The 283382-nt window shown below is 39.9% G+C and overlaps 22 protein-coding genes and 2 long non-coding RNA genes across 68 annotated transcripts; 10 read left to right on the forward strand and 14 right to left on the reverse strand.

Annotated features, from left to right (window-relative positions):
• Positions 1 to 3022: 3022 nt before the first annotated feature.
• Positions 3023 to 4369, reverse strand: LOC124180835 (protein atonal homolog 1-like). The gene is made up of 3 exons (XM_046566687.1): positions 4059 to 4369; positions 3487 to 3700; positions 3023 to 3301 (listed from the first exon to the last, which is right to left on the reverse strand). The coding sequence occupies exons 1-3, from the start codon at positions 4367 to 4369 to the stop codon at positions 3023 to 3025; spliced, it is 804 nt and encodes a 267-aa protein (XP_046422643.1).
• A 3111-nt stretch (positions 4370 to 7480) lies between these two features.
• Positions 7481 to 14982, reverse strand: LOC124184914. 3 transcript variants are annotated; one of them, XM_046575128.1, is made up of 9 exons: positions 10257 to 10713; positions 10008 to 10127; positions 9762 to 9882; positions 9352 to 9616; positions 9167 to 9289; positions 8436 to 8526; positions 8208 to 8344; positions 7748 to 7880; positions 7481 to 7618 (listed from the first exon to the last, which is right to left on the reverse strand). In XM_046575128.1, exons 1-9 carry the CDS (start codon positions 10461 to 10463, stop codon positions 7565 to 7567), a joined length of 1251 nt encoding a protein of 416 aa, XP_046431084.1. In that variant the 5' UTR covers positions 10464 to 10713; the 3' UTR covers positions 7481 to 7564. The 3 variants fall into 3 exon arrangements, with proteins under 3 accessions (XP_046431084.1, XP_046431101.1, XP_046431092.1); XM_046575136.1 differs by lacking the exons at positions 7481 to 7618; positions 7748 to 7880 and adding an exon at positions 7948 to 8037 and having other exon boundaries at positions 10257 to 10720; XM_046575145.1 differs by lacking the exons at positions 8208 to 8344; positions 8436 to 8526 and having other exon boundaries at positions 7494 to 7618; positions 10257 to 14982.
• A 3563-nt stretch (positions 14983 to 18545) lies between these two features.
• LOC124184853 (serine/threonine-protein phosphatase 2B catalytic subunit 2-like) lies at positions 18546 to 126816 on the reverse strand. Of its 12 annotated transcripts, XM_046574995.1 has the most exons (17): positions 126008 to 126816; positions 89621 to 90221; positions 88806 to 89081; positions 87428 to 87631; positions 63597 to 63721; positions 56753 to 56864; positions 52447 to 52592; positions 39695 to 39834; positions 36345 to 36516; positions 35206 to 35332; positions 34323 to 34403; positions 33390 to 33392; positions 31462 to 31494; positions 20604 to 20688; positions 20010 to 20107; positions 19682 to 19897; positions 18546 to 18775 (listed from the first exon to the last, which is right to left on the reverse strand). In XM_046574995.1, the coding sequence occupies exons 2-16, from the start codon at positions 90198 to 90200 to the stop codon at positions 19704 to 19706; spliced, it is 2376 nt and encodes a 791-aa protein (XP_046430951.1). In that variant the 5' UTR covers positions 90201 to 90221; positions 126008 to 126816; the 3' UTR covers positions 18546 to 18775; positions 19682 to 19703. The 12 variants fall into 12 exon arrangements, 11 of the variants coding, with proteins under 11 accessions (XP_046430951.1, XP_046430969.1, XP_046430961.1 ...); XM_046575013.1 differs by lacking the exons at positions 33390 to 33392; positions 126008 to 126816 and adding an exon at positions 90547 to 90816 and having other exon boundaries at positions 20604 to 20679; XM_046575005.1 differs by lacking the exons at positions 33390 to 33392; positions 126008 to 126816 and adding an exon at positions 90547 to 90816.
• LOC124184968 lies at positions 91557 to 92949 on the reverse strand. Its single transcript, XM_046575253.1, has 2 exons — positions 92008 to 92949; positions 91557 to 91901 (listed from the first exon to the last, which is right to left on the reverse strand). Exons 1-2 carry the CDS (start codon positions 92387 to 92389, stop codon positions 91816 to 91818), a joined length of 468 nt encoding a protein of 155 aa, XP_046431209.1. The 5' UTR covers positions 92390 to 92949; the 3' UTR covers positions 91557 to 91815.
• Positions 126817 to 127157: 341 nt separating the features above from the next.
• LOC124180842 lies at positions 127158 to 132618 on the reverse strand. The gene is made up of 10 exons (XM_046566700.1): positions 132495 to 132618; positions 132076 to 132216; positions 131341 to 131508; positions 131116 to 131258; positions 130859 to 131025; positions 129701 to 129851; positions 128114 to 128420; positions 127830 to 127997; positions 127586 to 127728; positions 127158 to 127513 (listed from the first exon to the last, which is right to left on the reverse strand). The coding sequence occupies exons 2-10, from the start codon at positions 132209 to 132211 to the stop codon at positions 127313 to 127315; spliced, it is 1584 nt and encodes a 527-aa protein (XP_046422656.1). The 5' UTR covers positions 132212 to 132216; positions 132495 to 132618; the 3' UTR covers positions 127158 to 127312.
• On the reverse strand, positions 129403 to 141424 carry LOC124184937 (glutathione S-transferase-like). Of its 7 annotated transcripts, none has more exons than XM_046575189.1 (6): positions 140379 to 140517; positions 140145 to 140295; positions 139793 to 139960; positions 139537 to 139679; positions 139255 to 139440; positions 129403 to 129652 (listed from the first exon to the last, which is right to left on the reverse strand). In XM_046575189.1, exons 1-5 carry the CDS (start codon positions 140400 to 140402, stop codon positions 139273 to 139275), a joined length of 654 nt encoding a protein of 217 aa, XP_046431145.1. In that variant the 5' UTR covers positions 140403 to 140517; the 3' UTR covers positions 129403 to 129652; positions 139255 to 139272. The 7 variants fall into 7 exon arrangements, with proteins under 7 accessions (XP_046431145.1, XP_046431154.1, XP_046431162.1 ...); XM_046575198.1 differs by having other exon boundaries at positions 129403 to 129632; positions 139226 to 139440; positions 140379 to 140516; XM_046575206.1 differs by lacking the exons at positions 129403 to 129652; positions 140379 to 140517 and adding an exon at positions 141132 to 141424 and having other exon boundaries at positions 139092 to 139440.
• LOC124184934 (glutathione S-transferase-like) lies at positions 132944 to 134838 on the forward strand. The gene is made up of 5 exons (XM_046575173.1): positions 132944 to 132986; positions 133559 to 133783; positions 133873 to 134040; positions 134129 to 134268; positions 134498 to 134838. The coding sequence occupies exons 1-5, from the start codon at positions 132959 to 132961 to the stop codon at positions 134663 to 134665; spliced, it is 729 nt and encodes a 242-aa protein (XP_046431129.1). The 5' UTR covers positions 132944 to 132958; the 3' UTR covers positions 134666 to 134838.
• On the forward strand, positions 135480 to 138570 carry LOC124180864. The gene is made up of 9 exons (XM_046566753.1): positions 135480 to 136016; positions 136099 to 136266; positions 136344 to 136483; positions 136571 to 136736; positions 136982 to 137070; positions 137312 to 137462; positions 137575 to 137742; positions 137831 to 137970; positions 138240 to 138570. Exons 1-9 carry the CDS (start codon positions 135884 to 135886, stop codon positions 138405 to 138407), a joined length of 1323 nt encoding a protein of 440 aa, XP_046422709.1. The 5' UTR covers positions 135480 to 135883; the 3' UTR covers positions 138408 to 138570.
• Positions 141425 to 142831: 1407 nt separating the features above from the next.
• On the forward strand, positions 142832 to 148200 carry LOC124180869. The gene is made up of 8 exons (XM_046566767.1): positions 142832 to 143089; positions 143212 to 143379; positions 143483 to 143622; positions 144211 to 144375; positions 146940 to 147186; positions 147267 to 147434; positions 147519 to 147655; positions 147854 to 148200. Exons 1-8 carry the CDS (start codon positions 142957 to 142959, stop codon positions 148019 to 148021), a joined length of 1326 nt encoding a protein of 441 aa, XP_046422723.1. The 5' UTR covers positions 142832 to 142956; the 3' UTR covers positions 148022 to 148200.
• A 1453-nt stretch (positions 148201 to 149653) lies between these two features.
• Positions 149654 to 161848, reverse strand: LOC124184898 (pyrokinin-1 receptor-like). Of its 3 annotated transcripts, none has more exons than XM_046575091.1 (5): positions 161564 to 161848; positions 158917 to 160055; positions 152013 to 152233; positions 151041 to 151539; positions 149654 to 150838 (listed from the first exon to the last, which is right to left on the reverse strand). In XM_046575091.1, the coding sequence occupies exons 2-5, from the start codon at positions 159743 to 159745 to the stop codon at positions 150597 to 150599; spliced, it is 1791 nt and encodes a 596-aa protein (XP_046431047.1). In that variant the 5' UTR covers positions 159746 to 160055; positions 161564 to 161848; the 3' UTR covers positions 149654 to 150596. The 3 variants fall into 3 exon arrangements, with proteins under 3 accessions (XP_046431047.1, XP_046431035.1, XP_046431057.1); XM_046575079.1 differs by having other exon boundaries at positions 161234 to 161619; XM_046575101.1 differs by lacking the exon at positions 161564 to 161848 and adding an exon at positions 161072 to 161170.
• Positions 161849 to 172787: 10939 nt separating this feature from the next.
• Positions 172788 to 175685, reverse strand: LOC124184910. The gene is made up of 5 exons (XM_046575114.1): positions 175557 to 175685; positions 174498 to 175089; positions 173974 to 174429; positions 173718 to 173876; positions 172788 to 173613 (listed from the first exon to the last, which is right to left on the reverse strand). The coding sequence occupies exons 1-5, from the start codon at positions 175683 to 175685 to the stop codon at positions 173411 to 173413; spliced, it is 1539 nt and encodes a 512-aa protein (XP_046431070.1). The 3' UTR covers positions 172788 to 173410.
• Positions 175686 to 186251: 10566 nt separating this feature from the next.
• LOC124185478 (zinc finger SWIM domain-containing protein 8 homolog) lies at positions 186252 to 197168 on the reverse strand. 2 transcript variants are annotated; one of them, XM_046576300.1, is made up of 20 exons: positions 197038 to 197168; positions 196115 to 196314; positions 195668 to 195978; positions 195134 to 195560; positions 194742 to 194990; positions 194074 to 194367; positions 193299 to 193922; positions 193017 to 193193; positions 192625 to 192811; positions 192002 to 192110; positions 191732 to 191888; positions 191460 to 191659; positions 190847 to 191339; positions 190589 to 190717; positions 190272 to 190491; positions 189810 to 190120; positions 189508 to 189630; positions 188547 to 188911; positions 188227 to 188376; positions 186252 to 188083 (listed from the first exon to the last, which is right to left on the reverse strand). In XM_046576300.1, exons 2-20 carry the CDS (start codon positions 196280 to 196282, stop codon positions 188017 to 188019), a joined length of 4761 nt encoding a protein of 1586 aa, XP_046432256.1. In that variant the 5' UTR covers positions 196283 to 196314; positions 197038 to 197168; the 3' UTR covers positions 186252 to 188016. The 2 variants fall into 2 exon arrangements, with proteins under 2 accessions (XP_046432256.1, XP_046432264.1); XM_046576308.1 differs by having other exon boundaries at positions 189508 to 189606; positions 192002 to 192128.
• Positions 197169 to 210816: 13648 nt separating this feature from the next.
• LOC124185561 (double-strand break repair protein MRE11) lies at positions 210817 to 214349 on the forward strand. Of its 2 annotated transcripts, none has more exons than XM_046576441.1 (12): positions 210817 to 211048; positions 211240 to 211402; positions 211524 to 211663; positions 211752 to 211942; positions 212043 to 212247; positions 212350 to 212610; positions 212698 to 212779; positions 212904 to 213054; positions 213139 to 213302; positions 213485 to 213611; positions 213772 to 214050; positions 214160 to 214349. In XM_046576441.1, the coding sequence occupies exons 1-12, from the start codon at positions 210943 to 210945 to the stop codon at positions 214262 to 214264; spliced, it is 1974 nt and encodes a 657-aa protein (XP_046432397.1). In that variant the 5' UTR covers positions 210817 to 210942; the 3' UTR covers positions 214265 to 214349. The 2 variants fall into 2 exon arrangements, with proteins under 2 accessions (XP_046432397.1, XP_046432404.1); XM_046576448.1 differs by having other exon boundaries at positions 210909 to 211048; positions 211240 to 211395.
• Positions 214350 to 214699: 350 nt separating this feature from the next.
• LOC124180881 (pyruvate kinase PKLR-like) lies at positions 214700 to 215355 on the forward strand. Its single transcript, XM_046566794.1, has 3 exons — positions 214700 to 214762; positions 214835 to 214976; positions 215060 to 215355. Exons 1-3 carry the CDS (start codon positions 214700 to 214702, stop codon positions 215353 to 215355), a joined length of 501 nt encoding a protein of 166 aa, XP_046422750.1.
• A 398-nt stretch (positions 215356 to 215753) lies between these two features.
• LOC124185609 (pyruvate kinase-like) lies at positions 215754 to 217283 on the forward strand. The gene is made up of 5 exons (XM_046576525.1): positions 215754 to 215898; positions 215982 to 216157; positions 216251 to 216481; positions 216616 to 216838; positions 216930 to 217283. The coding sequence occupies exons 1-5, from the start codon at positions 215862 to 215864 to the stop codon at positions 217142 to 217144; spliced, it is 882 nt and encodes a 293-aa protein (XP_046432481.1). The 5' UTR covers positions 215754 to 215861; the 3' UTR covers positions 217145 to 217283.
• A 58-nt stretch (positions 217284 to 217341) lies between these two features.
• Positions 217342 to 227700, reverse strand: LOC124185579 (pyruvate kinase-like). Of its 3 annotated transcripts, none has more exons than XM_046576458.1 (9): positions 227481 to 227700; positions 226204 to 226436; positions 221661 to 221696; positions 220028 to 220372; positions 219745 to 219931; positions 219136 to 219657; positions 218667 to 219005; positions 218354 to 218510; positions 217342 to 217725 (listed from the first exon to the last, which is right to left on the reverse strand). In XM_046576458.1, the coding sequence occupies exons 3-9, from the start codon at positions 221685 to 221687 to the stop codon at positions 217713 to 217715; spliced, it is 1590 nt and encodes a 529-aa protein (XP_046432414.1). In that variant the 5' UTR covers positions 221688 to 221696; positions 226204 to 226436; positions 227481 to 227700; the 3' UTR covers positions 217342 to 217712. The 3 variants fall into 3 exon arrangements, with proteins under 3 accessions (XP_046432414.1, XP_046432421.1, XP_046432430.1); XM_046576465.1 differs by lacking the exon at positions 227481 to 227700 and adding an exon at positions 226738 to 226754; XM_046576474.1 differs by lacking the exon at positions 221661 to 221696.
• Positions 227701 to 229867: 2167 nt separating this feature from the next.
• LOC124185642 lies at positions 229868 to 233010 on the forward strand. Its single transcript, XR_006871428.1, has 6 exons — positions 229868 to 230113; positions 230918 to 231037; positions 231191 to 231317; positions 231510 to 231636; positions 231901 to 231988; positions 232168 to 233010. It is a non-coding gene; the product is annotated as an uncharacterized LOC124185642 (long non-coding RNA).
• Positions 233011 to 234520: 1510 nt separating this feature from the next.
• On the forward strand, positions 234521 to 240602 carry LOC124185514. 10 transcript variants are annotated; one of them, XM_046576413.1, is made up of 13 exons: positions 234521 to 235009; positions 235123 to 235362; positions 235719 to 235882; positions 236045 to 236087; positions 236668 to 236800; positions 236945 to 237142; positions 237345 to 237515; positions 237596 to 238011; positions 238103 to 238389; positions 238646 to 238972; positions 239074 to 239244; positions 239388 to 239610; positions 239721 to 240602. In XM_046576413.1, the coding sequence occupies exons 3-13, from the start codon at positions 235719 to 235721 to the stop codon at positions 239832 to 239834; spliced, it is 2247 nt and encodes a 748-aa protein (XP_046432369.1). In that variant the 5' UTR covers positions 234521 to 235009; positions 235123 to 235362; the 3' UTR covers positions 239835 to 240602. The 10 variants fall into 10 exon arrangements, with proteins under 10 accessions (XP_046432369.1, XP_046432364.1, XP_046432376.1 ...); XM_046576393.1 differs by lacking the exons at positions 234521 to 235009; positions 235123 to 235362 and adding an exon at positions 235372 to 235646 and having other exon boundaries at positions 237596 to 237772; positions 237860 to 238011; XM_046576405.1 differs by lacking the exons at positions 234521 to 235009; positions 235123 to 235362 and adding an exon at positions 235372 to 235646 and having other exon boundaries at positions 237692 to 237772; positions 237860 to 238011.
• On the reverse strand, positions 237865 to 241579 carry LOC124185638. The gene is made up of 3 exons (XR_006871427.1): positions 241482 to 241579; positions 239079 to 239180; positions 237865 to 238003 (listed from the first exon to the last, which is right to left on the reverse strand). It is a non-coding gene; the product is annotated as an uncharacterized LOC124185638 (long non-coding RNA).
• Positions 241580 to 241699: 120 nt separating this feature from the next.
• Positions 241700 to 248325, forward strand: LOC124185596 (probable phosphoserine aminotransferase). Of its 4 annotated transcripts, XR_006871419.1 has the most exons (10): positions 241700 to 241959; positions 243097 to 243227; positions 245028 to 245143; positions 245240 to 245401; positions 245494 to 245588; positions 245701 to 245870; positions 246042 to 246302; positions 246395 to 246522; positions 247284 to 247525; positions 247610 to 248325. XR_006871419.1 is itself a non-coding variant. In XM_046576508.1 (9 exons), the coding sequence occupies exons 1-8, from the start codon at positions 241885 to 241887 to the stop codon at positions 246507 to 246509; spliced, it is 1125 nt and encodes a 374-aa protein (XP_046432464.1). In that variant the 5' UTR covers positions 241700 to 241884; the 3' UTR covers positions 246510 to 246522; positions 247284 to 248325. The 4 variants fall into 4 exon arrangements, 3 of the variants coding, with proteins under 3 accessions (XP_046432464.1, XP_046432454.1, XP_046432444.1); XM_046576508.1 differs by having other exon boundaries at positions 247284 to 248325; XM_046576498.1 differs by lacking the exons at positions 247284 to 247525; positions 247610 to 248325 and adding an exon at positions 246830 to 246968.
• LOC124185487 lies at positions 246490 to 263002 on the reverse strand. 7 transcript variants are annotated; one of them, XM_046576352.1, is made up of 14 exons: positions 250530 to 250665; positions 250200 to 250274; positions 249806 to 250067; positions 249596 to 249740; positions 249310 to 249506; positions 249137 to 249243; positions 248837 to 249058; positions 248559 to 248765; positions 248167 to 248475; positions 247997 to 248095; positions 247541 to 247920; positions 247272 to 247389; positions 247045 to 247221; positions 246490 to 246959 (listed from the first exon to the last, which is right to left on the reverse strand). In XM_046576352.1, the coding sequence occupies exons 2-14, from the start codon at positions 250272 to 250274 to the stop codon at positions 246762 to 246764; spliced, it is 2496 nt and encodes an 831-aa protein (XP_046432308.1). In that variant the 5' UTR covers positions 250530 to 250665; the 3' UTR covers positions 246490 to 246761. The 7 variants fall into 7 exon arrangements, 6 of the variants coding, with proteins under 6 accessions (XP_046432308.1, XP_046432299.1, XP_046432287.1 ...); XM_046576343.1 differs by having other exon boundaries at positions 249310 to 249509; XM_046576331.1 differs by lacking the exon at positions 250530 to 250665 and adding an exon at positions 262578 to 263002 and having other exon boundaries at positions 249137 to 249509.
• LOC124185630 (frataxin homolog, mitochondrial) lies at positions 250518 to 251656 on the reverse strand. Its single transcript, XM_046576557.1, has 3 exons — positions 251329 to 251656; positions 250990 to 251110; positions 250518 to 250907 (listed from the first exon to the last, which is right to left on the reverse strand). The coding sequence occupies exons 1-3, from the start codon at positions 251568 to 251570 to the stop codon at positions 250623 to 250625; spliced, it is 648 nt and encodes a 215-aa protein (XP_046432513.1). The 5' UTR covers positions 251571 to 251656; the 3' UTR covers positions 250518 to 250622.
• Positions 259301 to 273288, forward strand: LOC124185634 (short neuropeptide F). The gene is made up of 7 exons (XM_046576570.1): positions 259301 to 259427; positions 267778 to 267876; positions 271408 to 271589; positions 271724 to 271822; positions 271935 to 272015; positions 272435 to 272542; positions 272760 to 273288. Exons 2-7 carry the CDS (start codon positions 267786 to 267788, stop codon positions 272820 to 272822), a joined length of 624 nt encoding a protein of 207 aa, XP_046432526.1. The 5' UTR covers positions 259301 to 259427; positions 267778 to 267785; the 3' UTR covers positions 272823 to 273288.
• On the reverse strand, positions 273115 to 275102 carry LOC124185618 (guanosine-3',5'-bis(diphosphate) 3'-pyrophosphohydrolase MESH1). Of its 2 annotated transcripts, XM_046576545.1 has the most exons (3): positions 274692 to 275102; positions 274208 to 274539; positions 273115 to 273632 (listed from the first exon to the last, which is right to left on the reverse strand). In XM_046576545.1, exons 1-3 carry the CDS (start codon positions 274978 to 274980, stop codon positions 273474 to 273476), a joined length of 780 nt encoding a protein of 259 aa, XP_046432501.1. In that variant the 5' UTR covers positions 274981 to 275102; the 3' UTR covers positions 273115 to 273473. The 2 variants fall into 2 exon arrangements, with proteins under 2 accessions (XP_046432501.1, XP_046432492.1); XM_046576536.1 differs by lacking the exon at positions 273115 to 273632 and having other exon boundaries at positions 273639 to 274539.
• Positions 275103 to 283382: the final 8280 nt, after the last annotated feature.

A 283382-nucleotide genomic window follows, 5' to 3' on the forward strand; every position in this document is an offset into this window, starting at 1 on the left:
AAGATCCATTGTTGTACCGACACGCGCTGGACCGAATTCTGCCCCGCCTTTTGGTCCGTGCCTCGAACTGCCCATTCGCTTTTTTCCTCTCATCTCTCTTCCAGAGGGTATAAAAGGCTAACGTGTCTCGCCGGAAGGGCAGCTGACAATGACTGGACCATCCTCTTTCCTGTCTGCACCAATTTAGGAAAGAGTCAACTCTTTGCTCCGAGGATAACGGTGATCGCCCAAAACGCGGTACTCTTCACGCCGACGATTGACGATAAACGTCGCGTGAAGGACGCGTTCGAAATCGGGCTTTCGAAAACTCATGAATCCGGTCAGTATCGCAGGTAGATATGGTTTTAAATACAAAAGGATCGAGGTTGAAGTACCGGTCCGATTTAATCGGTACTTCTCAGGGCTTCCAACTGATCCTCAGAAAAGGATCTCGACGCTTTGTTGCAAAAAAATCTTTCCATTTTCGGATTAAGCTCTGATTGTGAGCGATGTCTCGCCGACGCCCTTAATTTGTACCCTGTACCTCGGATACGTACTTCCGTGAACGTGTTTCTTGTTGTTGTACCGATACTGAGGCGCGTATTCGCGGTTGAAAAGCAATTCGCGCACGGTTTGCGATCGCGGTGCAGAACGCGACTCGGGTACGATTTAGCCCAGCGTTAATTGATCGTTCCACGAGATCGATTAAGAGAGTTCGCGTGGTTCCTTTTAAGGGCCATCTCACCCCGACATAGCATCACGCTTCGCTCGATCCGCGAGGATCGTCGACGACTCACTTCGCTTGTCGAACGATTCGTCCGTGTGTAAGCTGTATACTCGTCTCTACGGTGTAGGTATAGGTATACAAGCGTCACCCTCTATCCCCCAGCTGTTGCTCGATCGCGGAGAGAATGTTGTCCGATCGTTGTACGATGTCAAAGCGTTCGGATCTGTCTTAGATGTGTTAGTTCGACGCAAATTCCTCCGATACTTTTTGCAACATCAATTATTATTTTAATTTCTAAGAATCCGTAAGTTCACCTCTCTCGCCACCGGGGTAACATTATTATACATACCTGCAGCCTCTACGTGATTATTCGCAAGTGAAAAGCCGCTCTATGCACACCCGAATGAAGTTGAAAGGAAAAAGGTGGAATCTCGTACCATCAGATTTCTAAAACTTCTCTTGCCCATTTTCTTCTTTTTCTTCTTCTTCTTCTTCTTCATCTTCCCTTTTCGCGTTAGAATTGAATTTGAAGAGGTGGCCGATCGAAATGACAGTAATTTTCGACATCTGGTGTCACCTTTTCTTCCTGGAACCTCAATTAACATTTCTGCCGACGTTAAATCCTGAGGGACTCATCTCGGCGGAACGACCCGGATTCGTGTCAGGTTCCGCAGGATGCCGCTGCTTCGGGACAAACTCGTCCTGCTTCGGGACCCAAGAGAACTCGGCGGGCAAGGGACGCACCTCGGATAGGAATTAGGATAGGAGGCAGGACCTACGACTAGCAGGACTTCCAGAGCCATATGGCAGTGGAACCGAGAGGCTCGTGCCACCGCAGCGGAAGTCATATTTTTATCTCTTGACCAATTATGTTTAGTCATTGTGATGGAACACTGAAACAACTACTGCAGGCACACGCCATACCTTATGGTGGCCAATTCCGAAACGGCGATGACGGCAACGCGAGTCGAATGGTAAACGAGAACTAGGACTCGTACTCGCCCTCGTTCTTTACCTATTTTCTACCATTTTTTTTTATACTCGTTAATTCGATCTTTCTTATTATTATTATTGTTATTTTTTGGCTTCGTCATTTCGAGTCCAAAACGTTTCTTTGCGCAAAAAATAACGATGGTAAAATAGTTCTCGTTGAGAAGTGAATTGTTGATTTTCATCCTCGTACAGTTTTACAAAATTATCCTTTATTTACAAAATCTTGGAAAAATACAATGCGACACAATCGTACATCGTGGTTCGAGCACAATGGGTGTACAATAAATGATGAATTCTTTGGTACTTGGAATGATTTATAATATTAGAAAACTAATTAGTCAGATTCGTAATACTTGAGGTTAGTGGATATTTCGATAGTTACATTATATGTTGTGGATCTCGTGGCCTTTGGTAATTTAAATAAAATAAGGTTTTCGTCGATTTAAGGGTAATAGAATATATTTAATAGTTCCTGTAGTTACATAGTCAGTAGAGATAAATTGTTTATGTCGTGACTCTGCGTGTTGTTCGGGTATCTAATTTGATCAAGTCTGTTTTCGATGGCTGATTTGAAAAGAGTTTCAAAATTGTAGTTCGCTATTAATTTGTAGTACACGTACACGGGGAAAATCCGAGCCGTTGAATAAAACTTTTGACTAGACACGAAAGGGTCGAGAACACTTAACCCTAGGACAAGAAGTAATGCAATTCTTTGAAATATTATTACGCAAAGATAAAGAGTATTGGTCAAGTAGAGAAATTTTCCAGCACGTTGCACTGACGTGATGTTCGTTCATTTAATCATAGCGATCAATTTTTAACGATACGAATCATTGATTTTTTTATTCAACCGTACGTGACGTGGAACTTATGTACAAAAAACTGAGATCATAAAGCTCGTCCGAATAAGGCACGGAATTCACGCTAATTCTAGTTACAGGTTAGAAGAAAACTAAACGATATAATAAGTAATTGTGTACTAGGCTTTTAACATCATAAAAAATAAGAAAATTACCACATTATATAATCTTTGGATTGTTAGCTGTCTCTTTGTGCGTCGGTAATGAATGACGCATAAAACTGTACGCTAATCGATTTATAACTACGTATAAAAATTAATCTAGAATCTTTGCACACATTTTCGCACACATTCAAACTTAAATGTTACAAAATATACTATATATAATACTTTTCGCACAATATATGGTGTCGAGTGAACTCAATTCTTTGTTCATAAATTCGGCCATTGACCATGGAGTAAAAATTGAATCGACCTCGACGCGTCAATTTTCAGCGTCCACCGATATAACTTCCAATTTCCCATCATCGTTTCCCGTCGTGTCTCTCGAGCAAATCGCAAAGTGCGGCGATGTAAGTCTGAGCCATTTGCAGGGTTTCAAATTTGCTCAGCTTGTGATCAGCCCCCAGACTCGGGACGACTTCCCTCAGTTTATCGAATGCGTCGTTCAGCCCGTTCATCCGTCTTCTTTCCCGCGCGTTGGCCGCGAGCCTTCGTCTCTTCAAAACGTTCGGCGAGGGCGGCACGTCGCGAGATCGTCGTCGTCCTCTCCTCGGGCTTGACGTAGGCGAGGTTTGGACTTTCTGAGGAATCAAAAAATGCCAACTTTCTTTGACCTCGCCGAACAAACTCTCACTCTCAATTGCGGATCGAGCTAAACCCTTTCCCGAGTGTCCTTGAAGCACGGGAAGAAGGATACGCGATCGTTGCGCAATCGTTCGGACGGCGTTGCATGTCTGTTTGGGGTAGATAAAAGACTCGCACTCACCTGAGTCGACGAGACTGGATCCCAGCACAACGATCTCATTTCCGTTTCCGTTTGAAACGAGGTCGACTCACCGGGATGAAATCTTGGCTCTTGGGGCGGGGTTTCGTAACAATAAGTCGGTGGCTGATAATCCGTCGAATTCTCCTCGTAAAAAGTTGATCTCGGTGACGTCAGGTTCTGCTCCGTAGCATTGGTGGCTCGCTGCGACTCAAACCTGAGATCATCGGGATGCGTGTCGTGAGAGAACGGAACACTAAAGTAGTCTTTGATATTTAATCAGATTTTCTTGGAAAATATCTGAACAGCCGGAACGGTCATTTTAAACCATTTGTGTAAGTTTTTTCCAACTCATCAGCGCATCTCACAATTTGTACAAATTATACAACATTAGGAGAGAGAAATAAGGTGAAGTGTAAATTTAGAAATCTTAATATATTCGGATAATGTTAAATTCACCTATTGGTACCGTGTCAAAGTGAGGAAGCTAAAAATGAACCGGACAGCTGTATTTGTTTGCTAAAAAATGACTAGAATATTGCAATACAAGACCGTCGATGGGAAACTCGACTCACCGTTGCGGGGTTAAAGGAGTTAGTACGCCATAGGGTCCTCTCTCGTATCCTTCCGGTGTCCTGGGATGAAAGTCCGCGGGCTCCCTGTGATAGTCCGAAAATTCGAGATCTCTTCTCGGTGTAACATCGCCGTCAGGTTGATAGGCATCTCTGTAGGGTCCTCGCATAGTTTCGTAGCTCGGCGAGGTGTAGGGTGATTGATAATTAACAGGATCGAACGAGCGGTTCGGGGTCGGGTAAATCGGCGTGAGCATTTCGGAGGACGACTGATTGTAACCGCTGCTACTGTGGTGGTTCGACAGGAGGGCCATTTTCTTAGCCGTCTTTGAGAGTCCCAGCTGATTAGAAAGTGTCAAATGTCCGGGCTGCTCCTCCTCCGGAAGGATCGCCCCGGATCATCACCTTCCCGCGGTTTTTCCTCACCGTTCGATTCTCATCGCGATTCGGACGGATTGCGACGACGCGAACCGCCAACCGACACTTTAACGAACCACCCGTGCTTGCCGATTTACTTACTCTCAGCGACCGGAGTCGAGGCGATTATACTAGACCAAGTAAACCACTGTGACCATCACCAACACCTGTGGAATCCTGCGTCGGGCTGCAGTCCGATCGACAGAGAGGTTGCCGGTTGAATGTGGCGCGTGCCAGGGCGGCACTTCACCACGTTAACATATGGCCGTACGAACGGAGCTCATCCCTAGATACCTATGCACCTGGTGCATGCCACCTTCTTCCCTACGCAAACTTATCCGGGGCATCGCTTCGGGAGAAGCCCCTGTTTACCTTCCTACATTCTCGATTCTGATGTGTTGGTGTCTAGTTTACGTGCTGGAAGTGTTTTTTCCCCTCCCTTTCTCTCTGCAATACATGCATACGATGCAAGTCGCCTCTTTTAATATTGTTTAAAGAGACCAACTTTGACTACTGGACAGCTGATGCGGCGGTTCAACCGCTCGAAAGCGGACTCGGACTTATATTTATACGTTTGTCGTGCGGATTCATTCTCAACTTATGATTGGAAAGCATTAACGAGTGTACGTTTCTTCAAGTGGACCAATTTTTTTCACTTGTCACAATCCCAATGCCAATATATCACGATTCGTAACGATAAATTAAATCAAATCAGGTCTGCATTATCACTCTCAATTCGAATGTCATGTCACGATCCGTAACACTTGGAAAAGATACTGACACACCCGAGTCAGATGACTAGACAACTTTTACTGAACGCTGGAAGTGGGAATCACTCGAGTTTTTTTGATTTACTTCGACATTTTTCGCCCCCCCCCCCCTTTTCATTTTACTAGTCAAAATATTGCGATATCAAAAAATTACCTTTCCAACGCTAAAACCTTAATTAAAAACCCTGTCTCTTCCTTGATTTTACTCAAGTGTATTTGCTATCGATACACGAAGAAAATCATAGGCAGACTTGACTGAAATGTTTCGATAGATTTACGGTCGCGATTTCTGAATCCAATGGTTGTTATTTTTGCGTTCCCGTCTACTTTGCAAGGATTCCTAGCGATGTGGTATAAATACTTCGAAGTCATTGACGAAAACTTTCCCTCTCTGTTACGCTATTAGTTTTCTCTATCCGTCATAGTTCCGCCTGCCCTGAGTCAGGCTCACGTGCCGCTCGCTGTGGTCTCCATTGAAAATTAATTTCCAATTTTCAATTTCCGATTTATTTGTGGTGGCGGCGGTGGTGGTGGTAAATTTTCGAAGCCGCTTTCAAGAGCGGTCGTCGACGACAGATGCGCGAACAATGGAGCCCGCAACGGGACAGAGACCGGCCATAATGAGGTTAAGAACAATAAAGGATACCGAAAAGGCGGGAGAGACGGAGAGAAGGAGCACGAGAGAGAGCGAAAGAAGAAACCTACCCACCAACGAGGTACCCGACGGCACGCGACCAGACGACCCGGTCCTTTCCGCACTTCAGACTCCAAGTTTTCAGGATTAGACGATCCGCGGGAAACCAGGGAGAGGAATCACGCCAAAGAGGTTCATCAATATTCGAAGATTCAATTCGAGGAGCGTTTTGCCAAGAGATCTTCTCGTTGGTACGTTCTTTCGGCATTAATTGCCGAGCAGACGTCGGGACATGGGGCTGCTTGTTATTCGTGGGTTATACTCACCGTAGGTACGGTGTTTAGCGCAAGTTGGCGCTGATCGTAGGGGATAATTAGCCCCGTCTTGGGTTAGTTCCTGTACTCCGTCTCCGAGCCCTCCTCGCCGAAAGGAAGTAGACGCGGGGTATTCCCAACGACAATTGGTTCTTGAGGAAAAAGGCAAGGTGCAAGAAGGCAGATCTTGGCTCGATACGGTGCAGTCGGTACCGGTACCTACCTCGTATGCCTACGCGCACGTTGAACCGCGGGAGTAACGCTGAGAACAATTTCATTTGTTACAGTAACTGGAAAAATTGAGTAAGATGGGTATCGTTAAAAACAACTGTTTGAATATTGTTGGAATTACGAAAAACGAGGTACGCCTAACCATTTTGCTCTATTGTCGATCCGTTTCTGGTAATTGGAACGCAAAATCTACTTTTTTAGTTAAATAAGGCTTTAACGTCGGTTTATCGTTGCGCAAGCGTTAAATTTTCGCAACAGTTAGAAGAAAATATAGGTAAGAGAGATCGTAATGAGAAAGAATAGTAACGGATACTAGACTTTCCGGTAACAGCTAGAAAACTAATTTTCTTTTTCTACCTAGAACTATATTCTTCGATTGTGGTAAAAGATAAAAATAGTTAAGGACTGAGCGGTGACCGGAATTAGCCTTATTTTTTTTTTAATCGGTTAGTCAACAACAACCTTTTTGGGCAAAAAAGAAACGAATTTGAAGTAATTAGTTTTTCACTTGAAGTGTACTATGATTGCAATAATTAGTAGCCTACCAAATTGCTCCCTCGCCTACAATTTGATTCTTATTTTCACTCAACGCATACATGAGAAGCGGACCTGCAGGCATCGGCTGCTGCGCCTTTGAAAAATTGTACTTTAGCTCGTCCTATCCAATTATCGGATTCCGAATGGGGTGGGGATTCGCCCACGCCCGATGAAAGCATGTGATGAGTGTATGATAGATGTTGTTTTCTGTTTCGACAATCTGTAGACTCGGCGTTGAGCCCTGCACCCGTGCTCCTTTCGGATACATTCGTCCTAGTCCGCAGTTTGTACCACCGGTCACTGACTAACTGACTGACTGACTGACTGACTGAGTGAGTGAATGAGTGAGTGAGCGAGTGACTGGGTCGGTTGCCATATGGTATTAAATTCAACGAGAGATTGGTTCAGCTATTCCTCTCTCTGACCATTGAATAGCATTTTTCAGGAAAATTTACCGCGAAACTCGCGAATCACTTGTGACTTGGAACTGACGAGGCACGGGAGGAGGCAAGATTGCTGGAACGGTATCTTTCCGAAGGGCTGTGATTTTTATTCGACAATTTTTACAGTGCTGTGTATAACGTTTTCATGTTTCATTTGATTCGGCTATTCTTGCATCGATGAGAGTAGAGTAAAGTACGACATCGAGTTGCTCAGAATCTGTAACGCGAAACATTGCTGTCAAATATCGCGTGAAATCCTTTCAGACTTGTTTCCAATTCTTGTAACAGGATTGACAGGACGAAAGAAAAGAAAAAACGAATAACGAAGACTCGTGATATTACTCACATTACAGTAGTTTTCCATCGACATGAGACAAAATTTTCCCGCAGTGATTTTGCACACCTCAAGACTTCTCGCCATCATTTGAAGCAGCAGCTTTCGGGTGCGAATGGAAACGCGAAACCATTCGATTTCATAACTGGAAATAAGAGACAAGGACATTGACGCGAGTCGATAGAGTGGCAAAAGGAGCAGAAGATCCTCGCACCGTTGATTCGTCATCGAGTTTTGGCCTCGTCAACGAGTGACATCGTCCTCGTACTTCCTCCTATTCCCAGCCGTATTATAAGCCGTCGCTACGGGGCAAGAACTAAATGCTGATTTACAGAGCACTAGGCATTAAGTAAGACGTACTGCAAAGTGAGTCGGAGGACAAGAAACCGGCTAATAGCTAGGGGATAACGGTTGCCGTTCACTCGGGCATTAGACACGGAGAAGGAGAAGGTGGGGAAAAAGTGTTACCCACGTTGCTCGGTGGACGCTTAAGCTCTGGTCCATCAGCTCGTGCGACGGCCAACTGTACGATAATAGATGCAGCATTAATAACAATATCACCGCGAAGTACCTGACCAGTTCCTCGGGCTTCGCCAGTTTCGTTACCGCCTGAAAGGTGATCGATAATAATTTGACGAAATCACAGCAATTCTTCGTCTCTTATTATTTGATTCGTTAATTGTTTCATTCAAATGATTACGTGTAGGCCGGTGATACTCATAAGCAGACAGCAGGTACCGACTTGAAATAATTGGGCTGTCGTGTAAGCTGACTCGATCTCACATGCGTACCTGAAAATTTAATTCCCGTCCAATACCAAAGTTTGAAACACCGCAAAGTCCTTCAGTTTTAACGAATCATTGCGGAAAGACAGAGCATTAACGCAGTAGGTGCTAATTAAGAATATTATCGAACAGATATTTGCAGGACGTTTAGTCGCGTTGGAATTCTTCCCGAATATATGGATCCTTTGGGGCTTTTTGGATCCGTCTGTTTCTAAATGTTGCTCGAAACTTTTTGCAAGACTCAAAAAGGAGAGCCAAGAGATCAATGCACGTTATATGTATATATATAACAAGGTTTGTTTTTCTGAACAAACTTTGAAAGTGCCAATTTTCAACGCGGTACTTGATTAGCGTAAATACAGAGCGTTTTGACACTGCTATACCGTCGTAACGTCGCGCGCATTAGCAGAGTAATATGACAACAAAGTGTTTTGATGAAAAAATTAAGCACCGAAGTTTTGATCAAGGCACGCAATTAGCACCTAAGGAGCAGCTAATCTTTTTTGACTCGGCTCTGCCGGTGCATCATTCATGCTTCAGTTTCACGAATCGTATGTCGAAAGTTTAAAAATATTGTCGCAACTTGTGGAGTACACAATTTTCTAATGACGGGTAAAACGTATCCCTAGTTCTGATTGAGACAAACCGTATAGCTTCCTTGTGAAGATCGATACATAGTTTAGTCCTCTTGTATACAAAATCATCGATTTCAGGAGGATTCAAATCGACGTCGAGATTTCCCGGCTCGATTATACGCGTCAATCGATACCTACGGATGTATCAATTATATGACACAAGTAGGTAAATTATAAGCTTGCGTAGCACACTTGCCTCAATATTGCAAATTTGGCACAACCGTGCTGCTGATAAACGGTGAACGTCGAGTCAACGCCGATAATTATTGTCACGAAGAAAACCGTCGCGACGTAGGCGTGGAGCGTCATCAAGTAAAAGTACTTCTCCGTGTCGATGTAATCCGCCGCTATGTAAGGCAGACGTCTACGCGTTTCGGTCTTATTCTCTGACGAATTCGCTAGTTGAAGGTTTGATAAAATCGGCGGTAATATGAAGAAAGACATGCCGGTATACATGACGTCTGAAAATATTGGCAAGCGGAATTTTACGAGAACTTTTAAGTTTTTTTTTTTTTTTTATTCTCCGCTATTTCTCTTCTCCAGCGAGAATTGAGCGAAAAAATTTGTCAATTCATCCACGGGAGAAACGTGAGTCGATTTACTCACATGCGTACATCTTCGTCAACTTGACACCTTCTTCGGCGTATCGTTTCACGATCGTCGTTTCTTGGTCAGAAACGACGGATACGTCCCAGTCTTTCTGGATCTTTGTCAGCAAGTTTTTCATCTTGTCAGATATATTTTTCTGTTAATATACTTATTTCCAATTCACAATTATACAAACTGATGTTACGTTTCTAGATAATTGTCACACATAATGGCTTATCATCAATCGATTGTCATTATCGTTACCTTATCGCTATTTGTAACCGCATTGACCACTTTTATTCCGCACAATATCGCAACACCGAGAGGGGACAGGCATTCTATAACATCGTCCATGTTGTTTCTCACCTCGAGCATACCTAAAAACTGTAAAAATTGTGCTCACAGAATCGGAGCTGTTAGTCTATATTTTCAGGGAGCGTGAGAAATGTAGGTGGTGATAGTTTTGGTTTTATTTTCTTCGTTTCTTTTCTCTCCTCTCTCTTTCCCTTTTACCTGCATGAAGAACAAACTTGACGTAAAAGCGAACAGAACGCTCAAACCCAATCGACTTTCCCAAGGCGTTTGATAGGGCCAAAGGCCAATCGATGACAGAAAGAATCTGTTGAGTTTAAAGTAAGTTTCAACGCGATCCGAGACTCGCGACATTTTCCGAACGCTTTCAAGAAAATGCGACGAACGTGTGAGGAAAAATACACCCATGAACGACGATTATATCGAACTGTGCCAATTTTACGAATTCTCTCAGAGGGTAAGTTAATTGGGATAATTTATATCGTGTAACGTCCGCATATCGATTATCGACTGTTAGATATACGTAGATAATTCGCGTTAGCTTAGGCTAATTCATCGTATAAGTAAATTTGCAAATGAAGGAATAGCTAATCGCGCCGAGTTGAAAGAAATTCGTCCTCTCACTTTTGTATGAGATCACGCGATATCCACGATAATAAAAATATTGCGCTTGGAGGATTTCAATTTTTAAAACAAATATGAAACAACTCGCCCGACATCTTGCTCGAAGTACGGTCTTTATCGATGAATGTAATCAACTACGAGGTCTGTATAATCGAATAACATTAACGATACCGATAAGTTGACAACTATGGTTACGAGGTTAGCATTTCAGAAATAAAGGTTTTCGAGGAAAATGTCTGTCACTGCTTGAGGAGACACACAGATTGAATATGAAATCCAACAAAACAGACAATTTATTGAACGACGTAAAAATCACAAAATTTATAGCACAAACAAATTAGTGAAACATGAGTTCATTTAATTATTATTATCATTATCATCATCATTATTATTATTATTATTATTGTTAATAATTTTTTTCTTCTTTTTTTTTCTCTTTTCTTCGTACACGAATATGTGAAATTGGAAACGTATCTCGGAGGGATAGAATAGGGCCCAATTAATTACCTAAGAGGTACGGCACCGACAAACAAAAATACTAGTTCGTTGGTTCGAATGAAGTTTTCTCTTTTCTCGTTCACGTATCTTTTCTGTTCTTTCCATTTAATTCCGTCTTACATTTCATGTCACTTCTTCTTCGTCATTCATACTTATCATTTTCATTTTCTCGTACTAGTGCTTTTGCCTCACGGTGTTCGTTAAGTCTAAGAGAAAGGCTATGGGTTTCCCCAGTCATCATATGCTTAATCATTATTATACAAGATTTTTCTATTAATGTCAAAATGAATGCTTCGTTTCAACGTCGAGTCTTCGTCGGTCTCCGAGCAACTCCCCGAGTCCTTTCGGTATATATATGTATACAGACATACATGTGTATATATATAGACGTACGCATAGACGGATCGCTGAGCAAATACTTTTGTCTATTTGGTTCCTCCAGGTTTGTTAGAATTTTCAGTGCAACGACACAATCATTATGTTATGTATCATGGATAAAACTGCGACGCGTTTACCCTTCGATTTCGAATATTCTCGTACCTAGATACCTTTATATATTTATGCAAGTGTCTGTGCATGTATTCACGTGTGTGCATATGTCTGTATGCATACATCTGTGTCGGGTGGCTCTATGTATTATCGCACAGCGCATTCATTTTGCCCTTAACAATTGGCGTCTTAAATATTTAGTATACAGGGAAGGGAATTATATTTTATATTATACATATATATGTATATATACATATATGTATGTATAGATAATGTATGATTTGACGATAGAATGAAAACTCTTCAAGCTACTCACGCTTTCATATATTTTATGTGTATATACATGTATATATATATATATATATATATACATATATATATATTTGTTTTTTTTTTTCCGTAAGCTTATGTACCTCTTACTCAACACTTATCTAAACATGTTTACAAGTAGTCGTACGTACGTATCATGCTATTGTTACGGTTTTTACTTTCTTTGTTCAAATTGTCTGATTGTATTGTGGCAACTTTAACCGAGAAGGTACGATTTGTTTCGTTTTTTTTTTTTCTTTTCTTTTTCTTTTCTTTTCTTAGTCTCTTTTTACGATGTTATCAGAAATTCAGATACTATCTCGATATATTACAACGTCGATATATTAGAATTAGACAGTATTTGCGTTCCGTTTTTTTTTTTTCTTTTTTCTTTTTATCTTTCTATTCTTTTCTCCCCTAAGTTCAGTCATGGTTGTTTAATTCTTTCTATCTTTTTAACGTTTTTCTTTTTCTGCTCTTCTTTGAATCTTCTTACGCGACCGTTGCACTAGACGATAATATACCTTGTTCCGTCGAACGTTATGCACAATACCTAGATACAACACATCGTGACAAAACCGGAAATAATACACAACACACCGTTGGACGACATTGTTTTCTTTTTTTTTTTCATTATTTTCTTTTCTTTTTTTTCTCTTCTTGTTTCCACATCTTTTGCAATACAAATCACTATTTATCATCGTCCTCAATGTCGCTGTTAATTTTCTTCCCTTATTCAATATCCCGCCATGATATTATACAGGTATGCATTACGATTACAAAGGAATAGAAAAGAGATTTGGAATTATTATTTCCATTTATATAGCTTATATATATATATATGTATATATAGATATACAGCCTTGAACTTCAACGCGTATTCACTGCACTATTACATCAATAACTTCGCAGGTATTTTTAATTTTAGTTTTTATTCTTTCCTTCGCCTTCGTTCATCTTTGTTGGCATTTCAAAGACGAAGTTCTTGGCGACAGTCGAAAAAAAAAAAAAAAAAAGAAAAAGAAATGTGAAGGAAGTGAGATTTGTGGTGCAGAGTTTGGAGGTTTCGACTCTTTTTTTCTTTCTTGGATAGAGAGAAAGAGAGTGGGAGAGAGAAAGAGTGTGAGAGAGATAGTGAGAGAGAGAGAGAGATAAAGAGTTGGGTTTATGGATTTAAAATTGAATTATTATTATTACAAGTTGATGTGTTAACAAGTCAGTGATGTCGATTAGTTGGTTTCCTTTTTTCATCGCTTTTCTTTTAAATTGAAATTTTACAGCGTGATAAAGTATATGGAATTATCGGAATATTCCACATATTATATGTAAACAATTCACCTATCTAGAATTCATGACGTTTATCGCATAATTGCATTAAAGTCGTTTGAATAATATTTATATATACAATATACTAGTAAATCAATTGCTTAGATCAAATCAGGATTTTATCATATACGTATAATAATAATAATAATAATTTATATATAATCTCGTACGCGTGGCAAGATTTATTTTTACTTCTTATTATTTTATTTAATTTTCTTTCTTTCCTTCATAATAAATCTTTTCTTTTTTTCCGTTCATTATCCGTATACACCTTTTTTTGTTTTTTTTTTTTGTTTTTTTTTTGTCAATTAACACTAGAACTACCAGTACCGGTTAATATGACTGCGTTTACTACTTCACGTTACATTTGTTTCTCGCAATGATGTACATTGACTTTTACACCGATAACAAGAGGAGTAATACAATGAATTTTATTTTTATTTCATTAGACTGGTTTTACAATGTCATTTTTAAATTCTTACGTCATGTTGTACATTTACCTCGGTAGTTCTAACGTTAAAATCCAAGTTTTGCCGTCAGGTGTTACGCATATCATGTACAGAGTTATACCGTGGAGCAGATTCGATTATTCCAACAGTCATATAAATTTTATTCCAATTACAAAAATGTTGTCTGGATGAGATAATGGATAATCGTGTCTTGCAGCGAGTACATTTGTTCTATGTCTCTTTACTTGTACATAGTTTCGATTACTCGTCCGCGTGAATGAAAAATTCTTCCTTCGTTCAAAATTATTATACGGTTTGACGTTTCGGTGATCGGTTATTACTTATACGATTCAATACGTATTATTGTATCGTATACGGATATGACGGATATACGTAATAGGTACAATGATGGCGATTACGATGACGCGATAGAAATAAAACTACGAAATACTTACTTGAAATTGAATTACAGGTATGGTAAATTATCAGTTGAGAAGTAAGATTCGTAGGTAGTACAAGGTTTTGATATTTTGGTTAAACGGGTTTATAAATTTACAGGAATCAAAGATATCATGTGAATAAGCTGCTCGTGCCGTTGTACTAAACGAGGTATCGAAGATATGTTTACTGCCCATGTTTGCATATCCCGCAGTCGATTGCACTACTTATTGACGAATAAGCTTTTTTCAAATTTTCAAATCTTGGCCACTGGACTTCGTATTCAAATATCAATTCACATTAATTTCGCGTAACGAACCGCGCGCAAAATTTTTTCCGCGGCTTTTCGAACAAATAAAAATAATAGGTTAAATAACAACAATCAAACGCATCGCATCAGTACAGATCATCCGTTAGATTTCTTTATCACTCTTATTTTATGCTCACATGATATCTTCACTTTATAGGACAAGGGGGTGAGAGTGGTTCGCAAGGTGTTTAAAATGTTGCACAAACTCATCGCAAACAACCTACAATGCAGTTATTTAGTTTAAAATGTATTATATTACGTTTATAGTAATCGGCTGAATGCCGAATGAATGAATAATTTTAATTTTACATATGCGGGATAATTTATTTAACAAGACGAGAAACGTAGAATGATAATACAGGCTACCCCGATTGAATAGTTTTTGCTCACTCGCGAAATTGCATGTATCAGGTGAATTCAATTTAGATAACAGTATTTACAAATTTTCACAACTACTCCTTTCGTTATTATTATTATTGTTGTTGTTGTTTAGATTAATATACTAAATTATTATTATATTACCGCTGTCGTTGATGTTGACGTATTTATGTTGTTGCTGTTGTTTTTGATGTCATTATTGTTATTAGAATAATTATAATTTCACGCGCGTCTCTCAAGCATCCGAATGATACGGAAACGCGATAGCGAACGGAAACCACGGAGGTTATAAAAAGTTCTTAAAATAAGAGTTGTGCAACATTGGGCAGTCAGACGATGGAATTAAAATACGATGGATAATATAATAGGATCCAGATAAAAGGACTATATAATTAGAGAAAGATATTCAGATATTTTATAGGAGAAAACTTGTATGACGCATCATTCATGCAATGCCTATTATAATATAAACAAACAGATCTATGTATCCATTTTAGCATATACAAACTTTGTATGTATATAGATATATATGTATATCGGCTTATTTCACATTTCTTTTATCTTTTTCTTATTCTTTAAATTTTTACTTCGTCATATATCGTCGTAGTGTTTTTTTTTCTTTTTTCTTTTTCTTCCTCGTTTATTTATTATTTTTTTTTTTTTTTCAATATTTTTATTCAAATGACTTTAGATTAACTTTACACACGGCAGAAAATTGCCTAAATTTCATAATAATAATAATAAGTTGTTTTTCTTTCTTTACCTCGTAACTTGGATAATGTTAGGTTTGTTTTTTTTTTTTTTCGAGAATTCATTCACGCCCCTGTTGTATTATATATATATATTTTTTTTTTATATATGTAATATACGTTTGTGTTGTCTCCGTTATTCATCCTCTTATTTCTTTCTTTGTGTTTCTTCCGCTCCTAACATTCATTTATATTTTCCTCCTCGTTTCTCTTTGACTTTTTTCATCTTTCTTTGAAATAGTAATAATAATAATTTTATCATTAATAGTAGGTAATTAATATTATTATAAGATATATATAATATGCATTATTTATAATTGTATATTATATTATATATTTATTTAACACATTTTTGTACAAGTAAATTAATTAAGAATAAGTACAACTTGGTAGCAAAGAGAGATAGAATTATTATTCATTATATATTATCATAGTGAAGAGAGAGATATAATTTTTTATTTTTTATTCATTTAAATTCTTTCATAATTTTATTATATATTTCCGTTATCCGACCGTTGGTTGTATTGGCGCCGGATTTGGCTTGAAAGTGGTTTTTTCTATCATTCGTTTTTCTGCATCGTAGAATATTCTGTAACTATGTACTACTCTCTTCTCTTGCAAAGTGTATCACCACGAGAAGAATGTCGTCGATACTAAGGCAGGAAAAAAGTTGAAATTGCAGGAAAAAAAAGAGCGTATAGAATTTGCCGTCTAATTGCAAAAATACGAAAAAAAAAAAAAAAACCGAAGAGAATGAAAGAGGTAAAGTTGAAGCGAAACAAATATTATCCCATTCTTATCGTTGCTGTAAAAATGACACAATTGGACAGAAATGAGGTTACAACGTGTGGCGATAACAACGATTGATAAGGATAAAAGTTTTTACGAACGCAGAGAAAATCACCGTCAAGTCAAAAGGTGAACGGCACTGGCCCAGACTTAATTTTTCTGATAGCAAGGACACACATTAGAATCATTAGAAGACGAACGGTATTAGGTGTTGTACGCAATAATTTATAATTGGTATTTTGTTTATTTGTTAAAATCGTCCCACGATCGAATTCGTCGTCGTTTCCTTTACTTTTATTCTCCTGCATATTACAGTACACGTATCATCCTTCTCCTCCGCTTTTAAATTCTTATTTTCCTCTCAACTCACCGCATTTCCACGATGTTTTTCCGTCGTCTTTTCTCATCGACTTGAATTTAACCCTATGAAATACGAAGAGTTACCGCTGCAGGAGAAAGCTTACCGATGGAATAGAATACGCTTACAATATTACGTTTCCCGTACATAACATCTTCTTTCGTTTTTACTTTACTTCTGTTTTTCTCCGAATTTAACGTGTGTGTGTTCGGGTAATATATGTATGTATGTATATATATACACGCATGCATATATTTATGTATAGTATACAGTTTGTTTGTTTCTCGTTATATTTTTCAAACAAATTTACCTCACTCGCCGCGACGCGGCGGCAAAGGTATAATTGCCACGGGGACATGTCATGGCTTTGATATACCTATAATATTAGATCTTGTCTCTGTTACACGCTTCGAATTGTCAATTTATCGAGATTTCTTCATTACATATGATCTATACTCTGCCGAACGTAACGTCGCCGGGCGGATATTTAAACAATCAAAAGTAACGTGCCATTCTATAACAAGTATAATATACGCGAGCAAATATTTGATATTTATTTCGTTCGCACCTTTCGACACGTTCTATCAAAGATATAACACGGTACACTCGCATTCTCAGTGTTTTTATGAAGGAAAAAAAAAAAGAGAGAAAGAGTAATTTTTTAAAAAATTACCACATAAAAATACTGCTGGTGACAATTGAGTAAAATATTCTTGAAAATTTTAAACCACCTTTATTTAATATATGAATAATAAAATTTTTATAGAATATATCGTAATATAGAACGGCGACACGTTCTGCAAAATTTATAAGTTACAAGCTTAAGCCGGTTGTTTTTTGTTTCGTTTTGTTATTATGTTTATTTATTTTTTTTTTTTATACTAATTTTCTTTGTTTTCTTTCTTCAACATCATCAGGGGGATACGCATATATACACACACATATACATATATGTATATAGGAATTATAAAATATAATCGATATATATATATATATATATGCATATGCATTGTGTAGACACAACTAGCGAAGTTAGAATTTGTATTTCATGTACCAGCTCGACGTTAGCTCGACTTGATTAACTGTTACAAGTTGTCCCCGTGGACAATTCATGCCGTTGCAGCACCGTCGGGCGTGCCGAGATGTCTAATTGTAAATTCCCTGACCAGACAAACGCTCTTACGCGGCATCGCGACAGACCAGCTGCTGCAGCCGGGTAAGGCGCCTTTTTGCGTGACGTGCGTGAATCCATTCTTCATTTCTGTATATTATCGTGGAGGTACGCGGGGCTCTCGTGTGTAGTTCGTATTATCAATATTATCGTTATCGTTATTAATTGTTAACATTATCATTATCATTATCGTTATCAATATTATTATTATTATTATTATTAATTTAATTATAGATTTTTTTTTTCGTTTTTCTCTCTTGATTTTTTACTCTCAATAATAATAATATATTCTTGCGTGTGAGTTGGTTTTTTGTTTGTTTGTTTGTATTTTTTTTGTGGATTTTTTTTTTGTTTTTGTGTTGTTTTTTTTTTTTTTTTTTTGGTGTGTGTATTTTCTTTCAAATGTTTTGTTACATTTTCTCTGTTTGCTTGTTCGTATTGTTGTTGTTGTTATTATTATTACAATTATTATTATTATTATTGTTATTGTTATAATTATTATTATAATTATTATTATGTGTATTATGTATATGTTTGCGGATCGTATAATATATGACAGTGGTTGTGATGCCGTGGGGTGATGCGTTTGATGATTTCAATGATTTTCTTTATTTTTTTTTTTTTTGTGGTTTTGGTTGTTTTTTTTTTCTGTTTTAGTTTCTTCTTCTCGACCTCTTCCGCTTTCTCTTCTTCTTACATACTCATGACCGTTTCTTCACTCGATGACGATTTACTCGATGAACGTATTCTATTCTACCGGCTAGGGAGAGACGAGCAATGGTTGGTTGTTTTTGTGGCGACCACTAAGGGACAAAGGTCCCACACTTGTCACCTGCGAGGAGGAAAAGAGATTATAAATAAATTTGATCGTTGCATGATCGTGTGATTGATTAATATTGATCGGATAAAGAAAAATAAAGAAATTGCACGGATTCTACGAAATAGCAAACAGTCAATTCGTAAAATTCATTCAATTTTTTTATTTATGCGTTGAATGAAAATGAATTCGAGTGGTTTTCTTCAGAATTGCGTATAGAATGGGGATGTTGGGACCTTGTGGACTTCGATATTTGAAGACATATACGACTGCGTCGAAATCGACCAGGACTCGCCCTTAAACCACGAGGATCTCTTCAAAAGTTCGAAAGAAAAGATACGGGAATTAGAAATGAAAGTTTTCATATCGCGCCTTTATTTCAAATCGCTTGAAAATTCTTGAAAATGTAGTAGATTCGTTCGATATTATCCTACGATTGCACATCTTGATGGAAAATGATTTTTTTCAAATTCACTAGTTAATCCGATATTGACGTTGTAAAATTAAACGTTCAACCTTTCAGTGTTTCAGTGAATTTATAAAGAATACGTAGAATGTTCCGATTAAAATTTTAACGAGCGCCCCTTTGTAGAGCAAAATCGAGCTCAATCTACTCGATTTTGAAGAATTCCGAGGCGATTTGCAACGAAGAACCTTTAAATCCGACCCTCTTTTCTGCAATTCCAGTAGGTATCTTTTTCTTCGTTGTATTTTCTTAGAGATCTTAGTTGGTGCATGTAATAGGAAACCAGGTATATATAACATTGATTCGATAAATAGTAAATGTACGGTTGTTGGGTAAATAAAATCAAAAAAAAAAATGATAGCATCGATTTCAGATGACGCGAATTCCGTAAAAATGGAGTAAAATATTTTTAAAAAAATTGACTCGAAGCGCGACGATTTACCGAAGAAACTGACCTCAGTCGGAAGATTTCGAGGCTCACGAATGTGGCTGCGGCGTGCTAGTGTCGCGTTTATCGCTTGGACCCGCTGGCGGCTGTATGACGGGCTTTTCCTCGGCCGCGGGTGTCGGCGGGGCGTCTTTCCTGGGTGGCATCCTCTCGTTTATCGCGTCAAGGCCCTTCGCCTCGGCGAACGACGTGATCTTGTGATTCGGCGAGAATCCTTGTAACGCTGGAAAAACGTTCGAATCGTCTCAGTAACGTGTGACGGTTAGATAAATATGGATCGAAATGAATCTTAGCGATCCGATCGATCGTTCGAACAACGTGTGTCTGTAATTCACCATTTTTCAGAGACGTCTTTCCCCCCGATAATGCACCCAGAGGCAGCGCACCGGTTGGCGTGAGTCCCTTGAGTTGCAGCACGCTTTCGCTTTCCTCTCTGTAAATAATAATAATAATAATGATGATAATCCTAGAACAGGACTCAATTTTAAATGCGCGCTAGCGATGCCCGCTGAGCTAAAAATAATCGAACACGACTCTAGATTGAATCGGTGAAAATTTCATCGATTCGTCGATTATTTCGTATTTTTTTTTTTTTTTGACACGGTGACACGTGAATCGAAAATTTCGTAAATTTTCGTACGTAGTCTTGATAGCGGAAAAGATTTTTGATGATTTTTCGATTCGTTGAAAATATTTTTCAATATCAGGTGAAAATATTGATGTTATCTTTCACTTGTTACATCCAATAGGTACTCGTTGTCGGTGAGTAAGACAATGATTATAACGGATACTGTAATCGCGTAAATCGATGTTGTATTGCGGCGTTTATGGGAGTAAAAAACAATAATCGACTGTACTCGATTAATAGGGAAAGAATAACCGATTTAATCGAAAATCCGATTAATTTTGGAAATTCTTAATCAACTCACCTAAGTACAGAGAAAACTCGTGCCATTTTTCCGATCGCCCTGATTTTATTCCTTATAACTTCTTTGCGAAGATTAGCTGCTGTACCTATAAGAGAAATCGTTTGATTTAGAGCAAGAAGTTATAATCGAGATAGCGAAAAGCGCGTTCACCGGATGTTAAATCGAGCGAGGAAAGCGGATTTACTGTACAGGTATACCGGCTTTAAAAATTTGTCTACGATAAGTTTTGCTCTCCTCGTGATGTTGTTATATCGTATTGTTTATCCGCAGTTGAGTTGAAACCCGTTGACGAATAATTCGCTACATTATCGCGAATTTTGAATAATCGATGACGACGTTCAAGCAGTTGCCGGAGTTCGAGTTTTAAAACTGAATTTATTATCATATAGTTACAAACGAATTTTAGGTGAGATTTTGAAAACGGATGAGACGTTTACTTATCATATACGTTACATACTTCGAGATATACTTGTTTCGTAGATATGTGTACTGCGTCTTGCGATTTTTTCTTTTTGTTCATTTTTTAGCTTCGAGATTCTGTACAAAATTCTAGACAAACGTACATTACATAAACAGCGACACTACGATATATTGTACATCATGATTCGTCTACACGTGTTTTATAACTATACAGTTATGAGTAAGAACGTGTGTTAAATGAATAGTAAAGAAAAACAAAAATAAAAATACAAAAACAAAAGAAGAAAAAAAAAAAACAACAACAGAAAACCACTTCGTAAGCAAGACAATTCATACGTGTATTATACGTTCACGTTACAGATAAGCGCAAACCATGCCCATGCGAGCTATTTAAAGTGTGGATAATAAGTTTATGGCTGCGTTTTCCTAGTTATACTGTAATAATAATAACAATAGCGACAAAAACAACAACAACAACAAGATTAATAATATCGTATTAGGACACGATTTGAAAAAATACAAAATTCAAATTGAAATCATCAGCAGTGCACTTCTTATGTTTCTGTAATATCCGAAGTTTGGAAGTTTCTGTAGCGTATTGCCTTGTATTTTTTGCTTCTTGAAAACATTCGAATATATGCATCTGCGTACGCGTATTGTGTTCAATGTCTTATATCGAATGGAATGCAGATTACATGTATACGAACGTTCAACCTCGATATTTTTTATTGCGAGTTGACATGTCGTGTGGAATTTGATTTTGAGTAACCGAATATTGCTGCGAATTGCCTGATGCGATTTAAACTAGTACACAAGGATTCAGAATAATAATAATAATAATAATAATATTAATAACAATAACAATAATAAATCAATAAAACATTTCAAGATTTCAACGACTCTTTACTCGTGAAGTACAATATATCGAGATAAAAAAGTAATGAAACAATAATGAAAGAATAAAAAACAACTACGTCATCGTAACATTTAGTAGAATGTCTGAAAAATGCTCAATTTTCGTCATACTTGTGCAGTCAGGCAGGCTTGCTAGTGTACTAGAAAATGATTAAATTTTCTTTCGTTGTATAGAATATACAAATGTTTAAAAAACAAGAACTACAACAGCAGACGATCCACTGTGGCGAAATTAAGGTTATTCGATTGCGGACGCCAACTACGCGATTATTATACGTGCATTCCTATTTGTATGTGTGTGAGCGTGTGGCAAGGTAACCGTGTATTACGGAGTGTTGATTCTAAAAGGAAAAATTGAGGAAGAAAAAAAGAAAAAAAAAAAAAACATGGGAATGTGTTCGAAAATAGAAATAAAAATGTTGCAGCATCGTCGACCGAAGTGTGCTGCAGGTATACTCGTATACCAGTATACAGTGTAGGCACACACGGTACAGGTTTACTACTCACCTGATACAACATCTACGTCGTGTGTACGTGTAAATTACGTCTACCTATACTACTCGAGGCACGATTCTCTGTATGGCATGTGTATATGTGTATATATATACACATACATACACCCATATACAGGTATATATAGACACGGGTCGTGGAAACGCTCGCGATTCGTTCGTTTTCTTTTTTTCTTTCTTTCTCTTGTACTTTCGGAACTCTAACGAACTCACTGTACGAGGGAAAAACCGTAAAAGTGGAAAAAAATACGAGGGAATAAGGTTTGTAACGATGTACCTGCGTTTCGAACCCCCCTACCATCATCATATTATACTTTGCGATATAAAGATCTTCTTCGCGCAAGCTTCAAGATGTATTCGTATCTCGTAGGATTTCCAAAGGCTTACCAACTTCTCAGGAATTTACGATCGGTGTGTAACGTACCATTTTCTTTTTTTTTTTTTTTTTTTTCTTGGTCATCCACCGTCTTTTCGCACCACGGCATTTATCCTTTCACGATTTTTCTTCTTGTTTTTCCTACAGAACTTTTATCCTCCGAGCGTTTCCTCGACCGAAACGAAAAACACAGCCCATAGGTATGCAGATTTTTTTTTCTTTTTGTTCTTCAAGTACGGGTAGTCGAACGAATATTCGTTATTCTGTGACCAATTGGGCTGTACGATTCGCTCGTAATTATATTATGTACACACATAATGTAGATACGATATTTTTCTTTTCTCTACAAAGATGAGAAAATCTTTGAAGAGCTAATAAATTTTAATGACATATTTCTGTCTAGCTGTATGCGTGATTTTGATTTGATTTTTTTTCTTTTTTTTTCTGCATTGCTTATTATACTCGCGAGGATCCTGCAAGTCTAAATGTGAATAAACGAAAGATTGAGAAAAAATTTTTAAAAAATTTAACATACGAACTAGCAATGACCCGAATTTTGATGTCAATATTATGTATTATTATATAGTTTTACCAACTCATTCGTCTACTCAACGATAGATACAAGTAGGTATGCGTTTAACTACCGAATGGCATAATGCAGCTTTTTACTATTCTGCATCACGCGGTTAATCTTTTCGTATCGACGTGGACAGACAAGCGAAAAAAAAAGTTTGAACACCGGTGTAAAATTTGTACTTGAAATTTTTTTTTTCCCCAATCGCCGCGAGTGTTTTTATTAGATGGGATACTTCTGCAATTAAGTTTGAGGTTGTCTCGCGAAATGAATGAGTTATACGTATAAAACGTTAATCGATACAGTATATACATAAATTAATACACATCGGTGGTTAATTTGAAAGGATTTAATCGAACGAAGAGTTGAAAATTTTCGATCGCAATGCAATTTTACGGTCCGTATCAATTGATCGAGATTCAATTTGCGAAAGGAAGATTATTCCGAGCAACTTTTTGTCCGTAGATTTCTTTCCCAATTAGGTATCCTCGAGTGATGCAGAATCGTTAAATGATAACAGCAATAATAATAATAATAACAACAACAACAACAATGAGAACAACAACTTTTCATCGACATTTCTACCAATTTACGACACAATATCAAGCTGTTCTATGTGTCGTATCTTGTTTATTTACATAGTAATATCATATCATTAACACTCAAGTGTATATATCGTTATATTTGTATGTACGTCATGAAGGAATCGTGTATCATTTATATTCCTTTCGATCAGCGTGGCAAGCGAATCGACGCGTGAAAATGACAACCGTCGCGAGTCGGTTATAAATTTTTATTCATTCGCTTAAGAAAGCGTCGATCGGTCGTTCAGCTGCCACCCCGTTTCCTGATCGTTAGTTCGCGCAAACTTGAAGAGGAAGAACCTCGGCATGACACGAAGATCGACTAAATCACGCGAATTTACGATCAGACTCGCCAACTTTCACCGAGAAAACTCTCGGTCAGTAAGATTATAGTTTTCACATATAATATTGCATATTATCATCATTGTTATTAAAAATCTCTCGAGGAAGAAAATATTTTTGCCATACGTACGTCTCCAATAACGGGCTCTTGTTCTTTGAGCTGATACGTGCGTATTGTTTATTTATTTTTTTTTATCTTTAAAAAGAACGGGAATATTGCGAAATTCTGATCGAACGTATCGTCTCGTAAATCGTGTGAAGTTTGTCGAAACGAAACGACGATATGAATCAATGTAAACGTAGAAATGCCGAGGCTGATATGCAAATTGGAGCTGCCGTTGTTACCAGACAAAAAATGATAACGTTAACGCGAACGAAATATTGAAACTGAAATCATTGTTTTGAACATTTAGAACGTCTTTAAACGAGTTTTATTTCCAAAATCTGAATTCAATTTGCTTCTCGAAAATAGATAACTCAATTTGAGACGATCCTAGAGTTAGGAAGTAATGATTTTTCTTAAAATTTAATCGTTACATCAACGTCGCGAACTCGACTCTCTTTCGTTATTCCATAATTAAGTGATATTGTAATATTGTGGGTATAGGTAGACGTTTTCGCATATTTAAAACGCAGTTTTCGGCCACCGAGTAACAGAGAGACGAATGAATGAATAAATAAATAAATAAAACAAAGCCTCGATCTCCGGCAACGGACCGAGCGTCGTGACTCTTATTCCCGTCTCTCTGTTCGCCTCGGAGCCCGTTCGCCAACGTTTCTCATTGTCAATCGCAGAGTTTTAAGCACTCACCGTACGCAAGGTGCAAAGACGGCGTCATCCACGAAGACCGAGCGAGGTGTTGGCACGTAGGCGTAGAATTGGCGAAGGCGTGGGCGAAGAAGCGTTAGGAAAAGGACAGAAGTATACCAACAATGTGAGAGCAGCGTCATTTGCGGCCATTTTCATTCATGGTTGGTCGTGATTGTGGTGGTTGGTGGTGGTGGTGGTTGTGGTGGTGGTGGTGGTGGTGGTGGTGGTGGTTGGTATAGTTGGTGAGGTATCGATTCGGGTATATTGTGGCGCAATTGTGGCGGTGGATCAGTGATAATAATATTATCGTAGTTTTCGTGGTAGTGGAAACAAAAGAGCACATAGAACAGACGTAAAAAAAAAGAAACAACAGAGTGCACGTCGTCAGTGGCATTCTCAAGCATGTGCGACAAGACAATTTTCATTTTCATTTATTTTTTTTTTTTCTCATAAACTTTGTCTTTTCACCTTTTCACCGTTTCAACGCAATAATCATTGTTATAACATAGGTGTACACCGTCATTTTCCGGCTGGCTTGGCTTCACCATCGGCATCCTTCACATCGCACACCGATTTTCATGTCCTCCCGCATAGATAGCTGTACGAAAGTAACGAGATATTGGAAAAACACGCGCGCGGTCACAGCTGTTGTATGTATGTGCGGTAATTTGTTCATTCCCATGATCTATAACCGTGTTCATCGAATTCGAAAAACAAACTCGAGCCTCCGATCTTGTTTGACTGATTTTTATCGTCAATTTGTTAAAAATTGGAGGATTTTTCAAAAGTCGTCGCAACGTCACCGAATTTATATTCTGTACGTGTATGATACAAGTACCTGTGATTTGATCTCTTATTTGTCGAGGTTTTTTAGAGTGCCGCTGCTTACCGTTCAACTTTTATACACGCGCGATTCCTACTTTTATTGCTTTTTACGCGTCGAACGCGTATAAAACGTATAAAATTTTTCGTACATAGCCAATACCGTATGTAATATTATGTAAGTCGTAAAATTTGAGGACCGGACGAATATTTTTCACGATAAAATAGGATCCGTGAGTGGAATAAAGCCGGAAGTGGAATTTATTGTGTATCTATGATCTTTGGCGAAGGGTGAAACTATAACTTAGGCGTAAATTTGCTGAAGGGCGGTGAGTGTGAATTGCCAGAAATATAAAAGAGTACAATCGGTCTTTCGGCAAGTTTGCGACGATAGAACGTCCCGTGCAGGACTGTGATTCAAATATTGACGGGTGATGGTTTATTGGCCGCAGTCGGTGACTGGTTTATTTTCATTGCCCGGGGTTTTCTCGAGTTTATTAACTCGCGTTTTATCGGTATTTACAACCCGAGCCGAGAATTATGACCGTTAATTAAACTCTCGAGGATCGAGTTTTCGATGAAAAACAGGAATAATAAATTTAACAACGACACCGCAACGGATCGCAAATTTTGATCGACGATCGCGTCCCGCGAGTTTCACCTCCGAGATTCGATTTCGAAACTTGGGAAATTCCAGTTATACATATATTACAGTTATACGCAATGCGTGCAATTTCCTATTCACGTGATTCTACGTGTATTACACGTTACACAGGTTAAACCTTTTCGATATTTTCAAACGATCTCGTTTCGTTTATTCATTTCCCTCGCCTACACTTAAATAAATCATAAACGTCAAATGGCACAAGATTTGGCCGACAGCCAGCCAGCCAGCCGGCAATCACGGATCATCGTACGAGAAAAGTATGTTTATGTGATATGGAACTGTCAACGAAATATACTGAAAGCATAAGAATAATCAATTATTAGTAAGTAGTAAGTAAAATATTCCGATAATTGCAGCGATTATTGCGGTTCAAATTTTATCATCAATAATTTTCCGACCTGTGTCATTTTTATTTTTTTTTGTTTTACATTCTCTTTTTCTGTCCATTAATTTTCCAAGATTGACAGTTGGTATATAACTTTACGTTCTCTCTCTTGCTTTGCATCGCTGCAAACATTGGTAATAATACGGTATTAAAATTGCATACAAATTGATGTAAGAATAAAGATATTATTTCTGAATGTATATGTATTATATAATATATAGCATAAAACACGAAAGCTTTTTTTTTCCGTTTGCAATACATCGAGGCCTTCACGAGTTTTATCGATATCGTATTGTAATAATCGAGGGCCAATAATCACTTGATTTCAAATCATTGTTTGTCGCCATTCGTATGTAATGAACTTCGATTTGAACACTGATGCGAATAAGTCAAATATTACAAATCGCTAGCGTAGAAACAGTTTTCTTTTATTGCAGACAAAAACCGTTCACTGATCAAAGGCAGTGTATATAATATATGAAATTGAAAACTCGACAACTGTAAGCGTGATAACAAATTGCGGATGTGAAAGAATTGGAAGAAGTCTTATTTGCTTTCTTGTTTTCAACTGGACGTAATATTTCGAATTTCTATTGTTGCACGTTTATAGAAGCTGATCCTGAAAACTTGTAAACATTACCGTTAATAAAATTTCAGTAGATCCGGTAGAATGCAGTTTTTTTTTTTTTTTTTTTATAAATCTCTTGAAAAATTTTGAAAATTACCATAGCACATTGTTGCTAAAACATACAGAAAAAATACTGCTTTCACCGCTAAACATAGTCGTGTAATAATAATTAGCATATCTTACGATTAACATGCGCAAATGAAATCTCTACGCAAGCATATATACGTATGTAATAAACACGCAAAATGATTAAACAAAAACATAACGCAACTTGTCAATATAAATATACATTAAGATAATGCGTGTGAAAAAGGAAACGAAACCAGACAAGAACAAAACATCGAACAAAGAAAAAAAAAAAAATAACTGTAACTCAAGAAAGGTAAAGAAAAAAAAATAAACAAATGAATAAATAAAAACAAAAGGGTCGAAAGAATAACTCTAACGGGTCAAATTGTGTCAACGTAAAATCCACGAAATAATAAAAATGTGAAGAACGTCAAGTCCGATAGGGATTGATGGCAAGTGTTGTGTCAGTCCTCTTGTCGCACGCGAACGATATTGTGCTAATCGTAAATTCATTGTATGCAGGGTTATGCTTCTTCGCTAAGTTTTTCGCTAAAAGAGCTTTGCAAAAATCGTATAACAAATTGTCGCCAGCCATGAATTTTCGAACGGATGATTCAGGGAATCGGAGCCAACTATTTTGTGCCTGTATTAAATAGGTACATGTATTACTTCGGTATATTTGGGGAGTGAATAATGGATGTAACCTTTTCTCATTTTACGAATCATGGTTATTTCGTATCGCAGAATAACCGAGCATTACAAGTCAGCAATAAGTTCGGTTAAACCTGGGCTTCTTGGATTTAATATTATTTCAGCTTATCAAGATACGATATCAACTTTCATTACATAAATTCCACCGCTTATTGGATCGAAGAAACAAAAGAACCGGAAAATTTTTAGTCTAAATCAGCAGGGCGAATGTGAATAACGAGGTACGGGGTTAAGATCGATTTTGCAGGGAAATTTTTACGATTTGGTAAGAAATTATTTACATCTTCCTCGAATTTGGAATACGTGTTTTCGTTATTTTCTCATTCAAGCGATATGTAATTTTAACCGGAAAATTTTACATTTCATCCTACATACTTCCCTTATCGTCGAGAGTTATCCCGATGTGAAATGAAAATTAGGAAATGCTCGGCAGAATCGAAGAATACTACTCACTTATACCGGAAGCAAATCATAGTGATAAACGGATAAGAAATGATACATGAATGCATAAACAATAAAAAAATAAATAAAATCATAACGAAAGGAATTACTGTAACTCAACTGTCGAAGTCAAAAATATAATAACGGAAATGAAATTCAACGATCGATTGCTGGTTATTTTGAAAGTAAAGGCACTCCAAACGGTTTCAATATCATCAATTATTTGCTCTGTTATTATATGCATATGTATGTATTATACAAACGAGAATCACACGGTTATAAACACAATGACGCGAATCGGAAAACCAATTTTTCAAACAAACCAAACGAAAATCAAATCTCAAACAAACGTGATGAAACTTTCGGTTATTTTGAACACTTGGGGACGAATGGTAGAGGAAAAAAAAAAGTTGTGCCTATACATTTCTTGTTCTGAATGAAAATTGAAAATGGAGATAATCGCAGAGTTGCGTCCGAAGGACTTTCGAGTATAACAAATGCATTAAGCTTGGATAAGATTTTAAAAACTCGCGTTATGCCAGTTGAGAAAATATACGTCATCAGCTATAGGATTGAAAGTAATTGAACTTCCAAAAATAGTATACGGAATTTATTTTCGATTAGCAATTATGCGACAAGTGAATAAAAGAAAAAGGTGCAAAACCCGAACGAAAATTATTGCAGGTGTTAAACTTCTCGCCTTGTACATTATACACGTTTATACACGTTGCATAAAGTCGGAGGCTGATCGGCTGCACGGCAGAAATGAAAATCGAACGCTAGTTATTTATGAATTAATTATCGCCCAGCCTTCTGCAGGAAGTTGTTAACGTGCAATCAACGGTATCAAATACGGTGTATTAGGTAGGCTGGCTGATAGGTAATACGTATCATACGTAGGTACGTATATACGTCTACCAAGTGGGTGTACGTAGGTACGTAAACACGTATCGTATGCACAAGTGGAGGTGTAAAGGAAAGCGAAATCGTTCATTTACTCGACTGGCAATTAACGAATTGATTAAACCAAGAATATACATGTACGTATACATATATATGTGTGTAACGGCATACGGAGCAGTTGAAAAATATAGCTCGGCTGTTTATGCCGCGTAAAAGTCAACACGGACGCCACTCTGCCTCCGGTCCAGAAAACGCACCGTCGTTCGCCTCTGACTCTTTTCCATCGATCGATTCCCTCGCGCGTCAATTCGGAAATTAATTTAACAAGCGGGGATTCGAAACCGAAATAATGTTGATGAAACGAAGAATAAACGGAGGAACATGAACAAAGAATAAAAAAAAAAAGAAAGAAACTAACGCAGCTGGAAAAGCGTGTGTAATTTAATCGCGTGTTAATAATATGTATCGCTGTTTTTCTCACATCCGCAAGACGAAGTGGTAATTAATGCAAGTAAACGAGTATATAATTTTTTCGGAATATCAATACGGTGACGGAGGATAATCAGATTCCTCGTCATCGTACCTGAATTTTTATTTTTTTTATTTTGCACGTCGAAAGAATTCGATGAGAAGCTGAATAGCTCGATAGAGGAAGAAGATTAAGAAAATGACGAAGATTATGCCGCACACGGTATAAACTGCTGTTAATCCGATGATGATTTCGGTCGAATTTGAATGAATCTGTAGAAAAGATATGAAGAAAAACCGTCTCGAATGAAAAAGTCCATCTATTCCTTTTTTTTTTTCTCTCTCTTTTTTACTACGTTATATGTATACATATATTGGATAAGTCTAATTATATCGTGATAGAAAATATATAACGTATACTTCGACGCATGCGAGTAAAATTAACGATCAATAATAAAAACAAAGCGTTATTATTATTATATATATATATATATATTCGAATCTAATAAATTGACCGACACTCAGCACGGCGCCCATGTGTGCGTGTTTGTATTTGCGTGTGTGTATGTGCGTGTGCGTATGATCGGCTTTCTACATCGTACGTGAATCTATGAAAATACATCTGCCGATTAAACTATCGGCGTCCATTTTAGGTGTACAATTTTTTACACGTTTTTCCCCCCATTTTGTGCAAATATTTCGAGCAATCGGGAAACATAACACTAAGGTTAACGGACCGGTTTACATATGACGAATACAAATGAAAATGCGACCAAATGTCACGTCGCAGCACAGAGAAATCATTACTCAATGTTTCGTGAAATTTTCTTTAAAGATTCTTCGTCTCGAAATGTTTTCGTATGTAAGGTTTTTTTGCATTTTTTGTTACTTCCGCAAAAATGTAATTGACGCGCGAGGCGTGGAATGACGTTGCAGAAACGCGCGGTGGATTCTGGGTATAACAATGAGAGTAATAATAAGAATCATAATAATGACAACGATAATAATGATACTGATAATGATAATAATAATGACAACGGCGACAATAATAGTAATAATAATAATAATAATAATAACAATAATAATAATAATAATGGCTAAAAGTTAATACGTATACAAGGTGGGTAAAGTATTAGACGCCGAGTAGCATCGGCCCAATTATAATTCGCAACACTCCACAAAATGTTACAATTGTTACTTGCGGACAAGTAAGTCTTTGGTCGGACTTACCGTTCCTTTTTTGAATAACGATTTTGGCTGCGACTAACGGAGTTTTGAGTAGTTGTAGTAGTAGTAGTAGTAGTAGAGTAGTAGTAGTAGAAGAGGTGGTAGAGGTGGTAGAAGTAGTGTCGTGCCAAGAGAGGAGAAGTCCAACAAGGCCAGTGTGATTGATACAAATATAATAGAGAAGGCTCACGATAAAAGACAGTCAAGTGCATCATGGCGGGGGTGGGGGTGGGGGGAGATTTATTTTATATTTCATCTTTTATATTCTTCCCTTGCTTTGGGGGGGGGGGTCGATTTTACAATCTACCATCGATATGCGAGAATGCTATCTGTTGCTTTTATCCTTCGTCCGGACGAATCGATTTTATATATATATACGGTTCATGGGGGGGGGGGGGGGGGGGGGGGGGGAGTAGGGTGGGTGATTAGATAACGAAGAGGGTTCCGTTCTCCGAATATACCATTATTATACCGATCGACAAATTTCCAACCTCAAGTCGTACAAAATTTATTTACGTATATTATTCGACTTTCTCTGGTACTGACTCTGTTTAGTACAATATATATGTATATATACGCACATGCACACACATTATGTACGTATGTTACGTCAAACGAGATAAATTTTCTGCACGAGCAAAGTTCGCAAGTTTCTGTTTTTTTTTTTTTTTCTTTCGTCGTCGTCGAATATTACAATCTTGCTAATGAGATTCTCTCGATCGTGTTTTAACCTGAGGCTAATTTCGCGATATTATAACGAAACAGAATTCGTACATCAGAGGATTTCGGAGAACATTACGCTCTTGGGCAACCACAGGTTTGTAACGGAAAAAAAATATTTCAGAGGTCAGCGATGTATAAGAAGGTTATTAATTAATTGATTCAGGTGAATTTGGCATATTAAGATAAATAATATGACAACGATAGTAAAAGAAAAGAAAAACATATTTTTTCCCTAATTTGACACATCTATACATACATTCGACCAAATATGGACAGGGTAATTTTTTTTCTTTACTTTTTCGTGAGTCTTCAATTTATTATGTTTAAACTTTATAACGTACTTGCTTATTTCCTTTTTCCTTTTTCCTTTTTCCATTTTCCATTTTCTCACGAAACGATATATACATACATTATCCTGTTCGTTAAATCGGATCCGCAAAAATTTTTCGAGACACTGTCTATGTTTGGCGACACGCGGCACGTCGAACGCATCCAAGAGTGTGAGATTTGTTGAAATCTAGTATTTTGTTGCTTTTGATTTTTACGTTGAAACGTGCTCACGCTCGAGCGTATTAAATCACAATCTTGGATATCGTTGCAAAGTAATTTTCGAACCGAAGGTACTCGAAAAAATTCATAAATTACAGGGACAAAGAATAACAGGTACCTATGAAAGTATACTAATGGAAGAAGAACTAAAAATTTATGCAAAATCAAATGGTTCTACTGTGGCTATAAGAATGCAGGCTTTGTACCGTGTTTTGAGAGAGAGAGAGAGATAGAGAGAGAGACAAAGAGAGAAAAAATAATATCACACACGTAATGTAATATATAATAATATTATATATTACACATATGTCTAAATATGCTTATATATATTATAAATATATATAACATATATAATATATTTAACGAGATGAGAAAGACATAATTTTCCATTACCTTAAACAACGTGTCTTCACAGGTATAATCATAATAGTAATAAGAAAAATAGTAGTAATAATGCGATCGAAGGATGAAAAAGTAATGTGGGCAGTATAATATAATGTAAAACGAAGATTGACACATCGACGATACTATCTATTGAGCCGAGCCAAAAAAATGATAATTGAAGCTGAAATTTTGGCTAAGAGAAAGAAAAAAAGTAAAAAAGAAATATAATAAATCTAAATGATAATGATTATAAAGTAAGTACGTAGTTTTCTTACCATCTATCCAGGCAGCCAAAAGTAGAAAATTTCCAATTTATGAAAAAGAATTTGGCAGAATATTTAAACATTTCTATTTCGTTACTGTAGTCAGTGTCTGTAATTTTTTTATTTTTTTTTTGTATATAAAACTGGAATGATCCGCGACGTCAACTAACATTTTCATATCCATTTGTCCGTATTCAAAAATTTCGTACATACTTCTCACGATTTCGCGACTCGAAATGTCGAAATTTTATCGTTAGAAATACAAAACGTGAATTCTGCTTTGAAACAAAATTCGATCAGATTTGATAATCCTTGGCAAAAAATAATGCCACAAAAAAGTTTCACGTACTTGTTAAAAAAATTTTGGTACGGTGCTTTCACCTTGAAAGAAAAAACATCATGTTCAAGAATCGAGTTCTGCAAGTGGTATGTTGAAAGAAAAGGAGAGATGAAAAAAAATATATATATATATATTATATATACATATTTAATTGTAAGTAATTGTTTAAGTTCTAGAAAATTTCGAATAATTTTTTACAACTTCGAAAAGAATCACGTGAAACTGCTACGACAAAAAGTGAAAAAAAAGAGCTCATATCGAAAGATGCTCTCTCTTTATAGGTGAAACCACTCGATTGTTGCAAACTTTTGGCGGTGTTTTTGTTTAACGATGAAAAATTTAAGTTCACTCGGCCATAAGCGGTAAGCCGCTAAACTCTGACACCGGAGTATCGGGGATCCGATACAAGATGCAAAAGAGGCGGAATACGATCCTCGTAGCTTTCCCCGCGGATTCACAGACGCAACGCTTTAGCGTTCCAAGTTCAGATCGGTGCCTGTAAACTGTTCGACGAGTAGGAAGTTTCGACATGGTAGTTTTCCTATCTCAAATCAGGGACAGAAAGGGGCTGTTAAACAGTCGTACGAAAAATTGATAGATTTTACCTTCCTCCAGGGCGTCGTCGCCGTCGTTCATCAGCTCGTCGTCCGAGCAAATGTTGAGAACGTTCACCAGCATTTCCGTGACTGCGAGGAATAAGTCAATTCAAAAGATACACGTCACATTTCTCGCCGCGAGTGTGCGGACGTATGTCGAGAGAAAAATAATTTGCGATTTTCCGTAGGGCACCGCATAAAAAGTTTGTTTCGGTTAGAAGAGAGGTTCTGGCAAAATATGAGCGTTCCACGTTACCTGGAAGATCGCGCTTGGTTGTTGTTTCACTTTTATACATTTATTTTTTTTTTTTTCAAATTTGTGAAGAATCGTGAATGCATTTTTTTTTTATCGCTTGCATCAGTCATCGTATCAATTTGCGTTACGAAGAAGACCCAAACTTGTAGTATCAAGTCTCCGGTTGATTTTTGAGAAGTGGATCTGACGACTTTTTCATTATTAATTCAATCTCATAAAATAGTTGTGAGTTAATATGAACTTTCAATTTAGGAGAGTAAGATTCCCGGATGATACATCGTTGTGTTACGGATCGTGATCTTTGGGTTGAATGTAAATGTCAGGAAAGAAATAATAACGGAAGTGCTACAACGTGTTTTTTTTTACAAATTCAAAAAAAAAAAAAAAAAAAAACGTGAAAGGAAAGTGAAAAATCAAACGAGTGCGACCTTCCACGTAACGTAGAACGCTAATCCTTTGACGGAATCTTTATTTTGACCTAAATAAATTTTTTAGGAGGTGTCACGGTGGAAAATCCCAAATTATTTTTTTCTGAAACACTTTAATTTGTATACATATAGTGTTCAAAGTAGTATTGATATAGACCGAATAATACAGGCTTTCTTTTTTTTTTTAATATTTTCAATCGCGTTTTACCTTTCTCGCCAACGAACGGCAACGACCACGTAAATACGTCCATGAAATTTGGTAACCAATAGGGATGTGGCGAGCAATTGAACTGCCTGATATTCATAACGTTGTTCTCATACTTCAGAACAGCCGCCTGTAATCATAAAACGTTGATGATACATCTAGTCAGAATTCAGAATATATGCAAAAAATAAAAATAGAGCATAAATTCATGGCAAAAGAGACGAAGAAGGAAGAAACAGCCCAACTTTTTCCACCCTCACGTCATCAAGTCAATTTCAATCTAAAGCGGGGCTGGATTTTCAGACGCGATAGTCTCTCGAGGCAGTCAGCTAGACTTCAAATCCGTCAATTTCCGTTAGGAGAACGATCCGATATCCGTCAACGAACTGAAAGAAGTTGCCTCGTTTTTTCGCCCGTACGAACGTCGTTTATAAATTTACCTGAATTCTTGATTATTTTTTTTTTTACAAAAACAGATTATCCAACGGGGTGGTGTTTGGAAAATTTATCCTACTTATTCTTAGTTCACACATTTCGTCGTAACGAATTCGATCTCAGGTACCTAACAAAAATTCCAGAAGATCGCGGCGCATCTTCGAACTCACAAGTTTCGTCTTCTACCCTTTTGTTCTCTCCGAAACGCGTGTATACCACAATTGACTGTGTCGAAGAACCTTCCGACTGATAAGGCGAAGTGACAGGATGTCAATAACGGTTTGACGCGTTCGCGTCACCAGCACAGTGGCGAAACAAGACGCAATGGTTCGAGGTATAAAGAAAAATTCCACTATCTGTAACCGGTGTACAGATATCGTATAAGACAGTCTGTGTGATACTAAACTTGGAATTAATACACTACACGTAACGCGATACGAATACGTTTTGAAAGAAATTTCAACTCCCGTCGATTTTGCTTGGATTTTTTTTCTCACATTTCTTTCCAGGGCTGGAAAAATGAGTTCTGTTCTTATTTATCGCATCGATCAATAGGAATCGAAAACAACGGTCTTTGAGTAAAGATTTCCTTGGGAATTTTGCTTATTGTTATTGTTACAATGAAATTCGAAATATCGTCACAATCTGTTGTAGCTAATTAATGATCGTGTGATTTCTTTCGATTGGGCGTGAATCTTGGGGCTTACTTTGTTGTTGTATACGTCCAGGTAGTTTGGGGCGCTGAATATTGTTATTAGGGATGGAAAACCCGTCGTCTGCGATTTGCGGTACATACGATATCCCGCGTCCTGCGCCTCGTGCGCCCTTATGATACTCAACAGGTTGTTGTTCTGGAGGAAATCGCAGCAGGCCGCGTAGCTGAAAAATATCAAGGAATATTATACACGTATAGGTACACTATTACAGAAACTTATTGCGCGGCTTTTTTTTTTGTTTTTTTTTTTTTTTATCATCAATATCTTAGCAATTTTTTTCTCGCAATAACAAAAACTGCGTCATCCGTGGTAAATTGTGGAATTTTGCACCAAGGCGTATGATACATGTATAAGGAAGAATAATAATAAAAAAAACATTTTTTAAATTATCTCGCGAAAAGCGGTTCATCCTCTGGGATTTCGTTGGAAAAAGTTGAGGTGACATTCAATTTTCCCGTGGCAAGTGTGACGAGGTAGAAGCGCAAAGTTAACTTTCTAATCGCGCAAAGTTAATTCTAGAACCTATTTTCGAGTGAAACAGTAATATACATGTATAATATATAACATTGGGTTATATAGTGTATAATTTATTTGGGAGAAGCGAGGGTCGTGGTCAGAAAAAATATACGACGGTGAAAAACGAAATACACGGGGAAGAAAAAAATGAAAAGAATAAGAAAATCGCATAACGGAGAACGAGTTTTGAACAAGTGAGTTCCAGCCGAGACTGACATTCGTCATTCGATCATTTACCCCTCTAATCATTCGATGAGATAATTTATACGCTCGATGGCAATCGGCCCAAAAATCATTAGCGCCGCACTACGGAAATAATGAAATGTTTTCTATACACGTACATTATAAATAGATATCAGGGTGACCTGGAAATGTCAGGGAATTTAAAGGGGTTGTGGAAAAACTGGAATTGTCAGGGGATTATTAATTTGTACATGGAAAAAATGGAAAATATCAGCTTTCCGTCATGGGAGTTAGAAATGATTTTTTGCGGTAACGAGTTTACTTTTTTTTCGTCGAGAAAACAAATTGGCTTAAACTGACTTTATTTTGTACGCATTGTAATTTTCTTCAATTCGAATTGAATTCGAACCGAATATAGAGTCAATAAGCCGAAAGGTTTAGATTTTAGTAATTTACTGGAACTGGGAAAACTGGGTTTCAATTTTTTTCAAATTTTTTTTTCACAAAAATAGCCTTGCCCGACCATCTCTCGAAACGATCCTCAATTCCATAGTATTCGCTGTTCGCCGCGTAGGCTCTTTCGGTTTATTACCGCGGTTCGTTCTTCATTCAATGAGACGACCAGCCAGCCCTCCATGTACCGTACGCATACGTGTATGTGTGTGAAATCCATGTACGAGGACTCGTTCGCTCGGACTCTACCGCAGTCTTCCTTCGCACGTCGCATCGTAGTCCACAAGCTCCGCTAACCAGAAAAGCTTCTCTCATATACGCGAATGCGAGACCCGAGCTTTAGTGGCAATTTCGTAATGGTGTCTCTTCGTACGTCTGTTGGCACGAAAAAACTTCGTCCCATTTACTCGTGTGTCATATCAGCAGCTTTCGCAGGAATCGCCGGTCACATCGAATTACCGCGCTCTTTTTCAATCCGATTCGACGCTTTCGAGATATCGCTTCGCAATTAGATCTTCGTTTCCAATCAACTCTCCGTTCGTTTCATTCGCGAATTCTTGCAACAAACGAATCTTCCTCGACGAACTTGTTTCGTTTCTCAAGTTTTCCTCGAGGTTCGCGTGTTGCGTGCACTTGGCCCAGATCTTGGATATCGTTTTAATACCTCGGTTACATAGAAAAAAACGGCGAGGTTATCTAGACACGCGGGATTTGAGGGAGGAATTTTATACGTACCCGGCACTCTGACGTTAGGTCACGCGGTTATTCGACATCGGGCCGAAATCCCGTGATCCGCTTCTCGAGATATGTACTAGGACGCGTATAGTATATTTTATACATACCTATGTATATCCACGCACACACGCGCGCAAACATATGAATATATATATATACATATGCCTATGTATATATATATATGTTTTTTATCCGTTCCTTCTTTTTTCTCTTTGACCCTAGAATTTCGCAAGGTTCCAAACGTCGTCGTTCCCTTGGCGAATAGAGTTTCGCGAGGTGATCCCCCCCTCTCCCCCCACTCCCGCATCCCTCGGGACTTTGCGATATCGAAAAGCTTTGCTCATCTGTAAAAATTCCCTTTAACCTCGTACGAAAAGTGAAAGAAGAAATCCCGAAGTAAAAATCAAGAGACCCGTTTGCAGATTTTATTTACGTACAAAACGTGTCTCCTCAGTGAAAATATATTACGATCTTATTCGATTCCCGTCTCGTCTGTCTTTACGAGTCGAATTCCTTTCTTTCACGAGCGTTCAGAATTTAGCCTCGATATTGTGAAGTTCGTGTCGTTTCAACGATTCTTCTTTCTTTTTACTTTTAAAAACGTTCGATGAAAACGTTTGAAATAAAATCTTCCGATTTCGACAGGTGGGTTAAAAGTTTTGTAACGACAAATTTTCTAACGATGTAATACGACACGCATCGCCGGGACTTTTTCTCGACCTGTCAACCTTTATACACGCCACGAATGGCGAGGAGGGAGAATCGATTTTGTTCATCTTCTCCCTTGCCCTCCGCCTCTTGTCCCTCCCTCTCGTATCCTGTTTTTTTATTTCCTCAAGTTTTTCTTCTTCTTTTATTCATCCCTTTCTTCGCGCTCTTCAAGGATCAGCTATACGGACGTACGTTGGATGCCTGCCGGCGGTGGGCAGAGAAGCCTTTAAACCCCCTGCGATCGGAGCTCTTCTGCCATTTTTTTCGTCCTCTTTCTTCGCCCCAAAATTATTCCCACTTTCGCACGTGTCACGTATATTCTCCGCTTCTACCCTTCAAAACATACTTCAACCTATCCTGGCGGCAAAACACATTTTCCCTCGCCGACTGCAGCTAAGGGTCGCAAGGATGCGCGACCCTTTCGCACGGAGTTTCGGATTATCGAGAACTTTTCCCTCGAGCTTTGTACAAAAACCTTCTTGCAGCTAACCAAAAAATTTCACCTTCGGTGTACGTCGTTTAGTTTTATCCACAGCTCCCGATCCAGCGATCGTACAGGTTATACTCTCGGGGTTTCTGTCTCCGTTGTCAAGATTGAAAGACAAGAATCACGGATTTTGCGCAGTTCTAGATTACAGTTGTTACCATTTTTTTTTTTTTGTTTTTCGCTTTTTATAAGCATAGAGTAAGGAATCACAGAGGAGGTGAAAATTACAACCAGCATACAGTATGTTGTTACTCACCTGTAAAAGTACGAGCAGCCCCTTACGCTGTTGTGTGAAAAATGTTCGGCGTTCTTTTCATTGCCAAAATCTTCTAGGGGATCCGACCAGAGTAGATCGCACATCGGGCCGAACGCCGGTGGTTCTTTGAACCTGTCCAACTGAAAGAAAAGTTTCCAACCCTCGGTTAAAAAAGTTTTCAAACACAGGGGTGTATAAATAGATTGAACAATGATGCCGAAAGAGCGCGAGCGTACAATTGTTTTGCCATAATTTTGAATTTTTTTACGAGGAACGCGCGCGAGGCGAGGCGAGACAGACGTTACGCTGAGAGTGGTGAATACCCAGGGAGGAAGTGCGAAGTACGATCCAACAAGTAGTTAGTTGGTTAGTTAGTACCAGACTTGGATTGGAAGCCACATGTGGCATTACGTGCGGTACGTTCTATTATTAGACGGGAGGTTAGACCAGAGACGAGACAGCGTCTGGGTTCGACGCATCTTCGCGGGCACGTCCGTCTCCTTCCGTATATCCTTTTTCGCAGCCTCAAGTTCGAGTCGAGTCGAGTCGAAAGAGCCGGACGCGAACCGAGCAGAAGAAAGTTCACCGAAAGTTTGCCCTGCGTATGCCGAACTTGAAAATACTTTGATCCGACGGTGCTGTTGGCACAAGAAATGTTCTTTAAATATAACCACGATGTCGCGGTATTTTATTAATTCTTTTTCTTTGAAATCGATACGCCAACTTTGAAGCACTCGTTGAAATGTAATATGAAGGAGGAAGAGGGAGAAGCTACAAAACTTGAAACGAAGGCCAAATTTTTCATTTTATTTCGTTTGTAAACAGGAAGTCGTTACGTGCGTTCAAACAGATCTTCGAACCACTATAAGGAAGTCGGATTTGTAACGAGCACTCGTCTCCTATTATTAGCGTCACGTACCCACTTTAACCATGCGGTGCATCGGACGCCGTACGCGAGGGAAATTTTATTCACGTTCGAATTCCGGGCCTATTTTTAGCCTATAAGATGACAAGAAATTGTTCGACCAGCTGGTCCGCGATATTCTCCCAGGCAAAGGTTATAAACCACGTCCGGATCGCGTTTTTTCGCGTGCAAACAGAAAAAGATGAAAAAGAAAGAGGAGGCTGCTTTTTAAAGGTATATAAAATATACGACGAGACAACGATCCGGGGAGTAAATTTCGAGTGATTTTTCATCTGCTTGGTTTTTTGTTTGTTTGTGATTTGGTTATTTCTATTCCATTCGCTTTTCTTCGACGATACCGGACTATTTTTGGTCTCTCTCTCTCTGAATTCGATCTGCAGACATTGTTTTTTCATCAAATAGAAGGAAACCTTTCTGTGCGCAACCTTAGACACTGTAGCCGGTATAAAATAAAGTATTTTCAAACTCGCTGGAAGCTTAATCTGCCCCGAGCTGAAAACTCTGTATCCTCCGTGAGTGTGTTATTTTCTTTGTGAAATGAAGAACGAGATGCGGTCTGGCGAAAAAAGCATAATGGAAGTGAGATCTCTCCCTTTCTTTCTTTCTCTCTCTCTCTCTCTCTCCGTGGAAAAAGTACCTGTTATAAATAAGGAGCAGTTTGCGATCCGAAGTAAGAAGATCGCGTCTAAGTTTACCGCAGGACTGGAAAGCAGATCAGAGGCTCGTGATTACACCTCGGCACGGTTGCTCTTTTCCTTTTACAACGCGTATTTTTAATCAGCGTTATTTTAATTTCATCGTCGGACAGCCGAAGGATCCCGCGTCTCGTCTTGCCCGGCACATCCTTAAGGTGTGTGGAACACAGTGATATTCGAAGCGCCATTTCATCCCGAGAGACGTGTATTTCCACCCTACAAGGCTCTCAGGACTCTTTGGTTTATTGCACACCTCTCAGGATTCTCGAGGTGACGGTTTTACCATTTTACTACCGTTGTCAAGAGCCCTTCTCCCCCTGACCCCCTTATACCCTCTACTTCTTTTTACACGGGCGTAAAACAACCGGGATGTACGACAGTAAGAAGAAAGCAGGTATCCTGGTTTAATCCAACTAACCTCTTGACTTTCTCTCGTTACTCTTAACCTTCAATTAGCCTTTACTCTCCCTGGCTGACCGTTGCACACGTTTTTTATCCCTCTCAATCCCACACCACCCTTACGCTTCTCCTTTTTCTCCTTCGCGATTTTCATCGGCAATCGCGTTGCTCCTTCTGCAGCAGCCGTCGTCAATTTTGAAAAAATTTCACCGTCAATATCGAATTCGCAACGATCCAGAATCTCGGTCTGAACAAAGTATCACGTAACGAGTCTTACTCGAGGTAGAACGCGTACGCCTGATTTTCCTCGAAAACTGAACGCTCTGTACCTACGATACAGGTTATATCTACCAACCCCGTATCCTTCGGCCATCCACCCAGTTTATCAGGCCTCGCTGGTTCGCCTTAATCGCAGTAGGCCTCTTTGCCGTTTTAGGAGCTTCGGTTACAGGCGTTTCCATCTGGGTACAGGTATCCGTATGCACGGTATGTTGAAGGTAACTTTGTGTGCCGTTGGTGCAAACTTTTGTGGGTAACAACCGACGGGGAACGCGAAGCTTTTTAAGCATGAACGCCAGAAAGTCTCTTGCCTGCCCGCCTTACAGTGAACGTAATTTAATGTCGTGGCACCTGCCGGCTCATTTCCCTAATGGAATGTTACCTTTTGAGAATAAGACGATGCTTTCGACTTCGTTCAACGGAGGTTGACGCCACCGAGTTTGCGATATCGCCGAGTCGGAACTCGCGCCGCTCGTCTATATCCATTCACTTCTTAACGCGTTTTGCACTTTCGTTTCGGGGCCGATTTAAACGACTTTAAGACTCTCTACGCGGCTTGTTATCACGATGGGCCATCTTTGAAGAAGATATTTTTCAGACACTGTGTATCGGTCGTATCGGATAATTGAAAAGAATTCGGTACAAGGTTTCGATGTTCACGGACAAAGGTTACTCGGAATGTGCCCGAGTCACCCGAGGCGTTTTCAACTTTATAGACATTTCGTTCGAGGCAAAGGGAAACGGTGGCTTGAAAAATTCTCTCGAATCGAGTACAACGCGAACTCGAGTCAACGGACTTTGATGTCGTTTTTCACAGGCATGTGCGGTATACGTGGTACGTATTTTACGTTCAGCTCGTCATGAGAGTACAAAACGTTCGACGATTCGCCTGCATTCCGAAGATGGATACGATGGAACGAATGTGTATATAACGCATAACGTACCGAACAGAATTCCGACCTGTATTCCCATCGCTTTGTTCATTCTATCCGAACGCTTCAGCTGGCAGAATAATGCGTTAAACTGAACGTGGTCGAGGTATTTCACGATCAAGCGCCTGACAAGCTCACCGCACGCTTAATACAATTTTCAATTTCCTTCGCCGCATTATCCGTCTCTCTCGGCATCACGGTCATTCCATCGAAACGTGGTTTAATTTTCATTCATTCATTTTTTTTTTTTTTTTTCCCAAACACGCTTTCGATTCGTATCTCAGAAACTCTTTTGCACTCGCGGTTAATTTTCATTGCCCCTACGTCGATTCACCAATAATATACCGTCGTCGCAAAACGAAACGTTTCGGGCTTCCGTGTAAAACAGAGGTGGATGAAACGGTTCATAGAATTATCTGTGTATACCTATACGTGATGTAACGCGAATCGTATGTATTTCACAAAAATCGCATCTTCGTTTATCACCGAAAAAAATTCCTCGCCAGCAGTTTATCTTTGTTCTAATCTACGTATTATACATGAGAGCGGCGTCGATTATCACCGTCAATTTTTTCCTCTCAATTAGCATCGGATCAATTTCTGAGCAGTGTGCATCGAGATTTGAAACCCGCGAGTCGCGACAATTTCTCGCGAGTTTAAACCGCGAGTGCGGCAGGTCCTGTACTCAGCGGTAGAATCCGAGTCTGATTACTCGAGTACTTAGTGCAGGGTCGAGAGGACCGCGGGTATTTATCCTCAAGTGTTTCGAATAAAGGTGCGTTAAGCAGGGCTGTCAAATGACCGGAAGTTCGTCGCCGCCCTCTTACCGACAAAGCAATCGCTACTTCAAAGGTACGTCGCGTCACAGGCATTATTATACGTCTAATACTTGCCGTAATTAGCGTGTTCTGCAAAGACTTAGTGAATTTTTCATCGCTCGGTTCTCTCGGGTATCGAAGAAGTTCGATTTTTAAACGGGCAAGATTTTGTTGCAGAATCGTCCGGAAAAAAAAAAAATTGTCGGTTCCATCATTTTAATAAATTATGTCGCGCAGTTTGATCAGCTTTATTCGGTTTAACGTTGAAAACGCGTATAATTTCGAGCTTTGTATTGTTTCGCGAACGATCGAACACTCGGTCCGAAGTTTTACGTACCAATGCAAATCGGCGAACACCGGTCGCCGGTTTGGATTTTTCGACTCGCCAATCATTCCCCGCAAATTCCTTCCCGCGCTTTTATGGAATCTATAAGAAATATCCAATTCAACCGATCGCAAAAGTTTTACCGACGGAGAAACGTAAATTATAGACTGCGATCCTTACAAGACTTGATGATACGCGTCAGAGATCCTGCAGAGAGTCTCCGAACCTCTTCCCTTGATCCCCCGACAAAAGCACCTTGGGACCAAAAGTCGTCAACTTTAGTCTCTCGGTTAAACCCAAGCGTTATTTAGACGGGCTAGAACCTGGGGATTAGGGGGGTAGGCATGGGTTGAGGAGGGGGCAAGGCAACGCCGGTTGAAGCCGTAAGAAATCAGGCAGCGGAAGGAGGACAAGGGCGGAGGAGGGTGGCGGGGACGAGGAGAGATAGGCAAAGGGCGAGATAGTTAGAGAAGGAAATGGAAATGTAAAGGGAGAAGGGAAAAGGAGATCGCAAGAGAAACGGAATAATTGTATTTCTCAAGGTCCCTGCATAGCCGGAGGGATTCGGATAATCGTGCAAGACGAGGGATGAAGCGAGGGCCTCCCTTTGAGGCAGTAATACGTTTCATCCCGCGTGAACGACGTTACGTACCTTTCTCAAATTTTCACGGCCAGAACTCGCCTGCCTACTGCACGAAATTAAATTACACGTACATTATATTGCGTAATAACGGACGGCACGGCACCACACCACACGGTGACGGATACTTTTGGAAAAAATATTTGCCCCCGGTATGTCATTAAACTCGGTCAATTTTTAACTTTTTTCCTTTCCTTTTTCTCCTGTGTCGTTTGCGCGTTCGGAAATACGGATACTGCGGTTCCCCTCATTTCGCACTTTGGCATATACCTATGTATACATCATATATATACATATACTGGGGGTATCGAAACTGTTTGTTTAGAATTTCCGCGGAGCTGCTGCAGGCGGAAAGATGTGAATTTGAAGTACAAGGTTCGCTCCTCGATTCACGGCACGTGACGTGTTACGGGGTGAAAGACGGGGGTCGGTATATTTTTGCTTTTTACGTTCTTTTTTTTTTTTTTCATCTTTTTTCTTCTTCTTCTACCCCTTGATTGTGAGTTATGCGGTACGTGCCGCACGATTTCCTTCGAACCTTTATTACCGATGAAAAATTCAAGATCCTCGAAAGTTATGCCGACTCCGTTTTCTACCGCACATTTCGCCCAGCTGCCCGCCCGCGAAACGATTGCGTCCCGTGTTTTGCAGAAAAGTATAAAAAAAAGACACACGCATACACACACATGCGAATTTATCCAGAAAATAAAATTATCCGGCTACGCAGATTGGTCAGATGAAGTCCGGGGAGTTTTCTATTTATTTTTTTTATTTTTCAGAAATGTACATCCGCGATTGTTTTCTTTCAAACAAATAAACCCCATGTATATAGTACGTATACGGGTATGTATATATATATATATATATATATATATATATACACGTAAGGTATTTGACAAACTTATCCTGAGGTAAAATTTCATTGCATTGGAATCAAAACTTTCTCCGGTACAATTTTGTTACAAATCCAGTCAATGTTTATTTTATCAGACAATATTTTTCCTCCAAGAATAACTAAAACATTAAGTTGATCAGGTATGATTTTTCCATGCACAGTCAATTCTCTACCCGAGGGTGTACTGTTGTTGTTGTTGTTATTATTATTTTTAATATTGTTATTATTATTATTATTTTCCGATTTGGGGGAAAAATTTTCATCGCGCACGTAAAGCAATAGGATGAAAGGTATTAAAGCCGGACGAACACAGCGTTAGCTACACCCTCGCTAATTGTACTTCGAGTGAGTTCGTGTTCTCTCTTTGAAACTAATTAGACTGTATTATTGGCGCCCCTTTACCTTCCTTCCATCCTTATTCTACACCCCCGACAAGTCATCGTACGTTGCACCTCGCGGAATTACGCAATTCTCCCGCTGCGGAGGTACAGATGCAATTTGTAACTCTCGCGTTCGAGAAAGCAAGTTATTATGTATCTACCGTATTAGCAGGTGCACGTTCATTGAGACAATTATACAATTATACGATGTAATAACTGCTCATTAAATTTCAACTGCAATTATACGTTACACCTGGAGTAATGTTTCTGTCGTAATTTCACAATCTCACATTGTATGTAACAGTGTTGATTGGCAAAATAGGTGAGAACAAATCATGAATACAGGCCTACTTGTACTCGTTACTGTATTCAAACCGACCGAATTTATTCAATTTAAAAAAAAAACAAATTCCTTCTCTCAGTGCATCACCGTTAAATGTGATAATCGTAAATAAACCGCAGCAGTTCCCTGTTTAAAGTAATTCATTGAAACAAAAAAAAAAAATAAAAATATTCATCTAGAAAAGGTTCGGTTTCACGTACCTATAGAATCGTGTCGGTACGTACATGCACTAATAATTATCCGTCATGTCGTGTAATTATTTTTGAAGAATTTTGCGTTAACAATGTTGCGGCTAGAGTTAGGCCGACGCCCAAAAGTCGGTGGATTTCTTCCTCGCGCTTCATCTCTTTCGAGTTATCTTGTCCGTCCGACTAGCGCGTTTGTATTCATGTCACTCGGCTGCTCGAGCCAGACCCCGACTCGCGCATACATCGACGGAATAATACATTAGCATTAGCCGCAAGTGAAACACGCGCCTGCCTGTGTATAACAGCCCAAGTTTATACTCAGAGCCGCGACCTGCATGGTGGTACATCATAGATCATCGTAGATTCGCCTCTGCGTATAATTCGCAGGCCATATCGCTTTGATGGGAGAAGGTATTTTTTTATGTATATATATATATATATTTTATTTTTCTTTCTTTCTCTTCTTCTCAAAGCCGATCGGTGTACCAAGTAATTTGCGTCTTTGGAATCGAGTAGAAGGTAACGATTGATTTTTTTTTTTATTTCAACCTTTTGGGTAGATTATAGAAAATGCGACGACAATGTTTCGCGGTGAAAAAATTCAGAGAGAAAAAATTGAAAACGGAAAAAAGATTTTTGAAAAGAAACACGGTACGAATTTTTATTTCGATTTTCTCGTAACACTTGAAAACATGAATGACATCTTTTCGCGGATTGTAGAATGAGACAAAGTAGCGCCATCCTCGTACGCACGAAGCTTAAAGGCAGGTGAAAAGCTGACTTATTTCATTACGCGGATCAATACGAGTGACAACATTACATAAGGTCGTTTTATCGACGCTGTTGTCAGCACTTACTCTTTACGTACAATCAACCGTAAGTCCGATGTGCAGCAGCAACAGCAGCGACGGTTGTAAAAGAGCTTGCCGTATATACATATATATAATACGTCGTATAGTCCGATCTTAGTTACACGGAGGTGTAATCTTCCGTTTTCCCAATAAACTCTGCGAGCCGGTTGCAAAACGTGTGAAAATCTCACGGCGACAATGAATTTAAATCGAAATATACATTTGTATGAATAAAAATAAAGAGAGCGTAGGAACAGCGAGAGCTTTTCACGGAATCAGTCGCCAGCTCTTACAGTTCGGTTATTCGTTCAACCGGACGGTTGTAAACTATTCATAACGTCGCTTATTGATTCCCTAAAATGTACTCGTTTGTAATCAAGGACGGACAGTCAGCGTCCAGGCCTTTTATCAAACTGTCTTTTTTTTTTTGGAGAGGTACAGTAATGTTGATTAATAGGTCCCCAGTGAATCATTATTTTTTTGGAATCAACACCGAAACGAGGTTTTTTTTTATATAGAAATTTGACGTGTCTATTGATCAACGTATCGTTTGTTTCTCCCTTTGTCACTTGCGTCGCTAGTCATTGGCGCGTAAAATTTGATCAGAAAGGAAACCGTGTCTAGTTTTGATTTCCAAAACGTAGTCACGCACTGGAAACCTACCAACGAACACTACTGTACTAGGGAAATTTATTGCAGAAATGTGACGACAGGAGAGGGAAAGAAATAAAAAGAGGCAAAAACGAAGTTCAGAGCTTGTGCCTGCGTCGCTCCATTTATCTAGATAATGGTTTTTATTAGTGGTAACGAAGCCGTGATGCGATTGAAAAATATTAGCTTATACCGATGTCACATTATTCCTTCCTGCAGGATGGATTATATCCAGATGCGGGTTGCGTAAGGTTATTGAATTTTGGCGAGCTTGTACAGATGAGTGGAATTTAAACAGAGTTAACCGTAAAAAAAAAAAGAAAAAAAAAAGATAGAACAAAAACAGTAGAGCGGAGAATGGAAATGAATAAACTAATCCCAGGGACAATTAATCGATTTTGGAGATAATAAAATATCGAACTTGAGGGTTCGGTATTACGTGTAAATGAAACATCGCACGACGACGAACTTTCAAACGAATGAAACAGGAGAAAATAGAACTACGGAGTAACAGAGAATCGCAAGTACGAAGAAAATCTTGACACACGATATGCACGTGAATCGATTCTATTCCCAGACTGTAATCTAATGAAAATCTAATCTCAGCATCGATGCATGACGCGTGATAAGCGAATCTAATTACAAGCATCGTTGATCCGCAAGAATATCTTGTCGTCTTTATTTCACCGATATCAGTTATTTACAGCGTTCATATGCATGCATACAGCTGCGATTTATAAGCGACTCTCGGGGATATTTTAAGAAAACGATTAACGTTACGTCTTGGTCACGTTTCCAACGATCGTCGTACGTTACGTTTAAGCATTTGTCTACCGCGAGGCTGTGGCGCAGCGGATTCAGCAATGAACGATAATTTGATTCATTTATTATATATTATTTATGTACACCCGCCTGAGACGCGACCCTTCGGAGATTTTTCTTCGTTAACTAGATCTTGCCATTATCGATCGAGGAAAGTCGCACCTTCAGCGAAAAAGATAAACGACGCAACGCTTGTACCTTTGCACGTAACTAGATGTGTACGTGTGCATAATTAGGGTGTTTTAGAAAATAGTCATTTGCCATTTTTCACCAACGGCACTCCCTGAAAAGTTTGATCAGGTTGAAAGAAAGATTTTGTGAAAAGATGAGCGTTCCACGTCACGTCGAAGATCCTCCCTATTAGATTTTTCGGTTTTTTACAATTTTTGAAATTTACCAAGTGAGCCAAATATTTCTTCTGCCGCTCACATCAATCAAAATATCAATTTAAGCCGCAAAGTAAACCCACAGTCGTAATATTAAATCACCAGACGATGTTGACGAAGTGTGTTTGACGACTTTTTCATTATTGATTCAACATCATTTTTCGAGTAAAAAAATTAAAAGCTATTGCTTCAATCGTTTTATTTGGCCCGAAAATAGGGAAAAAATCTGCCACCGTCGTATAACCAAATAAAAAGCGTTAAACGATAGTTTTTAATTCATTTTACTCGAAAAGTGAGAAAACTTTTCATTTTTCAACTTGAAATTGACTTCGGCACATTTTTCAACCAAGCTAAAAATCTGAAACTGAAATCATACACTGTTTTTTCGTCATTATCTATCGATTTCAGGGGTGGGAAGTATACCTTGGAAATTAACGAGCACCCTAACGTATGTAGGTATGATACAGGCACAAAGGGGACTACGGATTCTAAGGGATATTTCTCGCGAGACTTTCTTCACCGTGCTTGAAGAGGCGCTGTTAACCCGATTCGCTTATTTCCGCGAGAAGAGAAACGGGAAATACGAAGGGGCGGATGAAACGCGCAGGGGAAATATTCGAATGCCGTGGCGTATTTGCACACGCGTCTTATTTACATGCGGCCGTCGAGAGAATTGCCGGCTACCGCTGAGCGATTTACTCTTTTTTTTTTTTTTTTTTCTTTCCTTTTTTCCTTACCTTCTTTCATTTTCACTACATTGCGATACCGCAATTGTATCACGCTGCAACTTCGTCGCGTTGAAGTTGTCACCGATTTGCTGAACAGATAATCCCGAGTTCTTTCCGTAATCGGAAGCATGAGAATCGCCACCTGGGCACGTGGATCGCTGATCGGAGTAAAACAAGTTTGGGACTTACTAATCGCGACGTGCCGTGTATAATATTATCACGGGGGAAAAAGTGACCTAGTAGAATTTACAATTAGGTAGGGAAAAAATTTAAACCCACAGATGTTGGAATAAAAGAATTTCTTCGATCGAAGTGCGGGCGTTGAACTTTGAGAGTTAACGTTGTGTAATCTGAACAATTATCGAGCCGTTGTAACGAGTAGAGGAATAGGTGGAAATGAAGAAAAGGGAAAACGCGGTTCGCAAAAAACTGCAGTAAGTGCGAGGAGCTTGAGGGAGTTATTCTGGGAATGGGTTCACCCGGAGGAGAGGGGCTGGAATGAAATCGGGCGTTCGTGTGTGAATTTAACATGAGGTACGTATGCGTGGCGTGAGCCATAGCCGTAGCCATAGCCGGAGCCAAAGACATAGGTAGAGCCAGAGCCAGAGCCAGAGCCAGAGCCAGAGGCTGAGGCTGAGGCTGAGGCGTAGATGGTGGATCAATACAGCAGGTGGTGGCAGCACGCCGGGCCCGCCACGTTCTATCTACACCCGCGCCTCTGCAGGCCACTCTTGTCCGCCCCTGCCGCCTCCTTCGACCGAAACAATATCCGAAACCGGAGTCAAAAGTGCCGAGAGTTTCGACGAGTACTCAGGCGGGAGGCGGGAGGCGGGAGGCGGGAGGAGAGAGAGGGTGAGAGTGAGTGAGTGAGTGAGTGAGTGTAAGCCTCTTGAAATCATTGCCTAATCGGCAGCAGAGAGCGGCATTTTGAAGGGCTCGGGTTTCAGAGTTTTCTTCATTTCCTTCGTTTTCTCAGGACTCTTCGAGTCAAAGCGCTTTCAATTTCACCGTTGTTCCTTAATTTTTCGATATATATTCAAATCCGATCATGTAATTTCATTTCACTCTGTACATATTATGTCCACCTTGTGTACTAATTTCTTTCACCAATACTCTGGCAGTTTTATAATATCGAGTTTTTATTCATCCGTTTGTATTAGTTATGATTGTTGTTGTTGTTATTGTGATTTAAGCAAAATTTTCAATTGTCAGTTCAACGTACAGTAATTGAATCAACGAGTGGAAGGGATTAAAAATATGGAAGGATCAGATAATAGAGAATGATCGAAATGTAGAATTTTCAAACGCACGCAAGTCTGTTTGGTAAGATTTATAATTAAAGTAGAAAGTCCCAAGTACGAAAAAAGTAAAAATGTAGAAAAATCAATGTGTACGATCTTGAGTGAATAAGAATTTTAGATTGCCTGTAGGTACATTTCGTTTTTTCACTTCTGCATTTCGACTTTTGACATTTGAAAATTCTCTAAACTAAGATGTTGGCGTTTTGAAAAATCCAATACCGTTTATACCGGTATAATTCTTAATCTTTCCACATTTTTAAGCCGATTCAAATCTAAATCCTTACAGGGATCGTCTGTTTTATCACCTTACGATGTATACGATATTATTTTCATTTTATATCAAGATCGACCGATAAAAAGAGGTTGACCACTTTTCGTCTCAAGCGTTTGCAAGGGGAAAAAAAACCGAAAAGAAAATGAAAGAAAGAAAAATTGGCAGGCAAACGCAATGAATAGTTACAGGCAATTCGGCCAATTTCTGTTGAAGTTTTCGCCTCCGTCGTTTGGGCAGGTGGATCGCAGGCAGGCAGGTACCTAAAAAGTTTTATTTGTCGTCTCGGCGAAGCCGCGTTGCAAGTCGAGTCCCGAGGAACGTAATTTGTTCGTCCACTCCTCTCCCGGCATCCGGAAAGCTAGGGAAGTTTCGTTCGAGCGGAGAGAAACTTGGCGGACAACCTCGGGATCGTGGTGGTCGAGGGGTTGACGTAGCGCAGGGTGGTTGATATACCTCGTGTCCGTAAAGAAACGCGGCTCTTCTCACCGATCGATAGACGCGCACACCTCATCACCCCCGCATCGCTAATTGCATCCTGTTAATTCTACGCCGTAAGGATTTTCTCGATCAAGCGGGGAGAAGGTGTCGACGAAAAAGAAACGAATTACATTAACGATAAAATAGAATAGAGCAACAACGTGGACGACGAACGGGAAGGACCATCGACGAATTCCGATCCCTCTCGTGCAGCGGATTTGATTGAAATCCTGTTTTCGACGCCTGCGGACAGATCAATTAGCATCCCCCAATTTTATACCGGCGCACCTATGCCGGATTGATTTGATAGTTGAATTTAAATTACGGTTCGGCGAGTCTTCCATTGTTGTTTAATTCTTTTCCTTTCTATTTTTTTTTGTCTTTCTTTTTTTTTTTTTGTTTCTTTGTTAAGTAATAGTATAACAACACGAGATCTTACTTACTTTGCGTATGTCTTCTAGATTGTGAATTTCCGGTGACAGACCTCCGTGGACGCAGAGAAACTGTTGATTCATTAGCGCCGCCAATGGTAGACAATCGAACGCATCCATACACGCGTCGTATACTCTTTCCGAGTATTTTATTTTACCTGGAAAAGCAGAGGGGGAAGAGTAAAGGAAAGATAATTAAATCGCATGAATTTGATAAACCTATGTACACGTCTACGTGAACTCGTGATATTTTCATAATTTTTTTATATCCTCCCTCCCTTAAACGCTTTACACCCGTGCCAATTTATACAACGAACATTTATACAGGTATATATTATCACGGCATAACTTTCTCCCCACAATTTAGGCACGGAGAAGAACATGATCCTACTTTTATTCTTTTAATTTGTTCATTCCATTCGAATACGATAAATTGCGGTTTATGTTTCCTGCGCGTTTATGACGACGACGATGAAAATGGGTAGAGGTAGGGTGAAAAAAAAAGCGAGGCTTGTAGAAACGTAACGTAATTACGTGAATTTGATCGTGCATTCAGCGATCGAGGCACGGATCACTCGAAATACAGATATTGCAAGAAGTTTGACGATATTTCAGGATCGTAAGAGGTTTACACGGCAGGTATAGATGCTAGAAAGTGAAAGATAAATAGGAGGAGAGAGAGAGAGAGATAGAGAGTAAGAAAGTCGCCGTGGGCTCTGATCGATGCGAGACGCCGCCTCAAAGACATAAGACGTGTATGCGAATCGAGGGGCGATATCTCTCGTGTCGAGGGGTGAGGGGGAGGGGGATTGATCAAAGTGACGCAGAAAGACGGATTTCTTATCAATAAAGTGAACACAGTTCGTTGCCGCCTGGAAAACGGGGCTCCGTCGTATGGGGAAAAGCCTTTTCGTCACAAAGACAAATTGATCCACGCGGTTATTTATCGCGTTACACCGCCTGTGGCTAACAAGCGTTGCTGTGTCGCCGGAGTGACGAGTTTGAAAAACGAACGCGATTAAATTGCGGAGTGTCCGGCGATCCGAAAATCCTGTCAGACAAGTCTCGGAGGTATCCTTGAATTTGTGACCGAGTTTGAAATGTTTTTGAATGAAATGTTTTGTATAAATAATTTCTAATAATTTTGAAATTATTTACAGCTCGTTTACGTTGTTCCTTGATTTTATACGATATTAGCATCTGTTGTATTACAGATGTCGAGAGACACACGATTTTTTTTCGCCAAATCGATTAGCTCGCCTCTACCGCATGTTATGATATGTATATGCGGATTATAATTTAAACAAGTAAACGATTGTTTGTTTGTTTCTTTTTTTTTTCCTTCATTTTTTGTTATATTCAAAATCCGAATCCCATTTGTGAACGGTTAGACGATAATTGCAAAAAAAAGATGACAAAAATAACGGCCCTCCTTTCAAAAAGAATAAATAATAACTATCCGCAAAAATATAAGCTTGCCTCGAAGTTACACTGCAGGGCATCCGATAATAAATTCGTACAAGAATTGGAAAAATAAAACAATTTTTAATTACTCCCCTCTCGACGCGATTCGCAGTTCCGCGACTTTCAGCGCAGAGATGAAAATGATTAAATTAGATAAAAAAAAAAAAATAATAAATAAATAAAGGAACGGAATAAAAAAAAAACCGTACGACCATTTTAATTGTTTAAGTTATTATACCTATCAAGGGAAATTATTATTCCAAGACACAGTTAACATCGTCCCTCGTCTGTATTCAGTATTTTTGCCGAAAGACGTTGGACCGTATGTAAGAGGAATATTACAGGTACACTATACATATAATGTTATCCGTTTGAACTTGTTTTGTGAAAATATTCAGCGCGAAATATTAGACTTGAACAGATTGAACGTGAAATTTGACGACCATTTTCGGTTTTCCCATCAGATGGTTTTTTTTTTTCTCTCTCCTATTACACTTTTATTCACCTTTGTTCGGGATGCCTCGAGTTACCGATCCAAAAATAGATATTCCCTTCATCATCCCGGCGATCGTCGCGCTCTATGGGAAATCATATCGCGAGTAGGTACGTTCGTCACGGTTTTACGACGTCGCTAAAACCCGGCGCCCTTATAATTACCGGGATAATACGACACTGCTTCTCGGTTAACTATACTTTTTTCCATATCTTATTTCTGTCTTTGCTTTTTTTTGCAGGCTCGTTCCGGTCCGTTGAACTCTCGCAGTAAATGACCTCGCAACCTCAGGACCTTCGGGGCGTATCGTTTTCACGGATTTCGAATTCAGGGTGCGTATTCCTCTCTATTCTCTCCTGTAGTTTCCTTTTATACTGTATAAATAGAGTATAGCTGCTCACAATTACCCGCCACTTCTGTTACCTCCGATAAATAACGTCCTCGTAAAACAGCGTGGTACCACAGATATTGCCCGGGGTCAAACTTCCCAGGTTATGCTCTTTTATATGTACGTATTATATGTACACACACACACACATATATATGTATGTATGTGTGTATATATATAGGCGTTCTCGGTTTATTGCATACGTCGCTGTCGCGATCGTTATTTGATACGAGGAGTAAACCGACTTTCCTTATACTTACGATTATCCCAACCCCCGACCCGCCCCTTAATTCTTCACATTATTTTTTTCACCCCGACTGTCATCAAGTTTCACGTAACAATTCGGTGGGAAAAATTTTGCGAGATAATAACAGGGAACGAAAAAATTGAAAGCGAAATTAAATTAAACCAATCCGGTAGACGTAAGACGTAAGTATTTATCGATCTTACGCGTTCGCACGTCGTATATTTTTTAAGCGTAATTCTCTTATTATATAATATAAAGAGTTGAAAAGACGTGCGGTTTGCAAAATTCTTTCTTTTTTTTTTTGCTTGTCACGCCAAAGTTATTTTTATTTTAACATCATCCGGAGGATATTTGTTAAGCGTCGATCAGTCCCACGGACAAATCGTTGTGCAATACAAATTCTTGTAGTTTGTGTAGAATTTGAATACATGACACTTTTTATACTCTGTGTTGTTGCGTACGATGTATGTATCCGTAATGTATGTGATAATGACGCGTTGCATTTGACGAAATAAATTAGATGTGAAGAAAACTGGGAGCGTGGGTAGATTGTACTAGATATCTCGGGCATGGATCCAAATCGTCCCGCTATAAGATAACTTGTCGTTGCAACGTTTTTGAAAATGTTTCAAGCTGTGCCACTTTGTTGAAAAATTAAATAATTAACGACCCTGCCACGAATTATTTGTTGTTATAGAACTGGCAGGAATTATCTCTGATGTAAATTTATCTTTTCATTTTTCAATCTTTTTTTTTTTTTTTTTCAAACATTTCCCAGATGACATGATTATTGAGTCTTAGTCGTATAATTGCCACTCACTGAAGTGATTTAATGTCACATATAATACGAATCTCTACTGTAGGTAATAGTAAAAATATGTCCTCCGAAATTCAAGGTTTTAAAACACTTACTTTACGGATAGCTTGCGCTTTTTCTAAGTAACGACGAATGTAAACTTTTTTTGATCTAGAAAACAAAAAAAACTTCAAGCGGCATGTACCTCGTTTAATTACTTATATTTGACGCCCGATACGTCTGTAAAATAAGGGATAAATTTAAGAACCAAAGCAGTAATCATACCCTCTGAACGTCATAATTTATAATAACAATATTGACGAATAAATATTACAGGACCGAATTCACAGGTATTAAAATGATTGAATAACGTCTCTTTCGCGAAGAGATCAACTTTGTTCCTTGAATTCCGTTAATTAGTCGTAAGAAAACGATTCGATACAACTTGAACTTTGGCTTAGGCATCGTTTTCTTCTTCATCTTTATCATGCCGTCAGTTTGTTATAATTTTTATAATTATTATCATTCTCACCATCGTGAAACATGTTTAAATGAAAATCCTTTGTTTCTCTTTTTTTCTGTTTTGTTCTCTCAAAAAGACTGGAGAAAAATTTTAAACCGTAAAAGATGCATCGTGTAGACGGCGGGGGGTGTTATTCGTTGTTTTGAAAAATTCGCGTACGATTTCTTCTCTTTCTCACCCTGCACCCCTGCCGACGGGCCTTTCTTATCGGATCAAGCACAAAGAAAATTGGGTAAATAAAAAGTAAAGTTTTCAGCAGCGAGGCAGCTGAGGGTAGAAAGCAAGAAGCCGGTGAATTTCCTAACTCTGGGCGATATTGAAGCTTGGAGAAATCGGCGAAGGAGCTCGACGATATCGATTTCCGGTGTTAAATATGCGTTTAAACAGTGCAGGACGAGGCTACTTACACTCCTGTTTGAATGTGAAGTATTCCGTTAGATGCCGGCACTCGTGATTTCCTCTGAGAAGAAATAGTGTGGTGGGGTGGCAAAGTTTCAATGCCCACAGGTACAATACGCACTGAAACAGAAACGGCAGAGTGCCAGGTTTACAAACAATTCGTTATTACGTACTCGATTTTACTTCATCGTTAATTCAATCGTTGTAAATAACATTACGACAAATCGCTGGAGTTTTCGAAAACTGAACAATCAAATTTCTACGCATACGAGTTTAATACTCGCGTACGTATGTATGAAGAATACATTATTTACAGACCGACGTTTGAGATCTGATCGATCCGCACGATCCTGCCAAAAGCACACTTCGTGCTTTATGCTCGATGTTGTTCCGTTCACGGATCAAAGACGAAACTCTCGTGCAGCCTACGGTATTACCCGAGGGTTAAAACCCCGTGCAAATCCCTGCACGCCCTAAATAGTAACACGCGGCGAAGGGCGGAGGAACGGGGAAGATCTAAGGCTTAGTCTATAGGTGTTATCATCACTTTGTACACACACTTCCGACCATCTACATAATACACACGGATTGTACCTATAGGTAGCTGCGTACGAAACACTTTCTTGTTTGCCGTAATTCAAGTTCCCGATCTTGATGGAAAATAACGCGTTTACAAACGTTTCGTTCGGTGGATCAAATTTCTTGGCACTGCTAATCGCGCTGGATTTTACAATTCGCTTTGTGCTGTTGCGATAACCGTCAGCTTGACATCAATACCTAAGCCAACTGGCAGTTCCACTGTACCTAAGTAAACGTACAATTATTTACAGAAAAGAAGAGAATAGGAAACGCGGAAAGAAGCCAGATTTTCACTTTGTGTTGAAATTATCGAGGAGTGAGGAAGAATCGGTTAGGTAGTGCAGTTTATCGGTGACGTAACGAAGCATTAAACTTGTATAATTTATCGGTCCACGATGACGATTTTGAGTCTTTTGAGAGGTAAGTAGATCAAGAGTTTGAAAAATGTCATACGAGTTCAACGTTTTTTTTCTTATGCGATAATTTACCGAATTTTAATCGCGGATTGCAATCTCAAATTAAAAATGCAACGTGTAAACGTTTTTAAATCCCGTCAGTCGATGAGAAGCATATGTGCAAAAGTTATAGGATTCGATAACGCTGCGAAGTATGTTGTAAAAAAGCTTGAAAGTACTCGAGCGTATTTAATTAACGTCGCCTGTGCTTCGCTAAAGCGCGGCAAACGATTCTCTCCACGTACGTTGGCTACCTGGGCGGACTTGGATTTGCAAAGGCGAGCAGCGAACACACTCGTGTGTTTGGCAAACGGTCGGGCGGTAAGGATCGACCTCAATTCACATTAAACAAAACCGCCTCCGCACTAAATTCTTGCTGCAACTCGAGTCGATTTATCGTTTGGCAAAGGGGGAGGCAGCCAGTCGAGTCCCGGGCCGTTAGAACGTCCGTCGCTAATGTCGGCCCGTTATTCATTTCGCCTTTTACAGCCCCGAAACGGCGCACGCGTCGCGACGCCTTGTTAATCGGGATTTACGGATTCCGGAGTTCCGCTGCCGCTCCGGGCGAGACGTAGAAATTCGTTTCTACAAACGTGCACGTGATATGCGAAGGAAATTGCAAGGACGCGAAAAATTCGCGCGTCTATTTCGTAGTCGTACAAATATTATGCAGAGCTAGCGCGGTTTTTACTCAGTTATTCATTTTTTTTTTCCCCTCTTCACCCTACAAAAGTGAAATCGCAACGGCGCGGCGAGCCCCTGATCGTGTATCGGGAAACCCAGCGAAATCGAGAAGACTTCCGGCACCGCCTTCTCAAAGCTTCCGGAATCCATCATTCTTTCCTCCGCACCTTCGCCTATCGCTTTAACAACATACCGGTCAAGACGGGCGCGATCTTACAGGAAGGGCTGTTATATTACACGTACGTACGTATATTTCAACACTTATCTTTACGCGCTCACGATCCGGCGTGGTACTTGGTCCGCATTTTCGTTGTGCTTCTTTCTCTGAACCGCGGGAGAGATTCAACACAGCCGAATATGCCAGAGGATCGGGATCCAAACGATCGAACTCTGATCGAACGCGAGCGAAAAGTTGCCGATCCGTAATGTGATTTTTATCAATTCTAATCACAGTGGCCTCTGGTCAGGCTGAACTAAGAAGACGGGGAAAAGTCGAGGAATCGATAGATTAGGCAAGGAAGTTTTTGACGGTATGGAAGGACCAAAATTTTATGAGAATATTTTTTTTTTTTTTTTTTTGTGACATGTTTGGTTCCGTGAACAATTAAATGGATCATAAACGGATTTCTGAAAGCCAATTGATTTGGAACTTTATTTATTGAATTTTTATGCTGTAGATAAATAGTTTAATAAATTCTTGGAAAGATACTGTTTCTTTACACAACATTTTGATTTCAGTTTTTTTTTTCTCCCCGACAGTATTTTCTTGACGTTTTATCATTATTTCAGACCATTTTTTATACTTGAGTCTATAGAGAAATGTACCCACTGTAATTTGTTATATTTTTCATTGTTAGGAAACATCGATCACCCGAGCTTCTGACTTCGCGATGCGTAGTGAGAATATTCAGGTGGCAGGTATTTTATGTCTGAAAAGCTCACTATTTTAAAAACCTTGAATTAAAATCGATACGCGTACAATTTAGAATAAATTTCAAGTAAATACAGAGCTTTTGAAACATGAGCATGTTTTCCTTTAATACTGTTCATTCGAATTTTAAACGACCCTAATAAGGTTGTAGCGAAATAACGATTTTTTCAAAAAATGCATCCTCACGGTACGTTAGCTACGAACTTTGACCTAATTATCATACATTTTTCCTCTTTTTCTTCTTCTCTTTTGTCCAATCGTTGAATTGATCTCGAATCAATTAATAACGGAACGTAAAGAAACTTTCGGAGTTCCACGTTGAGTTGTGTGTCCGCCATAGGAGGGAAAATCAAGATAAAGAAATTCAGCTCAAGCGGAAGAATATACGAGGCGTGATATAATCCATAAATCGTTAATGTGAAAATATTTGCAAAATTCGTCGTGGCGGAGTTGGAAGAAAGTCGAGAGATCGAAGAATTGGCGAAAAGTGGGAGAAGCGTTAGATTTTCCGTCAAGTTTCTTCGTTTTCCGCGATTCTATCCACTCGTGCAATATTCAGTTCGATTTGCGCCAAAGGCACACAAACCTCGCTGTTTCCCTCCACTTTGTTCAGCTCAAAGCCCAACAAGCTCGAGGTTTCGCTTCTGCGTAGCTACGCGTCTATATAGAGTTTCAGACGAACCTGCCACACGCGTGTACATATTTTACAACGCTCTTCCAGAACTTTTACCGGCTTGGTTTCGTTTCGTTCGGTTGCGCTCTGCAAGCTCAGGTAGGTCGTCGACTGGTTGCACGGCAGCTGTGCGAACGTGACGGTGTAGATTTCGCCCAAACTACCCGACGGGAGTATTTTTAAGCTGTGCGATCTTTTTGCCCGCATCTTTTATCCCTTAAAGCTTGGTCTGTGTGCGTATCATTGAAACAACGAAGAAAGAAAGAAGAAATTGAGCAAATTTTCCTCGCTCAGTATCGAAATTTTATTTTTAATTGCAACGATATTGCTGCATTCCACTTTTTTCCCCCGTAAGGAAGTTGGGTGATCGGTTGGCAGGAAATCGTTACTCTTCGGTAATTTTACTACGAAATACTGTCATACGTTGGGTATTTAACAAATTGTTGTATATACGAGGTAGGTAAACGTATCTTTGAAAATTGATGATATCGGAATTAGAATGAAAAGGCGAAATATTATCGCTGCATCCCTTCAAACCGCTTCAAAATTGTCGATGATCTGGTAGATTTGTTCGATTTTATCTCTACGGTCGGTCATTTTATTCGAAAGAATATATTCTAGAAATTCAATGAAACGCAGTCCTGTTTCCTTTGTCCTGTTGATATCAGTAAGTAATGAATTCAGTAAATTTTACAATATTGCACCGATATTGAAATCGTAGAGCGGAAACGAGCGAATGTACTAGATTTTTAATTTAAATCGACTTGAAACGAAGCATTGATATCCAAGCTCTCGTTTACAACTCCGGTATTTTTTTTTTTATGTATTTCTAAAGAGCTCCTCGTTGTTTACGAATATATGTATAGCAATTCGTTATATACTCGATGTGCGACCTCCTCGTAATTCTCGTAAAATTGATAAAAAAAGAACCGAGTCAGCAAGTCGAACAATTATTCTCTAATTGCAGACTGATCGTGAACTGGAAGACAGAATATAACGAACGACGAAGTTTGAAAGTCTCTCCCGTTGAATTTCTTGCCGACCCGTAATTAGCAACAACGTTTCAATCTCAGCTGTAATGAAAACGTGAGACTGCAATTATATGAATGACTTATGCATAATTCTTCGGGTGAAAAAGTTGTTCCAAACCGCTTTTCTTTCCAAGACGACCCGAGATTCAGGCTTCAATTAATATCAGCAAATTGTTGTAGTTTCTATAATCGAAACTTGTGCTTTTCTTTCCCCTGCCCCCGAATAAGAGAAAAGTTTAGATAAGTCTTTTTGCGCCAACTCGTGTTTTTGACGTTCACATTCAATTCCCGCCACACCGCGTGACAGGGTCACAGCATCAACCGACCTCGGTGAAAATGTCTGTCTGAATTTGGCGCAGGCTGGTGAACGTCGTGCAAAAGTAATTAATCAAAAGTGCTCGAAGCTTGTTACACGCGCGAGGCCAAATTTTATGCGGATAAGATTGTGTGCGTACGTGCGGGAGAAAGAGAGGGAGAGAGAAAGAGAGATGAAGTAGCTATAAACCGGATACAAAGATCGTGAAAAAGTTTGTCTGTGACTCAAGTCAAGGAAAATATGTTTGTCGAGCTCAATCGTAACCTTTTATTGTTTTTGTTTTTTTTATTTTTGTTCGTTATACATCGATAAAAAATTAACTCTTTCGAATGAATTTTTGTCGTTTCGTCATTGCGCTATCGGCAAATAATGAAGACAACTGGTCTCAGTTTATATCGATCGCGGTCTATTTGCGATGCGGAAAAAGGAGAGGCTGTTTTTGCGCTTGATTACGAATTCCGGGGATTTTTCACCGTTCTGTAGAGCGAATCAACCGCGAGAAGTTGGCAAACGGTGAATTGTCCCCTTTCTCATCCTTTACCACGCCACCTTGTCGAACGAACCCCAAAATTTACGCGGTCAATTGACTGTCCCGCAGCCTGGCATCCGCCTTTCGTTATCTCCTCTGTCAATTATTATTGCCCTCCGGATTCGCCCTCTTTCTATACATATATTTTCTGAAATGAAATCATACCTGTCGATAGATTACGTTATGAGCGACTTTGGAACTTAGCGTTGGTTGATAAACGTTGATCCGAACCGAATTTCGAATTTCTTATAATTTTGGTAAAGAAATTCAAAGGCCATTCGTTATCGGTGGATTTTAGGAATTGAGAAGGAATTGAAAATTGCTGCTTTGCCAAAAATTTACTCATAGAAAGACGAAAATGGTAGGGAAAAAAATCTGCTCAAACTTGCCTGTGGCTGGGCAAGAAACATCGCTTTTGATATCCAATTAGTCGAACGAATGTACCTCATACGCAAAGTTTCGAAGCGAAAGCCGGTGGCTTTGTTTATCAATTTTCAACCCTCCGGTATTTATACTTCTTCTTTTTCTTATTCGTTCGTTAGACTCTCTTCAATAAACTTTTCTCTTTAATAAAACTCTCGGCACTAATTATAACTTTCAACTGCATCTGTGTAAAATATTTATTTCAACACAAGAATATAACGAACAATTATTATAACTCGACTCTGTTTTTCCGAGCTCTGGTAGAAAATGTTATTCCCTATATTTCAAGGCCTTTGATTAGTCGAGAAATTGCCCATTTCATCGTACGAATGATAATGCTGCGAATAATAATAACTTATGGAGTAAAAAACGAAAAAATGAATCAAGAATACACCAGAGACGCGGAAGCAAAGAACGGGAAACAATCCGCTATCATCGCCTATGAAAATGGACGAATGTATGGTTTACGAAGAGTACGAAGAAGACGCGTAAGGAAGGAAACTAATCAAACAGCTTTTTCGACTGCAGCGATGAGGTGAAGGAGGAGGAGGAGGAAAGGTTCCTCGGCTATAAAGGGAGAAAAGCGCAAACTTTGGTGGGTTCACCGTTAAGCCGGAGGAAATGTTCTTTCTGAAATACGAACTCGTAAGATATTACGATATATAGGCGGAGCGGGGAAATCCTCAAAGTTTGTTTCGAGGGTCGATGGAGGCAGGCGTTGGAGCCTGATAGGGATCCTCGCCACAGTAGGTATCTACCCTTTGCTAATGTACCGCTGCACAATTTCAACTTATTCACGAATAATTACGAAAAGAACAATCGGGTCGTTTCCTCGCTTCCTCCGATTTTCGCATCTCGCGCGGCCTGCCGTGCGTGTGATGAAAGAATCATGTTGAAGTTGGTAAGGTTATCGTACAACGATTCATGCTGAGGGAAAACTGTTATTTCGCGATTTTGGAATTGTTTGAAATTCGGTAAATCGTGGTAAAAGTAAACGTAAAAAAAAGTAAGAAAGTTTAAAAATCATTGCAAAGTTAAGCGAATAGCGATTTTTCCCCAATGTTTCGTTACGATAACGATACTGACTTCAACCTCGTAAAAAATAATCTCGAATCTCAATATCACCTTTTCACGTCCGTCTCGTGTATGTTTAATAATTATGTATAAATGTGTTAAATAATCTAAATCTGTTTGTCGGCGTAACTGCGGCGTTAAACAATTAGGCACTCACCTCGATACTGAAGTAACCTCTATCTACGTAATCGCCGAGGAATAGGTATTTCGTCGAAGCAGGAGGTCCTCCGACTTCAAATAATTTCATCAAATCGTAAAATTGACCGTGGATGTCGCCGCAAACTGAAACCAAAAATTTCACACACACACATAATTTCGTAGCAATTATCAATATCGTCGATTTATCGTTAATTCAAACTCGTAATTTACTCGTTTTTACATCCCATTTATCATGAAACGTTTTCATTGGTCGGATTTCAAAATTTCCATTTCCTTATTGTCATTCATTTTCAGGTTCGAAAAAATTAAATACTGCGCTTCTTCGCCAAACGATACGAAATCAGATATCGGTAAAATCTTCGCAGCCTTACAGCTGTTTCACCTTGCACATTCCTTGATCTAATTTATTTGTATAATTTTAATCGCAGCACGACTCTCAGCCCAATGTTTGCGGTATAATAATAAAGGATCGCGTGCAGCGTATGTATATATATACACATACATACACACTTGCGCACGCATCCTAGATATTGCGTAATCTACTTAACGGCGTGCCTGACCTTGGCCTCGAATCACTTATCAATTTATTTTTTCCTGAATTTTCTTTCTCTCTTATTCCTCGCCAAACTTTGACGGCTACGCCTAGCTGCGTGAAATCGTGCTATTTGATATCGCCGCTGCATGAACCTCTATATCGATCCGTGCGAAATTAATATTCTGCAGCAATTTTCCGTAAAGCCTTGGCAATTTCCCACTCTTCCGCGTTCGTTATTGCGTGCGGAATTCCTTCCGAATCCGAGACGTCGAATCCCAACAGCAGGAATATTCTTTTCCTTTATCTTTATTCACGACGGTTCAGGCGATCGAATTACCGAAGAAGAGAAGAGAAGAAAAAAAAGATTGTGTGAGTAACGAATCGACGATAAGGTAAAAAAAAAAGAAAAATCTTTGCCAATCTGTGCTTACAAAGTTGACACCATGCGCCAGGTATGTACACGTACATGTACGTACATGTCGGATGTATGGCTCATCTTTGCATTGTATACGTAGGAAATACGCGTATTATCGCTGTTACAAGACACGTACGCGGCTATAATTTGCGAAACGTGTAAATCGATACCTTCCGTCGTGAGAGGATGAATGTCAATAATTTGTATAAACGTAAAAGTAAATGACGCGTGTAACGTAAAACGTATTAAAGGTGATGTAGGATGATGAATAAAGCATAATGGTGTAACGTTCGCGCGATGAGAGGTGCCGGAGAATAGAGCGAGTCGCGATGATATATCGGGCGCCGTCGTCTCGTTAATTGGACGTCGCGACGCCTTGCAGGCGCCTCTATTACCCTTCGCGCGCAGTTATGCTTCTATCCACGGGCAAAAATTCCCACCTTTCCCGGCGAGCCTACGCTCGACGATTTCCTTTTCCACGTTTTCTACACCCTTTTCTATCCCGTCAACCGCGAGCGAATCGTCAAAGTTTCACTGCACGAACGAGTAGGTATGACATGATAATAATTCATGCGAAACTTGACAAATGTCGGACGGCTTGAAATTCTGTTACACAATAATGCATCTTTTATATGCATAAGTTATACACATTCGGGGTGTCTACGGTCAACGACGTGTCAAATTCCCTGACATTTCCCGGTTTCCCAGACGGAAGCAGACATTTTCCAAGATTCATTTCGATCTAACTTTACTAACAAACTCACTTTTCTTCATGCAGATTAGTTAATACTTAGACATCAGATGTCTCCGTCGTAAGTTAAGATAGTCCAATTCTTCTTTCAGTTCAATTTTGCTTGAACTCAATTTGTGAAAAATGTATCGATAAGCGATCCAATTTTAAGAAACTAACGGATGATTAGAATCAGCCATTCTTTCGAAACAATCGAGGTAGAAACATCGATCTGAGAGTATTAACTGTTTTTAGTGCCAGTTTATCTTTTTCATAAATTTTACACAATGCTCAACATCGATTTATTAATTCCATATTTTTCGCCCCTTATACCATTTTCACACATGCTCCCTCAATTGTTTCACAGAGAGTAATTTTCCACATTTCAACGAATCGTACATTAGTGAGGAAGAAAATACAAAAATTCCGTAAAATTAGCTCGTTGCGACGAAAAATTGATTTAGAAATATCGAATTTGCAAAGTTTGGTTTTAGTCGGCTTTGACACTTGTTGAAACGTAGCAGAAAGTTCAACGGAAGATAATCAATCTTTTTTTCGTTCTTTCTTTCTTTTCGCTTCAACGTTGTCGCTAGTACCACGAACCAAGCGTTCGCACATCGGCTAGAGGCGAAGAAGCATATTTCGCAGAATTAGCGAGAGTTAAAAAAACCATTTTAAAGTCGACACTCGATCTCTCGCCTGCAGATTATAAGACGGCTCTTAATTGCACGGGTAATTCAATTACGGCCTGGGCTTGTCTTTCTTTATTGAGAAAACTGTGTAAGATAAAAGTTGGCTGAACCTCGTATACGGTTGATATTACTTGACTTTTCACGTATATCGTAGATACCCAGCAGTTTCCATTACATCTGTAATTATCATTGCGTGCAACCCGTAAGTCCTTATTATGCGCAAATATACCTAGATATAGAAGTTCCAATCAGCCCGACGTATAGTTTGTCCTTGTGATTATTCTCCCGAGTAATAACGATAAAGTACGCTAAATATGCACGATTGTGTGGATGCCGCAGAATTTGCCATGGAAAAAAAGAAAGACGGAGAGAGAGAGAGAGAGAGAGATAGAGAGAAATAGCTGCACGAGTGCAAAATTCTCGACTTTTATACACCCAACTCGAGCAGTCGCATCTCTCGTCGTCGAAACGACGTCGTTCCAAAGACTCGTAACCGGAAGAAACGAGCTGCGATATTTCGTTTTCGAAGATAATATTGTTCCTACGGAATTGGATCGTTCGTCGTTCTCACCGCGTTTGCCGGGATTGAAAGTGGGAAACGCACTTGACGACTACCGAATCATAAACCGATGTGCAAGCCGCGTCGAATCGCCTTCGTGTAATATAACTCGAGGCTTCTTCTTCGTGGCTGTGATCGATCCTTTCCAAGCGAAAAAACGAAGTTGAGATTTTTTAAACGCACAACCTTTTTTTAGTCAGACAATCGGTCCCATTGATCGGATCCCTAAATTTAACATCCGAGTTTAATCCTCCTCTGCGAATATCCTGCTTAAAATGCGACGCGCACATTGACGAGCCTCGTAAAAATCAAGGACAGACCGATCGCCTGTTTCGCAATCAGATTCGAGAGCGACTTCTCGAAATCGGGACCGAGTATGCGGTATAAGGCAATCGTCGGAGAGTCTCCTAGGCGAAGTAAGCCTAATCGCACGTGCCGCAAGCCTAGCTAATTGAACGCTAATCCTTAGCTTACACGACCGCTCCTCACCGTTTCAGTTTCCGCGGAGGTCGGAAGCTTTGGAATTCCATTGTGCGCCCCAACCGTACACAAGCGTCTCGTTATAATCTGGAAACCGTTGCTCTGATTGGCCGCTCGATCAGACGCATCTACACTACTCGCGATTAGGCGAGGGATGCACGGTACGTCATTTCGTCGAAAGCTCTGAAAGCTCTGCTGCTTTTGCACTTTTATATCGTAAGAAATACGAACGCTGTTTTTGACAATTCAAAGTCAGACGAGAGGATGCAAAATGTGGGACGAGGTTGACGATTATATGCATGAATGAACAATGAAAAACTCTTCAGATACAGTTCTCAACAATCAACCGGAGACTTGATATTACAAGCGTGGCTCTTCTTTGAGACATAAATTAATATTACGTTTGATGTAAGCATTAGAAAAAAAATTGCTTGCGATTTTTTATGAATTGAAAAAAAAAATTCTTTTTAAGCGAATAATCAACTGATCGCGATTTTCCGTATAACGCAGAACGCTCATCTTCTACAGAATATTTCACTTAACCTAAACAAACTTTTCGGGAGGCGCTATGGTTAAAAATTGCAAATTATTTCTTAGGAAACACCCTTAATATACGTATAGACTCGATTTAAAAACGCTCAGATTTCGCTATACCTATACCTGAAACTCGTATACATGAACGTCAATTAGCAACGGATGAAAATAAACGAGAAATAAAATGCGGACGTGACGCCGTCTGCCCTTTGCGCTAATTCTAACGCATACAAATAACCGTAATACGTGCAGACATATACCTGTGATGCGAAGTTGCACGCACACAGCATCCGGTGGATGTCCAAAGTAATTATTAACCAGGCAAACTCGGTGCTGATACACAAATGCGCGTATATATATATATATATATATCATATACACATACCTATATACATATACGTATGTCCATGTGTGCGGATAATCGTTTATTTACGCTGCGCGATCGCGTACACACTACAAACAGACTATATTTCTACAAGGGACGACTTCCTCGTCATAAATTACCTACCGGCAATAAACAACATTTTCTATCTCGCTGCAACAAACCGATTCGCTTGATCATTATCTCACAATAAAATACTTCCGTATATAATTTACATAGTTTTTCTGTATGAATTTGATATCAAATGACGAATTCTTACGTAACGCGTGGTAATAAAAGAGTGATAAAATTATTGGAATACGATTCGTGTGAAATATTTACCGGACATCGTGATACTGTCAACATTGTATATAATTCTTACAAAGATAATCTAGAAAAAAGTCATCCGTGTTTTACTGGTTATGTTTCTTTTTTTTCTTTTTTTTTTTTTTCCTCCCAAGTTTTAGATAAACTTCGGGTTGTAATATTTATTTAATTAAATTATACCGAGAGATACGAATCAAATTTTCAAAACAACCAACATACCGTGTTTGCGAGGGGATGATTATCATTTGCTTCGAAAGAGATTGCGATAAACGAAATCGGCGTATTGAGGTTAATATCGCGTTGACGAAAGGTAGCCGACCTAGGGAAGAAATTTTCTCCGCTCATTCAAAACGAACAGCCAAACGGAAGATTTCGGGGAGAAATTTAGTCGAACGGTGGTGAAGAAATGTTGGTAAATATTACAAATATCGTTGGGAAGTTAGTTCGGAGGTAATCCGAAGAGATCAAAAGATCGAGAGATCAAAAGATCGTTTCTTGCAATTCCAGCTTAGGTATAAATATAAGTTAGGTATATCTATAGTCGGCGAGGGAACGTGCAAGAACGCTTTTAACTTTACGCTCCGGCGAATTTGCCCGAGGAATTTGCGACATTTTATCAATCGTTTGTTTCCTCGTTTAATATTCGTCAAACAGGCTGCGGAAATATTCCCAAGCTTTTCTTTATTTCTCGGTATTATTATCATTGTTTTTGTTATTTTTTTATTATCTTGGAGAAAATTATCTATACGCATACTTGGTAATTTTATTTCCTTCTTATTCACGATTTTTCCAAACTTTGTTTCCGAGTTTCGTTAACTTTGCATCAGATTTGCGCAGCGATTATAACGGTATAATGTGTCCTCACCTGCAATTATACAGTCTTGTTCCGTTTTATACGCACTGGTGAATATGTATCATAAAATTGTATGTATGCAAAGTATAATACACCACCTTTAACCACCGACGCTCTGGGGAAAAAGGTTTTTTTCAACGACAATTCAGACGCTTTTCTCTAAAGCCGCGAATTCGCCGGGTATAAACATCAGGATCTTTTTTACTTTTTATTTCGAAAAAAAATATTTTTTTTAAATAGGAGCGACGACCGCCTACGCCTTAATTATACTAAAATTTGTTTCCCGACGGGTTTTCCGCTGCTAACAAGCCGCGAAAAAGCGACGCTTTTTTTCACCGTATTCTTACAAACTCGTTCGGCTCTTACCTGGCATCGTATTATTAGCCGTAATCACGGACGAGTGTTTTGAATATAGATTTACACCGACTAATAAAATGCATCATGCCGTTTTACACAGTTGGGGTAGAATTTTTTGGCGTCCGATTATATTAACGTTTTAATAACCGGCTGAGATGATAGAAGAAAGATGAACGGAAGTTGGCCGGATTTTCACCGAATTTCGGAGTAATTAAGAAGGATGAAAATTCGATTACCGCTTTTACAGGAACAACGGAGCGTGACCGGATTATACGATTGACCGGATCGAACAAAAATCGCATTCGTATGTTCCGAGAGAGAGTGTGAGAAGGCCGCTGATTAATCAGCGTATAATTTATATGCCGCGTATTTTCACTTCGCAACCCATTTACCCCCCCCGGGTTCCCATTTTTTCAAAATTCCGAGCACTGCCGCTGTTTTGCCTCCGAAGCCATGCAGGGACGGATGCCTGCCGCACCGGCGTAAACCTCCAGGAATGTTTAATTATTCAGTATCCATTTAACAACTCCGCGGGAGACCCACGGAATCCCCTCGGGCCCGGTAAATACCCGGGAAAACCGGGGGAACCGGCCGAAACTGTGCAGCGTCTATGAAGGCACAGGTAAAATACGTACATATATGTATATAATTATACATACATATACATATATATATATATATACGTATATATGTATATGTGTGTACACATATGTAGTGTGTGGATTGCGTGAATGAAACATTGACACTTGTCTATATAATCATACGCCATGCATATGGATAGGGACTCAAGACCCTCCGCACCCTTATCTGTGTTACAAGATTACTACCGCGGTTAGTGTAAATTATTGGAAAACAAGGAATTTCGGGGTTTCTCGCATCTCGAAAATATACGGTATTATTTTATACGTGCAGATTAGGGTGGTTCTTATTTTTGTCGTGTTGGAATTTTTTCGCGATCACCCCCCACCCCAAAAAGTAATCAACATGTATAGCAAAAAATTTGTCTAAATCACCGAATTTCTTCGATAACTATGGTACACCCTACCAAGCAGTTCAGGTTTTACATGGAAAAATTCATGCATTTGAAATTTAAAAAAAAAATCAACTGTTTATTACTTTGAAAATAGATAGCGTAAAAAAAATTACTTGTGGTTATTTTGTAGGAAATGCAACGCTCTGCAAAAAAGATCTGTTGTAAAACTTTCATAAATCTAATATTTATTACGTTATCAGCGAAGAACTGTCTTCATTTTTTCGCTAATAACGTGATGAATATTATATCAACCAAAATTTTAAGAGAGATCTTTTTTGTAGAGCATTAAATTTCTTATGGAATAGATGAAGGAATTGTTTTTTATAATCTACAGTTTTGATGTGATTAACAGTTTTTTGGAAAAAAAAATTCAGTACGTGTTACAGATCTCTTTGATTATGATCAGTTTTAGGTACGTACTATGTTTTATCGTAACTTGTACTACCTGCGACAATTTGTCGTGTAAATATTTACTCCAACTGTAAACAAACAGATCTAAATGTTGCAATAACCAGAAAATCTCGAATCGACAATCTAAATCACACTATTAACAGGTACTTGTGTAAATCGTTCTTGTAACTAAAAAAATATCTGCATTTTTCACCCTCGCATTATCGACGCTGAATTCCCCCACACCTTTCTCTCTCACCTCTGTTCTCTTTCCTTTTCTGTTTGTCGTGCAAAGCTTGGAAGCGCAGGCCTTGTACACGCTATATTCAAGCCCCTGATATATCGGATAATGAGAGCCAGGTGCGCCTTTTTTGCATTCGCATTAACTTGTCGTGATTAGCCATTATAATTTCAACCCTTATCCGTGCAACCCTCCGTACGTATTGTAGATATACATACATACGTACACAATTCGCGTTATCTCCGAGGCTAGCCTGCCTCGACCCTGATTGACCCGGGTTGACCTCGGCTCGTTTTTCACTTCGGTAGGTAGTACACAACGCCGCCAGGGCTGCCCAGAGCAAATTTCGCATCGCGATTTGTGCCAACTTTTATTTTCTCTCACATGTTTTTACTCTTTCTTTTATTTTCTTCTTTTTTTATTCTTTTTTTTTCGACGAGTTTCAAGTTCTCAACGCTGTAATATGACGATGAATGCTCGGGGAAAATCGTTGATCCGCGACTGTATGTAATTTTATACATATATATGTGTTATACTCGTATTTTGATAACACGGTAACTTCTTAAAAGTCATTATAAAGTTGGAAAATAGTGTTGTTTTTTTTTTCGTTTTTTTCCTATTCCAAAGTTTTGCCACCATATTCTGCTGAAAAGAATTTTGCTGCCTCTTTGTCACGTCGTTTTTAAAACGCTGATTGTACCGTGTGTGTGTGTGTTTTTTTTTTTCTTCCTTTAAAGATAAAAAAGAAGAAAAAAAAGACACCGAAATTTGAAGTTCATCAGGTTTGCTCAAACGGACAAAATAGTAAAGAATTTTCTTAACTAGCGATTGTAATACCGAGAGGGAAAAATTTCTCGGTGGAAAAGCTTATCGCACCTTTAATACAAGGTACAAGTTGCGAGCAATTGCACGGCGATAGCAAGCATCAAAGCTGCGCGGGGAGACGGTAGGAAGCGTAATTTGTTTCAAGCAGCCGTCTGACGAAGAGGATAGACTAGGTGGTGGTAAGGTTAATCGAAAATCGATCAGGAATTGATTAGCCATAATCTCTATATCGATGGCAGCGCCATTCTGAGGTGTTTTTTTTTCTTTTTTTTTTTTTCTCTCTTATCATTTCATTGCCCCCCCTCCTCACCCCAACCTCCGCAATAAGCCGGCCGATAGTTTTCCGCGACTTTAACCGTCTGACTTTCATTGATAATTGACGACGTTAAACGAGCGTTTCTACAGACCGAGTCAGAGGTTAGCCAAGGGCGTTAAAACCTGATCGGAGAATTATTTCTTCGCTTCGAATTCCATCTTTTACCCGCCGTTCTCACCGCGGCTCAATCAGATCGCCGAGTTATTATACAATCAGGAAAGTATTGGTACATAGTCTTTGTTAAACGTACCTACTTTTGCTCTCTGTGTGAGATGGCCGGGAATTTTTTTAACGAGAAAATTTGGTAAAATTAGAAAGAAAAAATTATCCTATAACAGTGAGCGTGTTGTTAGTTCGATTTAACTGACGCACAATGGTTTTTACAATCGATGTTGAAGTTTACAATTGATTTTTTGCCCGTTGTGAATATTAAAAGGAATACATAAAATTGTATGAAAAGCATCGATGATCCGCGTCACTCCCGCGAATTCGCCGGGGTTTAAAATTAAGCTTGTAAAAGCGGGGAGGCGTAAAGCTCGATTCGCAGTCGGCGGAGGTGGTCCTGTGCCTTTGATTTTTTCTGAAAAGCCTTTCAGTGTCGGAACCCGCTGTAACCTCGACAATGAGATAGAATGAGAGCCGGCGGAGGAAGTCGCAACTTAAACGGCAATTGAGAACAACCGTTTCTCATTTGGCGCACGTTCGTTAGCGAATGCAATTAGGCGAAGGAATCCGACCCCGTCCTCGAAGCGATTCTCCCCTCTTACCCCGCCTCGAATTAGACTCTCAACTCGACTCGAGGCTCGGTTTTGGGGAGGCACGGAGATTTTGGGAACGATGATTAAACCTGCGAATCCCCCGGCGGGACGGAATCGTGCAAATTCATCCCGGCGCGTACCAAGGTACACGGATACACGGGTGTCTGCGTGAAAAATTCACCATCCATCGCCTAGAAATCTCGGCGAATTGCGCGACGAGCAACGGCCGTGACACGGCTGGATCGTCGACTATTTCCGCGTCTCTTGATGCCGGGTCTTTAGTCATTGTCAGGATGTAAGGAAACAGGGTAGAACAATGCGCGTACGCTTTGGTCGTACAGGCTTGATATTTTGTCCTTTAATGTTCATGTTGTTATTTTTGCAACTTTCGATCGGACAAATTGGCATTTTCAGCGAACAGAATGTACGGAAATAAACAAGTAAGCTCGAGTCGCTTATATTTACGTGACTTTTGTGACGTCGTATTGGATTTGCGCGGGCTGAGCGAAAATCGGTCCTCAGTTCTGACACGCCTTGTTTCCGTACGTAGTGATCATTGTCTGCGAACCGAGATGCCATTCGATCGAGGATATCGTACGTTGTAAATTCAACAGTTGAGAATTAATTTTTCTAACGAATCGAGCTCGAATTTAGGTAAGTATTCATACGTTCTTTAAATTCGCCAGCGAATAAGGTATTCGGATAACCGAAAACATTGCGAATCAATGATTGAAATCGCGCGGTAGCACTGAATTAAAAGTAGACGCGGGAAGCCACGGAAGCCATGAAAATCACTGTGATTATAATTAGTCTTGCGATGAGCGCATATGGTTTTTAAACAACATCGACGTCGAGTATTTTCTATGCATTGATTTCTATCTTACCTATCATTGTATCTGTTTCGTTTACTTTTTGTTTACCTGCAAGTCATTTTCGTTGATTGCCGACGATATTCACGGAGTGACTTGTTATGACTTCCCGCTATTCGACCCGATTCGGAAATCACTGAAAACGATCGTTCGGAACGCTGGGAAATAATCAAAAATCGGAGGGTTAACTATGCGGAAATCAGTATGAAAATCACTCGGTACACAGAAAATAAGGGAAAAGGCTGACGCTGTTGGCAAGAATCCAAGAATCAATAGAAATCACTCGCAATTGATGTCGATTAATTTTAAATAATTCAAGTAAACCACAATAATACGACATTCCGCATAGTTATCAATTGTCGCTCTCCGCCTTCCGCAGCGCAAGAATATTCGCTCGGTTTCTCGCCCACGCTTAAATTCCCGTTTTACCGCAAATATACGCGAATTTTCCCCAGCGACGGATATTCGGTAGGCACATCACACGAGACGCCTCTCATAATCCCCCCCCCCCCCCCCCCCCCCCCCCTCACCCCGGCATTTGGTATTTTCCACAAGTTCGTTCTCCTTGCCGGCTTCCATCTCTCTCTTTCACTCTCTCCCTCTCTCTCTCTCTCTCTCTCTCTTCGTAAGTATAAAGTGAAATTTTCATCCCGGCGTCCCGCCTCCACCCCGTCTTCCCCGCATCCGCTTTGCAGTACAAAGCCAATCATATGACGGAGAATTTATTTAAGACCATCAACCCTCAGCCGTCGATTCATGCCGTTCCCTCAGGCTTCGCCGTCGCGACGTTTCGCCTGATCGACAGATTTGCCTGACTGCTTACCTACCTGGGATAAGGGATGTAGGGGGCGAGGCTTCTGAACCTTCTACCGCCTCGACGAGGTTGAACCAAAGTGTCACGGCTCCAATCTCTCGGTAACGGGGTTTAAATTCTTGGGAAATCGAGAGAGAGAGACAGAGATAGATAGATTCCGAGAGAGTCGAGTCGGGGAAACCGGGCGAATGCCTCATGTTAGGTCCATTGACTCGTCGTTGATCGTTGTACGATTAATACAAGAATAGCGAAAAGTTTTTTCCGCCTTCTTTTTTTTTAGAAGCAAAACTATGCGTCGAGTAATTTCAAGGCATTGTTACATCAAAGTTGTATGAAATATCGAACATTATTCTCTCGCAAAACCGTTGATATTCTTCTACTTTTACTGCAGGGAAAATAAGTTTCTAGTGTATCGAAAAATTTGCGACCTAGAATTACGAAATAACTTGAAACTATAATTTCGCAACGCTGAAATTTAGTAGCAGAACTTTTTCACGCATCAAAAATTTTGGCATTTCGTATTCTTGAAAAAAAAATTATCCTAAATCTTTAATTTATTAAACATTTAGTGCTGCGTCGGTATATGCATGTATGTATGCAATTTTGGATCGACGAGATTAAACCAATGAACAAGATAATATAAAATTCTTCTTTTCTCTTTTCTTTTTTATTTTCTTGAAATATAACGAATTGTCAAAATTTAATTGCCCAATTTGAACGCACCCTAAACTTGGACCTGCAAACTCGTCTTGAAGATTATACAAAGATTTGTCTTTTACTTTCGTTGTAGGTATAAAGTTGGGCCGTGTAGCGCGTGGCGGGTATAAGAACGGAGTTTTTTTTTTTTTTTTGCTGGTGAAGCGAGTCGAATTGCCGGAGGCGAGGGACGATTTCTGTATGTGTGCGTAGGAAAAGGAAAAGGAAGAGGAAAAGGAAAAGGAAAAGGAAAATAAGAGATACTTTTCCACCTACCTATACATACGTATCATATACGTGCGCGCGTGCGTGTATTGTGTGTACATACTCGTGTATCGATATTGTGCCGCGTGCGTGGATAAAGTATATGTACGTGTGTACACGTTTTACGTGACTTTCGTCGGGAGAAGAAGTTTACCGGTGGCAATGAGATTTCACGAAATACGCTGTGCACCGTATTCAGACGTTGCCTGGATTTGGGAAAAATATAGTTACACAGGTATACGCGTTATCACGGGAATAGCCTTACACGCGTACATATATCTATACCGTGCGTGTACGGTAAGGCTGTTGGAAATCCACGAGTAGTTAGTTACAAGTACGTACCCACGTAGGTACGACGTCGAGTCGTGTTATATATCCACAGGGACGTTTTCTTCACTCCTCCGATTGTCAGGTTTACAAATATCATACACGACGCGGCAACAAATTCACGGATAATTACCACCTGCCTGTACATCTCGGCTAAAAATAAAAGTACGGCTGTGTCTGGACTGTACAAGGGTTTATTGCTACTATTATTATTATTATTGTTATTTTTATTATTTTCTTTTCTATTTCGTTAGTCAACTGGTAGTAATGACATCGCGTCATTTACTCGTGCTTCGAATGGAATGCAGATCTCGAGAAGCTCTTTTTTCGTATTTGTCCAAGCCTAGCCGTTGTATTGTAGCACGTCGAGAATCGAAAGGGGGAAAAAAGTAGAAGGCTAAAACTCGGTTTAGCTTTATAGAAAAAGAAAAAGAAAAAAAAAAAAAAAGAAGGGACGGGATCAGATCAGGTAGAAGATTTATTCCGTTGAGAGAACGAATCCTCAATGTCGACGCTGAAAGAATGCGTGAAGAAGCCACTCCCCGTACGTACGTTTTCATCTCGCAAGGAGTTTATACGTCACGCGGCATCTCACGTCAGAATCTTGCCATGAGACTTTTCTTGCTTGGTAAGATCGACTATCGGTAATTTTTCCACGAGTCGACTTGTCTTCCTTTTTTTTTTTTTTCATTTGTGCGTGGTTTTACATTCTTTTTTCACCTCGCTCGTTTTTGCACTCTTTACAGTACAAAAGTGGAGTTGGAACAAACCAATCATGACGTATCTTTGATCTACCGACGCTTAGAATTAGTGTCGTTTATGCAATTTTCACGCGATACTTTGTCGTTTTCAAAAATATTACTACGCGTCAATATTCGCGACGAGCCGCAGAATCTTGTGGCTGATTCGTTGGATCGTTAGTTAGCTAAAGTTACACCCACCTTATTATGTATATGCCAAGAAGTTACGCATATACACGTATAATACACGTGTATACATATATATATATACATATATATATATATGGAAGTAGAAGTTACGGCAAAATACGGTTACGGTATTGATCTCGCGGAGGTTAGAGGTTATACTAACGATTCGCTGTTGACATTGGGATTAATGAATTAGTCTTGCCGATTAATCGACGATTATTATTGATAGACAAACAGAAAGTAGACGCATCGCTGTAACGACATTATGCGGTAGCTAGCGACGAGTTTCTACTTCATTAATCGTCGTTAAACTTATCGTTGGTCCTCCGAATATCCGCAAGCTTCGAGGAGGAATACAACGCGGCAATCCGAGAGGCCTCTCGAAGCCGGCGTCCGCGTCTTTCGCGACCTCCGAGCACGAAAGTTTATAGGTGCCTCTTATATTGTTATTTATTATTTTCATCGCCCGTTAAACGCACCTTCGCCGCGCAACTTCTCGCATGAAAAGTCGCGTGAGCCTGCCTCGCCTTATACGCGAGATAGCCGCGTGCGTTATAGCATACCTACCCGGACGCGTTGTAGATTGTAAAAATTGATTAGATATGTTAAACCCGGGAGTCGGGCTGCGGCGTTATACGACCGAACAAAATATACGTACAATTTACAGGACGTGCACGGTTTGTCGCGTGTATTGTATACGTATGTTCAACCGGGGAAAAGAATATAACGTCGATGAAACTGTTCAATCCGATCAAATATTTACTCCGATATGTTGTCTCATTTCCGTGCATGTTTCATCGCGTTGTGGCTTTTAGAATGCTTGTTACGAGGTGGGTAACTGGCAAGCGAGAATCGTATTGCGAACTAAATAAAAGCAGGAAAGAAATATTGATCCAATCTATGTGTTTGCAAACGATAGCTATAACGAAATTGAAAGTCAAGCGGTGTGTTTTCCGTCTACCAAAACTCTCCTTTCGGAATACCCGAATATCAAGTCGTGTGCGGGGCTGCGTAAAGAGGATATGTACGTATTGACATTCAACCTGACATTTGAAACGAAGCAGCGGCAGGTAGGTAAAGTGCACAATTCAGGTCAGAGATAATGTGAGATAGCTGCAGGGAGGCGCACATAGCTCTTACAACGTCCGCAGAGTGTAATAAACATTTTGTCAACAATATGTGAATAACACGCGGAGTTGCGAAGGAACAGAGAAAATGAACAGGTGGAATGGAACGAATGGAAAAAGAAGTGGAAATTTGAAAAAAAAGAAAAAGGGTAGAAATAAAAACAGGGCAAATTAAATTGCTTCAACAAGTTTTCCAATCGGCATTTGCTCTTCAGCCTCGAGGGATTAGACTTCCGATTATACAGAGGCATGTTTGCGAGTGAAAAACATCCCGAGAGGATAACAGAATATGCCTACCTGCGCTATATTCGGTGTAATTGTTAATCATTCCGTCGGCCCGAAGGCGACCCGGTTATTCTTACAATTATTCGCGTGTCGCCGCCGCCTCGAAAGCTCCGCTCCTCTTTCCGTCTCACACGGGCGGCGTGTTAATTAGCTGTATCAACCGGGCCTGCAGTAATTTTACTCTGTAAACGAGTTCGGGAACGTCGACGACCGAGGCGCGCAACGTCTGGGAAACCTGCAGCTATTATCGACCCTGGAACAAAGGAGGGAGAGCGTGCTTCTAATTTTAACGTGACTGTTCCGATATAAATTCAAGTGCATCGCGAACGGACATTCGCTTCGTCTCGTCAACATCGGGTTTACTAAAAATCGAAACTGAATCTCGCCAAATCCGTTCAAGTCCCGTCGAATCTTCCGACACGTGTACGCGCGTCACGCGTAAATAACATCCAGTCGTATAAACTGATTATCCAACGTCGTAAACCTCGGCAATTATTATCAGCCGTCTGACCCGTTGTGGATTTCTAATTGAAGTTCGCTTACACTCCTTGATCATCTTCATCTTCTTACGAAGGTTTGATCAGAAAATACGGAATCAGTTTCGATGCGTTACTATTCTTTATTACATTTTCTTACGACTCTTGAGGTAATTTGCCAATTTTTCGACAATAAATTGACGCCGAGACTTTATCGTATGGTAAAAATATACCACAACTATCGTATTGCACGCACTTTCGTCATGATTTACTGTTACGCAACGTAACAAGACGAAATTCTTCCACGTCAATTACAATTCAGACGTGCGAGTGTAATTCTTCTATTCGAAATACAGTCGTCACCGATTTGCGAATCGCGTTTTTCTCTTCCACCTCTCGGCAAAAGGATATTTCCTTTCACCTGCAGTTTCTCGCGCACGCATACAATGTGTAACGTACCATCCGAACAACAGGAGGATGGAATATTTGCTCAGGGCAGGCTCGCGAATCCCCTCGACATCGGTGCGGTTCGCTCGCGGTTGGGTGCAGCGTGAGAGGCAGGCAGGTCGGAGCTTTCGCAGCCCGTTGGTAAGGGTGGAATATGGGTTGGCTGTGGAGGGAGGGAGAGGGGGAAAGAGGGGGGGGGGGGGTCGGAGGCGGCTCCCTCGGGCTGCAGGGGATATAATATATTCAGAGTTTCGCGAGGAACGGAGGGCGCCGAGATGAAAGTAGGAGGTGGTAGAACCGCGTGTGCCCCGTGGACCTCGGTATACTCGGTGGGTGGGTGGATGGTACGCGTGTGCTAGAAATACAGGGGTTCTCAAACTGGGTCGAACCCGCTGCCTCGCCGTACGATGGGAAATTGAGAAATTAGCGAGTGCGAGTGAAAGCGATTAATAGGAAAGAGGGGAGAAAAGTATTCGCGCCCTGCGGGGACGTGGGTGAAGGAAAAGTTTGACGGGAACTGCGTCGAGGATTATATTGTTGTACAAGGTACGCGGGGAGAATAAAAGGACAGATTTTATTCAAAACTTTAGGGAAAGAGGGTCATTTTCGGAGTGTTTTTTTTTTTTATATATAAAATGTTATACTTTGTAAAATTCTGAATTTAAGTTAGAATCAGTGAAAATCATTGTGCAAAATCTGCCATTTTTCATTCTCTCCGTGTATACCGCATAATATACGGATGAAAATCACGTTACGGCTGTGAATGAATGACGCTCTCGCCCGCTTAACTTGTTCTCCTTATTTTTATGACGGAGAAAGAACAAAGGACTCGTCCAACCCTTCGGCCACTTGATGTTTCAAGGTATTTTTAATTCCTACTTTTGAACCTCCAGGAATGCCGCTGCTGCACGGCGACCGGCGAACAATGCGCGGCTGGACCTTCGAACGAATCTCTCCGCATTGCAGGCTGCGGAATTACCTGCACAGAGTTGACAAGTACTCCCCTAGTAGTAATTTTACTTTGAAGAAAGCAAGGCAAGCCTCCGGGTACTCTTTTGAGAATAGCGTCGCCCCCCCCCCCTTCCCCCAACACCCCCGTTCAACCCTCTTGCCCCTGCTCGGGGCGATTTTCTTGGCGCCATTAAACACCGAGGAATCGTTGAAACGAGTCATCCTACATCGCACCTTCCGGCCCCGAGTTGTGTACCTTAATATTAAACTGCGCAAGACTTGCGGAACGGCACGGCAATGCACGCTCGTTAATGGTATCCTCTTTTATGTCCGCCACCTTGCGAATTGACTTTTATTTAATATTTCGCAACCGTAATAACACGCGGAATTATGATTCCGCGGTAACGTCGACGGGAATTGCCACTTCGATGTATACGTCACGCCTCTATAACGCGTTAACGTTGCTGCACCGCGTCATAATTATACCGTATACAATAACATTACATTTTATGTTTGTAATAAACTCGTTGTCATATTCAATTCATGATATAAGGACAGACTTCTCGTCAACCGGATTATCATTTTACCGCGGGGAGAAAATATTGTTCTGGTCAAGAAGAAGGGGCGAAAAAAAAAAAACTACGACCACACCTGAACGTTTCGAAAGCTCCAAGTTCAATACAGCGTCCTCAGGATTGCTCTTTCCGATGTTCGTTACTTCGGAGCAACAATAACGGCTGCCGGAAGGCCAAGATTACATCCGCAAATCGCTTCGGTGAACTGGAGCTTTGCTTATCGTTTCCAATTTTATATTTTTTCTATTTTCTTTTATAACTTTGTGAATCCGTATTACAGGTATAAAGCTGCGCTCGTCTCCCCTGTCACGTCGATCATTACCTAGCGTTGAAATCGATCTGCGAGTCTCAGCGAAAAGCCGATAGGTATAAATTTTTATTTAGCAATTTCCTCGCAATGTCGACCGACTGATTTCAGTTCTGCGAAATCGTTTGAAGCATTCAATTTCCGCACTTTTACCTCACGCAAAACTAATCCGAAAAATTGAGTGAAGACTACACGTAAGTGTTGGTCGTTTTATAACATGACCGCAACTTGTATTGCAGTTGCGTTTAAGCTTACGATTTTTTTCCACCGCGAGATGGATAAAAGACGAATAGAAGAAATCCTCCGGTTTTAACCCACGCTTATAACGCAGGTTGACTTTTGTTTTCTCAAGAAATGTATGAGATAATATATCTTTCTGCGCGTCCGTCTTTCGTAAAGTATTGCAACAGCTGACCGGACCTTTTCTCAGCTTGTAAGTTTACTGTGAAATTTATAATGTTCTTAACGTTTTGAATAAATTCGAATCGGTGATCGGATACTCGACGATACGTTTTTTTCTTCTGCTGTTTATCGTTTTCTTTTGACACATCTTTAACCGTGACACTAATCTGGTCCTGTCGGATCATCAAACCATTAATTGTACCACCGAAATGATGTGTCAAAATAGTATAAATACATAAATCAGAAGAGACGGTAATAAAAGACTAACTAGATTATTTCGCCCAAAATTTTTTGAATCAATAATTGGATGCCGAATTTCAAGCTAAACCGGAGTTTCACTCTAAATGAAACTACAAACAGGGGTACAAACAAAAAATCTCACGTGATGAAATTTTTTAAAAGTATTTTTCCCGATTTTAGTAGTTTTACAAAATACCTGTGCAATTTTTCGGTTGCAGACCTGTGTTAGTGGTCGTCGTGTGAAACTAACATAACTAACGTAACGAGCACAGAGAAAATGGTATAAAGCTGGCACGATGCGAAACCAATCAGACGGCTAGAAAATTTTATTCATACGTCGCGACGCGACGCGACGCCTTCAAGCTCGAATTGTTTCTCGTAACCGGCGAAGGAAGCCCCGAGGTCTATTATCACGCCGCAAAGCTTACCCTGGTCGACCCCTCGAGCATATGTGCGTCCGTCGAGGCGCGAGTATACGGATCGGAAAGAGTTCTCAGAGTTCCCTGGCAATATGCCCGTGTGTACCTGGCGGACGGGAAAAGAGGAGGCTAGGTGCTTGTATCCAATCCCCAAGGCGCACCCGAGCTTTTCACCCTTTCGACCGGGCAGAAATACTTATATTTTACCTGCTCTTATTTTGAACCCGGATACTCGGACGCGTCGAAAAGCCGTAGAACGACAACGCAAACACCAACGCTGAATGCAGGTTGAAAATCCGAGAGGTTCGCGCGATTTCCGGTAGCGGGTACGCTGCTCGATAATTCTTACCAGAATTATTGGCATTCGAGGAAAGCTCGCGAGTCGTTTTTTGCCAACAGTGAAACTTTAGAAATACCGTTTAGACCTACAAATCGAACATCTCATCTCGCCGAATAACTTGCTCTGACTTTCTTTCAGGTTCACAACACATTTTCTCGACGTATATCAGACAGAACTTGGACAACCAACTAACCGTAAGCACAGCGAGCATCTTCAAGTCTCTCGAATCAAAACATGACTCAAGTTTCGCCTTAATTGCAGCGTTTTTCGATCCCGTTGATCTTTTTGGAGAATTGTTGTGTCTGTCGCCATTTCGGTCCCGATCGTCACACCGAGTCTCGCTCGACTCGAGGATCCCTGCCAGTCCTCAACCCCAGGCTTCGGACCGGCAGCGTAGGCGCGACCTGGGCGGGTGTCTTACGGTACCAATATCAACCCTGAGCTTAACCCAAACCGAGGTACATTACCCTAATAGCCTTTCGGCGAGTAGCGGGTGTCGCGGAGCCCGTGATGCTGTAATACACCGCGAGCTCTCTCCTCCTCCCCCCGTCGTCTCTCCCTCTCTTCTATCTCTCCCGCCCTCTGTACCTCTGATCTCTAGACGGAGGGTACTCAGCCCGCTCTAATCCATTCCCTGGCTACAATGTACCTTTGAGGTTTGTCTGTCTGGCAGAAGATGAGAGGTTTTCAAATTTACTCAGATATTTTCGCGTTTAACCATACTCTGTCATCACGTCACGTGTTGCGACGAAAATACAATCGAAATCAGGGACAAACGTTCAGACTCCGATTGTCGAAAATCGTTGAGAATTTGGGGGGGTCGAAGTTTAGTTTTAAGACGATCGTTGCTTGGTTGTCTTTTCCTCAACCTACGATTTCCTGTTGAACATTGCCACAGCTGGAATCGCGGTAGCTGCGATAACGCCGAATTGACAAACCCACGCTACAACGAAACAAGAATACGGTGGAAATTGCCCTCAACGCTCCGATTTAGGTCAAGATAAGCCGTCGAAAAGATGATCGTGTTCACAAAAATACTGAAAACTAACACATTTTGAATAAGGGACTGTCCACGAACTACGTAGCTTTATTTTGGCAATTTTTTACATCCCCTCCCCCCCCCCCCCCTAACCTAAGCAAATGAAGGTTGAGACCCTACAAAACGATGCATATATGCACTGGCATATTTTTTCTCTCATCGTCAGTGTGGAATGATTAAAGTTACTACGCCGGAAAGAAATGTTGGGTAAAAATTTTGAATCGTGCAACTCGTTTGCGTTATTCACCGGCGATTACAAAGCGCGGAGTATTTAAAAAAAGATACGTTGATAGGACAAGTAGATTATACGTAATATCGAGAGCGCACGCGCGAGAGATCCGAGCGTCCCTGCGGAGTGCGCGATGATAGATAACGGCAAACATTTCATCATCTGTCAAGATCACCGGGTTGTTCGCGCTTAATCAAAGCGGGCGTGATTGTCAACTGTCAAAATCAGCTGTTCGCGTGTAAGGATCAAAGCACCACGCGTACCGAAAACGGGGCGGTGAACTGTCTGATGTGAATCAGGTTGTTCGCGTCTCGCGTATATCCGATGCCTGCGATGTGATGATACGGCTCATCGTCGCTCTGCGAAGTGATCGGAAGTACCTACGAGCTAGTCGCCGGTACGTTTAACGCGTGAGAAATCGCGGCGTCTGTTTTTTAACGGGGTATTCTAGTCTAGAAATTTTTGTGACATTGATCGTCTCTCTTCATATTATTATAGCTACAGCCTTTGACACAAACACAACGGTTTTGACACAAATCCGATGATCAATTTCCAACAAAAAAAATTTAGACAGTCGCGAGCACTTGAGTGAAACTATGTACGGTGAGCGCCTAGTTAGAGTTACTGGCTTCAAGGCTAGAAAAATCGGTCTGTAAGGAAGCCGCGAATGCGGCGGAAGACCTCCTGTATACTCCAGGAATCGCCGATCAACGGTAAGAAAAATTCCCGTTTTAACTGATACAGAAATAAGCCTGAAATCCGACGTCGAAACTTTGAACGCATTAACTTTAAATACGTTTGTCTGAAAACTACATTATTCAACCTGGTTGACAAAATCTCGAGTTCTATCCAACAGATTGTTGACTCGAAATTTGGAATAAATCTTCGGTATACATCCCTCTACAGCTAAAACCACGAGCGTTGCGAAATTATTATTACAACTATGTTAAAAAATTGAAAAACATCGAAAAAAGATCAATTTTGCCTTTAAATCGTCGCCATTTTTTCTTTTTTTTTTTGCCCTCTCTTCTCGGTACGGGCTATAACGACATTCTTACTAATCAGGAATGATCGTTGTTTTTCCGTTCCGGATGAATGGGAGCGCTATAACCGTGTCAACTACCTCAACCGGTTTTTTCTGTCACGGCCGTATTTAGATGGCTGTAACTTTTTCAATTTCCCTTTTTTATTTCCCTTTTTATTTCCCGAAATAAGACAGGTAATCCAGACATCTAGATCAAAATACCTCCTTAAACGCGTTCCGGAAACTTGTTGTTAATTTCTTTTTCACGCCGTAGATTAATTCTCGAATCTTGATATTTTTCGTTTTACGCCTCTTGCGGCGACGCACCGTCGAATCGGTTTGACACGTCGGAGAACCGCGAGCTCGGTAGGTGTTATTCGCTTGTTGGAATGGATTTACGGATGATGCATCCGAGGGTATTAAGTTTCCGAGTTGGCCGCGTCGAGTAAGCTGGCATCTCTCCCGTCGTCCCACAATTCTCTCTTTCCAAGGTGACAAAACGACTGACAACGCAGAGCGCTCTCGAGATAAAATTCGAGGTATTTATTGGGGCAAGGAAACGCGACGACTCGATTCTTCTCTCAAATTTTTCTCCGGTCTTTCATCGTTCTATCAAACCAATGGATCGTCACGTTTATAATTGACGTTGAAATGATGTGCAATTTTTCACGGTACTCAAAATAATCCAATGAAAAACAAAAAAAAAAAAACAGTTTGACAAGTTGTAAATTTCACTCGGTGAGTTATAAGCCGGACTTAACACTTCGCCAAATGATGCTGGTAACGGTGCAGTGTGTGTACATAATTCAGGAATTCAAGAAAAATTTACAGAGACAAATTTTACTCTCTCTCGTTGAAGCTTCTCGACGATCAATGTTTTTAAATTTGACAAAACGCCTGCATTCCCGTCCGTACGCGTAACGTATTTTTATCGCAAATATTATATTACGATATTCAATCTTTCTTCTTGAATTCGCATTCTCGTGCAATTTCGCAAGACGACCCGACGACGACGACTACGACGTTTCAGACGGTAAAATACAGTGACTGTAAATTCAGAACTAGTTCTACTTTTACCTACGCGCTTAAAGCTCGGAAGTAAAAGACCGCGTGAGGAAACAATTGAGCATCGCTCGAGCGTCGGAACTTGTAAATTATTCACGTCGACACCGTCGCGACCTTTAACCTTTGGTTGTCAATGGCCCCGTTAACCCAAAGCGGAAATCACCGGCGTCGCGACGTCCTGACGAACAGACCTGGGTAAGAGTATACCGCTATTCCTGCATCTGCTTACGTCTGGTCGCGTAACATCGCTTCACCTTAAAAGGGTAAAATTGATTCGATTCGTTTGCTGAAAGCTTACATCGCGCAAATAACACATGTCTGCGACGGTTGTCCTCTCAGAAAACTGAGTAGTAATTTCTGTAGGTGTGAGGTATGGATCTATGAAAAATTTTCCGAGAAATTTGTTTTTCTGGTTTTCTTAATACCTGCTACTAGAGTTAACTTTCAATTTCTGTGTTAATTATATGTATTAATAGTAGTGCTGATATTTAAAAGTTTGAACAGGAGTTTTGAAGAGAGTATACAAAGATATCATAAGGCTTTTTGATTTATCTGGTCTCTCAAGTCCTGTTTAAAACTAATCTGATCAGTTTATACCTAAACATTCGGTTTTATATTAATTTTATTTGTTTATTTTTATTTATTTTTTTTTCACGCAAGTGGGAAATTAAAAGTTATATTTCGCAGGCGTGTGTAATATTCCTTTCGTGAAATCGCGAATACCTATTCGTAACGGCAGATATGTTATTACGTCGACGAGTGAAAACGAATTACAAGCGAAGGAAGATAAATCCAGTGTCAAAACAATACTGTATCAGCGCTAATTGTTGCGTCAAAGTCTACTTCGTTGAAATGTTGTTTCAAGTGAAAAGAAGGTGAACATTTGTCCGGGGAAGTTTCGGTGCTTGGCTCATCGAGTTGTAGAGAGTAATCGTTGAGTGCACGTGACATCGAGTCAGACATTCGGCCCGGTTCCCGCCTTTCGTTGTCAGTTTAAAGGATAGAAGTGACAAGCATCGAAGAGTTGAGAAGGAGAAGAGTAAGGGAAGCAAAACTCGACGCGTCGTTGTCGCCTATAATAAATACGAGGAAAAAAAAAGGCGATGAAATTTCTTCAATATTTCCTTGCGAGAGAAGTGAATTAGAACCGTTGATCGTGAAAAGTAAACAAAATGTGTTTCGACTTTTCACGTCAAACCAACAACGCACATTCTACCAATTTTTCTTCTTTCTCTCAGCTTTCAAAGCTTTTTCAGCGTCGTTCCATGCCTCGATGCGATTCGCCGCAATTCCGCGCGCATTACCTACATCTCGGTATCGTTGTAGCTGTTATTACTACTCAAAACTCCCCCTCAACCTTTCAGCGATACATCTTAGCCGCTTTGTTAGTCAATGAGCGTTGTAAAACGCTTTGTAAATGTTGGCTGCGCGGGAGTGAGTAAAAGCACGTTACGCAGCGGTTCTTCGCGGTGATAAATTACAAGGCGTATCAGGGAAACAAGGTGGTGGATACGCGTACGTACATACGTATAACATAAAAGCAACTCTCGGGAGAGTAAACTGTGTGCCAAACGAACATCGTTCGGATAATCGCTCACCGGTAACGGGGGCTTCTATGTCGATCATCGTTCTTTCCGAACGCAGAAGACTCGCTCCGTCGGTAACGATGCGCAGCGCCGCCGCCTCGTCGATCCTTCCTTCGAGGATGAAGTGTTGCTTCAGGATGTCGGGTCGTGGTTTGCCTGTCCGCGAGTCGAATACCTCTGCGACGGTGAGCTTGTGTGACGGCGGAAACGGCACACCTGGTAACACAAAGATCAAACGGAAGGGATGAGTTACGGAAATTGGATCATTTTTCGACCTGCATCTGAATTGTTTTTTTTTTTCTTTTTTTGTGAACGTCCGATCACGATCGGAACTGCAAATCCAGGTCGGACGGGTTTTACTCCGGGTTTGTCTGTACGGACTCGGGCCAAGATTTGCTCCGGTAATCTCGGCTCCGATGTTTAATTTTCTTATCTACCGCTCCCATGCGTTAATCTCTCCGCCTACAGCAGCGGTCTACAGACAACACAAAGTGCCGGTCGAGCCGCACGCGTTCACCTATTGTACAAACCCTAGGCTCTCTGGCTGCCGCGCGTGTATGATCAATACAGCATTATACCCTTGCGCATGCAGTTATATGTGTTTAGTATTAACAACATAAATACAAGGTCATGTTTGATGATAATATCGTTGTACTCTCTAAGGCCTGGTTGGATCAATATTTATTCAAGGCATCTCGATGCTTGAGTTGCACGGGATCAGCCGGCTTGTTGCTGCTCATTTTTATTTATTTGCTTTTTTACTTGTCGGGGAATTATTCTTTTATTTCATATTGCTATTGCGAACGCGATATTGCAGCAGAACACCTTCCCTTTCGTCGGCCCCTCCCTCCAGAGATAAGAAAAAGCTGCGAAAGAGGTGGATAAATGTAATAAAGTGAAAATTTTCACTCCGCTTGAATCAGATTAAAAGGTTGGAGAAAAAGTTGCGCAAAAAGCACGTCTTCGAACCGGCGTGGCTCGCACTCCAACCTTTCTTTGATGCACTTTGTACTCAACAATTATACGCGCGCGATTCAACGCTTCGATTACATGGATATCTACGATCTTTTTAAACTTACTGCGAAAAACTCGCTGCCGCCTGCTCTCTAATTACCGATGATTAATTTGCCGAAATGCAAAAAAAGAAGCCGGGGTAAAAACGACGAAATACAGAGATAAGGGAGGAGGCAACGAGTCTCGCATCACTCGCCGTGCAACCTCGAGAATAAAAACTTAATGAGATACTAGCTCGCTATTATTTTAGACCTTAATTAAAATTTCCTTCCAATTCTAGGATTCAGATTGTCAGATTGGACTTTTTCAAGCTTTTCCAATCACCAAATTAACCGCGGTGACGACATTGCGGCCTTCGTCGCACCCAAGAGTCTACCTGAACGTTGTTCGTCTTGCGGTTGTGACGTTTTACAGTCGGGCAGTGGCGGTGCTGAACGTAATATCTTGGGTGTCGTCGACTTGTTCTTCTTCGTCGAGCAGGGCTTCGCAGCATCACTGCAGGGTTGGAGCTCTCCCTTGGCCATAGCGGAGTGTAACAATTTCCTAGCTTCTTTGAAGGTCGCTTCCATTTTAATCAGAGCATCGACACAGGTCTCCGTTTTTTTTAACACGTCGTCGACTTGGTCGGGATTGTGCGGATCGGGAGCCGCGTCTGAAAATTTTTAGAATAATCGCCCAGAGGAATTTCGGCATAGATTCTTGCTTGCGAAAAGGCTTCTAACTGCGTATTTCGTCGTGATGCTGCGTGCGAATAACCGCGGCTGCCAAGTAGAATAATAAAATAGGTATATTATACCGATGGAACGGAAGTTGCGAAAGTTTTTAAAGAAAACTTGACCCAGGATGATTTTAGCGTTATGTCTGACCGTGGAACGATTTCGGCACTAAAACCTTCGACGAATTTAACCCCGTTTATTGCACAGCTTGTCCCCTTTATCAAACAGCGATAAAACTATCATTCCCCGAGGTTTGATCACCCTCCAAGTTTCACATCGAGGTCTGTTCGTTCTCGAAAACTTTGGTAACTTGTTTGTCGCTTACAGACATACTCCGTCCGAGGTCCCCCCGCAGCATCGCGATGAAAGATGCTTTTTGTTATTTCATTAAGAAAAAATTACTCTTTCTCAAATTTATCTTGAAAATCTACGCGAACGCGACGTGTCAAAAGTCCCGATGAAATCGTTAAATTACCTGAAATGCAGCAGGTTTGCATTTTCTTCTCGATTCTACAGGCGTTCTTCGCCAAGTCGTCCAGGCTCTCTTCGTTATCGACAACTTTTTCACTGTTGTCCGATTTTTTTTTTGAACAACCACCGTTCCAAAGCTTTTTGCAAAGATCGTCCACCTTCCTGCAATCGGGTTCCACTTTTTTCGACGTTTCGCACGAGGCGGATGGTTTTGCATCGTCCATCGTGCCGCAGCTGCCTTCCGATATCGACTTTACTTTGGTAGACTGAGTGAAACCGAAGCGATTTTTTATATCGAACCAACCGTCACTCTCGTTTTGGACTCGCGGACTTCCCTCGGGAGATGAAGAATGAGCTCGCGTCTGTCTCGACTCAGATTTTGAATCACTCACTTTCGATGATTTCTCCCGATTCAACCACCTTTCAAAACCTCTTGTGGCAGCTGAAACAACGCTGCGGCTAATCTGGTATTTGCAAACGTTATATTTATAAGCTTCATCGTTATTGTTGTTGTCGTTTGTAGTTACGGGGAGATTTATTTCTAGCGGATTTCCGTCAGTGGATAACAACCCACCTTCCGCCATTGTGGTGGCTGATCCGCTTGACTGTAGAAATAAAAAAAAAAAAAAATAAATAAAGTCAACTTCCCGATGCTGAATCACAGTTTCTCAAGGTGAGATTGATCGCGAGGCGAAATATTTTATTCTTCACAAAAGTGAAACGAACTTCTGATGGACATTTATATCGTATTACAAAATCTTTTTAACCAAATTTACACCCAGAGTGATGAACACGTGAGCAAAAAAAATTTGACGAGCGTTTATCAGATTTGTCGCGAGATTGTCAAAACTACATTACATTTTTTCGCACGATATTTATAGATTTTTGAAATCCTGGGACGGTGCCATGCTCATATATATATATACTTACAATAACTGCTGCAGTGCAGCAGCGAGTAGAAAACAAGTAAAGGAGATCCCACTCAAATGTAGAAACAAGAAAATATTCTACTCGCCTCGTGGCTTTTCGCACTGAATCTAAAAGTAGGATTCGTTCACGTACTTTCAAGTGGTTAAATGTTCTTGCGAATTCTTCTGCTCTCTCTCTCTCTCTGCGAAAACAGGAATCTCAGGTGCAGGTAGAGAAAATTTTTCCCGACACCGGAACGTCGAAACGTCAAAAGATCTTTACACGAAACGTACCGAGCACGTAGAGTAGAAACGGGCCTGAGAAATACGGATAACGATAAGAAGAATACGTGGAAATGTGCAGAGGGACTTCCGGTGAGCTTTCAGCGTAGCCGCGGGCTGCGTTCGAAGCTTCGCTCGATCGAAGAACCTCCAATAAACTCGGGATGTTCTTCGCGTGTCGCATACGTAATACCGCGTGGAATAAGATACAATTCCGACACTTTACAGCCGAAACATTCATTCGGTCGTTACAAGTGTACGGAGATACATTTGGTTCTATCGGCACGTGCAGGCTCGACAGTCTCGTGGCGCCGTTAAATTATTCGAAAATTGTCCAAAATAAGATCGTCTAACTATCGTAAATCACGTACCAACGTGATCCTTTCATTTCCTTAATTTGCGTAACTCTCCGGAAGTTCACGTAATAATAATAATCGTTGTTAATTATCGTCGAGTTTGAATTATTACTTTCGGGTAACATGATTTAGCAGCTTAGTATGCGAACAGTAAGTAGTACCTGAATACTTCCGGACAAATTTGATCCCTTGAATCGTCGACGAGGTAGTTTCCTATCTAAGAACTTATCTTGTACGTGCTCGTATCGGAATGATCGCGAACGAGTGATTATATTATCGCAGGTTAACCAACTGCAAAGCTTACGATTAGCTATAGCACAAGCATCGGCATACCATTTTTGATAATTTTGGATTAATTTAGGAATGGGATTATATTTATATGTATATATTTATTCACTTATGACATCATACAAATTTCAAACTACAATCATACAATATACAAGGAATTAAAATTGAAAAAAAGATATTATTCCTCTTCGGCTTCTGACAACCGCGAGTCCCAGGTCGGACACTTTCATGAAGCAGGAAAAAATTAATTTACAACCCCACTAATTCTAATCCAAGACTTGATAGTACCTTATACAGCAGCTTTTGTGGATTAGCTGATTCCAGCGGGGGGTTTAAAAACGATCGATTTATTTTACGTAATAATATCAAAATGCATATTTCATCGTTGTTTCCGATTCTTGGTGCTGTGCATTTTTCACGTCCTCTGTCGTATCCAAGAGGGTTGAGTGAGCTGCAATTGAAACAACCTTATCTCTCGTATCTCAGGGAAAATTGTTGAGCAGATCGAAAGAAAGAAAAAAAGAAAACGTAAATACAAATTCACATGTAAGACCCACCAGCTTCAGCATCGAGCCTAACAGCCCAGGCGTTGATTTCGTGAACGTTCGGCTTATCCTCGAGATTGTCGTTGTCTCTAACGTCGAAAATTGACTTGATGAGGGAAAATTTTTTCACGTACGATTCCGTGATCACCCCGCCCGGATCATCGTCCACCTCGATTTGGATCTTTGCCGGTGGTAGAAAGGACCTCGACACGCGGTTAACTTTGTTCAGACGCTTGCGCATCTTCACGTACAGATCACAGATGTAGCTTTTTTGGGTCACTTTTCTAATCGCTGGCGACCACCAGCGATCACGTACCGACGAATTTGCGATCGGAGTCAACTCATTCGGGGATTTTGTCGTGCTCGTACACTCGGAGATAACAATCTCCGACATCTTGGACCGTCTCGTTGATATTCACTGTGCGAAATTGTTGACCCGGCGATCGATGTTGTTCCCACGCGAAGATGATTCGACTTTTTTTGTTGCGAATGAAACAGATTTGCCAACCTAGCGGAATCGCATTTCCCAACTTCTGATTGCGCGGAGAACTTTCGTACACGCGGACTTGGCGGATAGAATTTTTTTTTTTTCCGATCTTCTTCAAAGGTATTACAGGCCCGAAAAAAGAAGCAAAACCATATTCACGTTTATATTTACTTGTATTGCCTCTTTCGAACGATCGTCAAAATCTCTCGCTGCTCTTCACAGCTGATTCACCAGACATTGATGCGGGCCGAGGATTGATCGGGGATACAATTGGCTTATATACTTATCAGTTGCTTATCGTCCGTTGCTCGGATCAAATTTGCTGACGAGTAATTAGGCAGATCAATGAGCCGCTAAAGCCATACGTGGATGTAGAATGGCGTATGCAACAGACACGTGGGTTTCGATCCTTGTTAACTTGGGTATTTTTATTTTATCGCGTTTAATGCGGTACACGGATATACGTATACGTATAATACGAACGTAGTTCGGGGGCTGATCGATGATAATTTGTTGTAACTTGGCGGCAGCGCACACAAAGCGCGCAAATTAAACGCAGACTTCAGATTTCCAATTTATAAACGACATCAAAGGAAGAACCCTGCACGCATTCCTCAAAGGTTCTCGCTGCACTTACACTATGATTGGAATCGAGTATAGTTGTTGCTTCGATTTCTCGTTTCTTTGATCGAGTTTATAAGATTAATACTAAATACGTGTATATTTGAATCTGATTTTTACGACGGTACTCGATCATTTCTGACACGCTCACGTACTGATATTCTTATGATAATTCATACGTGATTTATTAACAACCGCGTACCAAATTCTTGAGGCTATAAATTAATCTTCGCCACGTCGATGCACGACGCGGTCAATAATTCGAATTACGTTAGGTAATACTACGACAAACTGCAGCAATCCGCAAAAAAATCAATTTGTCACAGACCGCTGATTTTGCTATACATTTTAAATCGCGCATTACTCACCGAAACTGCACAAATTATCTGCAGTCCTTCGTTCTGATCACGCTCTATTTGCAATTTTTAACTACCGTATGTATAGGATGTATTGAAATGTGATGTATTCCCAGAATATTATTTATTAATACAATTGTTTCATGTTTTCAGATCAAATCGAACAAATATTTAAAGGCAATGTACTTCCTAATCTGCATGTTGTTTACAATCGGATCGTATCCTATAATCATGATAATAATGCCACTAGCAGTAACAGTAATTACAATAATAATAGAAATTTTCATCTTCCGTATAAGAATTCCAGCTCTTGCTTCTGCTCTTACCATTTTTTTTTTCGTTCTTATTTCTGTTCGTTTGATAATAAAAACACAATGTACCACATTACATCATACGAATATTCAAAGCATCGCATTTTTTATACCCCCTGAACTTATATAAGTTTATTAATAATACCGAAGGCAACCTATAGGCTGTTGCCGTTTTATCCCCACACCAAAAATTACTTTATCCGATTCGTTTAATTACGTAATTAAAAATACAATATGGATCTACGCGTGTATGCGTGAAAATTCGAATAGACGAAAACCTCGTCATTTCTATCGGGTATCGTGAAACCTTGCAATTTGCATCCTCTTTGCGTACGATGGAAAAATTGGAAACGTCGTTAGAAGCTTCTGAAAAAACAATATTCCTCTTTGAAGTTTCCTGGTTAAATCGAGAACGACCGAGAAAAACACTAAGTTGGATATTATTTGAAACGTCTCGAATAGACCTATCCAATGACCATATAATAATCTAACTACTTATCTCCAATTGTTGGTTAATTCTTTAATGACGTACGTCTGTCTAATGTCGAATCATTTAAAAAAAAAATTCTAATCCTTATTTGGGTGGCGGTTAGATTAGTTTCTAACAATTTTCTTTCCTCGTACAAACTCTGAAATCCGCCGAAATTCCATTGGAAAAATTTAATGCCTCTATGTATTTGATAATGATAAATTTTTACACTTGTAATTATTGTGGAAATGGAAAAAAAAGTTGAATTACTACGCGGTCCTTGGATACGTCCTTTCAAATTTTATGCGATCCGTCAATGTTTCACTCGGTACTTCTCGGTTTATGCAGAAAACTTTTGCCTAACGTTTTTTTCTTTTTCTTTTTGTATGCGATTCAAAGTTTCACGTTAACCGGATTTTCGAATTCTTCGGTTGTTCGCATTTTCACGTGCAGGACACGGCCATGAGTAAATTCACGCGAGTTGCATATTATACATATACAAGATACACACAAAAACATACTTATAGATAGGCATACAAGGCACACACAAAGGCACATGTATAGATAGACACACACACAATTAAAGCTGACACCAAGGCGTGCAATCTGTCAATTAGGGTAAACCTAATATTCAGTATGCGTTATAGACGTAAATATCCTAAGGTAATAATTATCATACTTAGTCAAAACTGCGCCAAGTTATAAAAATGGCCGGATGTTCAGCCTGAGAAAAATACGAAACGTGAGAATTAATTTCTGTCCAAATTTGAAACGTCGGTTCGGCGGATAAAATAACTGGCGAATACCTCGGAACGTAGATACTAGGTCAATTATAACTGAAACTTTAGTCAAATATCAAAGATAGAATAAAAATGGAAATAACGTTTCGTTGATCTTGGCGCATTTTTCGAAATATTTCACACAAAAAAAAAATCAAAAATTAACACTAAGACAATTATACAACTTTTGGGAAACAATCGCAAACTTGTTGTATAATCGTTGAACCGAGACGAGGGTCATCCTTGGAAAACACCGCGTGTTATGTTCGAATTTTGCATTATTTATCATCCCATCGAAACGCGACTAAAATAATTATTCGACACGCGTCAGTTTTGTCCATGAAAGAAATTAAAATTAAAATTGTGACTTAAATTCTAAAACAAGATTTAAAAGAATGATGATATCATTAACTTACAAAAAACATCGAATTAACGATTGAGAGAATAAGGAAAATTCTATTACTAAACTATATAATTAACGATTACTGTGATAAACTGTAGGTGAATAGCTGAATAAATTTTGTTACAATTTTTAACCAGCGACTTTTAAAAACTGTAGGCCAAAATTTATTTAATATATCCAACGCACGTACGATTCGACAAATGTTGCATTCGGGGCCACGTGAAACTGTAATTACATCGTCGTAGGCTGTCACTGTGTTCATCTGTCCAGTGAGACGATGATGATGATGATGATGATGATGACGAGGTGAAATACGTACAAGCGAACACTGTGTGACAGTCTATAAACCCCCCTACCGCCAAATGTCACAGAGCAAGTAGGGTGTAAATAAAATTACAGCTGGTAATGAATGCTTGAGAACGTTTGTCTCAGGTCTTAAAATCAAAGCAGAATCGCAGCGAAATATTGAGATGAGATGAAATCGAGATGTGAAAAAGAGCGAAGATCCGCAACCGTACTTGAAAAATAGTACGTAATATGGGGAGGAAAATTAGACGCGGAATTGCGCCATGACGAATTCAGCTGCGGCTGCAGCGCAGCGACGGACGAAAATAGCGAGACGATAGTTTTTTCAGTTTTTGAAAACGACGTCGTGATATTAGAGGTCGGGTATACCCGGTGAAAAATGCTAATATCCCGGGATTCGCGTCCGGCACTGCGATCAGCCAAATTTTTTCGCACCGTGTTACGAAAATAGCTCCCTCCGCCGAATGGCGATGTGCAAAAGCTTTACAAGTACAACTGCGACATTTGTCGAGCTTCTCCTTGTTCGATTAATTGAACCAACCGAACCTGCAGAATTTATACAGCCGTTCGTAATCACTTCGAGCGTCGAATCTTCGCCGCCAAATTACGGTGATAAAGATCTCGTCGTTGCCTCATCGGGAATCTTTCGTTTCGTATGTAGGGCTTGTCGGGTGCGAAGACAGTTTTAAAGCGATGCCGCGGCCGCTGAAGAGCACTGCTTCACCCTATTAACGAGGAAATAACGAGTTCTTGTATTATTCCTTTTTCGTTAAAAAAAGAAAAAAAAAAACAAAAAATCATGCGTCTTTTTCAAAATACCGCCAGCCTTTCGGATTGTGTTTTTTATTTTCACAATCTCGCTTATCTTCTCTAAGAGAGGCAGAGATACTTACAATTAGACGTGTTAAATTTTATGATGTATTTAATTTATCTCACCCTGAACCGCACCGATTTCCCCTACAAAGCGACGACTATGATGCATAATTGACGATGAGACAAGAATCCCTGTCTCCTAACCAAATCGACGAAAGTTTCGACGAGCGATTCTTTATCATTCTCAAGTTGATGCGGGATGAGGTGTGCTTCATGTTTAAGATGTGCGGATTTCACTTCGTTTTCACAGTCAATTCTTCAGTGAAAGAAATAGTTGCCAGGTCGTTGTTGTTATTATACACCGAACACCCGCAAGGGCGGAAAGACGGTCACGTGTCTCATAAAATTCATGACTCGCATTTCGAATCTCGACAATGCAGAGTAACTGAAACGATACGACGGTGAAAATATAGTTACGGTTGTTATCTTTACCTATAGATCTGATTTTACTTGACGATCAAATTATTATTGCGGGCATTCGGAAGTTCAAGGAGAGAGATATGTACTGACCGATACGATTGTTTGTTATTCAAGATTAGAAAAAAAAAAAAAAAATTACAGCAAACCGCACGCAATAAATAAAATAAAATACAATAAAAATAAAAGGTTTATAGAGAATAATAAAGAAAAGAAAGTGATTTGGCAGTTAAATTAGTGCTCACTCTCAAGTGAAGTGATTGGTTGTGGTGAACCTGCCACTCGCAGAGAAAAAAAGAAAGAGAGAGAGAGAGGACACACGAACAAAGTTGACTGAGAATTTCTCGGCGGATACGTTATTGCGGTGTTACGTTGTACGCGATATCAATTGAAAATATTCGCAGTCTTTTAAACGAGGTCGAAGTGACTCCCGGCTTTCAGGACTCGTACAACACACTCGTGTCAAACACTGTCGAGGGTATGTCGCTGCTTGAATAGACGGCTTGCTTGGGAATTGAATTCGTACTTCGTACGATAACCGCGATCCGCATATCGAGAATTTAAAAAAGTGCAGGCTATAGCTGAACAGCTGAATCTGCGGTAAATCAATACATCGTTTAGAAATGTTTTCACTGTTGAAATTGGCTGTTTCTCCATCTCTCCTTTCTCACATCTCACAAGTATTGGGGGATTAGCGACGAACTCGAAGTCAGAGATCAGAAATTAAAAATTATAGCTTTAACGACGGTATATTGAATTATATTTAACTGCTTACGTTCGCGCGAAGTTTCTTGTTTTCCAGGACAATCCAAGGCTCGTTTAACTCGTACGATGCTCGCAGTTACCTCTGATTATTTATCGGAAACATTTTTGTTTCAGGTATCCTCCAGCACCGTCCAACCGGAAAAGAAGGATTACGAGGAGAGCGCCGTAAACGGTGAGTCCGGTTACTACTCTCATCAGTATCCAAGTATAACATAGACAACATCCTGTTTTCAAATCGCAGCTTACGATCGAGCAAGTTCGTTTCGAATCGGAGACAAAATAACCCTCCATGTGTATTACGAAACATCACGATGAATTATCATTTCTCTTTTTAATACTTCCTCCACTTCTTTCTCTCAAATTTTTTTCACCACCGCTTCGCTGCCATCAAGCTATCCAAAAACAACGTGAGAAATATTCTTTTCGATGATTAAAGCGGAAGAATCAGACGCAATTCAAAGGGTAAAAATATATGTCCCACGAGCGGAGACTCGTGAGTGAAAAATATTGAAAACGAATGCTTGCGCGATTGTTTATTCGAATTCAAAAAGCTGTCGCAGAGGTCGGCAAGCCAAGAAATAATATCGACGCTGAAATTTCGGAAGAATTTCGTTCGAGTAAGTAAACGGATTACCCGACAGGCGGATCTCCGTGTACCGTTTCAACGACGTCGTCCGACTTACCGACCTGGACGTTTTTTTCATCAAGAATGATACACGCTTCGACGTAGCGAAGATTACGACGAGCACTGTTCTCCTCTTACAGCGATAACAGCGAGTAGTAGTAGAATTAGTAGTACTACAGGCGCTCTATTCGACTAACGAAAAGCAGGTATGCAGATTGCAGATACCACGTGATGCTAAAGTGCGAACTTGGTCCAATCGTGAGTCACTGCTTTTATTTTAGCTGCAGCCCGTCAAGTCTGCCGTAAAAACAATCCCGGTGAAAATACAGCTAAATAATAAAAAATAAAAAATTGGCAAACGATATAACAACAACTTCGCGTGTCGCGGCGCAGGTAGCGAAGTGAAATTTACAACAATTTTTATCGCCGTTTGTTACAGCAGCATCAATTACACCGGTCAACACGAATCTTGAGTCTGGGTTCCGGATATCAAATCTTTATTTCTTCCTTATATATGGATTTTAAGAAAGATTACATATACTGCCAACCAGTTATTGTACATCGAACTTGAACAAACTTCAGTTCTCCATTTAAATTTTTTTATAAAAGTATGTCAAACGCGAAACTGAAGTTTGTTTAGTTGTTATTTACAACGAATGTTTGTGAAAATAGGCGATTCTGCTTAAAATCCAAAATATCGTTCCGCTGTCTGCAAAAGCAAACTTTATCCGACAAAACGACGCGATGATAAAGAGTTCGCGTCGCTCCGCAACAAACTACGGACAGGGTTTCATCCGTCAGTCAATTAGATATTCTCTCACCGCCTAGACAGCGCCGTCTGTATTGTTCAACGATGACTGTCACGAACTGGAATGTCATACGATGAAATTCTGCAACGGTATTTCGAACGTGAAGATTCCGCAGTCGTGGGCGGGACCGATAATTGATTTTCACTCACCGAACAGCTCCGTGCGCTGCTGCAGCAGCAGCGGCAGCATCGTCGTTACGGTTTTTTCATACGGCACAAGTATTCGACAGTTTTATATTCGGAAACATGTGAGTGTCCCGTGACGTAAATTCCCTCGTCCAACGAATCACGCGTGTTCAATTCAAATACCCAGGTGGTATTATACGGATTATAAGCGGAATGAAACAGGCCGGAAAATGGAGATTTGCTTACGTCGAACAGATAGTTCATTTTTTTTTTCTTGTATTTTTTTCCTTTTTTTCTTTACCTGTGTGTAGAATACACGCCGTGCGAAGTTCAATGTCGTCGGGTGTACCTGATACGAATGTCGCGTTACGTAAAGCCGTAACTTGATGAGGACAAGAAGCGCCGTTTATACAAATACCGTTATTACACGATTGAAATTTTTACGCGATAAAACAAACAATACAACGAAACGACACGTATTTTCAATATTTCGTCTCAAGCTGCAGAGGGATACGCTTTTCGGTTCTCAGAGAGGAAACGAAATATCAAAGTTGTTTGTTTGTTTGTTTTTTTATTTTTTTTTATTTTCTCACAACGGGAAATAAAAGCGCGCCTCTTGTTCTTGTATTTCACATTTCGCATCCCTCGCTCTCTCCCCTTAAGTGTCGCTATTCGGGTCGGCGTACGGTGAATAAATCTGCGGAGCAAATCCCGGGGTTCGATCGATCCTCACGGACACGTATGATATTTTATTCCATTTCTGGTCGTACATGGGAACCGGCTGTTCGGTTAGACGCGCATCATCGAGAGGGATCGCATGCGGTATCAATTCCGCGTCTGTATAACTCAATTAATTCACTCCGCGCTAATTTGCGAGCTAGATGAGATACCTACTCGATGCAGGTTATTACACACCCCACGGTGCGAATTCTCCGCTTTGACACGCATCGACGATTGCTGCTCCTGCTTCTGCAGGATATTGTATGATGTAATATACACGTATACGTATGCCAAAGTATACATTTCGAATCGATTGTTGTTTTGAATAAAGTTTCCTCACGCGTTTGCATGGCTAATATTATTACTCAACGATCGTTTCAATTGCATATTTAATATTACGAATGCGGAGAGACTTTTTTTCTTCGTCGTTGAATGAGAAATGAGAAAACGACTATCGAAATATTGTCGAAATCACTTTGTATATTTGCATGAATAACAATTTGTTGCCGCGTGCCTTAACGTTCGTTGGCGCTGATTTATTCGATGGAGAATTTAAAATACCGGCTATAAAATACTCGCTACAAATTATATAGCGTGGCAGGTACGATCTCGTGCAATATCCTTGATGCCGACACTCGAGGCTAATTTGCCGCGTTAAGAATTGCAAAAATTTTGTCCGGATGTGAATTTCGAGCGATTTGGAGTTCGCCGAGTCTTTAGTCTCGATTCGTTTATTTGTTTATTTATCTTACTTATCGTCTCAGTTGCACGTGAATAGGTACACGCGTCGACTGCGAGGTTGTTGCACGATAGCAAACAACTGCTCGTTACAAGATTAGATACAAATTGACGTCGGTGTAATCGCCGATAACGATCTCGAACTAATTCGATACGGTTATATTCCAGCCGGTGTTTCGTTTGCGCACGTTACAGCACTCGCGAAGAAAGATCATCTCTCAAGATTGATTGTCTGTTCGTCGGTTTACGCAGAAACAAAACCAAAAAAAAAAAAAGAAAAAGAAAAAGAAAAACATTCCACCTGAGATGTTATAATTGAATAAAGTGTATGACGTATAGATTGGTTATCGTAAGATTCTCTACATTGGTGATGATTTTAATTATTGGATTAGAATTTGTCACATACTGATCCGGTTTTTGGGCCTTGACAGGTGTGTGTTCGGCGAAACAATCCTTACCTGAAACAAAGAATCAAGAAAATGTGGAGTTTCAGTAAACTGCTTGTCGATCGTTCGATGATGCGTTTATGTAACAACAATCTAACAACAATTACGATGCTGCTCCTACACATATTGTACACATTACGGAATTGTTGTTGCCGTTTCGAACGTGTGCTTTGCACGGCATTGTGGGATGAGTTTAACGAGACTAATTGAACGCGAGGCTGAACTGACAAATTTAATCAGCAAACAATCGCTGCGATGAGTCTTCCCCAAGAGCATAATACACACTTACCACCCACCCATGTATTGTGCATAACTATCATAGGCAGGTAATCGAGGTGTCGTCGATTTAAAAAAAAAAAAAAAAAAAAGGAAAATATAACAAATTCATGCACTTTGCATGGGGCGAGGTTAAAATTCCGAATTCGGAATGTAACGAAAGCGCCTGATCCAGAATTTTTTTGTGGCGAAACTTAAAGTAAAGAAATCTAAGTTTGACGACACATCAAAGTTTCGGGTGGTCGGAAACCCGACGTTCAAAGTTCCGAGAGTGCAAATTTCCAAAAGGACAAAAGGCCGAAAGGGCGTAACTCCGACAAGTCAAAGGTCCGGAATTGCGAACATGACAAAATTTAAAAATCTAAAACATCTAAATTCCAACTGATTGTAGATTTTCAGTTCCATGAAATTCAGGCTTGATGAAATTTCATCACTTTGATCTTTCTTTGTTTTGGATATTCGATATTTTTGCGCTCGGAATCCCGTTGATTCTGATTTTCAGTTTTTGTTCTTTTTTTTTTTTATATTGTTTACACCCACTCGTTGAGTAAACTACACTGTGTAAGTATATTTCAATTTTCGGAACTTTGCTCTACCGTAACTTAAATTTTCGGAATCTCGCATAATTCGGAACTTTGAGCCGTCGGTTTTCCGACCATTCGGAGCTTTTTTGTTACCTAAAAGTTCGATTTCTTTACTTCGAGTGTCGCCAGCAAGTAATTTGGATGCTTTCAAATTCGGAACTTCAATCCCTCCCCCGTTTTCATTGTACCGAAATTATTTATCACGCTGCACGTGCGGAGTGAAAATTGAAAATTGAAAATTGAAAAGGGTTAAGAAGGTGTTGATATAACGAAGTTGGGAAGAAGCCCGAGATATATAGGTCGCCGGATGGACCGCTCGGAATATTGATCGGTGCAGTCGACGAGGTTCTGCCCCCGAGGATAGTCGAGGGTGGTCGAGGGCGAAGAGCGAGGAGGCGTTATGCACCGCTGCTTTAAAACAACCTCGTATGCGGAAATATCGCGAGGCGAAACCCCGGTTTCTCTTTGATCGGTTAATTAATCAACTATCTACGATTATACGCGGCGTCCGAGAATTTTCAAAGTCTTTCGCGCTTCGCTGAACGAGGAGCGAGCAAGCGGCTACCGTCTTCTTTAAATTACCCGACTTCTTCTCACGCGACTAATCGAATCGTCGTCGGATGGAATTTAACCGTACACTTTTGATCTCGAAAATTCCGTCACTTATTAGATTGACTGCGAATTAATTCCACCGATTCTCCCTCCCTCTCTCTCTCTCTTTTTTGTATCGAATCAAATCCGCTCCTTTGATATTCTCCAAAGTATCCGTACCTACGCCTTATAGGAAGATTACCGGCGGCAGAATCGCTGAAGGGAAAATTATCGACGGGTAGAAAGAGAATTACTCGTACTTGACAATTTATTACCGCGTCAATGAAGACGAGAAGGCTGATTCCTTGTCATTTTTTCAACCGGGTGCGGTAAACTCTCGTCACTAAACTTTCGAGAAAAGAATAGTCTAAAAAATAAAATCGGGGCAACGTTTTTGGTTTAAAAATTTGTTTACTTTATTTATTTCTTTGATTTTTGATATATTTTTTCCTCTTTCCCAGCAAACTTTCACGTCAATTTTATTAAACGATTCATGAATGTAAACTTCGACGCTGCACGGTCGTTGGTAATTTTCCCTGCAACGTTCAAATCTCGAGGGACCCCGAAGGCTGCAAAACGAGGCGCCGCCTGCCTAGTCGCTGCAACTTTGTACAGTTTCGCAAACTCCTGCATGGTATATATGCAGTTTACGAACTAAGTTAAATTCGTGTACCTGCACTGCAACGTGTTGTTGTTATTATACCTGTACTGACAGGCTACGTCAGACGCGCGATTCAAACCTTGGTTATAACTTATAAGCCAACTCCAGAGTGACGGGATGTCAATTTCAGTGGGAAATTCAGCCAACCTACGCTGCGGTAAGCGATAGCTTTTTCCCCTGGCGACCGTCATTCTGTCCGAATTACAAGTTTGCTATTGCAAAGTATTCGGTTACGTTTGTCGTTTTATGTTAGAATAAAGAATTCGAGGATTACGCGGTTTGCGAGGTTCTTTTTTTCCTTGCAAACACGTCTGTACACGAAATAAGAAGTACGTAACCTTACACAAATACATGGCTGCCCACGTTATCGTAGAATAATTGTTGTTCCCGAATGACAGAGTGGCGCGGCGTGGCGTCAGTGACACGTTTAATTAATTTACCATATATGCAGATGTACGCCGTTCAACAAACGTGTACACTATGTGTATATATATATATACACAGTATATTAAATATCGTAGGTAGGCTCACAGCGTATTTGAAAGAACAATTATGTGATTGTCTCTCAATCGTACAGGAGAAAGACAAACGTGGCACTGCGTGGATACAACGGAGACGAGAATCAGCTGTCGCAGAAGACCGAAGGAGCCTGTACAAACGAGTTATGCAATTTTTTTTCTCGAATAACAAAAAAAAAACAGAAGAAGTAAAAAACGGCAGAAGACAAACGTTGAATAAATAGCCATGCGTGTATGCGAATCGTAAATTCCTGAAGATTATTAGTGTGATTTGTTTGCCGTTTCTTTTCCAAGATCATCGCTATCACGGTCCGATTGTCGTAGCTTACGCTTGTTTCGCAATTATCATTTTTACTGAAACACAGATTATTTTCGAATTCGTATAAATTCGTGCGATTAAGTAATTTACCTTGACCCGTAAACTGCGAGTTCTGATTATTTCAGCCGGTTTTTTATCATTGCAAGGAGTTTTGGAAAAAATTGTCGTCACGCGACACGATCGTCGGTTGAGCTGCAATCGTGGTTTCGATGGGAAGAGAAGAGGAGCGCGCAGCGTGTCAGTGTAGTAAACAATGGCTGGAAATAGAATAATTATTTATCCAAGCAGAACAAGCCTCGCGACCGAATAAGCGAGACGAAACGAAACGTTCATATCCCCGGCTTTTCCATTCCCCCCGTCTTATTACTGCCGATTCTGCTGATGCGCACGTTCAGCCTCCGAAAATGCCATCTCAGTGTCGATGCAACCTCCAACGGTTAATCGGTCGTTGCGAATTTACTGTTTTTCGTAGAATTAGTGCCGGGTATAATTAGATCAGTTTGTATACACGTGCGTGTATAACGCGTACTTTTAATATCGAGCACGAGAATTCACGGATTTCGGTGAAACACGCGTGAAGATTGTACCTGCCCTTTTTCACGTCTATGATGTTACCCTCGATTTATACACAAATCGCGCGCTTGTATGCATCCGCCAAAATAGAGCTCCTATTTTTATACGTATAGTATACCACTCTAACGGGGTTATCAAGAACAGACGAGCTGTACGAAAGAGTATAATGAAATTGAAAAAGAGAATTTTTACATAGGTGAGGATTTTATACCGAAACGATGCTGTTTCAATCGTTGTTTTGTTGGTTGATATTGACTGCACGCATAACTTGTAGGTAAAAACTTTATCCCTCCAACGAAAGACGAAGGTTTCGCATTTTTTTTTATTTCTTTTTTTTTTTTTAATTTTATTTGAAGAGTTTTTCGATATTTCTCGCTGATCGGACTTTTTTCTGTTCTTCTATCTTGTCAAAGTCAAGAAGTTGTTAAACAAACGAGACAGAGACAGACACGTTTCTTAGATGAAAATCTGCTCGTGTCAACAAGCATGTTAGACAATCGTTCAATCCCTGGTGTAATTTAATCGCGCGAACGACATTTATTATAATGCACAGAAAGGAAAACCGAATCTCGTAACATATGAAGAAGTTTGCAGCATGCAATAAAAAGTCTGAATAAGAATCGAAGAAAAAAACAGAATTTTTGATTATCTAGAGAAAAATCTTGCTGCAAGTAGCACGTGTTTTATTTCTTTTCTCTATTCCTCGATCCCCTCGAGCCCCTCGATCACATTCAGGAAAAGCATGCTCGAAATATTTCTCACAATCAGTTCCGTATATCTTTGACATACGTAATACAAGATCCTTTTGAAATATGAAAAGATTTCAATCAAATAAAAAGGGGCTGTGCAAAGGAAGGACGTGAAACGCGTCGAATGAAATCCAACCGGTTTCGAAACCTTGTGGTAAAGTTTCAGAAAACGTACCAACAATAATCCCGATGGTGTTTCGCACAAGTCGAGTCTGTGAACGTCCCTTTTTTTTCCCACCCACGCTTTCGCAATTCTTTTTTCATCTCTCCCGCTCCTTTGTCTCTTTGTATCTCATTTAACACCGGTATAATCGCACATCTGCCCATAACGCGCCTACGGTATAATGAGGCACATACACGATATAGAGTGAACAAGAAATATTTTATTTCGCCCGGTAGTCGCACAACGCTTTTTCGTGCACTACACACCAACGCGTGATACCCGCGATATTTCTTTCCCCGTTTTTTCCTCCTCCCCTCCTCCCGCCCCTCCCACCTCGTGCAGTCTAAAAATATTCCTAACCGACCAACTCCGTCCGCGAGCTTGTAGTAGGTACACCTCCTGCCTACGTCTAGCGGCTCTTTTCTCGGTTACTCTCGAAAGCTTCGAACCTCTTTTCTTGGGGAAAAGTTGAAAAGTCAGCAGGATCACGCTGACGAGACACGCGGTGGATGATATCTCTCGTGAAAAGTAAAAAGTTTAAGAGGAATTCCCGTATTTACATGTATGGTACGTGTTATTCAAATTTCCATGTTTTTTACACCAAGTAGTTTTCGTCGATAAATCGTACGGATATGCATAGTTTTCATCAGCGAGGAATCGACCGGTTATAAACGTCCGACGGTTGGTCAGATTCGTCAACGGGACTCTTTGAGAGTCGGTTCTTGGTCTGCGGTTAAGAGAGCCAAGTAGAGAGAGAGAGAGAGAGAGAGAGAGAGACCAAAAGTAGACAGGCCTCAGACGAAGCGTAAACGGATACGTCTCGCAATTAGATAATACGATGGGTCTGAATATTGCGTGTGTGATGAAAAAGAATTGGACGCCACGCTCTTCAATTTTAAGCCTAAAAGTCTGCCTCGCACGCCTCCGACGACGTTAATGATCGACCGCTTGAACCGTTGATGATTGTAAAACTGGCGTGCATCATTCTCTCTCGGTTCTGTCGACATCAATCGAGCGACTGTTCGAATCGTAGATTTGTGATTTTTCTCCGAACACGGTAGCAGCAATTCCACTCGTTTATTTAGCGATGCTCGCTAAGCTAAAAATAATCGTCATACTCGATTAATCGGGTAAAAATAATCGATTATTTTTGGGCATTGTTGAACGCGTATGCAGGAAAATTGATGAAAACGAGAGACGAAAACAAAAGAGAGAAAAGCGTATTTCTTTGTTTTTCGATATCACTCATCGTACCGAAGTTGGAAACATCGAGTGTTTCGGGCTGTGATTTTGAAAAATCCAAAAGAATTCGAAAAAAATTGTTGGCAGCAAAATTACAAGTACTTTAAAAACTTTTTAGAAATTAGTTATATACGTGTACATTACATCTTCGTTGTACTAGAAAGTTACGAACTGTTACACCACCGTCACACGACTCAATTTATTCTTTTACTTTTTTCTTTTTTGGTGACTTTTTAAAAATCAGAAATTCAGTTTCCACCAATTCCTAAACATTTTTATAATCTTTTCTCGCGTAACTTTTCAGATGTTTCTTTCTTCTACCAAATTTTCAGCAGTAGCCCAAAAACTCCGAGTGCAATGGCTTCGACGTTACTTCGGAAAGGTGCAGAGTGGTATTCAGAAACAAACAAATACGGGCTCAAGTTGTATTCGAGAGTAACAATATACGATATACAATAATGTGCCGAAGTTACAAGAAAATTGGGAATAACGGCGGCCGTCCCATCGTTAAATGAAACCGCATGTTCGAATGTCCCAATTCCCCACATGTGTACCCAAATGTAGAAACTCGCACGTTCACCTCTCATCCCGTATAATTTCAAGGGTAAACGATCCGGTTGTTCCGGCTCTATCATCCGAGTGTGTTACACCCAAGACTCTCTCTCTCGTCGAAGCCGCGAACTCGTGGATTAAAAATGGATCGAAGACGGAGGCTTGATGTGCCAACAAGTGGACGGCCGCGGATTCATTTATACCTATGGATATATATTTTTAGCCGGCACGAAAGCCTATTCTGTCCAATCTACGTAGCTACGTAGATGCGTGCATACCTACACCACCCGCGATTCCGCCCACGTGCGTATAATGTTACCCCGTCTCGCCGCGACGATTCCCGAGCAGCGTGTCTCTGTTACACAATACTCACACGCGTGCAAACGCATCTCTTGGCATCGTCGTACCGCCTTTGAATATTTCGTCACAACGAAGCGAAGACTCCGTCGCGAAGTCGCGTCTGGATCCCATTTGTCCTTAGAGATTGTTCGGATTGTATAGAAGATGTACCTACGTGTAAAGTAATCGTGAGGAAAGGAGAACCCAGAATAGGGGAAAATCGTGCCATCGATGATGTACTCGATCTGTTCTCTCTCTCTTTTTTTTTTTTTTTTCTTTCTTTCTTTCTTTCTTTCTTCTCCTCTTCTTTTTCTACCGGATACTTTCAGATTCGTCATGGATCAAAGAAGCGGACTACGGCACGCGAATTTGCATACACGCGTCGTGTTCGCCGGCCATTAAACGCAGGTAGAACCCAATCACGAATGTAACGGGGAACGAGGGGCAGGAGAAGACGACTAATTTGGAACCCGGCCAGTTTGGATTAATTAAATTTTTCTCCGCGAGCACCCGCGTTCTCGGGATCTTGATCGTGTTTTTCCTGTACAACTGCAGCTGCGGTGGAACTCGATCCGAAAATTTACTATCACGGGTACGTAAAACAGTTTTAGGTGCGGATAGTAGAAAAATCGAAGAAGCGACTGAAAATCTTGTACGGCGGAGGAGGTTCGACGCCTCTTATCCAGAACCTTTTTTTTTTTATTTCGGAGGTACAAAGGTCTGGGTCAATCGGCAGTTCCTGCGTCTCTGCAGCTGGGGAGATAATCGTCCGCACGTTGCAGGGCGTTTGGGCAGCCACAATCCGCATTTCGTTCCCAAATAAGCTCCTCCGAGCATCTATACTTAGCATTTGCCTGGTCATGAATGGAGGGCCAGAAGAAGGAGTCAGACTCCAAGGCACGTATATTCCTACTATTTATACACGCTGCCGTCTTTCAGCGCGTACGCGTTCACGAATGCAACTTAATGCCTCTTGGCCGTTGTTACACCTGCGGCAGCTTGCGGCAGCTTGCGGCAGCCCGCAGCCAATGCCAGGTTTACCATCCCTGCAGCATACGCGCACGTTATTAGGTGGAAATACAGTTGGAATCGATCTGAAAAATCGCTTGGTGCCCGCGATCGAACAAGTCGCAAGGATCCGTCCTCTGCCGTTTATACTGGAAATATTTTCTCCGTTCGTCTATGCGCCACCCTATTTATGCTGCAGTTGTAAAGACACACCGATAACGGGCCTCGGAACTTGACCAATTGCATATTCAAGATTAGTACGCGGGAACAAAAATGATTCACGGTGTCCCGCGGAGGGTTCCCCTTATGGTTTTTAACGTATTACAAGATTATAGGGCATAATACCGACAGATTGGATTGACCTACTGCTTTATTCACGAAGCCTAATCCACTTGCTGGAAGCGATTAAGTATTTACGATGATTACGATTTACGTGATGCGTATCTATCGTTTTCATACGTGTGTCGAGGCGGTCTTTATGCCCCCCTCCCCCCCCTGCGGATATTTAATCGATAGTTATTTCCTCGATCGATTCGTTCATCGGTACCTGTTAAAAATTTTCGGCTACGCGACTGCATCCCAATATCGATATGGTATATGGTCGGTTAGCTGCTCGGAGTTAAGCCTTTCGAATCAGTCCTGAGACATCGATTTTAACTGCTTCGTGAATAACCATAAACCACGATCGTGAAAGTAAAACCGGTCTCTGATAGTTTGGAATATGTGTAATATGGCATCGTATAGGAATTTTAATTCGGAGAAAAATTGTGATTTGCAGAAATCGAGACGAGATTGATCAAATTATCATAGTATACAAACTATGATATAATGTATAAACATATATTATAGTTAACTGTAAAGTGAAATTCACAAATTTCCCCTCTTTGACTCTGGATCATTACGTAATCTGGACTGGAACGAGAGATCTCGTACGGTAATAAGAGGGAGGATTTCGGATTGAGAGATGACGCACGGCTCGAAAATTCAAGTTTGCATTATTAAAACGCGACAAGTAAGGTCACGGGCGGAAAGTTTCAGAAAGAGGAGCGTTTCGGTAGCTGGTTCCGGTGGGAGGAAAGCTGATGCGAATCCGCCTGTATCTCGTTTCCGGTATGAGGATAAAAAATACAGGCGAAAAAAGAAACATTTTTAAGCCCATTACGAGGGGTAATTACTCCGGTTATTACATCAAATCTCCCCCGACGATCTGCAGTTATTATAATACGCGCGAATCGCGCAGGGCTCGGAATGCTCGGGTCGTTTTTTTGGCATCATTCCATTCGCGGAGTCACGTGGACGTCGCCGCGACGGATGATCGCGTAACTCAACCAGCTTTAAGATCTTCGGGCAGCCGTTGCGAATTTTCCAAGAAAACTGATTCGCTCGGTTTGTTTTATTGTCTCCCCGCCCGGTAACCGTTTTACATGTTTTATTTATACACGCGCCTTAGGCAAATTCCTGGCCGAGCAGTAAGAGGAGACGGTATTAAATCTTGACCGACTGTGAACGGTGCAAACCGTTGCGGACAACTGCATCCATCCACCTTCGACTATAAATAATATATCCAAAGTCGTTCCCGCGATTACGAGCGAAATTTTTGCAACCTAATGTACGCGGTATTCTAATCAAGGTGCGAAGAAATTCCCGATTCGTGAAATTCGAGTATCGAACGTTTTCCCAAATTTTTTCAAATTTTAAAAAAAAAAAAAAAAAAAAAACTACAACAAAAATTCGAATTATTCCCAATTCGGTAAAATAGCGTGATTGCCGTCGATAAATTACACTTCGTTTTCTCCGATGTTGACAATTTGCCGGAGCGTCTAACATCGGGTGACTCATACAATACTCCGTGTGATAAATATAACTCATTGCCCTCAGTTCGCATGCTCGTTCAAATGACAAGCACTTGGGGGGGGGGGTCTTTGATGTTTCATTTTACGAGTCGGATTGACGAATTTCAAATAATTGAGTTCGCGTTTTCGATATTTCCCCACAGAGTGCGGAGGTTACAACTTGCGAATATTTAAAATTGTTATTAACGCTGCGTGAACTTAGAACTAAAACTTCGTACAAACTACTTTTCAACAACAACTATTTTACCTACCTACGTACTCAGGTTAAGGCGTCTTTGAACACGTTATATTGCTGTATGCTCAGCTGCAACGCGGAAGGCAAACAAAGTTACTCCAGTAAAAATACATACGTACACTGAAATAGAAGCTCTTGTTTTAACAGGCGCGCATGCCGGCGGTGGGGGTTTGCCGAAGGTGATATGTATTATGTTCCCTAATTGGATTGGATCGCTGTAACATTCGTTTCGTTGCTTACTCCGCCGAATGGCCCGAATGGCGGCTAAGTGAGCGGCGAGGTATCATTTTTCCCCCCTAGATTCTCGATAGGAATTCTCAAAAACTGCAGCGAAAAAGAAAAACAGAAACCAATAGTTATCTGCTCAAACGTTGCAAACACAAACTTTTTACTTAGTTGTCGCTAAGAATCCACAAGTTGACTTTTCACCTCCTCAAAATTGCGAGTTGAGACTTTTCTTCGTCCGCCAGAATTAAACATACCCTTTGATCGTGCATCCATCAGCGTGGCCATAAAAAATCCTTGACTCTTCCAGGTTTTCCAGGACCTGAATTCTAGTTTTTCCTAACATTTTCCCAATTCTCCTAAGTTATTAAGAATTGAATCGTTCAGTTTATTATTATAACTCCATGCTCGATTCAAATTCAATTCGCATCAAAGAAAAACATAATGTAAAAAAAAATCAGGTCAAGCCAGTTTGTTTCATCGACGAAAAAACGTAAACTTGTTACCTCAATAAATCATTTCTAAATCCAATGATAGAAAACTGATATTTTCAATTTTGTCCATGACCAGATTAAAAATCCCTTGAGATTTCCAGGTTTTTCAAATTTTCCAGGTGTGCGGCCAACCTGATACATCGATCCCTGACTTCCTTTTTTGTTTTTGTTTTTAACAAACAAATTATATCTTGCTCTACGGAGCCTTCCGTATTCACCCGCAACTTGTCAAATTTAACTCGCAACAATTCGTATAATTATACGTCGGCAGTCGATACATAATCAGCGCGATCCCCGCGAGCAGCACTCGTTGCCAAATTGAATCGCTTGTCCAACGAGTCGTGCGTCCGTCTCCACCGTTGTAAAACTTTCATCGTCGTTCCTCAAAATCCGCGTCTCGTCCGCGATTCGTTCGGCGGACTGAACGTCCCTGCTCCGGCGTGTCAGTGCTACATTTTTTTCACCAAATTTTCACGAACAATCATACCGACCGAGTTATCTCTACCATCTTTCGCCCCCCGTAAAATGGAGACGACGTACCTACGTATAGCCCAACGGTCAAGTGGGATTCAGGCTGCAAAGCTTCGTCGGTTCCAGCAGCCGACGAGGTCTTACGCGTAAAGCCGACGTAGCATATACATTTAACCTATATATATATATAAGCCGTTGGGAAATCTCGTCGTTTCAACAAAGTGGTATACAGAGAATGTGGAAAAAGAAATTTCCTGGATTTTTTGCGATTCGTTCAATCTTTGTACAGTCGCGTCGATTGCCCGATAAGGTAAGTGTACGTGGTTATTGACACGTTCAGACCCAATCATTGACTCTTTTATTTTCCAAAGTTATAAATTTACTGCACAAATTGTGAATTTCTCGATTACCGTAACCAGTTGCCGGAGGGTTAGACGCAACGAATTTATTTTTTGGTAATTTTAGAACCAAGGATCAAACGGACACAACCAAAAAAAGGTCAATGATTGGGAGAGGGTCGATAATTGATACAATCACCCTATCTGTAATTAATTTTCGCTAGAGTAGAGTGGGCTTATTATTTCATCCGTCTGCGGTTTAAAATCGACGGATACGTGATACGGAAAGGAAGAAAACATGCGAAGGGAATGTAAAACAGCAGCGGGAATCCCCCGCGAAACGTGGCGGTGCTGGAGGGTGGGCAAATTGCGGGTTCCGTGGTTAGTACGCGCGCGCAAATGCATCGATCATCCTCCACGGTCTCGAAGAGCGAATCCACCTGCGGAGGAGAATCGCGACCGATGCCGATGTTGCGCGAATACCGGCCGAATCTCGAGTCTCTCCTACCATCGGGGGACATCTCGCGATGATCCAGAGATCATTCCGCCGACCCTGACGACCGGGCGAGTATCTCTGGTAAGACACACTTCGTACCTCTGACCTTCGTCATCGATGATTGCAGGACCGGCGCGAATTAGGTGCCGGTGAAATGGAAAGCTCGTTTCTTCTTCTCGGTGATTGTTGCGAAGGGTGCTTCTTGACACAGGAATGGAAGGAGGCGGGAGAGTTCCGCTGTGTCTGATCCCAGTAATCACTGGTATTTGTTCGTCGTTTGGGAGAAACTTTGTTAGCTTCTGCAGTCGGCAGTGCCGGAACTATTCTGCTAAAAGTATCTTGCCTCTTTACTTTCTTCGTGGGACGGAGGATCGAGGCAAGTATGATACAAGACAAAAACCTCGTCTTCGGAATACCTGTTGTCAGATCTACGAATAGTTTGGGCAACTTTTCGCTTCGTTGATTTATCAACGGACTAACGTCGAATTTGAAACGATCCTTACGTCTGTGCGTCGACGCATCCAACGACAGTGAAAAATCACAGAATTAAGACGATACGAATGAAGTTATGACGGTTTTGAGAATATTGCGGTTGTTATTTCTATTGGAGTTAGTTTTGCGTCGAGTGACAAACATCTTTGTCCGCGAGCAGTTGCCGAGTCAATTAGACCTGTATAATATTCCACGCGAGAATTGTTTTCAGTTTGACTTAAATCAGCTCTCGGAATTGATGTACCGAAAATATACCTATCCTACGTCGGAGGAAGAAAAAGGACAAATATACATACATTGTGTACCTATGTAAAAGTATGTGCATGTGCATGCAGGTACATATATACTCCTTCGACGAGAATCGGCAATTTAGCGAAGGAGATGGCACGCCTCGAGGCGTTAGACGCGTGCGCCAGTAGCCAAAAGGTTTCGCAGATTATCTCTGGCGAACTTGTCCGTTTCTTCCTTCCATCCTAATTACAAAAGTTGAACCGTTTCTCACCGCTCGTCGTGTACACACCGAATTGGAGGTGAAAAAAGAAGAGAAGGAACAAAAAAAAACCTAAAAAAAAAAAGGCGGCGGGAAAATCGTTTAATTAAAAACTTGGCGTGAAAAGAATACAATATATGTCTGTATTTGTGTATAGTGCAATCACATTGTGCATGAGGCGGGGCAGAAATGAGCGTGACTAGAATGAAAAAAAAGGGGGAAAAATAAATAAATAAAAAATAGACGAAGAGAAAGAAATCTTCCGTGTAAGTACAGGTATGTGTATATATATATACATATATATGTATTTGCGTCGGGGAAAACACGTGAAAGCATGAATATCCCCGCCTTGGTAACTCGTAATTACGAATTTACAAGTGGGCGAAGGGTGTGAAAGGGAGAGAAAGGGAAAGGCGAGGTTGTCGAGATGTGTTGGCTCGAGCATTCGCTTGAGCAGTGACACGTAACTAAGATGCAAAGAGGATGCTGCTGCTGCTGCTGCTGCTGCCGCGGCAGTCGGTTGAAAAATACGTGTGGGACTTACGAGGGTGAGGGAAAGCACTTCGACGCGCAATAAAAACGGCGAAAAGTTGCCCTTAAGTGGAGAATCGCGGGGCGAGACGTTGAACAAATCCATTTGATAATTCGGGGATTAGAATGCGGCCGACAAATTGTTCAAAGTGAAAGACCAGCAGAATGAGCAGCTCGCTTATCTTTCGACGATATATTATGTTTGACTTTACCATTCGGTCGACTGCACTGATCGGTGAAATAATAAAAATTTAATTTCCCCAATTCATCAACGTTTTGACCTACTTATACGTGTTTGAAACTTCCCACGATTTCGGTTCGTTATAAAATGGCGGCCAAGATGGAGGTGATTGACCGGACTTTGTTTTGTAGGGATTCTACGTCGCACTTGTTTAGTCTCAATTTTTTTCTCATTTCTAATATATTTTTGCAATTTTTATATGCACGTGAACACTTTTCAGACTCTTGGGTGCCTAAATCGTTGAAATTTCATGCAAAATTGCAATATTTTATTTATTTATATGCTTGTTATAAACAATTGATGTGAAAAACCTCTATTCTGCAAAAAAAAAAAAAAAAAATCGTTTTTTACGTATTCGCCGCATATAGTTTTATAATATATATTTTTTTCAGAATTTTTCGTACAGTCAATTTTCTCAAAAAAAAAATCTATAAATTTTGGAGAATGAATTTTTTTTCTAAATTACGCAAAAAATCGCAAACTTAGCCCGTTACAGTGGCCATGCTGGATCCGCCATTCTGAATTTCTTAACACCGAATTCGGAATCGTAATTAGTGACCCCGAAAACCTATAGATCACCTATGATTTTCTAAACTTGTTTAGTAGAAAAATGTGCCCCTCAATGGATTACCTAAACCATGCATATTCCTATATACTACGTGACAAATGGGTAAGGAAGCGACAGACACCTCGAAAAAAAATTTCAGTCCCCGGATAAAGTTTTTGCAAAACTTCCTTCTACGCGGGGTCAAACAAATTCCGGTCGACTCGATACCCGGTCCTAGTTCATATCTCATACCGTGCGAACGGAAGTTTGAACTACAATTTTGGTCGATAATCGCTGGTGGGATCAGGCCGCCGTTTACCTCGTTGGTTAGAATATCGTTAACCGCAAACTTTCGCTACGGCAATATCGCCTCCGGTTATCCTGTTAGGATTAACGGGGTCCCTCAGGCGTGTTTAAAAGGCACGTGAAAAGTTTTTCCCCCATGTTAGACCCGGATCGGTGTATCGCAGAGTGAAACATAATTGCGGATCGTGCATACAAATCGTTTCGAATTTAATGCTGTATTGGTATTTAATAGTCGTAATGAAGCGGAATCGTGGCTCGGTAACAAAAGTGCAATATTATACAGAGTTGAAGAGAGAATTATATATTTTTAATTTTTTTTTTTTTTTTTTTCCAACATCGATCCATAAATATAACATAATTTTCTGCAGATAATCGCATATTCTTTGCGTGTCAAACTCTTTCAACTACGTTTTCTACGTCGGTGATCGGGACGAAGAAAAAGGTATAAAAGTCGTGCGGCTCGAGGTGCGGAGCAACGGACTCGACCTGCGCTGAATGTGAAACGCGGAGCGATTTCTCTTGCCTGCTAATTAGGTCGCTGTAAAAATCAATTCGCTAGCTAAGCTGCGCTCGGTTGCGGAGGAGAGAACGAAGGAGGAGAAGAAGAAGAAGAAGAAGAAGAAGAAGAAGAAGAAGAAGAAGAAGAAGAAGAAGAATAAAAGGGAGGAGAGGGCGGCCTTTCCGCCACTTATCGGCTCACTTGTCATCCGGTTTTTTATAAGCACTTCAATTTCATTACATACTATTTATTCTTATCGGTGATGTTATTTTTGCCATCGTTCACGTTCGTCGCGCGGCCGATCCCTCGGGGAGCTCTGTAATAACGGCGATAAAGTATGACGGAACGAATTTTGGGTGAAGCGTGGCTGGGTTGCGCAATACGAAGAAAAGGAAGGCGGATGCGACCGATTATAAGGCTGGCACGAGCGGCAAAAACGAGGGCAAATAATATACGGAAGCCTTGGATCTTCAAAATCGTGGCTCGGTAAGCGTTAAAAATAAATCATGACACTCCGGTGACATTCTTTTCTCATTCACACCCCGAGACTTGCTTGCGCCGCAACGCGATCGAAGACCAACAAGAAACGTCTGAAAAATTTCAAATAAAAAACGGGTGTTTGCAACAAGCGTCTCCGCCAACCTGTTGGATATTTAATTAATCGGAGGTAATCGTATCGCGTTGTTCGTCCACGACGTATAAATTTAAAACCAACCGTGCCCGCATCGGAAACTGAGGATGAAATAACATCGATCGGAAAAGCACGGCTTTTACGCTCGATCGACTGCAGGTCCGAAGCCGAATGAGAAATTGACCGAGATTCGTAGGTTCGCCGTTTTTGCGGGACCGGTTATGGAAATCGACGGGAGAAAAGTCGCGAGAGAATTCACCCGAAATACCGCAGAGACGTCCTCCGAAATATCCTTCGGCGCGCTCGTCCTTCCTAAGGATACGCGTCTCTACCCCTCGTCGTAACGCGAAGGGTCAAGGTCGCGAAAACGGTGCGGGGAACCTGGTGGTCCCCCTTCGACTCTCGACGTGACGGTGCATGAATAAGCTAATCTATGCATTACGAGCTGGCCGTGCGTATTGATCTGCCCCCCCCCCCCCCCCCCTCCACCTCCTCCTCCGCCCCCGACGACGCACGCCCTCCGTCGACGCTACCGGCGCCGCCGCCACAACGGGACACTGCGACGACACGACGAACGAAAGTGCTCCCAAAAACCGGTAACGTGCAATTTTGCCCTCTGGTGGAAATAAAAAAAAAAAAAAAAAATAGCCGAGGCATAATTCCTTGCGGCGGCGGCTCTGACAAGAAAAAAAAACAACACATTTTAGCGTTGATATAGTCACTAAAAGAAAATGAGTTGCAGCGGCTAGGAATTTTTGAATGTTCAACTAACACTACTAACAATAAGTTACGGGTTTGGTAGAGCCGAACTCTACTTTACTACTATGTTTGTTAAAAAAAATATTCCGTTGCAGTGAAAACTTTTTGCTTCGAGTATACATTAAGACGAAAAATTTGCTGTTCCAGCGAATAATTTTTGCCGTGTGTGGTAAAATGTCAACAAAAGTCAACTGCTGTTATGTCACAATTGAGAAATTGAAGAAATGTAATTTATTGTCGCGTTTTAAGGTATGAGGAAATTTTTTCTTTTACAATGCTCGGATAAAAAAAGTAAATCAACGAGGGTCGTTTCATTATACTGCAACTGGATAATTATTCGTAAAGTTTGAACGCTGCTACGTCGTCGTGGGTGGGGTGAATAATTCTTCGGGTAACGGGATAATCAGATCTGCCTGCACAGATGGAGGAATCACACGATTTTAACAACCCTGCCAACTTACCAGGGTTGCTAATGAAATGATCTACTAACTTTTTACGTCTCATACTCGTGTCTGAATGACTTGTCGGCGGACTTGATTTATTCCTATTCTCAACGCGGACTGTAATTGCTGCCACCTAAAGAATGACAGACCACCGGCGGGTCGTGCTTCGAATGAGAAAGTTTCTCTTCTTTCCACCCTGAAGAGGTTTCAAGTTATTATACCAGATCAATTTACTTGGTATAAGCAGTTTTCTTTATGTATTATACTCATGTGTACATGTATAGATTAGACCGTATCAAAATATAGACTATTTTTTTTCTCAAAATGCAAGTCGATAATATTGTTCCAAGTGACGAAAAAAGGATGCTGCCCAAGTTTCAGCTCTTAATATTAATATTTAGAAGTACCCTAATGCGATTGTCTATTTCCCATTTGAATGACGGGGGAGAAATTTCTTTTCCAAGCTTTAAAACGTTATACCTCGTCGACGAATTACCGTACTGATAAGACCAGAACGTATTTTTGTGGTGAATCAAACACTCTAGAAAAAAGGTCTCTTGTCATCGTATGATAAATCTGCTCTTTCAAAAGTTATTTTACGTCAAAAGGTAGTTAAGAAAAAAAGTTCTCCTCTCATTTAATGATAAATCTACTCTTAAGGTCTTTAAATAACTTTTGAAAGAGTAGATTCATCATAAAATTAAAAAGAAAGGTCCTCATCAGTACACTAATGCGTTGACGAGTTGTAAAATTCCGAAGTTTAAAACAAATTTTTCCCATGTTATTTAAATCGGAATATAAAATAACGATGAGGCACCTCTAAATATTAATATTAATATTAAGAGCTGAAACTTGGACAGCATTTTTTTTTCGTATATATATATATATGTATGTATATATATGCTTGAAACGGAAGCTGGATTGCTGCAGGATTCGGCTCACGTGAATCATCTTCCGGCCATAATCAAATACGGATAAGCCAAAAACCAATTTCCTACCAGAATTCAATAATACTCTGTTCTGAAAAATTACCGGGAATCACGCCTACATAGGGATTATTCGTGATGGGAATAGCGAACGTTTGGGGTGCAAAAAAAAAAAATCGTGTCTCGCCAGTCTTCTATACCTCGAATCACCTGAAGTATTTCGTCCAATCTTACGGGTAATTTTCAACAATTATTTAACCAATTTTAGGGATGGCTAAAGTAGCGGAGCGTGCAACAATCATATCCACATAATGATAAGAAGTGGCAAACAGATGTTGAGTAACATCGATGCAATGAGCGTAACCTTCGTGGCTCTGACGATAAATGTGTGCGCGTAACGACGTATATCATCGTGTCAAAGACACGCTTGAGAGCGGGGAAGACCTTTAGATAAATTGTAAAATATTCTCGGTTTAATAATAGTAACTAGGTGCATGAATGAACGAATGAAGAATCTTCGAAGTGATGAATGAAACTTCTTCTTTCTGGGCTAATGAATCCTTCTTCTGTTTGAAGAGCGTCTGGCTGGCGTGCGTAATCATTCGCGTAATGCTGGCAAAGCCTTGTGGAACTTTATCTCTTTGAAACAAACAGAGAGGACAGCGTGCGATAAGCTCTGATCTTGAGCGGCGTGTTTTTCTCTTGTTTCTTTTCGTCGTTCCCTGTTTTTAATCAGATTGTGATTCAGTCTGTCAATTTAACGTGAAACGAAGCCGAGAGGCTTGCAAGTCCCGCGCTTGGTTTGTAGGTACACAATTTTTACATCTTCTTTATTCGAAGACTGACAGCCGGCGAAGGGTGGCCGAAAGCGAGGCTGTTTTCATACCCTCGGAGAGTGTCCTGCATCCATTTGTCCGCGTCATTCACGGTAGAGAGCTGACGGTGTTCTTCCTCCTGTCCCTAAACGAATATCGATCAAACCGTGTACCGGCTGTCGACGCGTTTGCCGAAAGAAGATTCGTATTTTTCCTAAAAGACTTGACCAGCTCCGCAGGCTTATCTTTCCAACTCAAGAATCACAATTTACGTATCGATTACGAGGAAACAATTTTGCCCGTTTTGCCGCTTCTACGAAATCTTTCAACGACCCGGGAGCAAATGGAAAAACATACCCGAGCAATAGTCGGGCAAAGATAAAAGTGAAGGAAACGGATGCGGGCCTAATTAGAGTGACTTTCACACGCGGTCGGATTCACAGTCGGTCGTAACGTGACGGTCGTGTGTAAAACCATTCGACTTGGTCGGGGAATAATCAATGCATGACCTACAGACACATTCACCGTGCAAGAATGTCACGGTCGAACGACGACGCCTCTATCCTGGAATGGGAAAAATTCAGGCGCCGTTTTACACTCTCGTAAATCCTCGTTGACACGTCTCTTTCTTTCTTTCTTTCTTTCTTTTTTTTTCCAAATCGCTAACCAAACTAACCATTCTGTGTGAGCAAAGCAGTTGTTTCTGCACTACGATTACATCTCCGTATGTGGTTGGTGGATACGGTACCGGGTAAACTGGATGTGCAGAGACCACAACGTGTTCTCACCCATTGGTGTCTCACTGCTGGTTTAATAGATAGAAAGAGAGAGAGAGAGAGAGTTAGTTTCCGAGTTTCAGTCGCATTCCTTTGTGTTTCGCACCTCCGTTAAATCTGCTATTATACGGTTAGACAGGCGTAATTATGAATTCTTCGCTTTAGCTGTCATCCGAGAACGAACAATACCGAGAGCACAGGAATTCTAAGTGAAAAGGAGATTAGCGTGTGAATTATGTTATATCGTATACACACACACACACACGCGTATCAAATTGATGTTTCAACAGTTTGCGTGTGACGCGTGGCTCGCGTACGCTTTATGGCACCGAACGTGGATGGATCAAGTCGAACGTTCGTGAAACGGCCAAGGTTTGGAGAGATTGCGAGACGTGCATAATGCCACTTCAAAATCTTGCCCATTTCGGGACTACGGTAATCGCTTGGCATTAGATTAGACGGGCAACTGCGACAAGGATATAATTGCTCAACTTTATTTATTCATTTATTCCTTATTATTTGTTGCTCAACATCGTTCAGATCTTGCCTCCGATCCCTTGGTCCGCGATTCAGAACGCTGTTATTAATCAACATCGATTAATGGATGTGATTACGGATACGAGTTTAGTTGAGTTTTTAATATTCCACCAGCTCAAGGAATGCGGCGTAAAAATGATAAATTAATCACATCCAAGGGGAAATAAAACTTTTTAACCTATATTTAGTTTATCAAATTGTGGTTTTCAGACCGCAGCGAACGCGTGGTTTAACAAGTGTTCAAACGGATGTCTTACAACTGGCGTTGACGTTGTCCGACCGTTTGTATCAACTCTCAACTTATGCAGTCTCGACTCGTTATTCCCAAACGAATGATAATTACATCGGACAATTGTTCGCTTCTAGGATGTGAAATTTATCGTGCACAATGCTCAAATAAAAATAAAAAATATAAACTTGGAGAAAAAAATCTCCACTGTTCCCAGCTGACTGTAGCAAAAATTTGCGAGTCTTCGGTTACAAAATAACGATATCCTAAAATAGTATAGGTGCGTTAATCTTCGAGCCTTGTAATATCGTAACGGTTATGGAAACGCGTTTGTGAAAGGTTGAAAAACCATTAAAAGACGAGATTAAGAAGAAGAGAGAGAGAAAGATAGAAATAACGAGTAAACAAACACCGGGATGTGTTTTTAGCGGGAAAGGAAAATACCGGCTGCTGGGAAACTCTCGACTCGGGTGCCTCGGGTTTGTTTGTTCTTTCTTAGAAGATCAACAAAAAAATTTCACCGATCCATATCGCCTGGGCACCACCAACGCTGGCCTTCCACCGGGTGTCTCGATCGGGAAATCGAAGAGTGGACTATGGTCGCGCCAACCGAAGTTGGCCACGGAGCCAAATGAGTTTGTTTGCGACTATTATTACACTCTCAACCGGCTACCGAGTCATGGGTACCCCAAAGGCTGTCGTTCGGAGGCCAGGGCGAACTCCAGGAAAAAAGAAGCGACCGCCTGCTTCCGAGGTGCAGCTTGACGTTCGCCTCTTTAACGATGCAATACCCCGAGGTCAAAGATATTTTCGGCAAGGAAGCGGCAGCCGCGGGCCTCGGTTATATCGCCGTATGGCCGGTGTCACTGGGCAGCAGGCAGTAAGCAGTAACGTCACTCCGACAATTTATGCCCCTATCAAGAGACCCGCGCCACGGCGGTCGTCAATCAGCTTTCTGGATATCCTATCAAGTTCGGACCAGCTGCTCTGGAAAACACTCCGCGCGGCCTTTCGATTCGAACCATGGCAGGCCTTCGTTACCTATCAAATTTCACCCGGCGTTCGCGACCCTTTCCTACAAACGATATTCGCCGCTGCTGGGTACTTTGATACTCGACAAGCCTGAGACGTAGGTACTTACTTCACTGCTCCCGCCGGATGCTCGACTCTTTAATCACGGAGTTGCGCGACTTTCCTAATCCTATTAGATTAATGGTTCGGCAAAATGCAGAGACCCCTGTTCTTTGTCAATCGTACGAATCATAGACGAGAATGGTTTCAAAAATTTTCCGCTCAATTGGTGAACGTCCACGAGTCTTGTTGCGAAGAGGACCGATACGGTAGTATCCTTAAACGCCGTTAAACTACCGTGCAACGGTACCTGACGAAAGTTTCCAACCAATAAAACTGCCAAAGCCTACGTGACATTGTACGCCCTGTTTTCTCTACGGCTCAATTTCGAAACCCACGAACGATTCTTCCGTTTCGTTGAAAGACATCTTGAACCGGTCTCGCAAAGCAGCAAAACTCAAGCTCTCTGCAGCTCTGCTGAGCAATGACTCGTATGCGTATGTAACGAAATTGCTCAATGCTTGATAAATTTCTTTAAACATCCTCGCAACAGCGTCGTCGATGAACTTGCGTACGCGTGTTTACGATTACAGATAGAAAGCAGCAAGACGCGTCGTCGTCGTCGTCGTCGTCGTCGTCGTAACCCGACCGACAGAACCGAATTGTCAGTTTCATTACGAGATATACTTACTCTTCTCGAGTGGCACGCGCTACTGCGGGGAAGTGGGTCAAAGTCGATGGATATCGCAACTCGGCTTACGTTACCTCCGACGTTCCTTGTACACAGACTCTTACGCGGAAGAGACGTGCATCTTTTGACAACGCGATTAACCACCGTCTCCCGAATTTATTAATCGGCGTATTTCTTACGCCGGTCCGTTGCTGCTTTGTTTACGACTCTCGTTCAACTCCTTTAAGGAAGATCGAAACTTCGAGTGTAGAATTTTTATTCACGTCGTAAAATGATTCGCGGATTGACAATGGTTAGCGCCGAGGAAGCCGCGGTCGAAATTGATGCGAGCGTCAGCTGGGCTTAAAAATAATACGATCTAGAACCTGCAGCAAGGAGTGATAGATTTGAGTGTACACGAAAGTGGGTTATTCGGTACTAGGATGATTTGTAAGATCGAACTGACGCTGTCCACCTCCGTTATCGATTACTAATTTGATAATAATAATTCGGTGAAAAATTGAGCTTGGGTAGTGATAATTGAATAACAGCAGCAACGCAGGTTGGATTTACCCGATTCGAAAATTTACATATCTTGAATTAAACCATCTGAGCTCGTACAACGCGCGTCCGTTCTCCGGCATGAATTATTAATTGGTTTCCGTGCAATTAATTTAAGTGACGGTATGAAAATGCAATTTATTAACGAACGAAGAAAAAAAAAGGCGATGGAAAACGAGAAAAAAAAAAAAAAAACTGTATTCACGTAGCCGGCAATAATGGCCCCCATAGAAATTTTCCCGATAATTGACGAGTGAGATTTCCGATCGAAACGTATAACATCACGTCTACGTTAAATCATACTGCACGTGTCTACCGCAGGGTAAACTTTCTTTTGGAAGATCCCGATAAATCTCAACGCATTCTTGCGTAGTCTTCGCGTTTCGAGTTAATATCCTGTACCACCTGCTGCGTACAGTATAACGAGTTATCAGTCCGGATGACACGGACAGGCATATATGTATATTTTTTCTATTACATATTTCGGGTGATTTAAATTAATTATTCTCGTGTGTTGACAGACGTTCGACGGTAAACCGGAATTATCCAGCGATCGATTAGGTGAGTGCAATTATTGATTACTTTATTTTTACGTGCGGAAAGTGAGAGGATGAGATACGAACAAGTAATAAAAAGGGGTGACAATGATGGCTGGCCAATTGTCAGCTAATTAGTTACAATAGGGTATAAATATAGCAGCCTTGTATAAATTTTGTTGGTGCTAAATTTTTTCGTGTCTTTCGGTGAGGCGTGGCGATGGACGATGGCGACCGAAGTGCGGTTTTCAAGCTTCTTTCGTCAATTTGGCCTTTTGACGCATTACGTTAAACGTCGCGGCCGCCGGCCGGTCGAATTGAACAATATGTCTTGAAAATATGCTCGTCCGTTATACCTGTGTATGTACCGTTGCACGCTATTGACTCTTGTAATTATTCTTATTTTCAAAAGCCTACTCCTTGTAAACGACGTTATAGGATTGTGCAATAATAAATTTTTTCCTGATGTTCCGTTACGTTAACGTTGCTAACCTTAGGCTCATTAAGGATAGCTAAGCTAAAATTACAATACAACTTAGAATTGAAAACTGGTCGAGTACTGTTGGCATTAAACAGGTTTTTGAGTGATAAATGACTACCCGAGTCTTGGATTAAATGCCCATAGTCGAAAAATAACATCGCACACAGTTTTTAATAATGTAACATGCAAGAGGCGGCGAATAGTTGTTGGAATATTGCGATCGTATCGTTGGGACTAATTTCGCGTGTGAGAAGTGTTTAAAAAGTATTCAATTATTCACCAACAGGTTAATTTAATATCACTTATTGTATTAAACTTGATAAGAATAAGTGAAAAAAAAAAAGTTTTCAAATTATTTAAAAGAAGATGAGTTTAACGAGTTCCACAGTTGGTGAAAATAAAACCCTACTTGTATAACAGCTGTGCTGCAACGAAATATTTTCAAACAATTACGATATGATGGGGGAAAAAAAATGCAAATGAAAATTGAAGATCCGGCGAAGATAAGAATAATCATTTGCGTATAAAACTTGAGAGCGAAGACACGGTGGTTCCGCAATCGGTATAATCACTTTTGGAGCTCGAGTAAAATATCCTTTTCATTAAAATCACACGTAGGTTTTGATCGAGGTCAGTATTCTCATCGCTTGATTGAGATTACTTTCCACGTAGCCATTAGGAAATTGAGATATCAGCTGATGAGGAATCGACCGACGTTCCAGTTTGACAGGTAAATTGCTATGATGCAGTGTTGGCGATTTTCAGATCAGAAAGAGAGCATTTAGTTGATCGGTAAAGACAGAGTCGGTTCCTCGTTGAGATTGTTCGCCAGAATCTCCTCGCGAACCATCGATAAACGTAACAATGAAAAATTGTAAAATTTTAGCGATGAGTGTTGCATAACATCAACGAGAGGTGGCGACAAACTGAGAGAGAGATCCTACTTCGACGGCAGGGGGGAAAAGAATGAAAGAGCCGAGATTTCGAGGGTAACGTGTGGAACCGGGCTAAGGAATGAAATTTGACAGATGAAAGGGAGCGACGTCGTCGACTTGCGTCCGGTGTCGGGGAAAAGGAGGGTGGATGAGCGAAATGGTGGGAGGGAGGGAGGGATACGAGGGGTGAGGATGACAGAGGGACCTGTAACCCCGAGGGCGAAGGGATCTGCGGTGAATTGGGAGCAGCGTTTAAAGATAAACAATCTACTCATCCACCCGCACGGAGAGCGAGCGAACGAGTAAAAAGTTGGAAGCAAACTGGCGGAGGGTAGGTCGATAGCAATGGCGCCGGCGAGTGGCCAGAAAATCAATCCGTCGCTCTCTCTAGGAGACGGCTCTCTGTGTTTTCGCTTACCCTGCGGACGGTGTTTTCCTTGGCTTTTCCGCGCCCCGTTTTCCGGGGCTGGGGTAAGGGAAGGGGGGGGGGAGGGATGAAAATCGGTAGGTGGTTATCAGAGAGCTCGGGATGCGAGGAGAGTGCAAAAATTTGACCCAATTGGCAAAATGTAGCCTTATCAAACTCTCGGGAAACTTACTTTTAATCACGCGTTCCGTCGTCGACAGCTTCTGGGAATTATTTGACGACATCCTGGCTCGCGGTCGCGGGGGATCGCGCGACACTCACGATCGGTAGGTTGAGATACCGCTGATTTACAATTCTTTTTATTCTTTTCGGTTTCTACGACGATTCCGTGACGATCGCCTCGCCGTGGTTTTTTTTCTCCTCCTTTTTCTCCTTCCTCTTCTTCCTTTTTCCGTTTTCCTTTGGTGGGGGTGGAGGGGAGGGAGGGGAGGGGGAAGTGGGTACGGAATACAATAATAATTACACGTCACACATCAGAGGGCATGAATTATCTCTTCTTCGCGACAATCGACGCGCACCCACGCACTTGTAACAGACGTAATTTTTTTCGTAAAAAGAAATATGCGTTATACTCCGCCAAAGGGATAGCGTACGGATTATCCTTTATTATCGGTTGTCGCTGGTTTATCTATTCGTTTGTTGTGTTTGTTTTATCCTTATTGTTTTTTCGTGGTACGTCGTTTTCTTTTTTTGTTATTTTTTTTTTTTTTTTTCTCTCCTCAGTTTTATTTCACCGTCGTTCCCGTCTCGTTTTTATTTTCTTATTTATTATAATACAATCGCCACGGCCGACACGGACACGGACACGACACACTACACGGCGCGGTAACCAGCAAGCGCGGTGCTAAAATTCTACTACAAGATGTCTGTCTCGGTCACGGCACGCACTGTCGTTCCGCGGCCAAACTACGGCGCAACTTTAGGGCGCAGCTCGGAGGCGCACCGATTATTCGAGGACGAGAGGTTCGCCTATATTCTCTCGTCGACTCGGCTCTTCTCGCCGGCACCAAATACGCAGCTGCGGTTCTCCACCCTGACCAATCGGCATTCCGACGCTTGGCGGCATCTCGCGTCTCAACCACCCACGAACAATATCGCGGAACGACCTCTGGACGACGCTGGCGCAATTCGCCGCCTTTCATTTTCATTTTCAAACGTTGTTAAAGACCTCCGCTGCACTCCCGCCGCAGCCGCCGCGGTCGATAACGGCTATCAACCTTCGGATGCACGTTACATACCTACGACAAGTTCGAGCAACGAAAGCTGGAAACTCGATGTAATCGGGGAATGGTAACCGTCGTTTGAACACTACGTTCGACCGGTGTTGGAATACAAAAACACTTTTTATTTAATGCGAAGAGAACAAGTTACATAGGATTCCTGTCTTGTGAATTCATTTTAAAAAATCACGCCAGGTGGTGTGAGATTGATCATACATCGTGAATTAATGATAATTACACCGCGCAGAAGCGTTCGATCAGTCCTGTTGCTTGGCGTCCAAGAATTCTTGTAGGCAGCATTCGGTTGGCCGAGTATCGAGCCATTTCTTTATGTTAGGAATCGCGTTGATCTTGTTCGCATGCTCTGTCAGAGCAGCGTGATTCTTCAGAGTGTCGAATCCAATGACAAAGTCGAGGTATGGCTTCAGCGAAACGAACCACAGGTCGGCCCAAGTCAGCTGAGTGAAATTCGGGAACATTGAAATCAGCTCAAATGTACAGGCAAAGTTGCGATCCGAATTTTGTCATACCTTTCCACCGACGAAGTAGCCGCCATTTGCTTTCACCCGATCTTCAAACCTGTTCAAATAGAATGGAAGTTTTTCCTGCACAAGCTGTTCCTTCCTTTTGGATTTCGCGATCTTGTTCGCCTCCCACAAGTACTGACTGAATACTAAAAAAGCAGAATTTGTCCAATCAAATATCAAAATGAATTTTACCGAGTTCCCGTTACCAAGATTCCATGCGTGAAGTTGACGTTGATCGTTGTCTTACCATTTCTGTAATCGTTGATCGTGTCTACCATGGAGTCGATTTCCAAATCTTCCAGTTTGTTACTACCGGTCAAGTTGAACTCTTTGGCCAAGTATCTGCCGATCGCCAAGCTCTGGTTGTAAACCTTCCCGTCGATTTCCAATAACGGCAACACTCCGTAGGGTGTCTCTTATTCGTGCGGAGACAAGAAAGTAAAGGAATGAATAAATTAGAGGGAACGGGATACGAAGCTCGGTGGAAAACCGGAAAGCGTGTCCCATGAATTTTCAAGAAAACAATCTTACCGCGTTGGAACTTCGGCCAAGTCGTAATATCGTGTCTCACATCTTCAAAATCCTGATCTGCATAGCTGAATAGATATCGCACAAGTTCAGCTATTCCCGTCGTCTTGAAATAGATCAGTTTGTACTGGGGCATTTTTGTATTCTTATCAGATGTAAGATTAAAGTACCGTAGGTAACGAAATTTTCGTATCACCAAACGCACGAGCCCTGCACGCACCCAACCCTCGACTCTGTTGATTCGGAACAAACTGAGCTTGGGTCCTGTCCTCAAAGCTGACGATGAGTCGTAACGAACCAGTCGCGAAGACTACGCACCCGGCTGGCAGCCAATGGGGAGCCTCTTTAGATCCTTGATGAGACGTTTGAGGAAAGTCGGGAGGTTATTATGCTGCTAACAACGCGGCCCATCGTTAAACTGTGTGTCCTTTGTGCGACTCGGCTGTGTGACTGCCGTTGCAAGTTGGGCCCAAGCACTAATTGACTAATTTTGAAGCATAGGCATGACGTTAACGGTCGCCGATAAAGCCTGAGGCTGCGTCGGTTTGACGTCGCTTTGTGTCACTGGGCGTTGAGTTGACATTCCGTTCAACACTTTGGAGACTTGAGAATTCTTCGTAATTTTAAATCTAGAAAAACGATGGTCTCTGGCTGAGAAGAATAGCAATCTTGGAAAATAATAGAAACCGATTGCACTTGAATCGGAGACAATTGGGCCAACTAGTGTGGAATTAGGGACGCGCTTTGAAAAATCTAATGCCATACTGTGAAATACGATTGGAATTAACCCAGAGAGAACAGGATATAGAGAGACGGTGAGAATAAACAATTTTAGATCCGATTATTGCCTACATCAAACCGAATAATTTTCTTCGTAGAATGAATATTCGTGCACAACGAACACGATGTAATTTGGTAAAATTAGCTTATTCACGGAAGTAATTCGGATGGCAATTCATGACGAAATGAAGAAACCGAAATTTGGGTAAAAAATGTATTTCTCGAATCGTGATCCCAGTGATGTGCAATTCGAGAAATAACTCACGACTGGTGTTCGTAACTGGTTTAACGTTCGGTCCGCTGATTCGAGCGATGTATTTCAGTGATGTAATGTAGGCGGCGATCCACGAGTCAATAAGAGTGTGCGAATAAAATTTGATTGACATAAATGTCACAGGCATTTATGGAATCGGCTTGATATGTCGCCTCACGACAGATTCTCAGTCGGCGAAACAGGCAAAAAATGTTCTGCTGGAGCGGAAGAAAAGTATTAATATATTTAACACAGAAGACAATCTGTTGTTTGCTCTATGTGTGAAATATTTTTTATTAGATAATATAAGGGCACAGTTACTGTATACGTGAGAACAGGTAAACAAACACAACCGCTCTCTACTACGGTCTAGGATCAATTATGTTTATTTCCTGTCTTCTTACATGGCTATACTTCTTGTATGCTACGTCACATATCCTACAACAATCTTGTCATACTTTTCAACACACGATCTCAAAGTATAATCATGTTGAAATTCGTAACGAATTGGGCTAACGCCGGGTCATTCGAAATTCTACAATAAAATAATTACTGACTTGGCTTAGCTTCGGGCCAATTCGAATGTTCGACACGAATATCCTCGAACTCGACGCCGCCGTAACTCGGAAGAAATCTAATCGGGCCCCCCAAGCCCACGATGTTAAAGTATGTTGCTTTATATGCGGGCATTTTGAGTGCAACGGAACACTGAAAACAAATTTCAAATGTTTTCAAATATTGTTCCCGCTTTTAATGCTCGGTTCGCGTCCATTGTCGGTTGGTAACACGGAGGGTTACCGACCACTGAGCTGTCAAGGACAATTATATCACATTGACTATGTGCACGTGCTTCTCGTATATATTCTTGAAAAACTGACTATCTCTAGCAGGAGAAATCATTGTTGATGCAGAAATAAGTGCAGTTCTGCTTTCGAATCCAGGTGAAGCGGCACAAACCATCAACGAAAATCGCTGTGCTGGAAGCGATGAAAGTTCAACAACAAAAATACTGTAGAAGAAACGTAGTATTTGGAGTCAGTCAATAACAGTCAACACTCGTCAGAAGACTAACTCGCTTGATATCGATTGAACAGATAGGTATCTGGCACATAAGATTTCGCTTACAATAAATAGAATATTCAAGCAATTACTCTGTTTACCGTTCCTTCAAATTTCGATTGATGAGGTCTACGGAAACCGACGGTGAAGACTGTTCGTCGTTCAACACCATTATGCTTACTTGAGTGAGGACCGAGGTGGGGCAAATCTTGACCACGTGATGGTGATACGCGTGAAATTTAGTATGGTGGAGGGCAATGAAATTGTATTTTTGCCAATCAATCGTTAATCACAGTAACACGTAATTGCAACATCTGTTTGTCACAAGGATTGTGGCCTTACTTATGTGACTAAATATGATGCAATTCTCAACGATCAGTTTTGTTCATTGTAATCGATAATTTTATTTTACTATCAATAATTCCCTTCAAGACTTTCATTCATAATTTAACATCTCATTCAGCTCTTAGTTGCTGTACCAGTTTGTTTGTTTAATTCGAAATCTTGGAACTTTTACCATGTTCGTTGTTTTCCGCTGTACGGCGTAAAATTAGTCGTACAGATGTTGAATTCTTATCACACGTGTATGAGTGAGTTAGTTGATTCAGATTTGCCATGGGTTCCTTGGTGATTAATGCGATACTTTCGAGGTCAACTAATAAGGAGTTTTTGGTCTCTTCGCCACCCAGGCAGCGATTTTAGGCAACGCAAGAACTTTGTCTACCAGTCGTCTCAAGTTTGGGTAATCCTTTGCGACGTCAAAGCCCATGAAACTGTTTATGTTATCGTAAGCTGCAGCGAAGAACAAATCCGCGTAGCTGAGCTGTAAAAAGTACAGAGAAAAACCTTACAAGAGGATGAAAACTGTATCAGTGAACAATTTGCGTGACAATATGGATTCTTAGGACATTACCTCTCCTCCGTGAAAATAGCCAGCGTTATCCTTTAACATTTCGTCGAACTTTTTCAAATAAAAGGGAAGAGACGCGTTCACCAGAGTCTCTCTTTTCTTAGCCTTCTCATCCGGATTCGCTTCCCAGTAGTAAAACGCTGCGACTGTAAAATTGTACAAAAACGCACGAAATGACAGGTGCCAACGAAGCTAGACGCTTAAAGTTTGGATTGGAGTGTTACCCACGTTTTCTGAGGTCGTAAACCGAATTTGCGATAGCATCGATTTCCAGGGCGTCTAAATCGGTTTGGCCACCGATGTTAAACTGCCGTGCAAGGTAACGACATATCGGTAGAGTTTGGTAATAAACCTTTCCATCTATCTCGAGAATTGGTACCTGGCCAAAAGGCATAGCTGGAAAGAGAATTAAAAATTTACAGATATTCAAAGCCACTTTCTAAGCCGAGATATCATAAATTATTGATCACAATGGTCTTGATCACGGCACTGATAAGTGTATCCTCTGATAATCGAGTGGTTACGGATAAGAAGTTTTTGATTTTATTGGACGATATAAGAATATGAGATTAAAACTGTAATAGATGATACGAGACACTTTCAAGGAAGTTTGGGAACCTCATCGAGGCGGAATAGCTCATCCTGAACCAACCGCTCTGAAGAAAATTTCATGATAAAACAAATCTTTAAATTCTCACATTTTTCGTTCAATCTTAGTGCTGAACAGCAATATATTTTTATTTATTGAACACACACAATTTCGATCCAAAATTTAGCAATTTTTGTTCTATGATACTGATACTTTTCTCAAGTTGTTACTGTCACTTTTAACCAGAGTACTTCAAATTCATGGACACAACGTATCAATACTGAGTAAATAAATTCGGAAAATTGAAACAAATGCCTACTGTTTTTCCGTGACTTCCAAACCTCCTCTAAATGTCAACGATAAACATTGCTTACTATGCTTGATTGCCGGCCACTCGTTTTGTCTGTCTATACGCACATCTTCGAAATCCGCACCGCCGTAACTTAGGAGAAATCTTATCGGTTCTCCCAGACTTGTCACATTGAAGTAAGTTAGCTTATATTTCGGCATTTCTTCTGTGGGAAGATTTTTAAATAATATCAAATATTGCCTATCGTACAAATAACGAATCTTACATGGAATACCAATTGTTCGTTGCTTGCAATGAGTCAAGTGTGATCAGAATTCTTAAAACTTTCGAATCGACTCAGTACAGTGACACTCAACAATTCAAATTTGCATCGAATTCTTTGCACTAACTAAGAAGATAAGAACCCAAAAGAAACGTATAAAACTTCATATCTCTGTAATCACTGTAATATATAGATAAAATTTATCAAACGACTTTTCTTACACTGTGGAATTGAGATAAGCCTTTCGCGCGAAACCCAAACGGTGAAGACTGTGGGTCGTTCAACTGGGATACCAGCTTTACCAAGATCAAAAGTGGAACACGGCTGCGACCATGTGACGCACCACGTGGTCTTACGTGGGGGGAAAAGGATGTCAAGTAGCGCACACCGCGTTGCGTGCACTAATAACAGTGTCGAATAACAATCGTGATTCTACAAATGTCCTGTCTAGTCCTGTCTAGACCGCAAACAAAATGCCAATATCTGTTTGACGTTGGATCGAGAGTGAAATAGGATTTGAATAAATCAGCCCACCTAACATCAAGTTAAACTGTTACCTTTCTGTATTAAACGATTGCAAAAAAAAAAATTGTCAAGTTCAGTTGACGACTTTTTAAGAAAAGAAGCAATGTCACAGAAAGTCATGATGTGGTCATTGCACTATGAAAAGATATACTCTGCGTAAATGAAACTACTGGTTCGGTTAGCTTATTGTTAGTAGTCATAATATTATAGTTTCGGTGATTATACGGTCATTATTTATACGTATGCATTTCAGACTGCACCGATGCACACATTGCCATTATTTTACAGGTCGTTCCATTCAGGTTAGCACAGCGAAATATTCTTGAAAACAACGTACGTATTTAAAAGACAGTTGTTTACAATGAAACCTCCACCAAATGACACGTACCCTGAAACTTTGATGTTCTCAAGAATACATTATTTCCAAGATATTCCGCTGTGCCGACCTCAATGGGCCACCCTGTGTGATAAATTAAAATACCAGTGACAATAAAGTCTTTTGTAACTTTTATATCGACACTTGTCCTGCCTTGTCTTCACGGGACTAGCTTGATCATCGTGACCAGTCAATTTTTTGGTATTACTCATGTATTCTTTGGTGCTTCAATGTAGCACGGAGTCGCATTGCAGTAGTTCTCGGATAATGGTGGTACTTACGTGACCGTGTGCGGTTATCTATTCATATCTACGTAGCACTTCGTGTTAAGCATCCGCGTAAGATAAACCGATCTTATATAATAAACATTTACCTGGGGTTTAGCCACATACAACGCGCCAGCGACAAGCGTGACGGAAGCTGTTGGTAGGACTCTGATTGACTGTGGAAACCTGTATATCGACGGGAGAAGCGTTATGTCGAGTTATAAGTTGACTTACTTCGCAATAGCGGGGCTCGCGGAACCGATCAGATTCCTCCTCAGCTACGGTGGAATCGATTACGAGGATAATCGCGTGCCTCATGAAAATTGGCCAGCGATCAAACCGCGTGAGTATCAGCTGGATTTTGAAGCGACCGATTGTTCGTTCCTTAGCTCGGAGCAAGTAAAACATTAACTTTTAGAATTTTCTCCTTAGAAACGCCCTTCGGACAAGTTCCGATTCTTGAAGTAGACGGGAAGACGTTGTATCAGAGTAACGCGATCGTTCGCTTTCTCGCTAACAAGTTGAAATTATTCGGCAGTAGTGAATTGGAACACTTTGAGGTCGACGCTCATGTTGAAACCATTGGCGATTTAAGGAGTCGTAAGTGCAGCCATGGACAAATTTCAACGAATAACGCTGCTTAGATTCATGATTTTTTTAAAATCTGTCGTACATACTTATTCTCTAGTACTGTTCAATTGGACCTGGGCTGAAACTCCGGAAAATAAAATTGCGAAAGAGGCAGAGATTCGAAAGAAGGCGGCGTTTTATTTGGGCAAGCTTGAAGCCTCGGTAAAAGAGAACGGCGGGTATTTTGTCGGTGGGAAGGTAAGTCAAGGTTAATTTTATCGGACAAGCAACACGCAACGCACTGATATGTACGGTCTTTTGTAGTTTGTAATAATCAGAAGACGTTTCTTGTTCAATAAGAAACTCATTCAATCTTATAAAACCTGATACTGCAGACATTCTTTCATTGTTACTCAATACGATGATTGATTATTTAATTCAAAGGCACTGCAGGAAATAATCGAACGCATGAATTTTCTCATTGCAGTTGTCGGCTGCGGATATTGTTTTCGCTGGATTCAATTACGTTTTCAGCTACATCCTGGGAAACGAATTTCTCGCAGATTATCCGAACCTGAAAAATCTCGTTGAGAAAGTCAATGCTCTACCGGGTATCAAGTCACACATTGCTAAACGGCCGAAAACGCTTTGTTGAAATTTAATGGCAAACGGATCAGGATCCGCGTTTGTATAAAATGTTTGGATAAAATGGAAACCTGCAAAGCTCGTCCCATCGAAATTATCAGTACAATTATATATTCGGATTGAAAGAACAAATAAATAGAGCTTCGAATTGTTGCCGTGCGCGAAAATTTGAATCACGCACTAGCAGTGTTATATTTATTTATTTTCCTTACATTCACTCCTCGATAATTCTTTCACTCGAAAAACTATTTTTTATTTTATAATTCAGCAATGCTTGTAAAAATTCAACCACGAGCGCAGATTGCAGACTTGTAGATATACAATTGCAGTTCTCCCGGCCCAAGCTTGTATTTTAGCATATTGTTTGTCAGAGGGTTTAATAAGAAACATTGAACACTTGCTCTTATCCCTTTTGAATATATTGACTTCTGTACAAACGACAGATGTCACACAGAATATGCATCATTCATTGCTACCAGTAAGTTGAATGTGTCGTGGATTCCTTAAAATATTGACCTTTTTTTTTTTTTTTCTTGAAAATCAAAGGAAAATGCCACTAAACAATTCAAGTTCCCGTCAGTTTCCCTATATTGACCAAAAACATAATAATAGGAATAAAATTGGTCAAACGTTAGTTACTTCTTCGAATTCGAACAAGTCTGACGCGCGAAACTCGGACGGTAAAGCTGTGACCGTGTGCCACGTAACGCAACACGTGGTCTTTGAGTCGGGTGGGTGAATATCAAGCAACGCATACGTAAACAACAGTGCCAGAAACAGTCAAGAGCGTGCAAACAGTGGAATACTGTTAAGTTTTTTCACATGTGATTCAATCGCACGGTGAACGTGCTGCACGCTGCGTCCTAATTCAAATTTCTAACATTCACTAGTTTTAATCGTATTCTCCTGACTCAGAATTTCCCCAAACGGTTGGCTCATTTCTGAATTCTCTTATTAAAACGGAATTCACTTTCGTGCTAGCTTCAATCCTCTTCTACGATTCGTCGTTTATTTATAATTTGCCTGTTTCGCCGAGGCAACCAATGGAGTCTAACCAGAGAGAGTTCGTTTGAGGTCAAACTAATCGTAAGCTTCGCTGGCTACTCTATACAGTGAAAGTCTCGAGGGCAGTTCAGTGCTCGACAAGTTGCGAGAGAGTCTAGAATTTTTCAAATATTTCCGTGCCAGAGCTCATCTTCAGAGGTTTATTACTGTGCATTTGTGAATAATGCCTTCTTACAAGTTGACTTACTTCAATTTTACGGGCCTGGGAGAGCCTGTCAGGTTCATGCTGAGCTACGCCGGTATCGATTTCGAAGATGAACGGGTCAGCGACGAAGAGTGGCCGCAATACAAGCCACGTGAGTAAAATGCAACCGATTCTTCTACGATCCACGGGGTTCAAATATAGTTTATTCGACGTGGCTTAAACCGTTTCTGTAGTTATGCCAATGGAACAAGTACCGGTGCTAGAGATCGACGGGAAAAAATATAATCAGTCGTTAGCGATCTGTCGATTTATCGCTAAGAAATCTGACGTCTATGGCCGCGACGATATCGAAGCACTGCAAATCGACAGTGCTGTTAACAGCATCAACGATCTGCGACATGGTAAATGCAATTCGGATGTGTTTCACAGGGTGAATTGTTACGGGTGAAACTAATCGCGACGTGAAATTTTTCTTCAGAGATGGCCAACTATTTTTGGAACACTCGACCCGAGTGGACGCCGATCTTGAAAGAGAGAGCGTTTGAACGACTGGGATTTTACCTTGACAAGTTCGAAGCGATATTGAACGTCAACGGCGGTTATTTTGTGGGCAAAAAGGCAGGTTTCTGCTTGCACAAATGAAATTATTTTCGGCACGTACCGTCACGATTCTCTTCTAACCGCATTCGGTTTCTTTTGCTGCAGCTGACGTGGGCGGACATCTTTTTCGCTTCGTTACATGATTACATGTCCTCCATGGCGGAAAAGGATATAACCGCGGGTCATCCCAAATTGAAAAATGTCTTCAACGAGGTATGCAATCTACCGAACATCAAGTCTTACTTGGCCAATCGTCCGAAAACAAAATTCTAATCAATCAGCTCATCGTCAAGTTTAATTACTACCTTTTTTTACCAATGGACTGTACGAATGTAATAAAAATTGTGAAATCCTACAGCTCATAATTTTTCAACAAAGCGAACAAAGTCACGCAAAGCTTACGACTAAATCATTATTTATTAGGCAATGACAATGTCTTACGTAAATTTTATCTCTATACCTTCCCTGCCTTTCCATCGCGGAACCGGCTCAGTCATCGTGACTGGTCACTTTAAGATATTACCTGTAGAAGTCACAGTTTTTGCACTGTTGCAGTCAGTGTTGATGTTGTCTTCAGCGAGTGTTACAAATATCGCAGACACGAGGTGACGAATGGATGACTATTTGTAGTTACATATTCGTATCCACGTGACATTTCATGGTCAGTCGTGTGTTCCGTTATAATAAGTGATATCTGTAGACACAGACGATATCGTATCATTATCATCGGATAGATCGACCGGTGTATTTAAGATCTAGCTCAGTTTTAGCCGCATATAGCGCTCAAGTGTCGAGTGAGACGGAAGTTTTTTGCGGAGGTGTGATTAACCCAGTCAAAACCTGTAGAGCGACGCGAGAAACATCATGTCGAATTATAAGTTGACGTATTTCGAATTCGCGGGGCTGGCGGAACCTCTCAGGTTCCTTCTTAGTTACGGTGGAATCGATTACAAGGATAATCGTTTGTCTCAAAAGGATTGGCCAGTGTTCAAACCACGTGAGTGTCAAATGAGATTTTGATTGCTCAACGAAACTAATGATTTTTTTTTTTTTTATTTCAAATGGAGCGAAGCAAACTTTAACATTGAAAATTATTTCCTCATTGTCAGAGACACCTTTGGAACAAGTTCCGATTCTTGAAGTAGACGGGAAGACGTTGTATCAGAGTAACGCGATCGTTCGCTTTCTCGCTAACAAGTTGAAATTATTCGGCAGTAGTGAATTGGAACACTTTGAGGTCGACGCTCATGTCGAAACCATTGGCGATTTAAGGAGTCGTAAGTCCAGCCATGGACAAATTTTAACGAATAACGCTGCTTAGATTCATGATTTTTTTAAAATCTGTCGTACATACTTATTCTCTAGTACTGTTCAATTGGACCTGGGCTGAAACTCCGGAAAATAAAATCGCCAAAGAGGCGGAGATTCGCAAAAAGGCGGCGTTTTATTTGGACAAGCTTGAAGCCTCGGTGAAAAGAAACGGCGGATATTTCGTTGGTGGGAAGGTAAGTTCAAGGTTGATATTATCAAACGGTCGACACGCAACAGACTGATGTACAGTCTCATTTAATTTGTGGGAACGGGAAGACATTTTTTGTCAATTAGAAACTCTCACCTATTATAATAACAATTTTTGTAATTTCAATTAACTTCGACATTTTTTGTTGCGGGTATTTTTTAAACACGACTTATTGCGACTCAAGCTGTAATCGACTATCATGTAATTCGAAGCCACAGCGGAAGATAATCGCATCTGCAACGTTTTCCATTACAGTTATCGGCTGCGGATATTGTTTTCGCTGGATTCAATTACGTTTTCAGCTACATCCTGGGAAACGAATTCCTCGCAGATTATCCGAACCTGAAAAATCTCGTTGAGAAAGTCAATGCTCTACCGGGTATCAAGTCACACATTGATAAACGGCCGAAAACGCTTTGTTGAAATTTAATGGCAAACGGATCAGGATCCGCGTTTGTATAAAATGTTTGGATAAAATGGAAACCTGCAAAGCTCGTCCCATCGAAATTGCCAGTGTAATTATGTATTCGCATAGTAAAAACAAATAAATTGGGCTACGATCTGTTGCCGTATGCGAAAATATGAATTACTCAATAGTGTTATATTTATTTATTCGTTTTACACCGAGCCTTCGATAATAATTCTTGTACTTGAAAAAGTCGTTGTTAATTTACAATACATCACTGTATGTGGAAATTCAACCACGAGCACAAATTATACACTTCTAGGTCTACACAACTGCGGTTCTCCCAGCCTTGTCAAGTTTGAAATACGTATGTTTGTATTTTAGCATTTTTTTTTTTCTTTCTTTGTAATCGGAAGTTGGAAGTGATGTGAATCATATTTCCGTAACAATGTATTCAGCAAAATGTCATCCGAGCGATGTATAATTCGAAAAATAACTCAGGCACGTCTCTGGTTCGAGATAATATGTATTTCAGTGGTGTAAGGTAGGCGGTGATCTACGACTCAATAAAAGTGGGTGAATAAATTTCATTGAATATAAAAGCCGTGAAGGAAGCGACTTGTTAGGTTACGTCACAGTGGATTATCGGTCAGTAACACACGAAAAGGAGGTTTGCTGGAGCGGAAGAAAGGTTAAAGAAATTGATATATTTAACACAGAAGACAATCTATTGTTTGAAATACATGGGGTATATTTTTTATGAAATGATAAGTGTACGATTTTGTCATTACGTTCTTATTATTCTTTTCAACACACTATCTCAAGGTATAATCATACTGAAATCTTTCAACTTAGTAACAAAGTCTGGGTTTTCTTTCCATATCAATAATCAGTCTTCGGGCTTTTCGCCAACCACGCAGCGATTCTCGGTAAGGCGTGAACTTTATCAATCAGTTGTTTCAAGTTTGGATAATCCTCAAAGACGTCATTCTTCATGAAACCTTTTATGTTATGCTGAACCGCGGCAAAGAACAAATCCGCATAGCTAAGCTGTGAGAGGAAAGAGAAGATGGCATTGAAGCAGCGAAAGCGTGTATCGTGCAACCGAGGCTTGTGTTCAGAGAGGAACTATTCTTCGAAGCTTACCTCGCCGCCGTGAAAATAGCCGCCGTTTTTCTTTACTACATCGTCCAACCTCTTCAGGTAAAAGGGAAGCGTCGTGGTAACCAGGGTCTCCTTTTTCTTTGCCTTTTCGGCCGAATCTTGCTCGAAGAAGTACAATGATACCACTGGAAAATAACACAGGACGTAACGATAAAAATCGGTTCATCGGTACGGAAACCGGAATTCGGAAATGTCTAATTTGTCGTGTGATAGCCAGTCGATTAACATATTGAATTACTTTTTCTGAGATCATGCACAGTATTTGCGGCGGCGTCAATTTCCAGAGCGTCCAGATCGCTTTTGCCGAGAAGGTTGAACTGCTTTGCGAGGTAACGACAAATCGGTAAAGTTTGGTGGTAGACCTTTCCATCTATCTCAAGAGTTGGTACTTGGCCGAAAGGTGTTTCTGAAATATCGAATCAATCCCGATTAGTACGGTTTGAAGAAGTCGTGCGGCGTTATCTATGTCCAATCGACACGTCGCACGACTCGGCGATATCTACAACTCTGGGAAAAATCGAATAACGACAAGATTTGGGCTAACAATAATGCCGGGTCATTCGAAATTCTACAATAAAATAATTACTGACTTGGCTTAGCTTCGGGCCAATTCGAACGTTCGATACGAATATCCTCGAACTCGACGCCGCCGTAACTCAGAAGAAATCTAATCGGGCCCCCCAAGCCCACGATGTTAAAGTATGTCAGTTTGTATGTACGCATCTTAACTGCGACAGAACACTGGAACAAAAAGATATTCAATTTTTTTCAAATCATGTTCGGTTCGCGTCCATCGTCGGTTGATAACACTGAGGGTTACCGACCACTGAGCTGTCAAGGACAATCATATCACATTGACTATGTGCACGCGCTTATCGTATATATTCATGAAAAACTGACTATCTCTAGCAGAAGAATGGAGAAGAAACGTCGTATTTGGAGTCAGTCAATAACAGTCAACACTCGTCAGAAGACTAACTCGCTTGATATCGATTGAACAGATAGGTATCTGGCACGTAAGATTTCGCTTACAATAAATAGAATATTCAAGCAATTACTCTGTTTACCGTTCCTTCAAATTTCGATTGGTGAGGTCTACGGAAACCGACGGTGAAGACTGTTCGTCGTTCAACACCATTATGCTTACTTGAGTGAGGACCGAGGTGGGGCAAATCTTGACCACGTGATGATGATGCGCGTGAAATTTAGTATGGTGGAGGGCAATGAAATTCTATTTTTGCCAATCAATCGTTAATCACAGTCACACGTAATTGCGACTCCAGTTTGTCACAAGCATTGTGGCCTTACTTATGTGAAATTTTATGAAATATTTTTAAGATGGTTTGGGAAGCTCATTGAGGTGCGGGCGTTGTGAGAGGTGAGCCTGTGATTATACATGCAAGAGCTAACCCTGCACAAACTGCTGTGAACGAAATTTCATGACAAAACAAATCAACAAAATCTCACGTTATCCTGTAAAAGTATTTCGTAAGTTCAAGTTTTCCATTATTGGATAGTAAAAATAGGTTTATTGACACAGAAATTTTGATCGTGTGCAAAAATTCCAAATACTCGACAATACTGTCAATCATTCTCTTCTTTGCATCAACCACTCCGTTCTTTTTGAATTATCTTTCAGATATGCTTGTATAAGGTCGACTAAAAACACTAATTACAGACTCGTAGATCTATGGATTCAATGGGGAATGAGCGTTGAAGAACATTCTGTAATGAAACGATTACTCAAGGAAGAACTGCAACGTCGATAGTCAGTTCATAGGAGTAAATATCAGAGTAGTTAGGTATGCATGTTGTTCGTTCGTAACCGGTGCTAATCTCCAACAGAATCGTGGTTCGAAAGTGGGGATAATTAAAGGCAATTAGAAACGAGGCTTGGTGTATAGACTACCATGGTGGGCCAACGTAGACGGGAAAGAAAAAAAATTTATGATCTTTGCTGAAAATGTTTTGATCCAAGCTACAGTCTGTCCATATTTTCTCGCTGATAATGAAGCTACGTAACTTGTTATCGGCACTCAGAATCAGAGCTACCAGGGAGTTGAGATTTGTAACGAAAACAGCGCGAATAATTCGGATCAAGTGAGTCGTTATCAGACACCATGACGAACCGCACGTTGAGTTACTTCGCAATTGCCGATCTCGCCGAGCCGATCAGATACGTCTTGAACTACGGCGGCATGGACTTCGAGGATAACCGCATAAATCAGGAGGCTTGGCCGGCGCTCAAACCACGTAAGTGGGAAATTGGCTTTTCGTAGAACATGACAAATCTTCGCACGGACTTTTCCCTATTTGAAAGCAATTCTGTAAGAAGAACTACGTCCATGTTTCACCTTATCGTGTACCTGCTCAGTAATGCCCTTCGGAACAATTTCCGGTCTTTGAAATCGACCAAAAATGTTATGTCAGTCCAACGCTATCGCTTGCTTCCTTGCCAAGAAATTCAGTCTACTAAGTAGAAATGACATTTTGAGGCGTTCGACGTAGACGCCACTTTCGAAATCATCGTCGACTTAGACAAGATAAGTCTATTCCGATTCTATTCGAGCTTGGAATTAAAATCCACCATTTATTTCCATACGTGCGAAATGTACAGTTTGAATGAATTCACATTCCGATCTTAACAATATCAAGACCCTTATTTGAGAAACCGTGGAACCCAGTACGCCAGGAAGGAATCGATTTCGGCACAGTCATCGCGAAGAAAATATTTAATACCGGACACTGGCTTCATCTTTACAGCCAAAGGTAAACAGAGAGTCAACAAAGCCTTGAAGCCAGCTGATTAAATACGTGCGAATGCGATAAAATTTTCCTATCGCATATTTCAGCAGTTTGGTATTGTTACGTTCTTGGATAATAATAAAACATAAAATGACGTATAAATTTTTGCCGTGTGCAAAAATTTCAATCACTTAATAATATTATGATCATTTGTCATCTTTTCATCAACTCTTCGTTTCTTTTTTGCTCCGAAAAAATGATCACTCATAAGTGCTTGTGTAAATTCGACCGTACTATTCGCACCGTCTGATGTAAGTTTATACGAGTAGTCGTCGGACTACATAGGTATGCATGTTGGCTGTCGGTAACCGGCGCTGATCACCGACACAAACGTGGCTCGAAAGTGGGGATAAATGGACGGTAGAACGAGGCGAGGTGTATCACCTACCACGGCTGGTCGACAAGGATGGAAGAGTGGAAAAAATTGTGATCTACGCCACGCTCCGTCCTTCCTTTTCTCGATGGTTCTAGGCGCATTACGCGTAGCCGGCATTCAGAATCAGAGCTGACGACGAGTTGGGAACGTCAACGGAACAGTGGTAATAACTCTGCTCGTTAATCTCTTATCTTGGGTTCGGTGCATCGTTATTAGACACCATGTCGGGCTACAAGTTGACTTATTTTGCAATCGCCGGTCTCGCCGAGCCGATTAGATACCTTTTGAGCTACGGCGGCATCGACTTCGAGGATAACCGCATAACTCAGGAAGCTTGGCCGGCGCTCAAACCACGTAAGTAGGAAATTGACTTTTCGTCCAATACGACAAATCTTCGAACGAGCTTTTCCGTTATCTGAAAGCAGTTCACGTGCAAACATAACGTCCATGTTTCACACTGTCGTACACCTGTTCAGAAATGCCCTTGGAACAAGTTCCGGTCCTCGAAGTCGACGGAAAGTTTTTATATCAGTCCAATGCTATCGCCCGCTTTCTTGCCAAGAAATTCAACCTGTTGGGCAGCAATGATCTCGAGGCGTTCGACGTGGATGCCACTCTCGAAACCATCGGCGACTTGAGACAACGTAAGTATATCCTGATTATACTCGACCTTGGAATGAATATTCGATATTTGTTTCTATCGTGCGTTACGAATTGTCCAAATCAATTCGCTTTACGTCCTGTTAGTGCTTGCCAAGTGGTACTGGTATTCCGAACCGGCGCAGAAGGCGGCCACCGAGGCAGAGACGAAAAAGAAGGCCGCTTTTTATCTCGGCAAACTCGACGCGTGGGTGAAGAAAAACGACGGATATTTCGTCGCCGGCAAGGTAGGTTCCACGCTTCCTTGGTTTCAGGCACTGACAGTCCACCTCAAAGAGTTCCTGGGTGCTCAACTTGAAATCAGTGTTTCTCAACCTAAAAATAATTAAAAAGATATCGAAAAGTACTCTGGATTACTTCACGGTAACGAGGGTTTTAGAGGTAGTATTCGAATTTTTAACACGCGACAAAAATGATCTGTTGTATATACATGCGCGAAGGTAATTTTATTTGAAGTGCTTTTTTTGAGTCAGAATTACAGGGATAATGTGAGACTTACTTATCGCTATGTTGTAATTACATTCACGAATGGTCTTAGAAATTTTCATGTGCCAAAATTGCTGCGAATATGACTGAAAAAATTATGTCATCGTTGTGCGTGTAAATCGTGTATTATTTTTTTTTATTGTTGAGGTAATAAGTATTTCTGTAAATCAAACAGTGGAGTGCTGTAAAAGCCTGCATTTTATTGGGAATGGACACGTTAATTCACTAAATTATTTCCCTCTCGGTTAACATTGAACAACGCTGGTTGATCTTTTTGAATTTTTTGCACCCTCTTAGTCACAAAACTGTTTTGACCTTTATCGTTGCAGCTTTCAGCAGCAGACATCGTCTTCGCCGGATTCCATATCATCTTCGCCTTTCTACTGGGTAAAGACTACCTTGCAGATTATCCGAACCTGAAGGGCGTCATTGAAAAAGTTGAGGCTCTTCCTGCCATCAAAGCTTATATTGCTAAGCGTCCGGTGACGGAATACTGAACGGGATTTGAAAGCTCGTATTGATTACCTCTTCTAAATCTAGAATAAATCAGCTTACGCGTCATCGACACAGCCGGTAACAACTACTTGATCGAACCATCGAACGAATCGGAGTATTATCACATGATAGTTTTTAGGTTTTTTTCATCTAAATATTATGTTATTTCGAACCATCAAAAAATGTGAACTAGAATTAGGCGCTTTTTATTTTGCAAACGATTTACATTCTTTCGTCCTATAACACGCATTTTGCACGATCAATTTTATTAGCAATGTTTAATAAAGAAAGCAAGAAAGATATGCCGAATTCGAGTCTGTGACTCGCGGATTTTGTTTTATTTCCCGTCCTTCACGAGATTTGCTTTATTTGCACGAAAATTTGATTTTATAATATTGGATATTCATATCAGACTGACCAACGAGTTTTTGATCAATGTTCATCTACCTTCCAACATGCAATTGCATCACCCCTCTGTGAGAACTAAAAATCTGTACACCCACACTGAGTAGAATTTCTTTACTTTTTCTAGTTACTAGAAAATAGTAAAATGCGTATCTTGACAATGACGTGTTGAATATTGTTGAAATTGCATAAGTACATGGTACAAGCAACTATTTAATGTGATCAAGTTATCAATACTAGATTTTCTATTTGCTTCAATATTAGATCTATTTGTTTACCTTTCTACGTTTGTTCAGCTAAATAAGGCCTCATCGTTACTTTCTTGTCACAGCCGCGTTGAATCGTGGAAATACTTGCAAGAAAATAAACTACGTGCGACTATATCCGAAAAGAATAGTTTTAACACTGCACGCTATATTTTCTAGTCACAACTAAGAAACCAATTTTCATTTTATACCCAGAATTAAATTTCCCAGTTAAGGTAAAAAAGGATAATACTTATAGTTAAGGACAGTACAGTAACCGTAGCTAAAAAATTTTCTCAATGCTCAAACTTTCCTCGTTTGGAAAATTCCGTTACTAATGGAGATGCGATACCATGATGTTAAATGCTGTCAAGAATTTGTAAGAACTTGACAAGTTCGGTAAAGTAAAAGGATTTCAATTTATTACACAGAAAATTCACCGTGCTTGATTTTTATAAAAAATTATGCCCGCGTAGTAGTTTTTTCATAACCATGAAATTCTGTTTCGGCAGTTATATAATAAGCTAGAAGTAATCGCGTGTAAAGCGTGAATAACGCCCGATGACGAGAATCTCGTTTCTGCTGTAATCGTTGAACCCACCGCGTATTCGATTATCGGTCTTTGACCCTTCGCTGGGGTTAGACGTACCAAGTAAATGCTTCATCGCTCCATCGTGTCTAATCCTGTCAGAATATAATAAATTGTGTTTACGCTTTAACATTATTATACATTTTAATGAGATTCAGAGGAATTTTTTCCACAAAGATTGGAACTTGATTGGACAAGTTTTTTTTTTCATCTGCGTATTTCGTTCTGTTGCACGATGCCCAAACTGGTCGTTAATGGATCTGGAGAGGCCAAAGAAAGTATTGAAAATTTTAAAAATTTTCGCATCTGTAAAATCCGTAACCTTTACTAGATTTCACAATTCTTAATTGATATGTCGAGAAGGAATCCACGTATAAAATACGGAAAACCAGACACTGGCTTCATCTTTACGATCGGAGGTAAATAGAGAGTTAAGAAAGCCTTGAAGCCAGTTGATTAAATACGTGCGAATACGATTAAAAAAATTTATCGTAGATTTTTACAAAATATTGCTGCAAAAATGGATCAGCTTTGTTGCATGTGAAATCCACGAGAACATTCGTTACAGACAAGGATTTTGGTATAAACATAGTGTATATAATATTTGTCTGATAAAACTTTACTGTCTGTAAGGTATACGGATACCTAATTCGATTACATTACTTCCAACCTTCGTCTTGAATAACTGGACATGAATCTTTTCCATGTAACAAAAAATCAGTGATTTCCACCTAGGAAAAAAGCCTGTTTGATCGTAAGAAGCGAAGAAAAGAGAAAGAGAGAAAGATTTGATAGTTTAATTTTAATCGCAAAACACATGCATTTTTTTCCTTTAAATAATTTCGCGATGAGACAATTCATCAAAATTCCTCATTTCTACGTAACAGAAACTTATGTTTTAATCTTTATGGAAGCTTGCGAGAATTGAGTGATTTTGGGAAACAATTGTCGATCGTTTATTTTTGACATCCCACTTAATAGGAACTAATAATAACGTAACCGAGGTCGTAATATTTCGCCCAGTTGTTGAAATTACAATTCAATCATTCCCCGGCAACATGGGATCCGCATATATTGGAATACTCGCTGTTATCGGTTATGCAACGATGTAATATGTGAAAAAAGAAAACAGGAGTATTATCGCAAATCGTATGTTTTTGGCGACATTAATAAGAGCCATCGCGATCTATCCACGCGTACTTCAATTAATCGCGATATTTTTCATCATCGGCTCATTTTTTTTTTTTAACAGCAAACCACTGTGGCGGGTGTAGATAAGACAAAACTAAATGCATGCAGGCGGAACGAGTCCGATAAGGCCTGAACGACACTGTTATATAACGGAGATCTCCTCAAGTCTGATCGCATTTCGTGTGAGCATCGAGCGAGGCCAGAGCGTCTTCAAGAATCAGAGTCTTACCATTCGTCCAAATCCACCATGTCGAACTACAAACTGACTTACTTCAACCTTGCCGGACTTGGAGAGCCGATCAGGTTCCTCCTGAGCTACGGTGGCGTGAAATTCGAGGACAAGCGCATCACCCACGACATTTGGCCGCAATTCAAGTCCCGTGAGTAGAAACTATTTCCGATTTCCTCTTCCCTTTTGTCTTGTTCGCCGATATATCGAGGGTCGTCCCTCTCTTCGCAGAGACCCCTCTGGAACAGCTCCCGATCCTCGAAGTCGACGGAAAGACGCTCTACCAATCCAACCCGATCGCTCGATTCCTTGCCAAGAAGTTCAACCTCTTCGGCAGCAGCGACTTCGAGGCCTTCGAGGTTGACGCCACCCTGGAAACCATCAGCGACCTGAGACAGGGTGAGTGCGAGCGACCGAGTCGTCTAATTTAAAACCGTTCCCCATATCCTCCTATTCTGACATTCCGATATGCTCGTTTATTAGTGCTCGCAAAATATGGATTCGCCGATGCAGCACAGAAATCCGCCACCGAGGCTGAAACCTTCCAGAAGGTCGCCTTCTACCTGGGCAAGTTCGAGGCCACCGTTAAGAAGAACGGAGGATACTTTGTTGGTGGCAAGGTGCGTCAGTCAGTTTTCTAATCACGGCCGGTTTTTTTATTATTTTTTTTTTTTTTTTATTAGCGCCACTTTATCTTGTTGTGACCTTGAATCTTCTCTCGTACGTCAAACCGAATTTTCGTCACTCTGCGTTTCCGTACAGCTTCTCCCCGCGTCTTGAATCTTCTCGTTGTTCATTTCACAACTTTGTCATTCCAGTTGACGGCCGCTGATATTGTCTTCGCTGGATTCAGCAACTTCCTCTCGTACTTGGCGGGCAAAGACATTCTGGTGGGTTACCCTAGCCTGAAGAGTCTCGTAGACAAAGTTGTTTCCCAGCCTGGTATCAAAGCCTACATCGCCAAGCGTCCAAAGACGGACTTCTAAAGACGATGTCAAGCGATGCGGGGTCAAAGACTAATAACGGAGTGAACGAGAGAGAAAAAAACACCAATCGAAATCCTGTAAGGTCTCTTCCAACGATTTTACCGAATGCGTTTTACGAATTTTGTACATGTCTGATGTTCAGAAAAATATAAATAACGTTTCTAATATATGTCGAGAAATTATGCGTATCTGATCAATCACCCGGATCACTGAAAATACACTTGAATAAATTTACAACCTAGGTAAATCTTTAACCCGACGCAATTCGTCGGTTAATACTTTAACATCTTTCCCGACAATATCTTATCCCATGTTTCATAATCCCGCGTAACCGACTGTATTTTACTGCTGTTATGGTTATCGCATTGAGAAAACAAACAGTCAGTGGTATCATTAAGGTTCACGTCGTTTAGCCGGCGAGAAATTTTCTCCTTGAGAATTAGTTGCCTTCAAGTTTACGCCTAATCCAACTTTAAAACTGCAGTTATTATGTCTTCGCCTAATTGGGATTTCTTAAACATGTAACGCGTTATTCAACAGTGACGTTAAAATTTAAAACGTACTCCCATTAGCGTTTGCCAAACCTTTGTCTGCAACAAAGCCTCGGAACTGTTTCAAGATAAAATTTGTTGATTCTTATTCATGCAGATGCAATGTCTTATCATCGTCGCCTCTCTGCCTTTCCATCATCTGCTTTGATCCTCGGTGCTTTCATCGCCTCAAATAATCCGTAGTATCAACAGGTAGGGCAGGTAGGTAGGAACATTCGATACGCGCGCCATCTTTGTATCGAAAACGATTTCTGAACCCAAACAACTCGCACACTTCGTAGGAGACGGTCGTCCAGTTACCGAACGCTTACCGAGTGCTCCCAAATGAATCGTTATTATTTCGACGGTACGTAGTTTTGTGATTGGTGAGTGAGTTACCACTTTACGATGACAACTGCAAGAGTTTTGCGACGAAGCAAGTGACGTGAACAGGACAAGGTGTTTATTACGTTCAACCGAAAAACACTGCGATGGATACACGAGTTGAGTGATTTTTTGTAAGTAGTTACGAATCGTTTCACTTATTGCCAATTTTTATTCTATTTCGTACTTGCTCCTCTTGTCAATTATTTTGTGTCGAATATTTCCATGCGATTTTATTTATCTCGGCGACTCTAATATCGCGGAGACCTTGACCCTCGGAGGAGGTAATGGGCCCCGAATTTATCAGCTCTGACATGCTGACCCGAATCGCCGTAATCGGTGATTGCGTATTTTTGCTGACATCGCAAGATATCTTTCTAGCTTATATCACGATAGAACCGTACCGCAAATTTCTGTGTGAGATTATTCTGTTAAACGTGATTAACACACGTAACTCATTACAGGAAAATCTTGTTGTGGGATGGTGTTAAAATCATCGGTCTGCATTATTTCAGATATTAATTATCTGTGCTGATTGTATAATTTATTCAACAATGTAGTCGAATTTTTCACGAATAAACACATTCACGGGTACAATTGGTCTACGTACATACAAATAATACTTACGTACGACGTGATTATGCGGTACGTCATGCAGACCGATATAACTATAGTTATTATATTAAATACAGAAATTTCGCCGGTCGAATGCCAGCTCTGCCGCTTAATTGTTTATTATCTATTATTATAATGACATATAAAAATAAATAAATTATTTACACTCTGTTTTCGTCGGATATTAATACAAGTTTTTACAATTTCGATAAAAATTGACGTCGCCTTAATCACGAGTTCTGGAACTTTGGGACTAGTGAATGCTTTAAAAATATAAAGGAAATTTTTCCTTCTTTCAATGCGTTTAGCAAAATCTTGCGTAAAAAGCTCGCGAACGGTTTTCGCACGATGCGATAATTTAACGAATACAATTTTCTATACTCTACTTGCATCATCGAAACTTTGGCTTTAGAAGAACATCACACAATATTCTGAAGCTGTTACAGTAAAACTTTGAGAATAATATTAAATCGGATTTTAGGTTTACAAAAAGAAAGTTCACAAATTTATTTTAATGGCTCAACATCCAGAGTATAACAATAATAATAATTTAAGCTCGTCAAGTTTCAGCGAGTGGAAAGAATCGTTTCGGATTAGCATCACGACTGTTTCGAGTTTTTTTTCCCCACATTCTTCTTATACCACTTATGCTAGATTTAACCGCTTCTTCGTTTTGTTTTCAATCTGAACGATACTCTGTATATCTGATTATGACATCGGTATCGGTTTCCCTCCGCTCTCTCGACAATCTTGGCGTGAAATTGAATCAGACGAGCATCAATCAGCCGGACGTTACACGCATCGAGTGACGCGCCAAACTCCAATAAACCGAAACCGGATTCCACACTTTCCCCTGTTTTCTACCCATTTTCACGAACTGACCACCGTTGTCGTGGGTCGGGCTCAAATAAATTTCCACCTCTCGAAACAACTCGAGGTTACGGAATCCGGTATATCCAATTTCACGCCGGATGAATTTCGCTTTAATCCCTGAGCGAGAACCTCCGCAAGGACGACGTTGTCGCTTTAGAATGTTTGGCCGATCGTCAAGTGATCAGGTCAAAGTTGACCTCCCCCATGTACCGGGCGAGTTCCGAACCGGTGAATTCCGTTTCGTCCAGATCCTGCAAACTGGAATTACTTATCGTGTTCGCGCTCTCTATGCTCGCCTCACTTCTCAATCTCGGCGGCGCGCTAGCAACTTCCGGTCTGACTTTGGGCCTGGCGTTCTTCACGTCCGAGGCGAACAATCCTCTCGTACCGAACCGCAATCTGTCCGCCAGAATACCTAGAGGGAAGAAAAGCGCTCAAGTTTCAAAACTTCCGATTCCCGCGAATTCGCGTGACACCCCCCAACCTGCTATACCCCTCCATACTCATTTAGAGCATTGATTTTCCCCGTAAGAACGAGCCACGAAACAGTGGATTGAAATACCGAACTATCCGAGCATCGAAAGCTGAGATCAAAGATCAGAGATCAAACCACTCACCAAGAACCACGGTCTTCTGAGATCGCGGATTCGTTTCCGACGAGTGTTCCTTTGGAACGCGATGCTCGAAATTGAACGCCGCGTTGTTGTTGCCCTCGTTGCAGAGTTTCTTGCTGACCGACGTGGTCATCGTGACTTGACTAGAATCCGAGGAACCTCTGGAGATGCAACTTTTAGTATCGTTGCGGAACACTTCTTTCGACTCCTTGGAAGTCCCCGTGACCCTTTCCGGCGATCCTTCTACCCCCGGTTCGACATTTTCTCTTCTGAAAATCTCCTCAATCCCGCCATCGGCCACGTCCAAGGCTGTCTGATGTTTCAACGCTGGTCGCTGCACCTCCTCGCTTACGGACACCGATCCTGATTGCCGATAATTCGCATCACAGTGTCGATAATCGCAGCCTCTCGTCGCGCGACGTGACAATGCACTGTAAGTCGGTCTTCGCGGGCTGCTTTTCCACTGAGATTTTCTTCGGCCGCAATGCTGGGACAGCATCGTCTGCGAATTAACTGTCTTAATTTTTTGCACGGAGGCGCTCACCGTTAAACTGCACGTTTCTTTTTTAATCTTGTTATACCTCGACAAGTACAAAGTGTAAATACATTTACCTCAACCGTTGTTATCGTTGTAGTTTTTTAAATAAATAGAGAAGTAAATTGACGAGAAGAAAAGACAAGAGTGAAACTGAAATTTTCGTTATTTTACATTAATATTTGAACATCCACGCTTACGTTAAGGCTTCTGGTGCACACAAGCATATTACTCCTCTGATAAAAAGTAGCCACCGATAAACCCGTGCGGGCCGAGAGTCATATTTTCGTGATTCAAAGTAGTCGGCATAAAATAATACATATGAATAATAATTAATCGTGGTAGTTATTGTGCATTTCAAGCGCCGAAAGAGACAGAGTTAATTGGTAATTCAAGTTCAAATCAATCGCAACGATATCGAGTGTGATATTTATAGCTACCTTAAACGCTTCTCGAAACTTGTTGGACATGATGTTGTATAGGAGTGGATTAATCGTCGTCGAGAGATAGTAGAATATCCCTGAAACGTACGTGAGGGTTGTGTAGACGGTGACTAAAACGGGATGGTGTTCTTCCTGGCTTGCACCTTGAGCGTAAACAGCCAGAAGCCTCTGCGCGTGGAAAGGAGCCCAGCAGATGAAAAAAGCAACGACGACTGCCACTGTAAAAACATTGAAATTAACACACACGGACGTGGCTAGCTTAGTTTTAGCGGGAGGGAAAAAATACACGTCCGGTCGAAAAAAAATTCTTGGAGTGCCCGCAATATCCGGAAACGAGGATTAAATCTGGAAATAACAATTGAATCAATTAACAGCAACAAGCAAGTGCGGCGAGTCGTCGGTAGCCTGCCATTGACGTCGACTTAAAATTAGTCTGTACGCTTTTATATTTAAATCCGAGGACTTGACGACGGCTTTCTCAATTATGATTTTCAATCGCGGAAACTCGATGATCGAGTTTTTAATGACGTTGGAATCCGCATTACTTTAGTTTTAAAGTTATTTGATTTTTTACTAGTCAAATAAGGTGGGACAAGTCTGCAGAAATTTGCATCGTACCGTCTTCGTGCTTTTCGATTCCGAGTGAAACGAATCGGTTTTTTTCACTAAGCCGATCGAACGAATCTAAGCATGTTTCCTCAATTTGTCAAAGTCAACTTAAACCGGCACGCTTAAAAGGATTCAAATGAAACGAAGCAATCCTCTGTGGCCCAGAGCATTTGTTTGCGGACTTATCTCGTCTTATTGTGCGATACCGCGTAGGGGGATTTTTCGATACGGATATCATTCGTCGGCGAGCCATCCTCGGTGGTACACCTATATCAGCGGCTTCCGCGTTCGGAGAAAGGATTTGCTGCATCGATAGTCAGGCAGGCATCACGTATCAGTGCGGAAACACGTTTTCGTCTCTTGATCCACTTTGCCGAGGAAGCCGAGGTTCCAGGGGTGGACGGAACGCTGGAAAAGCCGGACTTCCGGCATCTTTAAATTATTTTTCTTTCCTCGTCCGAAAGGGGAGATTCGCGAAAAAAATATCAACACCGTGCGTAGATCGTAGTGCAAATTTTGGCTGACAATATGAAAATACGGTTTATACCCCATGTATGACGGTGAAATTTATCTTCGATCACCTTTCCTGTGCACAGTTACAGTCCGCCGCTTTTGTCATCGCTACATACTAATTTTCGAAAATTGATTTCGCAATCACTTCCGTCGGCTCGATTGCTTGCCAACAAATTTATTATGAAAACGTATCTTGAGAGCCAATTTCCACCCCTTGTTTTTCGTCTCGGATTACCGAGGCAGAATTTTTTCTTTTCCCTGTCTTACTCGGTACGCAGCTAACAAAAATCTGCTCGACAGGGCCTCGACAAAATATTGTAAAATAAATGAATTCAAGATATAATCGCATTCTTCCTTCGATCCTTTTCCCTGAGGTAGTCTCACGCCTTCTTCGGAATTGTAAAGACGCGCACATCTGTCACTGGCATTTGAATCCACCGCGTCAGCGGAATGGAGTAAAATCTTTTGATAATACTCTCTGCGTTTCTTAACGCCTGCGATGGGTTGAACGAAATACTTTCTCCGGATTGAATTTATTCACTCGTTGTTCGTTCTCGCGTAAGACGAACTGCAAGTTGCGTAATAAGACTTGACGATGAAATGTAAGAACTCGAAGTTAATTGTAAAAACTGCGCAGAATTTCGAATTTAAAACGCTCTCTCGGCCCGGTCATTTTTCTTTCCAATCCTCGTGAACCTTTCGAATCGTGTCACTTCAATCAATTTTCCTCACAAAAGTTGAAGCGATGTTCAGAATGTTTGAACTTTAGGCAAAAATCGTTTGATTATCAAGAAAGTTTTGAAACGCTGTTTAATGATGCCATCGACTTCCGTTCCATTCATCAAATTCAAAAATTCGTTTTGCCATCAAGAACGTATTTCAGTAGCCAGTGACTCCGTGAATTCATCGTCACCGAGACGACGCGACGATACGAGCTGCTACGAATTTCTCTGTCACATCGAGTTCCAATTTTGTCAAGGTTAAATGATTTGCCCTCCGCAAATCGGTATCGGCAAAGGTGGGTAAAAAAAAAAAAAAAACGTTCGGATTCGGCGTTAATGGACGAACCACGGATTTGCGGTTATTAGAGAAACCGAGTTTGAGTTTATCGGTTGTTTTCAAACTTAGATCGGCGTGTTTTTCGGGGTCGTTTGTATCCTCATCACACTTGCGTGGGATATATGAAAGAAGCAGAGCTGCTTAAATCTGGCGGATTACCAATATCGCGGCTTTATGTCCCCCTAATTTCTACGATATGACAAGGTTCAATTCTCAGAAGTATTCGTTCGCTGGCGCCGTGTTTCCGATGACTTTATATAAATTTTTCATAATTTCCGGTGTGGAGCAGTTTGTCGAGTCATGACGTTATTTTAGACTTTATTTCATTACGATGTGAGAAAAGTCCGTTATCCTGCATACACGTTTTAAGGCAAAAAATTTCACCCTGATTTTACGCTGCGAGTCTGAATCCAGGGTGAATAACGATGCGGGTCTGGTGAAATTTTTTTTATTCCGTTTCTGCTGGTATAAGCCGAATCCTTGTAATCAAATTACTCGAAAATAAAAAGTCCTCCCTGACTCCAAGCGAAGAAATGCAACGAATTGGAAATCCTATCGAATTTCAAATTTTTCCCGGACGCGGTATTATGGCTTCAAGAAACGCTTCTAGTCATGCCCGAGTTGAAATTTACGGACACCTATAAACGTATAAATGTCTCGGTACAGGAATTGATTTGTTCAGACGGTACTGTGTTTGCACATTAAACCTAGAAGCCCGGTATTTCTAAATTTACATTCACGCTGAACGAAGTACTTGAATTCGCCAATTCTTTTTAAATCAATTCGTAAACATTCAGATTATTTTGCTGCTTCTCACAATTGCCATTTGACAAGAAGTGGAACTTTTATCGTTTCAGAAAGAGTTTTGTATTGCCAGTAATTTTCGAAAACTTCACGACGCACCTTCGAAACAGAATTTAATTTTGCTTCTACAGACGGATAAGCCACGAAGCAACCAACTCACTTCTCCCCTTGTTTTCAATTATTTCTAATAACGAACGTATCCGAAAGCCAAATCATTGACACCGTTTCCTTTGAGCCCAAGACTTTTTCTTCGTTTGTTATAGAGCCTTTGCTCTTATTCGATTAGTTACTTCCACTCGAAGTGATTAATATTACACCGGTTGATTTTTTCGCCCCTTTTCATCTTGTGATAGAATTTTTCAAGACCGAAACGCTATCGGCACTGTCCAGACTTACAGCTGTGCTCAAGGAAAGTTTAACAGCACTTGGAACATGTCGCAATGGGAACTATCTAGCCAGGAGAATATGTGAGAAGTATAAAGTCGTCAACTTCGAGCCGTAAGTTTTAAAATTATTACCCCAACCTTCTCATCGCGGCAATAACCGAAGTATGCGATTTTGACAACCCTTAAACACGCACGCCCCGCGTTTATACAACGCTTAACACGTTTCGTGCCTATAGTTACAACATTATTAGCTACAGTGTCGTGTCCTAAGTGTTGTCGTTCCAATTATTTTAGTCTCGAGGTACAGAAATACACTCGAACTGTCCCAATGCTGAATTTTATAAGTCGATCTTCACTTTATCCGTGAAATTGTTGAACCGTTATTTTTATGAAGCGAATTGATACAGATCGAATTTCAGGTAATTTCTACTTATTAGAATTTATAAATGATCTGGGCAACACACCCGAAAGCTATGAAAAATGCAACTCTAAAAATTTTTCAACGACTCGGTAAGCTTTCGGTAAACATTTCGAAGGAATCGGAGAATTTTCAGCAATCAGCGGTGTTGAATAAAGTGAAATCGCAGGATATTAAATTCGTCTGTACATGAATTGCAAAATAAAATTCTACTACATAAAAAAAGCGTCCTTGTGCGAAAAAACTATTCCAATGAAATTTTTATACCATGGATGGTGGTTTACTTGCGATCGTAATATGCGAGATTTAACGTCAGATTAAACAGCACTTGTTGCGCTTTACGATGACTTACGTGCGCCCGACTTTATGCTTCGAGTCGTAAATTAAACCTGTAGCTTATCTTTAGCCAGCCTCTGAGATGCTGACCCTAAAAATTCACCCGAGGACAGAAATTCGGGAGACAATCGATCTCTCTACCAGCAGCCTAAAGCTCTCTGAATCACCTCGCTGTATTGCTAGTTACTCTCCGTCTTGCTGTAAAATATTTTGTTTTTTTATCATCAAACGCCATTCAAATATAACAACGTTAAAAAAATTTCGATTCCGTCTGTATTTTTTTTTTTTTTTTTATTTTTGTTCTCCAGAACTTGTTTGCGTCTTTCAATTAAATTACAAAAAGGGAAATTCAATTCCATCGAATATTCTTGACGCGTCGATTGGACGAAACTGTTTGGGCAGACGGAAAAAATCCCCCTGGTTTTGCGCCTCGAGGTCCGAGTTGCGGTTGCACAAATCCAGTGCTTCTAATTCGTATTTACTGCCCGATGTTCAATAGATCAGTGTTAGTCGGTATAACGCGTGGTGCAGGTTGGAATTGATCACGGATTACATTAATACTGATTAAAGGTCTAAACCTTTGGCGGTTTCCGCTTGATGTTTAGGGTTTTCGTTACAATTGGGAGATTTGGAAATGGAGAAATTCGCCCCTGGAAACCGTCGGTGCGGCAAAAACACCCAATAACCAATGATTTATTGGTCACGCTTACGATTCTCGCAAACAAATATGCGGCCTTATCTCGTTTCTCGGCAACCGGTCGCACGTTGCGGCACGCTAACAACGATATGCTCCACGGAATTTCCACCTGCTCGACGATCAGCTATGAATAAGATATAAGCTTCGTTTCTGAATAATTAAATACCCTAACGATCGGAGTAAGGCTGGGTTTTTTTTCTTCTTTCTTTCCTTCTCTTCTATTTTTCTTAGCGTTATTCCTCATCCGGTAGTTATGAATTTTTCCCCAGCCTTGAAGTCTGTCTGAAATTTTTGACGAACGAAAACACGCGCAGTTATATAAACATGAACTTTTTCATCCCCGCGTTTCAGGGGAAATTGAACGACAAAACAGCCCATATATAACGTGATCTAAAATTATCGTCGGCCTCACTATCTACGATGTTTCGTATCGCGAGATTGCCGTCGCGGTAACAAGTCTCGTTTCATCGTCATTGTATTCCGCTGCGGCTGGTAGGAATCGATCGCGATTTACAATTTTCTGGGTCAAAGTTGCGTGTGCCTTATACTCGTTCCGTCTATTATAGATAAAAATTACGTCATGAGGTCAATTGGCTAGAATTGGTGATTGATTACGATTAAAAAGAAGAGCGGGTATTTCCGCGTGGCCGCCAATTTCGTTGACGACGGAACGGAGATGGGTAATCCGTCACGGCGGCCGATCCGCGCCGGAACTTTCTGCATTTCTTCCTTATTCGATTTTCGTTTCCTATTTGACTTCCTATTGTCAACACTTTTTTTGGGTCAATTGCGATCGGCCAATATTTACGCCCGATATAAATTGCGCCTGCGAACTTTTGCCCCAATGTGATTCGTCGAGGATATAATACATTACGTTGTCTAATATACTACGTTAGCAGGGAAATTGTATCTAGAACTTCGACTAATCAGATTCAGATTCCCCCTTCGCTAACGAATTATTACTTTCCGTTATTTCCACAGTTGCGAATCTTTTCTGCGTACCCAGCCCAATTTGGTGGCACATAAAAAACTCTGAAGATTTTTGTTCAGACTCGCGATTATCGGTTCCTGCTGTATTTCCCGTAAATGATGTGAAAAACTAGTCCAGTACGATCAACTTTCCGTTTACTGGTTTCTTTCAATCGAATAAACACAAATCATGTATGGTCCTGAATTAGACTTTCATTTATCTTCTGTCGCATCCGCAATACTGCGGCAATCTTCTTGTCGCTCGGTGTTATCGAAAAATCATTCAACCTGGTTAATCAATGTTTCGTGTAATCGCGATTCTTGATTAAACTTGACTAATACTTGTACGTGTGATGTTGGAATTGCTAATGAATGGCTCATTTATATTTTAATTTCATTCACGTCATCCGATATAATCAACGAACGATATTTTGTCCATCAAACGTAACTTCGTCGCGCCGAATACCCTTTTCGGACGAGCTTGAGGAGGTGTGTAACTTTACGGTAAGAAGTAAACCTCCCTCCCGATCGATAAGATTACCTAATTGCGCGAATGTTCATTCGTGATTCGGTGCCCCCTGAATATTCACAAGAATCCGATTTACAATGCATAATTGCCTTGACGACGAATTCAAGCAGGATTAGCAAACGAGCCAAAGTTTACGGGTAATTCGTGCACTTGTGTAAAGTTGAGTAACTCATTTCACATGCAGGCGTCGCGTGGTTCTTGGCATCAAACACACACACACACGCACACGCGCGCGCGCTTGACTTCCACGTGGATATGGTCAGTGGATAATCGACAGTAAGAATTCGGTCGATTTTTACATTATTCAAAATTAATCTTCAAGCTACAGACTTTGTGCTCTGCGCTCCGTCCTTTGATAATGATGTTAATTTGCCGGGAATCGTTAAAAGTCACAATATGTTGTGAAGAAATTGTGAATCCTCGGAAGTAAAATCAGAGAATCGTGTACCGAAAAGGAAAGTTTATTTATTTCGTCACAACTGTCAAGCTGAATATCGTTAATCCTGAATGTGTAAAAAAGGTCGATCGTTCACTAAACCCTTCCACCTTCCCGATTTCGAGTATCGATGCGAATCTCTTACCCAGCATTCGTATGACGTTCCGTTGAGCGGCGGTTTTGCCTCTGACGCTTTCCCCGTTGTTGATGCTGTTGGATATCGATGTCCTCTTGACGGCAGTCAGGAGTCGCGACCGTCTGAGCTTGACGCCGATGAGTAGGTAGAGGACGGTGATGATGGTCATCGGGACGACGAAGAACAGCATGGTTGACAACTCGAAGGCATGTTCGAGGATGACCCACTTGACGGTGCACATCGCGGTCTCCTCGACGGCGGTACCGTTCTCGTCCACGCTGTAAACGATGCCGAACTGAATGGCCTGCGGCACGGCCAGGCCGAGGGCGAAGAGCCAGATCGCCACAACGAACTTGACGGCTCTCGAGAGTTTTGACATCGTGTGAGAGACGAAGGGATGGCAAATGGCGACGTATCGTTCGACGGTGAAGGCGGTGATCGTCAGGACGGTCGCGTTGGCCGACGTCTCGGCCGCGAAGCTCTGTATCGCGCAGAATATCTCACCGAAAACGTACGGGAACTGGGACCAGATGTAATACATCTCCGGGGGCAGACCCGATACCAGAAGCAGCAGGTCCGATATCGCCAGGCTGAAGAGGTAGTAGTTGGTCGCGGTGTGCATCGACTTGTTTCTCGCTATCACGACGCAGGTCGAAATGTTGCCGACGACCCCGGTGAGGAATATCGTCACGTAGATTATCGTTATCGGTATGACGACGTAGAGAGGATCCCGTCGCGACGGTTCTTCCAGCTTCCAGATCCCTCTCGAGTCGTTGCAACCCGAAGCATTTTCCTCCCTGATCGAGCCGCCCGAAAACACCGTTCCGTTTTCAAACATCTTTTCGATACAGAGATGCCGCGTTCAAACGCTCAGACGTACTGCGTCGTTCGATCGTTTTTCCAGTTCTTCTTCTATCATTGATTAATGATCTGGCCAGTACGAACGCATCGTCATTTGCTAATTGTTTTTTCTTTTCAAGTATTGTTCGGATACCGTTCGCGTCGCGAAAACCTTGACCTTGTTTACGTACACGATCAATTTATTTTCCATTAGTTCGTCCTCTGGAGCATGCCGATGATTCTTGATTCCCGATTATCTCGGGACGGATAACGGCTGAGTGCCGTGGGTATTTCACACATCCCTGGATCTGGAAACGAAGGAGCAAAAGAGAAGCGTTATACTTTCGGAATTATTCGGACGACGATTGATGCCGAAGTGGGACAACGATTCAACCATCCATCGTTGGGTAACAAGCACCGAAATCGGCGGCGTTTCTTTGATAGGTAATACCCCGATACCCGTGTGTAATAATATATCGCTCGCTCCGAGGATACGTATAAATCGTCTAAATTGTCGTTGTCGGGTCATCCTCTTCTGTCTCGTTTCACGATCGAATCGCTCTTTGGGTATAACAAATTGCTCTAACGACTAACGCATCGATTTCCCTCATCGTCGACATGCGACATCAATGAGTTTGTTTTCTTTTTCTCTCTCTCTCTCTCTCTCTCTCTCTCTCTCTCTCCGTCTATCTCTTTCTCAAAAATAATGCCTATGCTGTTTAATTAACTGCCTCACTCTCCGGCCGCCTGTCCCCATTTTTAGCGAATAAAATATGTCAAAAGCCGCGCGCTCCTGATCTGCTCTAAAAATCATAATAGCATTAAAGAAACATGCCGAACGAATATTTTGATATTCTGAAATGAGGCTGCTGTAGTCTGCCTATAAATTAGGTGGTCAGTAGTAGCTTGATATACATACGAATATGATTCAGAGGTGAAAGAAAAAAAGAGATAGTCACGATCTTATTTTTTCCTCTGGGAAACTATCCAAACTAGACAATTCTGTTATTTTTAACCATTGATAAACCCATGATTCATTCCTGTTTGCTAAAACGAAACAAGAAGAGGATGAAAAAAATTTCTTCGACTGTTATACGCGTATAATGGGATTCCTAGCGTCAAATTTAAACGTTGAATGTATAAAATATAACTCTGGTGTATATCGGGCTTGGTATAATTTTTACAGGAAGATAAACAGCGTTTCGGGAATCAGCATGACGACCGTGTGAATATAGTCATAAGGCATGTATAGACGATACAAGCGTGCGTAAAGTTTTCGATAGAAAAAAAAGAACGCAAGAAAATGTTGCGCGTCAAATCAAACCATCGATCTTTTCGCCGCTCAATTAACATCGTTGCTCTGATGCAATCGCCTCGAGTTTCTTTGCCAGTCTGCAGGGTCGTGGATTATGTAGGTAACCAGTCTGTGTTTGTAGTATGGTAATAGAGAAGCCTCGAAGGTCTGCTCGTTGATAAAAGATTATACCCGATAAATCTCCGGTTGTGTTTTCTCCACTCCTTCTCCCACGTGAAATATTAACAACTGGCCAATTTTCCAAGGCCGCAAGCTCGGCTCTGCCACTTGTTTGAAAAACTCTAATACTCATATCATCATGGCGCGTGCATCTCACCATCCACCGACGCGATTAGAACACATGTTCGTATAAACGCGAACTTTCAACTTTCAACTTTCAACTTTCAACTTTTCACGTAAATCCGATGCCAGTTTTCCCGCTACATCCCCCGGTTTTAAGGCTCCTCCAAGAAACAAGAAATAATCGCGACGGCACCGGCGCGGAAAAAAAATCGCACCCACCTTGGGAGTGCCGACCAACCAACCTCGACCGACGGATCTCGATGCCGAGTTCGATTTGATCGGACTTCTTTGGTCGTCCCTGAAACGCGTGGCCAGCGCATGGGGATCTTGATCTGGTGGGGGACATGCGATGGGGCTGATTCCCGCTCGCGCCAGCGCAAACACCATGCCTCGTTTCCTTCGTCGCCGATGCAGTCTCCCGGATCATCGTCTCTCTCCTTATTCGCGCCAGAGTTCGTTTCACGCACCCGCGTCGTTTGATTTTATTGCTGGGAAGGCTAAGGAAGAAGAGAAAAAACGAAGAGAGATGAACGCTGAAGTATAAAAAGCAAGTAAAATAAAGTAAAATAAAACAAATATAACAAGAGACGAGAACGGAGATTCGACTCGCTCAAATTAGACGTCCGGTAACATAAACCTGCGTTGTATACGAGGCAAAACTCGACGAGGCATTGTGGTGGATGAGCGCACCTTGACTTACTACGAAATACTGTATAACATTATACGCGGCCCGGACTATAAACCAAATTTTATTCTCTTTATACTGAAAAATTGTCTGAAAATAATTCCACGGCCAACTCCTCTGATGTCAGACGGTCGGTACAAACAATACGAATTTTATCTTCTCGTATTTTACCACGCGAAAAGGTATGAACGGTGTCATTTTTATGAAGAGGGTCTGAAATACTCTGAGCATACCTTTTGTCGGAATGAGGAGGGCCTCCTTTTATTTTCAGAGAAAAATACAAAATGCATCACGAAACGATGGGACTACCAGCCGGTCAGAGAGCTGAGCAAATTAGGGAGAAATGAAAAAAGTTTTGGAAACAATCGCTCGTAGTCGAATATATATGTTGTGCCTAGTTGGAGCTAAGTTCTATCAGCTAATCTGGCCGCTCTTCTTTTCTTGCGATCAATCGAGCGCAAAAATAAAGTGCATTGGACCATGGGGATGAACAAAGCCACTTAAGAAATTCAGCTCTTCGTCGAAAGTATAACAGGCTGTGTTACGTCTATGTAGTCTGCTACCGGTTGTTTAACTTGCGAAAAAAAACGCCAACGTTGACCTTGAATGTGTCAGAATCCATCTAAGGATCTGTACGCACATACATATGTAACGGAGGTAGGCGAGGACCTGCAACTTATCAGCTTCGTTTAAATTCCAGAATTTTGTAAATCTGCAAACCCTTTTATTCAGCTGGCTTTGCGTTTTCCACGAGTAAGCAATCTTACACCTTCACAGCGAATCACAGTTTTGACTGATTTTTCTCGAACCAAAATACAACGAATATCGAAGGAAATCCAGTCTTTCACATTCGATCGTATCCTTTTTTTCGATTCTTCTTTTTCCCCGCATTTTACGACCACACCTTCTTCTGTAATCGACACCGCCCCCGCTTCGTAAGGTTCATTCGTTTACTCGCTTGGTAATTGATTGGGCGGTTATCGGTTTAGGATGCGAATATAAACGAATGAAAAAACGAAGAATAGCCAACGTTTCCCGCATTTTTGCTTACACGTATTATACTTGCTAATACTCTACTTGACGTTTGAACGAATCGTTTGTCGCCTCCCTGTGTTTTTGGTTAAATACGCGAGATCCGTATGATGAATTCGGACTGGGATCAGTGACTCGATAAACGAAATTTGATCCGTGAATCTTCGGGTCAATGTTCCTCAGTCGTTATTCGATATAAAACCCGAATTTTACGAACAGTAGTAGATTGTTGCAGATCTCACGCGGATGCTTTAACGCGTAACGAAATGCCCTGCGTTGCAATTTGCAAAGAGGTAGAGACGTCCTCTGTAAAATTGTGTACGCTCCTTCGATTTCAAACTCGGATTAAAACGTGCCTCAACGAATTTGCAACTACAGGATAAAATCATTAGTATACACAGCTGCTTCTTCTCAGAATTGGACAGAGACTCACGGCCCTTTATTCGTTGGGTACGTACTTCACTATTCGTTAATTTAAACCTTGTAATAGGTAGGTTCTCGGCGTAATCAGCTGAGGCTGTTAGAAGAAATAGTCGTCCTGTTTTACTCGACTCGAAATTACTGCACCATAAGTTGTAAGCAATTATAATCTACCGTACAACATTCTCAATATATCTACGTTGCATATGAAAAGACGTATACAACGATTTTTTAACCGTTTTGTCAAGTATGGAAACTTGAAATTGTGCAATAATCAATTTGATTGTGCTGCCTGAAGACATGATAATATATATATATATATATATATGGTTTATGCGTTACCTATACGATTACGTCAGCATTTGGTAACAAATTTAATAGTAATTTATGGGAGCCTATGCATGTGAAAAAAAATTCATCACGCGTGATCATTCAAGCTAAGCGATAAATAAACGACGTCGATATAGATAACCGAGTTTGTTGTATAAATATAGATTTTCCCATGACTGTAATACGTGTCACGTGAATGATTTCTGGTCCCAGACAAAAATATAAAAATATTTAACTCTAAATCGAGACTTGCAGACTACTGTTTGATTTCTGGAATAACATTCGATAATTGTCTGAGAATATCATTGTATTCAACGGGTGATTGGTTACAATTTTGAACACTGTGTACGAAAAAAATATCAAATATATTTCCAAACGTTTGATGTATACCGCGATGAAATTTTCACAGAATGCAAGCGAGCGATATTGTCACGTGAAAATACTACATTCCACGAAGCTTTTTCGCTGCACTGCTGCTTTTGCCATAAGTTATCGATACAGAGTGGTGGATAAACATCACGTTATTGAGTACACAGCGATAAGGGTAATTCAGTGAAATATTGACTAAAATTCACAGTGTTCGTTAAATTGCCAAAGGAGGTGTAATAAAAACTAAAAAGCAAGTCCTTCGTCATAGATATTCGCGAAAAAGATTGGTGAGATAAATATTAAGAATTTTTTTCAACAAAAATGATTACAGCGGAAGCGAATGCGTTGTTTTTCATTCTCATGTTTTTCGGGAAAGACGGATAAAATACAACCGAGTCAGTCGATGACGTGTCGTCTACTATGCTGCATGCCCGGTGGCTTTACGATTTACCATTTTCTATTCTTATTCCGACCTGTCAGCTTCAACATGAATCCTGCGACGAAGTCGACAAAGTTTCTAGTGAATTTCGATCTACTGTGAGTCATATAGCAATAAAGACCGCAGGATTGCGAATTTTCGTGCGGGTGGCACATGTCTGTTAACATATTCGCGAATTGGGTCAACGTGAACTTGAGTACACAGCGAAGAGTTACAGAAATCCAGTGAAATAAAAAGTGACGATGCTTCAGTGTCGAGACGTCTTCTCGGTCACTCTTTACTACAGTTTTAAATTGCGCAAGAGTTGCGGTTGGTGGATTTTTCTACTCTGGGATATATATACATAGTCGTAACTTTGGAATACCCCTAATTTGCAAAAATAAAAATTTCCCCAGCGCAAGCCAATCAGACTTTGCAAAGCAATTGTGTAGACGCTGTGCAACACTTCGTCTTAACCGGGCTTGAGCAACTTTGCCCTTAGACATTTTCAAACTTCGAATGATAAATCGAATTTACATACGAAAGAAAAACTCCGCTCGCAGTAAAGACTCAATTCCACGCAGCTTCTCTCCGCGTTTGGTCAGAAAAATTTTGCGGTCTGATTTCTTTGGGAAACGAAAAAACTGTAACTATTCCGAAAGTTAATCACCTTTTTATGTATCGCAGAAAGCAATTTAAAAATATGTTTGTGCCCATTTCGAAGAAGTGTGGAAACGAGTTTTTCAACGAATTTCAAATTCCCAAGTACTTACAATTTGCATCTTTTTCAAGTCTTTACGTCACTGCTGCAGAAACTACACATTACCATCTGCAATCGTACCCGCAGAAATCCTATTTGTTTTCCCGTTTGAATCCCCGGCTTCTCGGGATAAAAAATCGCCTAGTGACCGAACAGCCATTGCTGTGCAAATACATGTTCGAGATACTTTTGCAAACGGGAAAATGCAGCGCAGCGAATGCTGCAGCAGCGTAAAACTAAAGGTATTTGCATAATGAACCCAATTCGCCGAGAATCTCCTCATCGTCTCTCCATTTCTCTCTGAAGATAATAACGATACCTACTTACGGATAAATTGGGTGGATTTTCGTTACGTTCGTTTAACGTGACGCGACTAATTCGCAACGGGAATAAATCTTGAGTGGAAGCTGTTTAACCGTGCTGAGAATTGTAAAAACAGTTTGACCATTGAAGATTTTTTTTCCACTCCCTACGATGAAAAACATTCAAAATAAATGTGTGCCGTCAGAGAAGAGACGTGAATTCATTTTATCAAAAGTGCAATGAATAAATCGAGCGAACACGCAGTTCCAATGGTGAAAATCTTGGGCACTCAACTACAACGCGTCCTTTTTTGCTCAAATTTATGAACCGCGGTTGATGGCCTCGCAGTTTTTGCCGCGGAATGAGTCTGTCACCTGCCATTATTTACCTCCCTCAATGCTTTCCTTCTTCTTATCGCTCTGAGAACGCCCATTGCTTTTCAGAGTGAATCGCCGACGAAGAAGAGCCATAGAGCAACGGATTAAGTTAATAAAAACGGGTCTCTTACCCCGAAACGATGAATTACAGGTTCGTGACTCCTTCCGCCGTATCCGAGGACCCTGGGTGAATGATAATTTATTTTGCTATTTACGTAACGCGGAGTCCTTCCGGTGTATCATTACACACGTGTGGAATGCATTAGAATTTTCATAATGAATTACGCCATGTCTTTCTCTAACTCCTTCTGCGAAAAACTTTTTTAAAATCGGACAATTCGAGAAAGGAGAAACAAACGCGTCGTCATTCCTCGGTTCGACGACCCTCGGATTATACGTAATTTATGGTTCAGCATACTCCCGAGGGATATAATCAGCGCACCTAATAAACCTCGAATAACGATGGTTCTAACTTTCCTAATAACTCGGGTTCAACGTTTTCTGGGTCTTAATATTCATAACGTGATATCGTTTTCCCGCGTTCGCGGCGTTATCGCGTCTTTCCCGTCGATTATTACAGGTCCCCCCGTCGTTATTTTTACTGTCATTAATGTCCTGCACGCTTGCGTATCGATTAGTCATCGCCAGACAACAGCTGCTCGCTTTGGCCGTTTCTAACCGACCGCGGCGCGTTCCTTTTATCGCTGAACGTATTTGACACTCGTTTCATAGTCGGCACGCAAAAATTGCCAAAGTCAAGGATGTGGCAGTTTCAGCACCCCGGACGGGACTTTAATTGAAATTGTAATCGAGTCTCACGTGGCGTGCAACGATCCAACGACGATTTCTCGACAATTTTCAAGACTCGTCTATCCCTGCTATTTATTCATGATTTCTCTTCCTTCCATACAAGATGCTCGAAACTCTGAGCAAGCGGGTATTTTCCATCTGATTGTGATTCGTTCGTAGCAGTAGTAGTAGTAGTAATATGTATGCAAATATGGGCGATTAACGCCGACCGCAATACACCAAAGTATGACGGATTGATATTAAAGCAACGGATGAGGAAGGGATTCCACGCAATGTGAATAACCCAAGCTCCAGGCTATGGAATCCGTTCAATTAATTAGAAGCGTCGTAGAATTGAACTGTTTATTCAGGCATGAGTACGTAGTTAACAATACCATTAAAAAATACGACTTTATTTTATACGTGTCTGTTGACAGAAAATTAATTATGAACCTCTGAATATCCGTGCAAAGTCATTCGGGTTCGTACCTCGCGTTAAACCTACACGTATACAAACTGTTACACTTGTATAAAGGTGTATCTTGTAACGGGTGTTTTATGGAAATTTTTGTCGAATATTAACGGACTAATTTTCCCGAGCGCGTGAGGTAAATTACACTTGCCTTCCTCAACAGTAGGTATAAATATAAGGCAGAAGTGCCCAATGCCATTGGCTTTGGCTGCGAAATAGTATATCGTTTCATTTCATTTACATTTCGGGGGAGGAAACGACGCAGCTCCCCTCTGCTTTAAGTTAAGGTGATGAGATTTCAAGGTCCTACTTCACTTGATATAATATGTGCGACGATTTACTAGCGTGCAAAAATTTCTCCAGGAATGTTACGTTCTTTTTTTTTTTTTTTTTTTGACTGTCCATTCAATTACGCCCACGCTTCTGTGCGATTAATTCAGAATTTGATTCAACATTCATTTCCATGAACGCAGTCAATGATCCGGCTCCAGTTGACCCTCTCGACAAGGTTTGGAGTCGTGATATCGAGTGAAAAAAGACGGGCAAAGTCAGACTCTGAATCAGTGCAAACAGGTTTTCCCGTCTGGCCGGTGTCTCTTGTAAGAGTCGAAGGATGCTGCGGATGAAATTAGATACCGGATGATATTGAAATTGCAATTTTTGCTGGCAAAATAAATGATGCGATGGCGGCGGTAAATTTTTCGACTGTGTCAATTCTTTCTTATCTCTGAATGGAGGAATTTTAAAAACTGCGTCGTCGTCTTATCTTTCGGACTTTCTAGAGCTCGGCGAAACCTAAAGTCATACAATTATAGGGTTTAGCTGGAAAACGTTTGAGCAAATGTAAGAAATAGGGAGAGAGAAGAGAGAACGAGGGAGAAAATGACGAAACACTTTTTTCTCTCTTATCTCGCATACGTGTGCAGGAAAAGTTATAGGGAAGTTTTCCCACTTCCTGTAGTTACGAGTTACGGATAAGAACGATAACGATAACTTGACTTGGATTATCAAGGACTCGTAGACCGCAATACCGAGAGACCAATTTATCCCTCAAGGTTCTTCTTTCCTGAAAGGGATTCAGTTTTATTTACAATCCGTCGGTGCAATGGAGCCGCCTAAGCCTTGTTTCGCGATAATAACCGAGGTTTTATATCCATTCACGAAAGCCGAGCCACCCACTACTTAACATCAAAGTAGAAAAATACCGGATAGAAATTGAACCGCTTTTCGCAAATCTACTACGTCGCGCATATTCAAATCCAATTAGGAATGAAACAGTCTGGTAAGAGAGAGAGAAGAAAGTGCGAAAAAGTTTTCAATGAGTTTCAACGAAATAACATCACTTTTTCCATTTCAATAACTCTCGGGCGGATTGAGCGGAAGAACTTTTCGCCCCGGATTTTCACCTCGGAAATTTAGTTGAAAGCTGTCCCTTGGGTTAAAAAAGAGGAAGGAAAAAATTGTCGTCAAGCGTATTCGGTACGATGGTCTATCCAGCTTTATTGCTGGCTCGCGTTTATCCTTGTCTAACAATGAGCGTTTAACAATAAAACACAAGGCGAACCTCTCCCCCAGATCGTCGCGATTGAAAACGACTTCTTCCAGTTGCAGTATCAATCACAATCGCTGTCAGTATACCGGTTCGGGCTGTTTTAATTTCTCCCACGGTTTATATATCGACGCTGTTTCGAGGATAACGACATCCTGAGAAAGCCCTCAGCATCCGAGGACATCGCGAGACGATTGGAACGACGATATTAATCGTGGACGATGGACGCGACGCGGATCTTGTTATAACATATATGTTATATATATATATATATATATATATATATATATATGTATATATACATGTATATATATGTGTAATATTACGGAAGCGTCTTTCACCCTTATGGCCAAAATTTATCCGCCTGGTCGACAGTTTTCCAATAACGAATCAACGCGTCTGGAATTTGGAATCGGGTGACACGGTGACGTCGAAAAATATAAAGGGCGCGGTTGAATCGGGAAAGGGGCAAAAACTTTTCGACTGAGCATCGTCGCGTGTACTTGTAGGATAAAACCAGTAGAAGCATGTCGGAGCTCTCGGAGAGGGAGGCGAGTAATTTTCAAGCATGACAAATTAAAGAAGATGATAGCAGAATTTCTGAACGCTTCCTGGCGATGTGCCGTTTAAGGAAAAACTTTCGTCCCGAAGGTCGACCCGGCTCGACAGAGGCGCCGATATCACCGTGATTCCGGATTCTCGCCCACTGTCTGTCGCGTATTCTCGCTCGTTTGCAACTAAACGATCGTTTACAGATACGCCAAAAGAATCGAAAATGTCAAGGATCGCGTTTAGGGACCGGGGAAATCCTCGCGTGGAGAACGGTGGGAATCGTCAAAAGCCAATATCGGTTCTATTCAGTTCCTCGATTAGTCAGTGTCGATATTCCCCAGCTAATCATATTCATGTAACTAATTATACCGCGCGTCTGTTATAATTATACCGCGAATAAATCCGGTTGATTGAACTCCAGATGTACGCAAGTAAGAATTAATGTATAGTCGGTAACTTCAGCTGATTCGTAAATTCTGTCTAGTATTTGCGATATAACTTTTTTGTTTTTAAGTTATTGAACTTTCAATCTGTTTCTCAATTCTTTGGAAATGTTCCTAAAATTGTGTGAAATCTTTTCAGATTCCTACCACTGCTTTAATTTCCGGAATTTGCCTAACGATCAACCTGACGTCAGTTTGAAGAATACAAGACCAGTCCAGTGTCTATAAAGCAAGTAATTGATCCATGTTTTTTAAAGTTCCTCGTTCCAAGCGATGAAAAAATGTTGCATAATTATCAAATGATGAAAATAATGAAGACTCGTACGTATACTAGGTAATAGTAATTGTTCGAGAAGAAAATAGCGAACGATTAATTCGTGCCGCTCACAGCGAGTCTCCTGCTGAACTAGATTAATGCCTTTTTTTCGTATCAATGTCTAATTTGCTAAATTGATCAAACTGGCACTGTTAGATTAGTGTGAATTGCGCGTCGACTTATTGGACGGTTCGTAATTTGGCAAAATTTCGCGTGGCAGGGACGCGTCGATGCAGACGGCTCCTCAACGCCGTTTGCAATTATGTACAGTATCAGCTGATTTGTTCCCAGTACTCTTATACCGGACAATTTCAACTCCAATTGCAATTCCAATATCTGAATCCCCTGTCTATAAGTGAAAATGGACCGTTACTCCTTATCTTACAAACATTAGGCGAATCAACTCTGCATTATGACAAATTTCCGCTTCTTATAGTTCCCAGAACACGGAACCAATTCTCACCCGTAGTTTCGTCAATTTTTTGCCCAAGAGTTAATCAGTGGCAAATGCTGTCCTGCACAACGTGGCATGTGGAAAAATGATTCGTGAAACTTTTTGCAAATTTTAATGAAATAAATTCGCGGAGAGTCCTTATCTTTGATCCATTTCTAGAATGTTAGCTTACGATGCAATGATAGAAATCGTTGAGGTGTGCCATTATTTAACTGAACTTTTATCTGCTTACCTTTCGTCAAAAATTCTGGGACAGAAGGTCGACGGTCAACTTAACCGTATAATCTGGAACCTCGTGGAAAAGCCGAAGACGTGCGCCGCGGGAGAAATGACTCAATCTTTACTTTTTTAACTTTCGACTTACACACATTCAGCGATATTCAGAGAGTGAAAACATCGCAAGACCAATTCGTTCTGAAAAATCTATAGATTTTCAAATTTTTCCATCATTTTCATCGGGTTTATCTCGTAAAAATTTTCTCCTTCGTATTGTAATGTCAGAACGCTATTTATAGACGAGGTTTTTTCGACGGGAAATACATTTCTAGGGAAACCAGAAGCAGGGGTTTTCAATGTAAATAATAATACTCTGTAAAGTAAAAGTAATCGAAAAGAAGAAAATACATGATAACAACTGAAGTCAAGTCATATCTCTTGCTTTCCTTATGTAACACATTCACGCTTTCTATAAATCTGTTATTTCTCAATTATGCTAACATTATATTTTACGTTATTTCAAATACCGTCAACTTCGAAAAAATCGTTAAAATTACCCCGGATAATTTAAATCGAAACACTAGTAGAACCGCTTGAAATAATTTCATGTAAATGAGATTGCAATGCAGATTCGCAATTGAAAAATAAAATAGATTATTCCTAATCCGTAAATTCCCTGTTTGAACAATGCATAAATAAATAATTTTTTTTCCCGTATTCCACCAATAGACGCACAACACACGACGTTATTTCGCTTCAGAGAATGAAATACCGCGGAGCGAAATAAATAAAAACTTTGTGATGAAGTTTGCAGCTTTTTCCACACCTCGTGATACACAGCCAGCTCATGACAATGTGTCGCCGCCACTTAATCGGCGTCAAGCCCTCTGTTTACCTGTCGTAAGAAATGAGATATCGCGGGATCAAGAAGAGAATCAGTTCCACGGGATTTTGCCACCCAAGCTGGTATGAGTCGTCGGCATTCCGCGGGGTTTAACCAATACATACCGTGTTTCTTGACGCCTTTTGCCTTTAACAAACCGAGGTAGAGAAAAGCCATTCGTATTCCCGTAACAGGGGTCAGATTTCACCCGAGGATCGAAGCGTCATTATGGCCTGACAAAGGCGAAGTAATCATTTTTTTTTCTTTCATATCTCATTATAATATGAGTTTTGTCCGTATGTTCAACCTGTGCTACTGCACCTCGAGGATAACAATCTATTACAAATTTCACATAACCATTTTCTAACTATCATGTATAATGTGCAGTGCAGGGATCAAAATCTTGATGAGTATAATTATTATATCACGTAATGTACAAAAGTGAATTGAATTAGCTTCTGAGAGCTCACGAGAGTTCCTGATTTACAACTCCATTGAAGCTACAGCTGAAAACTCAGTATAGCTACAACTTTTTTTCTCGTTTTTCTTAGATTTTCTTCGCTTTGTGCATACAGGTAAAAGCTTGTTTGAATTTCGCCTACGTGTTACATATCGTATCGTCGCGACGACGTTCCAATCTGCCAACTCTCACCAACGCGATGCGAAGTCTCGAGAAATCTTATTGTTATGCATTTGCCTGGTTCTTTGGTGGAAATAAGTAAAAGAAATCACATGTCATATATTATATGGATCCTTTTTTCCTTGAAAATATACCTGTATATGTATACACATCGGCATGGATCAAGGTAGCTGAGCCGCGAACGCCGCAACTCACGATATTCTGTTGGACCAGCTGTGGGATCTTACACGGTCCTTCAAAAAAAAAAAAAAAATTTTTACCACTCAGAGATTTCTCGATATAAATATGAATTTTGTATTTTCTGTCCGTTGGGTGGAAAAAAATGAAACGATAAGGTAAGAACAGGTTAAATAAAAAATAAACGCTGATCCTTGCACTATATCGTCACATGACGGGAAATCTTCACACAAAGAGAGTGCGAAAAATACATTTATCCAATTTTATTAAAAACATGTTCCATATGGTGCTCAGCTTTAGACCAGACAAAAACAAATGTTCGCGTTTAAATGTATCGTATACAATCTTGTTTATAGCGGTCAAATTTTCTTACGATAGATTGCGTCGATAGAAAATCTATATATTACATCTTAGACGATGATACATTAGTCGCATTCCACTTAATCATTGAGGCGAGTGATATAATTGTTTTCGACCGTAATACAATGGCCATTTGGTAATCAGAATTGCATTCCCTCACGTACTGTTTTTCGCAATACGAATATTGCCCACTATTTATTAATCGAATTATCACAGAGCATCAAGCATATGAATTTGGAAATTTATTGCTCAATTTTTCATTAACATAGAAAAATTATAATTTATAAATGTCTTTACAGATGGATAATAATATACTTTAGTATAAATTATAAAACCTCTTATTCGTAATAACTATACAGTGTTATTTTATTTACAAATCATCATTCATTCATTCATGTTTATACCGAGCACACAAGTTATGCTGGTTCCAATCCATGATATATAAATGGGTTGAAAACTCCTAGCTCGGGTTATTGAAACGTACGATTTCACAAATGCCCTTAGAATTCTTTGGAAGTAGATCAGTCCGTTGGAGCCGGGCAGCCGGATTCCTTAAATATATCTGTACAAGCTTGTCTCACTCGCTTACCAAGATCCTTGACATACTTATGTGCAGCTCTGTCAATCAACGTTGGCCGTAAGTAGCAGCCTGTAGTTTCTGCCTCGCAGTCTCGATAGTGGTGAGAAAGGGCCACGTCTGGGTCGACCACGAATTGCTCGAACCCTAAAACGAACGTCGAGTCGGAATGCGAAGGTGAGTACCTAACATCGGCAGAACTTGAATCTACGATTATACTGTGATTTTCGTCGTAGGGTTCACGAACTCACTTTCCGAAAATACTGATGTACCTGGCCGATGGTGCCATATGAAGTGGTTTCCCATCTCCACCACGTCTTGAGAACGTGCTATATACTTACTCCTCCTATCGGGCTTCTGCGGATTTTCTACTCGTTCAGTTTTTGCTTGGAGGTAGAGGTACGGCACGTCTGAAATGAAGTGGCACAAACAATAGTTTTGCGACAATTAACAACGCTTTGAGTATCGTTACGAAATACACGTTTTTCAAGCTGAAGTAAAGCTTACCCGGGTCGTAATTCGTCTTATCGTCGCCGTACATCAGATAAAAAAATACGTTTCTGAACTGAAACGACGCGTATTGATTCCTAACGCCGGAAGGATTGGGCGGGTCGAGAAAATTGAGGAGTTCCTTAAAGTCCTTGTGCATTCGCGGCACGATAAATTCATCTATATCTGATACCAAGACGTACTTATAGTTTTTATGGAAAGAACTTCTGTAGAGACAGTCGTTTAACGCTGCAAATTGTCCATAGACTCTGAGGGTAAGCTCGAATTTATATATCGAGGGTAGTTTCCACTCGAGGACCGTTGCCACACCTCTCGAGACATAATGTGCCAACACTTGGGACACCTCGGGAGTAACGGACTCGTTGTAGAACATTATATGACCGGCTCCTAGCATCAGTTGATACTCGATGAACTCTACAAGATGCAGTGCTCGGCCATATTCGTGATGCAGTACTGAAATTGTTATTCGAAACTGCATAATAATATAAAATACTTGATCCTAGGATGAAGTTGAGGCTCACCAGGTCCGCATACAGCCAAAAACTCGTCCTCGTCGTCGTTAGCCTGGTTCACACCACCCTCCGGGTAGCGAACATTGACAAATTGCAACTCATCCAGATTTGCAAGACTGGTATTTGCCAGTGCAACTTTCAAGGGAAGATGCTGGGCGTAATAAAATTCCTCGAAGTCCATGTTTACTGGTAAAGTTAAATCGCAAAGGACAAAAAAGGCCGAGTACTTCAAGCCCCAGTTTTCTTTTATCGGTTGCACCCGTGACGCTGTCCTATTTTGAATAATCCCACGCTCTTCGTCTACCCCTCTGTATTCTAAGTAACACGTCAGTGGCTTGTCCTTCATCGCCAATGGCAATACCGCAATCACTCGGATCACTGCCCAAGTATTCTCGCCTGAATTATCGTAGTGGCGATCCTCCAAGACTATTTCTGGTCGGGAGTCCAAGTAAGCGGAATAGATCATTCCATCCGTAACGGATGCGGATTTCCATCGATCACTAATTTCCGATTCCAGTTCCGGCATGAATCTCATTTCGAGGTCTAGAATTTCGGCTGTCATCGCTTTCATGTTGTACAAATCTCTCAAATTTGCATTTCTCTGCAAATAATTACAGAAAAAGACAAGTTTTGTGAGTATGCATTATTGTCAGATTCGTAAATATCATGCACGGAATAGATATCGTCGGTGATTATAGCTTTAGTCATCGAATTACTGACAGAGCCGTTAGCATTACCTTCCTGTGACCAAACAAATAATATTTCATTATAACGGGTAATGTTCCAATTCTAACTATCTGCTGAATGTTTTTCTTGGCACATGTATGCGGGCCCGAGGAGTATGATGCATATAAAATAACATGGCTGTCCGATCTGGGCCCAATATAAGAATTCGATTGTAGCCATAATACGACATTCCACATTGAAAACAGACGGGGATAATTGATCGATCGATACCAACTATATCAATTAATCGCGAAGCTAGCTTGAAGAAACACGTGTTAATAGAATAGGTATTAATAATTTTATCCCTCAGGTACGACAATGCAACGCGCCATCTGTACTTACCGCAGCTTGAACAAGAACGAGAAATGTTAGAGTAATGAAAATCCCAGCGACAATGATCGTCTTCACTTGCCGTGGAAGTGACGGCCATGTCGACAACGTCGGCTTGTGCAGCAACGTGTACTTCACCATTGCATTCTTATACGTCGGACACTGTACAGAAAACTGACTCAAACATCATTCACTCACCTGGCCACGATAACACGCCTGTTATCAGCAGATACAAAATCTAGATATACCTTTTATCGGTCCCGGCAAGATACGCTTCAATAATCACTAGCGCACGCTGAATACCCCACTGCTGCGTTCAATGTAATTTTTGCATGAGTTCGTTTTATTATTTATCGATTGTTTGCCCTCTTTCTTTTACATTGGCGTCGGGTACTCAGCGTGTGATTAGCGCGGATTAGCGATCAAGTCAACGATGTCTAATGTAATTCTTTCAGTAACATCAAACATTCAACGTTTTTTTTTGGATCGGGTTTAATGGATCTGGTTTACCGGTATCAATATACGCCTCTGGTTTCCAAATCCAGGAAGGATTTACCAAATGGCACAGGTGTGGTCAATGTAAATCCTATTTGTCTGTTGACGTCTTACAACCTCTTCCGACTTGACTTGACACCTCATTGAATCTTGGGCATACCTACATAATGTTAAATAACATTGTTGCAGTCCTCTTTGTCTGACACTTTGATTCTATTTGTCTGTTTGTTAAATTACTACACGTACACACGAACACTTGTATTATACATAGTATATATTGTACTATATCAAAAGGCGTATAAAATAAACTAAAACTTTGAAATATGGAATTGTGATTTTTCTTTCCCAACTTTTCTAGGACCTATCGCCATTCTTGTGTATTTCGGCCGTAAGTTTTGATCTGTTTTTCATAGGTTGGACCTTGCTTTTGTTGCGATTTCTAAAGATTCATAGAACCCTCAGAAATAAAGTGTGTACATGAGAGAAGCAATAGACCAACTGCTGGAGAAATTTGAGGAACTTCCTTGCTTTTCGGCCACAACTCTTGATTCTCTGCTCGCTGCGTATTCAAGCTGAGACCAATAACTTCCTCTCGCGATTTAACGTCGATATAGTGGATCACACGAATGACTCCGGAATTTTTTGCATTCATAGAATCTTTGACCATAAGGCCAAGGCATTAGTTTTTATTGAAGCAGAGAATTGTTCGTCTCAAATTCGTTTTTTATAACCTTTTCATGACTATTTGGATCCCCAGGAACTCGAAATACGCGACGAAAACGGGATAGGACCAACTGCAGGGAGGTTGCGGACGAAATTTTTCGGTTTTTGGCTGTAACTTTCGATGCGTTGATCGCAGCGTATTGGGACTGCGCCCAATTGATTTCTCTCGCAAAATCACGTCGGAATAGTGCCACAATTAATTTATTCCAGCACTTTTGAAAATCGCGAAAATTTTCGCCAAAAATACGAAGGGGTTAACCTTCCTTTTTTTTTTGACCAAAAAATTTTTCGTCTCAGAATTGATTCGTATGATTCTTTCCCGACCAATTGGACCCCAAGGAACTCAGAAAACGCAGCAAAAGGAACGTGGGATCAACGGGAGAGAAGATACGAGGAAAAAAGCACCTGCTGAAAAATGTCGAAAATTCAGGTTTTCGTTTTTTGGCTGTAACTTTCGATGCGTTGATCGCAGCGTATTGGGACTGCGCCCAATTGATTTCTCTCGCAAAATCACGTCGGAATAGTGCCACAATTAATTTATTCCAGCACTTTTGAAAATCGCGAAAATTTTCGCCAAAAATACGAAGGGGTTAACCTTCCTTTTTTTTTTGACCAAAAAATTTTTCGTCTCAGAATTGATTCGTATGATTCTTTCCCGACCAATTGGACCCCAAGGAACTCAGAAAACGCAGCAAAAGGAACGTGGGATCAACGGGAGAGAAGATACGAGGAAAAAAGCACCTGCTGAAAAATGTCGAAAATTCAGGTTTTCGTTTTTTGGCTGTAACTTTCGATGCGTTGATCGCAGCGTATTGGGACTGCGCCCAATTGATTTCTCTCGCAAAATTACGTCGGAATAGTGCCACAATTAATTCATTCCAGCACTTTTGAAAATCGCGAAAATTTTCGCCAAAAATACAAAGGGGTTAACCTTCCTTTTTTTTTGACCAAAAAATTTTTCGTCTCAGAATTGATTCGTATGATTCTTTCCCGACCAATTGGACCCCAAGGAACTCAGAAAACGCAGCAAAAGGAGCGTGGGATCAACGGGAGAGAAATGGCGAACGAAAAAGCACCTGCTGAAAAATTTCGAGAACACAGGTTTTCGTGTTTTGGTTGTAACTTTGGACGCGCCGATCGGAGCGTATTGGAACTGCGCCTTATCGATTGCTCTGGCAAAATCACGTCCGAATAGTGCATGAAAGAATTTATTCCAGCACTTTTCCGGATCGCAAAAATTTCCGCCAAAAATGCAAAGGGGTTAGCCTTACTTTTTCTTCATATTTTGAGCGGAAAATTGTTTGTTTCGGATTCGATTCAAATGACCCGTACCTGATTTGTTGGACCCTCAGGAACTCAGAAAACGCAGCGAAAACAGCGTAGTGATTTAAAGACCTAGAAAGGTGATAGGGAGAGAAAGAACGACGCTTCTTAACAGTTCGAGTGTATTTTAACACACATTTGAAAGATACGAGCGAAATTTTTCATCATCCAACTGTCGCAGAACGGCAGCGTTATTAGCCGACCCGTTCACTGAAGAATACATCTTCAGTCAACGGCTGACGATCGAAGGGCCTGGCCGCTTGAGTCTGGAATCGGCAGGAGAGATAAAGTGTGTATTTCTTGTATGAAATGTGAGAGCTAAAATCATTATACATCATATCATATCATCATACATCATACATCATACATCATACATCATACATCATCATACATAGTATCAAAGTTCGAAACCATAGTTTGGATGTCGGATGTTCAGAAAGTGACGTCACCAATTCAAAATCAGCTAGCCGAATTTCTCAGTCGGGAAACAACCGCGCAGTAGAGCGGACGCATGAGAGTCGCGCTCCGCAAATTTCGAGTACCGGGTTCTCAACCTCCCGGATCCCGCGCTTCGGGTCCGCTACGTATTTCGAGTACCGGGTTCTCAACCTCCCAGATCTACAATAAATTATTTCAATTCGTTTTTCGCGCAATCCCAAATTCAGTAGCTGTCAGTCCGCTAATAAAATTTCTCGACTTCCAGGATAAGCGCTCCGTGGTTCCTGGTTCATGTTTGCAATAAATTATTTCAATTCGTTTTTCGCGCAAGCCCAAATTCGGTAGCTGTCAGTCCGCTAATAAAATTTCTCGACTTCCAGGATAAGCGCTCCGTGGTTCCTGGTTCATGTTTACAATAAATTATTTCAATTCGTTTTTCGCGCAATCCCAAATTCAGTAGCTATCAGTCCGCTAATAAAATTTCTCGACTTCCAGGATAAGCGCTCCGTGGTTCCTGGTTCATGTTTGCAATAAATTATTTCAATTCGTTTTTCGCGCAATCCCAAATTCAGTAGCTGTCAGTCCGCTAATAAAATTTCTCGACTTCCAGGATAAGCGCTCCGTGGTTCCTGGTTCATGTTTGCAATAAATTATTTCAATTCGTTTTTCGCGCAATCCCAAATTCAGTAGCTGTCAGTCCGCTAATAAAATTTCTCGACTTCCAGGATAAGCGCTCCGTGGTTCCTGGTTCATGTTTGCAATAAATTATTTCAATTCGTTTTTCGCGCAAGCCCAAATTCAGTAGCTGTCAGTCCGCTAATAAAATTTCTCGACTTCCAGGATAAGCGCTCCGTGGTTCCTGGTTCATGTTTGCAATAAATTATTTCAATTCGTTTTTCGCGCAATCCCAAATTCAGTAGCTGTCAGTCCGCTAATAAAATTTCTCGACTTCCAGGATAAGCGCTCCGTGGTTCCTGGTTCATGTTTGCAATAAATTATTTCAATTCGTTTTTCGCGCAAGCCCAAATTCAGTAGCTGTCAGTCCGCTAATAAAATTTCTCGACTTCCAGGATAAGCGCTCCGTGGTTCCTGGTTCATGTTTGCAATAAATTATTTCAATTCGTTTTTCGCGCAATCCCAAATTCAGTAGCTGTCAGTCCGCTAATAAAATTTCTCGACTTCCAGGATAAGCGCTCCGTGGTTCCTGGTTCATGTTTGCAATAAATTATTTCAATTCGTTTTTCGCGCAAGCCCAAATTCAGTAGCTGTCAGTCCGCTAATAAAATTTCTCGACTTCCAGGATAAGCGCTCCGTGGTTCCTGGTTCATGTTTACAATAAATTATTTCAATTCGTTTTTCGCGCAAGCCCAAATTCAATAGCTGTCAGTACGCTAATAAAATTTCTATAACTTTATAATCTTCTCATAATCTTTCTAGTAGATTATATCGATAAAAAAATTATATCAAACCTCACACATTATTTTTGATTTGTTCTCACGCTGAAAATATTTATTAGTATTCGGGGTATAACTCGAGGTGGTTGAAGGTGGTCGGAGGTGGCCGAGGAGGAGGACGAGGAGGACGAGGAGGACGAGGATTTGTGCTGGGTGAGTAAAACACTTATAATATTTGATGGCAATTATAATTATATTTCATCTGAAATATTACAAACTTGTCACGTTTACAATAAATTATTTCAATTCATTTTTCGTGCAAGCACATATTCAGTAGCTATGAATAATCTTATACAATTTATTATATTATTAATTAATTAATTAATATTCTTATAATATTCAATGGCCATTGTAATTATATTTCATCTGAAATATTACAAACTTGTCACGTTTACAATAAATTATTTCAATTCATTTTTCCTGCAAGCACATATTCAGTAGCTATGAATAATCTTATACAATTTATTATATTAATAATTAATTAATTAATATTCTTATAATATTCAATGGCAATTGTAATTATATTTCATCTGAAATATTACAAACTTGTCACGTTTACAATAAATTATTTCAATTCATTTTTCGTGCAAGCACATATTCAGTGGCTATAAATAATCTTATAGAATTTATTACATTATTAATTAATTGAATAATATTCTTATAATATTTAATGGCAATTGTAATTATATTTCATCTGAAATATTACAAACTTGTCACGTTTACAATAAATTATTTCAATTCATTTTTCCTGCAAGCACATATTCAGTAGCTATGAATAATCTTATACAATTTATTATATTATTAATTAATTAATTAATATTCTTATAATATTCAATGGCCATTGTAATTATATTTCATCTGAAATATTACAAACTTGTCACGTTTACAATAAATTATTTCAATTCATTTTTCCTGCAAGCACATATTCAGTAGCTATGAATAATCTTATACAATTTATTATATTATTAATTAATTAATTAATATTCTTATAATATTCAATGGCAATTGTAATTATATTTCATCTGAAATATTACAAACTTGTCACGTTTACAATAAATTATTTCAATTCATTTTTCGTGCAAGCACATATTCAGTAGCTATGAATAATCTTGTACAATTTATTATATCATTAATTAATTGATTGAATACATTAATCCTTACACAATATTTTCGATGTCTTCCTATACTAAAAATATTCATTACTATTCCAGGTATTACCCGAGGTGGTCGGAGGTGGACGAGGAGGAGGACGAGCTGGACGAGGAGGAGGACGAGGTGGACGAGGAGGAGGCGGGGTGGGTCGTGGGAGAGGACCTCTCCTCTCCTCAGAGGAGAGGAGGGGGAGGGGCAGGGAAGGGGAAGAGGTGGGCGGGGAGGGGGAAGGGATGGGAAGGGAAGGGAAGGGTGGGTGGCGGCGGGGAGGGGGAAGGGAAGGGGAGGGGAGGGTGGCGGGAGGGGGGTGGGTGGGCGGGCGCGAGGGAGGGAGGGTGGGAGGGAGGGAGGGAGGGCGGGAGGGAGGGCGGGAGGGCGGGGGGGTGTACTGCTCTATTAACTCTAACGGGCTCGCATCGACATCCGTCCTCCACTCTCTCCCTCCCGCCCTCCCTCCCTCCCTCCCTCCCGCTCCCACCCTCCCACCCGCCCGCCCGCCCCCCTCCCGCCACCCTCCCCTCCCCATCCCTTCCCTTCCCCCTCCCCGCCGCCCTCCCCTCCCCATCCCTTCCCCCACCCCGCCCACCTCTCCCCCTTCCCTGCCCCTCCCCTTCCTCTCCTCTGAGGAGAGGAGAGGTCCTCTCCCACGACCCACCCCGCCTCCTCCTCGTCCACCTCGTCCTCCTCCTCGTCCACCTCCGACCACCTCGGGTGATACCTGGAATAGTAATGAATATTTTTAGTATAGGAAGACATCGAAAATATTGTGTAAGGATTAATGTATTTAATCAATTAATTAATAATATAATAAATTGTACAAGATTATTCATAGCTACTGAATATGTGCTTGCACGAAAAATGAATTGAAATAATTTATTGTAAACGTGACAAGTTTGTAATATTTCAGATGAAATATAATTACAATTGCCATTAAATATTATAGGGATATCAATTAATTAATTAATAATATAATGAATTGTATAAGATTATTCATAGCTACTGAATATGTGCTTGCACGAAAAATGAATTGAAATAATTTATTGTAAACGTGACAAGTTTGTAATATTTCAGATGAAATATAATTACAATTGCCATTAAATATTATAAGAATATTGATTAATTATTTAATAATATGATAAATTGTATAAGATTATTCATTGCTACTGAATATGTGCTTGCACGAAAAATGAATTGAAATAATTTATTGTAAACGTGACAAGTTTGTAATATTTCAGATGAAATATAATTATAATTGCCATCAAATATTATAAAAGTGTTTGACTCACCCAGCACAAATCCTCGTCCTCCTCGTTCTCCTCCTCGTCCACCTCCGACCACCTTCAACCACCTCGAGTTATACCCCGAATACTAATAAATATTTTCAGCGTGAGAACAAATCAAAAATAATGTGTAAGGTTTGATATAATTTTTTTATCGATATAATCTACCAGAAAGATTATGAGAAGATTATAAAGTTATAGAAATTTTATTAGCGTACTAACAGCTACCGAATTTGGGATTGCGCGAAAAACGAATTGAAATAATTTATTGCAAACATGAACCAGGAACCACGGAGCGCTTATCCTGGAAGTCGAGAAATTTTATTCGCGGACTGACAGCTACCGAATTTGGGCTTGCGCGAAAAACGAATTGAAATAATTTATTGCAAACATGAACCAGGAACCACGGAGCGCTTATCCTGGAAGTCGAGAAATTTTATTAGCGGACTGACAGCTACTGAATTTGGGATTGCGCGAAAAACGAATTGAAATAATTTATTGCAAACATGAACCAGGAACCACGGAGCGCTTATCCTGGAAGTCGAGAAATTTCATTAGCAGACTGACAGCTACTGAATTTGGGATTGCGCGAAAAACGAATTGAAATAATTTATTGTAAACATGAACGAGGAACCACGGAGCGCTTATCCTGGAAGTCGAGAAATTTTATTAGCGGACTGACAGCAACCGAATTTGGGCTTGCGCGAAAAACGAATTGAAATAATTTATTGCAAACATGAACCAGGAACCACGGAGCGCTTATCCTGGAAGTCGAGAAATTTTATTAGCGGACTGACAGCTACTGAATTTGGGATTGCGCGAAAAACGAATTGAAATAATTTATTGCAAACATGAACCAGGAACCACGGAGCGCTTATCCTGGAAGTCGAGAAATTTCATTAGCGGACTGACAGCTACTGAATTTGGGATTGCGCGAAAAACGAATTGAAATAATTTATTGCAAACATGAACCAGGAACCACGGAGCGCTTATCCTGGAAGTCGAGAAATTTTATTAGCGGACTGACAGCTACTGAATTTGGGATTGCGCGAAAAACGAATTGAAATAATTTATTGTAAACATGAACGAGGAACCACGGAGCGCTTATCCTGGAAGTCGAGAAATTTTATTAGCGGACTGACAGCTACTGAATTTGGGCTTGCGCGAAAAACGAATTGAAATAATTTATTGCAAACATGAACCAGGAACCACGGAGCGCTTATCCTGGAAGTCGAGAAATTTTATTAGCGGACTGACAGCTACTGAATTTGGGATTGCGCGAAAAACGAATTGAAATAATTTATTGCAAACATGAACCAGGAACCACGGAGCGCTTATCCTGGAAGTCGAGAAATTTTATTAGCGGACTGACAGCTACTGAATTTGGGCTTGCGCGAAAAACGAATTGAAATAATTTATTGCAAACATGAACCAGGAACCACGGAGCGCTTATCCTGGAAGTCGAGAAATTTTATTAGCGGACTGACAGCTACTGAATTTGGGATTGCGCGAAAAACGAATTGAAATAATTTATTGTAGATCTGGGAGGTTGAGAACCCGGTACTCGAAATACGTAGCGGACCCGAAGCGCGGGATCCGGGAGGTTGAGAACCCGGTACTCGAAATTTGCGGAGCGCGACTCTCATGCGTCCGCTCTACTGCGCGGTTGTTTCCCGACTGAGAAATTCGGCTAGCTGATTTTGAATTGGTGACGTCACTTTCTGAACATCCGACATCCAAACTATGGTTTCGAACTTTGATACTATGTATGATGATGTATGATGTATGATGTATGATGTATGATGTATGATGTATGATGATATGATATGATGTATAATGATTTTAGCTCTCACATTTCATACAAGAAATACACACTTTATCTCTCCTGCCGATTCCAGACTCAAGCGGCCAGGCCCTTCGATCGTCAGCCGTTGACTGAAGATGTATTCTTCAGTGAACGGGTCGGCTAATAACGCTGCCGTTCTGCGACAGTTGGATGATGAAAAATTTCGCTCGTATCTTTCAAATGTGTGTTAAAATACACTCGAAGTGTTAAGAAGCGTCGTTCTTTCTCTCCCTATCACCTTTCTAGGTCTTTAAATCACTACGCAGCGTTAAATACTGTCTCATGTACGAAGCATCCATTTCATCTCGTTCAGAATTAGCGCATCCGTTATGTATTGCAGTTACTCTGAATTTTTTTCCATCCGAATACTTTTCGAAAAACAATTCCGCTTCTCCACCCAACGCAGATGCTTCACTTGCGACCAGCTAAAACAGCGTTTCGATTCTATGCCTATGAAAATTCAAGATCGAGAGAGCAAATGAAAAGTTGTTGGAATAATTGTGAAGACTAATGTTATGGAATACATCGAGCGCGCGTCGAATAGAATCCCATTTCGAAATGAATAATTCTTCTCTTTTCATATCATAGCTAATCTAGTAATGTAGGTAAATAGGATGGTTGGAGGTGTTCGGAAATGGTAGGACATTTCAAAAGTTAAAGTCGACGATGATCCCGTGCATCAATTTTATCGTTACAGATTTTCTTTTTCCATGAGGCATAGAGTATTCAACAACGATAATGCAGTCCTTAAAATTCATTATTCATCTCTGTCTGGAAAGCTAATTCGCAAGGCGTGGTGTTCTATTCTATTTGCATTATTAGAAAAATACCCGTACTCTACATACTCGTACACTGTTTCTAATCTTTTGCTACATTTGGTTTAATCCCCATGCTTCCACAGCACGAATAGTCGGAAATGTTTTTGATTATCCATAATAAAATAAAAGAAGTAACAAAGCTTAAATTTATTGTGAAAGCTCTAATGAATACATCAAACTGCGGTCGAATCAATTCATTTATTATTTGCACATGACCTCTGGATATTTGATAAATTATTCCTCAATACATTGAAACATACGTATTTATAATGAAATATCATGCAAAGGGGTTAACCTTCCTTTTTTTTTTGCCAAAAAATTTTCAGTCTCAGAATTGATTCGTATGACTCTTTCCCGAACAATTGAACCCCAAGGAACTCAGAAAACGCAGCGAAAAGATCGTGGGATCAACAGGAGAGAAGATACGAGGAAAAAAGCACCTGCTGAAAAATGTCGAAAATTCAGGTTCTTGTTTCTTGGCTGTGACTTTCGATGCGTTGATCGCAGCGTATTGGGACTGCGCCCAATCGATTTCTCTCGCAAAATTACGTCGGAATAGTGCATCAAAGATCTTATTTCAGCACTTTTCAAAATCACGAAAATCCTGAAAAAAAATTCTTCACTCAAAATGAAAAGGGCCTTCTTCTTCATGAGATTCCAGAGCCATCAACGTCTTGGAATCAATCTGACTGAACTCTCGTAGCATTATTGCACTCCAAGCAAATCAGGATTGTTCAAGCGTCGGAAACCTCGTAGGACGAACAGCTTCAGAGTCAAAAAGAATGTTTTTAGTACTTGGGCTGTAACTCCGGACCCGCTGCTTGCAGTCCTTCCAAACTCTGAGGAATCGATTTCTCGACCAAAATTATATTGATGCCAGGCATGAAGAAATCAATTTCATTGTTTTCCGAAATAGGTAAATTCTTCACTGAAGACATCTAACGACAAGATCGAAATGGTTCCATGATTTTCGGATTGAAAGATTTCTCGTTTTACAGTTATAATTGATTCGTGTAACTCTAGAGACATCCATAACATTGCAGGATCAATAGCTGAGAAAATACGAATAAAATACGGAAAAATATCGCATTTTCAAGCTGTATTGGGACTATGGAAGACTAAAAATAGCAACAGTGGTAGAGGATTATTAAATGATTACTAATTTCATTAGTATTAGATTTGATTTCACTTTTTTTTATTCATATTTCAAATTACTTTGATTTAAAAATTACAGAGATCATTTTGTTTATGGATTGTCAGTATGTAGTGACAAACGAACATGCTATCAATGTGTATAATATCTGTTTTATTATACTTGATAAGTGATAAGTGGTAATCGAAAATGAAAAGTGTGATTGCCATATAAGGAAGGAAAATTCCGAATTTCGTCTGTTCAAACGTTAGATACAAAGTATATATCGTGTATTACATGTGGATGATATCGTATTATTATATAAATAGATGCTATTAATATTAAAAAATTTTACTTGTTTACAAAAATAAAACAAGACACAAGAATTCATCCTATCTATATTCGAAATAAAATTTTCTACCTAATTGAAGCTAAAGATATTCTAACTAAAATAAATGATTCTCATTTTGATGATTTTCTCCGTGAATGATGTGTAGTTTCAGGCTTGTATTTTCAATTGGTTGAATAACAATTCGCCAGATCGGTCTGTTACTCAGTCACAACACTTTGAGGTTGCGCTCAATGCTCTTTTTCTGTGGTTCTCAATCATGGATAGGTAAGTAATTTCAACTTATCGTATTAATTTTTGTTTTTTCCGTATTTCGTCGCTCACATTGTTTTTTAAGCCTAAATGTTTTCAAACAAGTAGGAAATTACGAAAACTGAAATAACGGGACTTGAAGAGACGAATGAATATCTCCTGAGAAGTGTTTTTGAAACACACATCCAGTATATTAAAGTAATAACCTTTCGCTATGCTTTTTCGATTACAAAATAAAAACATCCATGACGTTTATTTAGAAATGTAATTCCTTTTATACAAAGAAATACTAACGCTCGTTTATTTAGAGAGCACTCCTACTTAAATAGCATCTGTTTGACGCATAGATTGCAAATTCTAGTGAATTAATCCATCGCAATTGATACTCTAATGAGTAATGACATTGAGAAATGTTCTCTGGTACTCTATATATTCATACGCTCGATTTCTCGTACATATTGTTACAAGAATACATTCCAATGGCAAATGTTAATGAACTCAAATTTCATGATGTGTTTCTTGCATCAAATACTCTCCACTGATAATACAATGGTGTTTGAGACTAACTAATTTCACACTACAAATGCTCACAGGTAGAATGAATTAAATTTAATGATGTCCTTATACATATTCGCCAGACAATACCTTCATGTAAAAAGATTTTGTGTGAGAATATTTCAACAAAAACTTTCAATAACTCGTTCAACTTACCACTTTCCAATGAAACGAAAAGTCTAGTAGCCATTAAATTTACGCCCAGTTTATTTACGCATTCAACAACACTCGAATGGGTTATCAGATGCTTAAAACTCCTGCCACCCAAGTTGTATTAAATATTAAATGAAGTTACTCATAGATCTCATTCAAAACCCGTTCTAGTATACTACTATTTCAACCATATATAAGCTTAGAATAATCAACTGACCTGTTCATCCCGAGGATCGGAATTCGGATTGGTTGGATTTTCTGAATTCTCATGCGGGAATGACAGACCTGAGATCATTCCTTCAGGGTGACAGGGTTCCTCAACGATACACGGAACAGAAATTTTATCCCATGTGAATTTATTCATAGTAGTTAATCCGTGCACACAGAAGATACTTTGAGAGTGAGGATGGCAAAGATGAGTTTGCGGATGTTGTAGCAAGACCGCCGTTGTTCGGGGATGAGAGTGATGGGTGAGCCATGTCACACCTGGCTCTGCTCTGTGTCATTTGCCATTCTGCTGTAGTGCCGCGTTGATCTGCGCCCACAAATCCTTTTTGCAGGATTTTGATCTGTAATCAAATAAACCGTCGGAAAATGGGATGTGATCTTTAATACTAGCACTTCTGGTTTTTAAATACAATTCGTCTCCAGATTAAATTATCAACGAAAGATATTTTCAACATTTTACAACAGTGATTGCTTTTGACCTTACCTTCTGATGGACTGCAGCCATTCTTTAAATTGAGTATGCCCCTCAGGAGTGATTTGAAATGCGGCTCTTGCTGCGCACACAACACTGACGAAATCCTCATAGTCCCCTGCTGCTAGATGATAAAGCTTCTGATGCATACACTGGATATACCTAAGATTTAAGTTAATTGTTTAATGAATGGTGCAATATTCAGTCATATTGAGATACTTGAACAATTAATTTAACTGTAGCCAACAAAAAATAAAATCTTCATTTTTTTACTAGGATTCCGCTTAAGAGAAAAGCAAGTGTTAACGATATAAAATAGAAAATTTACTAACATTTGCTGACATTTGTGAACGAGCGGAGCGAGGGCTGATCTCAAATGCTGTAAAACTAGGGTTGGATTGCTTCTAGCAAGATAGTGAGCAGCCTCGAGTGCAACGTCGTGAAGAACAAAAGGACTGACGATGCTGTTTACTGTGCAAATGCAGAGTTGGTGGAGATACTGGTTACCGAGGCGTTTAGAAACACGAAGTAGCCATTTTACATCTTCTCCATATGGTGGATTTCGAGCATACTTGGCTTGTGGCCTGTCGTCATGAACTCTTCGAGCCAAAGTCTCCAGAGCCAACATACCAACCCTATAAGCAGCTACCAATGCTCGCAGCTGCTGTGGACTGAAAGGTTGACTCTGTCTATGTACCTAAAAGAATTAAAATAATTCTAAATACAAGTCAAAAGATTTGCGGTTTGTATAAATCAACACCAGAGCGGTCTCTTTTGCACATCTCAGATTATGACAGGTAATCATTTCGTACTATCCATTGTTCATCAATAGACATCGGATTATATGCACCTGCATGTTTGCACATGCATATGCCTTTAACGCGATATTTATAACGTTATTACAGAATTTATTACTTTATTTCAGTAGCGAGGTATGTAGGGTTTTGAAGCAATTAAGATGATTAATGCAAATATCAATGGAACAGGTCAAACCCTGCCTCAAGAGCTCATTTTCGGCCTACAAATTAATATTAAGTGACAATCGTCGCAAGTTTGCTCTAGCAAGTTTAGAAAAATACGTGACTGTGTATTGTCACAAGAATTATAATTGATTGAAAAGTATGATTAGTAAAAATAAATGAAAAATTCAAATAAAAATTGACATTCTTATAGCGGATATCTTGTGCATATTTTTCACCCTTTTTTAGGGCATTTGCAAGCATATTTTGCCATTTTGTTAACGCATATAATCTGATATGTATTCATCACCAATGTAAAAATTAAGGACCTTACCTGTGGTTGCGCTCTAACAGTTGATATGATAGGTTGAGCTTGAACTAAAGTTGGACCAGGCAGACCGTTTTGACCAGGAAGTGGTCCCGCTACTCCAGACTGAACCTGGCGAAAATATAACACCTTTGTGAATAGATTTTAACTTTACTGTTCGTTTAAAGTTTCATTAGGGAGTAAGTGATAAGCAGAAACAATACTACTACCTAAGATTAATTAAGTGTTGTTTGTACCACAGATATCAGTAAACATATCACAATTATCAGTAAACATAAAGAATAGAGACCTATGAGTTTATTACTCACATTCACAGGCATCGGTTGTTGCATAGTAAACATATGATGAGTTCCCGGAGGTGCTTGTACATTAACGGTCGTTACAGGTGGTGGGGCATAGTATTGAGGTACCAGAGGTTGCTGGGTACCAACAGCTGGATTTCGAGGATGCTGGGGATGTCCAGGATGAGGAGAAAATAAGGGATGGAACATCTGCATGTGAGAAGGTGGTGGAGGTAACGCGACTCTGTGTGGAGGCATTGGCCCACCAAATGCTGGAAGATGATGGTGAAAACGGTGCACAAAACTGTACGGAGCTACGGTATATGGTGTCCCAACCCCTAAACATGAAACAATAGTTTCAACAATCATATTTAGTCAGATTCTTGTCCTCGTAGTTGAATGAATATAGATATAAACTTTCGGGAAATACCTGAAGACGTCGAAAATTCTTTTAGAAAAATTTTAACGGACAAACATGCAATATATTACCCAGCGGAGCAGGTGTTGTAATAGATGGATGCACGCTTGGATACGGCTGAGGTGGTGGTGGCTGAGTACTTGTCACAACAACTGCTTGAGCTGGACCTGGTATTACTTGACCGGTAACCAAGTCCATAGGAGGTCCAGATTCAACAAGCAGAGCTCCGCTTGGATCTAATTGCAAAGGATCGTGAGGAATTTCTTCCTGCTGTTCCCCACCAGGAGTATGCTGAAAATGTGTAACTGTCTAATAAAGTATCCGAATTACCTGACAACGTAATATACCTAGGAAAATAAAAAATAGTCAAGCCTACTCAATGACTTACCCTTAAATACAATTCATACCAGTATTTGGCTACTTGGAACAATACTTCTGGATAAACTCCACCACCTTTGGCGGTATTTTCGACAGTTATACAAGCCTTCTCTAGCATGAGATCACTTTGTTCCTTGCACTGAAACAACGATATAAAATTGTAATCTCTTTTTATAATTTGTTTATTTGCCTGAGATACATTCACGTGAACAACCAAGATATTTGAACGGAAAAATAAGGCATTTGTTTTCGAGTTTTCTCAATTTACCTGCAAAATAGCTCTCTGTATCTCGTTCGGATTGAGAGCATGCGCATGCGGCAGGCATGACAGAGCTAATTCAGCAGCAGCTCTAACCATATTGGGATCACTTCCTCTGGAAGACTTGTCGGCTATACTGACAGCTTCTGGAGGAGTCAAGTGTCCCTCCCAACTATCTATAAGGAACCATATAGCAGGAGCGCCAATTTCCATTGCTTGACCAGTTATCCAAGAGACATGACTCGAGTACGTGCGACTCAACCAATTTGGACTAACGCAGTTGTGTAGACCAAGGGCATAGAGTCCAAGTTGGAAGGCACACATGTGAAGAGCCCTATGTGGTCCATGATGATTCTGGCTAGTAGAGGCCTGAGTAAATAACGAAGTGGCACTATTACCCCCAGCCTTAGCTAAAACTGTCTTAGCAAGTTCACACATGAAGTGCGCTCCAGCTTCTGATGGCTGATTAGGAATCGATGGATATGCCCGTTTGCCCTTGAAACTGAAAAATATTATTTACTTCAATGTTAAGCTGTAGGAAAGTACAAAAAATGTGTTTTCGTTAGAAAAGAAGTAATAATTCCGGCAAGAAATTTGCATTAGAGTGATGCGAAGTTCTCACCGAGTCTCTTTAGTTCTTGCTGGTGCCTGCTGCTGAGCTGTTTGTGGTTGGACTGTTAAAGTACTCATTCCACTTTCAATTTCTGCACTAGTGCTGCTATGGGGTCTGCTATTTGCTCCAAGAGCACCATCCCCATTACCAGTTGTTTCTATGCCAGTGAGAGGAGAAGCTCGCGCTTCCTCGCAACGGAAGCCGGCCATCTTGAAAGAAGAATTGTAAGAAAATACCGTGCAGGAATTATGTGCAATATTTTGAACCCTTAGTAGTTTTACCTGACTCTTTGTAGGAGGATTAGAGGAGTAATAACTGCTAAGTATAGGTGATTTGATCAGTTGATGAACATCGCGGTCCAGTAATTTATCCATTATTCGTGCCACCTTCATCGGTATATCCTTGTAGTGCACCAACAGAGTTATAGCCAGATCCCCTCTGGAAATGTGGAAAATTGTATCGCACAAAGCGTTATTATAACACGGAATACAAATTGTTATAAAAATTGACTACTTATTTATAAGATGAATCATGTGATGTATGAATAATACCTTTGCCTCCGTGTCCCTTCGCATAATAGGGGATGGTCTGCTTCACTGACATTCGCCTTCAATCCAAGAGCTGCGACTGCTGCGTCAAATCCGAGGTTCTCGTCTACGTCTGTGGGCAGTTTCAGTCCTGCGAATCATTCCCATCTTATTTAGTAGTTATTTACAAAAGATAATTATTAACACTTTCAGTTCTGAAAAGGTGAATTTAGTTTCATTCTTACAACTAACACATAAACATGATGTAATGTATTGTGAAGTACGATAGTCAGGTTGAGTAAACACAAGCAGTGTGAAAAGAATTATCATTTGCATGTTGATCGCAGACACACTGGCTGCATGTAAGTACATATTCAGTGATGAAATATACTCCTGTTTCAATTTAGGTAGTTGAGACAAGAAAATTCTATCATCAACTGCTTCGAATTATCAATTAATAACTTCAATTTATGCATCTTGTTAGTTTTTTTTTCGGTACAATACTGTTATATACTGAAGATGCACGAACAATGAATTAATTCTGACTAAGACAAGAAAGACAAGTTTTGTAATCTATGTCTTCGACAAAGACGCACAACCTGTAAAACATGTTCATACAAAAAAAAAAGTAGTAAATGTAACAGTACTTGAAATGTTGAGTGCATCAAAGATGAAGCTGGACAGCATAATTGGCAATAGAGCGTGACCTCTGGACCGTAATACTCCATCTCTCAATTGCTCTGCTCTCTGTCTAACCATGGCGAGTTCAGAAGGAGACAATGGTATCCTTTTCAGTAAGCCTACCAACTCGCTTTCTTGATGAGCTAACTTGACCTGGATTACAAACATATAGAAAAAAAATAAAATAAAGCCTAGGTAGTAAGTTGCTTCGCAAATATAATGCAGGTAATATTCATCATGATGACTAGAATATAGATATTTGTATAATGAAAAGTAATCGAGTTAGTCAATTTGTAAAATTTTTGTACCGTGAATGAAAAATAATGAAACATGGTTACTTAAGTTTACAATGGATTACTTCAAGAGGTTTCGTGCTCGCTGGAGGCCTAGCCATTTCAAGTCCAAATAATCCAACTCTAAAGGCCAAATTGTGATGTTCAGAATTTTCGGCAAGCACCGTACAGAGGAAACCGCATTTTGCCAACGTCGCAGATGCCAAGCAGGTGAGTTGGTGCGAGGCAGGATTGATTTGTTGCTGTAACAGGTAAAAAAACTTTTAACCAATTATATTACCATTCTGAGCACAGTATCTGATAATTGTTTTGTCTGGTTAGAAACTTTAGTATCCACGTGAGTTCACCTTTTTCCTTTTTCCTTTGACTGGCAGAGGTGGTACCTCGATCATCAAGTCAGGTGGATTAGCTAGTAATTCTTCGGCAAGCTGAACACCAAGAGTACACGCTTCTCTTGCATGACCGTGCGCGTGAAGTCCCTCAGCTCTGGCGAAGAGTATATCCCATGGATCCTCGGTCTTCTTTAAATTGCCTAAGACTGTACTGGTATTTGCAGAACTAATAGCAAGTGTTTCGTTCTTTGAGTCTTTATTACTTGCACCCCCATTAGCTACTGGTGTTTTTGGGTCATAATAATACACGTTGTACTCATCCCCAGATGGGCTGTCGCTGCTCGACGATAAACTCTCATCCTTGGATGGTCTCCTCGATGGATCCTTCTCGAGATCTGAGTCCGGTCCACTTTTCACAACATTATGCTTAGGTACAACACCGCGTGAAGTACTTGCCACTGGTTCATTGCTATACTCGACTAAACTTGGCCTACGATTTGTTTCAACTGTTTTACTGTTACTACTATCACTACTATCACTGTGCGTCTCAGACGACGCGTTTGAGCGGTGCTTATCCAAACTTTGAGCGTGGTTTAGACTGGTGTTGCTACTAGATGATGATTCGCTGCCGCCACCTTCCTGTTGAATAATATAATCACCTTAAATTAAACATGCGAAGTAATTTTTTTTTATTAGAGTTCCATACTTTTATAAAGCATAAGAATAATGTCAGCATAAATCTGCAAGACTGCCAAAATCTGAATCAAAAAGTAAACAATAATATTTCTACCTGCGAATCTGTATCTCCACAGTTGTTTAACTGAGCGCAACCGCGTCTGACAAGAACCGCCTGTGGTTCTGGTGTCTCTGGCATGTCCGTATAATTTTCACAAAATCCTTCCGAACTAACGCTGCTTCTGTTTCCGTCTCCAGCATTTCTAGAACATAATCCAGGAAACTCTCGCGGATTCAACCGTCTTCTATCCATGTAACTGAATTCTACCAATCCCAAGCTGAGCGGTCTTCTACCATGATGGTGAGACGTTGGCGGTTGACAATTTAGAACCGCAGGACTTGAATTTACCTGTGAACAATAGTTTTTTTTTCCATCACTACAGGTAAATGCTAACATTTTTATATAGAGATTTATGATCGTTAAACGGGATGAATAAAGTCAATAATGGCTGAAATAATTGACCAAATATATCAATGTGTTGCAAAATGGCAACAATGTTACACAAATGCATCATGTTGCTTTACACCTGGCAACCGTCAGTTATTAGAATTGTTTTGCTATGAAACAATTTGAAAGTAATCTGTTAATAGCATAATAAGTATTGGCCACTCCAAAATCAAGTAAACTAAACTTAAGAGAGATAAAATGATAAAAAATTAAATGCATCTTTTGTAAAAAGAGCTAGGGGCTAGATACTTTTTATTAACTTTTGTTTTACGAACTTGATTAACTTCTGTCCTTGCGTCTCCCGCATGTCTGAAACACGTGAATGGACAGTGGTACATAGGGTTACTCCCAGCGGTATACGTGATCCCAGGAACTGTGTATTCTTCCCAATCTAAATAACAAGCTTCCAGCGCTGGTTTAAATCCTGTAAATACCTCAAGATCTGTTCTTAAGGAATTTTGAATGCTACTATTATTCCTATTGTGTGAGTTATGTGACACTGAGCTACCTCGACTTTTAGTTATCTGGAAAAAAAAGTATTACATGGTATGACTAAAAATTATGATTCATGTTATTAAAAATTATGTGATGAAATATAAAAAATCTTTGAAAGAAGACGTTATAATTTCAATAAAAAGTGAACATGCAAGTGAGTTAAAAATCAAACCTTGTCAATTATTTTCATATGCCACGCTGTGAACTGACCATGAAGCATTTCCCTCTCAGATGGAGATAGCCCAGGATTCAATGCTGCTAACCTCCAGAGAACAACTATCTCATCACAGAGCGAAGAACAAGCATGTTGTGACGCATTGCTGTTCATATTGCCATGTTTTCCACCCCCGTGTCCAGAACCATTTGAAAGGGCAACTTTAGTGTTGAACCACCACACGAGAATTTGTTCACAAGCCATACACTCCTCGGTAATTATTTCAAGAAGCGGTATAGCGTTTCTGTCTGTTCTTTTAAACATTTCTCTGACTATTGAAAGAAGATTCCACATCCCCTCTGGCTCACGACCCCTTAACGGTCGCAATAGAGATGACCATTCTGCAGCAGCCGGCGGGGCAGTGGTACTTAGATAATTCACGTCGCTGTAAAAATACAACCGTTGGATATTAGTTGAAAATGAATGAACGATAAGGCCATCGTCATATTTCTTTCAAAACAAAATTTAATGATTGTCAGATGTTTTACATACCTGAAAACTATTGGAGCAGGTACGCAAAATTTGATAAGAATTTTTTTTATATTATCATGTAATGTTTTCTCATCCAAGTACCAGGAAGTTTGATCATGAGCGGATGCTCCAGCAGTGGGATCTGGTGCTCCGCAATAGCTATTTATAGCGCTAGGTTGCGCTGATAAAAGTTCATCTAAAAGACGCTGAGCAGTGGGAAGGATTTGTTGTGGCAGTTCGCTAATAAGATATTGAGCAAATTTCTGTAGTTGTTCACGATGCAGCCTGGACAGAGATTCGCTCACAGGTGCTCTTAAGCATACTTGGGTTGGCTGTAACATTGAGATAAGATTTTTATTTCTCACTCTTTTCCTAGTTGACAGATTTTCTTGAAAATCAGAATATGCCCACATTCATAAAACATACCAATCAATTCACTAAATAAAAAAAAAAAAAAAATCAACTTACCAGATGTATTCTATGCAAGCAAACCGCAACTACATGTGAACACCAGTATGCCGTTGAAGAGCATGTGCAATTGCAGGATGTGATACGTCGCCTATCAAATGTCACAGCTACATTGTACTGAGTACGAGCAGCCATAACGGTTGGTAAATTATGAACGTTTGCTCCCATTGGCGCACTGACACTGGCACTCAGATGAAAGCCTGGACGGTGAAAAAAGTAAAGTTTTAAGTAGTGGCAAAAATTATTAATTTAAAATACAATTCATTAACTTTATTAAAGAAATCCCAATTGGATGCCCTTTGCAGAATCAAACTAAAATTACGTAGATTTACGAAACAAAAACTGTGATCTTCGCAGAACAACTCTGACGTAATCATGATCTTTTCATGTTTTTCATGTTCGAAAAACTTTCATTGTGTGACAACAATAATGATAATATGAGATATATAATTGAGCTAGATTTTTTTAATGATTCACGAGTTAATGAATCACATTCCAAGACTACTGGGATATCGGGTGAGGTCACTATCAATTACGGTGTCAATCAGCAAGTGGCAAGGAAAATTAGAGGCTGTTCCACATGATGATAGAGGTCATCATTGTCCGCTGAACCTTCACGAAGGGTCAAACGACAGATTGCCCGCAGATGCCGTAGGAAACGAGATCAGACCAAATATTCCCATTTCTACATTCTTACCACCGCTGCATTACATTATCATTATTACAATCATCGTTATTATTCCATCTTTTGCAAAGTGGCAGTATAACTTGATATGACATTTGCAGGTACAAAAAATAGGTCTACTGGTGAGCTGATAGTTTCCTCATTATTACCAACGAGCCTCATCTTCACAGGATACGATAAGAGGATGGAGCCCCCGGATTAATCAAAGGGCAACAAGATACGGTAGAATGTCACTTACCAATTTGAAGTGGATCCTTGACACTCTTGGTACGGAAGAGATAGTCCCCGCGTTGAAACTCGTCGGCGCTTCCATTGGCGAGGCAGGAATAGAGGCGGATATCCTCTTCGTTGTCGGGGAAACTCCAAAACGCTATCCTCAGTTGAAGTTGTTCTGGTACCGGTGGATAAACGTGTTCCACCAACTCGAAGGGAATATGCGAAGCGACGCATCTTGCCGATAATTCGCACAACGTTGGCACCGTCTGACCCTCTGAAATGAAAAAAAGGGACGAAAGTTGAATTTTAGTCGAACAGCGAATCCGCTTCGTTTTGCAGCTGAATCATTCATTCGTTACAGAGTGAACGTTGAACTGAAACCATAATAAATGAACAGCACTTGGAATGAAAATTGTATTAAATATAGTTCATTTATTGGCGTACTATCAGCCTGCTTCGAATTGATTGTCGTATCTGAAATCGTGTCGTAGTATGTGTGTAAGGAAGAACTGAAGAATCCTTTTCAGAATGAGATTTATTCCCTTTGTCTACGGGAATTAAAACTGTTCTCAGCCGTGTAATATCATTTCTCCTAACTTCGTTACCTGAATTTTGAAATCTCAAACGGCGACACTCGGGCTTACGCATCGTACGACTAGTTACAGTATCGTTTGAGAAATATAAAGACATGTACATACGGCGTGTTTTAATTTTGCTGCCAGCAAGTCTCGCTGCCCTTTCGGGATAAATTCCAATTTTAATTAAGTTACAGACAACTTTAATGAAGAAATATAACAATCGTAATGCCAAGGCGTCGAAAGGCAGTTGTTGTCGAAACTGTAAAAAGCGGTATAAAAAAAAAAAAAAATAATAATAATAATAATAATAATAATAATAATAATAATAATAATAATAATAATAATAATCAACAAACACGTCCGACGTTACGCCTACTTATACGAGAAATTGAAAATCGTCTATCGGTTTTCTAGATGTAAAAAAAAAAAAAAAAGGAAACAAGAAAAACCCCATTCGGGGTGAACGAATTCTCGTCGTTTCAAACCCTCGAAGCTATATCAGGCCGACGACCTCCGAACCTCGTTCTCCGCTTAGATTCGACCCTTTGTTATTTCCTCCCTCGTCTCTCTCCTCGTTCATCTCCAGTGCGTTAGCCCCTAGGACGACCGAAACCTTAGGCAGCCCTTCCCTTTGATCGGTGAAAATTCTTTCCTCTACGTGAAGGAAAAAAGTGCAGCTTTTTATCCCAGATAACGTAGAATAACAATTTCGTAAAAATAGCTCAGCTGGTAGCGAGGTGTGTATAGAAAATGCAATTCGTCCCGCGAAGAAGGGAGGAGGACCAGGGAGAGAATCACTGCCTCGGAGAGAAAGGCTCGTTTGTCTACCCCGAATCATTACCGTAGAAATGTCTGTCTGGTTTTCCGAGCCTAGCCTAGCCCAGTTCCTCGTTAATGGTCTCGGATAAAATTCCCCAACTGTGGATCGTTTAACATATCGCGTGGCACCGGGCATTGGTTCGATACGGTTGTCATGGAAACGCAGGCAGGGCTGTCCTCCTCCCGTATATATACACACAGAAAGTGCGAGAAGGATGCGTCTCAATTGAAGACCCGCCCGTATCTCGGAGAGATATTTTGACTGGGGAATTCTTATTTCTCTTTTCCTTTCACGCCCATCGATCTTATTTTCAACTACCCAATTAAATTCCTACGAATAAAGTCTGTCCGAACCAGAAAAACAAAAATTTATTTCTCGATTAATGCTGGTACAGATCAGATTCTCATACATGTATACGCATATCTATAACGATCAATAATTCGTTATCGATCATTCGATTAAGATCATTTATCAACTATCGTTGTGCACGAAACAGTATTGAAACATTGTCGTACAACAGTATATAACGTTTCTATAACATTCTTTTCAATTAAAGTGGACTCGAATTACGACAAAGTTTTTAGGGAACCGTATGATGAAAGTTTTTAGGGAACCGTATGATGAAAGTTTTTACAGCAGCGTCATTTCTTACTTTGCTGAGATCATTCGAAACAAAATGTTCTTCTGCTGATTGGTTTTTTTTTCTCAAAACACGCAAATTCTCACCGACCCAAACAGCTCGGCGGAAAATGTTATCGTATCTGCGGCTGACCGCATAACCGGCATTACTACTGCCTCGTTATATACATGCGCACATTATGCGAAAACACCGCTGATGTATAATTGCAAACTTCTTGACAAATGACAACTTAGCATAGACATTTATATTGCAGCTTATGAACTGCATGGAAGCGAATAAACTTACAAGAGACACGTCAGCGGAAATCGTTCACCAATTGTAGTAAGGAGGGATGAATTTTATGCGAATGAAGGTTGTAACGATACGTGATTAGGAAAAATGATTACTTGGCGCATTCAGGGATTTGTGAAATTTAATAAATCTTGGTAAACAAAATATACACGTATTTTGAAAAACCTATTCCTTGTAAACGTCGTTCTAAAATAGCGCAATAATAATTTTTTCCCACTGGTATGTCGTTACGTTAAAGTTACCAGCTTCTGCCTCATTGCACTTTCAATGCTATAGTAAATTTCATATTTGAATGCTAAGATTTACAGACATGGAATAGAAGATATTGACAAAACGAGATGAATTATATACATATATACATATTAAAAAAAAAAAAAAAAAAGAAACAGCGTTCCGGTAATAATTCAAAAATACAGTCTCACGTCGGTCAAATTCATTATAATGAAAATAGAATTGAACCACACAGTAAACTGCCTTATACCCATTAGCTCGCTTCGTCGAGCAAAAGAGCGAGCGAACCGTCGTGCTATAGCCGCGGTATAAGCTTCCAAGTCGATTGATTCCGACAGAACCTTTGCCGACAGATTTCAATCACTAAAGGCGCAAGATTTAGGGCGTCAGCCTACACGCTCGATCGCATTTCGAACGACATCTACGTAACTCATGAAGAAAGAATAAAAAGAAAGAAAATATTTCTCGAAACAATCCGCATAAAGCATAACAACCGTGTTCTACATGCGATTCTGAACAGAAACACAGTAATACCTACATTTTTGCGTAAAATCAACATGAATCGGTGTGTTTTTGTTCAGAACTGCGTGTAGAATGTGATTGTTATTCTTTTTTTTTCTTTTCTGCGTTCGTCGAAATTGAATACGTATAACATCCCCTTAAGAATTAACTTTCCATTTATTTGACACATCTATACCGTGATATCGGCAAAAAGCATAAATGAATGAAAATTTTCATAAAGATACTAGAAGTGTAGATTTATGTAACTTCTTAAAATACGTTATCTAGCTAAGCCGTAAGGGTGAAATCTGAGTACAGGTTTTATCATGCTGCGAAACGAAAGCAGGCCATTATCAATAATTTCTCGAGCAAAGCTTTTGTGAATAATTCTAATTTCCTCCTGCGCGCGCGTCTGCAGTAAGGTAAAATATAAAGGCAAAGAAGATGGGTGTGTGTGTGTGTGTGTATGTATGTATGTACGTATATTTCAACTACCTGCAAATTAAAATTTAATAAACCGGTGACTCTTTGTATGTACGTGCAGCACATATACCTTAAATTACGCATCCTCGTATACGTCATACACGTGCGATTGAATTTACAATCGCGTTAAGAAGCGGTATGCAGTTGGTAGATACGCGCCTATGAGCTAAAAGTAATAATTTATTTCACAAAGAGATGCGGGTCGGTTGGTTGGTTGGCTGGCTGGAGACGGCAAGCTGCTGCTGGAGCGACAGCCCGGTCGTAAAATAACACTAGTCTCTTTGTATGACGCGCTAGTGAAACGTGCTAGTGTGAAAAAGAGGAAAATAATGGAGAACGGACAAAGAAAAAAAGTAGGCAGAAAAATACATACAACTGATTTGAACAAGGATGCCTACACAGTGTCGTAGTGTGATCCATCGGCAGGGTAATTCGATCCGAAAGGATACTAGGCAGTTGTAAATTTTCATTCTTTGATTTTATCTTTGACATTTTATGCCATCGTTCCACGGTGGTTATGAGAACTGCAATGTCAAAAATGATGGGCAAATAGAATCAAGAGCAGGTCGTTGCTGGCAAATCAAGCAAGCAGTAATATACCCACAGATATAGTAAAACGCATCATCAAGTTCGTTGAATAGTGTGTTCAAATAACTTGATAACTGATTATTCATTCATTATCTTGAATCTCCCCAAACAATTACACGCGGCATAGCGAGTAACAGAGTATCTATACAGGAAGTAAAATTCATGCAGTCGTTGAAGTTTGACAGTATAATCTCATAAAGCGGAGACCATATTGCCGGCAATCGCAATGGACCAAGAGGAGAATCCGCGTCGTCTACGCTATAATATCGGTTTTTATAATACGGTAGAAACGAGTAGAGGAATAAAAATGAGGAAACTGTGAACAGTCTGGCGCAGGCAGTACGTCTGTCGCCTTTGTTGTGAATAGAGTATCTGTAGCAGTAAAGAGCAACAGCCGACCCTGAACCACTAAGAACTACTGGAAAGTGGAAACAAACGCGGTGGGGGCAGAAGTCAGTCGGCATCGGCATCGGCATCAGCATCGGCATCAGCATCAGCATCAGCAGGAGCAGCGGCAGCTACGCTGGGAGAAGTGGAAGCCCACGAGCTTGCGCGATGTACCCTCCTTACTCCTTGGCTCCTCCACGACCACCACCTCCACCTCCACCACTACTTCTACCTCTGACGATGCATCGGTTCGTCGTATCGCACGGGTCGTTGTCCATCTCTCAGCTTGAACCTCGGGCATTGCTACGAACGCCGAGAAACAACAATAACACACCGGTACGTCGTGTTATGGGCGATAAAGAAGAAGAAGAAAAAGAAAAAGAAGAAGAAGAAGAGAATAGAAAGTTGATTTTGTATGTACTTTCTAAGATGATGAATATCAACACGTGTGATCAAACTCTGACAATCGGTCATGAATTTATCGAATTTAAATTCTCATCGGGGAAAACAAGAATTTTTCAAACATTCCTTCTATTCATAGAAACCCTGGCCACGTTAGACTACTGCGTGGTATCGGGATTATACTTGAGATACGATCTCTATGTAGAAACTGATACCTCTCATTGTCGGAGAGAATACGACTGAAAAATAAGCGCTGCTTCATTATGGGATGGCTATTGTTCTATCCGCAGGACTCGATTCAGGCACAATGAAACGACCGCGAAGGAGATCGATGGGGACAATAAAGGGGACAAGGAATTAAGAAAGTGTCTAAGGACAAAATCTGATTTTGAATAGATACAATTTTGTTATCAAAAATTTGATTTGCATACAAAATGGCCCACCAAGCACAAAGTTCGCCGAATTTTTTAATTCGTTACTGATCCTTTATTTTTCATATTGATTTCTTAGTCTTCCGAAGACGTTACGTACTCGGTGAATTCTAATTCAATGTACTGGACGCAACGTTTTTACACCTGGACGTGCTTTTGGGGGTTATAATATAGAATAATGAAGAAAAATCGACACACAGAATTTAACTGACTGAGACAGAGTCGAAACTTTTAATTGAAACGAATGACTTTGTTATGACAGCATCTTGCGTATATACGAATCTGTCTTTATTAACGGAGATTTGTAAGGAGGCAGCGGAGTATAGAGAATGATCTGTACATACAAGACGACATATTTTGTTCGGTAAAGTTTTCAACGACTCCTTTGTGTCTTGTCCTTGGCGAATCGAACAAGCAATCCTGGTATATAAAGCCACGGCGAAGAGGAGGCAGTTCGACGAGGGAGTAAATAACGAGTCACGACTACTAACCGGATGATTAAACAGTTGCGAGATTCAGAGATAGGGTAAGGATATGTATCCAGTAGTTCATTGCCAACGGGATGGCTGCTGAAAAGTTGCGCTCATACGTTGATTCATTAATCTTTATTCGTGATATGGGTATACATACGTACAACGCAAAAAGGAGATTCGCATCAAGATCGGAACACGTGTATTCAGGAAGTTATAGCTCAGACTCAAGAGCCAATTAACGATTCCTCGAGAATTACGAATCAGTTATGACATGGCAATCAAAAATCAAGAAGTTGTAAATTCTTGGATTATAGTGACGAATTTCGTTGAACATGAAGACGTTGCAAAACGGTGCGAATGAGATACGTGAAGAGTACCGTTTCTGGTCAATTCGGCAATAAATTGTTTGTCCAGAATATATATTCGACGAAACGTCGTTTCTAAAAAAAAACTCGTGGATTTAATATTCATACATCGTTGCACAAAAAAGTAAGTATATACGTATAGTCAATCACAAAACGTAAAATTCTTTTACCTGCCACGGTGATTTCACTCAAAGGAGATTGGCATTTATTTTTTTTTTGTTTTATTTTTACCGAATATCCAATCGTAGAACGAAATGCCAGCTTTCGTATTTTTTTAGCGCTTCGACGAAAGCAAAAACATCTTTCCGAACTTGTAAACATATTTCGTCATTCGTATATGATATACTTTATCAAGCTTTTGTGAACGCCTATTTTCTTACGCCCGTTGTGTACCCAACAAAATGGTCGACATCAAAGTCGGGAATGGTTAAAGTCCCGAACCATACAAATTACATCTATATAATTAGTACGCGTCGTGATTTTGATGTGGACCCCCTAACAGAGAATCAATTTCGTATCCAGCAAAATTTCGTGCAAAATGATTTGCCGATGCGGTAATAACGAATATAGCGTGTGGAAATTGTCCGTCAGATCCGATCAATGATTCGTGTATTTTAGAACACGAACCTGGTCACCGCGTTACTCGGTTTTAAAAAATGTATAAACAAACGTACGAACTTCCTCTTTGTACAAATAAATTGACGACTTGTGTGAAGGCAACAAACGGATCTCGTTTGTTTATCCTGCAGGTAGAAATAATATATCAATAGACAAAAGCGCGAACGCTATACCGCAGGTGTGTAAAAGGTGGTTTGTACGCGTACGTGTGCGTACAAGGGCGAAGGAAAAGAAAGGGAAAAGTGAGGGCAATGGTCGGGAACTGAATACGACGAGGACGATGATACGTATTGGAGAATATTTCCACGGGCCAGGCTGTGACGACAGCGGCCCAGGCGCAACGAGTCGCATCGACCGACGTCAGCGGCCGCCCTTTGTCCCGGTTATCCCCTTCCTAACTTTTCGTTACAACCATCAACGTCGGTCGCTGGTCTCTCTTGCAAGGCTGCAACGGTTGCAGCCGCCGCGGCAGCCTGACGTCGATGCGTGTCGGCCTGCGTTGGTACACGACGTAAATACATAAATGCATTGATACACGCGTATAATATACCCATCTACCTATGTATATTTGTGTACGCATGCCGCACACAAGGTGCATTATTCTGACTGGATGTGGGCAGAGAGAGAGAGAGAGAGAGAGAGCAAAGAAACGACACCCGATAGGGATCTCTTTAAAAACCGCATCTGTGTAACTGAGAATAATACGCCCGGCTGATTTCACGCGTTTCGTTGTATAAGGTTGAGGAAGGAGTGAAGAGATTTCGAATAATTTCCAATCCGCATCTCGTTGTCATTCGTCGTCTGTATTCCAGCGGTGTATACGTATGTGCAACGGTTCGTTTTCATAATTGTCTGAGGTCAGGTTTAACCCGGGGAAATCAAGGATTGTACACAAAAATGTACATCGACTGGAACGAGCGGAGTAATTAAGAACCTGTCAATAATTGAGGTGACGCGGAGCGGTATTTATTGTCAGAATGAGAAATTGCAGGTTCAGAAAACGTTTGCTGCTACTCCTCGTTAATATATTATCCTTTAGTTTGCTAATTGCTCTAGAGATAAGGCTTGTATAATAACGCCGGTCGATTGTTATGCGTGGTTTCTGTTACAACGGGCTGTAAAGCATTAACTTGCATTTTCAGCACGACGCTGCAAGGAAATGGAAATTCCACTTTTGTGTATAAAATGTAAACATCCGTAGAGGCTGCGAATAGGGGCACCTAGAGGATCGTGTGACAACTGTGCGTATACCAATTTATAATCCCAGCGTATAAGCGACACGCGTACATTACCTGTGTGCGTCAAACCGAGGACAAAGGTTTAACTCTAGCGAAGAGCTGTGAGTGCAGCTCAGGGTAACTTGACCACTTTTCTCAGCCCAGGCGACGGTTTACCGTAAGAGTGTATTTTGTTGATTATGGGGGTGCTAGTCAATTATTATGTCGAAATATCGAAGCCATTCTATTCACAATTCTGAACAAAAAGACTCCAAAGCATTTTCATTTGACACTGAAATGAAGAAATGATATGAATTCTACGAATTTACTGTTGCAATTTCGTAGAATTCATGTAATTTCGTTATTTCTGCGTCAAGTGAAAATGCGTTGAAGTGTTTTTGTTCAGAATTGTGTATAGAATGGGGCTGTTCGGGCCTTTTTCGATATTTGAATGTATGTACGTTGACTACATTCGAGTATTTTAAAAATTTGTCAAAGAAACATTTTCCACACTTTTAACGATTGTAAAAAAAAATATACATCCATCTATGATAGTTAGATATTATTGTACCACAGTAAATTTGCGAGTTAAAGAAATTGTGCGAAAGTGGATAAGTTACCGTTATTTTTGCACTTCCGATGTGCAACAATATGGCTTCCTGTAACGTATACGAGAGGGTGAGAAAATAAATGGCGAGAACGGTGTCGCGCTGGCTGTCAAGTAATTAAAATCGTCCCGTCTAGGTTTACGATGCATTAGTCTAATTGAAAGTCAGAGATGATGCTTCTAGTCACGCCTTTACGCGGGACACAAAAATCCCGAGTCTTTGCACGTTATTTAGAAATCCACGATGCGAACGGTGCAAAAGCGAGGTATCAGATTCCTTTATCTTCTTTCCGATTCGTCGGTTTTTCCTACTTTTACTTCTGCATCGGGTACGTACGATAAGCAGGATGCTTTGTAAAGAGGAACGTTCACCATTGCTGAGACACCAGCTTTAAGTCGTGAAAACGTATGATTTGCGGTTTTATTTCTTCCTCAAACACGACGCTACCATTACCAAATTTCACAAACTTTTATCTTCGACTGCCGATGCATCCTGTTGAAATGCACCTGCACCAACCAACGAACCGTTAAATTAAGTGTGTAGGAAAAATTGTTGTGTAAAGGCTGAATAATATATGCGGAATTACCGTGCTACCGACAATGAGCAGCTGCAAAACAGACGTAATTAAAACAATAGCACCGTTTCCGTTTAATTACGGGGGTCCTTCTAGCGTCGAACAATTGACGAGAATTTCGTCGTACAACACGCGTAAGCTTAAGTAGCATTATACCGATCGTAATTACTGAAATCTCACTCGACATTCATACGCATAACGTATTGTGAAAATTTAACGGCCCTTGATGCCGATTACGTGATCATTAAAACGAGGGTGGGAAAGGGCTAATGGACTGATTATGAGTTGAGCAGCTCGACGACTCGTCATCTGCGAGAGGCGAGATAAGTTATCTCAATTTTCACGGGATTTTAGATGTTCCTGGTCGATTCCAGTCTCTTTCTTTTCTCACAGGGATGCTGCGACTGCAGGCGGATAAAACTCGTCCGAGGAAAGGATGATAATGGAAAAGATAGTAAACCCTTTCTGTACAGCGGTAATCGAGTTAACTCGAGCACGTTTCATTGCCTGGCGATTGAGCTGAGCGCGTATAAAACGGCTGTACGACCTGTACGCTCGATTTAAACTTCGCCCTCTGCAACCCGGTTTTGTGGTTCGATTAAGTCTGTAAGAATATTTTCAAGTAACACGGATAATCTCGTCGAATTTCCAGCAGTTTTCCGGTCAACATTTTATTATAAATTTTATTATCAAGTTTTTTCGTTTCACTCTCCTCTCATGCTGCTCTTTTTTTCCTTGCACAACCAACGTCCCCACGTGCTTTTGTATTTTAGTACTGACTGGTATGCTCGTAAAAATATTTTTAAGCACCTCCAGATGGAGCATTCTTATACGTGCATAGAGTGGTCGCCTCGTGCGGCATCGACGACCACACGTAAAAATACACTTTATTTTATGTCACGATTATTTTTTCGACCTTATGCGTAACAATGAAAATTTTATGGAAATTAATAAAGTCCTGCACACTTTGGCATCATGAAAACATTTTTCAACAAATTTTAGACGTACTTGGAAAACTGAAGAATGAACAAAAATAATTTCTTCCAATTCGTCGATACTAGAGATTTGACAAATTTTTTTATAAATTTTTATTTCAGCCTTTCTGATATGTAATAAATTTTTAAAAAATTATTCAAAAGTTGACTCACCTTCTGAAGATTTTTTGGAACTTCCAAATCCAACGGTTGGTCTCCGCCAACCTCGCCAGTTGTTGCAGAGCGACTCAGGCTCGCTGCTCCAGCTGCATAGGGAATCCTCTTCGAAGCGATCTGAATCCTCGAACGAAAAACGGTCCGTCTCTTCCCAATCAAGAATCGGCCCTCCCGGTACTCCATCTTCACCTGCAGCTCCTCCGCCACCTCCTCCTCCTCCTCCCCCTGCTCCTCCTCCTCCTCCTCCTCCGCCACCTCCACCTCCACCTCCTCCTCCTCCTGCTCCTCCTCCTCCTCCTCCTCCTCCTGCTCCTCCTGCTCCTCCTCCTCCTCCTCCTCCTCCTCCTCCACCGCCAGCTCCAGCACCACCGCCACTACCACCCACCACAACGGGGGATCGAGCCAGGTTGCCCGCCAGTTTTAATTGTCGAGCGAATTTAACGCAAGACGCTGGTTTAGCGAAGACCCCGCAATGCGAAGATTATCAAAGGGCGATAGACTCGTCGAATAATAACCCCCTCCTTGCCAAATAACACCAGCAGCGCCAGCTTTCTGTGAACTGCGCCCACCACCACCCATACGCTTCGACGACTACCAATTTACCCAAAGTAACATCATCTTGAAGGTGTCTCGATGCCTTCGCGTACCTGCGAAAGAATAAATTACACATTTCTTTTCATCTGTTTTATAATCTTACTCAAGTTATTTTGAATTTCAAAGAACTCTGAATGAAGTGAACCGTAGTTCATAAAGCAAAACCTTCGACGGTTTGATTTCATGCGAATCGATTAATGGCACATGATAAGAACCTAATAACTTGAGTGAATGTCTTGGAAATATTGTTTGCAAGACTTGTTGAATCAACAACCCTGACATGCCTACGTTACATCGACTTGTTCTACGTTCTCGACCGATAATCATTTAAAATTGACAATGAAGCAAGAAAATTTCTATAATAAAAGTAAACTCTTTCAAGAGATATTTAAACGATTTGAATTCAATAGAATATAATTTTCGTCAACATCTGAGTATGTGAAATCAAGATATTTTTGTGCAAAGTCATCCTGACAGCTTCGCAGCTCTGAAAAGGTGCTGAATACACGTCTCATTTGAGTATACACATTTCCTACTTGAATGTAAGCAAAATGTAGGCCAGATTTCACACACATAATTAGCATACGCAGCAAAATCAAAGTGCAGAATTGGCCATAAGCCATTAAACTCTATTTTGTTATCTGTTTTGATGTTGAGTTACTGCCATCGTGTGGAATTGGAATAAAATTAATACAACAATGTATGTATATTTTTTAAACGTAATGCACACATCTATATTATCTGTTATCCAGAACTGGTCAGAGAATGCTTATAATAATTAATTTGATCACGATTAGTCACGTCGTGAGTAAGTGGAAAATAAGTCGTATCTCATTTTTATCAATTCATCATCAGAAATAAACAAAGCTGAGTATACAATGGCGTGAAGTTGTGCGATAAATTGTGGTAAATAATTTTAATGAAAAGTAAACAAAGAAGAAAAAAAATATACCTACAAATGGATTTGTTTGATTTCACTTTTCGGCTATTTAATAAAATTCTAACACGAGATAAAGGTAAGAAGTTCTTTGAAGAGTCTAAATCTGTTTTAATCAAATATTTTACTTTCCGTGTACGAAAATTGAACTCCTGCCGCCGAGTAAGACAAAGGCTTGCTTGTCAGAGCGAGGTAAGCCATGGATAAGTAATCGAGATATGAATTTTTTTTTCCAAAATCGTGCTTAATTCCCGCAAGGAGATTTGACAGCAGCCCGAGCACGTCAGAGATTTCTTTGTGCGTATCCCGTACGAACATGTATACAAAGGAGGAACAGCTGATAAAACGTCATCCGTCAAATCTCAACATAAAGTATACAATATCGATTTTTATTTTCCCCATCTATCTCGTTTACCTACCTATTACAAAACCGTTTGTTTCATCAAAACAATGTTCAACAAGAACGAAGCAAGAGGCTTAACGCGACCCGAGATAGCATTGATCACCCCTTGAAGAATTAAAAATTTCTTTCACGTATAACGAGAATATAAAACTGTTATCAAAATGGAAGGTAGGCGAAGCACAAAGCATATGAAACACACCGCGATACGCTCTCGAACGGAGGGTAAATATTCGAGGCGATGTTTGTTAAATGGTATAAAAGAAAAAAAATTGGAGTCTGACTTGTGAGAGAAAGTGGTGAATAGGAATTGTTTTTTTGATTAAAAATACCAACAGTAATAACCGTCATAGGTTGGAAAGAGGGCGAGAAAAAAGTATTTATCGACAATGACAGAGGAGCTGAGCTGTACGGGTCGGCCGATATTATGTTTTACTGACGCGTTTCTTTGTTGAAATATCTGTAATAAACGCAACTTCGATGAAAATTGTTGAACGAAGGAAATCCTCGTACCGCCTAGCCGTTTAAACCTCGTCAAGTCTTTCTACCCGAATTAGTAAACTAATTTAAAAAATCCTCGCTTACCTCTCACCCCCTACAAGTCACGGTGTCACAAATTCACTACACACCCAACACACGGGGGGAACTCTCTCTCTCTCTCACACACTTAGGTACTCACGTATCTCTAATGTGTGCGCCTCTGTGTGCGTGTGTGCGTTCTTCACTCACTCGCGGCTGGCAGTCAGGCAGGAGGTTTGGCGTGCACGCATGTACGCACGCACGGACATACACACAGTCACAGACACGCGTGCGCGCACCACTCTTTATTATTATTAATATATAAGGAGTAGTGGACAGCAGCTGAGCGACTGCCGATTATTTATGTAAGACACATATTTGGTTATACTTGTCAAACGATTCGATACGACGTGTGATCACACGCGGACACTCTCGGCGATATTTAATACTAAATTACACCTCAGTACCAAACGGACAAAATCTCTTCTCGCCTGCTCCATCAGCGACAACAACAAATATGGCGAGTGAAGTGAGCGGAGGAACGAACCTCCTGCCCGAAGAGCAATTATTCGGTACGCTTAGCAGATGGCGTCACCTACGCGTCGCTTAGGGACTGACTCGACTGACTGCTACTCTGGATTCACGCGAGTCGCAGAAGCGCGGCTCTGGTGAGCATTCATTCAACTACAATCGATGCGTAATATCGATTGGTAGGAGAATTGTTTCAAATAAAACTGCGGTGTTTATCTTTTCGATATTCCCGCGCAACAGGTCCGTAACCAACCCCCTAACATATGCTGCTAAAAGTTGTTCGCAAAATATCCTTCGATACTGCCGCCAATTTCCACCACTAGTGGCGCTAGTAGTTACCTGACGATCTTGCGCGCGGTCAGCGAGGGCAGCGAGCGTGTCAGAAGTCTACCAGGAGTCTACTAGCGCCACGTAGAGGAACTAAAGAACGGACAAGACGCGTACAATTTTTTAGTATACGAGCAGTGGTCAGTGTCAGGGGGCTGTCCGTAATCCTGCACGTCTGGATTGAATGCGTAATACTATTTTACACCGTTTTTTAACAACGATCTGAGGGAGATCAGAGGTGAATATTAACGATTGGAGAATATGTCCGGCACAATGAATCGCGGGGATGATAGACCCGAGGAAGACGTCTTCAAAATTCTAATTGCAACCGACTGTCATCTTGGTTATGAAGAAAAATCCAACAGAGGTTTGCACGTGATTTACATGCATTTTTCACGTCGATTGATACAAGCATGAATTATTTCGTCACAAGCTTACAAATTATAGAAATTATCATTTTTGCGTAGCGGTGAAATGTATTCACGTTTTTACAGACTGACTATGTATATGCTGTCCAAGCACCGTGCACACGTGTATTTTTTTTTCTTCATTCTATAGGGGAGGACAGTTTTACAACTTTCGAGGAGATTTTGAAATATGGAAAACTGCACAGTGTAGATTTTATTCTACTTGGTGGTGATTTATTCCATGATAATAAGCCCTCTCAAGCCACGGTGATGAAATGCATGAATCTACTGCGCAAATATTGCCTAGGTACAAAGTGCGTAACCAACTATTCGTAATCCTTTTCACTGCCCTGATAAAAATGTTTATTGATGTAATACCAACAACAAATCGTCAATAAGTACGTAATTTCAATTACAGAATCTTTCTTCTTTCAGGCCCAACAAGTTTCAATTCTTAAGTGACCCCAAGATGATTTTTAAACACTGTTTAAACAAAACAGTCAACTTTGAAGATACTAATCTTAATGTTGAAATACCCGTGTTTTCTATACACGGAAATCACGACGATCCAAGTGGTAAGACTCTACTAAGAATTGCGTATCTAGAATCTATCAAGTAAAAATTTGCACCCTCGCACATAACTTCTAAACTAATCTTCAACAGGACCTGGTCAGATAGGAAGTTTAGACTTGCTATCGGTCACTGGACTAGTCAACTATTTTGGTAAATGGACGAATCTGAACGAAGTCCAACTAGCCCCTTTGTTATTCAGAAAAGGATGTACCAATCTAGCTTTGTATGGCCTCAGCTACATCAAGGATCAAAGACTTTCAAGGCTCATGAGAGATGGAAAAGTGAGTAACGGCAGTAATCGTTGCCGTAATTATCTTCCATATCTATTTTTGTCCAACTTTATTTATGTACAGTGATCGTAATGACTGAATTCTTTATTAGGTGCACACGCTTCGTACCAATGAAATCGATGATTGCTTCAACATATTTGTACTCCATCAAAATCGTGCTAAGCACGCAGAAAATGCGTTTGTCCCAGAAGAAGATTTACCAAATTTTTTTGATTTCGTATTGTGGGGACACGAGCACGAATGTCGTATCAAAACAGAGCAAGTTGGAAAAAAACACTACCACATTTGTCAGCCTGGTATATTTGTTGTTCTTGTGTTTTGTAAAGCAAATAAACTTGAGAATGGCCTTATTATTTTGTTTGATTATTCGCATTTAATAATTCAAAATATAATTGTAGGAAGTCCTGTTGCAACTTCGCTATGCCAAGGTGAAGCTGTTCCCAAACACATAGGCATTTTGAAAGTTTACAAGACAGGTTTTCAACTACAGAAACACAAGTTGAAAACAGTGAGGCCATTTGTCTTTGATACAATAAATGTTGATGACAACAATGACATAAAAATTCAACCGTTGGAAAAACTTTGTAATACAATCGAATACTATGTTGACAATTATATCGAAAATGTTATGATGCAAACAGCAGCAGCCCAGCTATCTAGTGAGTGAAACATACTTTTTATTAAATGTTCACCAAGCTTACATCAAAATGAATATTAAATTAAATTTAAAAATTTCCTTGTCACAGGAGATCCACGTCAACCAACACTACCCCTACTGCGACTTCGTGTATTTTATACAGAGGAGGAGCAGAAGTTCGATACGTTTAGGTGAAGTAATTTTCAGTACCCTCTGTTTTCAGAGACCCAACATGTGTCTGGCATATTTCTGGCCTTATTCAAACTCCAAATTACTAACCATCTACAGATATTGTTTATTGTTTCTTGTACATAGATTAGAGCAAAAGTATGTTGATCAAGTTGCTAATTCAGGTGAGATTATTCGTCTGCGCAAAAAAAAAAGTGGATGGGCCAAGAAAGTAGACTTTGATGACTGTGATGATGATACTGATGCTATTATGGAAGAAGCTCTAGGATGTGATGAGGTAAACTGCAAAATAATATCACATATGTCAAATACCGACAAATAAAATGATTGGCCAATTCCTAATTGAAAAAAATGTTCTCAGGACGAGCCTGAATGGAACAAAACAGTTCAAGGAGGAATACGAAAGTATTTTGCAGCAGGAAATAAAAAACACAAATTAACTGTATTGTCTCTGACTGGTCTCAATGAAGCCTTGTCCCAGTTTGTAGATAAAGGAGACTCGAATGCATTCGATGATATAATTGAGTGAGTTGAGAAAAAGAAATGGTGATGATCAAATATGTTTGTGAAACGAGAGAACTATCTTTGTATCGAGTCAGGCAGAAAAGGATTTACTTCTGTACATTAAAGAAATAAGGGAAAAAGTTATGGGATTCTTTGTTATCCACATTCGAATTGTTAAACTGATGCATGAATACTTTTTACAGGCATCAAATGAAAAAAACTCTGGAATATATAAGCAGTAAAGAGTTAGAAACCCGTGAAGAAATAGCAGATGTAATTCAAGAATTTCAAAACGAAAGGGACAACACAAATGAAAATGAAGAAAACCAGGTTGGATTTTTGATGACTGATTTTCAATTTGAAGAAAGATTGTGTCCATTATCTGTGAATAATTTCCTAGCAAATGCAATAAAATATATCTGGCGTGGTCGAAGAAACAAATCACAAGGATTATGTTTACTCATTTTCAATGCAATGTACCTGATGATAGGTACGTGACTTCCTGAATTCTTCAACTCGTCGGGTTCGTCAGCCAGCTGCTAATTTAGATGTCGACGATACAGCAGAAGATGACTGTGCTACCAAAAGTAATGAAGACAATGCTGTCAGAGGAAGAGGTAGGGGAAGACGAGCAAGAGGTCGGGTAGGTGCTGCTTCTGGGAGGGGCAGGGCAAAAGCTCCTGCAAGTATATCAGCTAGTAATACTGTGCTTATTGACAGTCCGACAAAATCTACTAGAGCAACAAAGACAAAGCTGACAGAGAGTGCAGTGAGTTTCATTATTCCTGAAAGATTTCATTCTGAGTCATTGAGATCTGCAATTTTAAAATGTGCTTTAACATGAATTACATTTGTCATAACACGTATCTTTTCAACAGATGCAGCCCGCAAAGCAGACAAGCATAGCTGCTCATTTTCCAAAAAGTCAGAAAGCTCCGAGTAAACCGATATACATATCCGATTCGGATTCCAACTCCGACTAAGCTTCCATTCAAGTTGTTTAAGTTTTTGTATTAACATTTTTTAAATATACTGTAAACTGTTCCAAGTAATTAGGACTGTATACTTATCATCAACATAATAAAGAATTTTACATGTAAACTATTCTCCTCGGTTGTGGAATTCATTCGTCGTAAAAATTTAACAATAATTTTGCGCCTTGAAGTTTTTCAACTAAGAAGAATTTGCTGAATTTGCATTTTAGGCAAAGTCAAAAAGATAGACATCAAAGTCAGCCTGGAATCGCAATGTCAAAGCAAAACAAAAGAGTCACAAATAGTAGATAATTTCACATACAAAATTTTTCTGACACAAAACCCAAAATTTTCAAGTCAATCATTTTGTCATTAAAAGTAAATCCTCATCAAAATCAAAGTAATAATTTGGAAACGAAAGTTGTGCGCAAATAATTTCTCACAATGTGTTCAAGTGACAGAAACGTAGCTCTCAAACCAAAGAGCCTGTGCAAACGCATGCCATGGGTAATGTGTTACCAGTATTCTCTTATAAAATGCACAACAGTACGAGTTTATGTATTCACTTGCTATATGCAGATGATGCGATTGGAAGATCAATTTATCCCTGACAACCAACTTGGCGCAGCTTATCAGAAAACACGTATAGACCATGAAATGCTTTTGAATGTGAACAGTGATCCAAAGATCGCCAGACTAACAGGAATAATGGTAACTCTAGGTAATTTTCGTAAGTCTGTAGTCGAAACAGTTGTAACAGTTCCAACTCATACCTGTACCGATATTCCACTCTACTTGCGTTAGGAGAGAAAAATTCCCATCCAATGGGAATAACTGATATTGTTTTGTCGGGGGCTGACATGGTGAGAATGAACATGTCGCACAAAGAACATACGTGGCATGCTGTAAGTGTACAATCTATCAGAGAAGCTGGAAACAGAATTCATCGGTGTCGTCGTGAAGTATTTCCCTTAGCTGTTGCAATGGATTTACGTGGACCTGAAATACGTACAGGGCTTTTTAATGGAGCGGAAGACTCGATGGTGAAGATTTGTATATTATTGGATATTTTCAAAGTGCCCCTAGTGCATAAAGAGTAATCGACCCCCTCTAACGGGTCCTAATTATACTTAAAATTAGAGGAGCATTGACTATTACAGGGATATGCAGAATTCAAAGAAGGCAATTTTGTGAAATTGCTAGTCGAGGATAATATGAAACGAACTGGTTGTGACAAGTGTTTCTGGGTGTCTTATCCCGATCTGCCTAGATTTTGTAAGGTCGGTGATAAAATTTACATCGATCGAGGTGCAGTTATCTTAGAAACTACTTGTGTAGGTTTGTAATCTTAGAAATTAATTCAGTGTCAATTAAAGATGTATTGGTTGATGATAATCACGTTACATTAATATTTACCATTGCAGTGGAGTGTACTGTAACGTGCAAAGTAGCGAAAGGTGGAATTGTCAGGAATGAGAAGCTGGTGCAATTAGTCGATGGAATTCCAGAGATACCTCAAGTGTCCGGGCAAGATGATGCCGACATTGGTCTAGCCCTGGATTTTGAATGTGATCTTTTGATAGTGTCTCACGTGCGAAATGGACAAATGATATGCGCTGTCAAAGACAGAATAAAACAAATTGGTAAATGAATTATAATTGTCTTCATTTATTCATTAGGATTCGCAGTATGTACCTTATACACTGACCGCATTCTCTTATATCAGGAACACGGCCCATTTGTGTTGTGGCGAAAATCTCATGTAATCAAGGTCTTGAGGCTTTCGATGATATCCTAACAGTAGCAGACGCAATCATGATTGATAGAGCTGGAATTGAAGTAGATATCCGACCTGAGAAAGTGTTTTTAGCACAAAAATGTATAATTTCAAAATGTAACAGAGTAAGCTGAATTGATTATGTTCATTTGCTACTCCTATAATTAGTAGATTGATTCCTTGTCTTCTCAGTTCATCATTGACGTTTGCATCTACAGGTGGGCAAACCAGTTATCGTAGCCGTTCGCATAAAAGGAACTGAACCATCGTACACAGACATGAATGATATTTCCTGCGCAGTTCTTGATGGTGTTGATTCCATATTTCTTGCAACAGGAGCACTGAGTGTTGACGAAACTGTGAAAGTTGTTAAGAACGTTGATATCGCTTGTAGAGAAGCCGAGTGCGCCCGATGGCAGAGACAGAATTTTGAAGAACTCAGTTACAAAGTTAGTCTATTTAATCCAGAAAATTCATCTCATAAAAGTGTTGAATCCCTGATCACACGTTTGCTTTCCCTCGCTCTATGTATTGAATCCTTCCAAGTTTTGTTATTATTTGCACTTGTAATTTCGTGAAAAAGGCTCTGATACCCCTCGATCCCACGCATTCTATTGCTGTTGCTGCCATCGAAACATCTATGAAGTGCAATGCAGCTGCGATAATTGTTACTACAACAACTGGACGTTCGGCAATGATGCTGTCTATTTATCGTCCACGTTGTCCCATCATTGCTATCACTAGGTACGGTATTGTGGCACGCTGGCTGCAAGTATATTTTGGGGTACACCCAATCCATTACAGAAGTGAGTTACTGTATATTTCACTTTTCCCAAAACAATCATCGATCAACCAGTAATTTATGCCGATAGTATTTATATGACATTAATATTTCAGATCCACCATATCCAGATTGGAGTAAGGATATGGATTACCGAATACAACATGCAATGAATTACTCTCGTAGTCATAAATTTGTGGAAGTTGGAAATGCAGTTGTAATAGTTAGCGGATGGCGTCAAGGCTCAGGGTTTACAAATTGCATACGTATCGTTTATGCTTCACCAGGAAATATCCCAAACTTGTCTGAAGACTTTGAGGAGTCTTGGTGATAACGTCGTTTTTGTGTACTGTCAAATGTCATTGTTAGCAACAAGTCTTCATAATATTTAAATCCAAATCATACTAACTGATTACGGATTTAACGGTTTTGAAAGACTCACTTTTTGGAACCATGTGATTACATTATAACTAAAGAATAAAACAAAACAAATTTTCACAAAGAAGATATTGAAAGCTAAAATCCGAATTGTTTCATATCTATTTGCATCGTAGATTCATTGCAATAATTTATTCATAGACTATAATTATAATATAAGTTCTATGTTCACAGCTGGTTACATATACATTCTAGGTGCGTGTCACTTTTGTAGTTCCACTACAGTACGGATTTTCACTACAAAATCTAGCGTACGCGAAATAAACACCGGTAGTAATAAAAGTAGTAGTGGTAGTAATAGTAGCAGCAGGTATCCGAAGTGCGAAGACACTGTTATTTGCTCATATGCGGACAGATACACGTAATTGAAGTAAGAAACTTCCCGGAGCAGATGGATCTCAACTCCAACGCGAATCGTGGCAACAGGATACCTAGTGACCAATTCTGCGATGATCAAATGCTTAGTCCACCTTCCTGTAAGACAAAATTAAAAAAAAATACTAGCTGAAATTAGAATTGCGCAATATAAAGGCAGAGAATCCATAAGAGTGACAACAGGATCAAGTATAGGTAAAGCTGGAAGGTAAGGGAAGTGTAATAAGCGAGATAAATTTGCATGCAGTGTAGTGGATCTTGCGGTAAAACAGTTAATTAAGTATAACAATACAGCTATACTAGTAAAGACTTTGTATAACTGCCCGATCAGTGGCGTCACTTCCTGGTAGACTTGAAACTGTATTAATACGAAAAGTACTCGTAATTTACAAATAAATATGGTCAAACTATTTCAACTGTTTCATTTAAATTTATGAGGTATACTTTGATAAATCGGGATAAATTAAACATTGAATACTGTTGTAGAAGAAAATCTGTCGTAACATACAGGTTCGATAATAAGAATGAGTGAATAATTTGAAAACGAATGATCGTTAACAACATGTAAATCAGGTAACACGAAAATTCTGGAACCAATAATAAAGGAACAACAACCATTATAGGTAAGTTTCATGCAGAGGATCAAATTGTGATATCTTCATAGGAATCGGAGTCACTCTCAATGGCACAAATTGGTTTCTCGCTGGTAAATTCCGGTTCTACGTACACAACACGAAGGGTATTCGTGAAACCAGAGCCCTGTTTCCAACCAGTAACAACAACGACAGTGTCGCCGGTCTGAATAAAGCCACGACCTTTGCCAAAGTTCAGACCGTACTGTACACGCACATCGACATCCTTCAACCAGTCAGGAAGTGGGGATTCTGCAAAAACATCAATGTGTATAAATAAAAAATCACGATATAAGTTGGATGAGTCATGTTGCAACTGATCTAAGAATATCACAAAATATTTTTAGCCGTTTTAACATACTGCACTTGTTAAATCGAATTTCAAATACACTTTACAAAATTGTTTACCTGAGTAGTGAAGTGGCAGAATACCACGATACAGATGGCCTTGCCGCGCGACTTGTTCGAACCTGGTGACAGTAATAATTGGACACCTTGGTCTGTACTTGGAGATTAAATGTGCCGAGCGTCCTGAGGTAGTGATGACGATAATTGCAGAAGCTAGACATTTGATGGAAGCTTCGACAGAAGCAATTGCAACCGAGTGAGTAGCGTCGATGGGTGGTAATACATTTCTGCAAAGATCAGCGAAAATCTGGTTATGCCAGATTGCAGCTTCGGCCTCCTTACAGATATTGGCCATGGTCCGGACACATTCAAGAGGGTAGTCACCCTTTGCTGTCTCTCCTGAAATCCAAAATAACGTATACTGAAGTTCATAAGTGGCTTTATACAATGAATCAATTTAATGAGCAAGGTGAGACATATTTGCCATTCGAACTAGTTATTACGCAAGACTGGAGAGAATGTCTTTTACCTGAAAGCATGACACAGTCTGCTCCGTCCAGAATGGCATTTGCAACATCTGAAGTTTCAGCACGAGTTGCTCTGGGCTTCTTGATCATCGATTCCAACATCTGAGTGGCGCAAATTACAGGTTTTCCCTGCCTGTTACACCTGCTGATCATGCTTTTCTGTGCTAAGAATACTTTCTCTGGTGGTATTTCAATACCAAGGTCACCACGTGCCACCATGATACCGTCGGAGGCCTCTATGATCTCATCCAGATTGACCATGCCTTGCTGGTTCTCGATTTTTGAAATAATCTTTATGTTCTTCCCTGCTTCGCCGAGGATACCACGAATTTCTGTTAGTGCAGCTCCGTCGCGGATGAATGAAGCGAAGATCATGTCTACTCCCTGATCAACACCAAACTGAAGATCAGACTTATCCTTCTCTGAGACAGCTGGCAAGTCAACGGGAACTCCTGGTAAGTTGACTCCCTTACGAGAGCCCAAACTGCCGCCATTTTCAACAGTGCACGTAATCTGGTTGGAGCCTGAAGGAATGAGTCATTGTAAAATGATAAGGAATGTTTTTCGCCTTTATGTGGTTAGAAGAAAGTAATATTTCCGCAATTACTTACTGACTTGGGTGGCAATAAGAGAGATCAAGCCGTCGTCAACAAAGATGCGGTTTCCAACTTTGACTACTTTTGATATATTTTCATAGTCAACCCACACAATCTGTGCATTCCCTTTTTCTAAGTAAGCTTTGTCGGTGGTGAATTTGAATGTCTGTCCTTTCTGGAGTTCCACTTCTGCAGAACCACCCTAAAGAATGAAGGATTCAAAAATTAGAGTAATAATTATAGGCAAAATGTTGGGGAATTCTGAATCATATGGCTGTGTAAAACCTGCTTAACTTACACCCTCCAAAAGTCCAGTACGTATTTCGGGTCCCTTTGTGTCCAGAGCTATGCCTACTGGTACACTTGTCTTGGTGCGTTCCGAAACATTCTTCTGAGCCTGTCTCACATTAGCAATGGTTTCAGCATGGTACTCATGGGATCCATGCGAGAAGTTCATACGAGCAATGTTCATTCCAGTTTCAATCATTTTCTCAAGAGTTTCAACAGACCGGGATGCTGGTCCGATGGTACAAATGATGCCAGACAAACGGACGAAGGAAGCATGGGGCTCGATGTCAAGGGCACACATGTGCTCTAAATGACTTTGCGCATTGAGTGCAATGGTATTTGGCTTTCCTGCCATCTAAGTGTGAAAAAGGAAATGTCTTTAGAAAAAAAAATGTACACTACTTTCACTGTAGCAAAATTGAAAAATAGTATTTACGTGTTATAATCATAATTTTGCCGCAACAACGTGCTGTAGCAATTAGCCATCTTATCTACATGAGATGATAGCGAGTGTACAATCAGGTCAAGCTGGCAGTACTAACGAATGCACCTATCGCTGATTATTGCATTGTGGATGAGTTTTCAAGCAGCTTCCATGTAACGATCATGCAATGGTGCTGTTCGTACATGAAGCCATACGAGTTTAAATTTCATAACTCCTCTGTTTAATAAAACTGAGATGACCTCTGTTGTGAATTATTTAATGAAGTTTTGTATTTGCAGAGTTTTTTTCATGTCGGGCATATTTATATAAATATCAGATTGTTTTCAAAACGACGAATTCTCATCCACTGACAGATGTAAATGCTAAATATATACATCATCCCACTTTACAAAACATAGATACATTTGAATTATCTCCTCTCACAATTAAACCTCCTTACCTGTTCATGGCAATTCTGGGACATAAAAGGAAAACGAAAAGCTAGACAATAAGAAACATCGATGTGGATTTATACCGTGTATGAAAGCAAAACATTTACTACAACAGTGTGAATAGTTCAATTTAATTGGCACGTTACCCAAGGCTAGTTCATTACACCGGTGCTGAAACGATTATATTAAAGGTTTATTTTTACACATGCACATGTATATAAACGTACATCCTAACTCACAATGAGCTGTCGTTGATCTAGCAATGTATCATTGGACCAATAGCATAAAAATGACGCCAAGACTCATTGTTAGAGTGGGTTTGCTAAAAGTTGGATGAAAAGCGCTACAGGACAGCTGATTACATAAAGTAGGTGACGCTTTGTACATAAATGCATACTAACTAAGCCTCTATGTATTTATAATATATAAAAAATTTCAAAAATTTTTAATCAGCGTACCGACTTGCACAAACAAGCGTAAAGAAAAGATTTTGAACTAGAAGAAAAAAAAAACTTTCCAATCTGCCTATACATACAATTGTACATGTATAATGTACTGGATATAAATTTACATCGTAACGTTAATTTGTATCATGCTCTCATCTACATATACGTATAATACACTGAAAACCGCGTAATTGAATGATTGTTATCGTAAAAAATTAAAAAAAAAAATATATATATATATTTATATATACATAAGCGTTCATCTCTATAAGAATAAACTATCCATGATCAATCCAGGGAGACGGTACGAAAAAATTATACCTTATCGTCGTCGGTACTCCAGACCATATCGGTGCGCTGCGTGAACAAAGTACAAGCACGAATTAATGATAAACTATCGGTCTTCGGATATCGAGTAAGCGAGAAGTGTGCGACGAATGTAACGCGATGACGGACTGGCGTTGTGTTCCAAAGGCAGGTGATAAACGACAATCGCGCGAACGCAGACCGGAAGCTTTTCTTGCAATACAACACGAGACGCATCGATCTTCAAAAGGAGGGTCGCGGTAACTTCGCACGGAGAATTGTCGGCGCTGGTAGATCAGGGTGCGATATACCCGAGCCGTAGCTGGTGCTCGGATGGCAAAAATAACCGATCAGCATCACCGAAATTTGGCCGGAGGTCCACCCCGCCGCCACCACACTTGCGGGCATTGAGCTGTCTTCACTTTGAACACCTCTGTCATTGGCACACGGCATATTTTTACATAATTTCATTGCGAATCTTCAGCTGATCTACTCGCGGCGGCACGCAGTCGTCGGCGATCGTGCATCAAGGACAGTATTTTCTAATCGTTCTTCCACGTGCGGCACACGACCCTCCTTTTTTACATCGCATATGTAATGTACGATCGATTGAAATGATAACGGTGAGCGGAATGTCGTGTGAAGATTCTTTCTTCAAACCAACAAATTTCGGAACTGACAGATTCATCGTATTGGAGTTATTAAGGTTATCGTAACGACGATTCATGCTGAGGAAAAAGCGTTATTTCGCGATTTTCGAATTGTCTGAAAATCAGTAAACCGTAATAAAACAAAACACACTCATACTTCGAAATCTTAGTCTAGTTCCTTAAAAATCATTGTAAAATTAGGAAAATTTTTCCCTAATGTTTCGTTACGATAGCATTACTAACTTCAACCTCGTACAGATTCGCCAGAAATTGAAATAAATCCGTACGTTTGTTCTCCAGTTTTCAATTTTCTTAATTTCAAACCCAAGTGGAATAGGGTTCGTGTATTTCGCGGTCACGTACTCAGCACGTGAACTTTATTTGTTTTGGCAACGTCGCGTTATTTTAAAAATTTTTTTATCAGATTTGAAAATGAGCATACACAGAAGAAGAGAAAAACATCGAACCACTCCGAATCACCGAATTAAAGAAAAATCTTAATGCCACGCCGAAAATCTGAGTATCGTTGCTAGATGTGAATTGGTGATCTTGAAATTAAATACGTCAGTTTAAATTTAGCCTCGATAACAACTAGGCAATGGCATTCGCATAAGAAAATACTGCCGGCGGAAATTGACCTAGATTATGGCGGTGCGCCTACAAACCCTATGTGATAGAGTTAATTGTTACTATAACACGCTGCATCTACTAGTCATGTAACGAATATTCGCGTTCGCATTCGCATTCGCATTTGCAAAAATTTTACGAATATTTTTAGAATGTAATTGTCACAAATACTTCATATTTTGATTGTAAAAATTGTGAAAATAATATTAAATAAGACAAAAAACATTACATCGATACTGAACATTTGTTATAAAAGTTTGTCGTCACGTTTGAATCACACTCTAACCTCGAAATAATTTGTTTCTGTTATCAATTTATCGGTGAATAATCAAACAATCGGTTTAGTTCGGATCAGCTCGGCAACTTCCGGAATAAGATGCAAACCACGAAGTAACTTGAACAGTGTACCTGTCAGTCCATCAGTTGTCAATTTTTAGCCATAGAGAAATGGTGCTATGAATAGATTTAAAAATCTATATTCACATTCTCATTCGCGAATTCTTCAAAATTTACATTCGTTAGATTTCCAATATCTACTGTAAAATAGCACGTCGTCAGGATTTCGTCTCTTGATTCGGTCGGCCTCTAGATGGCCTCAGGATTGAGTCTCTTACTATGCATATAGCAAATTGACTGGATTTCACTGGTGTGTTGTGGATTGTAATAACGGTACAGGAAGAAGCTTGTAACTGCCTAATCTCAGACTTGTTATATGACGTTAGCGGGAAATAAAAGAAGAACATTTTCAAGCTTTGGGCTGATTGTAATTATATCATACCGAGAGGATTCCTTAAAAGGAAACGACCGTGCATTTAATTTTTGGTATATTGGTAATCATGGGGCCGACTGCCGCTGACAGGGACTCCGAAAACAGAGGTTACAGCTTGCGCTGTCAAAAATTAAGCTTTGTAAAAGTGTTCATCGAATCTGGTACATTTGGACATGATTATCTTACGGTAAGTCGAATTGTAAATCAACGTTTTAATTACAACGATAAAGTACTCGGAGAACTTGTTCCTGTGTGGATCCTACATTATTTTTGCAGCAAACTGCGTCGCAACGTGAGCTAGGTCAAAACCTGTCCTAAGAAATTCACCGCTGGAATTCGCAAAGTTATGGAGATGCCACACATAAATCGCTGAATGATGTCAAAATGCATCTAGCTTTATTGGAATTTTGGATTTGCTTGTTTTTGGGCAAGTACTTGTATGGCGATTGCGAATCTTGCAAGAGAAATAAAAACTGAGTAGGGGTATAATAATAGGGTGATACAACCAAGATAAGTTGTATCAATCCCTGCATTAAATATGTGACCTGTTCAGCTTCTTGAAAGTAACTTTGAGATTATCGGTTATCACTCTTACATACCGACATATCAGTTGCACGCGGAATTGATAAAAGCATTTTTGTCTTGGCAATTCACGATAAAATTGTTATATGCATAATTTCCTTGATCGTAATAACGTCAGTATAATTTTTGCCCACTTTGTACAGAAAAATGATAGTGTACTTATAACTGTATGCAATACTCTCAACAATCTTGCACAATAATGTGTCGTGTTATACTGGATTGATTTTATTGCCTATCACGTTTGTACAGGATCAAGTCATTTGAACTCTGGACAGATTTCTATTCTTGAATAAACTTCAACACAGAAGAAGACTTTTGAGTTAATAGGGTTAACAAGATTACCTCTTTTATTAACAGTGTAGCACGTTTGCTATACGCCTCGTCAAATTTCGTTTATATACAGATATCATTTAACGCATTTCAATACCGGTTTCCATACACCAATTCATTCCCAAATTAAATTATTCAATTTGTCTGCATCTTTTTTCACTGTAATAATTTTGGCCTTTCGTTTCCCGATTATCGATATTTAGATTTGATACATAGTATAAATTAGTGTTGAACAGCGTTATCGATTCCTAGGAATTCATTTCTGAGTGTCGAATGTCCGCTAACTACAACATAATGTGTGCCGTGTAGAGAAATTTTACTCTTCCACCAGCATAGTACTTAATTATTGTGAACACAAATCTATGTAACTATACATTTAATCAGTGTAGCTGATGTCACTCACACCTAGAAACCATTACGTTTCCCTTACGTGTAGATAAGGCGCACTTGCATGGGTCTTGACACTCAATTTCATATTGATGTTAATAGATTACAGGGCCACTAAGGGCACATCGATAAGACAATTAGTCTTCGATATCTTGGCACATTACGAGAAGAACCAACGTAGATATTACAAATGGAATAAAGAACTAAAAGCGTTCAGCATCGCGTATAAGAAACTGTTGGCAGCTAATCTTATTAGAGATATAAGAAAAGCCTCGTGGTGAAAAAAAAAAATACATCATAGATATTACTATCGATAGTTGATATTGAATTCTAAGTGATGTTGACCTTGGCGACAATTGGTTAAGGTCACTGAACGGCACGAAATGGAGGCTATGATAAGTGAACCCCCATTCTGCTGAGTGTGTGTGCCGCAACTTTGTGGTAACATTCATCGAAAAGGGAAATAATGGCATGTAAATTTGTATCTGTCCCCATTTTCTTTGTTTTGAATTCGCACGTGGCAAATCACACTTTACATAACGATTCACCCGTAACAAAATGCATCAACAATACAATCATCATAGCTAATTTTCGTGTATACACAGCATAATGTAAACCAATTGCGTTGACTGAAGATATCGTAATATGGTACCGTTTAGTGGCTGGTATTATTTAGCCAGAAGTATTTTTGTTTGAAAGAGTGTTTTATTGGTTGCACAAGTGGCTACCTTGTATCAATGGAAACCTTGAATGTGACCACAAAGCAGATGCCGGCTAATCGTAAACGAATTCGAGATGATGGGATCGCAGTAACAGGTAAATTCTTTCCAAACGGATGTGACAACGTGTATGGACCGTCGGTTTCGTCAGCCGGATAGGGCCGCCGAATAGTTCAGATTGTCGTTATTCAACACGAGGAAGACAACGTGACTTTCCGTCAGATATCCGAATTCCTGTTCGTGCGCGTATCTGCGTTTGGTAAAAAGCGAATCGGCGTGCCGCTTTTCGCGGCAGCCCAATAACGTCTCGAATAAATATTTTCTAAATCGCCGATGAATGAATGAGAGGTGATGGACGGTAATGCGTTAGAAATCAAGACGTCTTCTCCTCCGATGCTCCGATCGAGAAATGTATCGGTGCATTACAATGAATAGAACAGTAATTGCGAGGGAATTGTTTCCTCGACAATGATCAGAAGCGGAGATTTATTTACCTTGGGTTTCTTCGGGTCCGTTGAAGCTCGATGAATCAGGGAACGAGAGAATTGACGATTTCACGGGGCCGTGGCTCGTGTCAGACTGAAGCTGAGGACACGGAAGGTCACCACCACTTCTACCGACACCGTTCCGTGTTCAACGTGACAACCGACAGCGCCCTCTCCTACACGGTGACTCCTTGCCGCTACGATCGATAGGGAGGAACGTGGCGATAAGAACGGAGCTAGACCTGAAAAGTTCAAAATCCTGTTGGAATTTGGAGATTTGCTTCACCAACATCGCGTGTATTTACAAAAAGCCTAGCGTGAAAGCTCGCAGATAAAAGACGCTTCTACGTCGCCCGGGATTTTATAAAAAATTTCGAAAGACGCGCTATCTGATTAGATATCTCGTAATGGCACATTTTCTTCTTTTTTTTTTTCTTTCATTCAACATCTTACATCAGGTTTAACTCTATAAGACTGATTTATTATTTAATTCTCTTTCCGCAACTTTACGCATGTTTACTGTTATCGGGGTCGGAATCTTACCTGTTACTGCTGATCTCTATACATTCGATATATCTGCAGCAAGAGAATTTTTAGAAGTTTGTTTGAATTCACATTTATCATCTCTGGTTATACGAGTAGGGCAGCTCGCTGATTTGAAAACTACAATACTTGCCGGGTGGCAACGGCCGACTGAAAATCATACGTGTGTGCGTGCAATGGGTAATAAAATAGACGACTCGTACGATGGTTTATTGGCAGTGAACATAATATATATCGCTTCTGAGATTAAATATATCGATATTTATCATTGATCTTTCACGCTAGTCTATCGTGCGATTTGTGTCATTTTTTGTCCTCGATATCAGCTGTTTCGCAAGCGAAAACTAACTCGTAGAGAAAATTCGCATCTAGTAATTGGTAGTAACTTTTGTGTTCGTACGCCGCGCATACCTATGTATATTTCGTCTCAACTCTTTACACATGGATCGTATAATTGATTTACATGCGCGCGTAGGTAGTCACTGTATATATGGACTTGATACAAACGCAAGGTCGTATAGCTTTACGTAACAAGGCAAGGAGGGAGCGTTTTTTCTCACGACCTCACGTGAGGATACACAGTGACGTTAACGATCGGTGAGATCCAATATCGCCCTGATAAGAATTATACTGGTTCGCGATCGACAAGGGTCAAGCCTTGGCGAGTAGTTACTAGATGCGAATTGAATTAAGCGATCTGTTACGTCAAACTACGTATATCTATATGTGATATTCGTACGTACGTAAGCAACGTATGAGAGGCGGTCGGAAAGTTCACTGGCGGTAGCGGCGTGATGAGTAAAAAGCCTCTCCTGTTGCCGCTTCACGATCTGATTACGCAAATCTAGCGTTCAGCTGCAAACAGGGTTTAATCCCAACCTAACAAATTGAGTAATAGTGTTCAAATATCGTGCAACGCAACAGTTTATTTATCTAACAAACGGCGCTTCACAAATTACGGTTGTTCCCTACGCTTATTAACGCTCTACTCGAGATGCACGTGCAGCAAGTTGACTGCAAGTCTTCTATACCGACTGAGCATAACCTCCTTAGGCTGAATTTTCACGGGCGCTGGATTGACGCTACGGCAGCGCCACGCCGTCGGCGGCAAAAAGACGCTCACAAGAATGGGTACCGACGCAACGGCAAAATGCCGTGCATTGGACACACATGATTAGGTCAATAGATCTCAATTACACTGTTATTCGGAGAATTTAAAAATCTGGATGTGTTGATTGGGAATGTAAAAAAATGAAGAAAATGAAAAAGCAAAATGAAGCAGCTTATGGCTTATTCGAATCGCTCGCAATCGATACCTTTCGTAAAGTTACGTCAATGTAGTGTATCACAAAATCGATTCCAGGATTGTTCAAAATCGTCAAAATTTTTAACAAAAATCCGAACGGGTTGGCATTACTCTTTTCACGATTTTTTAAGCAGAAAACTTTTCATCCCTGAATCCATTCATACGACTGTTTCTAGATTAATCGGTCTTCAAGGATTCCAAAAAAGGCGTATAAATCCTCGTGTGACCGATTGCGGACGAAATGCAAAAAAATATGCGAAAGTTCGATAATTTATACATTTCAATCCAAGTTGCATAAAATATTAACAATATTTTTCGTATCCTGCTTATGATAATGTACATCGCACTCCTGTGTCCTGTTACAATAATCAGCATTGTTATGTAATGTTTCGTCATACTTTTGCATTTCTTTTTGTCTTTCCCTTTTAGACTATTTAGTAACTTGTTAAATCACAACACACTGGCACACAAACACTTATACTAGAATTAAGGCATATTGAATAAATAGCTGAAACTTGGTAGCTATACATTTGTGATATATCTTCCCCACCTTTTCAAAAACTCTGTGTAAATTTCATGTATTTTATCCGTAACTCTTGATCCATTGTTGGATGTTAGCCTTACTTTTATTTATGGGCAAAAAATATTTCGTCTCGGATTCGATTTGTATGACCCTTTCGTGAGACTCATTGGACCATCAGAAACGCAGAAAAGACCTCAAAAAGAGCTTAGGACCAACAGTAATGAAAATACGAACGAAGTCTTACATTGCTTAGCTGTAACTTTTGATAACTTGCTCGCAGCATATTCCATGGAGCTTGTCTCATATGTATAATACATAATGTAACTCAGTCAACGTATTTTATTCGGCTAGAAGTCACCGGAAAATTTTAACCTATTGACGCCCGACCCGCGTGAAATTGGCAATTCTTTGAACTCTTACCGCGTTATGCGCAGTTCGCATAGCATTCCAAGCTTTGACTATTCGGGACATAGCCGAGCATCGATATCTTATGATTAAAAAAAAAAACAGCTGTGTAACGCTGTTCGATCAGTGTATTTCCACTAAACTCACAATGAATAATAGACGAACGGCATGCAGCGTATGGCCCATGAAAGTTCCAAGTTACTGAAATAAAAACAGCCTGCGAAATGGAAGAGGAGTTTTGTGTTTCAAACTTTCATTCTTTAATGCACCTTCAGATCTTAGCGATTTCGATTCTCGACTCTCTGCATCGTGTATCGTTTGTTATTGTTTGTGCGGCTGACTTGCGATAAGTGCCAGCTACAACACAAAAATTGCGAATGGGCTTGGAATCGAGTATAATTATGACGCTTACGATTCCAATGGTGACGTGATTACAAGTTAGAACTCAATAATGATACCCTCTAATTCAGATGTATGAACATGCGTTTTACGTGTTCTTGATTAAGTAGCGTTCTCTGACACGGAATAGGTTATTGGAACTGGTTTTCGAGACGCCTGGAAGGTGAATGCACATACGGTTGATATAAAATCTTCCTATCAAAATACGACCATTTCCAAATCTACATTCGTATACATAGTGATGTACAAACACGTAATCAGCGATGTTATTTTGTTGTTTCAGTACTATGTTCATGCATCGACAGAAGAGGAGGACGGAGATTTTTCTCATATTTCCTTTAGGTTTGCGGATATTTTACGTTGACAGAATGTATCTTCAGTCGATTGTATTTTATTCGGCCGGAAGTTACCAGAAAACTTCAATTGTCGCCGAAGGCCGCGTGCAACAGTAATGTTTCGACCGGTTGGGCTTGTCTCCGAGCGCAGCACGCGTCAGTCGGTTCCGAGCAGCCGTAGTGAAGCTGTACAAGCAGTAATTCAAGAATTCAGATTGCCATTTACAGGCTTTGTACTTATTCGGGACGTGGCCAAGCACTGATACGTTATGGTGAAAAAAGAAGGCTGTGTGAGGTTATTCGATCAGTGTATTCCCACGAAAGTGATTGCGAATAATATACAAACGGCATGCAGCGTATGGCCCATGAAAGAGCGGAGTTACTGAAAATCAGCCTGCGACATCAAAGGTAAGTTTCGTGTTTCAAAGTTTCATTCTAGTGTGCAACTTCAAGTTTTAGCGATTTCGATTCGCGACTGTCTGCGTCGAGTGTCGTTTGTTATTGTTTGTGCGGCTGACTTTCGGTAAGTGCGTCGTTGCATTGATAGCAAGTTTAACTCAGTCCATTTAGGCAACCAGCTACGACACGAAGAATGGGAATGGGCTTGAAATCGAGTTGAATTATTCCGCTGCAGATTTTTAGAACTTAGCTTTCCAAAACCCGTTGAACAGGTTATTGACAAATTGAAATTGCTCTTGGGCAGACTTTTGACTCGTCGCAAACGTTTTGTGGCAAGAAAATGCTCCGATAATCTTCCGTTGTGGTTTTCTTTCTAACATTCTGAAAACTCGGGCCTTGCGAGAGGTGACCTTCGTGCGAGTTGTCTGTGATTTCGGTTCGCGGATCGCGTCTCTTACGTAGACACACGTTTGTGAAATGAAATGAATGTTACTGCGTAGTGAATTTTGGTGTCGTTTCTTACGTAACAAAAAACTGTAAGTGGTTTCATCTGTTTCCGAATTTTTTTTCTGAATATCAAGCGGTAGACGGATCCTCGATTTTGTAATTCTTTATTACCATGTAACAAAAGCTAACGCATCACGGTGTTACTATCGTTTCGAAAGTTCGAGTGAATCTAAATCGTCAACTGTTATTGATTCCTCAAACCTGTCATGTTTTGGACAACTATGGGGAATTTTGAATACTATTGAAATTGTTATTAAAGTTACATTAAGTACTAACAAAATATTGTGTTATCTTATCTGATTGCAGAAAGAAACTGCAACAATGTTGATTGCCGTTAGTGATTACATAGATCGAAAGTTCCTGTCAACAAATCTTGGAAGACATCAGGGTAGCAGAACTGATGAATTTATTGCATATAAACAACAGGTATAAAACAATCCCAATCATTTCGCACTTTTTTATGTGAGGGATATGATTTTCCAAAGTTTGGCATAAAACCAAAATTACACGTGTTTAAAAGTTGAGTAAATGGTTGTTGAATTAGATCAAATATTGACAAAATTTTGCACCTGATTACAGAATTGAACTACTGCATAAATGATCGAGGCTTGCGAGTATCCGCATTAAGTGACCACGGTAATACAATGTTGGAAAACTAAATGCAGAAGCTGAACAGGCCGTAATTTTGTAGAAGACTAGAGAACAGGTACACATTTGAAATCGTTCTAGATTATACTTTTGGGTTATTTTAAATTCAAAAGATTTGTCAGTCAATTGAAATTAATAGGTTTTCAGTTTTTCATTATGTTAAAAAAAAATAATAGTAATTTTTCAACGCCTTATATATTATTTCTGCAAAACAAATACTAATAAAATGTTATTTCTTATGTGTTTACAGGGGCACACTACATTGTAGCACTATCGACCACATTAAGTGATGATCCAAATAATGTAACCCAATCAATCGATATCTGACAAGAAACTAAAAATTAAACCACATGCTAGGCAGTGAATAGAAGTGAAAGGTACATATTCGATATGATTTTTAATTACCATGTCCCTTTTGACAGTAAATAATTTTAGCTGGTCACTAATTTTAGGCATTTTTTCAGTATCTGTTCTTGTTTTGTTAGACCCCTAGTATTTATTTCTGCAGATCATTTATAAATGAATCAGAAATCACTGAAATATCATGCAAATAACTTATTTTAACACAGACAATTTGTAGTGACATAAAATCTGATCCAAGTACATTGTGCGAGTAACATTTTATCATATTCTTATTGCAGTGTGAAAAGTGTGTCCAACCACCATACAACCTGAGATGCTACAAGAAGTACTACACATACATGCAAACCGCGGAGCAACCCGGAGGAGGTGAGAAAATTTATTTTAATTATTGTTTGATAATTCAGTATGGTACATTTGAAATCTAACTTTTGTCATTGCGTAGCATGTGTTGAATATATATAAAAATAGACAACAACAACAATTTATCTGAGAACTAATAAACCAGTTTGCTAAATTAATTTGAGCTTCGTTTTTCGCTTTTTCAGAGTTAAGCAGAGACATCCGAGTAACTTCTCCATTACTCAGCAACATTGGTGAGTTTGCATGTGTTAGGTTACGGGTATTTCCCTGGGATTCCTCCATCCCGTGGCGTGGCGGTAACACTGTTACACGAATCTGCGATTTCTTAGATGCATGGATAGGCTCATTCATGATCGCAACGATGCTTGACTTCAAGTTGAATCGTTTTTTCTTTTTGTGCAGTAGACCTATTCTACCATAGTGACTCGATGTTAGAAATTTTGCACGTTGCTGAAAGTGGAATGAGCATCGCGGCAGGTTACCATCACTTACTCGGTGTTCGCGAAAACATGTATGTTTAGCTACAAATATAAGTACCTACCTGTGTTTGAATTTTCAAATGACGTCGTTTAAGTGGTGGATACACCTGAGGCTTAAACATATTCCAATGATTGTTTAATCAATAACATTTCAAAGTCTGAAAGAACGTAACATATTCAACTTGCATGATATATTTTGAATCATTTTCAATTTTTTAATACTCTGCAACTGTCGTACAACCACAGGCTTAGCCCGCTTAGAAAAATGCTGATTAGCATACAGGATGTCTTTAATCCGTCTTACAAAAGGTTGATGTACCGGTAGTCAGCCAGCAATCACTAAAATAGTACTTTCGCTGACTTACGGTACAAAAACATTTTTCTCCCGACAGATAACTAATGAAAAAGTAAGTCACAGTGACCACGGCGCAAATGAGGAAGAATGATGTGTGTTGGAAAGAATGGAGAATCGTTTAGAGCGAATATAGGTAATCGGGTAGGTAGGTGGTCGTTTTGATATCCGTCGTGGGGTTTAATGTAGATGTGCGTGTGAATCTCTTTCAACATTTCCGTTGGGTGGTTCCGTTGGGAATCAGGCAAGGGTAGGAAGGTCGCGACGTACCGCGATGTTACTAACTTTTGTAATCCACAGCGTCAAACGATCACAGTAATTTTCCTCCAGAAGCACGTGAAATACTCGGTATAAGAGTCTCCAAACTATTAGTGAGATTTCCAATTTTAACGTAGTTCAATTACCCATTTTTTGTCGCTCTGCAATCATTTTCCAGTCGTTATTCAATTTAATTACCCAGTCAGCATCGATAACTAAACCAATCAATTGATCTCTGTGATCGTCTGAATGGGCAAAACGCATCTCTGGACCATCTATCGCGTTCCGTGGTACGCTGGATGGGGAGAGATGCTGAGCTCGAAGACTTCGCGTCGAAGAGGACCGCCGACCGTCACGCCACACAATAATGCATGTCCTCCAACCTCCCTCCCGGACTTGACTCGCATCTCAGAAGAACAATTCGCATCGCAATGTGTCGGATGCAAAAAGACGCAGATGCGGATTGGGTTTCTAGCAAATTTTGCGATAAGTCCTAGATATTTAAGGTTTTTGACAGGTTAATCGGTCGCGCCTTTTTGCGCGTAGATTAATCACGGTAATCGGACGCGTCTTTTGCTCGATGATTGATAATCAGGGTGGCAACAGATCGGGAACACCGGGGAAACCGGGAATAGTCGGGGAATTTTTTCCATCGGGAAAAATCAGGGAATTATGATGGACCGTAGGGAAGAACGCACTTTTTTATAAATTGCTTTCAAACTCCAGCCATTCTTCGTAAATTTAACTGAGCTAACCGTCGGAAATGGTATTGTTCAATTTCTAATCATTCGTGTGAAACGAAGCAAAGCTGTGTTTATTAGATCTAAATTTATATATTTAAGGTGCACAACTTCTGGATTTTTCGGCTGTAAAAGCTGCCCATCATTGTCTAAGTTTCGTGGGTAAACGTCGGGGACTTCTAAGTTTTTTGACGGGAAAAGTCAAGGAAAAGTCAAGGAAGGAATATTATACTTGAGCAAAATTGTCGCCACCCTGATAATGCTAATCGATCGATCGCGGCTTTTGCTTAGCGATTTCGTAAACGATGTATAAAAAAGTATGAAGTACTGTCGATGTGTTAAGCCCGTAACTTTTCAATCACTTTTTTTTTACCATCAACCGAGTTTTCAAGTTTCAATTTATTGCGCCTGTTGCGCGTTGACTTAATACTTTTTGGTTCTGAGAGAAGACGCGGCATTGTCAGGCCGGTGGCCAATTCACGAGGATAAAAATTGCGGAGTATATAGTTATAATAAAGAACCTTATCGTAAGTATGTATAAAACGTATCAGAGGTGTACAAAAGTATATATTTTTTTTTAGTGATTGTCTTGGCTCTTGTTTCAGAGCAACGGAATAATTTTTTATACAAGTTTATCGACAAACATTGAGTCTTCACCCAAACGTATTTATTTCAATAGTTCCAGGTAGAAAATTTATTTTTATTGAAAAAATGTATAATATTTTCTTCAGTCATAAGAATGATGGAGTAGAAGACTGTTTTCGCAATGTTGACGTTGGGTTCGACATAGTTTTCGTCGGTGCACGTACGTTTGTCATATTGTGCTAATCGTAATTTCGTCTGTTTCAGGTAATGGAACCTTTTGTTTGTTTCAGCCTATCAAACCTCTTGTCTGTTTCAGCCAATCAAACCTTCTGTCTGTTTCAGCCATCCACTCCGTTTTCTGTTTCACCTAATCAAACCATTTTTCTGTTCCAGGCAATCAAACTTTATGTCTGTTTCAACCAACCAATCCTAGTGTGTTTTAACTAAACCTATTATCTGTTTCAGTGAACCAAATATTTTGTCTCTTTCAGATAATCAAATCTTTTGCCTGTTTCCGCTAATCCAAACTTTTGTTTGTTTCAGCTAACCAATTAATTGAGTATTATTGTGTCAGAATGCGATTGCTTTATTCGTCGCGTACGGAGAAGCGCTTGTACGTACAATGAAAAACAATGAAAATTTCGCAGTCAATTTTCCTCTTAATTATTCTTGCTGCATCATCATTTGTTAATATATTTGTGATTTATGTCGTTACGACCACTACAGCGGCACTTCGCCATGGTAACCACGTTCTGTGTTATCTACTGAGCTACAGTCTGCTACAGTGAGGCCAGAAATTAGTTGGAAAAATTTATGTCCTGTTGTTGGACGCTACAACATCGTGTTATACCAGAGAGAAACTTTTCGCACGCATTGCCTGCAGCAAACTTCAACTCGTAGCAGAAGTAAACAAATCCTGATTAACCGTCTTCACGATATAACACCGTGCATGAAACTGATTGAAGGGTAGTAGTGTTCACATGACAGTTAATGCAAATGCGTATAGAGCAAATTGATATTGAATCGAGTCATCAAACACAAACCCACTAAAAAACGAAATGGAAATCGATTCCAACTGCGGAATAGTCAAATCACTGCAAATAGTGTCCAATCCCGACTCGCACATTGTCAATCGTGAAGTTGACGATACCACAGTTAAAGTCTTACTGATTTCACGAAGGAAAACGCAAACATTAGTTACTCTTAGTATACCCGATAAAGATTGCACTATGCTGGATCTGCTAATCAAGGTAGCTTATTTCGCTGTGGAAACAGTCTTGTAAACTTCAATTCTCTGAACGTATCTTCCATAACTTATTCAGATGGATATATCACCGAATAGGCCTTCGAAAATTTATCTTGTAAAAGACAAGTCAGTGGATTTGGACTACATAGTTGAAGATTCACAGCCAGGAAATTATTTGAACTCTGATCAAGGGTGCAGTCAAGAAAGCACAAATCAAAATTCTACTACTCATGTATCTAGGCGAGTACATTGTCGGCAAAGGATTATTTTCTATAATCTGTAATATTTTTGTGGTAATCAATGGTACGGTGATCGCATACTCTTTTAGCTAGTATTGTAGAGCACAACAGGATGAAAGTTACCTGAGAAAAATGCTTATTCTGAGTCATTCATGTTTTACAGTGAGTTTGAAGAAAACCTCAACTGTTTCGAGAAAACTCATAAGGTAGGCTGAAACGATGGCTTGACGATCAAGAGACAAAATCTTACAAGCTCAACCACGATTATCTACAAAGGTCTGGGCACTACGTCTCTAAAACCGTGACGAAAGTAAAACCGATGTTGTATATTTTTGTCACTAGAGCTAGTGAGGGGGAGGCGTACTGCCCTGTTATTCTTCTTTGTTGCACATTGTAGCACACCAGCTTCCGAGATTGCAGCACACTAGTCTTTGGTGCACAATCTAAGAAACACAGGCTTTAAAATCGTTATGCACTGTTCCATAGTAAGGGGATAGGAGTGCCCAGACCCGTGTAGAAGACTGCTCGACTAATGACATGAACGGTATTTCATAATCTTTATCTAGAAAATCAAAATCAAATTAAAAAGATATTCTTTTGCAAACTTACCAATTGGAAAAAAAGTTGTATGTATATTCATTTTTATACCTAGATGCTGATATCTTTCTATATGCTAATACCAGGATATTGTATATTATTAATAGTTAAAAAAATCAACTCAACTTTCTAATGCTATTCAATGAAGTATAACAATGTAGCTTTATTATGACTTTAATATTTCCGCAGCAATTTTATTCAAATAATAATGAAGACAACCAGTCTCTGAAATCTGAACAAAATGAATCGAAAGCTTACAAGAGAGACAGAAAACAAGATTATCAACAGTTCACAGTCAACACAGATCTTATCGATGAGTCAGGTAAAGTAGTGAAGTATGTAAGAATTGATCTGGACCTCGTGAAAGTAGTAAAGTAACGAAGAGTGATGAAAATATGTCAAAATAATATTAACTACGATACACATTAATCAAGCCTAATTTAATCTATGATGAACTTTTTTTCAGATACCTCAACAGATTCATCGAACGATGAGATATTTCCAACACACAATCTATGTAAAAGTAATTTCACATCACTCAAAGTTGTGAATGCCAAAGAAAATACTAGAATAAAATTAATGCCAAAAAAGGAAGTAAACAGTACATGTGATTCTATTTGTAGTGGTAGCAACCACAAATTTGGCAACAATGAAAATGTTGAAGGTACTTAATGTGTATACCCTAAAAACGTACTGTAGGTTAAATTTCAAGTTCACTGACATGCCTAGAAAGAAAAGCGGGTAACGAAATTGATCAAATTTTACACAGTCAATATTCTTTATTTCGTTTTCCCCTTTAAATTTGTTCACAATAGGTAATAAAATCGCAAGACTAAGAGAATTTCATTTCTCTAATTCATTTACAGATGAAAGCGTGGAGTCTGAAATTGAAAACATGACAGATAATTCAAATCAGGTACCTTGCGTATCTCTGATGTGTAAAAGAGTGTTCATAGGATCTTATCATTACGGTCCCAATGAAACAGTAATTATATCGCAAAAAGGGATGGAAATGCGAGTTCCACTTCCCAATGACAGTGAGTACACTTTAATTCGAATGAACACATCATTGGCTGCATTTTTGATAAATTAATAAATGTTTCTTTTCATTTAACAGGTACGACCATTATTATGCTAAATATTAAATTCGAATATCTTCTAAAAGTACTTTTCTATTCTGGTGAAACTATACCGTCTCTGATTTTTTGGGCAGCGTCACAAGCAGGGCCTATTGTTCGTGAAAAGTTGGGGATGAAAGGTCCAAAAGGTCCTTATTACGATTCACTTGCCAAAGGTAGATTTTTTCCATCTCTGATAATGAAAGTGTGTACCACTGTCTCATTGTTAATACTGACTGGTAGAATTCTTTTTATTGTGCCAGATGACAGATGTCGACGGATAATACTCCTACTTCACAAAGTAACCAAGGAAACAAAATTGATATTGGAGTCCTTATTTACACCAAATAATGCCTTACTTGTGTTGAATTTTTCGGATACCAAAACCATTCTTGGATATGCATTACCTGCAAAGGTAATTAGTTTCAATATTTCACACCTATTCAAAATTTATACAATCTGTCTATAAATATCATGATTCAGTTTTACTTTTATCATCTACATAGATTTGGAAACCGATAAAAAAATCACTGCAAACGACCAAAAAGTATGCATCAAGAGTCAAAAATTCTGTGACCAGTAAACTGCAAACATCCTTCAAAGAGTCGCAAAATCATATAACATTGTCTCCACAGACACCATCATCAGTTGAGAAATCAATAGCTAATAAGATTAAAACACCTAAACAACTTCCAAGTTATGCAAATGAATCTGTGGCGAAAATATCAGCAATCGCAAATTCCAATAACGAAGATTCTGAGAATGACGATTCTGCACATAGATGTATACAAACGTAAGTAGTAAATATATTTCTGTGATGGTGGTTTGAAATTTTAAAGCCTTTAGAGTTAAGGAAATGAGTAATGCTCGATTGATAAGAAAAACATGAAATCAATACCAAACTGTGCTGGCTTCTTTCACTTTAAATTTGTAATTATGTAGTTAAGTGATAAATCAATACGATAGCTAAGTGGATGCATGGGCCATGGTTCGAAGAATTTAATAGTTGAATATCTTGACGTTGGCTGAGAAAGAGTATATTTTTGCAGAATATTAATTTACCCTCCCGCACCAGCCAGAGATGCGATTACAATAAATGACCGAGATTGTGCTTGCCTTGGGAAAGATAAATTTATAAATGACGTTATCATTGACTTCTATCTGAAATACCTCTCTCTGGAGGTTTTGTTAAAGGAGGATCAGAAGAGAACTCACGTGTTTTCTTCCCATTTCTATAAAAGATTGACACATTCGCACGTGTCAGATGCAAACAATCGACTTCTCCGAGCTACTAAACGACATTCCGGCGTTCAAAAGTGGACGAAAGATGTGAATATATTTGAAAAAGACTTTATCATTATTCCAATTAATGAACGGTATTTATGAATTCAGTTAGTTTGTAACGTAATACAGACCAAGTATTTTAATGGACGAGTGGAATGAATAGGAAAATCAAGGTTGAAAATGAATATTTCAGCTCACATTGGATTGTGGCCATAATCTGCTTTCCTGGCCTTGCTGGCGAGGTGGATGTTCATCGATCAGCAGCAGATGATGGTATGGTGGAAACAAGAAGCTCTAACCCTGAAATTCCAATGACAAGGAAGTTACAAAGTGCTCGTAAATCAACGCAAGAAGTCTGGAAACTGTGAGTTTTCAGAGCGTACTTTTCCGCACCTGCACAAAAAGTTGATTTACGAAATAACAACCTCATTTATTATTATTTGCTAATAGCACTATGAAAGTTTCACCAAGAGTTGCCTATTAATATACATTGAGAATATGTTTCAGGCCTTGCATATTGATTTTTGATTCGTTGCACGGATTCGGAGAATACACCAAAGTTTTATTAGCACTGCAAGAATACTTGAGTTGTGAATACTTGGCTAAAACTGGTATAAAAGATACTTTCTTCCTAAACATGACAAATGCAGTGTGTCCTGAAGTTCCACAGCAGTCTAATTCCAGTGATTGTGGTATCTATCTGCTGCACTATGTTGAACGCTTCTTTCAAGTAAGCAGCTGCTATGTCTTACACCAAATTGTTTGAAACAATCGAAAGAGCAATGCCAATCCCATGGAAAAAATTAGCATCACCATTTAAAAGCAGAAATTTTTTCTCAGGACCCCATCAAGGACTACAACTTACCGATAAAAGGGCTGAAAGAGTGGTTTGACAAAAGTGCTATTGTTCATAAAAGAAAAGAAATTTATGATTTAATAATGAGTCGAAGGTAGCGTATATCTGTTTCAATTCCCATATTGTTCCCAATACAAGTCAACGGTTTTTTGTTGCTAACATGATCCCTGAAAATCATCCTCGACTCATATGTGGGGTCTACTTATATTCAGGATTTTTAGGAAATTTACCTTACAGACTAAAATTGTCTCTTATGAATAGTTCAATCGTCAAATTAGATCAATGAAATTCACGCTGCGATATTTTAATCCACCTAAGTTCTATTGATAAATACGCCTACTTAAAAAAATTGCAACTTATCAGTTAGTATGTAAATATAATTTTGTAATATCAAATTTGTCATAAAAGGCGACTTACGTTCATTACCTAAAAAAAAAAAACGCCTGAAATGCAAACTGAAGACTAGAGGTCTTACTCACTACAATTTTCATTCAGCGTATTATATAAACCTGTGTATTAAATGGCATTTATTCGGCAGTTCTTATTTTCATTCATTGATTTTTTCCAGTCTAGCTTCTCAAACTCTCACACTTAAATTGTGCTGGGACAATCATAATTATCAGTTTTGCAATAATTCATGTTTCATGATTGTTGAGTTTTGAATATTCTTATTTGGGTAAGTATATGTACACTGAAAGAGATTGGTCGAACTAAATTTCCACATCTTACTTTTCTTGCAAAAGTTGAATGTATCTGTTTGAAATGTTACGTTTTATTTATGATCTTTGCTTGATTTAGGAGGTATGAAGTCAACTCACATACCTATGTATCTCATATATTTATAGAATAAAGTATATTTATTTTAATTTTCTGTTATAAAATATAAATATTCTGAAATGCTGGACTGTTATCAATTGGTTTTTAATCATCACAGGCGATAAAGACCGAACCGTAACATATCTCAGTGGCACAAGTAAACTTTTTTCAGTTCAAAATCACGTAGTTGATAAAATTCCCTACCGATGTCACTGATCTCCGGGCGTACAACTGAGTAACCGCGAAGTCATTGCCACGTGCCACCAAACAGGTAGTTTATGACGATCACGTGTTTACACGTTTCAAATTTTTACATAAATTGTAAAATCATCATCTCTTCAACGAAAAATATGAATTTCATATTTATTTCGGTCTCGTTCTACGGCATCTTTTTTTTATTCTATTCACGGGATTATAGATAATTCAAGTCGTGTCATATGTATTTTAATATCGCGTATAACCAATTTCGCGCAGCTATCTCACCGTATAAAAATCTGTAATTTACGGGATTTGGCTACAAGATGCAGGATTAAATTATTTTAATGTCATTCTATGTACAGGATTAATTTTTCCAGCGACTGTTTTTGTTAATCTCGATCAACCCGCGGTATCATAACTTTGTATACCGATTATACAGATGCGGGTGGTAAGTAGTTGCGTGTACGAGTATCTGTAAAAAATGAAAACTATATCGCCTGCGCCGGATAATTAGCTAATACGGTTCACAGCGTCAGGATGTTATTCTCCGACATATCGCGGGACATACTTTCAGTGTACATGAGTTTGGCAGAGCCAATCATCTGTTCAGACCCATTCACGCGAAAACAGCTGGTGCAATGCACCGGGGGGGGGGTAATAGTTGTAAGATTAAAAGTGAAATGACAAATTGAATTGAGTCTCAGTTGAAATTATTTGATACTTAAACGAACCGTGTTACCGGCGTATGCCTGTGGAACACCCTGAATCATGGATGTACTACACGGCTGCAGCTGACTGTTTTTGAAACTGGAAACTGCATTCCCTCCCCCCTCCGGCGTTGCTGCATCGCGCTTGCGAGAGGAATAAAAAAATAGCATAAGTAAAAAGTGACGACACGCACGCGAAACGTCAGAATTCAGGCGTCGCCTTTCGGCTTTGATCGGCCTCGCCTGCGAAATACTTTGATGAGCTAATCGCGTTTTATATTCCGTATCGAAGTCGGTCTGGCAGCTTGCGCGAATTTAAACCTCTTTTTTTTTACCTCTTCCGTATCATTTGTGCAAGCGTGTTGAGCGGTAGTCGAGACCAGGCATTGTCAGTTTACGAGGCTCATCCACAGCACAACAGCCAACGATGACGGACACGGCGAATAACTCCTCCTCTGGTGTCATCAACTTCGGCGCAGGCCCAGGAAAACTTCCGCGAAAGGTACCATTTATTCAATTCTTGCGAACAGAGGGTCGTGATATTGTTTGGGTTTAGAGAGATTTGCAAGACTCTTTTTCGCCTCTTCGGAATAGTTATTCGGTACCGACGGAAGAGCGAATTTTAACGGTGGACTATGTGTAATTTAGAATATAATATTTATTACCAAAGACAATTTTGTTTTGCTCGGTGAATCTGTACGTACAATTGTACTAATACGATGCGAATTTTCAATCAATTGGGATTGCCGCTGACGTTGATTTACCGTCTGAAAATGTGATTGCCTAACGGGCTTGTTGCGACATTCGGAAGATAAGTATACGTATATGTATGTATGAAAGTCATATTCACGTAATTCATACGCATAGAGTATTACAGTTTATGTTTGTTTTTATTTGTCGTAAATAATCCATGATGGTATCAGTGCTCGGATATTTACTTCTCAATCTACAATCTGTTGGATCATGAAGAAAAATGAAATAAGAAAACAAAACTTACGTAGGCGGTCAGCAAGCTAAGCGATAGTAATAAGTAATAAATAATTATACATTATACGTACGTATGTTATATGCATCAAGAGAAACTCGATATGCAAGCTGTGCGTAGCGAGCTGGTCAGAGTTTGAAATAGTATTGTAATTCATCTGAGTGGAACAATCAAAGCACAATTCCCAATAGAATAAACGATCACGTTTTTTCTTATTTTCCAGTTTTTTGTCTGGCATATTTTGAACACCAATGCGACGTGTGCCTTTATTTACTTTTTCAATGCAATGAAGAAATAATCATAACATCATATCAACTTCAAGCTCAACTTTCAATTTTTGGGTTCCAGCTTTTTACCTTGAGTTTTCGATTATGTGTATAACTAAATCAAGCTGGGTCAATGTTTGATGCAAATAAGTGAAACCAGTTCTTTGAATAGCTGACGTTATGTTTTATTCAAATCTTGTGTTGAACAGTATTACATGATTATATAAGTCAAAGGCTGTATGATTAAAATTCATGCAACAGAAAATAACCTGATACCATCCAGCGTTGCCAACAATTTATATCAGTGGCATTAAACTTAGTTGCCATTACTGCCGAGGAATGGTAGAAATAATCATGTAAGTCTCTATGAATCTGCATTTCTTTATAGGTACTGAAAGACGTGCAAGACGAACTCCTTAGCTATGCCAACACTAAAATCAGCGTTCTCGAGCTCAGCCATAGGTCAGGTGATTTCAAGAAAATCATTGAAGACGCTCAAGCAAGCGTACGGGATCTCTTGTAAGTAGCAAAAAAATTCTTTGATATGAGAATTGGAATTGTTTGCCATTTGCACTTTTTTGGAGAAGTTTCAATTTTCCTGATAGATTTATGAAATAAATAAATTTAAATAAATACTAATATCACTATACATACAAAGATTTTATTCACTTATGGCCGCTGCTATTATTTAAGTATAAATTTTCAAACGCACAACGTGAGTTCCTCTAATGGACTTAACTGGTTAGTTAACATTTTCAATTCAACCTTGTTAACTGCCAATTGAAAGTCGTAGCTTTTCTCCAAGTCTGCAGTTAGCGTCATTCGCGGTGCATTATTTTATTGTAAAAACACATTTAATAATATTGTTGATGTACATCAGCGTATAATGCAGACGTAATGTGTAAATATGGTTTTTCGAAATCGAACAACACAACTGTAATTGCGAAACAAGATGAAAATAGCTGGAATATAAATATCGTAGAATAACATATTTGTACAGAAGCTGCGCTATCTGCCTCAAGTTTAACGCAACTCCAACTTTCCACAACAAAAATTTTTATTTCTCAAATATTTTAATTCACCTTTAATTCGGTTATTGACAAACAAGCTTATTTTTTAACATTCGTACACAGATAAGCAGCTGTATACACTGCTCAATTGTTTGTTCAGTCATTGAAATTTACGAACAAAACTCGTTGACTCATCTTATTTGATTTCATTATCATAGATGTAAAAAACAAACTTTTAGTTAGTAAAACTTATCGCGTAGATATCATTTATATCACCAGCTGCAATCAGAAGTCACATTAAGTACCAGCCAAAACTGGATTCGTTGATCACGCAAGGCTTAAATACTTTATCTATATCAACATGGCTTTTATTGAGACACTCACATTATTCATGATTTGGTAAATTAATGATAAAACATCTGAATTAGAGATACCAAATGAGAGTTGATGGTACGACATAACGAATTTCAGACAAGAAGTGATGGAAGTTTGAAAACTTTCCTGAATAACGCTTGCACATTTTGCATCAAAATTACAGTAATGCTTGCAAAGTATTTTTATTAAAATTAAAATGAATTATTTGCCAAAAGCAAGCAATCCTTGCTACGCTATTGAATAACATAACAATTATTTGTTGCGGAAAAATTATTCACAAGAATTCGGGAAGAAAACAAGAATTATAGCAAGTGGAATAGATTTTTTACATACTTGGTTATCTCGGTTATGAGGATAATAGTCAGAGCTACATTTCACCAGTTTCAAAATTTTTTTTTAAATTTCATTATTCACATTTCCTGTCTAGCCTGTAGTCAATATCAATAAGGTTATCAGTTATTAGATAAATAGTGCAACCAAAATTCATATGGTCTTGTTGAAAAGATAATTCGCTTTTTAAGTTGTGTGGCAATTAGCCAACACATTCATTAATGGAGATAAATTGGATGAAATTTACAGCGAGAATTACCTTTCTTTGATAATCTTTGATTTGATTACAACTTTTGTGAAGTGATAACTCGCGTTTCTATTTATGTGGCAGTCACCTGATACTTTCATGAATGAAATTAGATTATGCCAAATTTACAAGCATGAATTACCTTTGCCTGATAATCTTTGAGTTTATTAAAAATGACTCCTCTAAACCAATGTTGAACTCGGTCATCACAAAATCATCAATGCAGGAGATAAACTGATAACTGTCAACTCAATTGCTGAAACATTGCATGAATACACAGATTTTTGTTGGAACTTTTGATAATATCTTATTGATAATGCACAATTGATTTTACATGAATGGAACTTATTTTCACAGAAAAATTCCGGATAACTACAAGGTCTTATTTCTTCAAGGAGGTGGAACTGGTATGTTCGCAGCTGTGCCTTTGAATCTACTAAACGAAGCGGGAACAGCTGACTATATTGTTACTGGTAAATTATCTGTGTTTCAAAACTGATTGCGAGGTGCAAAAAAACATTCTGAAGACGAGCACCAGGATAATATATATCCTACAACCTTAATTTCAGGTTCGTGGTCTGCTAAGGCAGCCAAAGAAGCAGCAAAATATGCTAAAGTGAACTTGGTACTTCCCAAGGTCAACAAGTACACAGATATCCCCGATCCATCAACTTGGAATTTGAATCCAAAAGCTTCTTACGTTTATTACTGTGCCAACGAAACGGTTCATGGTAATAAAAAATTTTATGGACTTTACTTTTCTCCATCAAATTTCAGGCACTTACAAACTTCATATAGATAATTCTTTATTCCTGTTATCCAGGCATCGAGTTTAACTACGTCCCTGAAGTTGGGGATGTTCCTTTGGTAGCTGATATGTCCTCAAATATGTTGTCCCGTCCGATTGACATTTCAAAGGTGAAAAAAAATAGGGAATTCAAATGAACTAATGCTACGAAAATTGCTGAAAACTTTTCCATAGCGTTAACATTATTAGTATATTAAGTTAAATTCAATCTTCTCATTAAAGTTTGCAGTCATATTTGCTGGTGCTCAGAAGAACATCGGACCAGCAGGTGTTACTCTTGTCATAGTCCGCGATGACGTGCTTGGACATCCTAAATCAATCTGCCCATCAGTATTGGACTTCTCTATCATGGCAACGGATAATTCTGTCCATAATACACCACCAACATTCCAGTTAGTATTCATAGTGTAAACAAGCGATCGCATCTCCTTGCAGTTCAATAAAGAAAGGGTGATGAGATCCCGATGTATTATAATTTCATTTCTTTTGTCATGTGTTGAAAAATATTTCTCCGACAACTGTGAGTCAGAATCTAGGTCATAAATTCCGAGTATTTATTACAGAATATACGTTGTGGGTCGAGTTTTCGACTGGATTAAGGAAAACGGTGGAGTCGAAGGCATGGAGAAACTGGCGATAGCAAAGAGCAAAGCTATATATGATGTGATCGATAACTCAAATGGATTTTATCACTGCCCGATAAGACGTGATGCTCGTAGCCGAATGAATATTCCATTTAGAATTGGTGGCGATGACGAAGACTTGGAAAATACTTTCTTAACTGGGGCTTCAGCTCGTGGAATGCTTCAGCTCAAGGGTCACAGGTTAGTCTTCATCGGACAAAATTGAGAAAAACTAAGCAACAGGGAACGTCTACTGAGAATTAACGAACTGCGTTACAATTTGTTTATCGCAGATCCGTTGGTGGTATACGTGCCTCATTGTACAACGCAGTGACTATGGAAGATGTCCAAGCATTAATAACCTACATGAATTATTTTTACCGTCTACATCGCAAACAGAAAGACTAAAAAAAAGGATTAGGTATGATCTCACGATTACATAAATTCATTCGCAAAATATATTATTTTATGTTATAAATTATATCTGTGATTTTTTGGAAGTTTTTCATAACGAAAATTAAACTTACGAAATGTAAATAATCTCTTCGCTTGTGAAAGTTTTCTTGTGATATAGTTTATATTTCCAATTCAGTGCAATTTTGCAAACGAATTCTATAAACTACAGTCTCTATCTTCACTATACCAGTTTAATATTAATCGTTAAATTAGGTGGCTAGATTTTCTAGTGCTGCATAACAGTTTCAGAGCTTCTATAATTTCTTTGTCAGATTGTGGAAGGTTAGCAGTATCTTTAAACTCAGGTCGCTTTAAAATCTGACTGCGAAGACGCTCGATAGTAATAGCCTGAGGTATTTTTAAAACTCGCAACCAATCAGCCTGCATATAATCAACCAAGAGCTGGAAGCAAAATTGGTTACAACATTAAGTTCTGTAATACTAAGAAAAGAACACCCAATGACAAAGTCAAAAAACGCGTATATACCTGGTCAAATGGTTTACTTCCAATATGAAACATCATGTGTAAGAGAGGCTTTGGTGCTGGCGGTTTTCCAGGTGAATTTGGAATATACTTTGGAGCCTCAGTCATTGTCGACGTTTCTTCAATTCCCAAACAATTTAATATCCAATCAGAGCCATGGACCACGTATTCATGTATCACCTGCAAATTGTGATATTAATCATGATACTTTACCTTTGTTGAAATTTTACCTTTATGGCAAGCCGGCCTTCAGAAGTGAGTAATAGCTCATCGGCGTAAGCTTGGGCCACAACATATGGCATACCTTCAGGATCTATCCCAGGCCATCTTAGATCATCAGATTCTAGCCTGGAGATGAAAGAGAGAATAATGTTGTACCAAAATGATCAGTTGACTGAGGGTTAACGCAACAAAAAAAAAAAAAATGAAAGTACCAGTGTTATGATTTGATAATTCAACAGCTTGATGCTGATATCGAACAGATGTGAGTTAATTTTACCTCTCGTTGATTGAACTGAGAAGTGAACTTATTTGCAGTGTATGTTTATCATCTTCATCGATGCTGCAGATAGCTTCACCTAAAGCAATCGCCAAGGAAACAGTATCATTACGATCAAGACCAGCAACCAACTGAGGTTCGTTCGACGAAGTAGATGCCGTAGAATTAGTACTGGGGTCAGCTCTCACTTTTGAGAAATTAGTGTACAGAGCAGCGCACATGATTTGGAGAAGGACTGAACCACCTATGGGGTGGCAGTTCGCAGGAATATTATTGTTTATCCTCGAAGCTGTACGCAGTAAGCCTGCCGGTGTGCAAATGTACAATTCGCTGAAGCAGGCGAGGGCCAGTGACATTGTTTGGTAAATACTAGCTCCTGTCTATCAAGTGTAATAGTGTATGGTTTAGGTAACGATGAGGCACTTCAGATGGGTAAATCATGCATAGCACACTTACCTTGATTGCGTCCAGCAGAGTTGTGACAATGGGTACCATGATGGGATACAGAGGTGTAATAAGAGCGTGTAGCCATGGCGGTCTGATTTGATTCCAAACCTTGAATGTCCCGAGAAATTACTGATTAACTGTGAGCAGCATACTATCGGTCAATTCTTTACAAACATTACCTGATGTCTGTCTAAGCAGTTGGACCAGTCAGAATCTTGTAGCAGTGCTGGAATAATGACAATCATTGCATCCATGTCTGCAATTATTGAGATATAGGTAAGGCTGTAAGCCCACAAAGCTGGACTACAAGCAGGGCGAGAGCAGGTTTGTCCTGAGCACAAAAAACCTCCGCAACCCTCCTGTTCTTTTGCATCAACTTTGCTCTTTTCTTTTCTGGTAAAACTGTCATCAGATTTATAGCCATTGCTCTGTTTCACAAATTCTTGAAATAGAAGCGCTGATATTTTATGTTCCCGCATCAGTAAGATCTGCAAAACAGAGGTCTCGCTTTTGTCAAAGTCATACTGTAGAGTGCAGTAACGATGTATGGAATCACAGGCTTTAGTGTTACCTTCATCAACTGACCCCAATCAGGCTGCGGTTGTGCTCTGAGTATTTTTATCTCAAGCGCTATCGAAGGGCCATCAGCTAGTTGTTTTAAATTATCAATATTTTCCGATGAAGGTGGCAGTAGATGTGGGCTACTCATGATGAGCCATGGGGCAGGCCCTCGACGTGGCAACAATATGTTCAAGTTTTCTAAACCATTGCGAAGAACCTGGATCAGCATAAGGATTTTGAAATTCGTTAGGTTCAGGAATAGTTTTGCAATGTGTTTCTAATTTATACCTGATATAGTATGTTTAATGGCGTTCCTCTTAGTAACAGAGAAACTAGCAATTCTCCGCACTTTGCATGTATATCTCTTGAAATGATTGACAATCTGGTCACATTGAACCCGACCATTTCATTTGCATTGACAAATGTGGCTAGCGACAAGTTTGCCGTGCAACACAAAACGTTGAAAACATCTGCCCAAAATTGTTGACAGCGAGCAAGACTGGGACGACCCTAAATAGCGTAATTGGATGTTCTTGTCTACTTGAATGGAAGATAGAGTTATAATTTAAGAGAAATTTTTATTATTACGTGAACAAAGCGGACGGTAAGGATAGTCAGGGACTCGTCCAACATTCCTGAAAAAACGCGCTGCGCCATTTTTGGAGGAACTGTGTTCCACAAGTCTTCTTTTGTGCCTAAAATAATGGATATGCTGAAAGTCATCACAAGGACTCTGGCGTTCTGCTGAGTATTATGTGTACCTTGCATATACAGCCACCACATTTGAATCACATAAGAACAGCGTTCTTTTTCAAAGAATGGCTGATTGGATTGCCAGTCGAGGGAATTGGCTTCGGTTAAAATATACAATGAAATCAGTCGGCAATGTAGATCGAGTAGTCTCTCAGCCAGTGCTTCGGCCATTTCTTGATATGATTTGAACCATTTGTGTAGTTTGCTGCTACAAATTAAAGAAAATAGATCCAATAACTCAAGACGGTTTCGATTAATTTACTCTGAAATATTTTCGTGTTAAGTTAATTTTACCATGCCTGTGCTGAAACCACTGTTTTTACTTTTTTGTTGTAATTCCATAAACAATTTCGTACTAGAGCTGCGGCCCCCAACGTAGCCGTTAGGACAGTTAAATCAGCATGATCTAAAGCTTCCTGAGTCAAGGTGTGCAGGTGTTCTGCAATGTATAGAAAAAATTGTTGCTTCGTCGAAAACCAGATGAATAAATTATGCGGGAGTCACCTAAAAGTTGTTCCGATGTGTCAACTATCATGGCAACAAACTCGGACGGCTCTGAATGCTTGACTACTTCCGTGCAATCAGCTGCTTCCGTGTGTTCTTTAGATGTAAAACTGAGTCCAGATGACTCTTTAAATGTTGTAGTAAATTCTGCTTCCCACCATGCGACAATCTTAGTTGACGCAAAGGAAGCGTGTCTTGGAAAGTCCAGTTTTCCACCACTTATCCCTACGCATATAGGTTCACTCAACACCATCTGCTTTTCCTGACACACAATTTTTTAATTACTTCCTGAAAGGGTCTGGTCAATAATTCTTAATCATTGAATACATCAAGTAATCCTTCTACTTTCTGATACTGACAACGATATAAGGTCAAAATTATTCCTGTTTATTACCTGATAGTATTTCATGTCTCTTTGGAGCAATATTCGAACTCTATCTACTAAATTTCCATCTTCCATAATCTCCATCTGCAATACAATAGTCGAGGTATTGGAATCAGATAATTGTATTGTTTGAAAATTTTAGGTCAGTGAGAGTTGACGTGCAGTGAATTTAAAAGTGTAGACATGGAAATTGTTACTCTGAAAATGCGTGCAGTGAAAAAAAGAACTATCAACTTGTGTTATACTCTTTTACTCGCTCATCTTTTTGTAAATTTACATGAAAACAAATTAACATATGTGTGGAAAAGTAATTTAAAAGTATACAGCCAGGCAACGTACGTTTATTGCAATATAAATATCGATTTGAACGATGTGTATACAAATAAGATTCACACTGAAAATTGCTATTTCCCAGAAGTGCAAGGATGAAGATTAGTCAGGAATAGAACTGGGTAAGCCTTTATCAGAATATTGTTCTTTCCCGCTATAAGAACATCGGTCGAATGATGCCTGGTTTCTTATAATTGCTGGTATTTCCTTGTTTAGGAGATCGTGCAAGGTTTTTCCGTCGTGCTTATACACCCATTTTCCATCAACGAAATCATATCGTTTCGGTCCAGACTTCGGAGAGGATAGCCAAATCTGTTTATTGGGAGTTTGGCGATTTATGACATAGGTCCCGTCCTTCTTTCCAAATTTCACAGTCAGCACACCGTCCTGAAAAATTTGAACTTACTTAAACAATCGAATAAAAATGCCTGCTCACTTGGAGCTAAAAATATCAAGAGACGGAACTCACTCCGTATGAAACGTCGGCATCTTCCAAATGACCCGCCTTTTCTATCAGTTCATCGAAGTACTCCGTAAGCGATTCCAATGTGTCGCTGCTTATCTTATCAAACTGCACAGAATTGAGTTCCCTATAATAGTTACGATTCTAAGGCCCCAACGGTACATATTGTAGACATAAATTGTTAATTAGTGTTGCGAAGAGGGGTACCATAAGATTTAATCGAACGTCGATTGGCTGTCTCGATAAATTATATGTGGTAAATAAAGTATGATGCCTAGATTTAACTTATTAGAATTAAAGAAGTGTTGTAATATTTTTGGAAAAAAAATTGTAGGTTCAACTTACAATTCAGGTTCGTACGTTGGAGGTGTTTGCGAGGAATAATGAGCGTTAGTGGATATCAGTCCCAAAGTCTTGTATCGAAGACTAGAATATCTTCCAACACTTTGTTTCACATAACCTTCAAATGAGTGAAAACTCTTTTGAAAATTTGAAACCTCTCTTGCACATGTACGATGCGTAATATTTGATGCAGTCTTGATTAGTGTCTTGTGAATTGGTTTGCTTCTCACTATTCGCGATATCATTGTAAATTTGACCTGATTTTCGTTTTATTGATCAAACAAGTCTTTCGGACGTTGCGTCGTCTGTAAATTCAAGTCATAATAAGTGATAATCATAATATCGTTCACGGATTATGCGATCTCTGTTTTATCTACAGACGGTAACTAAAATGGTAACACTGCATCCAGGATTAAAGAACTGCCGAATTCATCAACGATTTGATTTGAATTTCGTGAATGGCATCATTATGTAAAAACGGATACGAGGGCTCTTCCCCAATCGGGGTACCTGACTTTGTGACATTTACAACTCAACGCTGAAAAACGTTAATATATATTCGAAGAGTAAGCACAATTACTTTGTGAGATTATGCATGTTATAGCTATCGTTGTCCCATACAGCCATTTTTCGATAGGTTCCAAATTGAATATTGTGCAGAATATAAGATAAGAAAGATATAAATGATTTTTCCCAGTGTGATTCGATTGAATTCCCCAACTAATATCATTTATAGTTAAAAATCCTGGAATAACGGTTCCACCGCAATTTGTAGTTTCGTTTATCAATTCATTATGTCAAAGTCGGATATATAGCCTCATCCGTGTTCTTTAACGTTACACTATGGCGGCAAAAAACATGTCCATTATTCTTTCAGAGCATTCGACCGGTGGTCCGATTGTATGGATAATATAACGCGGATATACGGCTATTGTAAACCAGGAGGTATAATCGAGCGAAAACCGCTGTGCTGTTGTTACGGTAAAAATTTAATCCCTATACATTTTTAAAGACGAAGGTTCCGGAGATTTTCTGCCGAATACCGTTAACATCGATATTTCACAATTTCGTTTACTCAGTTCATCAATAACAATCTGAAAATTGAAATCACGCAATTACGCTTTCGCTGAATCGCAAATTTCTGCAATAGTATCTTTTTCTTCCATTTTTCACACATTCGTCTGACAAAAAATCTCGTAATATCTCACCCACGCATCTGCGTTATATACGTACTAAATAATTTTTCACCCCACTCGCGATATGTGATCTTGCATGTATAACTTTATACGCATAAAGGATCAGAGTTTTCGACGCGTGATGCATTATCGCACAATTTTGCGAAATTCTACTGGCATACATAACAAACCCATCGGTTCTTTGTAGGCGAACTTGAATCCATTGTGTGAAAATCTGTGGCAATTATGCTGAAATTCTCACACCCTGACGGTAAATTCTGACTTTGTGCTTTCCGTCCCTCGCTCGAACTTTGACCCGAAATTAGCGAGATCAGTTATTATTCAACTAGGCACCGTGCAAGTTCTTGCACGGCTCTGAATTTCAAGTACCATCTATACCAACACATCGTTATTATCAAAGCTCATACGTGCACGCATATGCGGGGGAAAATTTTGACGATTTTCTTTGTCCGGTATGGTAAATGTATAAACGTAACGCAAGCATCGAGTAAATGATTGATTTTAGAGACCAGCGCGTTATTCGGTGGGACACAGTTCGCAATTATGTCTGGCTTATCAACATAATATCTGCGCAGCTTATATATTGCCGAAATGAGTTCGCAAATACTTTCATTCCATCAACTGATCGGCGTGTCACGTTTCATTCCGCGGGTGAATTAATATTTCCATCACTTTTTTGTTCCTTGCACGTTTCTGACAACCCATGTGGCGTTTAATTGATGTTCCGCATCGTTACGCAAAAGTGTAAACATCTGTCCTTTCGTATCGACTAAATAATTATAAATCAGGATTCGGCCATTTTAGCATGGGTATGGGATGAAAGGGTGATTTTTTCAAACACGCACGCGAGAGCAAGAAATCGATCGAAAGACGGCAAACTCTCATAATTTGCATACATCCTGTCGATCTGCGTTCAGTGCAAGTCAACATTTCACTTTCATCTTCGTGTTCAGATCATTGTTAGGCGTCAGGAATAGTTAGTCGGTAATATTGCCGCAGTAATTAAACTGCGATTGAAATGTAATTATCAATTTTCAGAAATAATAAGCTAATCACCCCTCTCTCTCTCTCAACGCAAAAGCTGAATTGTGCGTTACGATCGTCCCGGTCATCTCGTTTAACGTATCAACAATATGTGTCAGTACGGATATGTCGTAACAATATAATGCGAATATACCCTTTTCAAATGCCGATCCTGAAACCTCCGCAAAATTGGCTTATATAAAACCATCCCTTGCGCGCCTTTACTTTTATCCCCCCCCCCCCCCCCCTTCATTCAACCCTCGTCGACGTTCGCGACGATTTAATGATATAATAACAAAGGCAATACCATGAAAAAGTATTCCGTTTGTATAATCTTCGAATGAAAATACAAGTAGCTGTGATTGAGAATGTATAATATTATATACCTCGTCTTCAATTATCCGCGTGGCTGATGGAATACATTAGCAATTAGTCGATCCTCCGCTTCGCAAGCAAAAGAGAATTACAAGTGTCTGTTATACCGATAAATTTTCATACGTTTGTTAATTCACAACGAGCGGAACAGGATTCCTCGGGTTTTCCGAGGCTGAAATATCTGCACAGTTACGAAACATATTAATACGTCGTCCTGCAGATAAACGATAAGGAATTAGAGAAAACACTAGGTATAGAGACCTGCAGCAACAGCGGACACGGTGATAATGTTGTCGGTTCAGTTTCACCTAATCCTTTAATATATGGCTTAAGCTATTCGTTAAACACTCGAACAGGGTGACTGATACGCCCGGTTGATCGCTGATTAGTGTTAATCTGATTTTTTCTTCGTACAAGGCTCGTGCGGATAATCCGTCGTAGTTCCTGCTTGCACGTCCAGCTCTCGACGCTTCGCGGCATGTGTGCAAAACTTTACAACGCATGGAGTTATATGTACCCGCAAAATCCCGTATACTGATCAATTCTCCTCCACACGGTGCAATTTAACGTATGTTTTTATATCTGCGAGGGCGTGCCGAGCACAATTTATGCAGAATCCATAACTCCGATCCCTCGTCCCTTGCTCGTAAGTAATAATCGCTGAGAGGAAAAAAAGTCCCCATCACGTACATGAGTAGAACAAAAAATTGTTGTTAAAAATTGCCGTTGTGGAAATTGTAAAATAGTATTTTTGTCCGTTTGTTTTGAAATTTAGCACCAGTCAGTGTTAAATTGACGTCATATTGTATCCTATAAAAAAGTCTCTATACCGATATTTTTTTCATAGTGTAGCGACGATTTTGTCGTTCGAAATTAAAAAAGGAGTGAAATTTTCTTCAAATTTATTCCAGTTTTTCAATTTTTTTTTTTTTTCTTTTTCCCTCTTTTATTAACGTATAATGGCGTTGCAGTTGATTTGTCGGCATCAGTATCGTAGTATTAGTTCTGTGAGAATTGATCAGAAGAGATTGAGTGCTGTGATCACAATTCAACAACGAGACGGTAAACAGTTCGATACATAGAAAACGAACCGCGCTGCCTAGAAGATATTGACTTAAGAAAGTGCAGGGAAAATGTTTGCCAAAGGAAAGATCAGACTTTGCAAATCAGCGATAATATCCTTTTGCTGCAATCGAGTATCACTGGTGGAAAAAAATTTAACCGAACATAATGTCCCAGTGGATCCAGTTTATATTTGCATCATTTGTCACATTTCTGTTATTGAATTTAATACTTTTTTTTCACTTATTGTTAGTCATACAACAAAAAATGGTTAAATGAACCCAAAAATTTTAGTGCACCTATTGGGATATTTTTTTTTTTCGATCTCTGTATGGGGCGAAATATCCACGAATAGGCGATGAACAAACAGCCGTGGCACGATTATCGATTCAACCTTCGTTCCGATCCGTCGAATTTACGTCAGAATTTGATAAACGAATGCAGATATCGTCAAAGGTGTGTCCGTGTTTCGATTGCTATTTGACAACGTGACCGATATTTTTTTTTAATCATTTTTAATTATACTCGTCGAGCGGATCAACAGCATTTCACAACTTAAGGAAGAAAACAATCGTTCGTCATTTCCGCCGGGTGAATGCACGTCCATCCCTCTATACGCTGGGTCCAATCATCCGATTGGAGGCAATTAAAGGCGCGGTACTAACGCTATTCGACCCGCCTAATACAGCATGATACAGCTCGTGAATGTTTAAACTTTCGTGCAATCGCGGCGTACGTCTTGACCATGCAGGGCTCGGAGTCACGCAGCTCATCAAATAGTCACGAACACCCTGAATCCTCGACACCCCAATTAAGGCGACTTGCCTTCTTCCTAATTCTGGAGTCCGGCTAGGCGACGTTATGCATCTATGCAATGCAATCTACCGTGACCCGTGTTAATTATAATCACGCGTCTCTGACGTCGCGGCATTGTTATTGCCGTTCATTACAAACGAAGTTGCGACGTTACTCATACGGTCTGTACGGTGTATGTATATGGGGTATTCCATGCGAACCCAACCAACGTATGATCCTAATCAGTTTTGATTTTGTTGAAAAAGAATTTTCTGCAAATGTCCCAACGCTGAAACAGTATCTTGAATTTTTTCAGATTTTATATGGTGGAATCGGTCTAGAAATGTTCTAAGAGAAAAACAGAAGTTTTGAGAATTTTTTGGGAATTCTCAGACCGTCCAAACAATGTTTTAGTTGACCAAAAAAATAGAAGGTACGAAAGATGGAAAAAAATGGAAAAAAATTGGCCCATCATGGGTCCAGTCTTGAAATGTTTGGAATAGAAAATAGAGTTTCATTGAGTTTATTGAGATTTTTAAAAAAGTTTCCTTTCAAAATCATTTCAAATATTTATAAATAATTGAGCAGTTGTATAAAAAATCTGGAAAAATTCAAGGGACTGTTTCAACGTTGGGACTATTGTAGAAGATTTTTTTTAAACAAAATCAGAAATTGTGAGGGTTGGACATTGGTCGGGTTTGCGTGGAATTCCCCATATATACTCAAGTCACATAATTCTCTTGGCGAATTATCAAGGGTATATAAAATTCGTTATTTCCCTCCTTACACTCTGTAACTTATACGTAAACTTTTACCCTGGCATCCATCATACTCTTCGACGTTATTTATTACATATTGACGTATGTACAACTTTCCTCATCAAACGATCACGTATGGATTACTCTGATATCGCAAGGTACGTTCTCGAGTTTCCGCATGCTTTTCATCTTTCGTCTTATCAGCACGGAAACTCGTTAAGATATTAATGGAAGTATAAAAACCGAACGAAATTCGGCGAAAAGAAATTAGTAAAAAAAAATCAGGCAGTGAATAGACTTACGTATGGTCGAATCGTACGTTCTATTCTTTGTTTTTTCGTTGTGAGTAATAATTAATTGGGAGGACCTAATTCTTTTCCCTTTCATCCTCCCTCCGCGCATAATTATTTATATCCTGTAATACGTAATACATATCATTTGGTTAATTAAGAAATTGCTTTAAACCGCGGGCAAACAATTACGTACGCGTATTATATACGGTCGTAATGTATAACTCAATATGTATGACGCGCACCGTCATTAACTCTTTGTCTATATTTATCCAATCCAATGATATACGTGTTATATGGCAATTAACACAGCCGTCAGCCGTCACTCGACTCTCGACTCTCGACTCTCGACTCTCGTACCTACATCCATTATAGGTGTAACGCATATACGGATGTTTATAGGAGCATTAGGGATAACTAGGGCCAGCGAGTCGAGTGGAGGTTATTTATATTGTCCAAACACGGTTTTACGCCGGCAAATTATTTCCCGATTATTCGTATTATATATATATTAGGGTGATTCGGACAAAAATAATTTGCGATTTTCCATCATGGTAGCTCCTGAAACGATTATTTAGGTTGAGTGAAAGGTTCTGGCAAAAGATGAGAGTTTTACGTTATGTGGAAGATCGCGATCAGTCGATTTTATTACTTTTATACATGTTTTTAAATTTATGAAGTATCGTGAACCAAAATTTTTTCTTTTATTGCTCACATCAATCATAATATAAATTTACGTCACTGAGAAGACCCAGACTTGTAATATCAAGTCTCCAGTTGATGTTTGAGCAGTGGATCTGACGAATTTTTCATTATTAATTCAATCTCATCAAATATTTGTAATTCAATATGAACTTTTAATTTAGGAGAACAAGATTGCTGGATGACATATCGTTGTGTTATAGATCGTGTTCTTTATCTTGAATATAAATCTAGGGGAAGAAGTAAGGATTGAAGTGCTATAACGTGTTTCTTCAGAATTCCAAAAAAATGTGAATAAAAGTGAAGAAACAAATGAGCGCGATCTTCCCCATAACGTAAAACGCTCATCCTTTCACAGAATCTTTCTTTTAACCTAAACAATCTTTTTAGAGGGAGCCACGGTGGAAAATAGTAAATTTTTTTTTTTATCAACACTCTAATATAAATTTATACACATTTGCCTGGCGAAATCAATCCAAAACCTTGTCTCAAATGTCTGATTTTTTCTTATTCATGTGTACTCATAACCTGTGTCTGAACTTCACATTCCAAGTTCAATTTTCCTTAAAACATAATATATAGTTGATGATAGCTCGAGGGATAAATATTAAATTTTTTGCAGATTTTCTTTCAACTGTTGAATAATCGTACATTTTGAAAAGTAGAATGGATTCGAAGGTGCCAGCTGAAACGTTTTTTTCGATTTACCAATTTAAAATTTTCCCAAAATACTGGAATCAACTTTCCACGGTGGAGCTAATATTCACTCACAAACTACAAAGCTTGGCTTTTTTAGGTCGTCGTTTATTTCGTTCAATTATGCAAAATTAATCCACGTATATGTATAAAATACGGTACTCCCCGTTTCACATTACAATTGATTTACTTTTACATGTAATACGTAATATGAAAGACCGCACACGAACAAAGAGAAACTCGAGGATACCGTTTATTTATTCATTAACCAGAAAAACAAAATTCTGCACTAATCAGGCTAAAAGCGCACCCATGCTTGCGACTAATTTCACCTAAGTACTTTTTTCGTTTCTGTTGACATCGCGAAAATGGAATAAGAGGAAAAAAAGAAATTCAAACTATCCCTACCATAACTCAAACAATTTCTCTTCTTTTTCTTACTCAATAAAAATTCAGCACTCGTTGACTCGAACTTTTTGACGAAATCCGCGGGAGGTAAAAAATGTATTCCAGTATTTCGATTCACAGCTTATTATATGTATATATTAGGGTGGTCCTTAATAGGCTCGTTTTTGAATTTTTATGCTCTCAGGGGTTTAAACGCCTTAAAATTGATAAAAAAAAAATAATTCTCTAAAAATCTGAGCGCTCTATATCAACTCTAAGATAGTTCACTTTGTGATGGAAGTATCTTACCGAAAAAAAATTGGGAACAACTTTTTTTGATTTTTGAAATTTTACAATTCGTTGACAAATATACCGAAAATTATGAGAGATACATAGTTTTGTACATAATTGAACGCTCTGGACAAAATTTCCGATGCATAAAATTTGTAAATAAAATCGTTCACATGTAAATTAACGAATTCGATTAAACTTCGAACGTTTATTAAGAAAAACGTTTGTTACGGTGGTGCCAGATTTTTGTGCGGAAATTTAGCGTATCTTCGGTGCTCGCAGGGCTCGAGATTTGAGTTTGCCGAGGAGAAGAACGCGTGCGCGTAGCGAAAACGTGCGTCCAACAGCCACCTGTGCGCCCTCATCCCCTAAGCCGTCTGCCTCCTATTTATATAAAGGGAGCCGAGCCTTCGCCACAGTTCATAATAATACCATCCCGGTGACTGTGTGCAACCCCCAGATCCAGCTGACATCCGTCGAGAAGTTGAAGGACCTTATAAATCCCGGTTGCAAATTATTGCAGTCAGGTAATACTAACCATTCGCTAAGTTTTTTGCCAGTATATATTTATACAATTTACGAATTTCTTCGTCGCGTCAAAAAATACCACCGAGATTTTTATTACGTTGTATGATTCGATATGCGGTGAGATTTTTCTTGTATTTTCTTGTTTTTTTTTAAAATTCTTTCACGTTTTCTTTTTCACAAAGAATGACGAAGAAAAATGCGTTGAATTTATCTTCGTTGTTGTCAAATTTATAATAAATCGTGAAATTTATACCCTTCGCAGTTGAATCTTTATGTTTATAAAGCATCGATGTGTCGAAGATACAGGGAGGAAATTTGTCAAACGTATAACAACGCTGCGTCGGGTCGAACCGCGAATAACGAGATTATAATCAAATTATATGCTACAAGAGAGAAGAGGCGAGCTTGCGGTTTGGGTGAAGTTCGCGGAATACACGCTGCACATTTGAAATAATTACGCGTACGATCGACGGGAATAGGGATGAGCTGAAATCGCGATGAAATATTAATAGGCATGTAAACTACAGCCGAGATTTAATTTTCGGTTAAATATGGTACGCGTTCGATCGTAAATTTCGTCACAGCGATGAAACGACTAATTTATACGCTGACGCGGTTTCAATTCACCTTTGATAGTTTCGGAAATTTTCAGCGTCGTCGACTCGACTTCGGATGATTAAAATTTCACGGTGACATTACCGTCCGAAAAATGCTTGTCTGATTAATTATCATATTATCAGCAAGTGGGCCGAGAGATGAGGATGGGCGGTAAAAGGAAAACAACGGTAAAAATTAAAGTGCCGAGGTCTTTTTTTTTTTTCAAACGCTCTTATTTTCTTGCCGTTCACGTTGCAGAGGCGAAATGAAAGTGGCTAATTTCACTGTCGCTGAAAAAGAATAGGAGAAGGAAAATAAATAGGGAAAAAAACCCGGTGAAAACAACGAGGAGAACGAAACATGATGTACAAATTATTTAAGCGGATCCTTGGTTAATTTTTAATACTCGAGATTAATTATTCAGCGTCGACCTTGGCAGGGTTAACTTTTTTTCATACTTTCTTCCGTTTCTTCTTTTTCCTCTCTCTTTATCTCAGTTTCTCTCTCGCATATCGTTCGATACTGAACATGATTCAGATTGAATGATCGTGCGCTGAAATATACCATCGAATCCTGAGGTCAGGGGCTCTTGTTCTAACTATTTACACACTGTATGCAGCATTGAAACCTCCGTAAGTTGCACGAGGTTTTTTTGTTTTTTTCTAAGGGTAAGGGAAGTTGGTTCGCTCATAATTTCCGGCTCGCTTTAATTTTTTACAACAGGTTCACCTTTCGGTACTATACGTACCGATATGAAACTTGATATACACGTTTTAACGCTTCGTCTCAATGAATTTTCATAGCAATGTATGTATCGTACATCGTACCTATGTATATAACGTCGTTGTACAGCGTATACTTTAACGCACGCCAGGTAATATCATTATTACGCTCAGCGTGATAATAACGAAAGAAAAGAAAGTGAAAAAAATTCATAATTATATATTCTGCATAAAGTACAACGATAAGAATGACGATAATAATAATTATTATTATTATTTATAATGATAATAACGCGAGTTTTACGGTGCCGTATTTATTTATTCCACTCGAGTTTCGGAATTTTATCACGTGACAAACTCAGACGTGACTAACGATGAAAGGTTCGTGCGGAAAATGTAACGGGACAAAATGATACGGAAGTTTGTTGTACGTATAATAACAGGAGGGGGGGGGGGGCTGAAATGAAAAATTTTTACAATTCAAACAAAATTCTAATATATTCACAGCATGTATACATATGAGTTATTGTATGTTATATTACACGCCATTCTTTTTAAGCATTGCAGTAACGTCGCAGAATTAACAAATACGAATGACAATCGACTGAAACAATAACCGTAAACCGCGAGGCAATTTTCAAATGTGTTGTTCGCCGGGAGCCGAGAAACAAAGTTACACGAGGATTAGCCAGCGGTATTCGAATTCATCGGGGTTTATTTGCTAATGCCGAACGAGCTTAGGTGTACTTAGGCACGGTCTCATAGTTTTGAATATTTCAATGCATTATCTTTTGAACAGTTGTAAATACTTATATGTATGCACATGTATAAGCGTAAATTTGTAAATTCAGCCTGCGTATTAACCCGACATAATATCCGAGGATCTAGTATAATTTTTGGATGGAAAATATGTATGTAATTATATGTGATTTATTCATATATATATATATGTGTTTCCGGGTGCGTGTGACATTTTTTCCCCCTGCATTAGAAAGAGAATGTACCAGAGGAAAAAGAGAAACGAAATGGAAGAAAATGGTGAAGAAAGTAATTATACAAGTAATCTAACTGCGTTTCAATTAGTCCCACGCTTTGATCCACCGATTGGTACGGATGCAAATGCCCAAAGAGTTGCGAGTGTAATACGTACGTTCAAAGTATACATATACGTAAAATCTCCGCGGTACGTGTACATGCATACAAACACGGTGTATAAATTCCCTGATTGAAAGACTTCACGGTTCGAAACGCGTATCAGATATATACATATATATATAGGTACGTAGGTATATACAAGAGGGTGTTTCTGCACGATAACGAACCTGCAGAGTATGAAAGGAAGAATCCCAGGGGTCTCATTCCGCGAATGTCTTTTGAGTCTAATACCTTTCGCAAAGTAGAAAGACAAAAAGGGAAAAAAAACCCGGGGGTCGGGGGGGTGGGGGGAACAAAAATAAAAATAAAACAAACGAAAAGTTGAAAAAGATAGAAGAGAGCAATAGAAACCTCGTCAGCAAGTAATTCACCGATTCAATTAGTTATGCATTAATTTCGCAAAAGAAGCTCAATCAACCGTGTAGCAAAAGTTTGTTTAATTTTATTGTAAATTTTGTTATTGTTTTCTTCTTTGGAAATTAAGGAAACTGTAGCTAACGAACGAATCAAACGCTGCTTGTTTCTTCTCTCCTTTGGAACTTTATAACCTTTAACATTTTCTATCACACTGTCCGATTCTTGGATCTAAATTTCTCTCCAAACTTAATTTCGCGAATGCATACGTTTAACATTTGCTTGATACATCGTACGCGTGTCGACACACGTAAGGCTTACCTGCGTACGCGCCCCATTGAATCCAGTCGTACGTATGCATGGACGTGTCTGGCCTGAGAAACGCTGTTACTACTTGTCGAGCGTCTTTTCATATCCGGGATGAATCTCCGGCGATTGCCTGCTTAGCCGGCGTTGGGAGATCTTTGGACGAAGATTGGAACAGAGTTCGGTTTGTTAAGGGGGACGGAAAATTTGCGGCTCGTCCGAAGGTTGGTTGAAAGCGACGGTTAACCTATTTTCGTCGTATTTTAGAAGGTGGAAAGACTCGTCGAGCAGTCGCTGTGAGGCGTGAATTAATACATGCACACAGACATGCCGGAGGTATTACACACCGTCTTCTTCGCGTGCAAAGTTGTATAATGATACATAATAATATATCCCGCTGATGTTAATTATCGGATTATGTTATTGAAAAGAAAATAAATTCGACGCGTTGTTTAAGAAACTTTTTCACATATTTCATCGTTTCGTTCCTTGCGAGCGTATAAATTTTAAATTAAGCACGCGTAGTTTTTCCGTTTCAGTTCGTAGCGGATATTAGTGCGACGGAAGAGTGGAAGTAACGACGAGAAGAAAATAAAAATTGAACGTAGAAACACAGGATACCTAGCAACCGTACACGCGTTATAAAATTAATTAAAGTAGATGAGAATGTAAAGGCGTTGATTAAAATGATTTCTTCTTGTACCTTTTTTCCTCATCCTTCTTCCAATTCCCGTTAGATTTCTCATTAGCAAACGCGTTGTGCGTGTCTATCGATTGATCGGTGCCGCATATTCTTATCTATGTTGGTATATATATATATATATATATATACGCGTCTCCGCTCGATGATGGCAACACTCCGATATGCTTGAAAATTTACACTCATTTTTCTACCGGTCTGTGTGTAATGCCCCCATGTATTATGCACGCGTCGGTAATAAAAACCGTGGCCTCAGATTCCTATCATTTGATTAATATTGAACGTGCAGGTTTTCGAGAAAATAGGTGAAGCTTGTACCTGGCTATTAATATCGTGTGTGCAATTTTATACGTATTCAGGGAGATTAATCGCAAACAATTATTAGCTTCTCCTTTGTTTAATTCGGGTCTCATTCATTTGTTCAACTTCTTCACGCCATTGCCGTAAAAAGTAAGAAAGAAAAAAGCAATCAGTGCTGTTTGAAAATTGAAGAAAATTCTTCTCCACCCCGTTTCGTTACACTATAATAATTATATTCATTGAAAACAAACTCCTGTCAAAGAAGATTCATGAAGGGGCCATCAATCCTCTACGTATCGTGTACGAAGTTTCGTGAAAATGCGGTTCAATAATTGGAAACTTATCACATGAAGAAAAAAAAAAAAAAAACAAATAAGAAAACTAGAAGATACGAACCTCCTCGCCAGTAAATCAATCAAATTTTTCTTACGCATACACGACGAGAGGGATTACAATTCCACGTGAATTGAACAACATTCGGAATACTTTCCATGTCAATCTATCTGAAAATCTGAAGAACTTTGAATAGGCCGGGATTTTCTATTTAACATAGAAAAAAATTATGAAAATGTCTATTATATATTATATAATTTTAACCAAGTACCGAACATACCTGCATAATAATTAGTATATGTGTATATGTATTATACACGCGTGATTCAGCTTATAATAAAAAACTTGCACAATTTTTAACACAGCGTTCAATTTTCCTGTGCGTTATTTTATCTTTTATGGATACACAAGGTGTCCGGAGGAATACAACATTGTGTTTGAAAAAACTGGAGAAGTCAGGAAATTCAAAACGTCAACTCTGCCACGTCAGGTTCTGTTCGTCATTATTTTACGACTGGTTGGATGTGTTGTGCCGGTGTAACGGGCCCCTTGGCACAAACGTCACGTTTTATCATTCGCAAATGTATACCCATCCCATCAGTTGTACGGTCTGTGCGTGTGAAGGGGCGGATGGAGATTTGCGATCAGGAATAAATAGTAACGGCCCGGCACAGTTTTCGCTAATACAGTTCGGCAGTTATACCCATAACGCAAAGTATTCATGGTCCTAAAATTCGCTAAAGGCCGAAAGCGTGTAACGGACGGTCTGCACTATTAGGCTGTAAAATAAAATATTGTAGGTACTTTTTTTTTTATTCACCCGTATATCGGGCCAAAGGGACCGTCGCTAAGCCAAAGTGGAACCCTGTGTTATTGAATAATAATGTATGCGTTGGGCCACACATTTGCTTGTAATATTTACCGCTGTCGTAAATAGGTATGATATATTTAGCGATCATTCGGGGATCGAAGTCGCAGTTTATAGAATTTGGCGAGAGAAGGATAAAAATGTTTTTATCACTGTTCCAACGAAGCGGGTACAATGTACCAGATTTTTTTTTTTTTTTATTTTGATCACATTCTTGTACGATTACAATAGATTCGCGGTGTAACGTGATTTCAAAGAGTCCTTTTACTATTATCAGGTACCTATAGGCACCTATACGTGTACGTACGTACCGCATCGAGAATGGCGGAAGAGTAATTTCCGGTAGGTAAATAAGCCGTTCTGCCGTGCAATGTAGACGTTCTTATTATTCTTCAAATAACATTACTCGCGCGTGAACGGAAATTGGGTTTACAGGGCGATAATATTTACCTGCCTAATGGAACTTCGAATCTAGCCTAGGCGTAAGAAATGTTATACATGTATATGTATACGTATACGCGAAATATGAGCTAGCCACGTTTTTCTTTTTTTTTTTCTTCTTCTTTATCATGCAGCTGTCACGTACGTCTTCATTTGTATAATAATATATACGTATGAGCGCGTGTGTGTGTGTCGTGTGTACTCACATACCTAATGCAATTTGCTTCGAACCCTTTCGTTCCAATCTATATGCTATGTGTACCATTAAGCGTATATCTATAATATAAGAACCAATGGAACGAGTGTTTTTTGAATCGCTACAGTTTTTAACCACAGCTCATCTGGTTCACGACGATACGTATACTATATGCACGAGGTGTAATTTCGTTGAAAGAATTCGTTTCGAGTTCAAAAGGATTCGCGACATAAAAATTACAAGCTTTTTTTCCACTGAACGTATAATCTCGTATGCTTTGAAAATTTTCTCTCCAATTTTTCAAACTCGTACGACTGTCCGCATAAATATACGGTGTATAACATACGTTTTTGAATATTATTATTTTTTTTATTATCATGATTATTATTATTATCATTACACGTGTCTTTGAATTTTTTTCTCATCGTTCTTTTTCCGCTCAATTTAAGAGAATGTGAAATTTTTCAATTCTGTCAAATTCTGTAGTGAGAGACATTTTGATGTGTAAAATGCTTTTTGCAGCACTGTTGGATCAGTTCAATTTGAAAGGTTCTTTTTTTACAGAATCAGTTGCGTCTAAACACGTGTACAAGGACTGATTTTGATTTTCCAAGATTTGTCAGAATTGGGTATGTCGGTGAACTTTCACTCCTCCAACCTCCCCGTGAAATATCTCCGTAGGCATAATCACGCGCGAATCTAGGTTATTATACCGCCAGAAATTCTCCTTTGACTGACTGACTTCAGACCCAGAATAGGTAAGAGGAATTAGATTATCAATCTCAGAGAAGCCGAGTATACAATAATAGTCACTAGCAACGCGGATTCGCATACGTCAAGAGAAATTTCTAGTTGCAACGGATATACTATTCAGACCTTACAAATTACTTCAATCCTTTATCATAACCGAAAAATATGACTCTGCAATTCGTGTATACGAAGAGAAATTGAATAATACAGTTTATTCTTTTTTATATCACGCGGTCACTTTTACTTAACTACTCACAAATATATTCTTGTGCAGCGATTAATTGGTTTTGAGGTCTTACTTGACTGTTAACAATATAGCAAACTGGACGAACATATTTAATGTTGTAATATCAAGTAGAAAATTTACGGTAATGACAATTATAATTACCTGAGCGTTTCAGAACAAAATAGTTTGCAATTTTCCATCATGGTACCGCCTAAAAAGTATGGTCAGGCTAACAGACAGGTTCTGTGATTAGATGAGTGTTTTACGTTACATGGAAGATCGCGATCAGTTGATTTTTTACTTTTGTACATTTTCTTAAATTTGTGAAGTATCGTGAATAAAAATTTTTCTCTTATTGCTCACATCAATCTTAATATAAATTTAGGTCACTAAGAAGACCCAGACTTGTAATATCAAGTCTCCAGTTGATGTTCGAGCAGTGGATCTGACGAATTTTTCATTATTAATTCAATCTCATAAAATATTTATAATTCAATATGAACTTTTAATTTAGGAGAACAAGTTTCCTGGATGACATATCGTTGTGTTTTAGATCGTGATCTTTAGCTTTAATATAGATCTAGGGGAAGAAGTAAGAATTAAATTGTTACAACGTGTTTCTTCACAATTTTAAAAAAATGTGTGAAAAAAGTGAAAAACCAAACGAGCGTCATCTTCCACGTAACTTAGAACGCTCATCTTATCACAGAATCTTTTTTTTAATGTAAACGATATTTGTAGGGGGTGCCAGGGTGGCAAATCGTAAATTACTTTTTTCTGAAACACGCTAACAACTACACTGTAAATACAGTTATTTGCGTCCACGCAAATTTTCTTATAAATTCATCAATAATAAAACAGATACGAATATTAAAATATATTAAGGATACAAATTTCAATCAGTGCAATTTGACACCCGTTATATACCAACTTGGGCCATTATTCGCAATCGTTATACGCGTTAGCACCTCGTTCATCATCGGGTCAATTGATAAATTCACTTATGTTCATATAAACGAGTGTCCTACGCACCTTATGCCTATGAATACACCATAAAATATCTGCAAAATTTGCACAACACGTACGGAACATCGACAATCTGTGAACGTATGACGGCTAAAATCCCGACTGTTACGTATAATATCCCTGATCGATTTTTAAAGATAACGAGCCGTACGCTGCGGCCGTAGGGAAAATCGTAAACGCGTGTGAAAATGTGCGGGTGAAGTCCGAGAAAGATTCGAGGTTGTATATAATTCTTTTCCCAACCCTATTATCGTTTTATAATAATTTATATACAATGTGTTCTTGACCCAAGTTTAATTAAACATTATTTCAGGTCCCACGACCCGCTGTCTCAATTTCCTGTTAACAATTCTCCGTTTCTTCATTCAATTACAGTGCCAATTATGACAGCCCCCAAAAGCTACGTTGCCGCGATGTTACTCGTCGTTGTTATCGCCTCGGATGTTCATACAGCCGAATACGCCGATTACGACGGTAAGCTGACCCATACGCTTCGATTCTTCCCATAATACCATTTTTTCCTCTTTTTTTCCTCACTCAGTTTTTTTTCTTTTTTCTTTTTTTTTTTTACCACAGTGTAACGGGTTTTCTTTTTTATTTTTTCTTATCGACTTTCCTTCGTTTATTCCCGATCAAATTTACATTAGCTTTTTTCCGTTTTTATCACCAGGGCCGTTATATACTACTTAATTAGAATATTTATTTCACGTGTATATAATACAATATGATACCCGAAAAAAATTCTCATACCGATAAGGATCTTGTTCATTAATTCCAAAGCCCTCTTTTTCTCATCGCTGAATATTAAAAGGGGAATTTTGAACATTGTTATATATATTTTTTCGAAAAACGATACCTTTTTTTTTTTTTCTTCTTTCTTTTTAATCGACAAAAAAGTTAGTTCAACGTTCACGTCCCGTTTTTCACATTTATTTTTTGTCGGGGGTGAAAACTTTCGATAACTAATTATTGCATATTCCCCTCATGCACATGGAAGGTCTTTCTTCTTCGTTATCATCTAGTTCCATCAATCTATTTCTCATGAAATTCGTCTTCCTCCAGCAGCCCTGCACGAAATTTCATCACCAGCAATCGCTTTGCACGCAGGGCAGCGAATTCCCCAGCGGCCATTTCATTAATCGTTTCGGTTGCCCTTATATACCACTGTGCTGATGTCCTTTTCAACCGCGTCCCGCAGAGTTAACTTTAGGCAACGTCGATGCACCAACGTTAACTCTCTCTCTCTCTCTCTTTACCTCTCAAGTCGTCTGGGTGTTTCATACATTATAATATTAGGGTTTGCGACGCGACGAGCCTTGGCTAACAGGTATAATAAGCAAAATTAGCACCACGGCTGAGTGCCTGGTATACCTACTGAGTTTCAAGTATTATAATTACGACTGGAATTGTTCAACTCGTTGGAAGGATCGCTCTCTGTTTTGCAAGGATCTGCTCCTGCGGTAGGAGATATATTCGCGTCTAGATTCTAGATGTGAGAAAAGTTTTTTTGTCCAGGCTATAAAAACCTGTAGGCTTGTACGTTTGGAAGCAAGTTTATATTTTTCACTTAAACTTGGAATTTTTTTTTTTCTATATTATAGTAAAAACGATCTCGAAGCTGAAGGATATTTGATCTGAAATTTAATATAAAAAAAAAAATCATCCTTCAATACGATATTTTCTTGCTTGAACAACGTGGGGAAGAATTCAAATTTTTTTTTTCACACTTTTGTTTTCACCGGACGCTTTTAATGATACGTAATCGATACTGGAAGCATTTTTTACAGTGAATTAAATTCTTTATGAAAATGTCACGTAAATATTTCCTGCAAAGTCAACAGCTTAGCCACTACAGACATCAAAAGGATGACTTTTTGGGTTACGTTGGGTATAAATTTTCATTGAACCCAGTTTGAGCTCCAGTTTTGCTGAACCGACAAATTTATATAAAATAATATAATTCTCTGTTAAATGATTTCAATATCAAGTTGGTACATTTAAATGGGGCTGAATGCTTACAATTTAAAAGACAGAAAAAACAACAATTCTCCTCACACGTATTATTTAAATATGAAAACTCGCAAATTTTGTCGACCTTTCAAAATTGAATTCAAAATATATATCCTCATGCGAGAATTTCTTTTCTTCTATTAACAGAAAGTATTTTCCGAGTGGAAGCAAAATCAAAAGAGCGTTTCCTTCGATACGAAACGTCCTAAACATATTATTATGATTATTAAGAAAATATTCCTGTTTTTCACGACCGCAATTCTTACCAATCTCGGTAAGTACAACGATCTTTTCGCTTCTCAGTATTGGAAGTGTCACTTAGCAATGCGTCGTCTGTTGGAAAAAAAAATCAAACCGTTGCAATCAGGCTGACAGCTGACCGTGTTTTTTCGCGTGTGGAGAATATCACAGGTATATTATCGATTACTTTTCATTAATTTGGGTGAAACAAGTAATTTGTCTCGGTTAAAATTAAAAGTTCAGGTTCCGTAGCGATAAAATGGCGATGACAACCAGGCCTCTGACGTCATGAATATATTTTCCAATTCCGCATAAGAGTCTCGTTACGTAAAAAAAAATTCCTAGAAATGCTCTTCCGATGTCAAATGTTGAGTCACGTCGACCTGAGTTCGTCGAGTTGGGTATCGACGACGTCCCCAAATGGGGATGAAAAAAGAAAAAAAAGGAAAATAAGAACTCGAAGGTCTCTCTCAGCTCGGCATGTATTCCTTGGCTGAGGGTCTGCAGGGCGTCGTATGAGCTATCCATCCCACCCTAACTTGCTTATGCAAAACCGGTGGACCGTGTGTTCTCTTGGACGTGGGTCGTCCTCTTAACCCTCCACTGTGCTCTTAGCCATCCCCTGCAGTGTACCTACGTTATATGTATATATATATAATGTATACATATACATATACATACACAAATATATATATATATATATATATATATATATATATATATATATATATATATATATATATATATATATATTCAAGCTCGTTTTGAACCTGTTACCCGGTTTACACCCTGGACAAGAGGAGTTTGGAAACGTGAACGTTTAGACCATGATCGGAGTTTGTTGAGGTGTAAATCGTTGGGTTATTTTTTTTTTTATCTTCATTTTTGCGGGTTCGTTTAAAAGTTTTCTCATTTGTCACATGGTAATTATTTTTGCAAAGAATTTTCGTTAGCCCGTTCGATAGTAATTATTATACTCGGACTGCAACATATTATTCGGATTGTTTATCAGGGATGAACTCGAGACTTCATTCAATTTTCTTTTGTTCTTTCAACAGTATTAATGCGGCAATTAAATAATGGTTCGCCCCCTTTTCGTTCTCTCATTGTTGAAACGGTTATCGCAGAATATAGTAGCTTACACTTAACTCGATTCCTACTCACTGTATTTAATTGTTTAGCACTTTCATTACATTTGATTTCAAACCCGTCCTTAAGGGGCGAAAGAGTGATTTCAAGTCACCCTTTTACCCTTGGAGAAAATTGGGCTTATAATTGTCACGGGGCGAGAACCGGGTGTAAGTTCGACGAGGAATCAGAGAATCAGAGGAATCGTCCCGATATTTTTTCCCTTTTTTTTTACCCCGTTCTTCCGCCTCATTAAGCTCGATAAAGATGCAACTCAATTATCTCACAATCACATCATTTTGTTGAATATTTTTCTCTCCTCGCGTTATTCTTCTTAAATGGTTGCAACGAGAATAATATTTTTTACCACTTTTTCCACGCAATCGATCATTGCGCTTCATGCACTTCCTTTCAATTTCTTATTTGCACAGCTGGCGGAGACTCGATTCTGCTTTTTTACATCAAACTTTCGTTCAATTTTCCTTCCATTTGACACTGTATAGCTGGTCGAGCCGATCCATGACTGGAAAAATTCAAGGCGAAAGCGTTTGCAAGGAATTATTAATACGTTCAGCGGAGAGGAACTTGTATCGTAAAAAATCTACAAAGCTTTGTCGTTCACCGCAGGTATGTCGTCGGATTCCGATGGGCACGATGCTCGTGACTTGTACAACGCACTCCAGCAACAGGAGGACCCGAATGCCGTAAAATTATGGAATATTCCAATCCAGCATTTAATGGTTCGCAAATCTCAGCGTTCACCTTCGTTCCGACTCCGATTTGGCCGCCGTTCCGACCCTCTAATGTCCGTAAGTCGAATTCACATTTTTCAATGTGTGAAAATTCAACCAAGATATTTTCAACTTACTGACACGTTATTTGTATTTTTTTTTTTGCTCTGCCAAAACTTGTCATTCGTTTCAAAACTTGTTCCTATTCGCAGAACGATATTTCCGGCCAAGATAATTCCGTTGAGAGAAAATCCGTGAGGTCGCCTTCTTACAGGCTACGATTTGGTCGGCGCAGCGATCCTGAACTTTCGGTAACCGTTTACACGATTATTTGAGATATATTTGCACGAAGCATGATTTACCTTTTGCACCAATTATCAGGAAATTCATTGGAATGTTTTACGCTGACGAATGGTTTTTCAGGAGGATTTTATGGCGAGAAAACCAAGCAGGTCGCCATCTTTTAGACTGAGATTCGGACGTCGGAGCGATCCCCTTATAAATGTGCGTTAAATGTCTTTGGTTTGATTATTAATATTTTTCATCGGTGCGTGAGTTTATTGTGTCTGGTAAAAGAAACTATATTCATAAATTACTTTACACGGAGAGTTTAACAGATTTTCCATGTCCACTAATATTACCGAAACGAGTAACAAGGTGGAATAAAATTTATAGAAAACTACGTTCGGACCAGTTAAATTGAATGTATTTATTGACAAATTGACGGTGGGCAAGTTGAGAACAGTTACCGAGAATGATCACTTGTTCATTTGAAAAGATCGCGCAGTATCTACTTGCGATGTAAAATCAATTAGAAATTAGAGGAAAATATTTATCTTCGAAAAGTTCGTACAAAGTCAATTTCAAGCACTGATTCCATTTCTCGGGAGAAAAAAGGCTCAAAATTTATCTAACAATTGCAGCATGATCTTGCGAGCTCGTTTCCCGGCGAAGACTACTTAGACAGAAAGATAGTCAGATCGCCGTCTTACAGACTTCGTTTCGGCAGGCAGAGTGGCTTGGTTGATTCGGTACGTCAGAATTCGAAATTGTTTTTTCCCAAACAGGGATGAATGGCCGTTCGTTTTTATTTTCTTCTTTCATTTCGATTCCCTTTATTTTTTTGCACGTCCGTTTCGCCTCGAATTTCATTGCTTTTACAGATAGATTTTGGTATTTTAGTTCTCATTCACTTTTGTCAGTGACGATATTGTTTCACAAAGCATCGATCGTTCGATATGTGTTTAGACGGAAGTTCAACCTGGTACGACATCGGAAAAGGAATCAGCAGCGGTGGTTGAAGAGAATTAATTGCGCAACGTAAAGAAAGAAAATTATCTCCGTCTTCTAACGTTATCATTATATATTACATACCTACACATAAACATTATAATGCAGCTGCAGAAACTTTGCTATTAACGATATACTTGTCTTCTTTCTGATCTGCATATTTTTCAGCCGAACATTTGTAATAATAATAAGGATGATAATGATAATAACTACATTAATAATACTAATATATACAAACACATCTATTACCTGTGTGCAGTGCATATAATGTTGATGAATTCAATTTGTTTGTAATTGAGAAAAAATCAAACTATACAGATCAATGTAAAGTTTATTTACTTCAAATTCATTTACGCTATTCCTGGGAATGTCTTTTTCCGTATCGGTTATTATTTTTTGCCTGTGCAGTTATTATTTGTCCACATGAACGTATAAATTGAAAAAAATTGTGCCAAATTAATCCAAATATAAATTTTTGTGTACATGATTCATTGTCATAGTATGAATTATATGTAACGCTCCACGTTTTCACGCATCTGGGTTCAAACCACGTGGAATTGATTTCACATTGTATTGTATTTTATAATTTCGTGAAAAAGTATTTTTGATACATATAACGAACTTGCTTTGAGTAAATGTATTATATTAATTGTATGTCGATAAGTTAGCACGTTAAATGCACAAATAGGATTCGTCGCAGACGGGAGATAGTCTTTTTATGCAATTGCAATTTTTCCTCGTCTCCTTGCACTGTTTCGCAAATATACTATCAAGCGTATTTTCCAAGGCTGAATTTGTTCCACGACAATTGTCCACGACTTTTTTTGCCCACTGGAAACAAGAATATGGGTTACAAAAAGATCACAAGACCACGATAAAAAGAAAAAGCTACATGCACACGAGAAAATGATCGTTAAAAATTTGCACGGATAGAACCAGTAGGGTAATATTTACGTAAAGCAAATGGTGTCGATTCCCAAATTTATAAAATATGTTTATAATAGCTCAGTCGCTATGTAGAAAAAAGATACCTGAAACTGCAATTTTTCTACACCACTATTGCCTTTCTCTAATTGTTAGGTGGGAAGCGTCATTGATAGTCGATGGTCAGAATTTCGACAAGATTTTGCAGTAGTTTAGGCCGCCATCTATAATTTATGGTTTAACAAGTCGGAAAGTATCGATCGTAGACAACAAATTTTTAGTCAAACGTTGAAAATGGGCGAGTTATTTGACAAAAACAAATACCCCCATGAATTCAAAATGGCGGACGAAGCTACTACAGAATCTGGTCGAATTTCTGGATTTAGATTACACTTGACGTGAAACCTCCCCTCCCATCGATTCGAAAGAGGAAAAGAGTCGTATCGACAAAATTGCAATTCCGACTGGATTCTAGGCTGCACCTGAAAGTATTCCCTGACTCTTATATCGCTCCATCCTAGTGGCGGACTCTTCTGAATATCGCGCAAGTTGTAAATCTTATCGGCCAACGTGACCAGTTTGGCTCGGTCGCTTCGGCTCGTTGCGTTTTCAATTTGCAAACGTTTCCTCTCCGCCTTGGGAAGACTTTTGTCGTCCGTCACCTCGGCGACAACTTTCCGCACCGTTTCCCCGAACTCTTTCTCTATCTCTTCGAACGAAGTTTCCGTGTCTTCGACCGTGTCGTGAAGCAAAGCTGCGAGTATCACGATCGGATCGTAGACGCTTCCCTCGTTTGCCAGAATATTCGCGACCCCTGAAACGGCGGAATTAAGGATCGGACGATTAATCCTCGCGATCGGTAAGGAAAAAGATTAAAAGATAAAGGCGTAATCCGACGAAGATAAAAATATAAGCCCTTTGAACGCTGCAACAACGTTTGTTCCTTCAAATTTTGATTTTTCTCACCCAAGGGATGATTTATGTACGGTGTTTCAGCGGCGTCTTTTCTCCTTTGATTGCTGTGCTTCTCGGCGGCAAAATTCGCGCACTTCAACACCATCGACAGAAGTTCCTCTTTCGTTGTAGGTTTCAAGCAGGATCCACACTCGCCGGGTATTACCAGCGGATCGTTGATCGTATCTCTGTCGGCGTTGCAGCTGTCTTCGGATTTTTTACACTCCTCTTCCGGATTTGCGGCTAATTCCTTGTCCGCGTATCGGTTCAGGAAAGATCCTTTGTCAACGCGGAAATTCATCGCTTGATGTTAGAAGAGTGAAATATCGCAATTCGCTATCCGTAACGGATTACGAAATTTTATAAATAAAATATGCATACACCGCCTTGTGCAAATGTCACACGACACTAATATTAAACCGCGTGTTATGAATCTCAAGCTTTTGCATCAAGAGCGAACACTCTGTCAAGAATTTTAGGCGGCAGTATATGTATAACTCACAGCGTCATCTTGCCAAAGAAATATCGCACTAGAAATTTAAGATAAGCTGGCCGATTCTTCTACCCTCGGTAGAAACTACAGAGCATTCATTAACAACGAATATTTTTAATTTCTGGGAGAATAAGCCGCGACTACAATATAGTATAATTATTATCAAAGAAGAAATTAACACTTGTATAGCGTATTCGAAAAAAATTTGAACTATTATCGTTTTTATCGTTTTAATCGTTTTACAATATTTCTACGAACGGTTATAGCTAGACCTTGTGAACAATCAGGTGTTGATAATCTACTCGATAGATAACTAACACGTAGCTGGCAGCTGACCGACGGTCGAATAGTTTTCTGTTTTACCTTTTTGTTTCTGTACGACTAGTGTAATCAGCAATTGAATTTGTTGTCTGATATAGAAAAGAATTGAACACAATCTTATAGTCAAGTTCAGATTCGGCTTTTCATTTATTTTTCATACCGTTTTTGTCGCAGGCATTTTTTAATCTGTATTGACTTGATTAAAAAAATAAATACCCTTTATATAACAAATTATTGGCGAAGGATATTATCAATGCGGAACATGCGAATGCGAGTGTATAATGTTCGTAATGCGTCATGACGCGTGTCTCATGTTTCTGCGAAAATCATGATACGAGGGGGAGAAATTAACCTTCGCTTCGATGAATTTGAAACTAATCACCAGTGTCAATAAAAGGCGGAAGACCTGCACGTTTTCGATCATCGTTCCTGCTCTCCACGTTCATTGAACCGACTTCGTACACTGCAATTCCCTAGGGAGATGCAAAAAGCTGACGGGAAAAAGCTGGCGAAGAAAGGGAGGGTTGGAAAAAAAAAACTGGAGGTGGGGATGGAATAATTGCGTTATAAATAATCATCAGTAATTACAAGCAAGTAATACAAAGTACAAGATATTCCTGAATTATTGGATAAAAAAAAAAATTGGCATTATTTTTCAATGTATTTATGTAATTGTTTTATAAAAATTGTCTGCAAATAGAAGTACAGAAAGATACTTTACTGATTTGTTCTGAACTTTCAGTAACAAACTGCTTCGAATTGTCTCTATACTAATTATAATTAGTTTATGATATATACTGATTTGATGCGATAATTTATGAACTGAACTGCGTTATTACACATAGGTTTATTAAGTTGCAGAATTTTACGAAGGCAGTAGAAGGTTCCCACCGTGCACCCGAACGCGATCAATTATAGGTGATGATGATGATGCAGTGCCAAAATCCCCAGCGTACTCACTACCGGCCTGATTAAATAGGCTTAATTCAATCGTCGGGGGTCTCGAGTGTCGAACGTGGATCGCCGCATGTCGCGTGCCCCGATCTCGAGTGCGTTTCGCTTCTTTAGTCCTGTGCCAAAAAGAGAAATAGAAGGGGAAATAGAGGAAGAGAGAGAGAGATGCGATGAAACGTTTCTATTATTCAGCTGAGCGGATTTCACTCGCAGTAAACAAGCAAATCGATTTAGACACCGCGGCACGCGCATGATTCGCTTTGTCGAAAGACCGGCTTATTATTCGACTCGGCTGCTCTTTATTATAATTCATGTCAAATTAATCCATGCATTCTTGATTTCGAACAAACGGAAACGCGTCGTCTATACTCGAGGCATATTATGTTATACGTCTCGATTCCCTCGACGATCATGTCCGACTGCACAAACGGCCTTGTTCGCTTTCGTTGAAAATGCCGTGTGATGTATAATGTAATTCTGCGGGGGAGAACAACTCGGCGAATTGGCGTGTCAATTTCCGGTTTGATTATTCACAACAATCCCGAATTGTTGAGAATTATCTCGAACGGAATGCGAATCGATTGGAATTATTTTAAGTTTCGTTGAATTAGTGTCGTGGATAATTTCTTGAACGATGTGAAAATTTTCAAAGATCTCTCCACAGTATTATTACAATGTAACAAAATTGATCGAATCGGGTAAATTGATCGAAGTAGAATAAATTGAGTATTATAGGTTCGTCAGCTGAAAAATAATACGATTTGAGATGGTCAGACGTTGATTGTTTATCAAATTGCAACATTCGATAACTATCCTGATTTCTGTTGTTTATCATGTTGTTATTGTTGAATATTTAATTTTTCAAAATTGAAATATTGAAAAATGAAAGAATATACGATTCGGTGTATTTGTGAGAAACAATGACTTTCGACTGAAATTTTACCAGTCTGTTTTTGTCGCCGTTGAGCGGTTTGAAATGAAAAATCTACATCGATAAAATCTCAGCTTGAGATATTCTTTTTTTATATTTACATTTCTACGTGAAACGAGAATAACCGTAACTCACGGATGTTTTGATTCGATACCAGTATTGATTTTCAAATCTAAAACCACGAAAACGGGAGATTTTTAATTTTAGGCAAGAATCTTCCGCCCATGTTAAACCCCGGCTTGCAAGAACTCGAATAAAAATTCTGCCATCACATATGCGCGACTTCCCATCACATGACTGAGATTGAAAAGAGAACCGAGCTTAAAAAGCCGGAACAGAGAGTCCATGTTTCTAATAATATCCCCCGGGATCAGAGGCACACGTTGCCAGTGGTTTTTACCTGGGTGTAATCCGGGTGTTTTCGCGAGGACATGCAGCCCGTGCTATTAACTCGGGAGTTCTCTTCGACCCGGAGTTTAGGGGTCTGGTGTTTCGGCGAGCTATTCTTACTCTTGAATCGAGGAGTCGATTTGGCTCCGTCGGGCTCAATAGACTTCCGCAAGACCACCCCGGTCGCCGATCAAACAGACCCATTCTGCCCCGCTTCCACGCCGTCGTCGGGAAAGGTATTCCCTAAAATCCCGTTGGCTATTCTGTCCCCGGCGTGGTTTCTTCCTTCCGAGCAGCCTGCGCCCTTCGCTAAACAACGGATCTAAATACACCATAAATAAACGAGTCGAGACGTTGCGAGCAATCCCATTGTCATGCGTAAAGGATTTACGCGGGCCGCTTTTCGAAACGGGCCTGTAACACGAAGTCGGACAAATTTATACAGTCGCACCTTCGCTATCTCCGAATTAAACGGAAGTTTGTTTAATATACGGGACGAAGGTTTTCAGAAGATTCTCGTACGGAATTGTCCATATCATAGAACGATAGAAATTTTACAAATTTGATTTATATATGCAGTAAAGTAGTTTTCGCTCACATTTTCTTGTTAATCATTTTGCGGGATTGAATTGTCTTCGTGGATTTAAGAAAGCGTGTGATCGGCTCGTACATTTTTTCTACTATCCTTTTTCCCCGCCGTTCCTGGCGGTATGAATGTAATACGTATAGAAGTTTATCGACAGCTCGCCGTTAATTGCTGGACACCTGTCCGAAGATGATGACTCGGTGTGATTGAACTCATAGATATAATATTATAAACGCAGGTAAAATCCGTTAACTTATACGATACCCGGAAGAGCATATGGTCGAGGATATTCACCGGAGTTTAAAGCTCAATTTTTCGTTTTATTGTATAATTTTCATAACGCAACGAAGAACGGAGATATTTGTGGTATCTATCGTACTTACCGAGGCGTGATATCGGCCGGTAAAGTTTTTCAAATTCTGAATTTTTTGGTGGCAAAACTTAAAGTAAAGAAATCAAACTTTGACGAAACATCAAAGGTTGGAAATAATTCGGAATCAGGCATTTTCTTAATTTTTCAAATTCGGAACTTAAACCTCTCCCTCCCACCAATCAAAAGGTCCGCGCTTATTCTCACAATTGCGGGACGAACGTTAGGAACGACAGACGTTATCGAAGCTTCGGATTTTCCACCGTCATCGAATCAGTCACAGGCGTCTTTCGGACGTCCGAATGTCGGCATACGTCTGCTGCGACGCAAGGTTACATCTACGTTTATACCTATTATACCGAGATGGGGAGTTACAGGTGCATCGTTGGCGCAGGGGCTGAAAGTGCCCGTGTTGAATGTGTGCCTGACAAATTTCGAACGAGCGATTGTATTTATCGGTTGATGCGGCTTTGGAGATAGGATTATTTCGAGCTTCGCGTTATCCCAGAGCCTTGTTTCACCGAGGTAAAGAAAGACGCCGAAATATTTGCCGCGCGTGTTTAACGAATTTAAATAAACGACCAATCTCCACGATCTTTACCTCCCCTCGCCTGTACCTTCTTATACCACTCGTATGCTTCATTCCACGTATTTTGACAGCGCTGCTGCTACTTCGGCGCACTAGGCACGCGCAAAGATCCCTCTTTCTCTCTTGTTTCTCGATCGAAAAATGAACAAGAAACAACCAATTGTCCCTTATCTTGATCCCGCCTTCATCCCGGGTTCTGCATGCCTGCCTCTTCCCAGGCTCGAACTAACTGCCGGAGACAGTAATTCTTCTCTTATCTCATACTCCCCGCTTATTACCCATAAAATTCGAAAAATCTTTGAGAACATTTGTGAAGAGAAACCTTTTCACAATTCAGGGACTTGGCCGAAAAGGGGCCTTTCGGATCGAAACTTCAATTTGCTTCAATAGCAGTCAACTTTGACGAAACATAAAATGAACAGAATTTTTCACTTACACCCTTTTTTTTCACTTATCGCGATTCTCACCTGCGAAATTAATCAGCATCGGCTAGTCTGTGCAGGATAGATTAATTTACAACTCTTTAGCAATATTCGATTAATAGAAAGACATGTTACTCTTCTGCTCTTTCGTGTAACTTTCAACGATATCAGCCACATTGAATTCCTAGGCTGGAAAGGTTGCAGCCAATGTCTGAATCGGCACCTCGTTATACCCTAGTTTTGTGGATCCTGCAGGTTTGCATTCCCCACAGTGGAACCTTTCGGCACCTAAATACAGCGGAAGTTTACCATCCCGTGGCTGCTGATTTTTACCGCACACCTCGACTCGGAGAATTTCAAAGTCCGCAGACACGGTGGGAAAAAAAAAGAGTAAGAGAAAAAATTGGTAAAACGAGCAGTTCATAACACAATTAACGGGCTCTGAAGATCGGAGATTATGGAAACCAAAGCGAATACATTCGCTGTACAGGGAGTAAAGACGCAGTTTCGAAGACGAGCAGACAACAAGCTCTCCGGCATAGCGTGTGTCGGGCAAGTAGGTAGTCGTAATAAAACGAGAATACATCCTAGGAGAGGGCATTGCGCCTGCCTTTGTAGGTATACGTACACTGCGGAGGTAAAAGGGTGCCGTATACGTACCCGAAGCCCGTTCAGGTGTTATTAGCGTTTAAACCGCTCCGTCTGAAGATTTATACCGCAACTTGTCCGTAAATTTACTCGAGGCGTAATTTGCCCTAAACAATCCATAAAACGAGCAAAGGGTCCATCAGCGGTTTAACGGGGATGAGGGAGAAGACGACGAGGATCACGGATCCTCGGATTTTGGACCTCGGGAAGACGAGGTTTTGTCATCGCGTCCCGTCTTCCTATTCTGTCTCTTCTCACCGCGTATTAGCATTTTCGCAATCCCTCCTTTTGTTCTTCCACTAGATACATATAACATACAGATAATCAACGGCAGATGCCCGAGAGATTTCGGGGACCTTCCCGCACTTTTACTATACTACCTCGGGAAGACGGAGGACGGATCGTGCGCTACTAAATTTATGGTTGGCGCCCCCGGTCCCTCGTAGGGCCCCGACCACCGAACTTCGCTCTCCCAGACCCCTGCTGCACGTCTCTGGCGACGACGTTTTCTCTCTTATATATACCTACCAACGATCCAGACTTTTCACGAAGGTGCGGGGAAGAAGGGGAGACGATGGAAGAACCTTCGAGAGGACGGGATATGGTACAAACTCATCTTCCTAGACGATAATGTATCCAACGAGTTGAAATTTTTTTCATATCGTACACTGTTTCGTTTTGCAAGTCTTGCTTCTAGAGTCCAATCAACTGCTTTCTTTCCATCGCATGTATTTACCTTGATTCCGCTCCTGATCGAATAAATAATAAACTGTCTAATCAGATATTTAATTACTGTGCGCACGACTGTTGTACTGTCGAAAAATAAACTAAGCGCCTGAATCCGCAGTATCAGAAGTAAGTTAGTGAAAAATAGACGCGTTAATCTTTATCGTCAGAAGCAGAAAAATGAATTCTTGGAGTACGAATTAATTAGAATATATTTCGGCAACGAGTAATTAATTTCTATTCTTCATCACAATTCGTTGTGTAAGAAAAATGTTTTAAATTACGAAAAGAAAAATGTACATGAAAATCGGATCTGTAAATTATTTAGATAATTAAACACTCTTCTGGATGTGCCGTACGATCATAATTATCGATTTGAAAAATTGACTTACTTTTTTCACGATCAATCTTCACCTGTATTTTCGTAAATAGTTCGAATACATTCGAGGAACAACCGAACCACCGGTTGAAACATTACGTGTCACGAATAGACGGGAATGCAGGGAGCAACAGCCCCCTGCGGTGTGTCCTGAAGGGTAAAGCCACGCACGCAGCTACCGGTAACCAACCACCCACAGTTTTTCCTTCTCCTTGTAAGAATCCGTCCCCTAAAGCAGATAGGAAACGTATTTTATACACTTGAGTAATATCTGAGATGCCGGTATACAAGTATAAATATATATGCGTGGATGCGCGTTTGTGACATAATGGCTGCTTTGCCAAGCCACCTCCCGCGGTTTGTTTTGAAGGGTGATGACTACGTACTTAACGAACAGCGGATCTGGATTCTAAACCCTCGTAAAGGCGGCAGTTTATTGAACGCCATTTGCATTTCCGTGGTTGTTTTTTTTTCCTATTTTTTTTTGTTTTTCATCCACCTCAAAGTTTTCCATCAATCTGCTGTAAGGAATTTCTTCCATCTCCGAGTGCAAATGTCGTCGGTAAAATTTTGTGCTTGTTGCGTATTTGATCAATTGTACAATGTGCACCTTATAGCTTTTCGCAATTCGATTCCAAAGGGCTTAATGCGAACTTGCGAATTGAATGATATTGTTTATCTCGTCCTAATGCTCGTCGCGAGAGAAAATATTCTCTTCAACTCGAAATGAGCCTCGCGGTTTCGAGTGTAAGTACGTTCTTGGTCGTCTTGCAGGTGATTTAAAACTGTACCAATTAAATGAATGGAAATCAAAGATCGCGCGCTCAGCGGGTTCCTCGCTTTATCTCAGATCGTGGTTAAAAGCCGTCAGGACGGGGGGAGAACGGTTCCCGAAGAACAGGTAATCCGATTATATCTCTTTAGGGTTATCAAGATTCGGAATTTTCACCGCGCTGCTTATCGGCGAAACGATCATCTTCCGAAAAGCCGGAGCAAAAATATGACGTAGTTTGTTGGACGGTTTTCGGAGAGAAATAAGAAAAAAATTCAGACACGTCCGCGCGAGCTACGCGATCCGTAGGAAATAAAATGAGCGTAAAAAAAAAATTTGCACGCTTTGCCAAATTCACTCGCATAAAGTACCAGGCAAGTAGAAACGAATAGGGGAAGATAAAGGGAACGAGTTTTTATTGGAATCCCCGTAAAATCGAGGGAATAACGCGCGGCCAGGTGGAAGAGAAATTATTTCGATTTGGGGAGTGAGCGGTGATATATGTATCGTCAAATTGGAACCGGTTAAGAGGAATTAGCTTCCTGCTGCGTGGCGCTTTTCAAAATCTTGCGAACCGAATTCACGCACGCCCGTCACTATCATCCCGAACCACGTTGCGAACCGTTTCCTCTTCCTTGGCTGTCCGCGGGACTCCCGATGCGTGGTTCGTATTTCGCTCGAAATCCTGCAGATCCCACGGGAGGACAGGGACCCCCGTCGGCGCATCCCGCCTCGATTCATTGTCCAATCTCTGTGTGTTGCCGTCGTCGAGTACATCAAAGCTTCGTGTGAGTTCCGACCGGGTATTTCAAAAAAAAAAAAAAAAAAGAAAAAATCACACACACACACACACACGTAAAGAAGTGTGCAAGGGTTCAGGAATGGTTACTCTTCAAGTTTCACCGAAACGCAGAGCTTGTCGTGTGTAACTGAAGTTCGCTACGTTCAAAATAAAATTAAAATAAACTCACACGGCGTAGTTTACTCAACGAGTAGGCGTGAAAAATCAGAAAAACCAAAAATCCGAAACAAAGAAGGATCAAAGTGATGCAATTTCACCAAGTCGGGAATTCACAGAACTGGTAATCATCGATCACTCGAAATTTCGATGTTACAGATTTT

The sequence above is a fragment of the Neodiprion fabricii genome, chromosome 1, assembly GCF_021155785.1.
Source record: "Neodiprion fabricii isolate iyNeoFabr1 chromosome 1, iyNeoFabr1.1, whole genome shotgun sequence".
In the NCBI taxonomy this organism is placed as follows: domain Eukaryota; kingdom Metazoa; phylum Arthropoda; class Insecta; order Hymenoptera; family Diprionidae; genus Neodiprion; species Neodiprion fabricii.

Excerpts from the sequence above, each read along its gene's own strand:
- LOC124180835 (XM_046566687.1), bottom strand. The coding sequence starts at position 4,369 with ATGGCCCTCCTGTCGAACCACCACAGTAGCAGCGGTTACAATCAGTCG. Across the intron at positions 3,701-4,058 it reads ACTCCTTTAACCCCGCAACG|GTTTGAGTCGCAGCGAGCCA; the intron begins GTGAGTCGAGTT and ends CGATGATCTCAG. Across the intron at positions 3,302-3,486 it reads ATCCAGTCTCGTCGACTCAG|AAAGTCCAAACCTCGCCTAC; the intron begins GTGAGTGCGAGT and ends TTGATTCCTCAG.
- LOC124184914 (XM_046575128.1), bottom strand. The coding sequence starts at position 10,463 with ATGGGTGTATTTTTCCTCACACGTTCGTCGCATTTTCTTGAAAGCGTT. Across the intron at positions 10,128-10,256 it reads CAAGTTTGTTCTTCATGCAG|TTTTTAGGTATGCTCGAGGT; the intron begins GTAAAAGGGAAA and ends CAATTTTTACAG. Across the intron at positions 9,290-9,351 it reads GCCAAATTTGCAATATTGAG|GTATCGATTGACGCGTATAA; the intron begins GCAAGTGTGCTA and ends ATACATCCGTAG.
- LOC124184853 (XM_046574995.1), bottom strand. The coding sequence starts at position 90,200 with ATGGCGGAAGGTGGGTTGTTATCCACTGACGGAAATCCGCTAGAAATA. Across the intron at positions 56,865-63,596 it reads GAGGTTACTTCAGTATCGAG|TGCGTATTGTACCTGTGGGC; the intron begins GTGAGTGCCTAA and ends TTTCTGTTTCAG. Across the intron at positions 52,593-56,752 it reads CTTCACATTCAAACAGGAGT|GTAAAATAAAATACTCGGAA; the intron begins GTAAGTAGCCTC and ends CTGCTTTTCCAG.
- LOC124184968 (XM_046575253.1), bottom strand. The coding sequence starts at position 92,389 with ATGTCGGAGATTGTTATCTCCGAGTGTACGAGCACGACAAAATCCCCG. Across the intron at positions 91,902-92,007 it reads TAGGCTCGATGCTGAAGCTG|CTCACTCAACCCTCTTGGAT; the intron begins GTGGGTCTTACA and ends TTTCAATTGCAG.
- LOC124180842 (XM_046566700.1), bottom strand. The coding sequence starts at position 132,211 with ATGCCGAAATATAAGCTAACTTACTTCAATGTGACAAGTCTGGGAGAA. Across the intron at positions 127,998-128,113 it reads TTGGCCGAAGTTCCAACGCG|AGACACCCTACGGAGTGTTG; the intron begins GTAAGATTGTTT and ends CGCACGAATAAG. Across the intron at positions 127,729-127,829 it reads GATCAACGATTACAGAAATG|TATTCAGTCAGTACTTGTGG; the intron begins GTAAGACAACGA and ends CTGCTTTTTTAG.
- LOC124184934 (XM_046575173.1), top strand. The coding sequence starts at position 132,959 with ATGAAACTACTGGTTCGGTTAGCTTATT. Across the intron at positions 132,987-133,558 it reads ACTGGTTCGGTTAGCTTATT|CCACATACAACGCGCCAGCG; the intron begins GTTAGTAGTCAT and ends CCTGGGGTTTAG. Across the intron at positions 133,784-133,872 it reads TTGGCCAGCGATCAAACCGC|AAACGCCCTTCGGACAAGTT; the intron begins GTGAGTATCAGC and ends TTTTCTCCTTAG.
- LOC124180864 (XM_046566753.1), top strand. The coding sequence starts at position 135,884 with ATGCCTTCTTACAAGTTGACTTACTTCAATTTTACGGGCCTGGGAGAG. Across the intron at positions 136,484-136,570 it reads GTTATTTTGTGGGCAAAAAG|CTGACGTGGGCGGACATCTT; the intron begins GCAGGTTTCTGC and ends CTTTTGCTGCAG. Across the intron at positions 137,971-138,239 it reads GATATTTCGTTGGTGGGAAG|TTATCGGCTGCGGATATTGT; the intron begins GTAAGTTCAAGG and ends TTTCCATTACAG.
- LOC124184937 (XM_046575189.1), bottom strand. The coding sequence starts at position 140,402 with ATGATTGTCCTTGACAGCTCAGTG. Across the intron at positions 139,680-139,792 it reads TGTGCATGATCTCAGAAAAA|TGGTATCATTGTACTTCTTC; the intron begins GTAATTCAATAT and ends GTTATTTTCCAG. Across the intron at positions 139,441-139,536 it reads GCTATTTTCACGGCGGCGAG|CTTAGCTATGCGGATTTGTT; the intron begins GTAAGCTTCGAA and ends TTCCTCTCACAG.
- LOC124180869 (XM_046566767.1), top strand. The coding sequence starts at position 142,957 with ATGTCGGGCTACAAGTTGACTTATTTTGCAATCGCCGGTCTCGCCGAG. Across the intron at positions 143,380-143,482 it reads CATCGGCGACTTGAGACAAC|TGCTTGCCAAGTGGTACTGG; the intron begins GTAAGTATATCC and ends ACGTCCTGTTAG. Across the intron at positions 147,187-147,266 it reads TTGGCCGCAATTCAAGTCCC|AGACCCCTCTGGAACAGCTC; the intron begins GTGAGTAGAAAC and ends CTCTCTTCGCAG.
- LOC124184898 (XM_046575091.1), bottom strand. The coding sequence starts at position 159,745 with ATGTTTGAAAACGGAACGGTGTTTTCGGGCGGCTCGATCAGGGAGGAA. Across the intron at positions 151,540-152,012 it reads AGTTTCGAGAAGCGTTTAAG|ACGATGCTGTCCCAGCATTG; the intron begins GTAGCTATAAAT and ends GTTAATTCGCAG. Across the intron at positions 150,839-151,040 it reads TCAGAAGACCGTGGTTCTTG|GTATTCTGGCGGACAGATTG; the intron begins GTGAGTGGTTTG and ends TCTTCCCTCTAG.
- LOC124184910 (XM_046575114.1), bottom strand. The coding sequence starts at position 175,685 with ATGGTGAAGTACACGTTGCTGCACAAGCCGACGTTGTCGACATGGCCG. Across the intron at positions 175,090-175,556 it reads TCGTTCTTGTTCAAGCTGCG|AGAAATGCAAATTTGAGAGA; the intron begins GTAAGTACAGAT and ends AATTATTTGCAG. Across the intron at positions 173,877-173,973 it reads TAAGACGAATTACGACCCGG|ACGTGCCGTACCTCTACCTC; the intron begins GTAAGCTTTACT and ends ACTTCATTTCAG.
- LOC124185478 (XM_046576300.1), bottom strand. The coding sequence starts at position 196,282 with ATGGGAGCAAACGTTCATAATTTACCAACCGTTATGGCTGCTCGTACT. Across the intron at positions 191,340-191,459 it reads GCAAGAACTAAAGAGACTCG|TTTCAAGGGCAAACGGGCAT; the intron begins GTGAGAACTTCG and ends AATATTTTTCAG. Across the intron at positions 189,631-189,809 it reads AACAACCGATGCCTGTGAAT|GTGTTATATTTTCGCCAGGT; the intron begins GTGAGTAATAAA and ends CTATTCACAAAG.
- LOC124185561 (XM_046576441.1), top strand. The coding sequence starts at position 210,943 with ATGTCCGGCACAATGAATCGCGGGGATGATAGACCCGAGGAAGACGTC. Across the intron at positions 211,943-212,042 it reads GGCTCATGAGAGATGGAAAA|GTGCACACGCTTCGTACCAA; the intron begins GTGAGTAACGGC and ends ATTCTTTATTAG. Across the intron at positions 213,303-213,484 it reads GCATTCGATGATATAATTGA|GCATCAAATGAAAAAAACTC; the intron begins GTGAGTTGAGAA and ends TACTTTTTACAG.
- LOC124180881 (XM_046566794.1), top strand. The coding sequence starts at position 214,700 with ATGTGTTCAAGTGACAGAAACGTAGCTCTCAAACCAAAGAGCCTGTGC. Across the intron at positions 214,763-214,834 it reads TGTGCAAACGCATGCCATGG|ATGATGCGATTGGAAGATCA; the intron begins GTAATGTGTTAC and ends TGCTATATGCAG. Across the intron at positions 214,977-215,059 it reads AGGAATAATGGTAACTCTAG|GAGAGAAAAATTCCCATCCA; the intron begins GTAATTTTCGTA and ends TACTTGCGTTAG.
- LOC124185609 (XM_046576525.1), top strand. The coding sequence starts at position 215,862 with ATGATATGCGCTGTCAAAGACAGAATAAAACAAATTG. Across the intron at positions 215,899-215,981 it reads AGACAGAATAAAACAAATTG|GAACACGGCCCATTTGTGTT; the intron begins GTAAATGAATTA and ends CTCTTATATCAG. Across the intron at positions 216,839-216,929 it reads ACACCCAATCCATTACAGAA|ATCCACCATATCCAGATTGG; the intron begins GTGAGTTACTGT and ends TTAATATTTCAG.
- LOC124185579 (XM_046576458.1), bottom strand. The coding sequence starts at position 221,687 with ATGGTCTGGAGTACCGACGACGATAAG. Across the intron at positions 219,658-219,744 it reads TCTTATTGCCACCCAAGTCA|GCTCCAACCAGATTACGTGC; the intron begins GTAAGTAATTGC and ends TCATTCCTTCAG. Across the intron at positions 218,511-218,666 it reads TCTGCCACTTCACTACTCAG|AATCCCCACTTCCTGACTGG; the intron begins GTAAACAATTTT and ends ATGTTTTTGCAG.
- LOC124185514 (XM_046576377.1), top strand. The coding sequence starts at position 235,455 with ATGGAAATCGATTCCAACTGCGGAATAGTCAAATCACTGCAAATAGTG. Across the intron at positions 235,883-236,044 it reads TCTACTACTCATGTATCTAG|TGAGTTTGAAGAAAACCTCA; the intron begins GCGAGTACATTG and ends CATGTTTTACAG. Across the intron at positions 238,390-238,645 it reads GCACATAGATGTATACAAAC|AATATTAATTTACCCTCCCG; the intron begins GTAAGTAGTAAA and ends ATATTTTTGCAG.
- LOC124185596 (XM_046576508.1), top strand. The coding sequence starts at position 241,885 with ATGACGGACACGGCGAATAACTCCTCCTCTGGTGTCATCAACTTCGGC. Across the intron at positions 241,960-243,096 it reads CAGGAAAACTTCCGCGAAAG|GTACTGAAAGACGTGCAAGA; the intron begins GTACCATTTATT and ends ATTTCTTTATAG. Across the intron at positions 245,871-246,041 it reads AATACACCACCAACATTCCA|AATATACGTTGTGGGTCGAG; the intron begins GTTAGTATTCAT and ends TATTTATTACAG.
- LOC124185487 (XM_046576331.1), bottom strand. The coding sequence starts at position 250,274 with ATGGAGATTATGGAAGATGGAAATTTAGTAGATAGAGTTCGAATATTG. Across the intron at positions 249,741-249,805 it reads CACATCGGAACAACTTTTAG|AACACCTGCACACCTTGACT; the intron begins GTGACTCCCGCA and ends TATACATTGCAG. Across the intron at positions 246,960-247,044 it reads GAAGTAAACCATTTGACCAG|CTCTTGGTTGATTATATGCA; the intron begins GTATATACGCGT and ends TTTTGCTTCCAG.
- LOC124185630 (XM_046576557.1), bottom strand. The coding sequence starts at position 251,570 with ATGATATCGCGAATAGTGAGAAGCAAACCAATTCACAAGACACTAATC. Across the intron at positions 251,111-251,328 it reads CCAACGTACGAACCTGAATT|GGAACTCAATTCTGTGCAGT; the intron begins GTAAGTTGAACC and ends TAACTATTATAG. Across the intron at positions 250,908-250,989 it reads ATGCCGACGTTTCATACGGA|GACGGTGTGCTGACTGTGAA; the intron begins GTGAGTTCCGTC and ends CAAATTTTTCAG.
- LOC124185634 (XM_046576570.1), top strand. The coding sequence starts at position 267,786 with ATGACAGCCCCCAAAAGCTACGTTGCCGCGATGTTACTCGTCGTTGTT. Across the intron at positions 267,877-271,407 it reads CGAATACGCCGATTACGACG|GTATGTCGTCGGATTCCGAT; the intron begins GTAAGCTGACCC and ends CGTTCACCGCAG. Across the intron at positions 271,823-271,934 it reads GCAGCGATCCTGAACTTTCG|GAGGATTTTATGGCGAGAAA; the intron begins GTAACCGTTTAC and ends ATGGTTTTTCAG.
- LOC124185618 (XM_046576536.1), bottom strand. The coding sequence starts at position 274,980 with ATGAATTTCCGCGTTGACAAAGGATCTTTCCTGAACCGATACGCGGAC. Across the intron at positions 274,540-274,691 it reads GTACATAAATCATCCCTTGG|GGGTCGCGAATATTCTGGCA; the intron begins GTGAGAAAAATC and ends CCGCCGTTTCAG.